Raw genomic sequence first — 262,967 nt, forward strand, 5'->3', positions numbered from 1 at the left:
AAGACGGAGGAGCCTCCCTCTCGGCCTTCAGGAGGAGGCTGAAGGTGACTCTCCTCGGCTGTGATGCAGAGGGAGCTGCTGAGGCTTCGGCCGGCCTGCGACACGCTCCTGCTCCGGGGAACGACCGCACACGCCCGCGGAGTGGAGGAGGAGGAGGAGGAGGAGGAGGAGGGGGATTTCTCCCTGAACCAACAGAGCCCGGAGGCTGCGGCGGACTGAGCGGGTCATTTTGCTGTCCACAGAGGACACGGCAGCATCAGAAAAGAGGGGGCATCTCTCCCTGTGTCCCTGCCTCCCCCTCTGTCTGTCTGTCCGTCTTGTTTGCGGCTGGCTGGCTCCGGTGCTGGCTGTGCATGAATGTGTTCTGCACCGTACGGCCGGAAAAAGCGCCCGAGGTCTGCTGGGAGCATCTTCCCCGTCAGCAAAGGCGTGCAGACGGAGCCGGAGCGCAGGGAGAGCACGGAGGGGGCGGCGGACTGCAGCAGGATGGTGAGTACCGTGTTTAGTTCCGACAGACAGGCTCCACCACCCCCCCGTCTCTTATCAAAAAGCTGAATCGCGGATCAGCTCCTGCTCAAACTATGCCTCACCGGGATGCCACTGTTTGTTCAGGCGCAATCGGTGTTAATGGTGTTTTTTTTTTTTTTTTCTTCCCTTCCCCCGCAGACTGTCCAGGAATTCAACACCCTGGTCGCGCTGTACCGGGAGCAAGTCATATCCATCGGGGAGAGCTCAGCGGACTGTCCGAGCCTGCGGGCTCAGATGCACCACACTCGGTCCAAAGGATGCTCCATGGCCCGGGCAGCGCACCAGGACCTCGCCGTAATCTCCGTTTCGGGGTAAGAAAGGAACCCATGGTTGATAGAGAAAAAAGGCAGCAGATCTGGACCCCATCGGTTGTGATGAAACACCTCAGCCGTTTAGGAAAACGTTCCTCTTCTCAACATGACAAGAGGAGGCCACTAGCAGATTCCCCTTTTTCTTTCAAACAATTCGCCTCTCCCAAGTAAAGTCACACAAGCAGAAATTGACTGCAATAGAGGAAATGCGTTTGCAGTCTAAAACAACGAGATAAAATGGGAAAGTATGGAAGGTGACCAAAAAAATAAAAAATAAAATAAAATGACATGGTCACTTGAAATGAGTGCAACTGAAAAAGAAGTTAACTAGTTTTTTGTCATGCTGGGAAAGGTTGTTTGCAGTCACATTTGCAGTCACCCAAAAGTAAAGTTTTTTTGTGAAAGTTAAGGTCAAGCTATGACCGAAACACCAGAATGAAGGCAGGATTCAGATCCACTGATGCATTTGTGGAGTTTCATGTGTCTTCAAGATAAATCCATTTGTGATGAAAACTGGAGGAATTTTTTTTTGAAAAGTCTAAATCTGGAGCATGTTTCAGAAGTTAAGCTGCAATATAAAGCGCGCATTCAACTTGTTTGTCTGATCTCCTTCCCTACTGCCTGCCCCCTCCTCTTTGTGCTGCAGTCCAGAGGATGGAGAAATCCACCCTGAGATTTGCCGGCTCTTCATCCAGCTGCAGTGCTGCCTTGAGATGTTCATAACAGAGATGCTCAAATCCATGTGCCTGCTGGGGGTGCTGCAGCTGCACAGAAAAAGTACCATCTCGACATCATTGTACAGCAAGATTTAGAACAAAGAGTCATGAAAACTCAAATCAAAGACATAGTACCTCATCACCATGGTTTGGTTCATGAATTTTTGACATGTTGTGTTGACATTTTTACACGTTACAGTAGGAAAGTCACAGGTATATAGATTCAAATGAATGATTTTATTGACTGAAATCCATTTAACTGTTTTCAGTATTATGGTCCTGGTATTGTTTCTACTGCCTTGACTTGGGAGGAAACTTGGATAGAAATGACTCATTTTCAAGTTGCTAGGAACATTCATGCCTTTTCTACCATGAAAAGCCTAAGCCCATTATTAGTTAAACGCACATTTATTGCAAATGCAGCAAAATTCAAATCAGTGATATCAATATAGCAATAAAAATTTTGGAGTCATTGCATATAGAAAAAGCATTAAGTAGATGATCAAAATACAAATAAAAATATGTTGCAGTCCCATTATCTCTAACCAAGAATTTTGCATGTACACATTTCAGGTAAATAAATATACCTAAAGACTTAAAGTGCATTTCCAAATGATTTTCGGATTAATTTAACTACTAGCTAATGGCTTGAAATCCAAACATTACCATTAAGTACATTAAGTACTTTTTCCAGCAATTCAGAGCCACATTAATACAGAGGTCATGATGACAATGAACATTGCAAGATGTCAAGGGGTAAAAGTAAGACAACATATAAAGAACATTTAAAAGAATATTGCAATAAAAAAAAAAAAAAAATACCAACAAGTCAAGGGTCACAGATAACTCCTGTTGGTAAAAGTGAAAGGCTATTGATAAAATCTGCCTTATTTGAAGGGACCAATGAAATCAAACTACACACTGTGGAAACAGCAGAGGGCAGCAAAGAGCTGTATCAAGCATTAGGATGGGATTCATTAAATAAATTAAACTTGAAACTTAATTAGATTGAGAAACTGGACCATTTTGTGTTGTAATTGTCAGTGAATTATAACAAAATTTTTGTGATTGATTGATTTGGTCCTGAAGGAACAAACTCAGAGCCAAGGGTGGACTTCAGGGTAGACGAGAGCTCTGATGTCCCCATCCTGGAAGACAGATCCTCCTCTCCCACAGACTTCCCTCAGGAGCAGTGGTTGGTGGGAACTGATATTGAAAATATCGAGAGGTACAGCGACTACACCTGCTTTTTAAAGTTTTATTTATATGCTGTTTTCAATGGAACATCAAACGTTGTCTTTTTTTTTTTTTTTTCTAATAGTGTCTTCAACTTGTGCGTAAACCATCCAAAGTGCAAATATTTCTCTGACAATTCATTGTTTCTTTGCCACAGAGATATGCGTGAGATGAGAAACTTACTCAGCAAACTCAGGGATACTATGCCATTACCACTGAAAAACCAAGGTATGTAATATTTATGAGGGATGAAATTCACCACAATATGAATTGATCAATAATTGTTCTTCAAGTTTTCCAATTCTGGATCCATAAGGCAAGGTGAATTACATTAATTGCATCATTAGATGTGCCTTCTTGCTGATAATCAGATGGGAAGATGGAAGATTCTAATATCCATATGCTATTTCTACAGCAAGCAGCCTCTTAGCTTAGTATAAAAAGGGGCCATTTGTAATTTTTTTTACTATGTTAGCATTAATAGCTGTATGCTTACCATTGTTGCCAAGATCTCTGGAGAATGTACAATTCTCAAGGTGATAATACAGCCTCCATACAGTGCCATTTCTTCAGGTCTGACTGGACGTTACATTGACTCAGTATGAGAAACCGTCAAGACACTAGAACAGGGCTAGCTAGTTAGCATGGTGACTTCAGTAGAAAGAAAGAAGAGATAAAAAAATGGAAGCAAAGCAGAGTCCACATTGACTGTGCTTGGTATCAGCGCTTTCATGGAGCACAGGAGTGAAGATGTTGAAAATCCATCTAGAGTGGTAAATATACAGCTGTTAATTCTAAGATTGGCCATGTATCACTAAAAAATTCACTAGCAGCAGTTTTAACTCTGTAAAAAAATATTCAGATTGAATAAACAAATGAGATGTTGGTAGTTTTGACTGGCAGATTTGTTTGCCTTTTATGCAGAGGGGGCTGTATCCCCATTTTTGAATATTTTAGCATGTATCCATTCATCTGCTGTAGCCATAGCTTCAAAGAAAATCACCATTTCTGTTGGGATTGAAACAAGTAAGAAGGTGACACGGGGGACATTGTGTTTGTTCCAGATGACAGCAGCTTGTTGAACCTGACTCCACACCCGCTGATCAGACAGAGGAAGAGACGCTTCCCTGGACTCTGCTGCATGGTGTCAGGCTGATGGCAGAGTCTGACAGCAGGACAGTGGTCGACACACATATGACTGGACATAAGTTTGAATTTAGTTTAGTTCACGCTGTGATTTATATTTGTTAAGAGTCTCTAATCTCCCTTTATTCTTTATTAATTTACAGTATCTAAACTAAAACTATAATCTTGCAGTATTATCCTAATATACTACATTGATTTTTCACATGTAGATGTAAGCTAAGTAATCATCAAATGTGGCAGATAAGGGTCTAAAAATACTGGAAGGACAGACTTTTGGTTTCAGCATCAGGCATTCCTTTTCTTACACATAGTGTCACTTACCTCCTAATCTTTCTATTTTACAATATTTTATATAATTAAAGATAATAAATGTATATATCCAGGCTATGCACAGGCATTTTTAGATTGAAGGTGTTCACCTCCATGTCTGAATATTTTAGTGTGATATGTTTTAGTCTTAACAACTATGATGCATTTCCGTTTAAGCATCTTCCTCTAGAGGCTCCTGCAAGGATGAGTCTCTGCTTACCTGTGTGGTGTGATACTATGTAGACATAGAAATTCATCTGCAGTGTGTATACACAGTTTTCTGAAGAAAAAGATGTAAACGTCAAAAATAAACTGTATCCCAGAAGTTTGAAAGCTTTGCCAAACATTTGAACTTTTAGACGTCATCAGCTGCTTTATTTTTGTCAGATAGTGTCAGTGACACATGATGATATTGATCAGTTCGCTCGCCGAGTTATTCAGTTCTCTCTTACAGATTTAGTTTGACCGTCAGATGATTCTACACGTTTTCATGGCCTCCTGATGAATTTTTTCTGTAGCAACTTTCCAAAGCAGCATTAGCAAATAGGAAAGGAACACCAATGGTCATGTGACATTTTAGTAGAATTAAAGTGTAATCATGTTCCCCAGAAGATAAATTCTCACAATAAAACTGATATCAGCACAATAAGCAGCTGCAAACCTACATCCAAACGCTGCCCAAATGATTGACCCATCTCATTTAAAATCAACTCAGTGATCTTTCCTCTAGCACCACCTTCAGGGAAAGTTTTATATTTTTGGTGATAATTATTGATCTGATACCCTGTACAGCTAAATCATGTTTAACTCTCAGCTTTTTCTGTTTTCTTCCATCACAAGGGCTTTGTAGATGTTTTACATACAAAAACAGCACAACTGAAGAAGCCCCAGACATACGTACACAAAACAAATGAACAAATTGAAATCCACCCACGGGTTTTTTTTTTTATCTGAATCTTTCTGCTACAGCCAGTCTCCCATTGAATGTAAAGGCAATTGAATTCGTGATTTTGTGTTTGTGATTTTTTTTCATTAATGTAATGCAATGTGATGTTTATCTTCCTAAATTCTTTGTTTTGGCATGCATTCTTTTGACTCAAGGTCATCACGGAGCTGGTATGTCCTGCAATTTAGAAACTCCACAGCTATAACTAGTATGTACGTCTTAGGACATTTTATAATGTGAATAAAGTTTTATATGAACTGTCGTGGAAATTCTCTGTAGGTGAAGAATGAAATAGAGAGCTTCTGTCGGCCGACACGTGTTTTATTTCTTTGCAAAGAAAGGTTCCTCAAACATGCCGGTGGTTCGGGATGCAGGAAGAGACAATGAACAAAGGGGAAGACCTACATTTATATTCTAGGGGAAAAGGGTCCACCTTTGAGGTGTGTTTTTACACCTCCACCTTCAGGAGTCAGGGTTCTGGCCCCCTGAGGTGTGGAGTCACACCTCCACCTTCAGGAGTCAGGGTTCTGGCCCCCTGAGGTGTGGAGTCACACCTCCCCCTTCAGGAGTCAGGGTTCTGGCCCCCTGAGGTGTGGAGTCACACCTCCCCCTTCAGGAGTCAGGGTTCTGGCCCCCTGAGGTGTGGAGTCACACCTCCCCCTTCAGGAGTCAGGGTTCTGGCCCCCTGAGGTGTGGAGTCACACCTCCCCCTTCAGGAGTCAGGGTTCTGGCCCCCTGAGGTGTGGAGTCGGGCAGTACAATTTAAAATACAAAGGGGGTGAGAAAGCAGGGGTTTGAGCGTCTCAACATGTGTGGATGCAAATAACTTGATTTTAAAATGACATTTGAGGGTGTTTCACAGAGACCTTAAAATTACATTCACAGCAACATAAAACAACAAAGTGATTTGTTAAATCAGTTTTCCTTCATGAGATGAGAAAATCTAAATCAATTGTGAGTTAAAGGTGAGTTAAGCACAGCTAAATAGGGTCAGAATGGTCATGATTAGCCTAGTTTAGCACAAACTAGTCTGACTCAATCAATTAAATAATCACAATCACACATTTTCATGGTGCTTCATATGGATGGAAAATAGTTTAACTGAATAACTACCTTTTTTGCTGGGGGCCCTCAAGAACACATATATACTGTATATGACTGGGAACACAGTTAGTATAGGCAAGTTTTGTTGGCGAACAAAAAGTGCAAACATGATGTCATTCTTCAAATTGTTTTCTAAATTAAATTAATGACATACTCTGTGTTTTGTACTAGAGGTGTTGGTAACCAGGCTATACATAAGCCTTCATGGAAAGAAAGCAAATATTATTTGCCAATTTCCTTACATCATACAGAAGAACAAGAAGCAAGAAAATGTGCTTTGGAATCAAGTTCATATCTAAAGTTTGACAATAGCAAGATTCTTCTGCTTTAAACTTGTCAGTTATGTCAAATCTTTTTTTTCTCCACTATCTAGACTCTTTTTTTCCATCAGAAAACTTTGGAGCATATACTTTTTGACTCTTTATCCCGGTAATGGAGACCATGAGTAAGTGAATGTGTATTTATGGATACAAACAATCCAGTAACATATTAAGCACACATGTTAATGGTCAGGTTTATTGAAGTGACAAACATTTGAGACGTTTGCTGTGCTGAGCAGAGGTTCCAGGTGGGAGTGGACCTGGGGGACACAGAGGGACTGGCCATCCTGCCTGTGTAACATGAAAACCCCAGTGTCAGTCGGTGGTGCTCACTGTGCAGGGGATGGCATTTTGGGAGTAATTGTTTTGCTTCCTTTGTACACAGCAATTTTGGCACTTAAAGTCAGTACTCACCTCTTCCTGATTGTCTCCTCAGCAGGGGGTGGAGGCCAAAGGGTGAGAATGACCCAAGAAAGCTCTGTAAGAGCTCTGGGAGCAAACCATTACTCCTAGATGGGGGGGAGTACAAGCATGTGCAATGTTCATGTAGAGGAGTAGGCATGGGAATGTATTATTGAGTTAGTGTAATAGTTTGTATTTATTTAAATATGTAATCAAGGGATGCTATTGAAATGGTGTTGGTTTTATGTGAGTATTTATGGAGGGCTATGGCTGTGGCCTCACCTACACCTAGACTGATCGAGCTAATTTCCTGCAGCCGGGAGGACATAAAAGTCGGCCAGGGATTCTTAAATGGTGATGGATTGTTGTTGGTTTATGTCATGAACAAAAAAAAAATGGCACTTTGGTGTTTGCATTTTAAATTGCCATCTCTTGCCTCTTTCTTAAAGAAAAGTTAAAGCCACCGCTGGCCAATCTGACAATCCCCAATTTGAAAAGAAGAGATTTATCAAGCAGCAAACAGTAAACCATTTAATGCTATTTTATACACTAAATGAACTCTAACAAAAGTGAAAATGGAACAGTCAAACAGAAACAATTAACCCAATTGTTGGACATTTTAGTAAAAGTTAGAGTGAAACTAATGAATTCACCCATGTACTTCTTACAACATGGACCAGAACATGTACTCTCTCTTCAATGGCAGATTGTGCAAATGCTTGGATGAATAGAGAAGTGGAAAGAAAAAAGTTTTCTCTCATATGTTATTTCCAGCTGTCAAATGTTGGACACTCAACATCTGTTTTATGTTTCTGTAGCTGGGAAACCCAAGAGCTTTACTTCCCGTAAAATTTTGAGGCAAGAGGATTATGTAATAATATTATTTATCACTAAGTGCTTTACTTATTGTTATGAAAAAAATATCTATTTTGACTTTTTTTGGATGAAAATTGGCTTGTGCAAGTCCAAAATTTACTGAAAGCCCTGGAGATTACAGGCAGGGAGGGTTTACTGCATAAATCTGCTGGTAACCCTCACCCAACTCTCAGAGTCAGATTCAACTGCCTGCAGTTGATTGTCAGCTTACTGCAGGGATAGTCTGCCTTGCAGCCAAACACTGGGACTTGCTTCAATAGCTACAGATATCTACAGAAGTGACATCAGCATATGTGGTGAGTCAGATTTATAATCTTTTGTCTTTAAAAGTAAATGTTGTATGAATTTTAGAGAAGATGGGACACTAAAAAAAAAAAAAAACTGAATATTTATGGCTGTACATTTGTTGTTTATATATTTCAAACTGTGTGCTTTCTTTTACTGTTCTTGTCGGTGCTGTACCTGCTGGAACAACAATTTCCCTGACGGAGACCTCCCAAGGGATTAATAAAGTCTATCTTATCTTATCTTATCTTTTAAAAATGCATCACGATCAAAATTGCAACATGACCCATAGTGACTTTATACTTTTTCATTTCTTAATCAATTGTTAAAGCAAACACTTCAATAATCCCGCTCAGCAAAATTGGGATTACAGTTATAATCCCAATTTTGGTCTGGTTCTCAAGAATATATGAAAAGTACACAAGTCTCTAAAAAACATTCTACAACATACATAAAGCAAAAATGGGAGAGGAAGTCAGAAACACAAATATTAGAAGAGACCTAGTTGAAAATGCAACCACTGCAAACTCAAGATTGTTAAGAGAGTTTGGCTGAAAGATTACACTGAAAGCTGAGAGATTTTTTCATAACTCCTAAGATAACAGCATTGCAAACAGGCTCACAGAGCTGTGGCCTCTGTTAGAGACAACATGGAACCTCTATGGCTCGCTACTTTCATGTTTTTTGGGCCTGCCCGAAAAGCGTATCATTTTGGAGGGAGTTGTCAACTGAGATAAATAGAATAATAGGGGTGGATCTAGGTTTGCATCCCTAGGTTTTGAATTTTTTTTAGCTACAGCTCTCAAATGTTTAGACAAAATACCCACATTTGTTTATTACAGATGGAACCTATTCAAAACCCTGCAACAACAGCACAGACCTTGTGTGTTAATGTAGAATACACAGTGCTCCTTTGTGACAACCTACCCCACTACTCTGGTGGGGAGTTATAACACTTGCGAAAAACACCATAGAATATGCTTGAATACAGCTACATTGGAAAAAATAAGAACAATCCAGAACAATGTCTGTCTGTCTCTATGACTGGGGGGGGGGGGGGGTGGTCTTACTATAGTTGTGTGGCTCAACCCTTGACAAAAAACCTTTTTTAGGACAATTTTGTGTGGACAGGGACAAGGAATATGCTTAGATGAGCTCCTTTAGTCATAATAATATAACCTCAAAGAATGAAGTTAGACATTCAAATCATCTGAATCCGCTAACCTGGGTCAGTGAGCCGGTTCAGACGAATCATCCGATTCAGCAGTGTTTCCAGTGAGTCGGCTGTCTTGAGTCAGTGAACCGGTTCACCCGAATCATTCGAGCCATTATTGTTTCCGGGGAGTCCGCTGCAGCCAATCAGAGGACTAATTTATCGATCTCGGACTCGTGAAGCCAATCAGAGGACTAATTTATCGATCTCGGACTCGTGATTGGTGATTCAAGACCAAGGTTCGAATCATTAACCTGGATGACCAGCTCTAACTTTGGCCCAGTTATGAAGACTGTCAGAAACATGAAGTGGAAATAAAAGCCAGAAATCACGAGGAGCTGGAGAAAAACGTCCACCTCATGGAGGTAAGACACTGTTTTCTTTTTTTTTTTTTTATCAAACAAAGTTAGACTTTTTTGTGCGTGGGATAACATAAATTTTAATAAGTGGCCCGTTTGCTCTCCAGCCCGGTAAACTAATTTACGCACATTAAACACACGATTTCAGTCTCTGTTTTAATACAATGTTAACGTTATATAATCCGTGCAAATGTTTAAACATCTCATTTAAACTTGTATTTTCGGTTAGTTTGTGGAAATGGAACAATCATACTTGGAAACGCATACACAGACACAAACAAACCCAAAGAGATACACAAACAGCTTACACACACACATAAACACATGCAGACACAGACAGAAACAGACACATTAACACACAGCTGACGAACGCTGACTATGGCCATCAGTTTGAAGGATTTCTTCTCCGACAGACAAATCCATGTACTCATCCCTGACTCCTCTGATCTGAGAGCAGCTGATCAACTGTGACGACTGACATTTGTGTTAGACTGCACAGCACACAGAGACTGATATAAGGACGCATACAGACACGCATGTACAGACATGCATATACAGACATACGCAGACACATACACACACTTATAGACAGACAGGGACCCAACAACGCAGCCAGGCACATACAAAGAGACACAAATATTCAGACATACAGCCCTATACATAGGCACATACATACATACATACAGAAACACATATACAGACATACAAAGACGTACACACACACACACACACACACACACATACACACAAAAAAAATCAGAGACACAAACACACAGCTGATGAACATTTTTGACTACAGCCATCATTTTGAAGCATTTCTTCTCCGACTCGGACAAATCAATGTACTCATTACAGACTCCTCCGATATGAGAGCAGCTGATCAACAGTTACTACTGACATTTCTGTTAGACTGCACAACACACGCATAGACTGATATACAGACGCACACACACTGATGTACTTAGTTGCATTAGACTGTATGAGTGTACCTGATGAAGTGGACATTGAATGTATCATCCTATAGTTGTTTGTTGATCTGTAGCTTGGCTTTGTTGATGTTGATTTGTTTTTATTTATAGATGATTTATAGATTTTTTTATTTTATAGATGATGGACAGAAAAAATGAGGAGGAACAAAAGGAACTGGTATGTATTCCATTTTGGCTTTTTTATATTTTTTTTTGTGGGATATAGCAAATAGTTCACTTGTAAAACAATATTGGATAGATTTTTTTTTATTATTGCATACATCCTATCTTGTTGTATTTATAAGTTCAATTTGCTGTGAGTCAGTTTGTCCACGGCATAACATCAGCACTTGCCCTTTGCCAGTGAACTTTGAAATGCTAGATTTGGAAATTTATGTCTGTGTATCTGTAATGTATGGTCACCCAGTAGTAAATACAGTCAAGCAATGGAAAGCAACAGCGTGTAAATGTACTGAATTCAACTTTTTAATCCCTCAAGTTTTTAAAAAGTTGATTCTGAACCTTCTTCAGGAGGGTCAGAGAAAAATCAAGTTTGAGTCAGTATTTATTCCTCCCCAGCACACAGCAGGCCTGCCAGCAAACTGCAGCTCTGTCCACACTGCTCACAGATACTCACCACATCTCCCCTATATTTTAACATATTACCCAACCCTAGTTGTAACCTTTTGTTGCATGTTGTTATAATGGGATAAGCAACATGTAAGCATTCTCCTTGATATGGAAATTAGTCATTGGTTATGATGCTTTAAAATAATCTTATGATCTTTGAGCTCTTTGAAATCTGAAAGACAGTGACATTTTTGATTTGAGTTAATCTTTGTTTCAATCTTTGTATCAATTTGGATTGGCAGTGAGGCACAGTTTTATAGTATAGTACAGGGGTCACCAACCTTCAACATTAAAAGAGACATTTGGACATGGTTCCCACCAAATAAAACCCACCTGGAACCACAAAACCTATCTTATCTTACTGGGGATTGAGAGCTCAAAATATGTCACCATCCTGTCCAAGTTTTTTTATTTATAGCTATTATTTATTCACATTATTTTCTCAAAACCACAGGGAGCCACAGCAGATGGATGGAAGAGCCACAGATTGCTGGCCCCTGGTATGGTATAAGAGACATCATCTTTTGTACATGTTAATATAAACCCTCAAATCTTAAAGGTAACGAGTGATTTCAAAATGTCCTGTTTATTCTAAAAACTTGTATTTAAAGTAATTGATTTTGAGCATGTGCAGTATTTCTTAAATTGTTAATAGATATTAAATGATGATCTGCTGTTTCTGCAGCTTTTTCCTTAAATTTCTTCCAAATTTGGCCCCCACGTCAATTTGCGATTTTTAAATGACTCATTTTAGGTTTGGTTACATATTCCAAATTTGAAACAGTTGAATTTTTATCTGGTCATTTCTTTCAGCGGGACTATTTCCATGGAAGATTCTCCATCAACTCAATTAGTTGGGCTGAAACCAACAGTTTTCATTTTTGAATCATCTGCTGATTATTTTTATCATTTGGTATTAGTCTGTCTGTCAGTATGATGAAATAAAGGAGGCCAAGACATTCTGACTCAAATGACTGTGTCATGGGAGGGTGGGGGGTGATGCCGGAATCAGGAACCAAATGCAGGAGCCACAGACTGGGTGTAGAGGTTAAGGTAGAACTTTAATAGCAAAAATTCCAAAAAACTACAAAATAACAAAGAGGCAGGCAGCAGGCAGACCAAACAGGAAAACATACGCCGAGGGACCACAAACATAACCAAGAGACAACATGTGATCACGGGACACAGAAAGACATGGGCAGTGAGGCACTGCTGGTTTTAATCCTTGAAGGATTCAGTCTAGAAGAGTCCTTAAAACTAATAGTGTAAAATAGTGGATATTCATATCAGGGCTTGGAGGATGCATTTCAGATATGCTGTGGACTAGGAAAATAGACTTTAGACTACAGTTATTGAAACCTTGCATAGCGTAATGACAAATTAGTTACAGTGATCATATACTTTACTCCATGATGATTCAACATACTTTAATGAGTGTGGTTGAATAGTTCTCTGTTCAGGCTGGTGTGTGAGTTGATTTATGGCAGGGGCCTGTGTTATCTCGAGGCCCACCCTTTTGGTAGGGGAGGAGAGGAGAGTGTTGCAGTTGAGGCCAATGTTCTTCTTGATGATCTGAGTGAAGGGATATCCTGGTGTGAGCACCACAGGATAGTATCTTGATGGATCTCAAGATACCCTGCCACATTGTTTGTTGAGAGGTGACAACCAACAATTGATCCTAGGTGATAGTTGTTGTTGCCACGTCCATCCAGTGTCACTTTGTGGGGGTTTCATGACTCTTGTTCCTTTCCCGCGGAAAAGGGTGTCTGATGCAGATTCCTGGAGCCAGCTGTAAATTACTTTGATATCTTTACAGCTTCAAGGCTCAGGACTAAGGATGCGTTGAGGTTAGACATTCCTTCGGTTTCTGTGTCCTGGTCAAATGATAGTTTTATGGGGTGAACGTGGGTTCAGGAGGATCCTCTTGGTACCAGAGCTCCCTATGCTCTTCGTGTTCCTTGTTCATCTTACCTCTGCCATCCAGAGTCCGCGACAGTACATAGGCACAAAAAAAGTAATTTGTTATTCCTGTATTTACTATTTCTAAGAGCTGAGTGAAAAAGTAAATTCCACACATGTATTAACAGTTTTATTTCATTATTTTACTAAAACATTAACAGCATATAAAACTACTTCAACTACTTCCAACCTCCTACAGCAGGGATCCTTTAACAGTAACTCATCTACTGACTTATAAAATGGTTGACAATGCCAAGCTGTCTTTTGATAAATAAAAAAAAGACAATAATAAGTGTAGAAATAAATTTTTATGAAATCAGAAATAACTGAAATATTGCTGTTGATATTAATGTTTTTACTTTAGAACAACAGCAGTCGTTGTATATCAATAACAATGACTCTTAATGAAAAATATTTTTATTACAAATATAACAAACATAAGAAAAATGGGGACCCCATGTGACACTCAGTAAGGTTACACGGGAACAGGAGTGTTTCCTCCATAAACCCAAACTATGGAAAACCTGGTCCTAAAAACACTAAAAATTTACCTTTTGTGGTAGTTCAGTTCCTGTTGGCTAAAATCTTTGTATTTTAGGCAATGTCCATTAGCCAGGCGTTGCTTTCAAACACTTTGTTCATTTCATGATGAAAATCTGGGTAGTTGTCATAACTGACTGGCAACTCTAAGTAACAGCCACGTGTATGAGAAACAGGTCTTCTCTGAAATCTCTGCACTTGTGTAAAGCTGACAGTGATGCTTTTTCCAGTAAACAAGTCTGATCCAGTGCACAATCTGAGGAAAGAGGAAAGATGCTGGGTGTCTGACTCTCTAAGGTATGCACTTAGATACTTTTAGACAATTTGTTTCTCCTGGGCATTCTGTGTACTTGAGTAAGTAATTGATTTCATGATCTTTCGTAATGTTGGTTGTAGGTCTTCATAGATTGCTGCAATCCCTCTCTCTGATCTAACAGATGCCAGCATGTTGCCCCACTGTTCAATCACAAAAGCTGGCTCTTGAATCAGTTTTTGGTGAGCACCTGGAGAAATTCCCCTTCTCTGTAATGCATCCATCCTAGTTCAATTTTTCTTTCACTTTTCTGAGCATTCCTTGTTAGGGGTCTGATGCTCTTTCAGCGACACCTGTTCACCTCCGTGTAATGAGAGCTTTCCTCTAAGTCGCTCAAAGACCTTGGACTTTCGACTGCTTGGTTCTCTTTCCTTTCGTCTGCAGTAACCAAAAACAGCTGGTCGATCAACATAAGATGGGGGATACTCTTTCAGCTGGTCATCTGTCATGAAGTGCTTAACACTGGAATCAATCTAAAATAAGACAAATTTCATGAATTCTTCAGTCAAGTCCACGAAATTATAACAATCAACTACGTGTATACACAGCATCAGATATTAACTACAAGGCTCTTCCAAACTTTGAGTTTTTTAGTGTTTGTGTGATTTGTTAAATAATTTCCCATATTAACTACCTTCTCCTGTTTGCTGTATGTTTTCCTCAGGCACATGGTGTGACCTTAAGTAGTCACTTAACTCATCAATCTTGTTACAGTTCAAAAACCTGTTAAATAAAATAAAAATTTGAATGTGAAATAAAAAAACCAAAATATATATTGAGTTGACTTTTGTCAACTCAATATATATTGACAATTTGTTTGCAATTTTGGTATTCAGGCAATGTTCACATTTAAATCTATGTTCCAAGTTCCAAGTTAAGAAGAAAGGGCGTCTTAGTTTATTACTTTCAGTGTTATTTTTGCATTAATATCTGAAATAAGTCTCTTTGGTTTTCAGATTTAGAAAAGATGTGCCCTGATCGTATCACAAATTCAGTACTTTTTATTTGATTAGCTGGTATCTGTGATGACAGTAGTTTATAAAATATATATAAAAATGCAAAAAACAAACAAAAAAAACCCTGAGAAAAATAAATATTATTAAATATGCCATGAGCATATTTATGTACTTTATTCTGTGTGTAAAATTTATTTATTTATTTCTATTCTAATATTGTCTACAGACGAAGAATAAATTGAGATTAAGAAGACAATCTGAGTATGAAACTGTAAGAAAATCTGACACAGCCTGTATTAATATTTCATAGTTCATTGTACATTGTTGAGTACATTGAGTACATTGTTACTCACTTAAAACACTGCATTGATTTATTGTATGCCGATCTATCTCAAGACCTAACATCTTGTTACATGCACAAGATACAGTTGTGCATTTTCAGGTCACACATTTTGACTTGTTATAACATTCCCATCGGCTTTTCCCTGTTTCATGCACATAAGTTAACCATCAGCCATAGGCAATTTATGCCAGAGGTAAACTGAGACAAACAGTCACCAATGGAAGTAGTGCATTTATATTGTAAAGTATTTGTATATTGTTTTTATTACAACCTTAATTCTTCCATGCTTATAACAGCAAAAACACAGATTAAACTATTAAACTACTATGAGTAATGTTGTGTTGTAGCCTATTGTGTTTGTCAAAATAATAATAATTAATAATTTGTTCAAAATAAATGATTACTTTAAACCGGTGTAGTCATATATTGAAGCCGCTTTATATGTGAATGAAGTCTCTTTTTCCAAACCGGAGATCAGATTATGTTGTGGCTTGATGTTAATTAATACTGATATCTCACTGTGTATCAAAATAATAACAGGCTAACAATAATAACAAATAACGACCGATATTTCCTTGAAAACATAGAAAGACAAGATGCCGATTAACGTGACGAATAGACCGAGAGCGCCACCTCGGCTTCGCATACAGGTATTTAACAGTCTTGTGACATCAGCATCGTTTAGCAGAATAGTTAGCTCAACTGTAAAATGACAACGACTTTTTAATATACTGTAGGCCTTCACAGCACGACGCTGCCTGTATAACTAGCTGTGATAACACCGAGCAACTCTTAATAAAGACCTTTGTGAGGACTGATGTAGCCGACACTGAGTAACATAATGCGACTCACAGGTAGCAAGTACGGACACTTCCGGTTTCCGTGTCACCATCTACAGGCGGAGAAAACTATAGTTCACAGCTACAAAAAAGATATTGTCAAAAATAATGTTGTAATTCGTTTAGTAGCACGGATGGACTGATTAAAAGGACAGTAAAATCTAAAATCGATCCTAATCGTTGATCGGTGAGTCAGTCCAGTGAGGTGAAGTGGGACCTTTGAAGACAGCGCCGCTTGATGTGCATCCGCACTTAGTATCTCATAATTTCAGCTTTTTATCTCATTGTGACTCAGTATGTGATATTTCTTTTAACCAAGGCAAACTTTTCATTTTTATTTTTTTACTGGCGGAAGTGGGTTTCCATAACAGCCAGATTTATATAAAGCTAGTATTCAAGCTCTCCAGTAATGTGGTAATGTGGACTAAAACCTGTGCTGTTCATTATATGCCAGTAAAATAAAGTAAATTAGGCATTTTCTTGTGCACTATGTCTTTCAATAAATCTTATAACATTAGTTAATACTTACTGAGCTTGAAGATCTTCTGGAGAAGCTCACATAGTTGGGCATCACAGCCATTAGGCAGCCTTGGACACAGGATCTGGGCCAGCTGTCTTCAGAGTACAGTCTCCCAAGTCCAGCTTCACCCCTATTACAGTGATGGACGGTGGAGGAGCCACAAATTGTGGAGAGACGTAGCTGCAACAGTGGAGATGCGCACAGGTGAAGCAGAAGAAGTAGCAGCAGTTGAGGTAGAGGCATGTTTGGGTTAGTGCGGCTGCAGTGTCATATCTGTGAAAGAACTGGTTGAAATCCATCCACATCACCCATTAATACTGTCTTTTTGTTCCAACCATTGCTGGTCTCAATGCCTTTCCACACCTCACAAATGTTTGTGCTGTAAATTCATTTCTATTTTCTTTCTGCATTTCACCTTTTCCTTCATTTATATTCTCATCTCATGCTGCACCCGTTTGAGTTGTTCTTTGCCTACATCAGCGATCCCCAACCCCCGGGCTAAGGGTCTTTGAATAAACAGAATAGATAACTTACATTATTTATGTTTTATTTATTATCTGAAGCTGAACTATGTTTTATTTCGAAAAATGACCGGTTTCTCTCCGTTATATCCGTCTATGACTCACTCTTGACGCATGTCAAGACGCTTGTCTCGGCCACGTGACACGTTGCCGCTAAAATTAAACCCAAAGCTAGCAAAATGATTAAAAAGGACAGTTTTTTTTTGTGAAGACGAAAAGGCCCAGTGAGGAAACAAAAGAAGAGCCTGTGACGTCCGTGAAAAAGAAAGCTGCATTTAGGTTCGGGGTCAGGGGGCAGAGAGGATGTTACGAGGACGCTGCTAATAAAGTTCCATACGAGTGCACAGTGGATTCATGTTTATTACGAAATTTAGAAAATAGCACTGCTTTTATGCCGATCGTATCATTTTATTTTGTTGCATTTATCCACCACACCTTAAAGGCCGGTCCTGTGGAAATATTGTCTGACGTTAAATTGGTCCGTGGCGCACAAAAGGTTGGGGACCGCTGGTCTACATCTCTAAAAGCCTAATTTTTCTCCACTATTAACTTAGGTGTGTGAGGAAGAGTCATTGTTATGAGCAAATTGAAATCTTTCAAGGTCAAGTCATGATTTGAACCACCTTACCGCGGCTCCTTTGATCCCAATTTAATGTTTCAGCCTTTGTAATAGAATATTATAGTCAATGGTGTCAAAGCAGCACTAAGATCAAACAGGACAAGTATGAAGACCAATCTGCTGTCTGCAGCCATTAGAATGTCGTTGGTAACCTTTGCCAGTGCTGTTTCTGTGCTATGATTTACTCTATAACCAGACTGAAACTCTTCAAACAAGCCATTCCTATGATGTTAACATAATTGGCTTGAAAGGAAATATATAAATGTATTCCACTAGCTCATCAAAATCAGAGCATGAAATATACAAAACATCCCAAACTGTTAACTCAGAATAAGCCTGCAAGCTAGCAATGCTTTTTTCTGTCAGGCATTTCACTGTTTGAACTGTTCTTCTTTGACACTTTTGCAACTGTAGTCCGTCTTTATGTAAACATCTACAACTTCACTTTGTTTATAAAGTGTGAAACCTAAAATTTAGGTACCTAAAAGGTATACATTTAGTGCAAATGGGAAACATGTACTGTCGCCTGAAAAAGCAAGAACTGAGTGTTTGATGAAGAAGATAAGATATTCAAAGCTGCTCTGTAGTGAAAATGCAATGTAATGCAATGAAAATGTAAATGAAAATGAGTTTTCAATTACAGTACAGTAAATGGAAATAATGGGTTAGTGTCTGATCATGGTGCGGAAGTATTTAGTTAAACTTACCAAGATGTTCCTTGGTAGAAATTATTATTGTTTGAGTTTATCTTTTTTGAAATGCTGACATTTCATTTATTTATTTTGTTTCATGAAACAGTCAAATAAGTTCCCGGTTTTTAGGTTACAATAACCGTTGACTCTGCTCTGGTCATCAAATTATTTTCAGAAACCCAGTTTAACCCTAATGGTTTCTTCTGGCCAACTGGTGCTGGTGCTCCAGCTGTTCAACTGCATATCAGGCGGTTTGGCCTGTTTCTGTGAGAAATACACCTGGAGTTCCTGGTCTGGCTGCACAGTGAGCTGTAACCATGGTACACAGCGGAGAGAAAGGTGAGACAACACGGAAAAGGTGTTTGTCTTTTTATCTGATGCATTGTGATGAAATGATTATTGAAACCAACTATGAAAAACTATAGTCATGAAAGATTTCCTTTTTTTCTTTTCAGTTATTGTTAAAAAATCCTGGTCCTCTGTGTAAAATGTATTATTGTGCATACATTTCCTTACCTTTTTTTTTTTTTTTCTTTTTAAAGACACTTTGTACATGATGACTATTACTGGAAGAGCAGCTGCCAGCAGTTGTGCAACAGATACGAGTGGAGATCCTGTAATTCTCAGACATGTCCAATCAACTGCGTGCTGACAGAGTATGGGCCTTGGTCCGACTGCTCCGCCTGTGACAAGAAACAGGCAAGAAACCTACACGGAAACAATTGCACGCTGTCTCAGTTATTCTACAGATTAATATCCATATAGTGTGTTCTCATTCACACACCCATTGGTTTGTGAACTGTTATTGTGATTCAAATCAAATCAGATTTATTTGCATAGCGCCAAATCAACAAAGTTACATCAAGGCACTTTACACATAGAGCAGGTCCAGACCAAACTCTTTATAAAATGATCTGCCATCTGCCTCAACCAGTTGGGTTGAGAGTGGGAGAGAGAGTGAGAGGGTCATGGGGGGGGGGGGGGGGGGGGATGAGAGCAGGAGAGGGGAATATTCGAAACAGGTGTAGGCAGGAACATGGGATGGCACTGAGTCACCACCTGCAGGATGAGGACAGGGAGAGAGAGGAGAGGAGCTGGGAGAGGAAGAGACTTCGGGAGAACATGGTTAGTAAATGCAGTACAAATGCTTAGAGCTGGGAGAAATGGGGATGCGGGGCGGGGGGTGCGCTCAGTCCTTCCCCCATTAGCCTAGGCCTATAGCAGCATAGCTAAAGAGTAGATGGACTTTAACTTTCTAACTATAAGCTCTGTCATACAAAAAAGTTTTAAGCCTGGTCTTAAAATTTGCTGAGGAGTCCACCCCCACCCCAATAGAAGAGGAGCCTGATAACTGCAAGATCTGTCTCCAGATTTACTCTTGGAAACTCCCTCTAGAGAGCGGAGTGGCCTACTAGGACATTAAGGAATTATTAGCTCTCTGAGATATGATGGAGCTTGGTCATTAAGAGCTTTCACCAGTTCATAACTGGACTGTTAACATCTTGGTTTTTCTAACCAGCAGAAACCGTATTTAGTGGAGAGGCTGGATCGGACTTACTCTGTACATTATCCTTTATGGACTGTTTTCCATAATTTACAAATGAACATCATGTTGAGACTGAGTCCATAAACTCATTAGGAAAACTTTGACAGAGCTAGTAAATCAACTGTGACGTAGGATCATTTTGACATAGACTTCACTACCGTTAGATTCTTTTTGCACCTAGTGGATCAGTCATTAAATAAACATCCACTTTAAATAGACTTTTCTACAGTCTGTGATCATGTGTTGCATTTGTCTTTGTGTTCACTCTGTTAATAGCGCTTTGTGGTCTAATTCATCATTGGTCCATTTTACCAAGGTCCCATTGTGCATGTATTACAAAATTTGTTCTGTTTGTATTGGAGCTGCTTTTAATATAGGCTACATCCACTGAGCATTTTTTAGGGACAGTCCTCAGTGAGTGTTTACATTATTCGCACATACATCATCTTCAGTTTCCAATTCAGTCAGTGAGTGTTTACAGTATTCGCACATACATCATCTTCAGTTTCCAATTCAGTCCATTTTCCAGCTCATCCAGTTCCAAGGGTTTGAAGCCAGTAAGTTGGCTTGTGTTATTTATATGTGCATAAAATGCAAAATGAAATATGAGACACGTAAAGAAGCAGGGATGTAAATAAAGTTCATGTGGTGTCATGTTTCAAGAGCCCATAGTTTGAAGTTTGTGACTGAAATCTGTCATCAGGGTTTTTAACTACATTGCCTCTCCGTCATGCTGTTACTGTACCACCAGTTTCGAACCCGGTCTGTCCAAAGGCCATCCCAATTCGGTGGGTCGAAGTGCAGCCCAGAGCTGGCTGAAGAAAGGCCCTGTATTCCCACCAAAGAATGCCAGCTACCACCTGTCAACTGTGGAGATAAGTTCAAGTGTGACATAGGTAATTAGTGATTTTCTTTTCTTAGCCGTGTAGAATAACCACAAATGTGTCACATGTTTTAAGTAAAATAAATGTATTGCATCTTACTGAGGGAATCTCTAAGCTGCACCAACACACACGCACACACTCTAAAATTGCTAAAGAGTCTGCCTCCCGGTAGGAACCACAAGTAATCCTCCATCTAGAGAGCGAAGTGGCCTCCTACACACACAGTCCTAATCTGTGTGCTCTCCTCCAGGGCGTTGCATCAGCCAAGCACTGAGGTGCAACAACCAGGATGACTGTGGAGATAACTCTGATGAAAGGGGTTGCATAAACCCATCAGTTGTGTGTCCAGTAGAGAGGAGGCCAGCTCCTGGGTCCGACCTTGCAGGCAATGGGTAAGGCAATAGGTCAAAAGGTCACTGCGGGGTTTACAGCTTTCGTTGTAATGTTGGGTCACATTTCTCCCAGCTGTGCTCATATTCCATTGTGGCAACTACTCTGCTGTCTTGCTTCTTCACCCGGATTAACGGTCCATTAATCGGAACATCTCACACTTGTTTAAGTGATTAAGATCTTCTTGCTTTTATTTTCCTGCTGCAAAGGCAAAACAAACAAAAACACAGTCTATTTCAAATTTGACAGTTGTCATAATACCAGATTTAAAAAGTTAACATTAAATCGATGGCTATGTTCCCAACAAAACCTTTATGACAGCAGTTGTGCAACTTCTTCTTGCATATTCACTCTTAAACACAGCCTGTCTATTTTTGGACAGCGAATTTGAATTTTCCATGATTTGTGTTTGAAGGGTTAATGCTCTGTCAGGGGAGCAGAGGGGTGCCGTGCTTGACAACACGTTTATGGGAGAAGCCTGCATTATCAAGAGGCCTAAGGACACAAATCTCTACCATCGAGTCCCTTACAACTTCCAAAACTTTGACATTCAGGTAGGATTTTCATTCTCAAATGCTCAATTGTACAACACATCGACCAACAACACACAAACTGCCCAGCTCTCGAGCAGAAATCATCTACAGTGGACATGTCCTGAACATGTCAGGAAACATGCATTTTTTCTTTCTTTTTTGTGTGTGTCTGTTGTTGCTGTTGTGGTTGTCGTCATGGTAAACTTTGGTTACCCTATGTGTTTTTGGTTTTGCAGGTTGGAGATGTACAAGACTTTAGCACACGGCCCGAGGACCTACACACAGAATCCATCACAGTGAACACCCCCCGGTCGTCTAGCAGTGTCAAAACATCTGGAAATGTCTTCTTCCCAATCTTTTACTTTTCTTCAAGTTCTAGCAGGGAATCACAATCTTATAGAGATGCTTTTGACTCCTCAAAGAAAATGGTAATTGACTCAAACAACATACACAAAATACAAGTCTGTAGTGACATAGTGTTAGTCAGGATCTGGTTTATTTATTAGTAGGTTTTGCAATGTACAATGAAAATGAAGAAGAAGGAAAGAACTGAAGACAATGACCAATTAAGAAACTACTGAATGTATCAAAGACCAAAGAGTCCTCTTTTCCACCTGGACTTTTTCCAAATTTAAACCAGAAAGTACCAGAAATTGTCCTGTCAGTAAGTGCTATTGCCCATTTTTCCAGAAAAAAAATTGGAGCCTCCCACATCCAGCAGTTTAACGTATGTCGGAAGAATTAAGGACAAAACAGATTCTGTTTTCCGGCAACAGCATGACCCTATTTTGGCTGTGAAGCGCAGCTTCTCAGCTTTCAGGAAACCGCTGGCATGTCTCCGATAGAGCAACCACTCGCGAACTTACAGTAATTGGAAGTGTGGCGGCCGTCGGCTACACACTCTGTTTAGAAGTGTTAAGTAAAAATATTTGCAGCAAGTGAAAATATTATGTGAAATATGAAGATATAAATATATTTGTGAGAATTTTCACAAAATCCATTCCCTGATCTAATGACTCTAACAGATACAGTACAGGCCAAAAGTTTGGACACGCCTTCTCATTCAAATAAATAGTAAAGTGTGTCCAAACTTTTGGCCTGTACTGTGCATTGTCGTTGAAATGTCCTCACAGTGTAGCTGTGAAACATGGTTCCCAGGACAACATTCGAGCAACTATTCACACACAAACGTATTTTCTTCAAGTGGTTGTCCTCTTTTCAATGCTTTGCTTGTTGAAGCACTCTTCCTCTTAATTCCTCTTGTTTTAATGAACTTCCTATTTTTCCCTCTGTAGGACTCCAAATTTTTTCGGGTGCATCAGGTTCTGCCTGTGAGCACATTCAGGACGAAAGAGCCAGGAGATCTGGTTCTTTCTCTGGTTTTCCTCCAGTTCCTTCATGATCTTCCCCTTGACTACAACTACGCCCAATACAGGGAAATCTTCCAGCGCTTTGGTACACATTACTACAGCTCGGGGAAGCTGGGTGGCCACTATGACCTGCTGTACCAGTACAACCGAGCAGAGCTGAAGAGTTCAGGTAAAATAGCACAGCCTGGTAGACAAAGCTCAGAATGACACCAGTGCAAGAGTGTTTGCTCTTTATTCATAAAACTACCAAGACCACTTGGTTCATGCTGTTGTGTTTGCTGGTAGCTCCTTTCTTCCTGTCTATGTTGTTCCACTCTCACACACACTCTCTGACAGGTTTAACAGAAAAGGAGAGCAGCTCTTGCCTGCACGATGAGACGTTCTTCACTGTCATCTTATACACCGAATCCAGCAGTGTGCACCGGTGCAGAAACACCAAGATCACAGAGAAATATCAAGGTAACATGAAAAACATGCCAGGAGGCACATTATCTTAAAATCTAGCCTTAATGTTCATGGTGTACTGCTTGTAAAAAGACTTTCCCTCCTCTTGTCTTTGGTGCAGGCTCTTTCATTCAGGCATCAGAAAAGTCTTTCTCTATGGTTAGAGGAGGAAGACCCACAGAGGCAGTGGCCCTGTCTTGGCAGAGGGGCGGTCCTGTTCCAGACAGAACTGTGTTCAGAGACTGGAAACTCTCAGTTCTTGACAACCCAGATGTAGTTGATTACAAGGTTAACTTTAAAGTTCCTTTCTCAGCCAGATGATCAAAATACTGGAGAAGATACATATATGTATATATAAGGATTGTCAAATGAACGCGCTAATCCAGGTAAATTCATTTACAATGACATTAATCCCCGGAATCCCCCCCACCACTGTCTCTGGGGATGCATATTGAGCAGTGTGATGATGTTTTTGCAAGCAAAAGGTTTTTTTTTTGTTTGTTTTGTGTTTTTTTGTAAACAATCAAATATCCACATTAATGTGGCCCTCTTATTCATCTTTTAGCCAGCTGCTGAGACAGACTCACTTGTTTACTTGTTTATTGGAGAGGAGACCTGACCACTTCTTATGTACAATGTTAGCTGGAGTGGCCAGATCTTTCTAAGTCAGCAGTGTCAGCTTTTCATGGACTCCTGGACCAGCTGACCATTAGTGATGAAAGTATCCATTCTGTGGTATCAATATATCGATACTCACACACAACTCTTTTGTGCATCAATTACTCTTTTGTGTCCTCTCCAAGGGACAGTCCTGCGTTATTAATGCTTGGCTTTGCTCTGGACAGCGACTTACGGCAACTCTGCAACAGAGTTTGTTTGTTTTTTAAATTTTTTTACTTTTAAAATTTTAATAAAATTAATTAATCTGGATTAGCACATTAATTTTGACAACCCTAATATACTCTCTCTCTCTCTCTAAATATATATATATATATATATATATATATATATATATAAGTAAAGCTAACTCTCTGTTTATGTATCCAGCTGCAATCTATCATAGATCTGGTTCGAGGTATCCCCTGTGCTATCACAAAGAGGAGACACCTGAGGCGGGCATTCATACAATACCTGGAAGAATTTGATACCTGCAAGTGCGCTCCTTGTCCCAACAATGCCATGCCTATTCTCTCTGGCACAGAGTGCAAGTGTGTTTGCCAGAGTGGCACTTATGGTAAAAACTGTGAGGTTCGGGCCCCTGACTACACTGCAGGTACAGATGCAGATCACAATGTTCTCATACTGATTTTTTTGGTTGACAGATGTGAAAAGTATAAAGTATTGTCTGGCCAAGTGGGAGGAGTTCATGCTTTCAAAAAATTTGAATTCACTCATTCTGAATGAATGATTGACCAAACTACAAGTACTGACTTTTATTTTTAAATATATGAATAGATTTTAAAGTTGAAAAAAAAAAAAACAGTCACCAGCTTCCTTTTAGCATGGGAAATAGTAAAGAAATTCCATATTGTGCCTCCCATACACTTGCAGGGATATTCCTTTGTTTTCACCGGGGCTGAGATTTTCCATTTAAATTGTGGTGACAGAAAACTGTAATTTTAATGGCCACCCATTGATAAACTTTGTAGTGATTCCTTATGCAACCCCACATGCTTCAAAATATAGAAAGTTCGCATTGATGTTCTAAACCTAGCACAGACCATTGAATCGAGAGATGTTCCTGAGCACAAACTGGCATGATACCAGATTAAAGAAAAACCAGGTCATTTTTCATGTTCTCACTTACCAGCATCTGTGTAGACAATGAGCAGGACTTTTCTCATTCTAGGACCACGTGTAATTGGTCCCCCTTTGGCTATTTGGCAATGTTGGTTCATTTGCCTGTATCTTTCCAAGACATACATATAACATATCTTTTAACTCATGGCACCAAATGCCGGTTATTGTAAGTCTGTGATGGATTTTTGTGGCCACATTGAATGAAACCATATAATTAACTTACCCCCAGACCATTTCTCTGTAACCATCAGGTCAGAACTTGCACTGCTAGAGAAGGAAACATCTAAACAGCAGTATGTTATTGGTTACTGGTAGATGAACCTTGTAATTTCTTTGTAGATACACCCACAAGGATTTGGTTATGTTGATAATAGAAACGTGGTTTGGTGTTCCACAGATCATGTTGATGGTTACTGGAGCTGCTGGGGGCCGTGGAGTAGCTGTGGAGCCTCCATGAAAAGACATCGGACAAGGCGGTGTGATAACCCCTCCCCACTCCGAGGAGGCAAAGTCTGCGATGGTCCTGTCAGACAAGACGATCCATGCCACATCTCTATCTTTGAGCAGTAAGATGAATTGCTTTGTTACGTTTCAATCCATATTGACCATCTGAGTCACAAGACATTGAATAAAACAGGTCATAGTTTTAATTACGGTGCCAAAACTTTATTGTATTCTCTACCGTTAGTTGGCAAACATTGCACTACTTTGATTCTACTTTTAGCCCAGAAATACCTGCTCCCATGAATTGATGCTCAAACAATTCTGTCCATTGTCATTCCATCCATCCATCTTCTACCGCTTTTTTGTTTCCGGGTTACGGAGGTTGCTGGAGCCAATCTCAGCTCACTCTGAGCAAGGGCAGGTTACACCCCGGACAGGTCGCCAGTCCACCGCAGGGCCAACTCTGTCCATTGTATTTGACTAAATTTAGTTAAATTTAATAGTTCATTCATGATGAAGTTTAAGTCTGTTATTTGCCAATTCTGATTCTGAGGGTGAAAATCTGCCCTGAGGTGATGACGGACGATCGGTCTTCGAAAAACAGTGACAGTAATGGTTTGTACTTGCATTGTGGTAGTTTGGCCAAAATCATAAACCTGGACTTGGTGATATTTGTTCATCAATATAGGTTAGACTTTTGCTCTCATCCTCCTCTCACCCTCCTGTGAGTCAAGGGGGTATCCCAGGACAGAACTGGCTTTCTTGATTAGTCTATCAAGTCTTTTCCTGTCTGCCACTGAGACGCTGCTGCCCCAGCAGCAACACCATTAAAATGGCTGATCCCACCACTGTCTTAAAAGGTCTTCAGAAGTACCCCCTGCACTCCAGCAGAACGCTGGGGTACTTATGAATTGTAAGATGTATTGATCTGGAGGTGGTGGACTCACCAGGAAGCAGAGGCGTATCAGACCCAGCTTCTCCAGGGTCTTCATCAGGTGGGATGTTAGTGCCTGAGCTGGTTCCTCATCTGGAGTTTTTTGAGGGTCAAGTTGGAGCAGTCAGCTGTTTGCTGAGTTGGCTGTTGGGAAGGAGATAGAGGTGTCAGAGGGGGTAAGGCAGTGTGCTGAAGGCGTCAATGAGAGGGTCTGAAGTAGAGTTAATGGCGATGGGAGAGGGACCAGTGTCTGATGGAATCTTTTGAAGAATAGATTCAGACTGTTCACCCAGTGTTGACCCCCCACAGCCTGGGAGTTTGGCTTTTTGGTTCTTTCTGAGAGGGTTCTCCATCCTCTCCATACTCCACTGACATTTTCTGGTCTCTATAAATAATTTTATAAAGAGTTTGTTCTAGACCTGATCTATATGTACAGTGCCTTGATGTAACTTTGTAATGATTTGGTGCTTTGTGAAGAACTCTAATTTGATTTGATTTTCCGTTTCAGCTGATCCCCCAATCTTCCTCCTGTAGGTTATTGATGGTTATATGTTTTCATCTTTTCTCTTGCTGTATTTATGAGCTATTCTATATTGTGTATTTCTATTATCTTATATGTGTACTACATTTATTGCTCTTTTGGAAAGTACTTTGGTAAACTTCAGTTGTTTTTAAATGTGCTATTGACTTTGACTATATATATATATATATATACTATATATATACTATATATATATATATATATATATAGTCAAAGTCAATAGCAATAGCATATATATATATATATGTTTATATATAAAATCTTTTTTTTTTTTTACTTGCTGAAACACGCTCAGATCTCAGTAATTTTGGCATTATTTCTATACCAATATCTGTGAGTACTTGGGCTCTATTGGTGTTATTTCCTTTTTATCTTCGGAATTCCTCTGAATTTCTTATATATTTGTTAGTTTGTATTTTTAATGCTCTGGATCATATTTTCTTGTCCAGAAAAGAGAGTTGTGAAAACGATGATGACTTCACGATGGGTTGGAAGGACGAGCTGCCTCCTGGTGTAGAGGGCTGTCTGAGGCCACAGAGGCCTGCCAACAGCTTCCTCAGGGTAAAAATTCAACCACTTGGCTGCAGTAATAGAAAGGCATAAAATATGTAAGCCACAAAGGCTTAACTGAATTTATTATATACACTCATTACTGCCACTAAAGAAAATACATGCATGTAAAGCTAAGCATATTAAAAGAAAAAATATTCACTCCCAGCACTCTTATTATATTTAACCAGCATGTCAACATAAAATAAGGTGTGTAAAAACATAAACTTAAACATAAAACATATTCATGTTTCACTGGGAGAATCAAGCTCTGCTGTCAACTATATGACAAACACACACACACACACACACACACACACACACACACACACACACACTTCCAGTCAAGGGCAGCACGGCGGCATAGTGGTTAGTGCTGTTGCCCAACAATAAGAAGGTCATAGGTTCAGTTTCTGGCCTGGGGCCTTTCTGTGTGGAGTTTGCATGTTTCCTCCAGGTATTCTGGTTTCCTCCCACCATCCAAAGACATCTCGTTTAGGTTAATTGGTGTCTTTCAGTCTGAGTGTGAGTGCTTGTCTTTGTCTATCTCACTGTGATGGACTGCTGACCTGTCCAGGGTGTACCCCGCCCTCACCCAGAATGAGCTGGAACTGGCTCCAGCACCCCTACGACCCGCTAACGGATAAGTGTTGAAGACGAATGAATGAATGAACTGCCAGTCTTTCCTATTCATTTGAATGAGAAAGTGTGTTCAAATTTTTGACTTGTAGTGTGTGTGTTTTGAACCTCTTATAAGTTATATAGTAATAGTAGTAATATATGTGTCTCTGTGTATATATTTATAAAAATATAAAAATATTTTTTTAAATGTTGAAATGAATTTGCTGTGTTCAGATTATAGATAAAAACTGAGGAAAATAAAAGTATAATATTGTATTTTTTCAGGTTAGCAGTAAGTTTGCCAAATAATACTGTGCATTTATTCTGTCTTTAAAGGATCAAAGAGTTACAGTACATTTTCTCATCAATTTATTTATACATTTGTCAGATAATGTCCATCAGAAGATTTTCTTGTCTAATGATGTCATCTGACACCATCTCATGTTGGGCCATCACACACTAGATTGATGCCTGGAGGGTTTATCTTCAGAGCCTTTCTAACTTTTTTGTTTTGTATGACCCCCCCCTCCGACAGAAAGCAAAGCAGTATTACAGCTTTGGTGAGGATGAGGAGTTTGAATGCTTTACTGGATTTCAACTGGAGGGTTTTCAATACATCAACTGTCTTCCTGGTGGAACCTGGAGTCAGCCAAGTGGAAGTTGCATTAGTAAGTTTGTTCTCATGAGGATACTGAACAATGACCTGAACTGCAGTTTTGGTAACGTGTTTTTAAGCTGCTAAGGTAACTCATGCCATCTATATATACGGTTAAAATCTGTCCTCCTGTCCTTCTAGAAAAGCGCTGCCTTGCCCCTGAGATTCCTGATGGGATGTTGCTCTCCCCTGAGAAAAATGAGTACAAAGTGGGGGACTTATTGAGTCTGAAGTGTGAAGATACCAGCCTAAAGCCACAGCCAGAAAGTGTTTTCACATGCAGTGACAGTCTCGGCTGGGAGCCTCCATTACCTACTGACTTACACTGCACTAACGGTACAGTAGATGACTCCTTTTGAGCTCCTATATGAAAGAAACATGCACATCCAATACTAATACAGGTCTATGATAGAGGGCCTGATGTTATAGATGAGTAGTCAGCCTAACATTTGGGGTCCCCATAGTAAGCTTTGAAACACTACACATTATAGAAACTGTCATTTCACTGACATCCAACAAAATGCAATTGATGGAATTATAACATATCCATAAAAATATCCAGTGTGTCTGTTTTCTCACATCCCTTGTGTTTGTAGAGGAAACGTTTGTTCCTGACCCTCAGTGTGGTCCAGGAGAGAAACGACAGGGTTCTCAATGTGCCTGTATCCCACGGGGGGACTGTGGGTATGTTTTTTTATGCCCCTTTCTCATATCTCTTCATGCTGTCGTTTTCATCATGTCATGGTGTTGTTGAGGGTGGTGGTGAAAAGAGGACCCAAATGCAGGAGCCAGATTGGGTGTAGAGGTGAAGAAAGGACTTTAATAGCAAAAGAACCAAAAACCACAAAATAACAGAGAGGCAGGCAGGCAGACCAAACAGAACTGCATACAATGAGGGGCAGCCAGCAAGACAGAGAGACAACATCACCAGTGACAAGAGACAAGGATCTGACATGGACTCACCAGAAGACAGGACTTACATACGGTGACCAGACAAGACGCAGGCGAACCATATTAGGGCAGGGCACACAATCAACACGATAGCCCAACCAGGAAGTACAGCAGTGGGCAACACGACAGAACCCAGACAAAACCCAGACTTCAAAATAAAAAAGGAAGTGACACAGACTGAAGACACTAGACAGAACTCAAAACTGTGAAACTCAAACCATAACAGAGAAACTCAAAACCCTGACAATGAAACCAAAACCATGACACATCATATGATCAGGGTAGTAATTCTTTAAAATATAAAGTAAATGAATCACAGTACAGCTTTCTGTTTACATACTATGAATGTATTTTACTCAGTTTTTGAAATGACATGGAATAAGATGCATTCTAATAAGTGCTGACTGACCTGGTTGTGTGTGTGTGTGTTTCTGTGAGCAGTGTACATCAAGAAAATGTATGTGTCCTGAACACAAATGTCGGCGCCAAAGTGCAGATGTCTCTCTGCTCCTTCCTTGCTGGCCGTTGCCATGGTGATCCTCTGTTCTTCATCAGTGAGGAGGGATGCAGAACAGATGATGACTGGCAACAGGAGTGGGCCAAGTTTAGAGCGGAGTTTTCGTCTAAGAGTTCTGTGCAGGTGTCCTGTGGTCTTGACACCTGTTTTGAATGGGAATCTTGCTCCGGTGAGTTTGACATGAAATGGCTCCTACCTTCACTTTGCTGTCTGATGTGCTTGAACTTCTTAGGAGACCCTCACTGGTTTTCTTTTCATGAATCCTTGAAAACTGTGATCCCAGTTTGTAACATCTGCTGCTATTCTCATGTTTTATGATGATGCTGTGCTGAATAATCTTTTTCTTCTTAAAGCAGCTATATGTAAGTTTCTGCTTTTGACACATAGCCATTATTAGCATTAAAAGCTGTTAACTTACCAGTCTAGAGGAAATATTCAGCCTCAAACCTCATCCCCTTTCTCACAGAACTATCTCCTGATATGCTGATATGCTAAGCAGCTAGCTCCAGGTGGTGTCTGGTGTCATGATAAGTGTTTCCAATCATGGTATTGTCCAGTCTACCCACAGGTCAACATGAAAGTTAGTGTATAAAGTAATGAAGTTTACAAGTTTGATGCTTGTTATGTCTCCTCTTGACTTGTAAGTAAAATATTGTTTGTTGTAGACTTTATGCCTACTTTGTGGTATCAGAAACTTACATGAAGCACCTTAAAAGAACAAAAAAAAAACCAAAAAACTGTATTCTACACTTTTAAACTTTTATCTAAACCGAAAACATAATATTCAACCCATAGGAAGTTATATTTTTATTTGGATTTATATTAATATTTTATACCATATCAACTATTGCACATGAACATGAATTTGTAAACAGACATATTTGGGAGGATTCAACAAAATTGAAGAGATTTTTTGGTTAAGGCCAGTCAGACTGAAATAAATCTTAAGGTTACCGAATTGATGGTTTGGTGTTATTGTAAAAGAGGCTTAAGTCCTATACTCTAATGTTGCAGAAACAATCTCTCATTGGTCAACATGAATCTGTCAGGGGCAAGCCAAGACTTCACATTGTAGGCCTGTATCAAATACATTCTCTGATGAGACTCTCATCTCTCCATAGCATCTAAGAAGTGCCAGTGCAAGACAGCTCAAAGCTGCCAGAGAGGTAAAGGGCAGCTTTTCTGTGTGAAGACGGTCAGGAACCAGAGGATTCTCACTCTGGATCTTTGCTCCTTGGCTGCTCTCAAGTGTGCCCGCTATGACCTTGAGATTATCAATGAAGGAGCATGTGCATCCAGATGATTCCTTTTCTGTGCTACGACACTCAACCTCTGAAATCATCATGCGTCCCACTACCGGTGGGAAAACAGAATAAATGTACATTTTGAAATGTACATGACTTCACTAAAGTCCAAAAATATTGTGTATCCACACTGTGCACCGGAACCACGAATGTACACACTATAGATTTATAATACTCTTTCCACCATATTACTCTTTAAACTCACACATTGTATTTACAAGAGCACCCTATTCTGGCAAACGGGTGTAAGAAGTTCAACACAACCATACGCACACGCAATGATGGAAAGCATGCCAAGTCACAAAACTGGGATTTAACAGGTTGTTAAGGATGCTCTAACAATGTGGGTTGCCTGTTGAATTAAAGTTATCAAAATTCTTTCTTAAAAAAGAAATTGTGCCATTTAATTGTAACCAAATTGTATGACTGGGCATAATGTTATACCAAGACATGCAGTATTTGGTGTCCTTTTTGGCACAAGCAGCCATTAAATACAATTTCCACCAAAGTTGGTATGATTTTAGTGAACAACAATCAACAGGTGTAACATAGCCAGGGATGTTGGATTTACAGTAAATGTGCTGTGGATAATCCGAAGCACATGGTCTATCAGGTTTCATTGTCCCCTGAACAAAGAACAGAGATTAAAGGAATCACACTTAAAAATCCAGCCAATACCAAAACACACGAAACTCAAGAAAAGCACAACAGTACTGGGCTTGGCTTTAAGGGTAAATCCAATATTTCTTATGACAGAATTCAGTGCAATCATATAATTTTTAATTAGTAAAAAAGCAAACTACGCCCGACCTCTCCCAAAAAAAGTTTTCCCTCTTTGGGGGATCAAATAAAGGGTTATCTTAACTTGTCAAACTGGTCTGAGCCTCTTTAATCAGTGATTCAGAATATTTAGTCTGCTTAATGTTCTTTATGTGTGATGAAATAAACTTAAAATCTTTGCCACTTATTCTGATATTCGCCATTTCTTCCAGTGTGTATCTATTACTCCACCTCAGACTTTTTCACATCATATGCTGGCAGTTTTTCACTGGTGAGTGCAGAAAAGAGAATTCAACAGACGATGAAATAGCCACTTTAATCTTGAAAATACAGACTGCCCACCAAAAGAGTGTCTCATCACGAAGAAGTCACACAAGAGCTCTTATGAATTACACAGAGCAGGCGCATTCAACAGGTGATGGTGAAAGAATAATCCATTTTATTCGCCTTTAATTTAACCTGTTTGAACCCACCCCATTTACGAAAGGAAAAGAAAGATACTTACGACATCAAGGAAAAACACTGAGAATTCTATAGTTTTGTACTTTGAGCTTATCTTGCTACCAAGGAAGGCATATTAGGAGCGTTTTCACTACCCATAGGAAGTAATAAAAGTAACTATCTGGCCTGTAGCCCCATTGAATACCTGCTAGCTGGCGGAAAGAACAAAAACAACATTATATGATACTGTGTAAAGCTGTCTAAATATCATCCTTTAAACGTTATCTTTGTTTTGAAGGGTTGTTGTGTTCATATTTTGAGACTGCTTACTTGTTCCCCATGAAAAATATAAACAGAAACCCCAGGATTCCAAAGGAGGCCATTTACATCATTCAGATGTTAGAAAAGACATTAGCTTCTAATTACAGTCTTATGTACAACGTGACAGTTCAGTGAATAAAACAATTGTCATCCCTATTCTGGACAGGCATCAATCCCAATTACATTCAGCTGCTCCCCAGCACACCTTCTGGCCCCCACCTCACATTCGGTCATCGTCCTTGAAACCCCACCATCGCCAGAATTGACGCACAAAGGGGTGGAGATTTTAGGGCACTCTGTTGCATTCTGGCATATACATTTTCTGGCTGACTCTGGACATGATAAAAAAAACAACACAGTCATTTTTAAATCTTATTCAGGTACTAAATTGATGGTCAAAACTACAAAAAAACAGATGAATTAACCAAAGTAATCCTTTGAAAGGCTCACCCTGACAGACTGTCCCTGGTTTACAGGCCTCGCAGGATGTGAATGTTTCTGCTGGCCAGTTACAGTCGCTGTGACTGGCCAGCGTGAAGCTCCGACCCAAACACCTCAGAGCTCCAAGTTGGCAAACGCTTATTAGACGGCTTTGGCTTGAGCTAAGTCTGGCACACAATTGTAAAGAAGTCCTACATGAAGAAAATGTGAACAAAAAGAGATGTGTTTTATTCTTTTGGTTTTTATACATTTCCCTGCATAAAGTCTAGAAAGTCAAATCCCATACTCACGTGCACTGAAATGGCATTTTACACACACATTGAGTTTTTCCTACATTCTCCCACAATTTACAGGCCATGCCAGATGGAGGGGGGGGAGCTGTGGGCGCTGAGAAGAAAATACAAGCATGATTATTGTGTGTACCCCTCAGAAGCACAATCTTAAAGTGGCTATGAATATTAGTCTGTGAAAAGGTTTGGTTTTAGAGATGAACCCAAGTAGTACTTGAAAGAGTTGAATATATGTCTGACCCTTTACAGCAGCAATTATTCTGAGAGCTAATGAGAGTACCTGCTTTACAACGAGTGCCTTCTGGAGAGGGAGACCACTGCAGGCTAGGATTGCATATTACCTCTGATACCTCACCATCCAGCACCAGCCTTGCAGGACAAGAGAGGGACAATCTGTCACCAATCTGATAGGCTGCTTTGGTGGGCGTGGCTACAACTTGACTGTCAAGAGGGGGAGTCCCACATGTGGAACCTGTGAGATGAAGACAGGAATTTTGAGGTAGAGGAAGTAAAAAGACATGAAAACATTATGATTCCTAGACGGTTACATATTGTGAGTTCATTGGAGAGAATCCTGCTACTGAAAAATTAATAAGATTTAAAAAAAGAAAAATTGTGCACACATACTTTGGCAAACCCTTGTTTCTGCTGTCCACCTCTGGTTTTCACTGCACTGAGCAACAGCGTTTCCAATGAGGTAATAACCATCTATGCAGGTGTACTGCACTCTGTTCCCAACCACATAAAAATCTCTGGGATTCTGAGAAAAGGTTCAACACATTCTGCTTTAGTTTTCAAGAAAGTAGCTTATTGATTATTGATTACTGAAAAGAGATGTGTTTAATACAGTTTTACATCTTTTATGCCCCTAGTTTTCCAAAATTGATGGAAATGCCGATTCACCTGAATAAAGCCGTTCCTAAGGTTGGGAGGCAGACCACATGTCTTTGGTGGATTCACAGAGAGACCAAAGCACTGAGGCTCCACACTCCTGCATACAAACAGTTTACAATCAGAGACTGATTATTCAGCATCTCTAATATGTCTGAAACAAAAGTGGATGATACCAGACTGAAAAGGATCATGACAATACGATCATTTGTGTTCATCAAGATATAAATATGTCTTTTTGCTATGGTTGACCTCTGAGGACAAAATGTCCCATTCTGTGACAGATCTGGCTTCCACAAGAGAAACTTTATATTTCACATTAAAACCTCTGGACAAATTCACACTAAGGGAAAGTGTCTGTCTGTTTGTTTTTGTGTCCTTACTGTAAATACTGGATGTCTGATTCCTCACAAGGTTTCTGTTCCTCTTCTAGTCCAGTGCAGTATTGGCCCCCTCTGCTGGGAGCGGGATTGTTGCACCTGCGTGTTCTTGACCTTTGACTTCCAGAACAAGCTCCCCAGGATGTCCAACAGCTCCAGCTGCCATGAATCACACCTATGAGAGAAAACAAAGATTGTTGTTGTTTTATGTTCCAGGATGAGAGGCAATATGTCTTCAAGCAAGATAAAGAGGTCCAGTTGCTTCCTACTTAACACTCCAAGATTATTAGAGATTATTATGAGGCAGTTCATTTCAGGTAGATCTGGGTAGATCTGTTCTTTACCAGGTTGTTCTCCTATCACAGCTCCTTTCTCGCAGGCTCGTCCTGAGGTTCCTGGCCGGCAGAGGCAGTGACACACAGAGCCCGTCAGCAGTGGCTGGCCGTTGTTCTGGCAGGGCTGGCAGTGACAGGGATGCTCCTCTGCCAGGTACTCCTCCGTGGCTCTTTTCAAGTGGAGCTTTTTCAAACCTGCACACTGGACCTCCTTCACCAGCTCATACAGAGGACTCAACTGGAAAAGTCACCGTTCACAGTTTAGTTTGTACGTATAGACAACAAAGAAATACACTGGCTACTGTAATGATAGTCCAGGGATACTGGTGTATACATTTAAATATTACTAAAATGTATTTTATGACCATCCTTCCAATAGTTGATTATAGACACAAAAAAATCCCAATTTCTGTATTACATATAGGACATGGCTGACTTCAACAGAACCTTTATAGAGCAACATTACAAAGTCAAATGTTTGTACTTAAATCTGAAATATTTAAAGATTTTTTGGTCATACATTACATAATCTTGATCCAGATAAGACATTTTTTTTGTCCAATGTTGAGCTAATTACTTACTAGCGACAGTAAAGCCAATAAACAGTACCTGTAATTTCAATTTTAATTTGGATGATTTATCACTACAAAATCAACATTTACTCTCAGCAAATGCAGAATATGTAACTTAATGAATAATAGGGAATAAGCTTTTGAGTCATATACTCAGTTGTTTAGAACTGTTTACCTTCTGGTCTATGACTTCTGGGAAGTCTTTAACAGAAGAGGCCCAGTTATCATATCGCTCTCTGTTGGCGTCTGGATTGTCCACATCCAGAATACTCAAATTGTCTTTGAGAGCTGGATTTCCACCAAAAACATTGACTTTAATGGGCATCCTGTTTCTATTGTGTCCTGTAGACAAATGACAATAGAAACTAAATTTCAGGCAAGTGTGTACATGATAATCAACTTTTTATTTCATCAGTTATATTTATCTTAAAATATATATATAGATATATGTATACATACATAGAATTTCTTTGACCCTTTCTTTGACCCTTCAGAGTGGCTATGTTATATGGTTTAAAAATTGAAAAACAAAATAGAGAAGTTTTTACTTACCATGGCTGGATGATATAGATTGTGTTAGTTTTTCACAGACAGTTTTCACTTTCTTCCAGAATAAACGTCGTTTCACTTTTCTCCAACACCTCTGGTACTCTATATCTGTAGTACCTTTACGCAAGCAATGCATGAACAACAGATTTAAAATCCTCAAATTATCAGCTGGCAGAAAATACATGTTGGCACATAGATGGTGTAATTTCAATGCTAAAATGAGACGCTGTTGTATATACGTCTGTAAAATGTAATAATATCCCCAAATAATCCCCAAATATACATACAGGCACTGATATTTGAGATTTTCACACCGAAGGTTCTTACTTGATGAGGCAAACGCTTGGTTGTCCAACTCCAACAAGGCTTGGTATTCGCCTCCAAGTGAGCCTTCAGAGAGGTAGTGTGTGCCATAGGTCTGAAGCAGTTTGCGGTAGGCAGAGTAGTCGTATGTGAAAGGCAGTGAGGACAGGTCTTTCCAGAAACTTTCAGCCAGTATAAGATACTTGGGAGCTGAGTTTTGGAACTGTGCTAGTTCCACTCTGTTTTTCAGGACTATCAACCTGTGGGCCTGCAGGACAGAGAAGGTTAGACAGGGCAGTCTTATCCTGGTTGATGTAATATCTCATTAACAGTGGCTCTAAGTGAGTTTGACACACTTACAGTAAAAAAAAGAGGCCTCAAAAAATGGAAAGGTTATATGATTACCTTGCTGTCGGTGATTTCTTTGTGGAAGGTCCGGCGGTCATGTCCCACTATGGCATTGGACTGGATGTGCTGCACATATGACCATGTGCTTTCGTAGGATTCATCACTCTCATCATTATTTACTGTCACCTGCAGCACAAACAAAGGTCCCAGCTGATGTATTCACCAACCATTGACTTGTTCATCACTACTAATGGCCTGTTAAACACCAGTTTTTCTCCCAGCAGATAGAGAACCAACTTTCCAACCAAACTATATAATCTACCTAATCCCTCTATTCTATCTGTTTCACTGAGCCAGGACGCTATCACCAAACATAAACTCACCTTAAAGTTGTACCTGAGGATGTTCTGTGGAAGTCTGTAAAAGACTCTGTGGTCACCACTGAACACCTTCCTACACTGCCCTCCAAAGTTCAGAGTGTTGATCACTCCTGCTTTCAGTTTCCCTTGTAAGACGTCATACCTGTAAAACACAATACAACCAATCCATCTGACAAACAGTTTGAAACATCACATGTGCTAATTTGCAGGTAGATCTCAATCTGCTGTGTAAACGTAGTTGTTGTAAAGACTAAGTTTCCTGGTGAAGGCGTTACTCACCCTCTGCCTGTGAGGTCAGAATTGGGAGGTGTTTTATCAAGGTCGCATGAGAACTGGATGTTGTCTTGGTCACAGCCTCTCTCATCCAGACCGTCTTCACAGTCCTGGTCTCCGTTACACCGCAGGGAGTTGCTGATACACTGACCTGAATCAGGATTTCAGTAATGAATTCTAGTTAGATATGGCATGATCATTAAAAGGAAGACAGATTAAAAAGTCTTTCTGAATTATATACTTTACAAAATATTCAGAAATGATAAAAACTTTGAGCTATTGCTTGAAACCTGTAGAAGCACCTCAATTAGTAAACGGAAAAACTAACCTTGTACCATAATAAATACATGATTAAATATGTATAGCAATATCATTTTTTCTTATTATTATGCAAATTGTATTATATGAAAGAGAGATTAATCCTATTTTATGAAAAAAACTGAAAAAAAGATTAATAGCATGTTGCCACAAACCAGAGGTGCAGCGAAACCTGCCTCCACACCCAGTTTCCAGGGGACATTCTTTGCGTGGGACACATGGTTGTGTTTGAGTTGCGTCTCCTGAACATGGTACACCTCCAAACTGGGCATATACTTGGATGTGACGAGTATGCATCTGAAAAGGAAACAATTATATACAGGCGGACAACAGGCTTATACATATACAGGCAAAGGTACATATCCCCCAACTATACTATTTTGATCCGATATAAATGAGAGATATTGTTCAATGATGTTGTTCAATGGTGCAACATGGCAGACAGTGTGGGAGGCAGCTGTCAGCTTGGTTTGATCCTGTGTCAAACACGGTCTGGAGACTATAGAAATACAGTGGAGGCTTCAGTCTTTTAATGATATTAGAGCAGACCTCACACATTTCCAAAATGTAATAATCCTCAAGTAAGGTATAGACACTGAAAAACAGTACTCAAGTAAATGTTTGTTATTATTCATGCTTGAACATTGATATCAGGGAATAACGCCTTGTTTCCAGATCTATGTATGTTCCTAAATACATAGATAGTATACATAGATTGTATACTTGAATCCAGATACACAAACAGCCAGTTTTGCTAGTAATAAACTACAACAAGGACTCTCTAGGATGGCTGGCTGTACCTCAAATGACCAGTCATTATATCCTGGCCCCAAAGTTGAGACACTGTGTGTAAACGCCACAAAAGTCAGTGGATTTAATAACCAGCATCAATATTATGATAATTTCACACTGGCCATTCATTCCACTGCTGCACTGTGGGAACAAAAATCTGTTGCACACAAGGTTGGTCATTTTCTAACATGATGGATGGATTAAATCAATCAGGTTAGATTCAGCACACCAATTGTTTAGGATTGTATTGTGCCTACAACGTCACACAAAAAATACAAGTATGTACAACATCTTGATAAGGAAAACATTAAAGTGTATGTTGCCCTGAAATACCTTTGTGTTGGTGCAGCCATCACACTCAGACCACTCTCCATAAGGCCCCCATCTGCAGTTTACAGGCTGCTGACAACTGAGTGGAATGGACATTGACTTTACAGTGAGAAATTTTTATATTATTCTCCTGATTGCAAGCTTATGAGCCACGTGGCACTATTCATGCAACAGTTTGTGCAACTAGGAAGGAAAAATAAAAGATCCTCTCCTGCTAAGACACTTCAAGCCAAATGCAAAGCACAACACATACCAAACTGGAGACAAGCAGACAAGCAAAATCGCCAAAGAGGAGAGCGCTGCAGCCACGTCCAGCTGTGAACACATATCAACAGCACTCAGTCTAAATGACAAATGTCAAATATCAGATAAAGTTTAACTGAAACATTACTATCCAGTTTGTAATAATTGTACCTAATTTGAAGGCTAAATGTGTTGGGTTTACAGTACCGTCATGATGTGGTCCTCAGAGTCTAGCCCTCTCTTCTGGTCCAGCACAAAGGGTCATATATTCAGCAGTGGAGGCCAATGACTCAACAGAACTCAAGTTTCAGGAATTGCCATGATGAAGAAATCATGAGTGTGTCATGAACAGAGGGCCACTGCTTTGCCACAGCTTTAGTCTAAACCCAGTTAGAGAAAAAAAAAAAAAAAAAAAAAATCCACAGGACAGGAGTGTTTGTTCATTTGCTCACTAAGAGGCCGATCGTGTGCTGGGTCAAAGGTCAGAAAAGTCCATTTTCCTGTTGCAGTATAAACATGACATCATCTTTACCTGTAATGCCAATGAGTAACTTTTTAATATCACCTCTTGTGTGATCGCAATATAGCACAAGCACATTACAACTGTGTACATGAGATCATTATCTGCATTTGTGCAAAGATTTCCATTGTGTGTGTTTCAGTGTCAGTGAGAGTATGCATTTTCACTTTTTTGTATTTTTAATCTGATTTTGTATAAACAAGATTAATAATGAAGTTCATTTTGCACTTGAAATTGGCCTTTACAAAGTCAACATAGGGTGTAAAGAATTCAAGTGGAGCGTTGATACGAAATACATACACCACTGTCCATATCTGTTCAACCATCTACATTACCTGTAACCATATTCGTATTTGGAAGGGGCGGGACTTAAACCAGACGTGGGCGTGGTTTTTACGAAAGTTGTATTTCTAAGCCTGAAATTGAAATTGATATGGGCTTGTCAGAAGTTGCTATATTTATTGTGTAAGCCTCAACATATTTTTTATTTACATCTTAATTTGTTTTACACCTACCGGATAAAAAACTCTAACCCGGATGAAGACACAGTGAGAATGAAAAACGCGATGCACAGCTTTTGTTTTTCATTTTGTGTTGATGCTGACATGATTGTTCTTTAGCCAGACTTAATCTGTTGAAAGTTAACGTCTAGTGCAGTTCTAAACTCATCCACTAAGAATTTAAAACAGAAAGCTCTGAGCAGTTTTTAGTGGGAGCTGTCTTAAACATCAGAATTACAGTTGCAGATTCAGTTGACTTTTTGGCAACTTCCTGCAATTTTTGCCTCATGGTGTGATTTGACCTTTTTTCCCCTCCGTATGTAATATAAAGAGCATAGTCACATAGTGACATAGTGGGGTTACAAGCCAAAAAAGGTTGTTTTAACTGTTAGTTAAAAACTCCATTGGAACCAGAACAAATATGATGCATGCATTTCATATCACCTTTACTCAGTGGGTCGCCAGAAATGTCTCTGAGGGCCACCATTGACCCACAGACTGTACTGTATGTAAGGTCAACTAAAGTAGTTTTCAACCTGGACCCTATTTTATGTGTTCTAAACAAAAAAAGTTAAATTATTAAACTTTGTTTTCCATTTAAACTGTTGTCTGTTTTTATTTCAATAGCTTATCACTTTAAATTCAGCTTACTTGAACATATCCAGGCAATCTGTTTCCTGATATTTTACTAGTAATGTGAATGCTTAAACTTGTAAGGAAAACCTATTTGTACGAGTACAGCTTAATTAGCATAACTGACAAATTTAAGTAATCAAAATTGACATTTTATAGTGAACCTAACTAATAATTTTGAGTTATCTATACTCAACTTTTCTGCCATTATCTGAGTTGTAAGAATTTATATTTTATAGTCAACCTAATTAATGATTTTGAGTTAATCTCACTTAAGTTTATTGACATTATCTAAGTTGTCTAAACAGTTACATTTTCAGCTTTAACAACTTAAAATGAGTTATCTACTTTACAGGGGGATTTTGAAACAATCAGTTTTCTGACTTTTTTTTATTTATTTATTTTTTTTTAAGTAAAGTGAACTTACTGAAATGTGACCCCACAGACTGGGAACTCTCAACGTGTGGAGGAGCAAGGTTCACCACATGTTGACATTTCTCAGGGGACACTTTGTCACGGTTGTCACTATATTAGTTTGCGAGCCCTACGCAACGTGCGTAATGCGCTTATTGGGTGAACAGGTACTGAATTAAAATGTCAATTTGTTTGAGTTTGTCTGAGCATAGTGACTGACACGGTTTCAACTCTATCAGCAGAGGACGTGACTGTTTGGTTCATTATTAAAACATTCTACAACTAAACAAATACAGAAGTAAAACAGTTTTCAAACCATTGAACTCGGCATTTGTCCACTCGTGCTGCCCGCTGGCTGCATTTACAGGAATACACCAGCAGATGGCGTACATACCCCCCCTCCACCCCATACCGCTCCCAGTGTGAGGAGGTGTGACAGTTTGTTGAGCAGCGGCAGCGGCTCAGTGTGTGAGAGGAAAGGTCCTCAGGAAATATCGTGTGTGTCTCCTCTCTGTCTGTGCTGTCCGGTGAGTTACTTCCTTCTGTCCTACACGGTTAAAGCGTAGTAGCGTCGTTTAACTCTACAAACTACAGCTTCGCTGTCTCTAACGGTGGCCGGTGAGTCAGTCTAAGAGCGTGGTGTTTACGTTTTCTCCAACTGGATTCTTGCGCAATGGTCCCAGATAGCGCAACACACAAGGAGAAAACACACCATGTGAGCCCGAGACTGTGGAGCCGCACGTCAAGTGTGACTGGTGCATCTTGTGCTGTTGTTGTACAGGAGAAAATGAGCCTGACACTGTTTCCATCTGTCAAGAAAGGGTTGAGATAACGGGAGTTACAGTCAAGTTCACATGGGAAGGACTTTACGTTGCTTTCCTGGACGATTTACTATTGGCACACTTTGAAAGGAGATAATTGTTTATTTTTATACAAAATGTAAAAAATATTAAGACCTGATCACACTCCCATTTTGTAATTAATACAATTTTTTTTTAGCCCATTAGGCAAATAATGTATTCTAATGCAGGGGATGAGGAAAAAAAAATGTGCCAATCATAAGTTGAAACAGGATAATGATGATAAATAGAAAGAAATATAAACATACTTACACATGCACACAAATACTGACACTTTCTATCAGGACTAAGAACAGAGGAACCCAAAAGCACGAACACAGAGACAGTAGTAAGTCCAACAGGCTTTAATCAGAATCAAACAGGCAGGCGTCAGAAACCAGGCAGATAGAATCATGACGGCTATGCAGAGGCTTCAACCGGAGAGACAGGCAGGAATCAAGAAAGCGGGCAGGCAGGCAGACCATGCAGAATAATCCAAGGGGACAGGCAGAATCTCTAAACTGGATAGACAGGCAGGGTTCACGGAGCAGGCAGGCAGGCGAAGGATGCTGGAAAGCCAAGCAGGAAAAACACACTAGACAGTCTGCCAGAGAGCGGGTGAAAGTGGACTGGTATAAGTATAGGGCACTGGTAAGGGAATGGGCCTCAGGTGGGAAGATGGGTGGATCAGACCAGGTGCGGGGAATGAAGGTGAAAACCAGGCGGTGGGTGAGTAAGGAACTGCAAAGACAGGAGAGAGAGAGCTCAAGTGCATGTCACTGTGACACTTTCTGCATCTCTGTAACAGGGCAGAAGTTTCACAGAAGTTCTCTAAGTCCAACTTTAATGTTAAACTTCTGTGTTAGTAAAGTGAAGTACAAGATAGATAAAACAATGACCGATTAAAATATAAAGACACATAATGTTTTCTTTACAACACTGCACTGTCAGGACAGAGCTGAAGAACATGAGTCAGTAACAGGAGGTATGAGGGAAGGCAACAAGGAGATTGTGTGATGCAGTGCGTTAAGTTCAAGCAATTTTTACTTTGTGTCATATCGACAGTTCAATCAAACTTTGGCTTTGTGCAGGCATTTTGGCTGATTTACATGTATAATTTGTTGACTGTTTTATACAGTGGCCCAGAGAGCTCAACACGCCGCAACTTAGGAAAACACATTTTAAACAGAAATCTTCTCTGCCAATTTGACAACACATGAACTTCACATTCTCACAAGACAATTAAACCCACAAACACAATGTCTTTGCGATGCAACTTTTCAACAGCCTTCAGGTATCCACTGAATTCTCAGATTGCTATTTTTAATTATTTCAGAAAGTTGAAGCAAGCTGAGAAATCTCCTGACAGTTCTAATTTATAAGGCTTCACATGGGATCAAAACGTATGTGCTGTGGTCAAGTTTGCAAAGTGAACAGCAAGCTCGTTTGATGGATGCTTTTATCTATAGGCCTTTGGAGTGTTTCATCTCTCCAGTTTGATCATGGGAGTGCCTGACCTTTCCCCCTTTGAAAAAAGTTAGGGAGTGGTAAAAGTCCCAGTTTCATGGTGGTGATGGGCAGGGCTTTTGAGATGCTCACAGTCAGCACATGTTTTGTCCACAGCACAGCACCACAGCTGCTGGTCTCAACATGGCCCTCTTCTTTCTTCTCATCTTCACTGCTTTAGCACTGGAATCAACCTCTGAGCAAGGTAGGTGCGACTATGTATGTGATATACCTTTCTTTCATTTCTTTGCATTTCACTGAAATTAGGATTAGCATTTGCAACTTTATTCATAAATGATGTTTATTATACAACAACAAATATAACAAACTTATATATTCTGATGTTGGCCAGTTTTGTGCTTTGCACCAGTGATCCTTTCTTTGACATCTGGTGTGCTGTGGTGCTCTGACTTTCAACTCCCTTTGCTCTAGTGGGTTTAGAATAAAGATTGCCAGATGGAACAAATTTCTGAGTTGAATATCTTTTCAATGGCCCACAGGACAATGTCATAACTGTATAATAAAAAGCATAAGCAGTTATTCATTTGCTGTGCTGGATTGGCATTCTGACAAAGACAACATGTGCTGCACAACAGCAGAGCTCTCCACAGAGAGCCACTGGGAACAACCAGCAGATTTCCCGTGAAGTGGCTTACCAGGAATTCTGGAGAGCAAAGAGTACTGCCAAACAATGAGAAGCTGTTTATGTGTGGAGCCGTGTTCCCCCCCCCCACCTCACCTCCCGCACCCCATTACTACTATCAGTGCCAGTGGAGAGGCTATGTACTACACATACACGAGCTGTGTTGTATCCACAGATATAAACAGGGTCTGCACTGACCATTGAAGTCACTCACTGACATCCTGTGCTCTGTCCTGTTACATAACACTGTTAGAAAGTTGCCCTCTACTTTTGTTCTCCTCACTCTTATGTGGCTAGATCTTGTGTTCACACAAGACGAACAGGGATACAGCTTCAAACCTCCAGGGGAGACTGTAAAAGGTGTATATTAAAGGAACAGTCTCTGGATTTTATTAATACTTACTTAAAATCGATATTTTTGAAATAGAGAAGCAATTTTGTTTTTCCAATGTAACCTTTGACAGAACTAGCGCAAATGATCATCTGAACCTGTGTGAACCACAACTGTGCTGTTTCAGGTCACTGTCATTGTGTAATTTTAGAAGCAGCTGCTGTTTTCAGAGAAAAAACCAGCTGTACGCTACCTGCTCACTGGAGCACCATTGTTTATGTGCCTCTGGAGTGAGGACATTGGTTCTTAATGTAATTATGTTTCTTGGCTGGAGAACCCTTTTTGCAAATGCACAGGATGAGGTGTCTGTCCCTGGAGAGCACACAGATTGATGTCTGACCATGTGACCCTGTAAATAACCCTATGCTCTCTATGTTCACTGGGAGGACGTTAATAACAGCTTCCTGTCAACATATTGTGCCAGTCTTAATATATGCTATAATAGGAAAAACACACGTTGATTATCATCAAGTGTTTGCATGAACCAAGCAAGACAATAAGCTGTGATTCTACCGACCACTTCATTTTGGTGCTGATGGTACAAGTTGATCCCTCAAAGGAAATTAATGCTAGCTGCTATTTCCTCTTTCCTGATCGAAAGCATGGCTAGAAGGAAATGGATCTGGGCTTAGAAAAACAAATTGAAAGCAGAGTGTTTTCGTCAAAAGTGTTTTCTTTTCCCCAAATTAGATTGTAGCAGCAGCACTGAGAGAAAACTCATGCTCTAAACATGTACTTTGAATGGCTGTGGTAGTTTGACCCAGAAGGTAAATCCTGTAATAGGAATGTGTTGTACATAGACATCATGTTGGAAAATGTTTAGGCTCTAAGGAAAACACATCTAATTGCTCATGCTTACTCACAGCAGATGTGAACTCTGCTTGGCAGCTGCTGAGCAAACACAGCAGCACTTGCTTTGACGTACAAGCTCAGAATTGGAGCCTGTAAGTTTTAAGGGCCAGTAGGATGTCCATATGTGACTGAAATGGTCAGTGCAGAGCAAGAGGGTTGTCATAGGGACTGAATTCCTCAGTCTGTTTTTGGTCAATCAAAAGATTTAGGTCATAAATCAAAGATGAGGTAAAAAAAAAAACAACAACAGCCCACTGCTGCCCCCAAAGGTAAAAATGCATTTTCATCCTCAAATTATTCATTACTTTTTGTGGCACAATCATAGAAATCCAAAGACTCACTGAATCAGTCCTGTTCACTGGTCTAACACCATCAGAAATTATTCAGCATTTCATGAAATTAAACCTAAGAACCAAAATAGCACACTGTCTTTTTAAGACATATCACCATAAAGTGAGCCCCAAAAATGCTCTGCATAACTGAGCGTCAAATAGATATGACCTGTAATCCTAAACTGACTTCAGCTCAGCAGAAGAGTCACTGTTCTGGTAAACAGGTTATTTTTAACTCGTAACTCCCCTTCTCTGAAGCACCCTAGGCAAGCGTGAGATATTCATCATCTGTACCCAGTGCTGCCTCTCACTCAGCCAGCTGGGGCTTGTGTTGTTCCTGCCTGAAGGGTTGATGTGCTCAGCTGACTGCCTCTGTGCCAATTACAGAGACTGTCCTACAACGTTTAATTAATGTCATGAATAAAAACAACAACAACAACAACAACAACAACCATTTAACTCTTTGTTTATGGACGAGTTCATCTACACCAAACGTATTTCCTGCCCTTAATAGTGTGGGATGGATTGAGTCATCTCACAGCACTGGTTCTAAGTGGGACCCAGAATGTTGGAACTGTGTGGTCAATACCAGCATTTAGGGTGTAAGAGATCTGTTTACAATGTTAATGTTTAAATAATTGTTATGCACACATTACACATTAGAGTTAGAGTTTTAATGAATTTTAACTGAAGCGTTTACTTGTATCTGGTACCAAAACCAGCACATCGACTGAAAAGGTCTATCCGGCTGATATGTGGCTCTTGCTCCACTTTTGTTTTCCAGTTGTTATTAATAATACAGAGTTTGATTGAAAATACCCTCATAACTCATAGAATAGAAAAACACTGTTGACTGGGTTTTGTGTTAATTGTCCATATTTATGAGAACGGTGTATTATTGGATGTTGAGCATTTCTATCAATGGTGTGAGCATTGATGAAGGAAGGAAAGGAAGAACCTGTTAATAAATTTTATGTCTCTGTGCCAAGAACAGACAGAGCCAGAGCCATGCTGTTTTCAGGCTGTCTGTCTCCAGCATTCTGAGAGATGCAAAATCTCTAACGCCTTCACAGAACTTGTTCAAATTTGGCACAGACATCCATTATACTGCTAAGGTGATTTGATTTTGGTGGTGAAAGATCAGTATGATCTCACAAACCACAAACCAAGCCGTAATTCATGACTTCACAAAACAATGGTGGCAAAATTTCACAGAAATGGTTGCTATTAAATGTGACATTTAAGGCGTAATGTGCAACTATATAATGGAAAGTATTGAGCGGTGTATAAGTGAGCATATACTGGACTGAAAGATGACATGATAGGGTTGGAAATCAAGAGTATGCGTTGAACCTTGTCAGTTATTGTGTTCATACATCATCATTACTGAAAATTGTGTACTACAGTACTTTTATACTAGTTATATGATCTGCTTTTAATATTACTGCAGTGTTTTGCAGTTGTTGTACATGAAATGTGTACACTTTTTGTACCAAGAGGAAATTCCAGAGAATGTCTATTTTATGAATGTGTGATACATTTTCCTGGATTTTTCTGTATTGATTGTTGCATCAGCCAGGATTTTTTATTTATTTATTTATTTATTTAGTTTTTATTATTTTTATTGCAAATCCAAGGAGTTTATATGTATGCGTCGTATTGTGCAATAGTCTGTTCATTGTGCACTCAGTTTTGTGTGAGTTGGGACACAACTTCGACTTCGACTTCAGGGAGCTCATAGAACCTGATCCATGCAGTAGTTTTCTCTGTAGAGATATTCCACGACAGGCTTCACAGGGAACACTGATTCCAAGTTTCACAAGAAGTCATATGACTTCCAGGAAAATGCTCATGTTTACCTTGTCGCTCGGCCATTCACGAGAGTTGTTATTATGTCTCAAGTGCAGCTCATGCTGTCCTCAATATTAACCTTGAATTGTAACACATCTGCAACACAGAGAGGAAAGTTAAACAGATCTTTGTAGCATGAAAAAGGTGTAGGACCCTCCCTTATTTGTCTCTGTCTCCCTGCAGTCCTCCCCCAGAGAGACCCATATCTCACTGGCTGTGTCTCCAGCAACATGGAGACTTTCCGCTGCAGATGGAATGTCGGCACTTTCCAGAACCTGTCGAAGCCTGGAGAACTCCGCTTATTCTACATGAACATGAAGTGAGGGGTGAAAGCATTGCCCACACTATCAGATATATATGAATTCTCTGGGATGTTAATCTTTAAAATAGATAAGGGTCCAAATTTTTTGGAACCTAATAATGATATACATATTTAGTTTGATCTTAGATCATCATACAATTTTGCATGACAGCATTTCAGCTTTTCCTTATTTAGTTTCGAGGCCCCATCACCTCATATCAGAGTCAACCAAAAGAAAAAAAAATATCAAGGATCGCAGCAACACTGATGTGGTTATGTGGGGTATATTCCAAGGTACTTTGTACATGCATGTCTATTAAGGAAAAAAACTATAAGATGTAAGAAAATGTATTTTGCACTCTTTAGTTTAAAATCACTCAACAAAAACGTTTCTGCCTTCCTCACTCAGGTGTTGCTCAAAGTATTGTGGTAACATGATTACTGCTACAACCTGACTGTGTTGGCACCTGTTCACGCTGTGCTGACAAGGCAAACATTCAATTCAGGGTCACACCAGGCCAGTGTTGTTACTTTTTAAATGTATAACTTGGGCCATAGTCAGGTTTATGTCTTACTCAATATTCAACATTAAATTTGCTTGCAAAAGCACAAAGTATGATGAGACTTCTCATAGATTATCATCTCGACATCGCTGAACTCAACCTGACTCTCAGCTATGAGATCACCAGCTTTATCATATCAGTATAACAATATCAAGTGGTCAACTTCATGGACTAAATATGTGTACTAGTTTTGTGCATATACAGCTGTGGAAATACTGCAGGGACTTTTAGGATCTAAATATTTGGAAACTGCTTTGTTGCTTAGACTTTTGGACTGAGTTAAAGCTATTTCCTGTCACGTCCTTCCTGAGCAAATGTTGATGTTCTCCCACCTCACAGATTGCCCCTTGCTTCTTCTAAAGCATGGATTGAGTGCCCTCACTACAGCACTGACCGTCCTAATGAGTGCTTCTTTAATGAAAGCCACACATTCATCTGGACATTTTATAGTGTCCAGCTCCGCTCGAAGGACCAAACTGTCCTCTATGATGAGAACCTCTTCTACATTGAAGACATTGGTGAGTTTACTGTCACAGCCCAGATGTAGAAAAATATGTACCAAATAAATAAATCTTATTTAGGGCCCAAGTGGAGAGCTCAGGCTCAGTGGTGCAAGGAAACCAAAACCATGACCTTCTTTTTGTGAGGCAACAGCGCTAACCCCTATGCTGCCATGCTGTTAATGTAAAGACAAAAGTTTGATAAATTGGCCCCTGATAGAAACCGATGGCAACAACCTTTTTGAAAACACAATGTGACTGAACAAAGGTACAACAAAACTCACCTGATGTATGTACAGTATATATTTCTCTAGCTGAGTTTATTTCTCTATTTTTGATGTCTACTGCATGTTTGCATTTACGTAGTTGCCTGGAGACATAATAACATACACTGTATTGCCAAATGTATTTGCATATGAACTTAAGTGACATCCCATTCTTAATCCATAGGGTTTAATATGACGTTGCTCCACCCTTTGCAGCTATAACAGCTTCATCCCTTCCTGGAAGGCTTTCCACAAGGTTTAGGAGTGTGTTCATGGGAATTTTTTGAAAATTTCTTACATACCAAGAGATTCCATGCTCCCAACTTTGTGGGAACAGTTTGGGGATGGCCCATACCTGTTCCAACATGACTGTGCACCAGTGCACAAAGTAAGGTCCATTAAGACATTGCAGTTTGCTGTGGATGAACTTGGCAGGCCTGCACAGAGTCCTGACCTCAGCCTGATAGAACACCTTTGAGATGAATTAGAGCAGAGACTGAGAGCCAGGCCTTCTCATCCAACATCAGTGTGTGACCTCACAAATACGCTTCTGGAAGAAAGGTCAAAAAATTCCATAAACACACTCCTAAACCTTGTGGGAAACCTTCCGAGAAGACTTGAAGGTGTTATAATTGGGGTGGAACGACGTCATGCTAAACCCCATGGATTGAGAATGGCATATCACTTAAGTTCATATGCAAGTCAAAGCAGGTGAGCGAATCCTTTTGGCAATACAGTGTATCTTGGACTTGAATGTAAATGCACAACTCAAAAATGTTCTGTCCTATAGTCCAACCTGATCCACCAGTTGACCTTAACTGGACTCTGCTGAATTTGAGTACGACTGGAACTTATTATGACGTCATGCTGAACTGGAGGCCCCCTCAGTCTGCTGATGTGGAGATGGGATGGATGACGCTGGAATATGAAGTCCACTACCGCACCGTCAACTCTGACCAGTGGAAAACGGTGAGGATTTGTTAACCTGAGCACAGCTAATTTTATACTTAATGACTTTAATATACCTTATATGATTTTGATGTAAACATATTATTGTCAAAGGAAACTTGAATGCTTCAGAACTGAAATCTATTTCAACTTTATCTCCTTCACTGCAGGTTGACCTTGTGAAAAGCACACACCGCTCCCTTTATGGGCTTCAAAGCAATGTTAATCATGAGGTCCGGGTTCGTTGCACAAGGCTTGGTTGGAAGAAGTTTGGAGAATTCAGCGATTCGATTTATGTCCACGTCTCAGCAAAAGGTAGACACTCACTACTGCATTTACACGGACAAAACTACTTCTGTTATTCTACTGGCTTTGTTGTTTTTACTGAAAATAATCAGCTCAATAAAAAAGAAACACCGCAGTAATGATCTATTTCAAATACAGAAAATAAAATTGAATAATTAGAATGTACCTGGAGCTGTCTGTGAACCTAGCTGCAGTCTATGCCTGGACATGCCTAAGTAGTTGAAGATTTGGCCTTGATTGGGCACAGACATTGTGCATGTACATGTGCCAGGCAAAGCAAGGAAATGTCAAGTTTTCATTCTTTAAGTGCAAGTCAACTTAAAACTCAAACATATCCTTTCATGTTTTTGTTCAGCGTGATTTTATTAAATATGTGTGAATTTGTGTGTCTCTCCTTTCCCAGAATCAAAATTTCCTGTCGTGGCTTTGCTGACATTTGGCGCCTTGTGCTTAGTGGCTATCCTAATGTTATTTGTGATATCACAGCAAGAAAAGTAAGTATTTCCCAACGCTAGACATTCCTGTGGATAACGGAGATGTTAAAAAAGATAATATAGAGAGGGAAATGAAGGAGGCATCTCAGTGACCAGAAGCCTGTGTTCGCTTGAACAGCTGCCTCAGCTTACAGGTTACAGGTTACCCCATTACTATGTTTTTTAAAACATCTCTTCTGCTATGTGCAGCTGTCTTGTACTCTTCCACTTCTGTTTGGATTTATCATTCTCCACCTACCACAAATCGATTTGACGTTAATAACAAATTACAAGTGTTGCTCATCCTGTTGTGTTTGCTAGTAGCATTTATATTTAGCATTTTAAGGTTACAACTGCCTTTACTGTTCCTCCATCAACAAATAGCGGGTCTATTTCCTGAGCAGCACCATGCATGCTCAGTATATGGTCATGCATTTTCAAGCGCGTTAGTATGGGTTGTGACACAAAATGATGAGCCAAATGGAGATAAAAGTCGTTTTAAACAATGTTTTAAAATGTACATACAGTGTACAGTGTGGACATAGCCTCCGTGTCCATTGTCAGGATTGCCTTTCAAAAGTTTTTGAACAGTAACATCTGTAACTGCCAAGGTTCTTGTTTTAGTAATTACGATTTTCAATGATTTTTTTCTTAAGGTTGATGGTTATTCTATTGCCTCCTGTTCCTGGGCCCAAAATACGAGGGATTGACTCTGAACTCCTTAAGGTACCTACATGTTATGATGCTTTATTATGCTGCTTTCTGATTAAAGGGACATTCAGTGGCTATCAAATTACAAAGTGACGTTAAAGGAACATTGGCGACCATTAGCAGGGCTAGCACAGTGAACCACAGTAGCTGTGGGGCTGATCACTAACTGGATATCTATCTTTTCTCATTTTAAATTATTAGCTTCTTGGCTTAGTTTGGTCACTAAAAGGTCAAAATCACTAAAAGGTTTTACCTCTAAAAAATTATATATAGCTGTAATTGAGACAAAGCCAATAAGCTATAGTAGTGTCATTTACTCATCGCTCTTGCTTTCTCTGAAAAAGTTTAATTTCATAATTAATCAATTGCTCAAATTAATTTAATCTCCCAGAATGGCTCCTCTAATGGTGGTGATTTGATTGGAATGAACTTCCAACTTTTTACTTGGAGGATCAGTTAACTTGATCATAAAACATGTTCTCATCACAGTAAGGTCTGTGTATTAGTGTGATGAAACCCTCCTTGAAAAAAGTAAAGAAGTTGTTGTTTGTTTGTTTGTTTGTTTGTTTGTTTTTTTCAGACAAAGACGCAATTATTTTATTGTTTATTGCTATAACATCAAAATTAACAACTGGTTTTGGTGGATTTTATTTGTGGAGGGCAAAATTCGGTCCCATTAAAACCAAAAACCTGCTTTAATGTTGTGGTTAATGTTTCTTCTATATATCACAGAAAGGGAAGATGAAGCAGTTGACATCCATTCTGGGTAGTCCACCTGATCTGAGGCCAGAACTGTACAGCGACCCCTGGGTGGAATTCATTGATCTGGACATTGAGGAGCAGAATGACAGACTGACAGGACTGGACCCAGACTGTCTGATGGAGCGCTCCCTATCCTCCAACTGCTCCCCGCTCTCCATCGGCTTTAGAGATGACGACTCTGGACATGCCAGCTGCTGTGACCCAGATTTTCCCATCGACTCAGAAGCGTTGCCTTTCCATCCTCTCATGCCAGACCAGACCCTCAGTCAAGAACCATCATGCCAGGAAGCATGTGAGAAAAGCTTCCCGGTCCAAAGCCCAACTGCTGAGGAGCTTCCTTCTGTAGCTGCAGACAAAGAGGCTTTGTACACTCAGGTAAGTGAGGTGGAGTCATCAGGCAAAGTACTGCTTCTACCTGAGGCACATAGTGAGATGGACAAAGCTACTTACATACAGTCAGAGAAAGACATCATGGATGAGAAAGACAAAGAAAAGAAAGAATTTCAGCTCTTTGTGGTGAGTGCAGAAAATAGAGGTTATACCTCAGAGCTCAACGCAGGGAAGATTAGCCCTAGATCATCCACAGGGAATGTGATTGAGCCTTGCCAGACAGCAGGGGCCTTGGCCTTTTCAGATACCACCACCACACCCCCAATACCCCCTTCCCCTGTCTACACCATGGTAGAGGGTGTTGACATACAGAACAGCCTCGTACTGACACGAAACTCAACACCTGCCCCACCTTTGATAATTCCAAAGGCCACGACCACACCAGACGGCTACCTAACACCTGAACTTTTGGGGAGCGTCACACCATAGATCAACAGTCCACTGCACAACAGACTACCCAATCAAAGGTGGAGTTCAGTTTTGGAACAGGCTTGGGGATTGATTTTCCCAAGGCCATGTTTGAATGTGAGCTTTCCTAAAACAGTTGCAGAAGACATCTGTGCCTGTTTTGCTACAACCTTTACCTCATTTGGCCTCCATCAGCACCAATTGAAAGGGGATGTAAAATTGAGGATGGGTGTGAACCTGTGAAGACAAAGAGGGCTAAGGAATGTGTTTTACTGCAGTTGTGCAAAAAGAACTTAAGGGAAATAACACAAACTGGGGCTGGGAATTTCTCTCAAGATTGAAATACTCTGACTCACAACACCACTTAAATACTTAAATCTTTCTTAAAGATACATTGATCTGTTTTCGGTCACTACATGACAGAGACTCTGCACTAACATATTACAGCTTTGACAGCTTTGACTAATCCGTTAATATGCTTTCCTTATGAACTATTATTCTCCCTCCCCAAGTCCAATTTTCACCATCATTTGTGACTCGGGAAAAATATCTCCCAGTTCAGCTGTTGAATGATCCACTCATGGCCATCTCTGTAAATTGTATCTTTCCAATATGAATTTAAATGGACTTAAAAGCTCTGCCAATCTGCGGTTTGATAGAGGCTCCCTGTTGTGTTGTCGGTACAGCAAACACCACTCATGTTACAGTCATCATTTCAATACATTTTAATGAAAAAATATTGATTGATGTAGCTTTAAATGAGAGTATGTTTACTTGTTCCGTCTTGTTGCTTATATTTGGTACATATCAAAGCTTTTTGATCAAATCTGGTTATGTATATGGATCAGTGTTTCCATGTGTTTACATCAGTGTTGCCACAATAAAAATCTTGTTTAATCTTAAAGTCAGCCATTACTCATTTTTATGTTGCCAAACAAGAACCCCTCCAAAAAGCAAAATATTTAAAATGATTGACAGGAATATAAAACAATAAAACCTGATCTTACCTTAATGCCATTTTATATTATGTTATATTTTAAACTGTGAAATGTTTTTGAGTGTGAATATGAAATGTTTGAGGCACAAGGTCATCAGTATTGCTTTTTCCAGTTTTGAAATTTTAACTGTTCAGAAGTGAAACAAATAAAATTTTCATACTTTATCTTTTGTCTCTCTTGTTGTTGATTTGAGTTGCAAAAACTGCACAGATGGCTACATTTTTTTTTTTTTTTTTTGTTAGCTTTTTTTATTTCATACCAAAGGAATAGTTAAATAGTTAAATATACGGATGGCGGATGAAAAACTGGAAAATACTTAATTTAGTAAATGAGCATACAGCAATAATTTAAAAGCGCAATTATAGCAAGACCCGTTAACAACTTAAAAACCACTCCCATGATTACTTTAACACAGTATCTGACGCAACAATTGCTTTCATTGAAATCAATTCATCATTTATTCGCGCACGAGCCACAAGTCGTTTCATAGCGCGCTTCGGTTAGCATCGAAGCTAACAATCAAAGGGGGTCTGTATTTTCCAACTGAACCTTTTGTAACACTTGAGGAGAAAGCGTGGTGCTAAAACAATAATTTACGTACTCTTCACAAATGTGATTTTTCTGCCTCGGACCAGAAGCATGGCGACGTTAAACTGTGTCGATCTTGACAAGTTTATGGAGCAGTTTGCTCAGCTAGAGCAGGTAGGCTAACTAGCTTACCTTTAACATTTAGCTTCGCTGATAATTCTGGTCGTCTGTGCAGTTAGATTTTACGGACTGCTCATCAGTGTGTGCCACTTCATTACAGAGTCATGGTTTGAGGAGATGAAACATAAGTGATACATGTTCTTCATGTAAAGATGATTACAGTTTCCAATATCCAAACCCGAATCTTTGCTTTAGAGAAATTCATTTCTAATTATTAAATTTACAATGTATAATGTCACTGAGGTTACGTGTTCCTCTTAGCTATTTCCCTTATTCATTTGAACATAATTCTAATAATTACGAAACACACACACAACAATAAATGGATTAAAAGGGTAACTGGTTTATGCTGAAAATCTAACTACAGACACTTAATGAAGAATATTAGATGTGAAACGTCGAGTATTTTTACTCTAATTTACTTTGATTCAACAGAAAATTACAAAGGTTAATGGCAAAAACAACCTGTTGGAGATCATGCTCGAAGGTGCCGATAGACTCAGGAAGTTAAATCTGACCAAGCAGAGAAGTCTGATCGAGGGTGAGGATTGTTTTTACATTTAAAATCTTTAAGCCCACATATATTTTACTTCACTTGTGAAATGTTTTCTTTCCAACATTTGAGCCCGATTTGATATTTGTTTGTCTCCCTCTGCTGGTTATTTTTTTCAAACGACAGTTGTGATTGCCTGCTTCCAGATCAGTTAGAGCAGGACAGGGAACACTAACACAATTTCAGCTGTTTCTAAGATGCATGGAGAAGAACCTCTGACACCTATAACGACGACAAACAACTCTAGGGAATCTAATTTATAATTCACTAGCATTCAAGTCAACAGTGGAAGCTAGATGAACTTCAGTGACAATAGCAGCCATCATCTTCATGATAACGGCACTTTATCAGAAACTTAAATATCATTCTCACAGATTTAACTATAATTTGTACAGAAAATACCTGAACCTAATTTGTTTATTTTCTTTTCGATTTCTACTTAAAGCACCAATAAAAATTTGCTGATCTTGTTGATTAACCTGTTGCAGAACGAGACAGTCTTCTCGTCACAGTAAACCATCTGCAACAGACTCTGCAGGAGCAGTGCAACCTCAGAGGTAACTGTAATAACTAGCTGCACACGTGTATTTCAAAAAATTCAATGATAAAATTCATGATTATTCAAAAGACACAATTGACTGACAGGGAGAAAAAAAAATGTAGTGTTTTTAAGCAGTCAATAGAGAGAAGCTAAAGGTCAACAATAAATAAACTGTTTTCCGCTACTTGATATAGTTATGTTATAATGTAGATGTTAATTTTAAATAAAAACATTTTTGTTGTCAAGATTATTTCCTTCATGCAAGTATTCTGAATTATATATGTTAAAACCATTCTTGTTGTAGAAGAGAACGAGAAACTGAAGAATGGCATGTCTGTACTGAAACAACAAAATGAGAGAGCAGCAGAGGTAGGAACTGAAGCAGAAAACAAAATGTACTGATGCAGCTAACCACAGCAGACATTCTTTGTCCCACGGAATAAAACCAGTTCTTATTTGGAGATCACTAAATTCTGACATCGTTCTTGGGAGCAAACTTTAGGGGAAAAACTAAGCAAAAGAGAAGACCAAGATCTAAGTAATTAATCCTGTCCAATATGAGAACAGTGGGAGAAACACATGAAAAGCAGCCATTCTTTGGCTCACATGCCTCTATTTGATCACAATCACAGTTTAGGTGTTTTCAGGCTCATTTTGTCAGGTTTTCTATAGAATCTTTTTGTTATCTTTTGTTAATCTATTTTTTAAACAAGTAAAGATCAACCCTTAGTCCAAGGCTGAGACTCAAGGATGCTTTGTCTTTGAGTTGTTATTAAAATATACAAAAAATTGTTACAAAATTATATTCATTTTAAATTCAGCTAAATTAGGTTGAACAAAAATAAGCTGCTAGGCAAAGAGGATAACATATTTTGAAATTTGCTTTCTTCTGTGTACATTAATCCTTATTACACCCTGTAGTATTACTGGATACACTTTTTCAGTCTTAGAACTTTTGTGTAGGTATATATATATATATATGTATATATATATATACATATATATATATATACACACACACATTTGTGTTGTCAGGTTGCTGTAAGCACATCTTAAGGGTTTCACATGTGAAGCCACAGAATTGTCAATATTTGAATTACAAAACCTTAAGTGGGTAGCAAAGCTAAGTGTTTGACCCAAGCTAGGCCTGTGTTTTGTCTTCAGGACAGAGAGGTTGAGATCCAACGGCTTGTCTGTGAAATGAGAACAGAAGAAGCGAGACACAAGAGGGAGCTAGAGGCTATGAGAGAGGAGTGCAGGAGTGCAGTGGAGCAAGCCCACAGAGAGGCTTTCAATCAGCGTCAGACCTTACACATCACTCACCACATGCCATCAGTGGCCAAGTCTTTCATTATAAGACAAACAGCTATGCATATTCTTGTCAGCAATTGTTGCTAAATTTCCAGAAACGTTCAATGGGAAGGTAAGCTAGGGAATTTGGGAAATACTCCCATTTGGAAACATTCAATGTTACATTCCAACAGATGTGTCTGTATAACTTTATCAAGTTTTAAATCTTGTATTGAAAAATCAATTCTTTCAGAAAACAAAAGAGACATGAATTTATGGTAAAATATTACTCAGCCCAACCTCTCCCTGTCCCTCTTTCCTTCACAATGTTAAATGAAGAGCCCCCTCCAAATAAATCTAAATGGGGGATGTTCACCTCATGAACTTCCAAATCATCCTCTTTAGTGTTACTGTCCAGTCTGGTTGAGGATGGTCCTGTGTCAGGTTTAAAGAGCCTTATGTTTTTCCAGTCTCATGTTTTTGCCCGTTTATTCCCATTTAATCTCATGTATTTCTGTTAATTTCCAAGTATTCCCAGTCATTCCCATAGAAAATTTACAACTTTGAAAATTCCCAAAATTTTGCCTTTTCCTCATGTAACCGTAATAAAAGACAAAGCTTTTCTGATTCCCTTCAAAATTCTGTTTATTCTTCTTGGTTTTTTCTTTCAATGATGCTAAATTAAACAGTTTTCACTCAAATGTCACAGCAGAGCAGCAGAACAGATAAACAAAACAGCTGCATTTGAGATTAACCTGTATTTAGCTGCATTATATATTTTTTCCCTGACAGTGGAAGCCAAAGGTGCAGCAGTAAATAACTTGTTGAAGGAAAAGGATCGGGATCTGGAGGAGGTGAAGAAGAGGCTGAAGGATCAGGAGAGGGAGAGGCAGAGCGAGCTACTGAAGTTACAAATGGAGGTAAATTAAAACTATAATGTAAATGCAGTGACCTGAGGCGTTATTGATTATTTTACTTTACATGATTTGAAATACACATTTATGTATAAAACCAAAAAATGTAATATTTTGATAAAAAACGAAAATGTTCCTATTTAAATGAACAATCTTGTACTTAACTGATGTTTTATTTTTCTAATCAAGCAAGTTGTTATTGGGACTTTTAACCCTTTAAGGCCAATTGCATTATAATTGATACATGAGAGAGCTCCATCTCATTAATAAGATCACCCCTTTCTGGATTTTATGTATGATATATAACAACAATGTTACACAAATAATTTCAAAATGTTCCAATTACTTTTGGTTTGGTCAACCAGTACAAACAACACTTAAATAAAAAAAAATTGAATACTATGAGTATTATTGCTTGTTCCAGTCTACAGAGTCGAAGATTGGTAAGTAACGCCTGGGTTTCTAACTGGCTATTTTCCATGATGTGGAATATCAGTAATCTAGTTCAATGTCTGGACAACTCACACAAGTCTTTTCAAGTATTTTCAGGAACACAAAGTGAAACTAGCAGAGGAATGAATTCAAGATGATCCAATCTTTGCTGTGGTTTTCAGTGGTCAGTTTCTGGTTTACTACATGTTGCTTTCCTCTGTATGTTTTGGCAGTTTGGTGCAAAGTTGGCCAGAGTTATGAGTTCAGCTCAGTGCCAGCAGCAGCAACATGGCTCCAACCTTCTTCCTCAGAGTGTATTCAAGAGGGTGAGTAACCCACACTGATCTTTAAATGTCCTCCCTTTCTTTTTCATTCATACACGTATCATATACTTAATATTAAGGCATACAAGACAAGTTGAAGTAATAACTAAACTGTATTGCCAAAGACCAGATATATAAAGGGTATCTACACATGCCACGAATTGGTCTTTATATACATCAAATATGCATGACAGTGTGGCAGCTCATAATTTCTTTTGACCATGCATACACATGTTCTGACTGAGACAGATTTTAAGACAGAAGAAAACAGAAAACGTCACACAGCTGCATTCATATAACATCACCTTCCCTTTTTACTGACAACAAACCGACAACCCATACACAGAAATAATTGTATTTATTCAAAGTTTTGTTTAGCTTTAGCTTTAATATCATAATCAGATTATTTATTGAGTATTGTACCTGCTGTAAAATTATATTTATTTGCTAATCACTTGGGGTGTCACCATTCTCCAAATCTAGTTCAAAACAGTTTTTGATTTTAAGGTAATGATTCGATTCAATTTTCAATTTTTTTATTGTCTTTTTAGCACAGATGGATAAGTAGTCAAGTCTGGCATTATTGGTTTTATGTTATCATCACTGCATAAATCCTTAAATGGTTTTCCACTGCTGAATAAAATATCATGACTGAGGTGGGTACAAATTCCCCTATAATGATTTCTTACTAATTCTGTGGGAATTTAACACTAAATGAAGACAGAAGAGTTGACTGTGTTAAGTGTTTTTATAGTTAAGTCTACTTCTTTATGATTCCTGTGGTCTGTGTGTGTCCTGCCATATTTATCATGTTGCTTCTGGACTTGCTCCACATACGTAACAAAACATACACAGAGTGATTTTCTTGTGAACAATGCAAACATTGTTGGTATACTTCAAGAGAAAAGAAAAATATTTCCATAGTAGTGATCCGTTAAGCAGGAATAGGTTCAATTCAGTTATTGTGTCTTCTATATCAGCAGTTGCCGTGATATAAGGCAGGCAGGTAGATTCAAGTTCAAAAGGAGGGAATGTTGACTCGTCACACTTTTCCACACCTGTACGATGTGACATTGTGGGTGTGGCTACATTGTTGATTCCACCTTCAATCGCTGCTGTATTCTGCGAAAAGTGCTACAAGACTTGTTCATGTTGTTTTTTGTGTTTGTGTGTGTGTGTTAACTGCATGTGTGTCCTCAGAAGCTGCAGTTCTTCCAGGAGGAAAAGAACAAGGAGATTGCAGTGCTGCGTCAGAGAATTAAAGAGCTGGAAGAGAACCAGCACATCAGCCTCAATGACAACCACCTGAAAAGGAAGAGGATCTAGTTTGCTTTCAGGGCTAATAACACTAATAAGCTGTTGATCTGTCAGATCTGCATGCCACTCCTGACTCACAGGGAGCAGCTGAATTTAAAGGATTTTATAATGTGTATACTTATATTTCAGCCTTTTTGCAATGCAAAAGTCTTTGTTGTTCACTTTCACTCCCCTGCCTCTTTTGCATTATCACATCTCAAAATACTTGCACCAGTGTGCAGAAAGCACATTTAAACATGGGCCATAGTCCTGTCTAAGGCTTTAATCCAATCAGACCCATGCAGGGAGGTGCTGAAAGGAGCCGAGACGTTGATGTAGAAGAAGCAACAGGTAGCTGGAAGGCCGGTCCCTTTCAAAGTATTGAACCTGATCTCTGATCTCTTTTCTTTCAAAGAAATAAGCAATCATTTAACTTTAACTTGTTTTCCTTACTTGGCTTTTTTTAGGTTAGGTTTTTAGGTTCTTTGTCTGTCAAACTGGTCAAATCTATGTCAAACTATTAATCTCAATGTGTCGTCAAGGCCACTCCCTGTTGTCTGTGTTCACACACTTCTTTTGTTTATAGTTCAGGAAGCAGAGGTCTGCAGTTTCTCTGAGTAGCAAAGAACTCATTATAACAATATAACAACAATTACATAAAACTAAGTCTCAATGAGTATTTATTTATGTCTGCATTCAATCAAGATTTGCATAATATAGAAATTCTCCCACTGTATTGACTTGATCTTAATACCACAGTACTTTATTAAGGATGTTGGCACATGTTTATGCTCTTTGAGTGCTTTTAGTCACATCAATTTTAAACCGCTTTCAGAGTTAGAGGTTTTAAGAGTTAAGCTCTGTTTCTAGAGAGAAAACATTTTTGTCTGAATATGAAGCTCACCAACCGGCAGATAGCTTAGCTCAGCATACAGTATAGGCTAGAGAAAAACGGAAACAGCTAGCTCTGACCAGAGGCAATAGAATCCACCTACCAGCACCATCCAGGTCTGCTGATAAACCTATGTTTCAATTTATGCAGAAAGACAAATCTTTTGTTGTTTATTTTATTTTTTTTCTTCAGTGTTTTGCGTGCTGGACTATTTATGGGCTGGTGCGGTCACTTAATGAGTGTTTATTTTTTAAACAATGCTTCCATTTGGTTATTCAAAGTTTAGAGCTGAGACAGTAGATTGATTAGGAGTAAAACACATAACACAGATCAGTCAGCATTGAGATAAAATGATCAGTCAGGAAAATTCATGTCAATCAGACATACATATTGCATTAAGTAAAACACTGCAGACTGAGATGCTCTCTGTGAAATGTCTTGATTGCCGTTTTTCTGCTGCCCACAGGGACAATACACCTGAATGAAAACGCTGCCTGGTGAGGCATTGACCTCATGATTTGTAATCTCTTTATCTGTTCTGTTCAGCCACCATCTAAGGGGGACACTGCTAATCTCTACAGGAACATTGAGTAACACTGTTGCATAACATTTCACCTTCGTAAGTCCAGGAGATCAACCTCAGTCAATGTTAGCCTCTGTGAAGCCTTTTCTCTGTCAGAGTTCTACCAAAACTGCAATCTAGTGCATCCTGCTCACATAAAACCCTACTATGAATACATACACATGTACACTTTGGCCATCTGCTGTAACTTTTTGGTCTCAATTTTGTTGACTGAAACTCCCGTTAAACATTTGAAAAGACTAGGGCAGCCTTAAATTAAAAGAGGATTAGAGGTCATGACACCACCTTAATCGTTCATCTCTCATTGAAGAGGAGACAGTAAGCAGTGAAGGGTGCGGCCAGGAAAGCCCAGGCTGGTTGTCCTGCTATCTGATAGCTCAAACATACATGCCCCTTCCCCTCCTGAGTCTCTGTCTACAGAGGACAAAGAGGGATGACAGTGTTCTGCTGAGCATGATGCCATTAATGTGTGGAACAGGTGTGGAGAGGATACATTTTTCTGGGTCCTGTTGGGCCAAAGGAAGCATGCTTTTTTACTCCATTTTTTTCCTTGCAATGACCTCCATTACTGCGTTACTGTGTTTGATGCAGACCACCAATTTGGAAACTTGGTAAGGAGACGAGAATCACGCTGTCCATGTGAATGTAATTTGTTAGGTGTCTTGTATTTTTGCAGCCATTTTACACATTTTAATGCTATTTTGTACAGTCAGTATACATGTACAGTAAATGTATGTTAAACTTTCTTCATTATATTGTTATTGTCATAAAGCTGCTAAGTGACACTGCTTCACTGAAGGTGGCAATTACAGACTTAGGAATTTGTCAAGTTTGGATCTTTATTCAGAGCCAAATATTATTAGTGATCCACTTTGCAGGTGCTTTTACAATGTCAGACATCAACTCTCTCAAGCAAACCCTTTCTGGATCACTGAAAATTGAGACGGTGTGAAGTATTTCCTGTTTTGCTGGCTCAAACTACTTCATATAAACAAATAGTCGATAATGACGCCCTGGCGTTCTCTCTGGCCTGCTACAGAAATGCCTGGAAGCCAGTACCAGATCACAAGCTCCAGGCTACACCACCGCCTCTACAGCTTGACAGACAGCTCTGAAACTGGCCCTGAGGACGAGGAGGCTGAGACCCGGGTGCCCCTCACCCCACTGCAGAAGCTCACCAATGACATGTGCAAAGATGAGAAGACCATCAAGGAGCTGATCATCGGCCGCAGGGTGGGCTTCTACAAGGTCCGAGGGGAGATCGGTTATGGGACGTTCTCCAGAGTCAAAATGGCTTTCCACGCTCTGACTAAAGGTGGGTGTGTAGAGGAAAATAATAATCCAAAAAAAAAAAAAACCCACCACTGAATGCCCGCCCATCCTCACCCCTCTGGGAGTCCCATATAATATATTTAACTTTGTCTCATTCATTTGACTGTTGGCTCACTATACTGGTGTGCTGCCAGCACTCAGTCTCTACTTCTGACTTATATTGACTTGAAACAGAGATGCAAGGAGAAAAGACATTTCAGCACAACTAACTAAACCCAGGGGGCATCTCACCTGGAAGAACTTGTACCTTTTAAATTCAGTCCTAACAACAGGAATTTGGGTTCAAGTACAACCCACAGCCCTCACTCAAAAAAACAAAAACAAAAAAAACAATGTCATTAGAAAGCTTTCAAACCAAAATGGCCAAGCTGTAATTTCATACAGTTAGTAAATTGCTCATCAATATTAGTTAATATTAGTTAAACCTACATTTTTAAATAAATACATTAGAATATAAAATGTCAAACGTAATGCAGACCTTTTACTAACCAATGTTTTCGTAACTGGCTGGTCAAAAGCTGCAAACATTCAAAAACATGATAAACTTTTCAATGACAGAAAATAAAAAAAGGAACATATCCTGCAATGTGACAATTTAGTGTTTTTGCTTGACTTTATTGACAAATTAATTGCCACCAAGTGGCATATTGTTAATGACTTATTTTACTATTACATAATAGCATTACATACATACAATACTGATTTGTTGTCCAATTGGCAGAGGCAAAATAATGAGAGGGTTATCACCTACTAATTTTGAACAATCATCAATCCAAACACACTGTAGTACACAGTGTATTAAAATTCTGTTATTAGCTGCGAACTTTAACCACTTAATGTTTGGCAAAGATGAATCAGAAAGAATATTGCTGTGAGGCAACAGCGCTAATCACTTTGCCGCTGTGCAGCTCTTTCTTTATGAGGTTTGTGCTCCATATTTAGCTTCTCACTCAACTAAAACTGTCTGTGCCTCTTGTAGACAAAGTGGCCCTGAAGATGCTGGATAAGGCGCGGCTTGACATTCAGGCCCAGCGTTTGCTCTCCAGGGAGATCAGCAGCATGGAATCCCTGCAGCACCCCAATGTAGTCCGACTGTACGAGGTGGTGGAGACACCAAGCCGCCTTTACCTGGTGCTGGAGTACGCCGGAGGAGGAGACCTCCACAACAGGATCTGCAATGAGGGAAAATTTTCTGACAATAGCAGCAAGATCATCTTTGCCCAGATCCTTTCTGCCATTAAATACATGGTCAGTGACTAAGTATAGCTTTTTTTTTTTTTTTTTTTAATGCAGTTTTATTAACAGTTATGTTAAAATTCAAAATATCTAAATCTCAATTGAAAAAATCTTTTATGTAGGACCTTACCAAAAATGAGGAAGAACAAAATAACTTCACATTCAGTTTCTCAGGTATTCTAACTTTTTATATTTATCCAAAATCATGTACAGAATAAAATATTTTGTTTATAAACTTAGGTGTATATTCATATCTACATTTTGAAATGTAAGCGCAATTCGAGTTTTTTGGACCCTATTTTGATGTTAAAAGAGGGTGGAGCTATGCAAAGTACAGGAAACCCCATTATAATGATAAAAATAATAAATATCATCAACATACTTAAATAATGCAAGTGATACATTCAACTTCAGGAGCTACCATTTGCAGTCAAACATCCTGCAGCTATCAAAGGAAGAGTCTGGGTGAGTTATGGTCCAGGTCTCTTATCAGATCAGGTAATAGGCTGAGAGCTCTGCCTTCTGGACAGAAGTCAGGCTTTCAATAGTATGATAGGCTGGGGGAGACTGTGGTGAAATCTACTTTCAGAAAACACCTGAACCCATAGAGTGAGAAAAAATAATCGATGGAAGAGGCAAGTCCTCATCAGAAAAAGTGTGGCACAGGGTGGTGTTGTGTGAGGAAATGGTGGTGGAATGAGGACCCAAATGCACACGACAGAACCCAGACTTCAAAATAAAACAGGAAGTGACACAGACACACTAGACACCAGACAGAACTCAAAATATGACAGAAACTAAAACCATAAGTGTGCAGGACCAGTGCAAAACATAGACATATCATCGCAGCAAACGTGCAGGTGTATCAAATGATGTTGACATAGATTTATTCCATTTTAATGTGGAGGTTTACTGGGCTCACTGGGACTTTGGCTAATCGATTGAACTGATATTTAAGAAAAAACTTTTTACTGAGCTTTGTCCCTTAACATGGTTCTCTCTATCTCTATCTCTATTTATCTTCTGGTATACCAGAAGATTGATGAGATGAACAATAACAATGCTCTTGTTATACAACTAAAACATATTTAGCTTAGCTCAAACTCACCACAGGAAACTCAGTGTATCATCACAGGATCTTTGTCCATGTAATGCAACAGAAAAAGTTGGCCAAAGCACTCTTCTAAAGGGGAAAATAAAAATGGCCTTATAATCTCCTTGACCTACACCTCTGACTGAAGAGCACATGTGGTTTCCAATGCATGACAGACTGACATGACAGGGGAATTCTCATTTGTTACCACTCATAAGCTGTTTTGGAAAAACAAATACTCTTTCTATGTATCTCAACAGTTAAGTTGATTACGATAGGATGATTTGCCAAAGTCTTCAAGTCCAGTTTAGGGAAGTTTCAAACCACGCATGTGCTTTGCTCTGTAGCACAACATCAACATCATCCATCGGGACCTGAAGGCAGAGAATGTTCTATTCGCAAGCAACGGCTGTGTGAAGGTGGCCGACTTTGGATTCAGTACGCAGGTTTCAAACCGCAACGATGCCCTTGACACCTTCTGTGGCTCTCCACCCTATGCTGCCCCCGAACTCTTCAGGGACGAAAGCTACCTGGGGCCCCCAGTCGATGTGTGGGCCATGGGGGTCCTGCTTTTCTTCATGGTGACAGGCACCATGCCTTTCCGTGCTGAAACCATGGGAAAGCTGCGGCGCTGCATCATTGAAGGCACTTACAGCGTCCCTCCCTGGATGCCTGGGCCCTGCCAGAAGCTTATCAAAGGCATTTTGAAGACAGCCCCTGCAGAGCGCTATGCTGTGGAGCAGATGATGGGCTGTGATTGGCTCTTGCCCGTGGAGTTCCCCTGGACATTGGTGCCTGCGGAGTCACTGAGCCCTCTGCAAAGCCTGCTGGAGTCAGAGAGCAAGGACCTGGAAGAGATGGTGGAAGAGGTCAGGGGCTCGCTGGAGGAGCTCGGATTTACCACAGAGCACCTACGGAACAATCAGCCCAAAGACAGCCGTAACCCCTTCACAGGGGTGTTTCGAATCCTGCTGCACCAAGCCCAGAAGAGGAGGGGATGTGACTGCCCCCCTGTGGTCAGAGGGATGGTGAGGGATCCCAAGAGAGAGGGGCTCCGGGCCTACAGGGGCCTCAGACACACCTCCAAGTTCTGTGTGCTTTCATAGTACACAGGAGCTTCAACAGTTTTTATACAGGCTTTTATACAAACCCATATATATGTATATTGTGTAGTTTTTTACAGACAAATATTTCTGATCATTTTATGTTACTCTTTCTTTTTTTTAGCTTAAACTATAAGTGCCAACTGAATTGAGCTAAAACAATAGTTGTCATTTATGAGTTGCTGCTCTTTGCAGAAACTGTTTAGATTTGCTCTGTAAGAGTTGTATTAACTATTACAGCTCATCAATCTACAGAATGTTTAGCTCTTAATCTGCTCATGAAGGTTTTTTTTGTTTGTTTCTTTGTTTGGTTGTTCGCTTTTTTGTAAATGTCTGATCTGCTCAAGTGATTTCAGGCCCCACTTTTCCTTTAAAATGAAATAATATCTCCTCCTTCTAACCTCCCTGTGGCTCAGTTAGGGTCCTAACCCTGGTGTTGAGAACCACAGAGTTATTCTGTGAAATACTGGGAAAAAAAAAAAAAAGAGACGCCCCATTCCTATTTACTATAATGCATTAAGTCTTCTTCATGTAAAATGTGTTTGTCCAAATGATGTTTGCCTTTTCTTCTGAGCACAGTTAAAAGACTCTGAGTTGAACTGTTTCTCAGAGAGGGAAGGTGAGTTTTCATCCATTTAAAGCATATCATTCTCTTGTAAAGAGTCTCGATGTTGATGAAGAGAGGAATAAAGTGGTGAAAGTGTGTCATGCAGAGTGATTGTTGAGCTGCAGCGCAGGTGGCTGCCGCCGCCGCACCCGAACAGCGCTGTTCTCGCTCTTTGTGGCCTGTTTACCAAAGTTTGACCAAGTGCCTGACCCCGGTGAAGTTGGTTTTAAGGATATTTGACAGACATTCTTCTGTTCCTCGCAGTTCCATTTACGAGCCAGCCACTCCAGCATTTCAAGTGCACACATATTGCTGACTTTACATTAAACACACAGAGACAGAAGACTGCTACAGCGTGTACCAACTTCCTGTTTTCAAAATAAAAAAGTAGGATATTTAAAGCAGAGATACTGTGTTTAAAGGCAAAAAAAACAGGCCCCTCAATACATTACAAAACTGGTTTTGATTCATTATATTACCAATTCAGCTAAAATGCTAATATTTCCATATGAAAATTGTGAATGATTTGAAAATGCAGGGAAAACAACAGGTGTATCTCATGTACCCTCTGTAGTATTATGTTCCCACACTGAGTTTTCAGCCAATTGATCACATGACCTGGAAGCTACTGAGCTAAAATGCTAACAGTTACATACAAAAATGTATCAAAAATATTTTGAGTTTTAAAATGAAAAAAACAAGGGGAGTATCTCATGCAGGCAGTGGAGTATCCAATCCAATCCAATCAATTTATTTATAAAGCACAATTTAAATAAACACAAAAGTTACCAAAGTGCTGTAGATTAAAATGGAAAAAATAAAAGACAGAATACTAAAAATAAAACACAATAAAACATAGTACCTAATGGATAAAATATCTGTGCATATAAAATCAACAGCCTAAGCAGTGTTAAAAGCCAAAGAAAAGACGTGCATTTTAAGAAGAGTTTTAAAATTGGGCAATGAAGAGGCCTGCCTAATCTGCAGTGGCAGTGCGTTTCACAGTTTTGCAGCGGCAACAGAGAATGCTCAGTCCCCTCTGAGCTTCAGCCTGGTTTTGAGAACCCTCAGGAGCAGCTAGTCAGCTGAACTGAAAGATGGGCTGGGTGTGTTGCGTTTCAGGAGCTCAGCGAGGTACATTTGGGCAAGACCATTTAGGGCTTTAAAAGCAAGTAAAGGAATTTTAAAATGAATTCTAAAATGGACGGGTAGCCAGTGAAGCTAAAATCGGTGAAATGTGCTTGAACTTCCTTGTGCCAGTGAAAAGACGTGCAGCTGCATTCTGTACCAGTTGAAGGCGTGCAGTGGAGGACCCACTAGCCCCCATGTGTAGTGCATTAAAGTAATCAAGCCAGATGGTTACAGGCATGGATTACTGTTTCAAAGTGCTGTCTGTGCAGAAAGGGTTTTATTTTTGCCAGCTGCCTTAACTTATAGAAATTGATACAACATATTTAGAGATTTCGTTTCTAAAAATGCTTTTTATGCGGGAAATGTCCTCACATTTGTAGGATTGGTAATGATTGTCCAGAGGATAAGATAAGAGGAGCTTTATTTATCCTAAAGGGAAGTGACAGAGGACCACAAACATGTGAGAAACAGTTGGTGGGAGGGAAGTCATTGTCAGGTCTTTCATGCTGTCCCATGCAGAGATTTGGACATCAGTACCACTTGATGTGTTTAAAACCACCAAAAAATAGTACACCAACTGGCTGAAAATCATCTGGAGGGAGACTAGATGAGGACTCCAGACCGCAGTGCTTCATGCAGGTAATAGCCTACAACTTAAATTTATGCTGTTTATTTATTTATTTAGTGGGAGAGCTGGCAAGCTGTCACAATCATATTGTTTCTATATTTACATTTTTATTATTATTATCATTGCTCTGTGCTTTTCTCTTGCTATCTCTTCTTACATATTGTTATGTAACTAAAACGTTGATATGTGCTATTCATTTTCTTGTTTATGCATTTCATGAATTTTATGGGTTTTTTTATTCAAATGTTTCCAATGTAAGGGAATGGGAGGAAATGGCATACGTACCAAACATATGGTATTTAATATACATACTGTACATACGTACAGCACTCCGGTTAGACAGGTTAGACAGGTGCTCTGACACATTGCTTACTATCGCCAATGTGTTCAGCACCAGGGACAGTTATACAGATGCTGTGACATATTGTATACTGTTGCCAAGGTGTTCAGCACCACAGACAGTTATACGAATAAAATATTACATTACGCCAAACGCCTTGTACTTTTAAAGGGTCATTCATCAGAAAAACTCCTTCGTGCCAGACTTTTTGTACTTTTTGTACTTTTTAAAAGGTTAATTCTCCTTAAAGACTACTTAATGTGAAACTCCATGTAGTTGTAAAGGCTTATTCTGCTGAAATACTACACAATGTCATACTGCTTGTAATTACAATTACAAGCAGTATGACGCTCACAGCTCACAGCTCACTGGCACATTTTACAGGAGAAATGCATTTTCTATTTACTCATTACTCATTCTCCCGAATTGAAGCATATTGCTCCCATGCTGAAGTGAGCGACTTAAGTGTGACTTGAGTCCCCATCTCTGGAAAGTCGCTTTTCACACGAGTTTTTAACTCCAAAGGGGCCAAGCAGAATGTGACGCCCTTTCTGATGATCCTGTTGGAACAAAAAAACAGTACCAGTGTCCTGGTGTTATCGATGTGCTGCTTAAAAACCACAGTACAGGCCAAAAGTTTGGACACACTTTCCTATTCATTTGAATGAGAAGGTGTGTCCAAACCTTTGGCCTGTACTATACATGGGGATTGTTCCTTTATGGAGTGGTTTGCTTCTTGGGGATCTCTCACGGCACACGAAGACAGAAAGCCTAAAACAACAGATACAAACTGCCACGTTGAGCTGTGGTTCAGTAGGGTGAGAATGAGAGCGGGAGAGGGGGATATTCAAAACAGGTGTAGGCAGGAACATGATGCTGCATGAAGTTCGTGGAGATGATGCTGTGGTATGGAATTAATGAGGATAAGGGAGCAGGAACATGGGATAGCACTGAGTCACCACCTGCAGGATGAGGACAGGGAGAGAGAGGAGAGGAACTGGGAGAAACAGGGATTTTTAAGAAGCATGGTGAGATGTGCAGTCCTTCTCCCAGTAGCCTAGGCCTATAGCAGCATAGCTAAAGAGTAAAGAAACTTTAACTTTATAAATATGAGCTCAGTCGTACAAAAAAGTTAGTTTTAAGCCTGGTCTTGAAAATTACTAAAGAGTGGGGGAGTTGGTTTCATAGAAGAGGAGCCTGATAACTGAAAGATCTGCCTCCAGATTTACTCTTGGAGACTTTCGGACCACAAGTAAAGAGCGAGAACGGAGTGGCCTGCTAGGACAGTAAGGAACTATGAGCTCTCTGAGATATGATGGAGCTTGGCCATTAAGAGCTTTATATGTTAACAGAAGGATTTAAATTCTACTCTATATTTTACTGGCAGCCAATAAAGAGCAGCTAACACAGGAGAGATATGATCTCTCTTCCTAGTTCCTGTTAATATTCGTGCAGCAGCGTTCTGAATCAACTGAAGGCCTTCCAGAGATTTGTTTGGACATCCACATAGTAATGAGTTGCAGCAGTCCAGTCTGGAATAATTTCTGTCCAGTGTGGGGGTTAAGTGCCAGAGAGGGCAGTAGTGTGTTCACTTTCAGAGAGAGAGCAAGAAGCACCAAGGCGATTAGGCTTGGGAGAACACCTGGGCCGCCTTTTGTCTGCCCTGGGTATGGTGTGAATGGAGCACAGAGACGCAGTCAATATGTATGAGTATTCAGACAGCAATTATATGGTGGGCTACTTCATTTATCTTTCTTTAAAGATATGAAATTGTAATTAATTAATTTGGTTAAGGACATGAGTCATTAGTTGAAGACCAAACTGATGGTGTGTATGACTTTGATTAGGGTTTACAATGTGGTGAGACAAATGTTTCTCTGTTGAGAGAGTTATTAACCAGACTGATATTCCTGATATTCAGTGAGAACCAAAGGGCAAACAAAAAGGAAATACACTGAACTGAGTTGACTCCTGCGTCCTCTGTGCAAAGCCTGGCCGAGTTCAGGCACCCCAATAACTTGACAGATAGTAACAGTGAAAGAGGATCACTGGGACAAAGGGATGGTTTTGTATGTATGTGTTGTTATATGCGAAAATAAATTAGTAATTATTATAGGGCCATACTAATGGTCCTATAAAGACAGAATAGGGCTTTGCACAGCCAGGTACCAGGCCCAAATTGACATATTCGGGCCCATACATAGGCACATTTATAACATGCACTTTTTTGTTTTTGGTAATTCTGATTTGCAGTTATTCCCTCACAGATGAAGGGGCAAAACTTCCTTATCCACCACTCAGAGCTGTGCACACCTAGGCCACACGAGTGGTTGACATGGGAGGTATGTATCAAGTGTGCAAATGTTCTTTTTGAACTGTCATTGATGTTTTGATCATATTGTATTATGACTTATTTTGATGATTAGATAGTAAAGCTGATGGAAGTCATATTTCATCCTATTTGAGACTGTTTATTATTATTAGTTAGACAATCAATTTCTTGTATGTCAGGTTATTGAGGGCCAGCTTCATGTTTTTGCCCACGTTCAACATGATAGACACAAATTTAAGGAGCCAGGTTGTATTCAGTTTGGTTACAGGAAAAAGCTGCTTCAACACAAAGTTTACGAAAGCTAAAGGTGTGTGTGACTATTGCATAATCACCTTATGAATTGTTTTGACTATCATTTGTGCTGGTCAACAATAACCACTGGAACTTTCAGGTTTGTACATTTTTTATGTTGATCTCTTGATTTTTGTCTTTAAATGCATGTTGTCTCCCAAGTAATGAGACTAAAACATATTGATAGTGCCATGGGCCATGTAGTAAGGTACATTGGCCAATAACCGCAGAGATGAGTGCAAAGCACAGTGAAACAGACAAAGAGAGACCCTGGGACACACAGACAGTACTGATGAGGAGCCATGCTGCTGTCAAAATTCATAATATTAATATCATACATATCTCCGTCACCCTATGGCACTCTCAAAATGTTGGGGCAGAAATCTTGTTTGACATTGTTTTGTCATGATTTCTTGTGTCACAGTACGTACATGCTGAAACCAGCACAGTGTACCTGGTGGATGCAGCGCAAAAGGGATCTGAGCTGAAGGCCTCAGAAACTGCTGCTAAGAACCCAGAAGAGTAATTTTATGTGACTTTCAGTTTATGTTACAAATGTTATCAAATAAGTGTACCTGTTTTCATTCAATGGGCCACATGCAAAGGTTCTTTTCATGATCAATAGCTGACGATTGACAATTCTAAAAAAAAAAAAAAAAAAAAGACATTTCTAACATGGGTCAGTGTCTTTATTTACAAATGAATCATCAAAGATGTAAAGCCAGTGATTTATACAATTGCATTCAACTTTCAGATCTTAAAGCTATGACCCAGGTGCTTGGACTCCATTTGTAAAAGAGATTATAAAAAGGACCCACTGTAAATTTTTCTCTTCTGCAGCAATGTCACTTCAAAATGTTATCAACTGATGCATGTCGCTGCATACACCTTTTGTAGTAAGAGCAAACAGAGAGGAAACTTTCTCTATTTTTCAAGGTGTTGACATAACTGTCTGTGTCTTCCTGCTTCCTTTAGTGTGACTAGCTCACATTCAGGATGCAATCACTGCATTAATGTTGCACTGTATCCTTAACAAGTTACATTTTATTTTATTTAAAATTAAAAATAGTTCATAAAATTGAAGAGTGTATCCCTATGTTGGGGTTTGACCTATAAACGGTGATGATAAATAATTATTTGTAAGTAATGAAAACATTGGTTATTTATTGGGTTATTGCAAATGTGTATAATAATCCCTAGATGCGAAGGAATTTGAAGGAATTTGAAAGATGAACTGATGTGAACCAATATCAGCAAATGTAAAAATTATAGTGTGAACAGAAATAACAATTTGTTTCATAGTGACCATGAGTGTATGCAATTTATTATATGCCCCCCATTACAAGACCTGATGAAGTCTTTCCCAGAAATCCCTGACATGGACTTCAGCACAGCAAAAAAATCAATCAAACAGATCCAGTGATTGATCCTGAGTAATTGTTGCCCTACTACCGTTGGATCATGTCACTACACTGGCTGCATGAGATGCACCTTGTTTTTTCATTTTGAATCCACAAAATATATTTGAATAATTTATATATGTAGTTATTAGCATTTTAACATAATAGCTTCCAGGTCATGTGATTAATTGATTCAAAATCAGTGTGGGATCATTTTACTACAGAGGGTACACACCTGTTGTTTTCCCCGCATTATCGAATCATAATTTTCATATGGAAATATTAGCATTTTCGCTGAATTTCTATTCGGTCAGGTGATATAATGAGTCAAAACCAGTGTTGGAACGCATTGATGCGTCTGTTTTTATTGCCTTTAAACACAGCATCCCTGCTTTAAATATCCCACTTTTTTATTTTGAAAACAGGAAGTTGGTACACGCTGTAGCAGTCTTCTGTCTCTGTGTGTTTAATGTAAAGTCTGCAATACGGGTACACTTGAAATGTTGGAGTGGCTGGCTCGCAAATGGAACTGTGTGAAACAGAAGAAGTTTATCTGGAGTGAATGTCTGTGGAATATCCAACTTAAAACTAACTTCACCACAGTTATTGATAGTACTAGATTTTGCCTCATTTCCTAAGTGCAGCCGAAAGCCAATTCATGAAGCTGAACTGATCTGGCTTTAATTTTCAAGGGCCAAATCTGTGTCACATTATTTTTGTCCGATTTAAAATTCAAAATTTTTCAGCTATAAAGCCAATAATCTATTTAAGAAGACAGTTTATTGAAACTGGCAGACCAATTTGGAATAATATAGTTAAAATTAAGCTAAGATTCAATATTTACACACTAACAAACCTATGCATTATGATTATTTTTTATTTGCACAGACCACCATATCAGATTCTTTCAAGGTTCCTCTCCCCACCCACAGTGATGCCATCCTCAGCAAAATGAATGCTGTGATGGAGGATTACCACTTTGGTGATGTCACACTTCTCTTGGACCTCTGTCTTCCCTGCCCACACAGCGGTTCTTACAGCATGAGTGTGGAGGTGGGTAAAGGTCTGTACCTGTCTTCCTATATCTGTCTCCTTGTGGTACAACATAATCTAGAGTTTCTGTAAACTCTGTACACTTATTTCTGTCCAGAATACAAACATGTCCATGAGTCTAGCTCAGTTATCAATGAGCTCAGAGCAGGTTTCCTGTTTTTGTGTACAATCAAAATTTAGCAAAAAGCACATAAAAACAGTTTCAGAATGACAGTATAAAAGACTAAAATCAAGAGTTAGAGAATCAAAACAGGAATAAGGAACAAATATCGTGACAACAACAACAGTGGCTGGAATAATATAAAAGTGCTCTGAAATGTTTTTGATGACTGAAAGGATCATGGTGGTAGATGTGTTTATATTGGTATTTTTAAAGACTGCAAGTGGATGTCTGGCATGAATCATGTAACAATGGTTGCATTAATTCATTTCCATTATTTGCCTTTTACTTCTACAGGTCCCTTTGAGAATGCTGGTAAGCTACCTCACTGCTGCTAGTGCGCCTCAGATGAGCCAGGTGGTGGAGAAGTGTGCCCAGGCTGTGTCCCTGTATTCCAGTCCAAGTCTGGCTTCCTTGAAGCGGGAGAGATCATCAGATGAGAAGGAAATCCTGCAGTCACACAGTGGCTGGCTAGGACCCAGCCACAAAAATCAGGAGGAAAGGGATGCAGCCCAACCCAGCACCAGTGTCCAGGAAGCAAGCACAGAGGGAGGGGGAGCAAATGTGATTCAGTCCAAGTCGGACATGAGCCAAGGAGCCAGGGTGGGTAATCAAGGACTGAGAGAGGTTAGGGAGAATAGAAGGGTGGTTGATGCTGAAATAGTCATCTGACAACACAGCATGTGTGTGCATGTGTTTCACCAGGCTTCAGTTAGAAGGTGGCAGCATCCAGACTGTTCACACAAACAAGCCACCTTATCAAGTTCACCACATTACAGGAGCTGCCTGAGATCATACATCCTCCATAACCACAGGATACTCTGTTCAGCATGAAGTGGTGCCAGACAGTCCCAAAAGCTCTCAGCGGCGGCTCCACTGCAACAATGTTAAGAGGTCACGGACACCATAGCACATCTGTCAAACTGTAGTTTTTCTGGAGATGAACTTACAGAAAATTCTGATGGTACATCAATGCAGATGGCACCTGGAGAGCTGGAGGGGACACTGAAAGGAACACAGACAGTACCTACATTTGGTCTGTGGGAAAGGTTTTTCCCAGAAAAGTAACCTGTCTCACCACATCGATATACATACTGGTGTCAAGACTTTCAGTTGCCCGTTATGCCACAAGATGCTCCCAGAAAACCCGCACCGCAAAACCATCTGGAGCTGCACACAGGGGCCGCCCTATATCAGTTCAAGTACTGTACTGTGTATGGTGTGCACAAACCATGCCCAAGACACCACCTGAAGGGTGACAAAACATACCTGGGGAGGCTGTGGAAAGAAATAGCAGTTTTCTGTTTACTTAGTGCTGTTCTGACTTAATTTATGTAAATGTTCCAGAAAGCAGAATAAGCAATATCAGAGAATCTGTCCTAACAAATAGGGCAATAAAGAAAATATATTTCAGTTAAAAGGTGTAATCATTTCGTGATACAAATGAGTTTGGAGCAAAACTGCTGAGTGTCGATGATCTCACTTGCAGCTTCACAAGTTGTCTTCCATTAAACATTGTGAGGATCGATGGGTTAATGCGTTTGCACTGTAACATCTGGCCAGCGGAAAGAAGCTGATTCAAAGTGAATGCAGTTTCATAGAAGGGTGAAATAGGCACTGTGTCCAACAACTCTGAAGCAGCTGCTGCATTTTATAGTGTGCACAGGATCAAAATATAATAGAGATGAAGAAAGAAAGAGAGATAGGCATGCCGCTGATTGATTGGCAGATAGATAAATAGCATTGCTGCACCATTTGACCGTCCTGAAGTTCCGCACAGTTCGCTGAGCATTACATTATAAGTGAGTGGGTAGTTCCACATGGCTGAGAGGGTTTCCATGCTCTCTCTCTCTCTCTTTGTTCCCTCCCTTCACATGTGTACTTCTCTCCTTCCTTTATTCTTTCAGCCCAGAAATGTCATCGGCAGTCATCTCACTGAAAGGAGCGCTGTTAGTCAGTGATCCACCAAAGATGATGTGATGTGTATCCACCAATTCCTGCTTGTAATTGAAAGAGAAACACATACTCTCCCTCAGAGCATTGTGCACATAATACTGTGAACACATTTCTAATTAGTCTGAGCCAAATATAATCTGTGATAGGATGTTCAAGGAAACAAAATACTTTTTCTGATGTGGTTTTAGCAAGTCACTGTTCTGCCAATGTCAAATACAGTATTATATTTGCCTGAAGTGGGTCTAAAATAAACACACACACACAGACAACAGAGTTGCATTCAGGGACGCTCCATTATGAATTAGAAACAGGTAGGAAACATTTGGCAAGCTGTGGGAAAGATAGGAGGACAAGCATGAGATGCAAAGGAGAAAATGAAAGAAGAAAAAAGAAAACAAAACTTATAAAACATTATTCATCAAAATGTGTCCATCTATATGCATGTGTGTGAGGATGCACACCAGTGTTGGTAGGAAAGATGGGATTCATACACCTGTCCACAAGGAAGGAGCCTCCACCCCTCTTCAGAGCTGAAGGACCCTTCAGCAAGGCCTTCAATCCCCAGCTGCCTTTGCAGAGCTCAGTGAAGTTGCTCAGCGGCTAACTGATTAAGTAGTGTTGGTACAGGAGTTTCTAATCGGGCTGTTCCAGAACAAGATAATCTCATTGAGACTAACTTTGAGCAATAACGGTGTGAAATGTGATTTTGTCTGATATTTCTCCAAAAGTTAAAAATCTCAAGAATCACCTTCAATCAATCAGCTATTCACACACTAAAATACAGCTGAGGCTGATTGTACTGTAATTTGTTTTGTAGGAATGTGGACATAGAGGAGAGTGGGGTGAGTTGTGCTGGGTGGAATGTTGTGCCACCCCTGTTTTCTAGAAAACCGTAGAAGAAATTGGTCATGTGACCACCCCATTTTAAAGAGGCATCCATTTTACTCACCCTGTGAAGAGGGGAGGCACATGGGGCAAGCAGTAAGCACATTAAAGTTCAAAAAACTGTTTTTTGTCTTTCAAAGTGAAAGTTTTCTTGATTATTTCTAAATAATTACAGACAAGCTTGAAAACATTTCACACATGTGTTAGTGCTTTGGTAAGCTGCAATATGAGGCTATACTGTTAGCATGATGTTAGCTCTAAAACTCTGGGTGATAAAAGTTTGTTAAAAAGGTGGGAATGGGGTGATTTGTGCCAAAAGGCCTGGGTTAAGTTGTGTCAGTGGCACAACTCACCCCGACTCACGATTATTATTATATATACCATTTACCATACACCTTATTTGTACCACTTCATCAATGGAGCACCAGCAGGATCCATGGGTCATTCAACAAAATCTGGATGGGTGAATGAAGAAGCTTTTGTCATGTTCCTGGACCACTTCATACGTCACACCAACTGCTTACACCTCACACGCCATCAACCCATGCCATACAAGTCCTGAATGCCCATCAGCAGTTCCAGGCCTAGGGGAGCCACCTGCCACACTGCCTAAACTGAATCCTGAGCACTCAGAGTATGTATCTCCAAAAGACATACTTCCCTTCCCTAAAGTGAGAGCAAGCAAACTAAGAATGAAAAGAAAGAAAGTAAAAACCAAAATACTGACCGACACACCAGAAAAACTTGAGCTGGAGAAGGCACACAATGAGAAAGGAAAGAGAAAGGCTGAAAAGGAGAAGAAAAAGAATGAAAAAGAGAAGAAACAGGCTCTGAAAGGATCAAAACAAACCAAAACCAAGAAGAAAGTGGTTGTCTCCAATAGCTCAGAAGAAAGTGACATGACCATTTCGCTTAACAACACCACTGACTATGATAGCACAGAAGATGTACAGAATGATGATAATGGTGGCAAGGATTTGTGCGCTGGTGACTTTGCCATTGTGCACTTTGCAGGTAAAACCAAATCCTAGTACATTGGATCGGTGGAGAAGGTTGAGGGCGCTGACATAAGTGCAAAGTTTCTCAGGCGAAGTCAGAAGACTTCTTTGGATGGAAAGCCCATCTTCACATTCAAAGAAAATGATGGACTCATCCCAAGTAATTTGCTCAAGAAACTTCCAACACCACAAAAACAGCCAGAGGGGAGCAGAAGTTCATATTTCCCTGCAGCATTGACAAGTGGGATGTCGAGTAATATGCATAGCCAGTGAGCAGAGTTGCAGTTGATTAACCTCATTTTGTTCTTAAAAATTTAAATAGACCTTGTTGAAGTTTGCAGCAAGCGGGATCTTGGGTAGTAGCCTGGCTCTGTTATGATTAGCCCACAGTTGATTTTTGTTCATTTACAACTTGTATAATGCAGGTGAATCGGTGTTCACTCTTAAAAAAAGAGGCCTTCTTTGTTTTAAGTGCTGCTGTCTTAAAATTAACATTTTATAAGTAATTTGCCGTTGATTTTTTTCTTGCTTTGATACAGTATGAGAGATGAAAATGTTCTGTTTCACTTCAATAATCAATGGCACAATTTACCCCGATGTAATTTCTCCAAAGGCACAACTTACCCCGCACCGGGGGCAAGTTGTGCCAAGAGACCACTTTTTCTTTTTTTTTTTTTGAAAAGCCATATTTTTCACATTTTTTTTATTTAAGAACCAAAGTTATTATTTGGAATAGATAGTGGTTCTGTCTCTTGCTAACTTTGTAAAACGGTCAACAGTGTGAAGAAATTACGGAACAAAGTCTTCAATGCCATAATAACCTGATACCTGTGTCTTTCCTTAAACACGGACTGTGGTTGTGTGTGATTGGCTTACAGGGGAGTATACAGAAATTAATTAATTTATTTTTATAATTTTTATTTTTATTTTTATTTTTTTATAAATCTTCTCCACTTCCCTAAACGCAGAGCTAGTGAGCGATAAGTGCATGGGTTTGTTTGTGTGAACTTCCTCCTGCTGAAGCGCACTTGTCGAAGCGCATCCTCTGCGCTGCCTCGGTCTGTTCCTTTAAAAGCTCACAGCCCACGCCTCGAAAAGCGGCTTGTTCCGGCTTGCCCCTTTACATCTTTTTTATCCTTGCTCATGACGTTAAAATAGTGCCTCGCGCTGTCTTCCTGCCCGAGCAGGGCCGTTATTTTTGTTTTGTTTTGGTTTTAGTCGGATTGTGTTGATCGGGGTTAGGGCGGCCGTGTCTCCGGGTGGGCTGTGGAGGAGGACGCGGAGCCGGGCGGCTGCTCTCCGGCCGTGCAGCCCGTGAGGGAGGCGGCAGTTCAGGCAACCTTTAGCGGCGGAGCGATACCAGCATCTCCTCCGTGCCCCGGTTTGTCAGGGTGTGTGGCTCTCCATACCTGAGCTGGACTTCTTCATCACGTATTGAAGGGGGGCAGAGGACCAAAACCGGACCAAGGGAACTGTGTCTGATGCTCTGAGATGCAGTGCCCAATCACCTGCGCATCAACAGCTGTCTCCCCGGGCTGGCTGCTGCGGTTGTTTTGCATCCGATGAAGATTTTCTTTGTAAATAATTATTTTGATGCGCTCCTGTGGATATATGAATATGCTCATGCTGGTGCCCTGGTGTAGTGCGTGAGGTAAGCTGCGCGCCACTTTCTCCTGCTTCTTTCATTGAGATTTTGTTGTGTGTGTGTGCGTGTGTGTGTGTGTGTGTGTGTGTGTGTGTGTGTGTGTGTGTGTGTGTGTGTGTGAGTGTGCGTGTGCAAAGCCTGATTTCATGCTTTTGTTTTCCTCGGATGAAAATTAGACATCTGTAACCAAATATTACAGAATTAGACCTGTACAGCTTCCAGCTCATCCTCAATTTCATCTGGAAGTGGTGCTGATGGAATATTATGAGAAGCAGGTTGTGTCAGTTATCGGTCTATATCTTAGAATCAATTACCATTTGAAAAGATTTTCTTTTTCTTTGAAGAAAGAGTTCAGACACTCACTGCCTTATGAAACTGTAGATGAGCAGCTGTGGTGGGGCAGGCTGTTTGTTGATGTTTGCTACACACATGGGGATAGAATTTCTTGCAAATTCACAGAGGAACGTTAATAAAAGTGATTCCCGAGCTGCAGCACACTAGTTTGAGCTCAGGTGTAGCATATTATTTACTTTAGCCTTCAACCTGAAATGCAGCACTGCCATCATAAAGTTAAAGTATACAGCAGCCTGTCATCATGGAGGTTACTCTATAACCTGCTCATTTGTAACTGGATGCAACCTGATATTTAGTATTATGCAAGGCTGTGCAAAACCAATGGTTCACTAAGACTGCGTATAGCTCCTGTTACTGCAGATACATGATGAAGAAGGCCTCAGTGTGTGTATTCTATATTATCCAGCAGCATGTGAGCTTTATGTTTGCCCTGTCTCCTATTCAGCCGCTGCCCCAACACACTGTCATGACAGGCATAATGAATAAATAATCTCATGGACCCACATACTCCTACTGTACGTTCAAGAACAAGTGAGCAGACATGGTGAGCCCACTAGTATTCCTGTAATAAATTATGGAGCAGCAAATTGCAAATATCACAGGAAAGCTACTCACTTTCTCACCTCCGCCACTCGTGTTTACATGTAAAATAAAATTTTTTAGATGTGTTGTGATGGGATTTCTCATCATAGATTACTTGTGCGTTTTGTTATCTACAGTTCTCGATATGCCATTCACTCATGCTTATATGCTTGTTGGGAGTCTGTCAAGAGATTAACAGGCTTAGTCAGTTGTTAGTGTTTAAAGTTTAACTTTCTCTTTACCACTTGTGTGCACACTGCAGGGACAGGCATTGTTTTCACTTCATGGCTATGAAAAAACCGCTTCCTAAACAAGCAGAAATATGTTTTTGTTCTTGTTTAAAGATTACCACCAGATTTAATTGGGTTCTCATTGTTTTGAACATTTCAGTACACTTGCGGAATTTATTTAGTTCTTCTTTACTTAAATGGCTTTGAACTGATTATGTGTGTGCTGTTGTTGTTGTTGTTGTTGTTGTTGTTTTTTGTTTTCAGTACTGTGCTGTGTATCTTGTTGAAACCCACCATGCTGTTTCCACAAGAGAGTGTAAAGTTGAACAGTAGGGTTCATGTAAAACCTCTGGTTGCAGTTCATGATGTGGAGGAGGCTAAACATACTTTAGTTTGCGGGAAATGTAGAAGGTCATAAGCACATTAATACAAGTGAAGCAAAGTGAGCTGTGAAAAACAAAGATGGCTCATTGCAGCAGTATGTAACTGTAGTGATCTTATGGGGGGGCGGGGGGCGGTGGTTGTGTATTGTGTATGTTGGTGAATCTGTGTTTCATCTCTTTTTTTGTTTGCTGCAGAATATTTTTGAGGGATTATCTGTGATTAACCATCAGATAAGGCATGGCTTATTCTACCATGAAGCAACTCTGTTCTTATTGCTTATTATTTATTACAGTTTACTTTTTGATAATATATTGCCTTTCCTTGACAGCTTTTGTCAAGACTGCCAGAAAACATGCATAAGAAATAAGTGATGCATTCTCAGATATTCTCAGATATTGCATTTTTCAAAATTGTTTTTTGGCTTTGTTCAATAGGACAGCTTGAAGAGTAACAGGAAATGACCTCCTGTTTAGGACGCATGTACACTACCCAGTATGCTACCAGTTTAAATTTCAAATTTTCTGTTAACTGGTATTGTTTGACATAGAATCCCAATACCCATTTATTAGATCATTTATAAACAGATAAATGTGGCCCAACTGCCCCGAATGAATCTGTCTGCAGGTGCTTGGTTATAATAGAGGTAACTGCGCCACCTCACTCCACTGGGCCAGCAGAAATACTCAAGTAAGAGTTGCAAAGGGGCAGTTAAATGTCATGGCACAGCATAATCAAAGACCAATGCATCCAAGAATACAGAGTGACACAAACACACACGTTAAGTCATCCATCCTGACATCCATATCCCTCTATCATTACCATATACATAACCTTAGCTCTTACTCCAACTATAACCTGATCTTTCATGTCTTGTGGGTGTGTAGTGCTTTAATAAGCCTCCCATTGGCTGTCTGCTCTGTTCTGCTTCCTTACATGCACCTTTTGAGTGTCCTTACAGTTTTCAAAGTCTGTTTTTACGAGAAATATTCACAACAAGGCGATGTGCAATGAATGACAAATGTGATAGAGAATGTGGAGTGTGGTAGATTATCACACCTATATTATTTCACCTGTGCCATGTGCCCTAACCACTACACTGCCTTTGCTGCCAAATAGTTTTTGGCTTCATACCAAAACAATTCTTACTTTTTTGTGCTGTCAAAGTCGACATATGGTGATAAGATCTGTCAATGTGAGAACATTAAATTCACTCTTAAGTTAACCTAAATTTAACCCAATCACAAACCTAAACCTAAATCCAAACAATAAGGACACTTGAAAGATCAGGCTGCACAGTTTCCATTCCTCCAAGTTCTGAAAAACAAGCTAAAACACAATCTCTTTCTTTCTCTTTCTGTCTAAGACATGCCAAAGGAAACTCCAGATGCCCTTCCCCTCACAGACGAGGGCCAACTGAGGACTCACTGTCCTGAGCCAGATGATAGCTCGCCAACTGTTGGCTGTAAAGACACAATGTACTTCTCATCCTTTCCTCAGTAGAGTGGGTGGCTCAACAGGCCTGCGCAGCAAGTCACTGATTGGGTGTAGAAAAATATTCTCTCACCACTTTCAAAGATGTTTCACTCTTAAAAGTGGACAAGTAATGTGATGCATCCGTCCTGATGCTTATGTCTTTTGGAAATGGCACGTCCTAAACTTCACCTTCATTTCATTCCGATGCACTCGAGGTACTAAACTGCAGGCACAAGCAAGTTTGAGTCGATGAAAACAGAGCTCATACAGTAGGTCGATTTCCTCATTTTGAAATCACCGTGCATGAGAGGAGCCCAATGAGGAAGTTGAGGACTGCTGTAATAATACACCCACCTTTCCCTGTCACAAGACTGGAAATATTCATGACTGGGGGCCGTTCTCTGCTGTGTGCCTACATGTTACATGCTTGAATACATGAATAACTCTCCATTCATGCAATAAATGGAAGTTTTGTGTGCATCACATTCTCCACTGCCCACATCATCATGTGAGGTATTAAAACCTTTGACTGATCTGACTTTACAGTGACAGTGTGTGACTCGTGTGGCTTGCATTAGCGCAGACAGAGACAGGCGGACAGTAGTGAGGAGCAAAGGCATCCTGAACAGGATGTAGCAGTTGTTCAGACCAGGAACAGGTGGCCGTCAGCGTGACGCCACAAACCAAATCACAGTTTACAGTTGTCCCCAGAGTTTGCACCACTCCCTGATCTGCACGCGCTCTCAGAGAAAAATAAGGGTTTTTACCCGTGATCACGCGCCAAGATAAAAAATCCCAACCGTCATCGCCTCTGGGGTTTCTCTTCCACCCTTCCCTCTCTCCTGCCCACACGGCGGTTCAGCACTTTGCTGTTCACAATTGCGGTAATTGTGGTTATATTTGGGCTCTTCGCGGATGGAAATATGAGCCGCGGGGACAGAGAGAAGCTGTCCACGCAGCCGAGGAGGCGACGCGGGCCGTTTGGAAGGTGCGTAAAGCTGCTGCGATAATGGTCAGATCGCCTTAATTGGGTTATTCGTATACATGTATAAATGCACCCATTTATACATGTGAGATATCTTTCTATATTTGACACGGCAGACATGAAAATGAATTCTGGGGTGACACCGGGTGTATTTGTAGTTGAACGAGGCTTGGTGCTTGTGGTAATACGCACAGTACCGCTTTCTTCTTTCCATTGGACTTCTCAGCCAGCGTTTTTTATGCCGTAAAGAAAGTCTATCTTAAGTTTTTTTTCCCATCAACTTCTGTTTTCAGCTTCACACTATTTACACAATACTTGGCAAAAGGTTACGTTCGATTTGTGTTCCGGGCGTATCTGGCTTTGTTATATACACTGTTCCGGCAAAAGACAAATAAATAAAGACCTTTTTGTAAATGTCCCGGGTTCTGCCCATATATGTATATGTATGTCCAACCACATTTGAATAGATCATTTTCAAGCTTTTCTGTGGCACCTGCTCTCTGAGGGCTCCAGCTGAGGGGTTTGAACAGATGCAACAGCCTCTAAAAGCAACAGGTGCTGGGTCTCTATATGATGTGTCCACAATATGTTGCATAACTAATTCAAATGAGGCGTTTTTAGAAGCGTTTGTGCATTTGGTTTATGGGATTATATATTAAATAGCATACTGGAGATTGGGGTTACAGAAAGGGTAACAAAACACCATCCTGTAAGGTACGTAAAAGCAAGATAAGGCACATTTCCTGGTATGACATGTTTTTAAAAACTTTGCAGAATGGAATATTTGACTAGAATTCAGTTGAACTGAGAAAGTGTACCATCAAAGTATGAATTCATGAATTATCATGTGCTATTGTGGGTTCATGACCTTTAGGTGGGAGGATTTTAAAGCAGAAAATCTAAACAGGCAGAGCTGTCAGTGTGTAAAGGGGACTCATTTACATCTGAAGAGATGACTTTCTGCATGTACCAAGTTCTTTGAGTTTGTCTCCACCGAATGAATTGAATCAGTTAGTTGTTCAAAACTCAGGAACATTTGAATTTTACAGGAGTTCTTCACAGACCAACATGCATAACTATTTACCATAGTTATGCATGGCAGAGCTTTGTAAAGGCTCTTTCAGAGTAAACTCTGTGATGCTTTAGCATTAATGAGGTAGACACTGTAGCAAACTAGCTAACTTGTTTTCTACACTTTAAGCATAGTACTTTGTATTGCTTTTTCTTTATGTTGAGTTAACAATTTGTGGGGTTGTATTGTGTAATTGAATGCACAATAGGATTATGTCGAGGTAGGATTATATTGTTATTATGATGAGTTGTGCCATACGGTGGCTAATCTACAGCAATGCTGGTCTGTGCACAAAAACAAGTCAATTTATTGTAACAGGACAAGGACCAGGTGCTTTTTAATGTGCATTTTGGTCATTTTACACATATTTATTATTGCAGGTTTTTTTGTATGATATTTTCATTTATTATTTGTTTCATTACCAGCATCCACATGTGAGTGCTTACAGGAAGACAACTATTGATAAATGAGTCGTTATATATGTACTATGTCATGCTTCCCACAGTCACCATCGACAAGCAGGTGCTGTTGTTGGGGCTCATCGACATGCATTCCCCCTGAACTTGGCGACTCCTCCCTCAGTGGTGTGGTGGCAGGATGCCAGTGCAGGCAGCCCAGTGGACCGAATTTCTGTCCTGTCCCATCTGCTACAATGAGTTTGACAGCAGCAGCCACCAGCCCATCAGCCTGGGCTGCTCTCACACGGTTTGTAAGACCTGCCTACACAAATTGCACCGCAAAGCCTGCCCCTTTGATCAGACACCAATCAGCACAGATATTGACATGCTGCCAGTCAACTGTGCACTGCTGCAGCTGGTTGGAGCTCAGGTGAGTAGGGTCAAATAAGACTGTGTGTGAGACACATTCAAATGTCTTTTTTATGGAGCATGTGTACATATTTGCTATAATTTTTGCCTCTTAGGTTCCAGATGTGCAGCCAGTGAGTCTGAGCAGTGCAGCAGAGGTGGAGCATTATGAGGTCTGCAGAGTGTGTGTAGAAGAGCTGGCTCTCTACCTAAAACCAATCAGCGGAGCTAAAGGTAGTTTTCATATTTGTGTGTTTGTGTATGTACAAATTTGTGAAAACAAGCGAATTAAGCACTTTGTATGTAATGTGTGGGGGCCACAGTTTAGTGGCTTGTTTAAATTGGCATTGATGCTTTCACACTTCATGATGCCTCAAAGCTTTTGCAGTTTTGTGGCACCTAAAGAGAAATTCAGTTTTATGTCAGATTAGACCAGATTAGAAAGAGTAACTTAACTGCAGCTGACTGGTAGTTCCGAATCTTTCTGCAGCCAATTCTCAGTGAAGATGCTATGGAAGCTTTCAGCATTCTTGGCCAATAGCACTGATTGAACAATTCCCATGGCCAAGTGACAAAAAATGAGAATTTAGTGGAAGGTTAGATGTAAAATGAAGCTTTAAGAATCATTCCTTCTAAAAAGAGGCCTTTAAATCCACTTACATATCTGCCTGAACTGACCTCAGCTCGTCACTATTCTTTTTGGCACAAAGATCCTTTGCTTCATTGCTTTTGCGGCAGACAAGATTAATCAAACTGAATAGGCCCAATTACTGAAGTAAATGGCTTCATTGTGATAAAGCTCCACATGAACCCAGTTTTATCTTGGCCATATCACCCCACCACAGGTGTGGCAACTCTGAGTCCGAGCGTGCTCAGTCGGCCGATGCAGAGGAAGCTGGTGACATTAGTGAACTGCCAGCTGGTGGAGGAGGAGGGTCGTGTTCGGGCGGTACGGGCGGGTCGGTCCCTGGGGGAACGAACTGTAACAGAGCTCATCCTGCAGCATCAGAACCCCCAGCAGCTGTCTGCCAACCTGTGGGCAGCAGTCAGGGCAAGGGGATGCCAGTTCCTGGGTCCTGGTGAGTTTGTGAATGGATATATTAATCTTTAAATCAAGGGAATAGGAAATTATAAATGATATCGATGCAACAAATACATCAAGTGCCATCGTTCCATAGCTATGAGGGAGGGTTAGAGTTGGGAGGCATCAGGACAAAGCTTTTATTGCTAAAACCTGTCGCTTTTTGCAAGGTATTATGAGTTATTATACAATGTGCTATAGTGGCCACACTGTTAAGCGTTCAAATTATGAGTTAAACAAACCAGTTGCTTTTCAGTTGACTGGACAGGTGCCAGAAATGGCCATCTTAGATTGCCTCTTCAAATTGACCGCTGGTGCTCCTGTGATGATTACTCATAGGGCAGATTCTGACTGGGAAAAAGTTTCTCATCATGATAACAGAATGAGTTCATTTAAAAGTCTGAGGAAAGCACCCTGTTCGCAGTGTTGGGATGTACATGCATTTTCACCTGTCAGAGTTTACACTGACTGTTTTTCCCTGTTTCTTTCCTCACCTCTATCTTACTTCATCCCACCATCCCTGTATCTGTCATTGACTCTCCCTACACCCCCCGAACTCTTTATCATCAGCTATGCAAGAAGATGCACTGAAGCTGGTTTTACTGGCTCTAGAGGACGGCTCAGCTCTGTCCAGGAAGGTGCTGGTTTTGTTTGTAGTGCAGAAGCTCGAGGCTCGATTCCCCCAGGCCTCCAAAACCAGCATAGGCCACGTGGTGCAGTTGCTCTACAGGGCTTCCTGCTTTAAGGTACTGTACAGGCAACACAAATTAGCATATGTACATAGATATACAAAAACCCCGAAATATGTGCACATACAAGAACGGAACTTAGCTAAAGATTTGATAAGTGACCTTATTAAATGAAGGATATTTAAATAGATCCTTATTTAGTATCACATGTTTATTTACTGCAAACAGTGCTAACAGTGCTTAAATTCATACTTGTTGTGGACAAAACTAGTATTATTTTCCATGAGTTACACAGCTAAATTTTAATTATCAAATATCCTGATTTTCTACATCTAATCGATGACTGAATGAGCTTTAGAAACCCCTCTTTAGACCGTGAATTTATAGAACTCAGCCTAACTTTTAAGTAATGTATTATCACTTGCTAAGTACGGATATTAACATCTAATATTCCATAGAAGTCATACATGTAATAAAGATATGTTCTGCTGGTGTATTTCGTATGTGTGGGTGTATTTCTGTGCCTGCTATCTGATGACAGACATCGCTGGCAGGGCAGAAATGCCAGCTATCTGCTGGTGATGTAACAGTGGTCTATATTTGCCTTTGCTGCCCTGTCTTGCAGGGTAGTTACAGAGTGCAGAGATGCAAAGAAAGACAGATGAAAGTGCAGCAACAAAGCATTTTTCTAGGGGGAGGGGCTTCAAGTGCCTTAATCATGATGCAGTTGAACTATTTTGACTTTTGAGTTTGCTAAATCTGACAGCTAGGAGTGAGTGTGCTGGTGTCTTATGATGATTACTCAAAGGGCAGATTCTGAGAAGGGGAGAATCCCTTTGTCTGATATGAATTTTGGTTTGTTCAGCTGAAGACGGCACATGCACATAAATAGACTGGCCACTACAATGTGTTACAGTGAATAGGAAAATCATAAGTATGACTCATAGTGGTTAGGACGTCCCAAACTGAAATACTATTTATTACTATGAAATAAGTCAACTTGAGACTACCTACTCATTGTCTGCTCAGAAAAACATACATTAAGTAGTAAGGAAGTTCCTTAGGCACTTATGGCAAGTGCCATATGACCATATACAAATATAGATGATGTACAATAGTGAGTAAAGTTTAATTTTAATTATTCTTCCATTTCACAAAATATTACAACCATATATTTTTTCCTTCCTCATTGCTTTCTTCCCTTCCACTCAGGTGACTAAGCGGGACGAGGACTCCTCGCTGATGCAGCTAAAGGAAGAATTTCGTACATATGAGGCTCTCAGGAGAGAACATGACGCCCAGATAGTCCACATTGCCATGGAGGCGGGTCTACGAATCTCACCTGAGCAGTGGTCATCTCTGCTTTATGGAGACCTGGTGCACAAGTCACATATGCAGTCCATTATTGACAAGGTATTATTTATTTTTTTTCACTTGTCATATTACTCTCAATTGATTACTTAAAAATTCACTCACTACAGTTAGCATGACAAACTTCCAAAGAACAGAGGCACAGAAGAAAAATGTGTTATTATTATTGCTGTTATAATTATCATGACTGAAAGACTGATTCTCTCTATCTTCTTCTCTAGTTACAGTCTCCAGAATCGTTTGCAAAGAGTGTTCAGGAGCTGACAATCGTTCTGCAGAGGACAGGAGACCCGGCCAACCTCACCAGCCTTAGACCACACCTAGAGCTACTTGCCAATATAGATCACAATCCAGGTACCTTATGTAGTAGCATTTATCTGAATGAAAAGTAGTAGGTATTCCTCAGAATAAAGGGTTTTGTCCAGCTCAACTAAGATTAATGTGATAAACAAAGAAAATAGGCATGCTATGACAATTAGCAAGCGCAAAATAGAAGATTAAAAGCACCGATTCATCTTGTGCACATTTATCAAACGAAGCACAGACACAAAGTGAGGTGGTTGATGTGTTTGATACTCAGAAGTGTATTTTGGATTGCGATTCCCTGCTAAACTTGGCTATTATATTGTCATTCCTCTAGCATCCTGACAAAGCATCAAGACAGTGCATCATTCTGCATGTAAATTTTTGCATTAGTTTTTTTAACACTTTGTTGCCTCTATTGCACACTACACTCCTTCAGTGCTGCGCTTTAGGAATTGTTTGGGAATCTTTACATTTGTGTAAGATGCCAGTTGCATTACTCTAGCACAGTGCTTCTCAAAGTGTGGGGCGTGACCCACCGGTGGGGAACGGAGACGTGACAGGTAGGGCCCGACAAACGGGAAGAAATTTTCATTTTCATGCCAATTTTGCTGTAAATGCTTTTTTTTATTGACAAAGATAAAACGCCCACACACAAACAAAGTAATAATTAATGGCTAAAGTGATTAATGAGCATTAGGAGACCAGGATAAAAATGTAGGAATCCATGAGCAACATGGATAAATTTGTGACAAGGACAACAAAAGAGCCAGTACCTTCACATACACACACACACACACAAGGCAGAATGTTGCTTCTCTGAAAACGAAATACAGATCTCAGCTCAATATTGAGCATCACTTGAGAGTGGCAGTTTCATACCTGCAACCCCGTTTTGAGAAGATGTGCAGTGCAAAACAGACACATTGTAGCCACTAATACAGGGAAAGTTCTCTTGTTTTTGTTTTTTGCACAGATTGCAAATGAAACACTGTTTCATTATTTGACTACTGTACTTTTTGTTTTTGATTCAAGATATCAATTATGATGGCACAACTGCACTCTTATTTTCTTTTTGAACTTGTTGTTGGTGTTTTATGAAATGAAATGAAATGTAATTTGTCAAGATTTTTGTTGGGGCAACAGGGTCAAGTGGGGCTTTAAAATCCCCATTTGTTCAAAGTGGAGAATGACCAGAAAAGTTTGAGAACCACTGCTTTAGCAAGACAATATCAGTCTGGATGGTCACAACTATTCTTTTAAGCATTCTGTCTCCCCATCCGACGACTAGTAAGAGCTCCCATCTTTTCATATGTTGCCATCATTAGGTGAAAAATCTGTCCATTTTCATGTTGCGATGTGATCAGGTGAAAGTTTAAATTAGGCTTTTTTTTGGCTCTTAGTCAAATAACTGCAAAATGAAAAGAAAATCGTGTCATGTCATTTGGCTTGATAAGATCTTCTGGCAAACAGATTGCATTGCTGATGTGTGTGCAGATGCCCAGGCGCCATCGTGGGAGGAGCTAGAAAGTGTGATGCTGGCTGTGAAGTTGGTGGTTCATGGACTGGTGGAATTCATACAGAACTTCAGCAAGAAGAGCCACGACACTCCTCAGGTATACGGATTATTATTATAGTGGCACCCTTTTAAAATTATGGCCCAAGTAAGTTTTTCAAGTAAGTGCGTTTTTTAGGTTTTTCAGAAAACACAAAAAACTGAACCAAAGTCACACTCTTGAAATAGGCCATTATACTACAGGGGTAGAAACAAATGATCTGTTAAACTGAGGGTGTAGGCAATTTTATCAGAGGTGGCCAGCATCATGAGGAGATGATTTAGGCTGTCAAAAATATGACTTAGGCCATTATTTCAGGAAGGCGATGATGGTGATGGTGAGTAAATGTACATTATTTTGGACAATAAAACAATTTGTGAAATGCAATGGGCTGAAGAAAATATGAGGGATCTTAGATGTAATGAAAGGGCATCAGCATTATGCCCTTTCATAGATTTGATACGATTTTCAGAGCCACTTTGCAGATGATTTACTTTGAAGGCAGCTCTGCCATAAACATGTTTTCCATTGAGACTGCACCACAAGGAGGATTCTAAAAGTCAGATAATTTTTTTTGTCGCCATTGACATAGTTTATTAGTGCATAAAACAATGTGATAGGTGAACATTAACTAACATCATAACATGAACCTTAGACTTTTTGCTGATTATTACTATTATTAAGTGTTAGCCAAATTTTATGATAACTGCTGCAACTTCCAGTATCAGTTTAAGGATTACAAGTTTATTTAATTTGGTGTTTAAATATATTGGAATAAAAATATTTCAAATAAAACTCCACAACTGTTGTGCTGTAAATGAAATGCTTGTGCACTTTGGAACAACAGACAGTTTGGTGCAGTTTTGTTTTACTCTTAATTTGCATTTACAACCTGCGTCTATGTGTTTTTCAGCCTCAGGCTAACAGCAAGTACAAGACAAGCATGTGCCGAGACCTCCGTCAGCAGGGTGGTTGTCCCCGAGGAACCAACTGTACATTTGCACACACACAGGACGAGCTGGAGAAGTGAGTGATCCCTCCCATTACCTCAAAAATGGACAAGTAAAAAAAAAAAACAACTCTTTGCACAAGATTGTACTTTTTTCAGATTTCAAGGAGATACAAAATGAAGTTTTACAAATCTAATGTTAGATCATTTTAAGATTAGATTGTGGCCTCTATCATAGTACAGTGTTTGATACATTCAGTACAGTTCTCAGGCTTGGGCCTAATCCTTCCAGAGTGTATGGATTCATTATTCAGTCTTATTTCTCCAGATTTAGGCTGAGGAACAAGAAGAGCAGCAGTGTAGGTCGTGCATTTCCATTAGCTCCGGGGGTTATGGGTAAAACCTTCACCATGGAAGGCAGCATCCACACAGACGTGCCTGCAGGGGCGGGGCCAGGGCTCAAAGGCACAGGCGAGAATACAGCTTCTCTGACAGAAGGAGTTCCTGGCCTGACTCACCCCCAGCTTATCTCCAGAGGAGCTGACATGATAGAGGAAATGAAAAGAGTGATGCCAAATGGATCCAGTGGAGCAAATGTGTCCAATGGGCTCGCTGGTACCAAAAGAACCTCATCAGGGTCAACAGAACAGTAAGATTATTCATCTACATATTGGTTGCAGTTCAGCATCTTTATTAATTATAACTCTTATAATATTGATATTAATATGATAAATCTGTATTTAAAATATATTTATTACTGGGGGTTATTTTTCAATGTTAGACATGATACCTGATGCTTCATATTTTTATTCCCATTTCACATGTTTATTTTAGGCTGTCCACACTATGTTCTGCTGTAAGCATCACCTCTGCAACATTTCATTTTCACTCTGGTTTTTTAAAGCACCTCAGAGACCTTTGAAAACACGATTTTCTGACCCCTTTTAGTCTGAAAACATCAGGGTTGCTTTTCTAACTGTGTATATAGAGATCTATGGAAACAAAAACGTTGCACCTGTCATTTCTCCCTGATTGGGCCTCATCAGTCTGGATGTGTGAAAAAATAAAGTAGAAATTCCAAGCATTACTGATCTTTTTGCCTTCGTTAGCAGTGGTTGTGCAGTGAAAGTCTGCATTTTAATGTTCCAACTGCCTTTGTTGGCATTTCGTTTGTGGTTTATTTCTGAAACTGCAGACAGTCTGTTCCCCATTTTCATTTGCTTGGGCATGCCCATTGTACATCAAAAATCATGTATGTAAATGTTTTCAGGTATGATAAAAAGGAATCAATTCTGTCTGGAACAGAGAGGTTGTTTGAATGAGACAGTAATTATTTGTACGTAGCTTAAATAGCTCACAAAATATGGTTTTCTTTTTTTTCTTTTTTGAATGAATCCAGTCAAAAACACATTTCCTAACATGGACTTGTGCAGAGGATATTTGCATGTGATATTGGAATGAAAAGATCCCTTACATATATTTATGTGCTGTCGGGAAAAGTTCGACCTCATTTATCTCTGAGTCATTCTGTGTTCTTTCGTTCCCTTTGTCATGTAATTCTGTCTGTCAGGAAGAGCATCTCTCCTCCCAAGACTCCAGTCAACCACTCCTCAGCTTCTTCGCCTTTGACCACCGCTGGACAGGGCGATGGTGGGGCTCCACATGGTGGCTTTATGCTGCGTGCACCATATCCTTCACAGACATCAGAGCTGTACTATCAAGAGTCCCATTCTGCTTATGACACAGCCGTTTATCAACCAACCTGTGAGTGAAGTTTTTTAACATAAATTTGAATTTAAAAAACTAATTTCTGTGAATAAATGTGCTCTTCTCTTTTCTCTCCATTCTTTACTCCATTCATTTCTCCTTTCCAGCAGGTTCTTACTACCCATCTGCTCTTCATCCTCCTCACAAACCCTGCATGGCTCGCTTCCTCCGATCATCCAATGTCCCAGAATCCTCGCTGCCACCCTCCATGGGCCCTCCACCGACTTCTTACCCGAGTGACCCTCAGACGCCACATCCATCTTCCTCCTCTTCCTCGGGGTATCCACCACACCCACCAAGAGATCGAATGGGTCCCACCTTCCATCCCCATCCAGGCCAGGCTCAGTATGGGCCTCTGGCTCCTGCACATGGCGTTTATGCTCCCCTGTATGACAGCAGGAGAGTATGGAGGCCTCAGGTGAGCCTTCTATTGCTTGCTGTTTTGCCATATAATAGAATTATTTGCAACTCTGTTGACAACATTCACAACTGCTTTTCCAGCTGTACCACAGAGAGGATGCCAGGAGTAACTCACTGCCTCCAGAGGTGCTGCATTCCTCTGTCTACCAACCTCCACTCAGGGAGAGATTCAACTCTCTAGATAGCAACTACTGCTCTGGAGCTGAACACCGTGCAGGGCTACACAGGGTTAGTGACATAATGCACATCTCACAGACAATGCTCACTTTTGGCTGCCTGAAGGAATTTATTTTCAGATAGCAACATGTCCCATAAGTGGACATACTATATAAGAGATAGCCATAAAAAAAAAAATCAAATAAGGCTAATATATAATAATAATAGGCTAATGTTAAAAATATTTCCTTTTCTTTATGTCATGAAAGATCTCTTGAATAATATCAAGTAACATCCACAGTGAAGCCATTGGTGAGAATTAATGTTGGTGTGTCTCACACTGAACAGGTTTATTTCATTCTTTTCTGTTGAGTTTCCTTCGCTTTTTCTTTTTACACCCACATGTCATCTCACCTCTACCTTCCCTGCCAGCCATAGAGCTGCATTATGTAGCTTCAGCCTCCTCTGTAGTCCTCCCACTTCTCATCCAAATATGTCTCTGCCTCCCCCACCTGCTCCTTTGCTTCTCACATCATCATATTGCATTAACAGTCTGCTGCAATACTACAAGCCACAGGCAACATGTCTCAATTATGTCAAGTTATAGATACCAAAAGGAATGACTACAACAAAATTACATATAATATAATGCAATGCATTACATATCAAAACTATGCATTATAATATAATATAATACAATCTGTTATGCAAAAAAACAACAAAAAATGTGCACCAAGAAATATGATTTGAATCTGAGACTAAATCTAACACACACAAAAAAGAGCTCTCAGTTGTGCAGGAGCCAACACACATTACTTCACAGACATTGTAATGGATATAGAGTAATTTTCCACCACTTGCTTTTGAGTATACAGTCCAGGGGTGCAAAAAACGCCTCAATTTGAGCAGCCTGCTTCTCTGGTGCCCATCCATATGAGCCTAAAAGATACTTTGGCTTGTTGACAGCTGCTTTTAATGTTTCCACTTCAATATTTTCAGCAGCGTGATTTGATTCTGGATGGTAATTATCAGTTTGTGGTTGCAGTCCAATGAATTATAATACTTAATGGGATCATGGATAAAATATTGATCATCACTTTTTCATCAGCGTGATTTCGCTTTTTTGCCCTTCTCCCTTTGTAGGATTACGGTCGTGTTCCTCTGGGCTACGAGGATCTGTTCAGAAGGAAGCAAGAACAATGGGCTCATCATCACCACCATCACAACACCAACAGACCCTCCCAGTCCTCCCCCATCTTCACCATTGATTTTGGAACTGAGGTAGATCACAAATAAAAGATAAAACATATGTACATGCAGTCCTCATTATGAGATTTTATAGGCTCTCCTGACCAGTTTTTAATACTGTCACCACGGCAAAATTAAACTGTGTGTATTGAATTGCATACGTATTTTACCTTTTTTTAAATGTTGAATTTAGTTCCTATCCCAAAAGAGTTTTTTTCCACAATGTCCAATTCTATTAAAGTGGGAGATAGTTGCTTAGCAACTGTGGAAGAATATATCATAGCCATGCATGATTGTGGCGTGTGTGCGTGTGTGGGTGAGTGTGGAGAATAAGAGAAAGACACTGATCAGAGAAAGTGAGAGAAGAGACTTCAACAAGCAGTGACTAAGGCTTTCAGCTGGGGAAAACATCTTTTTAACAGCACCTCAAATGGTTTTTCTGATATCCACATTGAAATTAAGCCCTTATTAAAGAAATCAGAAGGACTATTTAAGTGTTTGTTTACTGGACTCAATTTAATTTGGATGCCTGTGCCTAACAAGCATGGTCAAACAAGACCAATGAGCAAAATCACTAGATATTTCTATTTAATGATGTCTGGTGCTTGCCATGGATGGCAGCAAAGTAGCACCATGTCAGCACTTACATCATAAATCCAAATTATTGAGCAACCATGGCCATGGGCACATGAGGTGCATGAACTTTGTCTCTCTTTTGTCTACATCTGCTTATTTTGGGCAGGGTTGCATAGGGGGAAAAGCCCACTGTAGTGATCTCCAATTCATTAATTAGATGGATTCAAACCAGCATCACCACGGAATCAATGTGCCACTGCATTAAAATGAAAAATTTACAAACATCTGCTCACCCATAATACTGCTGCGCTGCTCTTTCTGTCTCTTCAAAACAAACGAAGAGGTTCGAAAGTCAGGGGTTGGCAAATGTTGTAGCTGTTTTCCTCAGAAACAAAAAACACGAATCCTCGTAATCCCTGTGACCTTTGGGCACATCAATCTCGATGTGGCAACACACACAAGTCTCTCACGCAGAGGAAGCAGAGTAATGTTTCACCACCATTCTTCTCTATCTCTGTCTTTCAGCATGTGGAGAGCAGCGGAGGTCAGTGCGTGGGGTGCAGGTTTAGAGGAGAGGAAAGTTTAGCGCACTACTCTCCGTGGTCTTGCGGCACCATCGGCCCCTGCCTAAGCTCCTTTGAACCCGAAACACTCTCCCACACTTCAGCTCACTCCTGCTCAGACCATTCGGTGAGACTCCCCTACAGGGAGAAGCAGACGCTCAGAGTCACATCTAACGGCAATTTGATTTCCTTCCACCTCAGTAACACTTTCAGTATTTGGATGTGTGTAATGTCTTTCTAACAAAGTCCACATTTTTCTCATGCAGGAGTTAGACAGTAATGGAGGCAGAGGTGGCGGCATTAGCAGTAGCAGTGTTGGGAAGAGGTGGCTGCATTCAATGGATCACTACCGCCGCTTGAAAGATGAGGACCCAATCATTCCCTTCAGTGAGGGGCCCATAATATCCAAATGGGGTGCCATATCCAGGGCATCACGTACGGGCTACCACACCACTGACCCTGTCCAAGCCACAGCCTGCCAGAGCAGTTCCAGCACCACGCCCATAAACTTTAAAGGTAAGGACGACTAACTGGAAGAGAAAGAAAAATGACTCAATAGATGCACTTCTCTACATTGATTATTTTATTTTAATCTAGCCATTGTTGCTTTGGCTTTGTGTCTGCCTAAATTGTGTATTTATTTTCCTCTTTCAGATTACAACTCCCACTTGGATCACAGTGACTACAGGTGGAACTCCAGAGGATCAGACTCTTCCAACCACTCCAGTTTCCTTGAGAGGTACAACAAATGTAATTTTTATTTATGCATTTATAGCAGTTTCTCCACGGGTTTTGACTATGAGGAAGCACACTTGGAAAGAACTAAATATTGAATCTTACATTGATATGTCCCACACAGAACTGAATAGTGTCAGTTGTAAATAGAATATTTCACTGCTTTGGTTCTTGGGCTCTTATCGTTTGCCTCTCTCATTGTGTAGCAGTCATTTCCTCTCTGTGGTCAGACTAAAAATAGAACCTACTGGGCTAGCAGGAAAAGGAGTCAGGAAAGCCCTCAGCATTGATGCCCTGAGTTAAATTTTAGCAATATAGTGACAGGTTATTTATTTATATACATATATATGTTTTTTTTATTTCCATTACCCTACTTTGGATATCAAGGACACTATTATTTGTTAAAATTGCTAAATTATTATATTATTACAAACTGTGTCATTTAAGCTAAAGCGGCTCTCTATGTTTGTTTGTATCTGTATGTGTTTGTAGTGAACACCTATGTGCATCAGAGCTGCATGGCTGTCGAACTTCAGTAACCAGCGGAGAGAAAATTGTTTCTGCTCTGCAAACCCATCAGACCACATACAGCCAGAAGATGGCTGAGAGCGAGCCAGACCAGGACCGAGACATTGAGCTGGAACTGTGCGCTCTGGACATGGAGGATTCAGACCTCCAGGAGATCAAGTCTCAGGCTGAAGTGATGATTAATGTATGACTGAACTGTGAATGTAATACATCGAAGTGCAACCAAACCGTCCTCTCATCTTTCTTTTTAATTCATCTTTTACACCCAGGAGTCTTTAGAGCTGGCTAGCCCACAGTCTCAGGATGCTTCCCACCTCCTCCCCCCTCCCTCCTCATCTCCTCTACTTTCATCACCTGTAGAGGAGCATGCCCAAACAGAGGGTCCTTCGAAAGAAAAGATGGATGCTCACCTACTGAAAAAGATGGCCTTTAGGTGAATTACTGTATGGCAAACACTGTTAAACAGGATAGGCCTACAAGCTGAGCTTTTTTTGGCTTGACTTGTTGTTTTTTCTTCCTCCCTCTTTGATTTCTTGGTCTCCTCTTCTCTTCCCATTTCCCAGAAAGTCTCTGTCTCCTGGAGTGTTGGTCTCAGGAGGTCTGGGCGTAGGCAAGCTGGTGCTGCGGACTGGACCGTCTCGAATGGGGGACGCTTCCTCCCATGCTTGTCCAGAAACACAGACAGAGATGCTGCTCAATGGAAGCTAAAGGGACTGAAAGTCAGACAGTGACCTGTATCATGCTACTGCTGAGCTGCTAGCCTACAGCCAGATCCTGGTTAAAGGGAATACCATTTAACTCCAGCCTTTATATCTGTAAAGCATACGCCTAATTAAAACTTGGTGGATATGAGTCACCACTCTGTGTTGCACGACGCAGCAAGGGGCGAGTGGAAACACACCTTCCTGCCTCCTTTGTAGTAATTTTCACCAATATATAGCTACACAGAGAATTTAGTGACATCACTGTTAATGCCTATTAAGGATTTATAGATGCTGAGGAAAGGCTGGAGATCACTGTCTCTGAAGTTTATACATCCAGTTTATTGTTGTCCATGATTGCTGACAAATGCCACTTCCTCAATTTTCAGCATTTCTTTGTAAAGGCGTGGGTTTAGAGCCAGCATAACATTAAACAAACATTGTATTATTTATGCCCTTTTTAAACTTTTTGCCATCGTATTATTACCTGACAATTATTTTTTTCTATAGCTGCACATGTTAAGGCATTTTTTTAGGCCACTGATTTTGTTTCTGGCCTCTGTTGTGTTGCTGCACAACACATTTTCATTAGTATTTCCTCAAACATCAAAGAAAAAAATATAGGTAGGGTGGTCCAGCTCAACAACAAAATAAGGCTAATAATGAAAATAATGATATTAATTGAAAAAGTAGGCAGAAAACAGAGGTTTCCACTGCACTGATAGTGAAACAAGCCTCTGTCTTTTATGAGTCATATGATCTACTGCATTAGAAGAGATTATAATAATTTTTTTTGAGGAAATTGCATTTTGAGATGCAGTTGAAGCTAATTTGGAGAATTTGTCTAAAATCAACCTTTATTCATAGTCCCCAAAACTGTTGTTTCATCTGTGTGTGCCTTTAGTGGTACTGGCATAAAATCCTGCAGACTTTAGTGAGGGCTGTCTGACAGCATTTACTTTTTCCCCCTCTCACACACGCACACAAACAATTTACATGTGTGCACAAATTCCCATTTACACACAGCAGACACAAACATGCAATACAGTGGCCTTCCTCACCTTGGTGTTGCATAAAACCTGGGCTCCATAATGATGTTTTCCCAAGCTCACTGATTTACTCCTTTCTCTTTGCAGAGGTGTTATCTTACATGTGAATGCGATCTCTGAACACAGGAACTCACATTTTTGTATGCCCATGGCTTTTTCTCCGCTGTGCAGTCACATTTACTTTGTGTCAACAATGTTCAGAGGTCACGCTGTAGCCTACAAATAAGAAAGGCACCACCTTCTCGTGTTTCTTCATGCTGTACCTTTCTTTAACATTTTTTAAAGGTTTTTTTGTTTTATTTTATGTGCCACTAACTTCTGTGAAGTTGTTTGTTGGGGTATTTTGTACCAGGATCTTTGTTACTCTTGTTTTGTTTCTTATGTTTTAAAGGGAAGCTAATCCTCTTGTCTGATGTTTAGATTTTTGCTGGCCATTAGTTGTGTTGTTGTCAGTACACTGTAAAACTCCAAAGTTTAATTCACAGTATTTTCATGCACTATGGGTGATTTGCACACAGACTAGCCTTGCCTCACTCCCCTTTTATAGATTCGAGGCACCGTGTCATTGTGTGGTTTAGTCTTTAAAACCTTAGCTTGAAACATTAACCCATCTTATATACACAGGATTTAAAGTCATGGAGACTCCAGTGAGTTTGTTTACACCCACTCTAAATCTTATGAGATTTGTTTAGAAAGAGAAAATGAGGGTTAGGTAATCTTTCAGTCTGTCAAGTTCCCTCTTTGCATTCCCCTCACCTAAGCTACTTTACTGTCAAACTTCACAAATAGCATCTTAAGTTATTCAATCCCATTTTAGAGGATGGATGAATGGCTGTACAGTGAGTTACAATTTAAAGAGAATGAACACCGAAATGGAGGACTGGTGAACTTTTCGGGCTTTCTGTCTTATCTTCCGCCCTACTATTGAGAGAGGCAGGTGAAGAAAATGGAGAACTGGACTGAACAATTCAACATGAATTGATGTAGTGTTTTTGGAAAAAAAGTTTTTTAGTGTTTCTGACTTGTAAAAGGCAAGAGCTTTTGCAGGGATTTAGCTGTTCCAAGTCATGAAATTAGCCTCAGCTGCTCACTGTCGCTCTGCATCTGTTTACAACTTCAGCTTTGAAGTAATGTAACATTAAGTGCCATGTTGTGTACAATACAGTACAATCAATCCCTGCAATTTTCGTATTTTCCTGGCTTTCCATATCCCTCAGCTTTACACTTTATGAGGAGGGAAAGGCTCAGCAAAGTCGAGGAGTGATACTTCTCTTGTAGTTCTACTTTGTTCCATTAGAGGAGGCCAGATCCTTGTCAGTCTGAATTGCTCAGGGAAGACTTCAGTTCCTCAGTTAGTATTTTGGCTTTTTCTATATCCATCACTTTAAATATTTTGTGGAAGTATTTACCTGAATCGCACTTATTGAGGACCTTTCACCCAAAGCAAAATGGGCTAAAGTGTTAATGATGATTATATTGTTTGCCAGTGTATTTCTTTGCCTCTCAGTATCAATATTGACTTTGCTATTCTTGCTCTCATGGGAAAGGGCTGGGCACTACTGTATGTAAAAACAGCATTGTGAGTATTGAACTTATGTCAAAGTGATACTCCCTGTTTCCTTCAAAAGTGTCTATTGAGCACTGCTGTAGTGGTGAATTGCACTGCTCTAACATCCACCCCATCACTGCCAGCAGGTGCACTTCACGTAGGGTGCCCCACACCAAGAAAGTCACCCCCCCTTCCCTCTGTCCTACTGCATCCTGCCTCATGCATGTGATAGTCCCTCTTGTGATGGCGAAGGAGTACTGATGATTCTGTAGTTGTGATACAACACACCCAGCGCTGTAAGAGTTCTGCACATGCCCACTGTGTGGCCACGTCAAGTGCTGAAGTTTGCTTGCAGCATTTTATTTGTTTGCTCATGATTAATAATTATTGTTTAATAGAGATTATATTGTTATTAATATTATTGTTCTGACCACATTCGGTTGATGTTGTGGTATTTTTCCTTCTTAGTATATTCTCAGTCTGCTTCTCTGTTTTGAATTTGAGACTTTAAATTTTTATTAGACAAGAAAGTGTATCATCATTCTATATTATATGGGAAAAAGCCTGTTTGTTGATTGTGAAACACATGATGAACTGATGTTTTCTGACTATTCATGTCTGTATTAGACATTTTATTTGCAAATCTATTGTTCGATTGAAATGTAAATGAACTATTACGAGATGGTACACATCCGTCACTGTATACAGTCTGGCACCATCATTAGATGGACTTATAGTATCAATGCTCATTTATACAACCAGTGATAATCAGCTATATTTAAATGTTTAAATCAGTGGGGCAGTCGTGTAATGTTTCAGAATGAGGAAACTAAAATCCTTAAGAGACAGCATATCTAAAATGTCCCCATGATAAATAATACTGTTACGTATTCCATTTATTTCCTTGGAAATATCACATTGTGAAAGGTTTCCCTTTTACTTAATTGTTCGGTAATGCAGGAATGGAGTAGGTCTTACCTATGGTGATGATCATTTATGTGCTATTAATGATTGATGGAACTGTTTGAGTATTCTTTGATAGACCAATTGATTCTTCTGTGCATTGTCTGGCTTGTACACCTGTATTACACTGACTTACAGACAGCTTGGCCAAGCAGCATACTGCTTCTGTGTTTGCACTGAGAGATGGAATTATGAAAAGGAAGATTTTAGCACTTGAAATTGCATGCTACAATAAACCGACAACAAACAATAATAATAATATCTTCGCTCTTGTCGTCTTCTGTGAATCTCTTTTTCCCCCCTGTTTTTGAAAAGGTACCATAAGGACTTGCCTCTTGACTTGGCAGTGATGAACTCTATCAAAGACAATCTCAGTAGTTATATAAACAACCCACACACTTTATCGTCCTTGGACATGTTTGCTTGAGAAATTGTGATTTCCTGGTTGGGGATATGGTGACTGTGAGGCATCTGACTGTACCATGCAGCAATGTAATGCTAAAATCACAGAGGGTTAACAAAACACCAGGGGGTGCTAAAAATCTGCAATTTGATAAGAAAAGATAAAGACAAATCTCTATACTCAATATGACTATAAACCCCCACAGAAGTTCAGTAAATCTGTATGGAAATCTTAAGACCTTCATTGTCTTTTCCTGAGTTTAAAACTGTCTTCCATTGTGTTGTCTGTTGGCACAACAAGACAGGCTAGACAGGAAAAGCCAGGGCGACTGCAGCACAATGAGAATATTTCAGTGGGTGTGCTTGTCACGAGAGACTGCTGTGATTCAGTGGCTGATTTAAAGATCTCTAATTGGTTAATTAAGAAGAGCGCCCCCCCCACCTTACTCTTTTGCTCAAAATCACTTGTAAACCAGTGTGTGCCATCCCAACAGAACTGCTGAAGCAATGTTTTCTCCGTGTAATAGATAAGAACACAACAGGTACAAAAAAGAAAAGAAAAGAATCAAGATAAGGAAGAAGAAAATTGATATGTAAACTATAACATGTAAAACCATATAACCAACCATTAGCAAACTGTGGTGTTGGTGCGTTCAAAACAGAATAACAAATAAAACAGCAACCTTTGCATTAAACAAACATTTTTTTTTTATACTGCCATCATAAAAACTGACCTGGAAGTGGGGGCTTCGTGATATGCGGACACGCGCATGCGCAGTGCGGGTGTCAGCGGGTTGGTCGGGCTTGTGTTTACAGCTCGGCTGGATGTTACTGCCTGCTGATGTGACTGGGAGAGTGCAATGTTGTGCCAACCGCCACTGGAGTAAATAGAGCTGTGGGAACAAAGGTAAGGTATTTGCACTCGCACGCGCTTGGTGGCTTAAAGTGAAATGCGGCTGTCTCCTCGGTTATTGAGGAATATGCCCTTTTTATTAGCTGTAACTGTCAGGGTAGCATGGCTAGCATACGTTTGCTAGCCAGATATGTACAGTAGTGGCCTGTATCAAGGCACTGCTCAGCGAGGGCCAGCCAGTGGGGTCAATAAGCAAATAATCGGAATCATATCACACGCAGCGGTTTACATGGACTGCCTAATGGTGAACGAATAGTTTCGCTTGATCGTCACTTTGTACCGACACCTTTTTGCAGGACATGGAGTCGATGACTGCTGTGCAGCTAACCTAGCTAACGTTGTGCTAAGTGAGGCAGTAAGTGATCAGTACAGCTAGCTACACTGAGCTCCCCTGAATTATCGTGCAAAAGATGATTTAACCGAGGGTAAGTTATCTCTCAAAGAAATGTGTCGTTTGAAAACACACTAGGGGCCCGTCAGGCTGTGCGTGGTGCATTTACATGCAGTAGCTTTTCTTGTAACCAGATTAAATGGTGTGCAGAAAGCCAATTGCTGTTCCTGCTGCCATTATATGTAAATAGCCTGTCAAATGGTGAACGACTGTGTAATCATGTCCGCAGTCGTGAATAGTGTAGCACATGTTTTCTCTACATCGCCTCCCTAGTTTTATTTGCCATTGTTAACACTCCAGCTCAGGGCGGAGTGACAGCTGGGTGTGCTCTGTTTTCGTTTCTACCACACGGTGTCTGTCCAGACCAGTAGGACTGTTAACTAAACGAGTCTAGAAACCTACTGAGCCATGATGCTATTTAAATTCTTAAAAACAAGTTTTTCAAAATGCAATTTGTATAGATGTGCAGAGTCCCACTGTACCACATAAGAACAGTGACATTTAGGGTTTACTTTAATTATCTATACACTTGTATAAAATGCTGAAAGTAGGACACAATGAAATCCTGCTACTATATTGCTGCTGGATATTTGGTAGAAACTAGGTAATATAATATATATTAATATACGAGGTAATATAAACTGTCATACATATATTTACAGGTCTGTCTCTAAAATGTGTTACAGTACAGTCAAGCACAGAGACAGGAGCATGGAATGCACTCTTGATTAGTTGAGGTTTTATTATTGTTACATGATGAGGGAGGGACCAGCAGTAGCTGTTTTGCAGAGTCTGTGTTTCCGCATGCAAGGTTACGCATTACAGTACCTAATATCAGTGCTGTATGACCATGAATTTGTTCATTTTATATCATTAATAACATATCTTATTCTAGAAAAGCATTGTGTCTGGTAGATACTTGAACATATATCTAATAAATATGTAGAAAGAAATTCAGCAAAAAAAATTTTTTTGGCAAAGTAATACATTTATAAAGATGTAATTTTATAGTTCTCTGAATTTCTGAAAGTAAGGAGGCAAAACTCTTTAATTGTCAGTACAAATGTAGGTGTACAACATGATGTGTCTTCTAGGCATTTCTTTGTAAGTATTTGTTCAAATCAAGACTGTCATACTGTTACTGTGATAACTGACAAGAATCATAAGAACAAAAACAGGACAGCAGTACTAACAATAGATAGAGGTTTAGAAAGTTTTGAAAAATCTGCCAATTTCAGCATCAATGTGCCATTCAAATTTGTTTGCAACTGTCCATACTGATCCATAATAAAATGCAAGACTCGTGACTCAAATTTTATATTGTAAACCTTTTCTGAGCGCCGAAGATGTCAGACCTAATTGATGCATTTTGATTTTGAGCTGTCACATAGTTTCTGGCCAATTAGAGCTTCTGTAACTGATTTTAGATGCACCTGTTATTAGGGGAGGTAGTTGGGATTGAATACTGGGAAGAGGGCGTAGTGGATTTATCCACTTGCTGTGGATGACATGAAACAAGACTATATAAGGTCAAGTATGGAGTATGCATTTCATAGCTTACTTATTGCCATAACATCTGCAAAACTTCTTTCTGACTTCTTGGTGACTCAACATAAATTGCAGTGAAGTTTCAACACATCTTTGGTGAGCCTCGAGGAAATATTGGGCTTTTGGCTTAAGCAATGGCTACATGAGTAGTGGTGCACTGTTGAAAAACTTGAAAATTAAGTGTGTTAGTTACTGACTTAGCTTGTTGCCTGAATTGCTCAATAGTTTCTGTCAGACCAGATGTTATCTATTTTTCAAACTTATATATTGACATGTTTTTGGAGGCATTGTTGAGCGGGTCTCATCACTAGAAGTGTTTTTTTTCTCGAAACTTGTGGAATTGTTTAGGGCTTGAGTATGTCAAGCATCAGTAATGCTTGTATGCTGTCTTATCTGCTTTCACTTACTGTGATTTCTGTCTCTCTAAAGAATAATTAAATAATTAAAGAATAATTCATTGTTTTCAAACTATACCATTGTGAACATGACGTAAAAAAAAAAAAATGTCTAAATCATTGCCCAAAACCCAAAATGATAACTACATGTGAGATTATTTTGTTTTTCAGTCTGAGCAGAGGTTTCATTCATGACTAGCTGTGTTGTACCTTGTGAGAAACTTTTTTGCTATTGATAGTTCTTTGTTTCTCTTTCTCCTTTCTGTGTTAGGGGTGTCCCAATCATGAAATTCTAGTTGACAATTGATTCCCATACAAATAATTGTGATTATTAATTTAATAATTTTTATCTGAGCATTTTATACCATGTTTATAGTATAGTTCTAAACATAATAATACACATACACCTACAGCTAAATCCATTATGCTAATGTCAATAGGTGCTCATTGAAATGCAGTTATCAAACCTTAAATAATAGATGCCAGAATGGAAACAGCGACGGAAATATGAAATTTTTGTCAGTTTCTCACAGTTTTTGTTTTTTTTTTAATACAGATGAATGGAAATTACTTCAACAATTATACAAAATGATTGTGGTCAGCTCAAATGATTGCAATTAAGTGATTATGTCACTATTGTTACAGGCCTTTTCTGTGTCCCTTTTTTTCTGGTATCTCTGCCTGCATGATATCATTGGTGTGAGGTGCATCGAAAGGGACTAGGCTGCAAGCCTGAATGCTCTCAGGCTGTGTCTGGCTGTGTCTTCCTCTCCCTTGTGAGGTGCACACAGCACCCAGCTGGCAGCCCAGAACAGGCCATTCAGCTGAAGACTAGATTTGTTGGGAGGATAAAAAGGCAGGCATAGGTTCCCACTGTGTGCAGTTTTTACACATGGATTGACATAGATACTCCTGTTAGATGATGTGCTTCTGTTTTTAACCGTGACAAACAGTTAGGAGAAGTTGCACTCAGTCATTTGGTTGCTGAATTAATTGCAGTTCACACCCGGACTATATTCACCTAACTACTATTATCATGCTGATTGCTAATAGCCATGTGGAGCTCTAACTTGCCATATAATTTGTGTTGTAATCCTGACAGACATAATTTAGCACTAACTTCACTGCATCATAACCACATATCAAATATGTGGTTGTTTGTTATTCTCCCAAAAAAAACCCCACTTCTCTATTTTTCATATATGGATTTCCACATTGTATACGACACACATTCCAAAGCTAATACTACAATAATCGTTAAAAAAGAAGCAAATATTCAGGTGTTGCATGAAACAATGGGGAAAGTGGGGAAGCGCTCAAGCACACTGTACAGGCCCACACATTCCTGAAAAGAGATTTTATCCGACAACAGAAGTACGAACATCTGTGCAAGTGGTCTGTAGCATGCACTGCTTTTTCTTAATCACATAGAATATTCAATTGAGATTTATTTGATCAAGAAAAAACTATTTTGAACATGTCTGTGGGAATATAATTTTAAGTTTTGGTATTTTATGTAGTTAGTCCAAGGTTCAAAGTATTTTATTTGCTTGTTTGTGGCTGCGTTAAAAATGAGGATAGTGTTGTCTCACAACGTGACATGTTTTAAAATCTAATCATAAAGCAAAAAGGTTAAAGTCAAGGAAATTGTCTTGCAGGCCTAAAGATGTCTCCCAAATTGAAGATATTTAAGAACCTTTTAAGTATTTATATAGGTAAATCTATTTCTGATTTTGGAATTTGTAGCGTGATAGGAAATGGGTTGTGTGTATTCTTGGAAGTGTACCATGGTTTTAAAAAGGTTGATAACGAAGTATAGCTTGGCAGGATCTGGCAGGGAGCTGTTACTGAGGCAAAGGAGGGAAGCAGGGTGACAAGGCAGCCATTATGAGCCTGTTGCAGTCAGCAGCTAGTCAGAGAAAGACTGTTATGTGTGATCCAGCGTGTGTGATGTTAGATTAACTTCAGGGGTTGATGGGGTTTTCAGTATTTTCGAATTAAAACTTGAAATAGTTGGTGATGCAAATTGCAACCTCTTTTAGATAACATCATGTTTTGTAGAGTCACATGCCTAACTTTTGATTTCTTTCTTCTTGAAATGATTGACTCTAGTGTTACAAAGCAGTAATCAACTCAAGGTTTATGGTGATAAGAGAAATTAATTGGTGGTTATCGTTTTTTTTTTTATTATTATTTTTTATAAGTTGGGTCCAACTTACTGTTAGAAGCCTTGGTAACGTCACATTTATTTTTAAGCATCTAAAACGATGCTATGTGGATCAGCACTTAAGCTCTGAAATTGCATAAGATAAAAAATTGCCATTTTGTTTATTTTGTTAATTAATAAGTTCTCCCGAAAGGACTGATCTGCTAATGCTTGGATCACTGCTTTCATAGATGTGTTCATAACCCCTTTTTAAGATTTTATGAATAACTTTTAAGCTGTGGCCACTGTGGCAAAACTCTACAAAGAGAAGACCAGACTCAGACTTCATCAAATATAAAAATCTGAGGGGGAAAAAAGAAGATCAATCACTCAGATTACAATTGTGCTAAAAATGGCTGGTGCCTTTGAGCCAAAAGTAGGGTAAATATCTGCAGAGTCTAAGGATTAAAGAAGGACAGAGCAGCGAGTTTAAATAAGCTCTTTTTCTTATTGACTGAGATATATGCTTTTTATCTGGTGTGTTAAAATTATACTTTCATCTTGACAAAAGTTTGTCACAGGTAAAGGAAATGGAGTGTAAGTGAAACTCTGGCATCGACTCAGAAATTCTGCTGCAGGATAAAGGCACTGAACACCTACACCCTGTTTCTAATGCTCTGGTACATTAGTCCTCTAGTTAGACAAGCTGAGAGATGCTATGCTCAAAATCCATGAATGAATCTTTGCTCATTAATTTGAAGTAAGAATGAAACTTTCAGAGTTATGGATCTATAATAGAGGAGCATGATTCTGGAGTGATAATGATGTGGTGGTAAATTTTGCACTCTTCGTTGCTAGACCTTCGTCGAAGGTCTAGATCATTAGGTTTCATTGAAGAATGGATAGTTGTAAATCATTAAATTGCCAGAAAGGTTTGAAGATTCAGTTCTAGAATAGAAATGTAAAAGTTCTAGAAATGCTGCTTTCAAAGTTTAAATTGTAGAATGTTACAGTCCAATGATGCTTAAACATTCTAGAACAATAATTATATCCTTTGCATAGAACTGTCTGTTGTGCTAACCTTCCTTTGTTAAACACAATGGCATCTCCCTTTCTTGCAGTTACCTAATGAAGTTTCTCTCAATGAAGCCTTTCCTTGTTTTGCTTATAAAGCTAATTTTTACTGTTGAGAATTTGGGCACTGGTCAGTTCTGTAGTCTCTTGATTAGTTACACACTGTCATATTTTGTTGATTGTTGTTTGTCTGTATTCACCATATGCCAAACGTTGATGCTATGTTAACATTTCAATTATGCATTTATGTTGGGAGATGGTGTAGAAGGCAAAGTTACGGATGAGCTGTGTAGTCATCCCTCGAGGAGCTCAGGGTAGGTTGTTTGTGTTTGTGCTGGTGGCTGGGAGAATTTTCACAAATTTAGTGCACACAATGGATATATTAATTTCTGGTATACATGGAGTGGTGTGTGACCGCAACGAGGGCAACATATTGGGAAGATGGGTGGTAGTAGCAAACTTGTTTGTTCCGTTGATTCCTCACTTTCATGTGCATATTTCTGTTTCTGAATGTCTCTTGTATCACCATGGTTTGCATTGCATCAACATACAGTACAGGCCAAAAGTTTGGACACACTTTCCTATTCATTTGAATGAGAAGGTGTGTCCAAACTTTTGGCCTGTACTGTATTTTGCAAATATTTCTCCTCTGTTCTGCTGAAATAGAAAAGAAATGATCTAAAATTACCTTACAATCTTTTTTTCATTCATTCTAACCTGCTCCCTTGGCTGTCCCTTTCACTTGAACTATACTTTTTGCGTAGCATTTCTTTTGGACTTTCTCCTCTCTCTGAATTAAATTTTGTAAAGCTGCTACAGACCTCCCTTAAGCTGTTCAATGGCCTCTAAAAGTGAAAAATGAGAGGTAGTCTTAGAGTTAGTCCTCTAATAGCAGAGTTTCTAGTCGTCTCCTAAGATGCTTTTCATGGATTTCATCCCCTCATGACTGTTATCTGCTTTTTTTCTTTATTTATTTATTCCTTTCTCTAGGTGATTTTGCTCATCATCTCCCACCACTTCCTCCTCCCGTCTTCCATTCATGAGCAGCGTGGCTGAGTTTAAGAGCGGCAGCCATGGATGACAAGGGCTCGGTGGGGAAGATTAGCGTGTCCTCGGACTCAGTGTCCACTCTCAACAGTGAGGACTTTGTCCTTGTGTCCCGGCTGGGGGACGAGACGCCCTCCTCCGCTAATAATGGTAGTGATGACGAAAAGACAGGACTGAAGGTAAGGATGGTTGAGTGTAGGTATGGACAGATGTACAAGGGAGAGAAGGATGACTTCAGAGCTGTACTTGGCTAATTAGAGTTTAGGTACTAAAGTACACTATAACTGGTCTGTTGATATTTACAGGGAACTCTTGGCATAAACCTGTTCCTCAGGTCTATGAATGCCATGAGCTTGCTTTATACCGAAAATAGGCCCTATGATGCTTTTGAGTACACAAACAAGTATTTTCAAAATAACAGGCCAGAGTCAAAACAATCTAAAGACTATATCTCAGGACCCAGAGCAAAACTTTCCAAAACATTTTGATGTTATTTTACTATCAATAGTAAATATTGTTTAAATGGCAGGTAAGGGTCATAGTTAATAGAAGTTATATTGTTATCAGGTTGTGTTTATCACTGACTTGTCTAAAAACATTGTCCATCTTTTTAAACATGCAGTCTCACACTCTAACCACAAGGCTAACCCCTTTTTGCTTTGCTTTGTTTCCACATACTCATCTACCTGCTTTAATTTGTACTAGATCTGTTTTACCTTTGTGAATTCCTTCAGAAGGTCCTTAAATTGTTTTTATGAGCATATTTTTTAAAACTGGGAGGAGCTTCATAGTCTTTGTCTTGTAGTGAGGAACTTTTTTCCCAGGTTTTTGTAATATCTGTATATTATTTAGTCATTATGGAGAAACTCATGGAAGAAGAAAAGGGCCATCATCATACAAAAATAAAGCAACTCAAGAATACACTTTTTCTTGTGCTTTGTTTTCTGTGAGCAGAAAGCTTGAAGCAGTGCAGTCTGCAGATGCTTATATTGCAGTATGCACACAGACATACATTGTATCCTTAGTGGCTTATTTCATTATTACAGCTAGCACTCACTTGTCATAGATGTTAGATTACAAACAATGTGGCAAATAGTGATACATCAGCAAGTGCTTTGAGCTCATGATCTGTCTTAAACAAAGAGAAAGACTTTCTGAGGAAAGAAATGTAGCCACCAGCCACCATCCTGAGTGCGTCCTCAATGGATTCAGGTTACCTCCTATCCTCTCTCCTATATTCACTCTCCTCTTCTCTCCATGTGCACCCAATGTTTCCGTAGTAATCGCATATCTATTTATTGAAGTCGCTGCCTTGGATGTTTATATTGTCATGACCTTATATCACTGTTGTTTTTACATTTTTTTTTAGGCAGGATGGAATTGTTGACTAGATGTTGTAAGGGTACCAGAAGATGGCAGCAGAGCATGCAAGCTGAGTTGGCTTAGAGGAAGCGGTCACACTTTTTCTGTCGTTTTTGATGCTGGGAGATCATAGAGCCTGTATGAGTTTGCACCACTGTTATATTGTTGGGTAAAATTTAATGTTTTTGCTGTGACACATAGTTGCCACAGCTGTCAGAGGGAAGAAGATCAGTACTTGACACACATCCACTGTTCTCAGTGTGTCGTCGTGAAATCACTCCATTCACTGACACACAGCCATCCAAATATCATGTTTTGGTTTTCACCAACACAATTGAGCACATTTCCCTCCCAGCCAGTCCATCAAGTCAGAGAGGAGTCAGTGTGTCTAAACTTGTTGTTTGTTATGCAGGTGATTTCTGAGGAAGAGGTCAGCTTTAAGGTCAGTCTCTTCTTGCTGTTTCCTTTTCAACTATTCTCTATGTATCTCTTGCTTGTATATCTCTTTCTTCTTTCACTTTTTGTGATGTGATATCGTGGTGGTTCTGTCTGTGATTACTTGTGCTTTCTGTATTTTAGCCAGCTATTGTGCAATTGGCCCTGTCCAGCTTTTTCAACAGTTTAGTTTTGATTATGGGCGTGATAGACATTTCACCTGGAGCTGTGAAGATGTAGATGCAGTGAAGAAGGCTTATAGCACTACCTGTAAATCACAAACCCCCCTACAGTTCCATAGTGACTCTGTTAGATGTGTGTCTGTCAGGTGTGTGAACCTAGGCATAGTTTTTAATGTTGCTCAGATAGTTCACTCTGCCCTACAGTCGAAGCGCACTTGAGAAATCCCATAATTTGTCCAGAATATTCAACATTTAAAATGTTGCATGTGTCAGATAGCAGCAAAATTGTGATTCTCTATTTTTCATTGTCTTTTCTCACCCCATTTTTTTCTCAGTGCAGCAGTGCCCCCTGCAGTTTAGTCTTGGTTTTGGTTGTGTAGCGAACAGTAAACTGCAGCCACACTGGACAGGGAAATGTGTTTTTTGACTATTCATAGTTTGCCCAGGCTTAAACTTGCCTTTTGTTTATATGATAGAATAAGCGCACACTGTAAGTGTTGGAATGGATCTTCTCATTTCTGGATGCAACTGTTTCACAACTCGAAAACACTTACTCACTAATAACTAATATTAGATGAAATGCAATCATAATGAATATCTTACAGCCATTTAGCTTTCTTCTTAAATTTATTCGATTTATAAAATAGGTGTTGAAGGCAGTGACACTGCATATTTCTAAGAACTACAAGAGAAATAGTGGAGATGATGGAGCCCACAGAATGAGAATTTGTTTGATTACTACAAAGATTTCATTAAAAAATTTGATATCATAATTTACCATAAGTGTTTGGATTTTAAAATGCGCTTAAATATGTTCTTTTCTGTGCCCATTTGTCCTGGCTCCTTGGTGTGGCTGGATACATGTCCGTGTGTATATGTGTGTCCACTCCTGTATGTGTGTGTGTGTGTTATCAGATCGTAGGGAATGGAAGTGAGCAGCAGCTTCAGAGGGAATTAGAGGATGTGCTCATGGAACCATCAGTAACTGACACTGGGATCGGACCGGAACCAGGGATGGAGAGTCCGGATGGGGCTGACCGTGGGCTTCTTAACACAACAGCGTCACCTGTGCCACCAGGCGCTGACCCTCTTAGCGCACCCCCGCCAAAATTGGAGATGGTGCTTCCGGTTCAGACGGCTCAGGAAAGTGAGCTGAATGAGAGGTCATACCGAGGTAAGGCTTTCCTGCTGCTCTTTTCTCCTGCCATTCAAAGCTCACACAATGGCTCCAAATAAATAGATAAACAAATAAATATAGAACAAATAGAAATACATACATACATAGACTGTTGCACACTCCTCTCCTTTTTTTATCCTTCTATCAGAAAAATGTGACGGGGCACCGGTGAACGCTCCATCATTTCTTAACCGGCGTGCGTTTCTCTCTCTCTGTTGGCCGGAGAGCACCGGTACCAGGGACGCACAGCGCGCAGCGCTCCCACTGTTCCAGCAGAAACTGTTTCCTGCAGGCCCGCACTTGTGTTCCATGGTCTTGCACTCCCACAAACTTTTCCCCACTGCCGGGACTCTTTTTCCCCTGCTATAGGCGTTTGAGGGTGCACACTCTGCACCAACGCGACACACACTCATACACATACACATACACACTTATCTGCTGCTGCTGCCTCTGGTTGCCTCAGGGCACATCCCAAACCAAGGCACTTCCTGGTCACGCCCTAAATGTCGCTGAGTGGCACGTTTCAGAGGCTCAGGTGACCACGGACCACTACATTAATTTTGAATGGACTAATGTTTTATGATTTATACTGGTTTGGAGGTATTCAGCAACAGCCGCATGGAGGGCAATTAGTGGCATTTTCCTTTAGGTGGACGTGTTTAATTGATTTCTGAATGTATGTTTGTTGTGTTGCTAAATTTGACCTTAGGAAGCTACAATTTGTTAAATGGCTTGCCCAGGGGGTAGGGTAAAAGGGTATTTAAGGGGAGTTCTGTTCATTTAGCGGGAGTTTTTTATTTATTTATTTATTTTCCCCCCCCCTTGGCCTATTGGCAATGTCGATGACTAGCTGCCAGTCTAGGTCCTGTGAAACCTGTCCTGTAAATGTTTTTTTATTTTGTCTTCTCTGCTTTGCACTGTAAATATTTTTGCCACTTTGTCACTGCGGTCTGGGAACTTGGTGTGAATAAAAATTACCACACAGAATTTTTTTGTCGTCTGAACCATCATGGTCCCTCTTCAAAAACGAACCTGTGATGCAAAATGCGGGCATTTCTTCTCATTTACTTTTCTCACCGCATTTGTCTTTTGTTGTCTGTCATTATTGTTGTTTTAATATTAAGATGAAAATCATCCCAAAATAATTCATTTCTTTTTATTTTTTATTTGCCACTTTGCAGCAGATGAATCATCATCAGAGGACAGTCCTGGCAGTCCCATTCCAGATGAGGACAGTGTTGTGTTCAGCCAGCTGACATATCTAGGATGTGCATCAGTCAATGCCCCCCGCAGTGAGGTGGAGGCCCTTCGCATGATGAGTATCCTCAGGGGGCAGTGCCAACTTCCCCTGGATGTCACACTCTCTGTGCCTGGTGTGTCTGAAGGCACTGTCAGGTAAGAACAGCATATGGTGCAATAGTTCAACATCAGTTCAAATTATATAGCACACTTCAAAGGTTGGCACGTGGGCATTATTTATATGGAAAAGCACTGAACAGGAAGGCTTTATGGACAAAAGATGATGACTACAAACTTATTACTGCTTGTGTGTATAGGATAACCACCTCATACAGGAAACACAAACGTGTCAGGGCTTATGTGCGTATGCATACAATCACAATAAGGCCCAATGCTAAATCTTAAAATAATATAAAAAATAAAACAAAACAAAAGAACACGCACACACACAGCAACACGACAGAGCTAAAAACTAAGTTACGTTATACATCACCAAGCCCTTGGCTGTTTCCATAGCTACTGTGTGGCACAACTTTATAGATCATGGTGCAGATAGTATTATGAGGAGTTAGTTTAAGGTAGCCACCTTAATAGTCATTAGATGACTTGCTTCATTACCTACGCAGTACACAAACATCTTCCAGAGCATATGCATGCATTAAGCACATCCAAAAAATAAGCTATCATGCAAGGACTAATGCATATTCATATTTTTATGAAAAATGATGGATAAACTTCTCTAGCTCACTTTGTGTAGTGACTGAAAGGAATCATTGTGGCCCTTTACATACCCTAACAGTTGCATTTCCTCCTGACTTTTTCACTTAGTGTGCCTGTTGTTAAGTTGATGATAATAGAATATACAATGAAACATTAACGACATTGTACTCCATCTGTCGCAACAGTAACACTATAACAAATTGTGTAAGCTCAAATGTCAAAATATGAAAATGCTATCCAGTTAAATGTCACTCTGTTGAATGCTCCAGTACTAGATCTGGCTCAGCTTTAGGAATGCTCATTATTCCACTCAGTGCGTGGTTAAATATGCGTATGATGAACAAAAAAAGCTGTGTTGTTACAACTTTGGAGATATCAACAACAACAACATATTTATATATATTTTAACAGGTTGTTGGACCCCCACAACAGTACAGAGATTGCTAATTACCCTATCTACAAGATTCTGTTTTGTGTGCGGGGTCATGATGGCACACCAGAGAGTGACTGCTTTGCTTTCACGGAGAGCCACTACAATGCTGAGATCTTCAGGATCCATGTGTTCCGCTGCCAAATCCAAGAGGCAGTAAGTAAATAATGGATGATTGGTTGTTATAACTTGTGCTTAACAATGTCTGATGAATACACATATATCAAAATCAAACATACTACTTACAAGCAATTGTGTTGCTATTCAGATAGCAAACAGAGGGGGAGCAAAAGCCCCTCTTACAAATTCTGTGCTCTGTTGTACACGACTCTCTTTTCTTGGCTCTTCTTTTTTTCACACTTTTTCTGTCTCATACACCTACATTTCTGTACACATATGGCTACCAGTACTCTGGGTGACCTCGACTTGCATAACTGATTTCCCTGTAGCTGGTCCCTCATGATTCAGTGATATTCTTCACTCCATTAGGGATAATGTGCAATGTGCACTGCAATGTACATGATAACCAAAAACACAATGCACACACAATCCCCTAAGCCAAAGTGTAGGAATGTGGAAGTGTCATTGCTTATATACAGTACATTTGCCAGAAATATAAAAGGAGGGGATAGGCAATCCACTCATGAAACTGGGTTAAAGTGCTACTTCAATGTTCAGTGACCTGATTCCTCCCTCATGGAAGCACTCTCCTTCAATGTCATGAGTAGCCCCCAGACAGACACCACTTTATCAGTTTCCCAGACACCCACCCGAAACAACCATGCTCACAATGCAACACTAATGCAGTAGTAACTGTGTGAATATGCAGTAATACAACAAAATTTATCTCATACAGTAATTAAGCTCTTTATCTGGCAACCAGACTCTCTATCTCTGCTACTTCTCCCTCTTCCTCTTGTACACACCCTTGTCTTCCTGCCAGTCCCCCAGCAACAAACCAATCTACACTGCCTCCAGTTTTCTTTTGGCCTCTCATTCACACTATTAGACTGCAGTGAGTCAGCCAATTGGTTTGCCTCCTCCTTCACAAAAAAAAACAAAACTGTTCCAGTCATATGCCTTACATCAGCCTCAAATCCTCTGTAAACAACTCCTAAAACCTATTAAACAAATGGATTTATTCACAAAGGTAGATCTGCTTATTAAGTATGAAATGTAGTTTCATAGCAGTAGCCATATCTGAAAGATACACTTTTAATATTAACATGTTTCATCTTTTTAAAAACAATTTCATGATAGCAAATAAACTTTCCAAATTAAATCTAACATAACCTTGTAAACAGTTCATCTTTGTTGGACTAAAACTGTTTACTGTTTTATTTGCCACAGCTGTGCCATTTGCTGAAAGCAAGTGACCCAATTATTTAATCAAATTGTGAAGAGCATCTTAAGCATTATTACCTTTTATTAAAAATAAATAAATAAATAAATAATTTTTAGATTTAGTTAATAAACTTTGTAATTAATTAGAATTGTTGTTACATAAAGCAAACCACCTCCTCAGTTTTTCTCTGCCTCCCTAGTGCCAGATCTTGTAGTCAGACCACAAAGCTAGCGTATAACATTTCCCAGTCTCCTGGTGTTGAGGGTGTTTTTTTTTTTTTTTTTTTTGCACATAAACGTACTCCTCCCTCCCAGAGATGTACATCTAGTGTTGTCGAATTCAAGTCAACATGGCTTTAATAGGTTGTTTCCCTAAAGTAATTATGGGTTCTTACAAAAATTTCATCTGACATTTAGAGGGGAAAAACTTAAATTGGCCTGTGACAAATGGATACAGATTGTTACCATGACATCAGCTGAAAATGTTTCAAAACCCCATGTCACTATGCACATAAAACCAAGGAAGAAACAATAAGAATATCCTTGAAGTAAAGTACAAACAGTGTAACGGGACACTTAACAAATTCCAGATCTTTAAAGGCTACAACTTTTTAAGTCTGATTATAAATCCCAAACTCTTTATGTGAATAAATGTCTTAAAAGGTTTCAGAGCAGGAGGAGTTACTTTAAAACATTCTGTATGTTGGTCACTTCGTGTATTTTAAGATCTTTGCACATAAAACCAAAAATGACCAAGGAGAGAATACGAAATTTCAAATGGAAAACATTTAAACTATATTGTATTAACATTTGAAAATATCTGAGTGAGCTAACTTTTCCATGAATTGTGCTTGTATGGCAAACTTATTTCTTCTGCATCTTCAAATTGCAGTGATCTGCCACATTTCTTCTTGTCTGGGGAACTTGACAGTTTCTCTGGAAAAAGAAAACTATATTAGAGAGTGTAGCAAAATAAAAGAGCATGAGGGGAGTTGTTTATAACAGAGGCAGTCAAGCTTAAATGTCTTCTGCAGAATATGTTTGTAGTGCAACTGTCCACATCCTGATAAAACCCCTTTCAATTGCTCACAAAGAATAAAAAGGTAATTTGTAGACATTTAAAACTGGACAGTTTTGGCTCTAGAATTTATTGGAACAACAACTCCTTTGTGTTAAATGTCATAATTTCATCAATACGGGGGGTGACCCCCATCCACCTCTGCTTATTCCCCATCTCTTACATCCAATTCCCTGTTGTTTCTGAATAAATAAACCCCCTGCAATGCAAATTTGAAGCTGCTTTATATTCTGGCTTTGAAAAAGCAAAAGTGTTGTTATTTATTGGTAACAGCAGTTTCCCCACACCATCTCCCATTTGCAAACCCAAAAGATCCACTGTTTACCAGAATTAGAAATGATCCAAAAACCTCTATGCCTTAGGCTTCTAAGTGAGATAGAACTCTCTTTATCATACACACATGTCTGCTTTATAACAATGAAAAATAAAGTAAGACTTTTTCTTGGCTAAATGCGAAGCGCACAAATTTCAAGTCTTATGAGTGGAAAAGTATGTTTAGTGTATGTAAATAAATCATTACCACCCAGTTTTCCACACTTGGCAGTGTCTAGCTGCCCCCTCCCCAATCCCCAAACTGGGGGGTTGAAGACATAGCAAAACCCAGCTGCATCTAGTAGAAATGAGATGTCTGTGTTTGATGGTGGTAGAAAACTTACCACCATGCTCAGACTCACAGGCAAATACAAATCATTATGTTGATTAAAACTCAAAATAGTTAATAGTTGGAAGTGTGTGTAGTGAGCACAGAAATGGGTCATTAGGTTAGTTGTTTAGTGCCCCATATCACAAAATGACAAAAACAGATCTGCAGAGGCTGAATTGAATTTTTAATCAATACTAATGCCTCACTGATTACGTCAGCTGGTGCTGGTATTTTTGGTTTACAAAACCCTTTCTGGTGCACTCGACATTTCAGTCTCAGGAGCTGCTCAAGCTTGTGCCAAAGCTAAAAAACACTCAATGCTCTATTTCCCTCTAATATTTCAGGTAGTGCTCATTTTAATGTTCAAAATGACCTTAAAATACTTTACTTTTACCGCAAGTCTTTTTCTCTTTTCAGGTCAGCAGGATATTATATAGCTTTGCCACAGCCTTTCGGCGGTCAGCTAAGAGAGCAGTTCTTTCATCTCAACAGCTGGCTCCACTCACCCCAGACAGTGACTTGTTTACATTCACTGTCAGTCTGGAGATAAAGGAAGATGATGGAAAGGGTACCTTCAGGTGGGACAGATATTTACATGTTCGACATTTTGTGTCAAGCATTACATCATTGGTTTTGATGTATGAACACCTGCTCTGGAGTTACATACACATCTAGGATTGTCTAGGTAGGGACATGACAAAAATCATTAAAAACCATTACACCAGTAGCAACAATGTCATCATTATGAACATTTGAAAAAGGATCACCTAACCATCTTGAATTGTGACCATCTCACTAAACGTGTAAGGACACAATGCTTTTCAACAAAATATTTAATGACCATTATGTGAAAATTGCTACCACATGACTAGATCTTCTGTCCAAATTAAATACACACAGGAGTGTGAAGGCCTACTTTTTGGGATTAAGTGTTGTTTAAATTAAATTAAGTTTTGAGTGACCTAGTTACAAAAGTCACACAAACTGGGTTGACAGAGTGTAGAGTAAATGTTGTCAATGAGGGAAGCACCATCAAATTAATATATACAAATAGAATTGGCCAGTAAATGAAATATGAATTAATATTAATAAAGTACCTATAAAGCATTGTAGTAGAGTATATTACTTCCACTCATTTTAATTAAAATTCCACATACCCACCCACATGTATAGTGTTGCACACATTGATAAGAAAAAAAGGTCGGAAAGCTCCTTTGTTTGTTGAATTCTTCCCTGAACTTTTTTTTGTTTTTGTTTTTTCATGTTTCTGAGTCGTTTCTGTGTGTTCACAAATAACACAAACAGGTACTCAGCTTATTTATAACAAAACAAAACAAACAAACCAAAAAAATGCTTGTAATTATTTTTAGCCACCAAGATTTCTTTCTCTGTAACTCAATTATTTTTAGGCTGCTCACTTCCAAGCAAACAGTTTTTACATGCAAAGGCATAACATGCTTTTTCTGTGAGTAAGTCACTTTTCCTTGTGTGATTATGATAGGGTATACACCAAGTTCGTAGAGCCATTGTATATCAATTCAAAAATAATATATGAAAAGAATTTCTTTGAAATGTTTTTTCTAAAATGGGTAGTAAATAAACCTGTTTATCTGTAGTCAAAGAACTTTTCTTATTATTTCCTGAGGAATTTGTGTCAGTGAAGTTTTGGAGGATGTTAAGTACTTTTCCTGTCTTAAATGTCTCTGCTTTTAGAGCAGGAAAAGAACCAAGACAAGACCATGTTTGAAAAAAACTCATGCACACACTTATTATGATAGATAGACCAGGTCTGAATATAAGCCTGGGTTTTTTTAATATTTAGCCTGACTGGTTGAATCACTAGTGGGAAGTGCTATTCATGCCCTCCATTTGCTTGAATTCTTTGTGTATGTAATCAAAAGTAGAAAGTATTTTTTTTATTTTCCTTCCCAGTACAGATGTAATTAAAACAAGCTGTCCAGTCAGCCTGTTGTTTAGTAGTACTTAGTAGTACTTATGATCTTAAGATTATTTCTGATAAACCTAAGGAAGCCTGTCTTGCCAAATGTGTCACTCTATCTGCATCTTAATCTTTTTTTATTTTTTCAGAAACTTAGTTTCATAGTATTTTGTGCCTTTTTTCATGTTCAGTGCTGTAGCAAAAGACAAGGACAAGCAGAGCTTCAAACTGCGTGCAGGGATGGACAAGAAAATTGTGATTTATGTCCAGCAGACATCCAATAAGGAACTAGCCATTGAGAGGTAAAATAACACACATACACTCACATGTTGTATGAGCATATACACATCTTCACAACAGCATCCTATAACTTGCTGGATTACTGCACAGTGCAATCAGACTTCTGAATGTTTTTGATGGGTGAAAAAACAGTGATCTTTTTAAGTTTCTTAGGCAGCTGGTTGGTTTGAAGCACTCCTTTCAAAAATTTATGGTCTAAAACTACTACATATAAATCTCTAAACATGATGAAACCATGCATAAGGTGGATGGTAAGAACTATCGAAAGGAGAGTGAGAGTTAAAATATTTGTTCAAAGAAGGAAAATATCTAATATGCAATATGTCACACTGACAGAGATTCAACTATTTGCTGCAATTTTACATGAAATATGAAATTCCCAAAAAGAAAATGAATCACTCACCTATAATTAATAAACATAAACTGATGAACTTCTTTACATCCATATGTCAACCCATGTTGGATTTTAAGTGTTCTGAGAAAGTTAAAAGGTGGTGATTGATGTGAAGCCTCTGAGGCTCCTCATTTTCCACACTTTAATAAGTCTGTTGAAATGTAAACATTCCATCACCTTTTTTGCGAACTTCCATTTTCAGAGTGGATTGTTATTGTCTGAGGAACCCAGAGAGTGTGAGGTTGAAGTTTTGTATTTTAATATTCTCCATGTTCTGGTCTGTGTTAGAGATTCTACCCAGGAAGTTATTTGCAGTTTCATATGGTATCTAACAACTGGTTTTACTCTATGGAGAGATTTATTGTTCCTTCTCTAGTTCTGTCTCTTGGGCTTTCCTTTTTTAATTTCCAAAGTGATCCTTTTTGTTTCACCTTCTCTTTTTACCTCTCATTTTTGCCTACCCCTGTGCATATGTGTTTTTATGTGCATATTTATTTATTTCTTTGTGCGTCTTCAGGTGTTTTGGTCTCCTGCTCAGCCCAGGGAAAAACGTGAAGAACAGTGATATGCACCTGCTGGACTTGGTGGGTGGATGTTTTCATATGTTTGCCTGTGCCGTTATGTGTGTGTGTGTGTGCATGTGTTTGCTTACTTCCTCTGACTTGTGCCCCTTCAGGAGTCAATGGGAAAGAGCTCTGACGGGAAGTCTTACATCATCACAGGAAGCTGGAACCCCAACACGCCTCAGTTCCAGCCTGTGAATGAGGAAACGCCCAAAGGTAACAGCCAAAAATCTCAGAAGAATTTCAGCAATTAGTTTGTTGGTTCATATTTTCCCAAGTAGGTATTTGTTTATCATACAAAATTTTTGATACATTTGTAAGTGTTTAAATAACTTCTCTATGGTTGGTAAATACTCAAATCAGGCTAACTTTGTTCCATAAGCAGTGATGGTTACAGCACCAATCCAGCTTTAAAGGCACTGCCCGACTTCATTGTTATTATAAATCATCAAGTTATGAGTTTGATTAGAAAAAGTGAAGCACTCAAGAAGACAACAATTTAGCTGGTTATCTTGTTTTTTTTTTTTTGTTTTTTTTTTAGATAAATTCATGTACATGACGACAGCAGTAGACCTGGTAATTACTGAGGTGGAGGAGCCGGTCCGTTTTCTGCTGGAGACGAGGGTCAGAGTGTGCTCCCCAAATGACAGGCTGTTCTGGCCCTTCAGCAAGCGTAGCCACACTGAGACCTTCTACCTTAAACTACGCCAAGTATGTCAAGTTATAGTACCATTTTCAATCAATTGAATTAAATAACTTCAAGGTATGATTACTGTGAATGGCACCATATTTGGTGCAATACCCCAATGCAAACACATTTTCCTATCGTTTATTTTATGTGTTTGCTCATCAGATGGAGTGTAAGGAGCGTAAGAGTCCTGCTTCCGATGTGCTTTATGAGGTGGTGAGTTTGGAAAGTGAGAGTGAGAGAGAGAAACGGAAAACTACAGCCAGTCCTGCCATTCTGTCCTCTGGGCCTAGTACAATGGTTCCTTCACCACCTGAAGATGATGAAGAGGAAGGTGATTTGATGTCTTATTCCTTTTGGTGTAGTCACATTTACTAATGAGTTGCAAATGGATTTAACTCTGAATGACTGCTTGAACTTGATCATAAGACACATGCACACCTTTAGAGCAGATACTTAACTGATAAAATGCACGTTATTGCATTTGCTTTTAAACACTGAACCATTGTCATACAACACCAAAAGTAGTTCTGTCATGTATATTGAAATCAGATAAAGTTCACCGATATGAAACCAAATTGAGTTATACTGCAAAGTTCTAGATGTTAAGCACATTCACACTTTCAGGAACAGAACAGAAATAGGCTATATAGACCACAGGAGTTCAAATCTCATGGGAGATCAGATGCTGTGTTAAAGAACTCTTTGTACTTGATCCTCACAGAGTACATAGCCAGGAGTGGTTTTTATGTGTCTCTTTTGTGTGAATGTAAAAGGTAGCAATAACAAAGAAATGCAGAAAGCATAATTGATGTATTCCCTCTAATTGTCAATCTTTGATCTACTTGCCTTTTGGTACAATTGGTCTTACTTTTAACTTCATGTCCATTGACTGTACCACACTTGCAGTGAATACTTAGATACCAAATGTGGTATGGTGTGGATTGAAAACACAGTTCAGGTTGGTTATGTTCATGCAAACCATCAAACATTCTGCAAGAGTCACTGACTCACTATAGCAAACATAGTGAATTAGGAAGGATCGATATTAATAAGTACTCACATTCATTTAATAATTTTCAAAGCACACATATGAGCTATTGTGAATTGTATATTACTAGAGTATATAAAGCGTAACACTGTCTGTTTGTATGTCTGTATGTCCAGATAATGATGAACCATTACTCAGCGGATCTGGTGATGTGTCCAAGGAGTGTGCAGAGAAGATCCTGGAAACCTGGGGAGACTTGTTATTCAAGTGGTAAGACTTTGTTCCCTTGTTCATGCTGCCCTTCCCCTTCTATCACAGTTGTATAGACTATGTGCACCCAAATAACTCATTTTTGTGTGTGGGGCTTAGTACATGTGCTGTGCACTGTGAAAGAAAGAGCAGCAGGCAGTAGTTCTTGATAAGCAGCTTATTAAGATGGCTTCCCTCTCCCATTACTGCATTTGTTTTTAATGAAAAGCTTGTGATGAACTGAATAGAAAATGCTTGGACTTTAATTAGCTGGAAGTTAAGCCCCCCACACACAGAGACACTGCACAACATGCCTTTCTCTGTTCTCATGTGTGTTTCTTAGGAGATCAGCAAAAATGTTTTCCCTTATGTATGTTTTTTTTTTATTTTCTTCATCACTGACCAGATTTTGGTTTTTGTAATGTCCTTTAATTTGTTTTTGAGGATTTTTTTTTTCACCTGTCAGATAAATAAAGAAAATAATGAAAGGAATCATAAGACTAGCTTGTCATAATGAGAGCATGTGTTGTGGAATTGTGGGATGTAGCACTCAGGAAGCACAAAGAGGCAAATCACAGAAAGCCCTTTACAATCTTATGCCCCTAAGGATCAGGTCTGGCATTACTTACGTCACATGTACTCACACATGGATGCACACACACATACACAATATACTTTTGTTTCCCCTCTTCGTCTCTGTGGAAAATGTCACATATTGCATAACCTGACGACCGGAACAAATAAACAAACCAAACTCAAAATAGAGAAGGATGAATTAAGAAAGGAGGAAAAAGTGAGAGAATAATCAAGGATTTGGGGGTTTTCTGTTTTCTGGGTGACAGTCAGGCGGTAGGTGGTAGATTAAATTCTGCTTTCACTTTACATTCTCCATTTCTCTGTATCTCTATTTCTGTCCTTTTCTCTAACTAGAGGCCTGGCAGGAGTTTATTTAGTACTATGTACAGTTTATAGCACTGTATGAGGGATGATTTTAAAAATTGATATATATATATATATATATATATATATATATAGGGAGGAAAGGAGCAACAACACTGTGTGGCTAGTCGTGGCTCACAGGTTTGCTAACAAGCTTGCTCACCTAAGTTGAAGTAGTGTTCTATATGTGGGGAAGGAATTTACATAGTTTTTTATGTATTGTTACTGGAATTTTGTGCTGTGCTGTGCTATTGACTTGCATGTTCCATTGTTTCTCTATCCTGTTAAAATAAAGTAGGATTAAAATTAGGCACGACTAATGTTGGGGTAAAGGGAGAAAAGGAGCTACATGGCTATATTAACTATCTTGTATTTTACAATATAAAAAAATATTTTATAGTGTAAGACAGTGACCTTCAGTGCCCTTCATTGGTTGTATCCCTTCTGGGAGCATGGCTTTTTTTTTTTTTAAAGACTATGTATGTAAATTACAGCTGTCCGATAATATCGGCCCAATATTTACATAATTATGTAATATCGGTGAGAATCGTGATTGGTTTTTCCTCCAATAATGAAAACCCGATAACGCAATGCCTGGGTTTCGCCAAATACGCCTGAATTGCTTGTGGGATCCTGAGACATTTACTGGCACGCGATTGATGACCTCATCAAACCGCACCTGGAGGCAAAATAACAACAACACTGTGTGGCTAGTCGTGGCTAACAAGCTTGCCAACAAGCTTGCTAACAAGCTTGCTAACAAGCTTGCTCACCTAAGTTGAAGTAGTGTTCTTATTTTGTACAGACAATTGAAGAGGAATGCGATGCCCTACTAGAGGAATGCCTCTAGTAGGGCATCGCAAGAAAAGTAGTTAATGTGTTAATTCCACGACAGGAGATAGGTGATGTGACCTAAAAATAGTTTGGGGGAAAAAACAGATGCATATATCAGTATCGGTTGATACTGGAAATCGGAAATATCGGAGATCCCTAATGTAAATCATTACATTTTTGGTATTAGGTGATACAACTTCTTTGGATTGTCATTATATAATTTTCTTTTTATAAAGCCGATAATAAGTCTTTTTAAGTATACCCTAGGGCCAGGGAAAATACTTTGTTTTGGGCTTTTATAGTATTTAGGTGTACACAGCTCTATAATTGCATGCAATGAAAGCGATATATAGGAGTGTTCTCCTACCCTCTCCTTTTCTCCCCCCAGGCATATGAACTTATCAGTACGTCCGAAGCAGCTGCCAGCTTTGGTGCGGGCTGGGATTCCTGAGGCTCTTCGTGGGGAGGTGTGGCAGCTCCTGGCAGGCTGCCATAACAATGACCACCAGGTAGAAGAGTACCGCACTCTTATAACAAAGGTAAGACCACACAGAACTACAGTCTTTTTTTTTTTTTAAGATTATCTGCAAATCCCCATGATGCCCTAATGTTGATCGCTTGGTGATTGGAAAGGCAGACCTCCAATAGGATGATTTAGGCCCTCATAATTTTAGGACACATCACTGCTGCTGCATCCGGCCAACAATTAAATCGAGCGCAACTGGACTTAGGTTCTCAATGTTTTAAGAAACCTAAGTCCTAAGTCCAGTTGCACTTGATTCAATTGTTGGCCGAATATGACTATGACCTGGATGATTGAGAATATACACAGCCATCACTGCCACTGATTTCCAAATCTTTTTCCAAGCTGAAGCCATTGCGGAGATGGTCCTGTTTCTTTGTTTTTGTTTGTTATCTGCAAAAGGTTATCCTTCCTGTTTTTACACTTGCTTAAAATTTTGATCAGTGCAACTGATACACATTAAATTACAAATGCTGTAATTTATTCTTTGTTTTTCGTTTCTGCTAGCCAGTGTTCATGTGATGTTTCCCTGTTAACGGCCTTGCCAACAGGTTTGGTTAGGTTTTACTTCTTTGGAAGTACACCTCAGGGGTAACTGTTTCATAACTTTCCCTCTCATGTGCTCCAACCTTGTGATGGCAACTGGTGTCACAGAGAGCCCTGTAGCTCATGTATTCCTATTATAAGCCAATTTGCAAGTGAAAGGCTCATGCACACTCTTCAAAAAGAGAAGTGTAATGTTTTATTGTTCTGTCAAGTTTTATGACTTGCTCATTTAAACCACTAGATTTATTTTAATTGCCAATATGCCAATTTCATTGAAGGAAAAACACGGTATCACATTTAACACTGTTGTTAGTATTGTTTTTAGTTGTAACAGTCAAACGTTTCAGAAAATATGATCTAGATTTGCATTAAAATTCAGTTTTGTAGCTTTAGTCTGAACCTGGACAAAAATGTACTTATTTCAGTTGAGTTGATAGTCAGTCTGAATTGCAGGTTTATTTGGTGTCACGTTGGACATGAGTGAACTATGGCTGATGAACCGTGTCGTCCAGAGCATTTCTAGGCTACACATGTTAACCTTAGTCTGTTTGTCACAAAATATGATATGTTATACAAGTAATGCTTAAAAAAAACCACGGTGGCCAATGTGCCTGGTTAGTCTGATCAGGAAAGGATCATTTAATCGTCACTCAAATATGAAGATTTCCATATAGCAAACAGTAACTTTGTCATAGCTGCTTCGCCTTGTGTTAACTTTAGCCGATGTGCATCTTTTGGATAAACCCATGTCTGTATGTGTGTTCTAGGCAGCTTTTTACTTGCTGTTGCAGTTGGAAAAGAATCATGCACTTACATAGGTCTCTCTGTATGGACATGTTTTTGAGGACTCTTAGGTGACTTAGTCCTGCTGTAGCTTTTTAGCCACCCAATGCACTGAGGAGAGTGTTTTAGTCCATGCAGTTTTATTCTGTGCTACAATTCTGCCCAGTGTTCTTATGTAAAGGCAACATCCCCAGGCAGCAAGCTGGGACCCAGGTGGTGACAAGATGTTGGTCTTGGCCTTTCCTCCCCTCTGTTGTCCTTTGCCACTCTTATTTTCTTTACTGTCCTTGGTCATCTTTCTTTCCTCCCTTCGCTTTCTCCTTAGCTCTTTTCCTCTCTCTCTAACTTCACATTTTTTCTTTATTCATTCTCTATGCCATTTACCTGTATGCTGTGAACTGATGTTGACACTTGAAATTAATATGGGTCACTTCAAATAGAAGTGTTAAACCAAAGCAATGCAAATGCTAAGATATTTCTTCTGTTTATCAGAGTGGTATGAGTAGAATATCAACTTCCATTCACAAAACAATAACAATGGATCAGAACAACACTAACACTAACCATCAGCCAGCAAGTGCACAGAGAAAGTGTGAAGAACACAATTCAGTTTTTATTTGATGTAAGTATGCATAGGTTAAGGTATGATTATTTTTTTAAGGTCTAGTTCTTAATTATAAACCAAAGGCTTGGTATGTAGAACCAAAATGTTTAAAGAATACTGAGATGAATTGTATGAAAGTGCTCTGCATAGTCTTAATTGGGAAACAATTTCCATTCACATTCATGTCTCAATTGTGATTGATACTAATTAAATTAAAATTTAATTTTCTCTTTTCTGCTCCTGTTTAAAAAATGTGTCCATACCATACTTGCATACAAGAGCGTAATTCATTTTGTGTTCATGTATTTAGCCCTGTCTGTGTCTCTCTCTTTGTGCAATATAGCAATGTATGCACATTGTGTTCCAGCCGCTGCCCTCTTTGTGAACTGACCCAGGCTGAACTTGGTGTATGTCCATATCTGAAAGCAGGGCATTGGTTGAATTGGAAACAGGGCTGTAGGCCTTAGATATTTAACCACTGCCTTCCCCAAGGAGCCCCATTGTACCCCTTTTTATCAGGGTCCCTGTTGCCAAGAATGGGAAGTACCAGTCTAACTTCAAATACTGAGTAATTAACACTCCCCAAGTAGCCAATAAATTCATTAGCCATGGCTCACATTTGGCTCCATAAATTATAGTGGGTTGGAACTGGAGCTGTCACATGGAGCCTAAGTGCATAAAGAAAGTGTATTCACTCAGGGCTCACGGACACAATCAGCTTATGTTTGGACAGGAGGCAAAGATGATTGTTACTCGATGCTACGCACTGTGCCAGTCCAAAAACAAATGAGTTAAATAAAAGTATATGACAGCGTGTAGTATCGGGCTACAACATACTATAACATATATTTTTCCCCATATTTTGTCATGCTTGAAAACACCTAAAATGGACCCCTTGAACAGTGTTTGTCTAGGAAGGATTCTGTTCCAAGTGTTTTGATCCATATCAGCTGCTGATTGTTGTAATCATGATCACTATAAGCTATATTCCCTGTAATTGTCTCTGGCTGCTCTCTGGTCCAGGGCCAGCTGATTTTAATCAGGAGAATGTTACGAAAGGCAGCATGACATATTGGCAGCTGATACTTTTGTGCTGTTGTGCTGTTGCACTCTTAACATTTGAACCATATTGCAGCGCAACAATCGGGACATATTTATTGGCACAATCTCATTCATAATCAACTAGTTCGGTGTTATTCAACCTTCAAAGACTGACATCCTGTATAAATGACATATGTAAAAATATACATATGCAGATATACACACACACACAGAGCTTGAGAGTTCCAAATAGCTAATTATTTTTATCCCATTAGTTAGTTCCAGATGTAATGGGGGCATTGCACAAGCAGATGAAGTAGCCAGTTGGGTGATGATTGTCTGACTGTCTTGCACACAGGTAACTTAATTATGCTTCTCTTCAGTGTTGCGTTCTAGTGGGCAGTAGAAGTACACTGCCTTATGGCTCAAAAATACATTTTTCAAGTTGTGCGCTTGCCCTTTTATTTTGCGACGCTATGTTGTGGATGGGAACTATTGTATTAAGATATGTGAACATGCACAGAGGGGACACATTTGTGTCTCTTTGAAGTAACATGAACATAACATTGTTCTCTCATGTACAGAATTGACAATAAATGACAAACTATTACTATTTTTAGGTTTGATATGTTGAGCTGCATGAAAGTAAAAATGTCTCAAGAAGAGGTGATTAAGCCAGAGGATGATTTTCTTAGATGTAGTTGATTTATGTTTTTGAACATGGGGTATTGGTTTACTCTCTATTAACAGATGTCTCAACCTCCATTTACCTACATGGAAGGACAGAATGTTAGAAATATCTGGAGGTGTGGATGCATGAGCCTACATAGACAAAATGAACAGACAAAAGCAGGCCTGGTCCTCAGACCTGCTGTGCCAGCCTCTTGGGGAGAGCAAAAACAAGCAGTCATAAGTACCTGTCTGCCTGCCTGTCTCTGTCTGACCCACATAATGACCTGTCTGCCTGTCTGTCCTTATATTCATTTGTACTTGTATATGGCTGACTGGGACACTCTCTGACTTCTGCCTAAACCTGCTTGTTGCTCCTGTCAGCTTGTGTATTGTCTTGTCCCTCTCTGTCTGCCTGTTCATTTGTGTTTTTGTCACACTCACTGCAGGCCCTTTTCTCTCTCCCCTCCTGCTGATTTAGCAGCCCAGTATACCTGCTTCTTTCCTCTTTAGTATGACGGTATGCCTGACTGTCTCTCTGTCCCATAGGTTTATGTGTGCATTGCTGCTCAGACTTCTGCTTGCCAGAATTGAAAATACTTTGAGATATGCTTTATCCAGCTTTGAAGCCAGTTTCCCGTATCAAAAAATACACAATGGATGCCAGAAGGTTCAGACAGTCAGATCAAAGGATTTTAGATTTATGAATTTTTTTGTTGTTTCATTTTTCAGGGAATTTTGTTTCTTTTCCCCCTGTATCTGTCTGTGACTACATAACAAGTGTCACCACCTGCTGCCTCCAGTCTCATTATACAAAGATAAACATTACAGACATAAATGTTACTGTTCAGTTCTTTGAAATTCAGGACAGTAATCTCATAAGTAAACAAAATAGGGCATCAGATGACAAGTTATTTTAATATTTTTGTTCTATTTCGCGGAACCAAAACATGGTTCCTACTTAAAACATCTGCTGATATACCACAGAATAATCACAGCAGTTCATCACATATCCCAATAAAAATAATTACAGTAATGTTAATAAAATAATAAAATTGGGCCATTGTGTCGCTATTGCCAGGTGTGTCACTTATAGGAGGCTTGTCCTGTAGAGTTTGCCAGCCTGTGAGGAAGCATGAGTCAGACAGCTAACAGGACTGTGTTCTGCTCAGCATGGTAACCAGATGACAGTACATCATGCTCTTCCTGCTACCTCGTTTTCACAGCTCTCTTTTTGCTGTTTTGTTCTCGCTATCTTGTGTGCTCTCCTCTACCTCTTCCTCTCCTTGCCTGCAATGAATTCTGTGTTTTCTTTGACTCCTTCCTCATCCCGTTCTCCCATTCCTCCTTTTCTTCCAACCCTTTTCATCGTTCTGTCATCTATTTTTAGCTCCTCGTGTGGTGGGTAGAGGAGGTGCGTGAAAGCATGGGAGTGTGTCTGGATTGCGGAAAGGTGTGTGCGTATATGTGGCTCTGTGGATATGTTTCGGTCTTCATCACGCTACACCAAATTGCCCTACACGAGACAAACTCTGCAGATGAGAATTTAGACCATGCAGCACTAAATCTGATGGTGATTACGACCCACTGAAGTTTCTAATTTTAGAACAGGATTCTGAGTAACTAAATCTAATCATCACATCATATCATCTAAAAATAATAATATGTAATTATTCTAGCACATATTCACTAGGCTGTTCAGAGAACAGCAATGGCTAATTTAATATAAAGAAATCGCTGTTCAACTGAGTCCTAACAAGACCTTTACCACCTTGCAATAAAAAGATGTTGACATTGCTAGGAGGGAGATTAAAAATGTCTGTTGAGGTCAGGCCTACCTGGCTATAGCTGAGTGTATCAAAGCAACTCTCGTGGAAAGTGGAGGTGCTGCATCTGCTGATGCATGCAAAATCAAGAGCAGGTGCATATCTGTTGAGAGCTCTCAGACCAAATAGCCAGAAGGACATGTACACAAAGTTTCAGCTCAAGTGCAAGCATTCTGCAATACAAGTATAAATATAATCTGAAAATGTTTTATCTTTCTATGGACTGTGCTTACGGATTGGACAATTGCAAAAGAACATTTTGTTAACTTCAGCCATAATTTTGTGTGTCTATACTGTGTGTGTGTGTGTGTGTGTGTGTGTGTGTGTGTGTGTGTATGTGTGTGTATATATATATATATACATATAGATATATATATATATATCTATATGTATGTATACAGACACAAACACTCATACATGTGTAAATGGTCATAACTTTCCTGCTTTAGTTACACGAATTTTGGTCATGACATTTCCACATGATGCTCTAGTCATCAGCTTTTATGTTGCAGCTCTTTATTAGTAGACTACAGATAAACTTTATACATGCTAAACTTTAAACATCAAGTTTTAGTCAGTGTACAAGATTAGAAAAAATTCCATACAGTAATAATGCAGTCAGCTAGGAAATTATTCTCTTGATTGTCTCAAAAAATAATTTATCTTATTTCTTTAATGGACGCAATGATGTCACAGTTAAGCCGAATTCTGTCACTATAATTAAACTATATTAAATGTGAACATAAAAAAAGGTGATGAAAACTTTGTCCAGCCTAAAGCACATACTGTATTTAAAGTACTTTCAGCATGTCAGGACTCAACAAACTTTAGTGGGACCCACTGTCCTGTTCTGCGTGTCCTTGTTATACAATCAGATTATTAATAGGTATACTTCCTGTATAACTTCATGTATTGTTTCACTACCAACAAATGCCATAACTTTGCATCTAGATTCATACAATTCAAAAACTCTTGTTGTAGAGAACAATCAAAAGCAGTTGTATATTTTATAGGCCCAAGTCAACACTGAATGGTGCTAATTTTACCAGTGTGAAACTGTGTTTTTTGAATCTTGAGATAATTATTAAAAAGGGGGGAAAAAAAAAAAAAAAAAGAACAGGGAGGAGTGAGAGCATGTGGGAAGGTGGTAGCTTCATGCCCTTGCAGTTGGTCATTGGTGGGAGCCACAGGGAAGGGGAGGGGCCTCAGTGGCACTGTTTCTGTAGAGAGAGAGGCAGAGGGAGCAAGAAAGGGAGAGAGACAGTAAAGGAGGATAGATGAACACGGGGGTTCTCCCAGCATCGGTATGCCTGTCTACCTCATTTCCACTCCAGACATAGTTGCATTTCTTCTGGACAGAAATAACAGCTAAGGTGTCTTTTCACGTGTGCACATCTTTCAAACATCAGTCACCCTGCGCACTGCCTTCATCGTTTCACAACAGCCTGCTGTGACTTTACTGCAAAGGACCAGACAGAAACTGAGCAAGCGGACATGGAAGAGTGGTGAAGAGAGGGTAAAGGGGCAGCAGGAAAGAAGAATCAGGAAGAAGACACACGACTGAGGTGGACCTGCAGAACAGAATCAGGAAAAGAGTCATGCTTGATGTCTCTTTCCCCTCAATATAAGTGCGCATCGCATTACACAATTATGTCTTTTCACTGGATGTGTTTGTGACTGTGGACTATAGACAGATAAAAGGCAGCTTCAGTCTGGACTCTCTGCAGCTGCAGCAGATGTTGAAGACATCTCTAACTTTATAGGGAGCTGACCATAGATTCAACCATAGATTGGACGGGAATTCGTTTGAACAAAGTCGATTTTCTTTCTATTTTTTCACTTTTGTGCCTTCAGCTTGGAAGTTGGCTTCATTAGAAAAAAACAAGGACACGAAACAAACAAATTCCTTTTTGTGGTCGTTTTGCCTGGTTGTTGTATATCTTTGCTTAAAACGACAGCTGCTCGCTCTGAGGACACGACGAGGGAGCTTCCTCACCTTTCTCTGTGCTTTACATCCCTGCTGCATTTGAGATGGCAGATGGCAGCAGTTTCATCATAAAACCACAGTGGAAAGCTTTTCATTTGGACTGAAACTACACAGCTACTTTAAGAAGCCGTCAGTTACCTGACAGAATTGTGGGTTTTAGGCTTCATCATACCCTTGAAGAGCCCCTCACACAGGTATTCCTGCCCAGGATGATGAATTCCTCCCTGGACCTATTGAACCGGAGCTCTGCTGACCAATCAAACTTATCAGCTCCCTTCTGCCTGCTTGAGATAGGCTATTCCCAAATTTTCAACACCTGCCTCCTTGAAGTCTCGATTATACTGCTCCTCACTGTTCTCATTATTTTTGGTAACCTAGTTGTGATTTTTGTCTTTCACTGTGCCCCTTTGCTCAGCCAGCACACCACCAGTGCTTTCATTCAAACAATGGCATATGCTGATCTGCTGGTGGGGGTCAGCTGCCTCTTCCCCTCCCTGTCCCTTCTTCATCACCTGCAGGGCCTTGACCCCAAACTCACCTGCCAGGTGTTTGGGTACATGGTGTCTGTTTTAAAATCCGTTTCAATGGCATCACTAGCATGTGTAAGTGTAGACCGCTACATTGCCATCACACGACCTCTGACCTATGCGTCTCTGGTAACGCCTTGTCGAGTGCGCTGCTGCATCATTCTAATATGGTTGTACTCTGCTCTGGTGTTTCTCCCATCTTTTCTCGGGTGGGGGAAACCTGGTTACCATGGTGATGTGGTAGAGTGGTGCGCAGTTCAATGGAGGACTAGTCCGGTGTTCACAACCTTTATTGTTGCACTGCTTTACGCCCCAGCTGCTCTAACTGTCTGCTTTACCTACGCCAATATCTTCAAGATCTGCAGACAGCACACCAGGGAGATCAGTGAGCGCCACGCTCGTTACCGACCCCAACAACTACAGGGCCCTGGACTGGCAGTGGGGTCTGTAGTCAAGGACAACAGTGGATCAGAACAGAGGCAGCTGCCTCATATGTCTCAGCCACAGAAACATCAGCAACCACAGTATCAGCAGCCTACATCAACATACCCAGACAAACGATACGCTATGGTACTGTTCCGCATTACCAGTGTGTTTTATATCCTCTGGTTGCCCTACATTCTTTACTTTCTGTTGGAGAGTGGAGGGATCTACCACCACCCTGCAGCCTCATTCCTTACCACATGGCTGGCCATCAGCAATAGCTTCTGTAACTGTCTCATCTATAGCCTTTCCAACTCTGCTTTCAGGAAGGGCCTGAAACGCCTCTGCTCTTTCTGTTTACAGCGCAGTGGCAGTGGCTTTGGGGTTAGGAACACCAAAAAGGCTTTCGTTGGCTCTGTTGAAAAGGGTTGTGTAGGGCCGGGGTATGGATATGGCCATGGAGAAATAAGCATTGGCACAACATGCCATGTGTAGTGCGCACACAAAGGAAACCTTAGTGCTAAATTGGCATTTGAACTTTTTAAAAGATGCCTGATGTGATTGCTGTAATATGTCTCCTCTGCTAAGCCGAAAAGTGCTGTAAAGTGATGGAAGGAGGAGTCGATCTGCCACTGCTGTTTCTGTCGCGTTTGGAGGTTACACAGTTGTCCTCTCTGAATACGCCACAGCTGGCAAAGACTGAAGGATGGAAAGACCCAAATAGTCCACAGCTTTTTAAAATGGTCAAAGAACCCGAGTACGCTGAGTGCAGACCTGGGTTGTTGATAAGGGGAGTTGGAAAGGTGGAGAAAAAGGTGTGGTGAAAGTTATTATTTTTCTTTCTTAACTTATTTTTGCCATAACAGAAAAAAATATTCTGAAGAACTGTATATGGAATATATGAAGCGGTGTGACCTTGGTGTGTTGCTATATTATTAGCACAGTATGTGTTGGGATGCAAAAAAAAAAAAAAATAGGAAAATGCAAATGGAACAGTCGACTACTGTGCTATCGTGATACAGTGCTAAGATGAACTGCCAGTGGCAAGCTGTTTAACCATATGCGTTGTGGTTTATGTAGCATGTGTCTTAACCCCTCATTATTAATAAGCCGAAATGAAAAGAAACGAGATTAGTTGTGCCATTTGCTGTTTGTTTACATTGATTAAACTGATTATGGTTTTCTCCATTGTGACGTGGTCATGGAGCATTAATATTTAATTCTTTATTGATGTCTAAAACATTACGTCTTAAAAAGTAAAGATGTAGGTTCACATATATTTGATCAGATGGCACCCAGCTTTGGTGTACGACTGTTAAACAAAAAAAAATATCGGTGTTTTCAGTTAATTTCTTTTGAAGTCATTTTTTTTCTTTTTTGACTTTGTCAGTTACATTGCACCTCTGTTATTTGGATTATGTGACAAAATTTATATTTCATAATTGTGCAAGGTAAAGCCAGGCAAGGAAATTATATATTTCTACAATAATTGTTCCCTGATTTTCGGGACATTATTAGGCCAATTTTAATTATTTAAAATGCTTTGCCTGAAGGTAAAAAAGGCTGGAGGTGTGGCTGACATGAATAATCTAATCAGAGGCTGTAATTTGTGAAAATATCACATTAACATATTATTGCAAATAATTACCAGAACTAGGTGTATAATATGTTGTTACTTCATTATACTACCTGCATTCCTGAACAAGTGCATGTATACACAGGCCATCACACAGATCAGACAAATAGCCCTTTCAACAGCAGGTTAACTGCTGTGAGGCACAATGAAGAGGGACTGAAACCCCCAGAATCCACTGCAGTTGCATGTGTGTCTATGTGTCTGCTTCCATCATCTTGTTCCCTTTGTATTTTTGTGATCACTTACACGCTACATTAATGTGTAACACAAAATAATCAAGACAAATAATAAGATGAAATGAATCCAAGTGTACATACTGTGTCATAAACTTAAACGTGAAAAAATTATTGTATTTTGAATCATGGAAACTCCTATCACAGTTTCTTTAGATGCAGATATTGTAGCTTTATACACTCTATCTAATCTACCAAAGAAAGTTCAACATATTCTTGGATTATGATATGTTTTTTTTGTTGTTGTTGTTGGTTTTTTCAGATATTTAATATATATTTTGAGAGTGGATTTTATACGAGGTTTGTGTGGGTCCACTGCACTGTGTTGGCTCAGTGATGCCTTGTGTGCATGAATATGACTGTTTCTCAGTATGTGGTGATACAGTATATCGTATTTGCCTTGATATACAAATGAAATGAACTGTTGGAGGTATTTTCCTCTAACAGCTAGAGAGGGCTCAATTTATCAACATGCAGCTGTTTTTAGAGAGAATGGCACACACTGGCAAGTGCAGAGATTAAAATATTGTTAGCCAGACTGTGCCACTTCATTTCACATGTACTACAGAATCAACTGAACCACAGTTGCTGTGTAAAGTTATTTAAAATCAGACTGTTAATTCAGCTGTCCTTCAAAGGTTTGTTTGTAATTATTGCTCCTCTCTTCTGTAAAACTGATAATAACCAGGAGCAAAGACATGACTCAAAACTGTTAAGTCTTTTTTTGCAGATATTGTTCATGTGCGAACAGATGTCTATGAGTGTGTGCAAGTGTGTGAGGATGTGACCACTGGCTGAATTGGACTGTTGAAGGTGTTCTTGCAAGGGTTGCTAACAAAGTTATGTCTTTCCATTGCTTTATTAGCTGTACCTCAGCTCCCTCAAGTATACCGTAATTTGTGGGTGTATGAGTATGATTTGCTCTGGTGGTAAATAGATTCACATGCTCTCTGTAAATGTTTTCACTGTCGTCTGTGAATCGTTGTCGAACCATGTAATCTTTCCTATTTGTACCTTCACTTGTTTAGAAATAGTGTGTACAGAAGTGGCATATTGAATGTCTATTATACAAATTTATTTTTTTAAAATTACTTGTTTCTTGTGAAGTGATAAATGTTGGACAGTAAGTACATTTCGCAGCATGCTTACCAGTTGAAATGATTGAAGTTGTGTCTTGATTAAGATGCATTTCAATTTGCTTGGGCAGTTTTGATTCAGGTGTGTCTACTAAGGTTTTCAATTCAGGTTAAACCTCAACTTCTGAATCCTTGTTATCCACTAAAAAGACTTTTCCATTTCCTACAGCAGTTAATGGTACAATTTCTCATAAATTTGTGAGATTTAGTTCAAAGATATGTCAAAACTTGATCACATTAAAATTCTCACACACACACACACACACACATTCTTTTTTTGTGTGGGAAAATAATTGGTTCCAATGTTCTCAGGGGAACGGCGTTCTGGTTAGTGGATGTCTCGAGGTACAGAGCCATGTTGGGTAGGATAAAGAGGAGGAAGAGGTTGTATGTGCACACTCCCGTTGCAGGTTAAATGGAACTTTTTCCTGTGACAGAGGAATATTGTTGTTCATTAATGAATAAGTCCAAGCACAGCAAGCAGGAACAAATATTTACATTGATATTTTGAAATAAAGGATAAAAAAATTAATGTAATGAGGCCATTTAAATCCCTTTAAAATTTATTCAGAAACATTTGAAGATGATGACTGCTTTTTCATCTTGCTCTTCTTCTGCCATCTTGTACAAAATAGTTCACAGTTATTGCCACTTTCTGGACCTGGACTTTCCAGGAGTCTTTGTCTTGGGAACAAACAGAACTAGTCACATCATGTATAGACTAAACAGAAGTATATAAAATGTATCTGGAATATTATTTAGTTATAATTTTTTCCATATACAAAACACATAAGGCTGATAAATCCTATTGAAGCCTTATTAAATTTTTTTTTTAATCATGAACATATTGTTCTCTTAAGTTGAGGGAAAAAAAGGTTTTGTAATGAGCAACAAGTGTTTTACACCATCTCTGCAAAGATTGCATTCATCCTAACTAATAGTGCACTTAACACACATACACACATTCCCACGCAGTGGTATTTTCTTATCTGTCTTTTAATCTCTGTTTGATTTTGTAAGGCTGAGAATAGACCACACCAAGCCCTAAACTGGTCAACTCTGGACCGCTGTGCTTTTGTGAATAACAAATAATTACCACATTAAGATGAGACTGACCACTGGAACAAAACCTTGGTCTGGAAACTGTCCAGGAATTATGATTCTGCATTCACTTTTGCCCCCACTGAGTTAACAATGGGGCCTTTGTAAGTTTCTCATCGAGAAAATTAAGCCATTGCCATGTCAGGTACATCGTACATCAAAGGTTTTGAATTTGTAATACTGTTTTTGAAAGATGGTTGCTTTATAGATTGAGAATGTTGAGATATTGTAAATGGTCCAAGATGTTTCACTTTCACTGAAAATGAGTCTCTGTGACCAATAACATTTTTAGATGATGCTTTGTAGGTAACAAACCTATAAGATGTACATGTCGTGTATCTGTACTGAGCAAATAAATGTAATTTTATCTCAATGTATTCAAATCTCCTTGTACTAATTACAGTTAGGGCAGGGCCGTTCAGTGAGTGAGTGAGTGAGTGAGTGAGTGAGTGAGTGAGTGAGTGAGTGTGTGTGTGTGTGTGTGTGTGTGTGTGTGTGTGTGTGTGTGTGTGTGTGTGTGTGTGTGTGTGTGTGTAAAGGACATTAACACACTGTTATTTGTGACTACTAAGAAGTAGACCTTTTAGCACAGTTGTACTTATTGTAGTTGGAAAGATGCTAGCCAAAGATCAAGTAGGGCAGTTGATAAGAAAAGTAATAGCTTTTTTTCCCAACATTCCGAAACACATTCACACAGAATTTTCCTTGATTCGCCAATTTGTACATGCTTCATGTTGATCCTTGCAGATAAAAATAAATTGTTGCTGTGTTAAAATGCTGGAAATGAGCTGTAATAAAGCAGCATCGTATTTGTGCAAGCAGTCAATCTTCTGAATATGCATGCTGGCAAAACTGCAGTGGGAAATGTTACTGGACTCAATTGGAAAATAATACCATAAGACATTGCAGGCAATTGCAGTTTTGGCACTGTAAGTAGTATTTGTATTTGGTGTCATTTTGATTCGTGACTCTTCTTCTCTTGTATGTCATATTTGTTCTGATCCGATTCATATTATACGTACTCTCCTCATGCTGAAACAGTACACCAGTGCACAAATGGTGCAGAAAGTAGGGCAGGAGACAGCCGATTAAGATTTAATGATGGATGACACTGAGGTGAGGAAAAAGCACTATGACAATTTGAGCATTGGTCAATTGCAGAGTATTTGCCTAAATGAAAAAAGGATTTAAAATTTCACCTGTCCAATTCTGTATTTTTGATGAAGGTATCAATCAGAGCTCCTTAAATTATTTATGGAGAATTAAAGTTGAGTCACTTCACTGTGGGAATAATAAAAGTGTAACATCAGTATTTCTAGTTATCTGGGAATGGGAGAAATCAAGCCCTGTGTTCTCTTGGCATCTCAGTAGGGTCCTTTAGGAGCAGAGAAAGAATAACAGAGTGACATGTCAGCTATTGTGTTGAGTCAGAGAAAATCAGGCACAAAAACAATGGAGGGCCAGCTACTCAGTCTTCCCACGGAAGCCCTACTCTTGTACTTTTATTTCTAGCTTTAGATATGCACACACACACACACACAGTCTTTCTGCCATTTTTGGCAAACAAGTGTTTTTAAGTGTTTTTATTGTTAGTCTGTTAGAAGAAAACGTTCTGCTTCTTGACTTCCCTTAAGTTCATAAGCGCCCTTTGATTCTCCCACAGTATTACTCTGGCAGTTACTTCTTATGGGCAGCTGACAGTTTTACAATATTAATAGCATTTGTCTAGACACGAACAGAAACAGAGTGGCACTTGTGAAGATGTCTCATCTGTACCTGACGTGTTATTTTCCTATTGATTTTAATGAGAACAAAGTGAAATTTTGAAAGAGGTTGAGTCTGTTGGAACCTTCTTGCTGTTTAAGTCAATTCGTCATTCCGCAATGAAATGTATTTTCTATACAGCATCATACTTTTTGGCATTATGGACAGTTTTACTGCAGTTTTTAACTTTTAATTAAAAGCATATCATTTCACACTGGGTCATTAAATAAGTTTGTGTAATAGCACAGAGTTGTAGAGACAATTTCTTTTCAATAATGTGCTGTTTTAATTGGATGCTTCCCCTGTGTTGTGCTCTGGCCTCCTCGAAGTCCTCGTGTCTTGCTTGAAGTCACACAGTTAACAATTACAGCATTATTAGACATTTTGCATCAGCAACAGCTCTCTAATCAGCACTTGTTGCGAATCTTTGTAAACAGCAGCAGCTTTAAAGCTGCAATTTGTCATTTTTTCGAGACTTCATGCTATGCTAGGCTAATTCCCTGCTGGCTCTCACTCATTACTTGCTATGTACACATGAGAGTGACACTGATCTTCTGTAATCACTTTTGTCCTTACACACGCTTCTCTCTTTTTGTCTTTTTACCTTTATCACTTTAATTCTCACACTTCCGCCCACTATGATGAGATACTGGCTTTGTTTTCTCTACCCACTCACGCTACCCTCATTCCAAACATCTCTTTAACTGAACAGACAGACAGACATAGAGGAAGCTAATTGGCCATTATGTCAAAAGTCTTTGTGCATGCTCTCAGCACTTAAGATAAATATGGCTAAGTGGTACTTGTATAAACATGGATCCTTATCATTCACTGAGAGACTGTAGCACAGTGTAATGGGCCCTTCACACTAATGCAATAACTCCACCCCTCTATTCTAAAATGATTCAATACCAATGGGTTTTACTCTGAATTAACATTTTCTGTGTATCTGTCAAAATGGCCTTCTGGCTGATGTTCAATCTGGTTGAACTTTATTGATGTTCTTTATGGTGAAGCTCTTTTATGTCTATTGGAAAAATGTGTTGTAACCACCAAGAACAGACAATACATTCCAGAAAAATTAGGCAAACAGTTGTCAAAGGGAAATTATAGCATACTGTAATTTTGGATTTGATTTTGGTTTTCTGTAGAAACAAGAGCACAGATTTTGGTCTTTTATAATAAACCGGGCTTATTTCTGATCACCGGGAGAAATAAGTTACATGTGATAGTGAATGGTGAATTACGGTATGCCATATTAAATTATCGTGCATTATATTAAAGGCCAACCTTTTGAAGGACTGGGAACGGGCCCTACTCTGACCAGCATCGCTCCAACAATCAACATTTCTCAAACTTCCTGAAGCATCTCGTCATGTTGGCTGTTTTAACACACACACACTCACAGACATGCAGTAACTATGACTTACTGGGTGTGGTGGAAGTTGTGGAATGGACTTAAAAAAAGACCACTGTTGTTGGTCTCTGATCCCCATTAGTATGCTTTGTTTTAGTATTCCTTTCTTCCTGCATTTCTTCTCAAACTTGCAGTATTTTTGTTTCGCTCTCTTCCTCTGTGGAAGCTGGAGCAGAAACCTTGGGAAAAGAAGGGGGAAGGGCTTAATGTCCAGCAGAGACCAATAATTTATAATAATAATAATAATTTATATTAATTTTATATGCCTACTAGGTAGCGAGGTAGATATGAGAGACTCACCAACTTCAATGTGCGGTTGCAGGGTTGTATTTGTTGGAGCTTCATCCCTCCCTATCTATTAAAGAAGGTGCTGGAAAAACTCTAGGAGTAATTTCTGACTTCCTGTTGTTTGTTGAGAAGTATCACATTCATTTTGTAATTTAAAATGATTTTGGATAGGCATTACTACGACATACTACTGACTAGTTAGCAACCGTCACATTGCTCCTGTCTCATTATTCCCTGACAATGTGGGGGCAGACTACCAGCACAAGGCTACCAACTTGGCACGATGGACTTTGGCAAGCAAGTTAACTGAGGCCCCATTTCATGCATTCTACAATATGTTGGAAACATGAATGTGGCATTCTCATCTGCCATCTCAAAATTTGTGAGGATGAGTCAGATTAATGCTGAGAAACTCCAATCTCAAAGGTGTTTCGTGGCTGATTGGTGGAAAACATTCCCCACACCATTGCACTGCTTTTCAGTTCTCTTCCAAAAGGAGTGGAAGCTGACATGGTTCCCTCTGCTCCTGTAGCTCATTCATTCTATGCGTTGTTTATTCTGATATACTTTTCTGCATACCACAGTTGTAAAGAATGTTCATCTGAGTGACTGTGGCCTTTCTGTCAGCTCCAACCAGTCTGGCCTTTCTCCTCTGATCTCTCTCTCTCTTCAACAAAGCACGCTCATGTTTTTTTTTTTTTTTTTTTTTCTCCCCCACACCAAACTCAGTTACATTTTTCTGCTGCCACATGATTGGCTTATTGGACAATTGCATTTGGTGTTCTTAATCAAGCGCTTAGTAAGTGTGCAAGATGATATCTTTAAATCTGTATTTTATTTGCCATATAATGACTGTGGTGTCTTAGAGTAACATTACTTATTTAGAGGCTGCTTGTTCGAAATACACTGATCATCAATAATGAAATGACGTGCGATTAATCTTTGAAAGGCAAGGCTAGTTAGTATTTACAGTATTTACTGATCTGCCTGTCTGCTCATGTGTGTCTGTGTGTGTACAGACACAGTTCTGTGCTTGCTACTATGTCATTGTAGTGGAGGGATATCCCAGAGAACTAAGTTGCTCCTAAGTTGCTTGTGCCTGTGTCTATGCACTTGGAATTGCTGCTGCACAATTACCATTATACTTTAAATCTGACCTATCTTGTAAGATCTTTTTTTTTTTTTTTTTTTTTTAATTGATTGACTGAAGATTTTGTACACACATTCCTTGTCCTAAGTGGGTGAATCCAAATTAGTGGTCAGGGTACAATTTTAAGTGAAATGTCTTAAGACCAAGGTAATTTAATGGGGGACATTTTAGTGTTAAGCACCCTGTGTTAATATGACTTCCTTGTTGATATCACTTTACGATAACTTCATAAATTTGATGTCACACGTAAATTGTATAGCTTTTAAGTGCCACTACTGCTAATAGCAAAATACTTTGCCATCCAGAACAATTTTATATTGAATCAGATGATACATAATATTAATGCTTCTATGCCCTTTGCATAATCAGTTTGATTAGTTTTCCTTTACTATTATCATTCCTTTAATTCGGAATTATAGTTGCATTATAGTTTTTTTCTGTTATATTATTAAGCTGTGACAGCACAAGAGTTACATTTGATGTTCTGTAATCGATTAAATGACAGACCAAAAGAGAGTGGCGTACAGTCTGTGCTAGGGAAAAGAACACTATGTGCCACCAACTATTCATCCCACATTGCTCCGTAAATCTCAGCAGTCTATGGGGCCACTGCAGGATCGCTAAGGAATTTTTCTTTCCTAGAAGCAGGCTGATGGATCCCTAGCTGACTGAATCTCCCTGTCTGTGTCACATCGACATAATTTTTCACATGTCGCCTTAACCTTTTTCCCCTCTTTTTGTGTCACTATTAGGAGTCCCCTCAGGACAGCGCCATCACCCGAGATATCAACAGGACATTCCCAGCTCATGACTACTTCAAAGACACAGGAGGAGATGGACAAGACTCCCTCTACAAGATCTGCAAGGTGGGCAGGATTAATTATGGACAGTGTAGCCCTGACATCTTCTTATAATCACATGATTATCCAGGATGATGCTGCAGTTTAGAATAAGCCATCCTACAAATGCATGTGAGACCTATGTTTATTTCTCAAATTAGGTCGAAATAATTGCAATTCACATGTGAAAATGAGTCACGTTTCTCTATAATGCAGTGTAATTACCATGTAAATGATTGGTTTTTATATTAGTTCTGAAAATAAAGTTTGTAAAGCAGCAATGAAAGTCAGAAAGACTAAAATGATTTTTTCATTAATTAACTCAACAGCTACTCTGTCTCTTGGTGGTTCAGTGAGTTCATGACTATCTAGAAAAGAAAATAAGTTTCTAATCGAACAAATACACACACTCGCGCTAGAGTCTACCGTAATCATTCCTTTTGCATAGCTTCCTCTCCCACATCAGCGCACACACATACTATATATGCAACCCTGAAAGAAATACTTATCAATCATGGTCATGATCACATTTGCTCTCTTTGTCATGAAAATGAACACGTTCATGTACAGCGGTGACATGCACACATTTTCTCCTGTGCTTCTCCTATAATCCCATATGATTAGCCTGGTTGTGTAAACAGCAGTTTTTTTCCATTTTCCTTTCATTCATTATGTATAACTCAGGTGAGGGCATCCATCTCTTCTCAGACAAGCACCTCCTCAGGTGTGTTTCAATAATTCAATGGGCCCTCCCTTGCCTCTGTGTGGATTGATCCACACTTTGTCTGTTTGACTTCTACTCATTATTTGTGTTTGTAGCTCAGTAGGCCACTATAGCCCTCCAAATTCTCCTCCTGACTCAGATTTACTTGATTTTCATTTTACACCAAGATCTGTTTCCACTCTTTATTTTCTCCCACTTTGTTCTCTTCTTTTCCTATGTGCTCAGTTTCCACTCAAGGTCATGTTTTCTTTTTACATTCCTTACTCCACTTGTATTATGTATGTCTTGTGTTACTGTTATTCTCGTACTGATAATTGGGCTCATTTTTAATAAAGTTTTGTATTAGAAGATGTGAACTTTGATTTTTAAAAAGGACTTCACTATTATATTACTAGAAAGGTCCGTCAACAGCTTGAATACCATAATCAAAAGTGCTTTTCCAGCCAAACAAGTCTTCTCCCGCTTCAAAAAATAAATGTTTATACAAAGATGGTGTGCCTGATATGTTGGTATGTTCTGCCTGTCGTGGCGCTTGGAGCATACACACATCTTCCTTACTGTTTGTCAAGTATGAGTTCAGTATTTTACCAATCTTTTAGCTTTTTGAGGGTTTGCATTTTTTTGTCTCTTTTCATATTGTACTTTTAACTGTTGATAGTATAAATACTGTTTACAGTATCTTCAGTCATCTTGATCTGCAACACCCTAATTACATTTTTTCTTTGGACCTCTTCATTATTTTATCATCATTTCATATTCAAATCAAACTTTTTCACTAACTTGTCTGTTTGTCCTTGCCTTCTTCTTCAGGCTTACTCTGTTTATGATGAAGAGATTGGCTACTGCCAGGGACAGTCCTTTTTGGCAGCTGTGCTGCTGCTGCACGTGAGTTACATATCAGCATGGCTCAGGAAATGTAAGCTTTTCAAACAATTTCTAGAGCAGGGAGGAGGTGTTTTGTTTTCATTTGGCATCTGTGTCTATTTGACATTCTGCAATGGTGGGAAATATGCCTAGCTTATTTTGAATGTCTCTGAGATTTTCCTGTATGTTCCTGTATGAAGACTTGCTATGGTGCTTACTGCAGAGAGGTTTTAGATGCAAGGCTTGTACATTTATGGCATTGACATTTTAAGTGTGTAAATGTAGAATTTCTTCATATACATCTCCTACCCTCCAGTGGTTTGTTATGAAGCACACCTGCAGCACAGGGATATGTCAACACTGCCACCTTGTGGATAAATTATGTTCGCATCCGGTAAAAGCTGATGGAGCTCATAAGATGTACAGAGAAAACTCAAGTAATAATTTAACTCTTAGTTCAGTTTATTTATTTATACAGAAAACCATGAAGAGTAAGGCTAGTTCCCTTCTCTTCTGTGCATGCTCTAAAACCCTTTTGAATGACTTTATTGTGTGTGAAGTTCAGTTGAACTAGTTGTATCTTAAATCATTTTTGTGAAAATATTTGATTCCACAACTTGTAATGTATATGAAATCAGTGCTTAACGACTAATTTACTCAATCTTCTCCTTCAGATGCCAGAAGAGCAAGCTTTCAGTGTGCTGGTCAAGATCATGTTTGATTATGGGCTCAGGGACCTTTTCAAGCAGAACTTTGAAGATCTGCATTGCAAGTTCTTCCAACTTGAGAGACTCATGCAGGTATGTTTGTGTTGTATTCATACATCTGATATGCCTCTCTCCTTGTCCCCTTACCTCAAAAGCTTTTGTTTCTGTGTTATATGTGTTGTTTTTCCCTTTTAATTTTTCCTATTAATTTACCTCTCTCCATTTTGTTTCTCTCCATATAATTCCCTCTTATTTTCGTCCTCGTGCTTTTTTGTTTTCTTCTCTTCTTTTTTTGTCATTGTATTTCTTTCTTTATTTAACAGGAATGTATACCAGATCTTTACAACCATTTCCTGAATGTGGGCCTGGAGGCTCATATGTATGCCTCTCAGTGGTTCCTCACCCTCTTCACAGCAAAGTTCCCTCTTTACATGGTCTTCCACATCATTGACCTGCTACTGTGTGAGGTCGGTAATAATAGACAATTACACAGTTACAATACCACTTTAATGGCTCCAATTCACATTGAAGCCATTAAAGTGCAGGGACTTACTTGCAAAATTTATTGTGGATGGATTCCATCTTGAAGTTAAACCAGTTCAGTTTCAGTTCAATTCTTTGATACATCCTGAATGTAAAACTTTTTCTTTATTCTTAGGGCATCAGTGTGATCTTCAATGTAGCCTTGGCACTTCTGAAGGTGAGCTCATCCAGACAAAAATGAATGCCACCAACACATGAGCACATGCCTAACCCAACAACCAAACTCTGAGGAAAAGCACGTGCCAGCAGATAGTCAACCCTTGGAAGTATTTTACATGTTACTTGCATGACAGCAGATGTAGATACATGTACAGTGTCACCATTATTTAATGAGGGCAAATGTTTTCACTGAAGATGACTAAGAATGTTTTCATAGCAATTTATGTGATTTATGCGATATCTTCTAGACCTCGAAGATTTATGATAGTAGTTTTATCCTAAATCTTAATAATACCAATAAGAATAGTAATCACTGATAATCCCGTTTGTCCAATTAGATAAAAGGAAACTAATGTCCAACCAACAGGCTGCTGTGTCTCAGATAAATGTGTACCTGATTTATCGATGAGTTATTTTCTCCTCAGACATCAAAAGACGATCTGATCCAAGCAGACTTCGAGGGTGCACTCAAATTCTTTCGTGTCCCAGTTCCAAAGAGGTACCGCTCTGAGGAAAATGCAAAGAAACTGATGGAGTTGGCCTGTAGCATGAAGGTGAGTGAAACAGCAAGTATCAGCTAAGCATAATATTATCAGTTTAATATCTCTTATTTTCTGGTTCAATAATAATAGAAAAAGAATTTATTTACCCAGTCAAGTTAAATGTCAACAAGACCAAAAATCCTAATCACTATTAGATATGTAATATTTAAACCTTTTGATTAGATTATCATTTGCAAATGAGAGATATTTATCTTAAAAAAGCTTTTCGTCCAGCAATGATCCTTAAATACCAGTGGGTGTCACTGTTTAACTTAGAACTTAATGGACGGCAATCATGCACATACACAGCAGACACTTGCTTCACTCTTTCTGTTATTACTTCTTTTAGCCACATACACACCTGTGTCCTGGCCTGTTTTAGACAGTCTGGCCTAGTTTACAGGACCTGATTTTATGGATAACTTTGAGCAAAGATATTTATTAGCACAAACTCCATGAAGGAGCTAGAATTCGACGGTAGGGCAGCAAGTAAAGCTTTGCAACAAGTTCAGAAAAGTCTACTGGACAAGCTCTTGAACATGTTTCAGTATTCATCTTATCTGCATCATCTCACATGTCATAAATTTGGCCTCATGAAACCTCTCATAGAACACAGGAGTCATTTGACAAATTGACCTCAGCAAGTACTGTAATGGAGCTGGGTCAAGGTAGCCTAATCTGAATCTAAAGCTTGGATGGCTGTATGCAAGGATTTACTGATCAGATTACTGGCGACCTCACTGATCTCACTGATTGGACTACAAATCTTTCTGGTGTGCCCCACGCTCTATCTTTTTACATAGGTTTAATACAAATTCAGGCCAGGTCAGCGTCCAGTGCATTTCATCATGCTGTTTAAAAGACTTAACTTACCTACCTGAGAAAGTGCATGTTTATATTCTGTTATTGAGAAATCACAAAATGACAGAAAGTTACCTTTCCAAGTAATTTTTTTTTTATTTTTTGTATTTATGCATCACATAATTTTCCTCCTCAGTTCATCAACCTCAAAGCAGAACAAAGATAGGGATTCTTTCCCTTATCTGAGAACAGTTCACTATCCTATTTGCTGTTTACAAGGGGTTGTAAGGTTAAGGTACCAATAAGAAAGAAGCACATTTATTTCTGATCTATAGTGCTGTAGTGGTGTTATTCTGTGAGTTGTAGTTGTAGAGAAAATACACTTTTAACAATTTACTTTGTAATTATGGTCAGAGGTCATTATAATTTCAATACTTTTTTTGGAGTATGAGCCAAAAACACTCCAAAATGACAGTCAGGTCACAGAATTTATTCAGGAGACAATCTTGTGGTCAAACCAGGTCGTTTGAGCTGCCTCAGTGAGTAGTTGTTACACCTACTTTGTTCAGTTGTCTGCCAACCTTTTGACTTTTAAGAAGAACTATGCAAATCGTCCAGAGAAGTTTAAATGAAAACCACGAACAACTGTTTTTTTTTTTCTCTTTGCTTGTCTACTATTTTTGTTTTCCTAAGTACTTGTATTTCTGTCTCTTAAAGCCGTCTAATGCTCTACTATCTACCCAGTACATACTGACATGTATGTTGAGGTGTATATACGTGAACAGCTTCCCTGCTGCTGCGTGCATCTTACACAGAATTTCAAACTCTCGATTTTTCTCTTTCTCAAACAGAGCAACAGCAGTCCCACTAACTTGTAGTTGAGTTTTTGTTAAGAGTAGCAGAGAGTGATCAGTAACCACCTGAGAGAAAGCATGTGCTTTGAGAGTTTGTCTCTTCTAGTTCACTGTGCATGTTCAGAAAACAATAGTGACATTATTTCAAAATTTCTAATGGATCCAAGCCTTGTAAGATGAGAAATAGTGTATATCTATAAATTATGGCTGTACTTAAGATTGGTGGATGCTTTGTGCTCTAATTACTATTCTCTCCCTTTGTCTGTCCTCTATTTGCAGAGTAGAATGTATTACCACACTAACATACACACTTGCATCGGGACAACATGTGGGCCACCCTGTCCCAGTTCTGCCAGCATTATTAACTAATGAGTGCTGGGAGCGTTTGGTTGATTTTGTAGTCTGTAGTATAACATAAAACCTGAGATTGTAACATAACCATGGAGGCATGCAGCAACTTCATTACTTAACTTCATTTATGAAGCTTTAACAAGATGCATAAAATTTTCGTGTGCAGACAGTTGTGGTTTTCCCTTTCAAGCTGGAAATCATAAACAGTATTTATTGTATGGTCATGGCTAATGCCGTGGTTGGGCAAAGAAAAGCCTTTTCATTAGACTGTTTAAACGCAAGCAATGTGTGTATGTTTGTGTGTGTGTGTGTGTGTGTAAAATGCAGCTGTAGGCATGAATACTTGGCTGTGTGTTTAAATGGGACACTGTTTTGCAGCTTTGGTTGATCAGTGATGTGCCACTGAAGCAGAACTCTGTACTGAGTTTTAGAATGTATTCAATTAGCATCAAGACCCAGCACGCCAACATAGTGTTAGCACTGTTGCACCACCACAAGAGGTTTGCGGGTTTGATTCCTGGCCCTGGGGCCTTTTTATGAGGAGTTTGCATGTTCTCCCCGTACGGGTTTACTCCCACCATCTAAAGACATCATGTTTGGGTTGATTGCTGACTCTGAATTGTCTGTAGGTCTGAGTGTGAGTGGTCGTTTGTCTCTGTCTGTCTCTGTGTGTTGGCCCACTGAGGGACTGGCGACCTTTCCAGGTTGTACTCCACCCTCACTCAATGTGAGCTGGGACTGGCTCCAGCATCCCAAGCAACCTGAAAACAAATAAGGGGTAGAAGATGAATGAATGATAAAATGAACAAGAAGATCATGAAAAGTGTAAGCTCCTGTAATTTAGAGTTACCCGCCCACAGAAACCACCTTTAGATAAATGCAAAGTGATGTAAAATAATTTGTGTGTATGATCCATTACATCTTAATATTACCCATGCATAAATCTGCTTTTGTTGATTAAAGATTGTTAAGACTCTTCTCTGGCACCTAAAGAGCTGGATCTCAAGATTACTGGCTTGTTTTTATTTCCATTCTTCATCCTGTTCTTTTGTGATTATTTGTCATGCATATGATGCAGTTGTTTCTCCTCCCACAGATCAGCCAGAAGAAGCTGAAGAAATTTGAAAAAGAGTACCACACTATCAGAGAGCAGCAGGAGCAGCAGGAGGCCCCCATCGAGCGATATGAGGTTGACATTCATAAGCATATGTAACACACACAGACAAAAAAAAAAAAAGAAATAAACAATGATTTCTCCAGGAGTTAATGCACTCCAAACATTGAATTACATCTGATCAAAACGGGCGATGTTCTTACGATTATTGCGATTATTCTAAATCTAAATAAGGATGTCGTCGAAAGTGTTCAACTTTCCTGTCAATACGTTTTCATGGATTTATTATTTTTTTTATCAAGATATTGCATGTGAATTTATCTCCCAATGTGAAAACACCCGCCACATTCTCAGAAAATCTATTCTATTTACTGTAGACCTTGACAGTCCTTGCCCTAGAAAGACAAACTACATAGCTCTAAAAAAGCCATTAATTGAACATGGCCATATGTCATCTCAAGGGTAACATGTTGGTTGTACGTAGAACAAGATCATCAGTTACCGTGATTGAGGTTCTTCTGTGTTTCCTACTAAAATATTTCCAATAAGCAAAAATTGTTTTTCTGAATTCATACACTGAGTCATTAATTCACATTGTCAGTTTGATTATCACGTGCAGATACTGACATGTTTTACGTCATCACAGTCGTCATTGTCGACTAATATGTGTTGTTAATTTATTTCATGCTTCCCATTCAGTTTACAAAAAGCCTAATTTTAACAAAAATAATAAACTGCACTCATGTTTTCATATGCATAGTACAATGCTAGGCTTATTATGCTATAATCTAAGCTTCAATGTGTGTTGAACGGTTAGTTGGAAGATTCAAGGAAACCATTTCTTCTAAACTCAAGAAATGCAGCAGTTTTTTTTTTTTATTTATTTGTTTTTTTTTATAACACTATGAAGTAGGAACAATCCTAGGTTTCATAATATCTATGCTTCTTCCTCTCAACATTTCTGCTTGTCACCTCTGAGAATATATTATATACATGTGTGTCAGTTTTTATATTACTGCTTGTTATTGTTAATTAGTTGCAGGCTGTGTTTAGTTAAACATTACAGACAACCCTCTGTGTATAATTATGTGATCACCTGACTACAGTTAACTTTTCCACTCATTGTAACCGACATGAAATCCTTTCCCATGCTTTACTATCGCTCCACTGTCCTTCCTCTTTCACGCTCTCTCACCTCTCTGTTCACATGCACTTCTGTTTTGGTGATGCATTGTTCGTTCTTTGCTTCACTGTAATTTTTTAAATCTGCCACTGCTGTTTTCTCTCCACTTTCCCTTTCGCTCTCTGCCCACACTTTCTTTGGTCCAGCGGGAGAACCGTCGTTTGCAAGAGGCAAACATGCGCTTGGAGCAGGAGAATGATGACCTGGCACATGAACTAGTTAGCAGCAAGATAGCTCTGCGCAAAGACCTCGACAACGTAAGCCAAAGAAAGAAAACATTTGGGTGACTTTTGTCGTTGAGTAAATGAAAGTTCTCATTTCTCTCTTGAACATGAGGAACAGTGGAATCATACAGTAGATGTGTTTATTTAACAGAATCACATACACAGAAACTGACCCTTTATTATTGTATGCTCTGAGACATTTTATCTATATCCAGAAATTGTGGTTACTATGTTTACTATGGATTTTACATTTGGCCATACTGCAATTTTGATTAACTTTTAATAGATTTTCCAGCCCTTATCCATGATGCCTAAAATGGTTTCTGTGAATGTATGTGTTTTAAAAGATAGAACATACTTTTATGTGTGTTTGTCTTTGACTCACATGGAAAAAAGAGATGGACAAGAGAAAACTCAGAAGAAAGTAGGGCAAGTGTAAGTTTCAGTGACCTTCAACATTGTGTTATTTTTCTTGTGCGTGCATGTGTGTCTGTTTGTTTCAGGCTGAGGAAAAGGCAGACGCCCTGAATAAAGAGTTGCTGCTGACCAAACAGAAACTCATTGACTCTGAGGATGAAAAGAGACGGCTGGAGGAAGAGTCTGCACAGGTTAGCGCCAACAGCAAGGCACTGGCTGAGCCCAATTTGTGTCAAAAATATGATCAGATCAGATTTCAGATTTATTTGTATAGCGCCAAATCATAACAAAGTTACATCAAGGCACTTTACATATAAAGCAGGTCTAGACCAAACTCTTTTTAAATTGGGTAATATGTGTAATATGTGTAACACAAAATCACAAGTGGTACACAGGATTACAGATAGCAAGACAATGTGAGCACTATTGCAAAACATTGTCCCCACTATCTCTGTCCATGAGATGGAACTGCCTATCTCACGAAGAGGGTCACTTGTCTGCAAGTTAAAACAGTTCATTTACTACATTCAGGATTCTCTCCAAATTTAAACCTTGAAAGTCAAGATGATGTCAGATTTTCTTGAGTTCAGTACAGAACCGCTTAGAGGCAGAGGTTAAACCCACTGCCCTCTGCTTCCATGTGTGATCGGTGTTGTCCTCCAAAAACCCCTTCCTTGGATGTGTAGGTGTAGCTGTCAGTGATGTATGTCCTCTCATGGAGGTTGGGTAAAAGGCGTAACTGTGCTCTCAGCTTCACATCTGCCAATGCTTTCCTCTGTCTTCTTTACATGTCATGGCAGTCACATGGTCTCTGGGTCCCCTGGCTCTGCCCTGTCCTTGAGCTTACATAGGTTAGGTGCGTGCGTGCTTGTGTGCGCAAAGCGTAGCTGTAGGCTTGAATATGTGGCCGTGTGCATGTGATTAAATGGGACACTGTTATGATGTTTTGCATGATCTGAGGTATATGCTGTTGAAGCTGAATTCTCTCTGTCTCTGTGTTTGCGTGTTTTTACAGCTAAAGGAGATGTGCAGACGAGAGCTTGACAAATCTGAATCGGAGATCAAGAAGAACGGCTCCATTATTGGAGAATATAAGCAGGTATGTGTTGTGCATTTTCATGCAATTTTTTGGTGTGATTTGTGATTTTTTTTTTTCCCCCCAAGAAGGACAAAATAAGACAAGGAAAAGTAAATAAAATGTAGGAAACAAGATAGCTACAGTAAGGCAATATTGTTTTTCTATTTCACATCCTGCGTGTTTTTCAGTGGTCATACAGAACCGCTGCTAGAACATTATTTGATACTGAAAGTCCTTTTTTTTTAATTATTATTATTATTAGTAGTAGCAGTGACTCAAGGCTAAATAACTGTACTTTGAGGCCATGTTGACTTTCACTTTGACATTTAAAGTCAACCACAGCTGCCCCTGTATTTTCGCATGTATGATTATTGGATTCTCTTTACTCAGTTGTACTCAAATTTAGAGCTTGAAGCGTGTATATATACATTTAATTAATGTGTGTGTGTGTGTGTGTGTGTGTGTGTAACGTGTATTTTGTGTAGTTCTACTTTTTGTGGCTCACTCTGAACACTCTGATACATCCTGCAGTTTGAGGAATGAGCTATAAGAACCTCACCTCCACATTTTGCTTATTCAGCTTGTCTTTTTATATCCAAGCTCTGGTCAAGCCATTATTGTGGCAAGACTAGGCATAAATATTTCAGAATAATATAAGAGGGATCTGTTTTCATTAATTCATCTAGTTTTTGAAGCAGAAATATCTAAATATACAACGTGTCCCTAACATGAACCCACAGTCTTTGAGTTTGTGAGCATAGTTTGAGTTCCTGTCTCTGAATTGCCCTTATGGTGATTTCCATCCTTACAAATCTCATCCTGTCACTTAATGCTTAAATATAAACCTGTCCCGATCAAGTAATATAGCCATCAACACACAGACATTATGCAAAAATCCAGCTCTTGTTGCTCCCTGTATGGGAAGACAGAAATAGTACAATGACTAATTTAGAAATAAATCTTAACTTAACCTGAGTCTAAAAATACTGTAGCAGGTTGACAGCAGATCTGAAAATTTGTGACAGGAGCCTTCATGTAGGAGAGAGGGTTTGGTATTTGTATTTGTGTTTGGAAAGCAGTCTTCAGATTAGTAGCATGCAGCTGGGAGCTAAACATAGCTAAATGTGAAACTGGTGCTTCTGCAAAATGTGTTCTGTTTGTGACAAGAGAGGAAGGGGGTGATGGATGAAGAGAGGCAAGAAAGCTTTCAATCTTCTGGAATTGACTAGTTGAGGAATGCCTCAAAATAGCCTCCATTGTTTTGCAACCCAGATATCTAGAATTTCTTTCCTATTTCAGTGGCTGTAAATGCCAAGTTTTCTTTTTTTCCCCCCTTGTACCTAAAAAAAAGCTTTGTGTGCTAATTGCCCCCCCAGCCCACATGGACAGAGAAATGCATGTTAATCATGTAGCTGACAAAAATGTTGAGTAGTGTATTATAATCCCTGTTGTAAGAGGAGAGCCAGAGAGAGTGTAGATACACTCAGGCTGGCTGGGTGCTCTCCAGCAACATGTAACAGTGCTTTTGTCTCTAAAGTTCGGTTAGCACAAGGTTTATTTTATACAATATTAGAATACAATAGTGACGGGGTTCAACATGGGCTCCTTATTGCCTACTTCTGGTTCTAAGCTCTATATACAATGTTGTAGATGTAATGAATAATTGAAATTTCATGTACTAACAATTTGCCCATTGTAAAAAAACAATGTATTAACTATATAATTGTTGACCAAGCAGGTAATAAAATTAGTGCAGGACTGAATTAACAATTGAGAGAATGTTTAAAACAAATAAAACTTGAGATTCTTTTTAAGGGGAATAAGTACACGTGAAAACAAAAAATGGCCCATGGGTCTTAATCCTGAACTATAACAGTATATGATACAAGCACACAATGGCTTTATTATGAATGCGGCATAACAGTGTCACGAATGGAGGTTAGTAAAATGCCTGCTGATGGAAGCTTGGCTTGGCAGCTTCATAAAGATGAACTGAATAATGTACAGCAAAGAAAGGGAAGCAGGGAGAATAAGACAGCCAAGGGGAGCTGAGAGGGATAAGACAGCAGTGATGAATGAAAGGCAAAGACAAGGCTACAGTAATGGCAGTTGAGAGCAAGTGAAGGGGAAGATGACAGAAGAAAAAACATAAAAGACATGTAGGAGGAGAATGATGAAAATCTGCTTGGCTTAAGATACACAGATAGAGATATAGATAGATCTCCAGAGGAGGAGGATGAGGAGATACAGTATATGCTGCACAGAGCAGGAACGGATAAAGAGATGTACCCGTTTGGATTCTTCATGTCACATTGATTTCTGTTTCTGCCAGCTACAGCCGTGTGTGTGTGTGTGTGTGTGTGTGTGTGTGTGTGAGTATTTGGAGCTGCATCACAGGTAGAAAAGCAGACTAGGAGACTAGGCATATGCAAGGATGCACATGTGTACTCATCCATGTGCATCCTGTGAACTCTGCAGGCAAATAAAGACCTTATGCTATCGCTAATGGACTTAGCGTTAAGAGGATGAAGTCTCTTCCACGAAGACTGATTACCCAGAGCCATAAACAGGGAATGAGAATAAGGAATGGGAAACACTAGCTATTGCCCACTGTTATGTTTAGCCTGGATAGGCAGAAATCCTAACTGTACCAAGAGTGTAAGAAACAGCTGAAGAGCTCTCTCAGTAGAACAATGCATGTTTTGTCTTTCAAATCTGTTCTTGGTTTCATACACATGGATTTGGTTTAAATGATAGTGATATGAAAAATGTAACTTTACTTTTACATGCTCAGGCTCTACTACAATAAAATACCTAGGTTTAAGGTAATTATTCTTTTCTTGAATATTGAATATGAATGTTGAATATTACTTTATGATATTCTACAACCCTGTTACATTTTAGTGGCATGCATTTAACTGTTTGAGCTGTTTGAGCCACAAAATTGATTGTCCTTACTGGTGACCTAGCAAATTGAGGTTCAGCATCAATCTGTGTAAGTGAGCAGATACATTTTTTATCATATTTATTTTGTTTGTGTGAATTGTAAATGATGTTGACAGCACTAACTGAACCAATCCATTGTTTTCACTGTCTCTGTGGTTCCAATAGATCTGCTCCCAGCTGAGTGAACGACTAGAGAAACAACAGACAGCCAATCGTGGAGAGCTGGAGAAAATTCGGGTGAATTTCTCTGACACATACACACTCTTTGAAACACTGCTGTGTCCCCTCAAACACATGCTGTGCCAGAGCTATACATGGATCATAACTACAGAACTGAGCTGTTTTTGGAAATGTATGTGTGTCACTCACATGTGGCTTCTAATTGAAGAATGAATTCTATAACGATAGAGAGAGAGCCACAAATGTCATCTTGGACTTTATAATGATGAATGACCAAAGCAAGATGTCCAAGATTTTATGTTTCCAACTCTTCACAGAAGGTTGGTTAATTTTGTTATCTATGTCCCCTATTGCCAACATTTGATATTTTCACATAATATCTTTTAGATGTCTTTTCATGCGTCTTAGTCAGTATCAGTCCTTCAAAATCCAGATGTTACCTCAAAGTGGAACATATGAGCCTGAGATGCAGCTTAGATCTCATGTCTTGAGTTAGCAGGTACAGTCTGTTGAATACTTTATTGCCTCTCCTCTTGACTGGCAGTGAAATCAAAGCTCGTCAAGATAGATTGAGGAAGTAGCCCAAGGAGCAAGGACAGCTCGCTTCCAGTATGTGGCTTATGAATTGTTTGTGTAGACTTGAACCAGGACAAAGGCTTTTTTTTTTTGGCAGGAAGCTCTGTCAGGCTTCACCAAGACTCACCAAAGGACAGACAAAGGGTTTATTTCACCAAGGACAATTCATGTAAAGGGTGTCACAGAGCGCCCGTGTCTGTATGTGTTTGTGGTGGAGGAAAATTGTGGAAGGCCTATCATCTTGTTTGCGCTTGTTCCTTCATTACTCACCAGTAATGATTTTACAAAGGCAGTAAAACTGTCACCAACTTCAATTAGAATTGATAGAGGGAAACAGTAATGGGCACTGGATTATATACAGTATAATTGTAAGTTACAACAGTGTTAATTAGAAATGTTCAATTAATATACTGACATACTTATTCACGAAAACTCTATTTAACTCACTCTATTTAAAGTGACGACAGAAACTATTTTCGCTCAGGCACTCTGCTGCTTCATTAATACCCCCATCCACTTCTGCTGTGATGAGCCGTCTGTAAAAACATTATGTCTTGTTATTACTCAGCTTTAAATTCATTTGACAGCTTAATCCAAAGGACATGTGTTATTGTAATGAAATATTCACTTTAAGAGAACATCTTGAACTAGCAGTCATCTGTTGTTGCTAAAATATGACTCAGCCTCCTCACCAGGACCCAGATGAACTTCAGTAGTCGTGAGTCAAGCATAATGGAGCTGTGTCGGAGAACCTCCTCCGATCACTTCAATATCAATATCTATATCATGCTAATATGCAAAAAAAATTAGGCAAATGTTTGTCTTTTTTTGGGTTAGAAAAGTTTGAAAATTTTCCTTCAAAATCATTCATGTAAAGTCCCATAACCCGCCTCAGTTTGCACCTTTACCTTGAGTCTTTAGTCTCTTCCATGTTAAAGGGGAATGTTTTGAGAAACTGATTATTCTAACAAAAAAATGCAGCTTATAAGGTCAGAGACTGGTATTAAAACATAATTTATTGCCTTGTTTTTTTCCTCCAACCTTTTCTATCATCGTCTCCTTTTCTCTTAAAACCTTACACAGTCCAAAGTAGAAGGCTGTGAGAAGTGCAGCAGTCTTTTCAACAAAGAGGGTCGTGTGCGGTCTGCTGTGACCACGGCACCTGCTGGAGGGACTGAGGAAACTGATGAAGAAAAGGAGGTTTTGAAGAACCAGCTAAGAGAAATGGAGCTGGAACTAGCCCAGACCAAACTACAGCTAGTGGAGGCCGAGTGCAAAATTCAGGTACACTTTTGCAGTTTTGGTCCAAATCAACCTGTCACGTGAAAAGCTTTAGATTGGCTTGCAGTAGTTACATATTGCTTTAGACCCAGGAACATGTTTTATATATACTTGACTTTACCCATCGATATAGATCTACAGTTCAATTTAAAAAGGAACTTGAGTAATATTTGGAATAGCTGTACAAGAACAATAATACCAGGGAAACACTCACTTTGCTCCCATCATCGCTTGCAAGCTCTTCTTGGAGGCATAGACACCAATTATCAAAGAGACCTTGACTTGCAGGGAGTTTGCTTTTCTACCCTTTCTTGCAACAATACTTTCAGGAGTGCTTTGACAGCCTTTAAGATGGAACCAAAGATATTTTTGTCGGAAGGATGCATGCAGCTTTAAAATAGGACAGGATTTCTATCATGAGGACTGATGATTTTCTCTTTGTCCCCATTAAAGCTAGGGACCAACTGGGTTGAAAGCTGGCTGGTTTTATAGAAAAAGGAGATTTCTCTTGTGACTTGTCAAACCTTGAAGAGCACCACAGTTAAGAGGTGACAAAACAGAAATTTAGGGTTAGGCTCAACAGAATTTATTAACTGAGTTGAAGACATTCACGAGACTAGTGTGTTAAGCAGCAGCAAGTTAGGAAAGATCAGTCTTATTAAAGTCGATTGGAATATTTCATAGGTCATTTAATGGTCAGTTTGGATTTAGGAAATAATTAGATTTAGACAGAGACTGAAATAAAAACGGACTGTGCAAAGTCAGACTATGCAAACAATTTCTGATTTAAAAAAAAAAAAAAAGACCAAAAAGTAGCTCAATGAGCAGTTTATTGAGTATTATATCAAAGAAGAAATATTTCATATGATTAGTGATGTGAAAAGTGGGTACAGAATTGGATTCAGAGCTTTTGGCCAAATCGTAAAAATAGATGCTTAAAAAATACCAGACCCAGACGCCAAAGCTGTTATTTCTGACACGCTTCTTTCATCTGACTGCCAATTCCTCTTTTGCTTCTTCAATCAGGACCTGGAGCATCATCTGGGTCTGGCCCTCAATGAGGTGCAGGCTGCCAAGAAGACTTGGTTCAACCGAACGCTCAGCTCCATCAAAACCGTCACTGGGACCCAGGGCAAGGAGACCACCTAACATGATAACCCCCATCCACCCAGTTTTACACAGACCATGTCTGGAGCTCAGTGCAACTCACCACACTGAAACCTCTGGACCCTGAAACTTAACCCACTGGGCCATAACTTTAACTTGAACATTGACCGTTAAAACCCAGTATTACCATTACTACAGACTATGTTACCTATCAAAAATGTCCTTGTGTCTCCCTGTTTCCACACCTACTGAGCTAATCACCTGCACCCGTTTTGTCCCTCCCTCACCCCAAAATGACTACAGCCAACTACGCTGATGATAAGGGGTTGAGAAACATAAGTAAAATGGTACCACTTTACCCAGAGAAACACCGTCACGGAGAAAAAAAGCATAAAAAAAAACCACCCAAACAGAAATGCTTCTTTGATTTCTGTCTTTGTACTGCTGATATTAGACCGGCTGAGGGAAGGTAGGACATCTGGACTTTACCTGTCCTGATGGGATAGCAAAGAGCAGTCTCACTCTTCTGCGCAATCCCCTCTAAACTACTGGCACAAACCAACCAGTCCCTGTAAAATGTATGTTTTAGGTACGAGAGTCTTTTCAAAACTGAGCTTTTTTCTAATTTACGTTGAACAATACCTTTCTTTTTCTTTCTATGCTAATGAATGTGCTTATGCAAAGAGGGGGTGTGTGTGTGTGTGTGTGCGTGTGCGCGCGTGCGTGTGAACGTGTGTGTCTCTTGATGTGTGCGCGTGCATGTATTTTGTTTTGTGTTGACTGTGAGGTTTATGTGTTCTTGTGTGAGAAGTAAATTGACTGAAATAATGTTAAGCTGTGTGTAAAAGAGAAAGACAGAACGTGTGAAGTCCAAGGGAAAGAAAAAGCACTAAGGTTATGAATGTGTGCATGCATGCAGAGGAAAAGAGTTTTTCCCGGTCATCTTGTTACCTTAATTGTCCAAATGTGTATATGAGTGCTAAAGAGAAGTTTGCAGACAAAGCCTTGATCTGAAGGTTGATAAAGATGATGCTTGTCGATATGAATATATAATTTACAGTAAAAACAGAAGCTGTTATAACTATGAGCAGCAGGATCACCTCACGTCAAATTTCAGGCATAAAACATGCCTGAGGTTTGTTTGGTTTGGATCTTCCAGCACAAAAGAAACTTTAAAAGATCCAAACCATGAAAACCTCAGTATGTGTCTGTGTGTGTGAAAATGATCACAAACTCTAAACAACACTGAGCGAAGGTTGAAGTGAACAAGAAAAAATGCACACACACATACACGCACACAAAGTAAATTGCAATTTCTGCTGTATTTAAATACATCTTTAACAACCTGCATCTCTATTTCTGGGCACCAGCTGCTTTGTGACCTTTGACCTCAGCTGGAAGTATCATGTTTGATATATTGTTGATCGGGCTTGCAGGCTCTATGATGTTAACACAAGCTCTGAATTACAATGTCCACACACACTTAATATTTATACAAAGATAGGCACAGAACAAACAGTCAGTGACCTCTTTGTTAGGAACACTGTTCAAGACATTTGGTTACTTAAATATTAACGCCAGTGTCTTTTTAGATGATGGTTCAGCTGAGCAGAGACTGTGGTGAGCGGCAAATAAACATGCCTTGATAATGAGAGGAAGGAATCTTGGCTTGACTCTGTTACTGATATCTGTTGTAAAGAGACAACAAGGCAACATTGGGCTGTGATCAGCAAAAAGAGGTAATTAATGATTGGAACATTCTTGAATTTGGTTTTGAATGAAAAATATAATCTGAAGGTGTCAGAGTGAGGAAGAGTCTTTTCTATGTTGGGGTCCTTTAAAGTCACTGGAATACCACAGTGGGCAACAACGATGTTAATGTACAAGTCCATGTCTTCATGGTCACGTGACAAAAGCGTTCCTCAGGTTCATGATAGAAACTTGTGCTGTGCTTCACTTACTAGAGCGTCTTTGTGATGATGTGTGGCTCGCAGAAATCCAAATTAATCAACAAAATTGAACCATCTTTTAGCAATATCCCTCTGGAACATAACACTGTTGTGCCTAAAAGAACTCAACGTGTTGAGGAGGGAAAAAACGATTTTAGCCAGAACTGAGAAGGATGACATATTGAAGTGGCCACTATGTGTATTCACACATCGGGGCTCTAAAAAGTGTTGAACCTCATCTGCCAGCTAAAAATGATCTGTTACTGTACATTGTATTTAACTTGAAGGTGGAATCTGATTGGCTGGAATCTACTTGTTGTGTCGGAGGAAAATCAATTGAATTGATCGATCTAAAGAAACAAAAGGCCGTTCCTCTAAAGCCACTGGGTTGTATATAACAAACGTTTAAAAAATGAATATAGAGTTTTGGTTTATCATTTTCTACTCTGTAACTATAACTAATGTTGCCTACTTGTACCTACCTACCTGCTGCCGTGCTACAGTTTAAACCACAACTGCATTTTATGTTTCGAATTTTTATTTTGCTCCAAGCTTCTCAGTCAGACTGCTGTTTGGTTAATTAAATGCCAAAACGTAGCTTTATCATCCAACAACAAAAACATTATCAATGTGTGGAAAATGTAATAGTGTAGGATGCATTGTGTATACTTCATGAATTTCAATATAAAGAAATCAACACAAACATTTTGTTTCGTTCTTCCTGCTGTCTGTTGCACTTTAACTGGGATTTTAAAGAGAGGAATAGAAAGAATTAAGCCATGAAAATAATAGGCTTAATTTTTTTTAGGTTTTTTTTTTTTTACAGGTTATTTATTTGTTAAATAAGGTTTTTAATCAGCCATAGCTAAGACATTTTCAAGCAGTGTGAGCTGGATATGGGAGAAGAGGCATAGGCATCGCTTGGAGTAAAAAAAAAAAAAAAGTAAAACAAGAATCTGCTCTAAATTAATGAAACAGTGAAGTGAGATTATTCAAATTTATAATCCATGATCCCTGTGTGTTTCCAGTTGAATTGATACACATATACAATATATGGTGCCTTAGTATCAAAAACAAATTACTGTTAGTGATCAAGTCATCTGTGGCCCACATCAGCTCATTTTATCAAGAACGGAAGTGAATGTTCAATAATGATTCCTCTCGTCTGTCACCGAACATCTTTTATGATTTATTGGTGCGTTTCCCCCCCCCCAACTTTTACAAATAAACTTCATCTTCTATGGGAATCCTTTGAATGCTGGGCATGTTGTTTCTAACGTATTACAGAAAGGAGAAAGAGATAAAAGAGGCGCATGCTGCTGCTATGATGAGGCTTCTCTAGGTCACCTCTCTGGACATCTGAGAGTTTTGAGAATTATAATAAACCCATTGTCTGCTAGCTAGCCTTTATCTGTCAACCACTTGAACCAGCTGTTTCCTATGAGCTACGTGGAATCTCTGCACTGCTTTTACTTATTTTGGCTGCAGTTCTAGTTTCTCACATCTTCTTCCCCAGAGAATATCCCCCATAGCGTCAGGGAGTGTGGTTACTTGTGTCAGGTATGAGCTATTTTCTCTGCCGGGTGCATAAAATGTATAGTGTGCACTGATTGCGCTGGAGTTCTTACATATTTCATTGGGAGTGTTTATAACTCTAATGCAGGCCCATAAAATTATCACCTTACGTGATGATGGCTGTTGGGATCTTGGCTCTGCGCTGGCCACTGTGGCTGCAGATTGCAAAGCAGCAGGCACGGTGAGCTGGAGCTAACAAGCTTCGGCAATATGTAATATCAGCTTGACAACCCCCATCCCACATCATTTCACCCTCTCTCTGTGCTACGTTACAGAGCTATAAATACAATCAGCAGGCAGCAACACTATCAAATAGAAAGGAGGGTTGCTAATGGAATGGGTGTCTTCAGATGCTGCCTGGCTTGGTTGTGAATGATTTGTGAGCCAAGGATGAAATTCTGAACTTAACTGTACGTCACCTGATCTTCTGAGTTTATGCTGTTTCGGCTTCCAGCACCTCTCAAGTTAAACATCAGATGTTTGGGTCAGTTTGGGCACATACAGTGAAATTATCAGTTTCTTTCATGAGTCCCATTTCTACTATCTATCAAACGCTGTTGTAGCTGCTGTGTGTTTTAGATCATTGACAGAGCACTGTTAACTGTCCTAGGACAGAGAGAGAAAGTTCACATTTGAGGAAATCATTTTTCTCTGAAAAATAGTCTAGTTAAATGACATCAATAAAACTTTATATGACTCAGGAATACTACTTTTTGATTTTCCTCCATTTTTTTTTTTTTTTTTTTTCAAATCAAGGACCCAACAGTTACAGCAAACGTCATATTTTCAACTCAACAGTTTTTCGTTGCTAATTATTCCACTTGACTGCTTCTCGTTTAACATGAATTTATTTCCACAGCACATTATTAAAATCAGTGCTGACAGTCTGCTACTAACAATGTTTACAGGCATTGATGCCACAAACATGTTAGCAGGCAGGAAGGAGAGAGGCTGTAATAGAATCCAGAAGTAATCTGGGTACACAGGAGTCATAGATTGTGGACTTAAAACAAACATTTTCTCAAGAAAAACAAAAAACAAAAAAACACTACTCACGGTGCGGGTTTAATTTTTTTTTTGGCAAAAAGAAGGTTGGGGTGATTTTTGTGAAGCAGAAAAAGTCGTTTCAGCATATTTTACTGCTAGATCCTTTCATGTCCTTTCATTTAGATACCGTTAGCTAAACACACCTTTTCCCGTTTGTGAAATTAATCCTCTGCACTTAATTTCACAAAGATGAATTTTCAAAATACCTGAGCAATGCTAAAGAAGAGAAGAACAATGCTGTGCAAGGCGATTTGGATTTATTATTGTTGCTGCTGCTGTTGTTGTAAAATACAGAGTACTTTAACTCCTCAGATTAAATCATTCTGATGAAACAGTCTAATATGTCTAAGAGGAAAACTGGCCTTTGGTGGTCGCTGACAATCTGTTCCATTTTTTATTTTACAAGGCTAGCACACCAGATAAAACTGGGACCCACTGGTCTTATGGGACTAGTTTAATCTTCACCTGCCATGTTGATCTATAAACAGGCCCTGACATCATATGTCAGGAGGGAATGGAATGAGTCCTATCAAATTAATTTTATTTTTGAGCATGTCACAGCTTCATTTTACCATCTGAAATACAATGCGGGTCATGCTAAGAAGTTGTCAGCAGCCCAAGGTCATTTATTCGCCTTGCAGTGAGTGAATCTGGATCATGACACTGGTGTGCTGCATTGTATTGGTTTTCCAGATTAGTGTGTACATAAATGAGATCAGAGAATGTGATGAGACACACAGCCAACCTGGGATCTCATAGCTGTCACACAACTGCTGCTAATTTTACATCATATGCAAGTTCCTACAGTTTTTACAGACAGAACGAACTGTTACTCTCCCTGACTTCTGAGAACTGCACGCTCCTGGTTGTTATAAAGAGAGTTTCCACTGAAGGTGGCTGTTATTGTATTTAGGATTTGTGTTGATGGGAATACGTGAATACACCATAACAGACAGAAATCTTTTGTCTAAATTTTGATACTTTTTAGGAAAATGTTAAAATATAAAGCATCTACAGTCTTAACAATTGGATTACTTCTGTAACTCAATTGCCACATTTGACAGTGAACACTGACATCTGCTGAACAGGATAAGTTATCAGGATAACGTCCATTGACTGGAGAGTTTAATCCTCATCTTCTGTCTCCTTATTTTCTCCCAGACAGAAGCAGTTCCCCGCCTATGTGTATATTTACTGTTTTGCACAAACACACTCTTTTCTTTGGAGGATGACTGCTGGCAGTAGCTGTGTGACTGCTGGAGATGTCGCCGGATACTCAGACGTCAGCAGTCCTGCTCTAAAAATGATTGACAGCTCATATTGCAGAACTGCCATGTGCTGAAATTCTTCTTGGACAATCATCTGAATTATCGCCCCTAACCTTGATGCTGTGGGTGTACTGAGACATTCATTACAATGCAGCCTTATACTATATGGTGGAATAATCAATTAATCAATCAATCAATAAATAATAATAATAATAATAATAATAAAAAAGGGGGATCTAAACCAAGAATATTTGCAGCAAGAATGGCCCACCTACAAAATTTTGATGACTCACTAATATGGTCTCACTGCTGAAGACTTCATTTTTTTTCTTTTATCCACTGAATTTTTCCAGATGAAATGTTTAAAAGGCTAAAAAAAAAAAAAGGTGCCTATTCTTAAATCCTACTTCACCTCCATGTTTGCAGTTTCCACAATGTTCTGCAATGTTGAAAGAAAGTGAATGCTGAAGATTTCAGCTACTTACAGTTGTACCATTGTTTCCATTTTCAGCAATGATAATGAAAAGCGAACAAACAAATAAATACTCAGATTTCAAGATTTAGCACTTTCTCAGTTTTATTTTCAGTTTGTTAAGCATAGATTATGTCAAGAACAGTGACAACCACAGATCATCACTGCTGTGACTGTTGCTACTAATAAAAAACCATCAGTAAAGCGGGTTTCAAAGGATCCCCTGTTCACTGACAGCAACCTCTGCTCTACGCAGCCTGGGACACTCCCACTCCGACACTTACATTCCACAAAATTTACTCCCATAGTTTAATGGATCAAATCACTTGTGGACAGAAATCACTTAATAATTTCATAGGCAGCATCATAAAACATCTTATTTTAATCCCCTTGTAGTCAAAAATAAAATAAAAAAATATTATTTACAGGGGGAAAAAATTCCAAAACACTCGTACATCATAAAATTATACAACTTTCTACCAAAACATCATAAATAAATAAATTAAAAAATAAATTAAAAAGGGGGAAAAAATGTGAATCCTTGTAGGATGGATGTGCCCAAAATATCTCTCACAAACAAGTAGTTCAAAAGATATATAGATGTATATATATGTATGTATCCATATATATTCTGTATATATGCTTCTCTACAAACAAAAGCAAGTTTACCCTTTCTATGAGTAAATACATTATACTCTACAATCACTATAACAACAGTGTACATTCCTAACCAAAATGCTTTGATGGTTTATCAGCAGGATACTGGACTTAAACAATCAGGTGACCATGACTGGGAAGTATGCAACATGCTCAATGTGGCTATGTGTGTGTGTGTGTGTGTGTGTGTGTGTGTGTGTGTGTGTGTACATATGGGTGCAACGTTGCTTCCCATCCCCTCTTGTTCAAGTGTGTGTCAGACAGACACAAATACACACACGCAGAAAATGATCTGTTCTGCAGTTAGTCTGGTTAGCTTTGCATCAGCAGCTGAAACGTGATCTAGGATCTATTTCTGAGTTCAGAGTGACTTGCGGATGAACTGTCAAACTCTTAGTGCAGCTCTTCTCCCTCTTGGTTCCAGACAAACTAAGCCAGACTTCAACCCCAAGTTTCTGTCTTGCTAATGCAAGACTGAGACAGTCTTCCTTCAAAGGCTGGATTTACACAAACAAGAGCGGGTTTGTTTTTTTAACCTGGCATTTCATATACAATTATTAGATCACATACTTCTCATTTCTGAGGCTGCTGGGATGATTAGATTCATACAGCAAAGGGAGCAAAGCCTCTGGTGTCTGTGCATGCAGGACAAACCAAAACCTGTTTTGCAAAAGTACCTCTGGATCATTGCTTTCCTTTTGGTCCTTTGACCTGGCAAGAAGATGAAGAGGTGCCTTTTGGGAAAGAGAGCTCATGGTCTCTAAATAGAAAGTCAAAAAAAAGCTGATGATACCAAGGAAAGGAAATCCCTCAGAGCTCTTGAAACTAGTGAACGTACTGCAGCATCTCAACGTGCAAAGCGCTTGTGTTTGGTGCTAAAAAACCGTTTGTTGACAACAGCACTCCTCCATCTTCTCTCCTGCCAGCAAAGCTCAATCCACTACAGCTTCTTCAGAAAAGCAAAATTAAAAGTAAAACCTATTATACCCAGTGCTACAGACAGCCCATTATACAGCACCAAGATAAATGGGAGCGAGGGGGGTGTGTTTTTCTTACATGGCTCAGTTCCTAAAGTACAAACAAGGCCTAACCATGTGTGTATGTCTCACTACATACAGTACAATTGTGTACAGTAATATACAAACCATGGAGCAAAGAGTGTCATGCGGTCTTAATGCGCTTGACGGTGAATGCTGGAATATGAACATACGTGATTATATGTGTGCTTGCAAGTGAATATTTTGTCCATTTGCATATACATGTGTGCATCAGGTAGCCCTGAGAAGAATGAGTGGGTGTATTGCTCGAGTGTGTGATTTGTGCTTTTTAGATTACAGGTGTAGTTATTGTTGAATGCCCACTGAGAGGCAGTGTTTGTAAAACTCTAGTATGGAGGGAGGGACCTGTGTGTGTGTGTGTGTGTGCGTGTGCGTGTGTGCGTGTGTGCGTGTGTGTGCGTGTGCGTGCGTGTGTGTCTCCCTTCAGAAATGGTTTCTAGCCAACACTGGAGCAGGAATAACATCCATCAGAAAAAAAACGCTACAAGACTTGAGCACAAGCACAAACAACCGTTAACTCTCTGGAAAAGTTACTAAAATGGACATTACTTTCCAAGCCTGCAAACATGGCCCCTGTGAGCGTGTCTGCAGGAACAACCTGCCACAGGGACATTTTCTCTTCTGAGAAATGTCATAGTGGAGGGTGTGTCACCTGTTGTCTTCTTCATGGTTGTGCTATAGTACGGGAAACATATGAACATATGGAGGACATATTAATGTTCTTTTTCTACTCCCTGCAATAAACTATTAGGCTGCAAACCTCTTGGATAGTTTGTTTTTAAAATCAAACATCAGCCTGAAAACAATCAAAAAAGTGACGTTTTCACACATTAGAGAGCTCTGTCTAACCAGACAGTAACTCCTCAGTTAATTAACACCACCTATGACTTTGGACCAGCCTGTGGAGTCCCAGTAGAAAATTTGTGCCGGTTTTAGACTGACTGGATTTCCCTGAGCTCTTGATCTGCCATCTTTCCTCTGAAGGTTGTTGTCTGGCAAACAGAACAAGAGGACAGGGTCGGTAGTCAGGGTGACTTCTTGTGTGCCTCCGCTCAGTCTGAAGGGAAATGAAAAGGTTGCCCACTGAGGTATGACCGTGCGCCTTATTAATGTGGGCCATCTGGAGAAAGAGTGCAGGGGCGTAGAGAGAGCAGGAGAGTCAGAGAGGGAGGGAGGGAGAGAGAGATGCAGAAAGGGCAGAGGGGAAATTAGACTGAATTCTCAGCCAATAGAAAAGGTCTGTTTCCACACAGTGAAGCTCAGACCCTGTTCACCATGTGCAGTCCAGGCAAAGCAGCCATCAGGTGCTTGTTCAAAGCTTTTAGAGATGGGGAAAAAAAAAAAAACACAACAAAGTAAAAAGCTCAAATAAAACCATAATCAATAAACACAGTTTGTCAGAGTAGGGATTTTTTTTTTTTTAAGGAAGCAAGCTCTAATTTCTACAAGACAGCTTGGTATTTTTATACTGCTGCATGTCAGTAACAGAAGAAGTAACATGAGCTAAGTACTAATTTATTTTTGCAAATTCCATCCAGATCCATTTCACATACTCAATGCAAACAGAGATTAGCAGGTAAAATATCTGTGAAGTTTTGATATGCAGGAGACTACAGTGGCAGCTTGGGCGCCATTACGCGTTTTAACCAACTGACCCTTAGTATGTGGATTCTTTTACTGTAAATGGAAACAGACTATACGTTAACCAGGAACACATGTGATTGAGACACGACGGTACAGGAAGTACAGGGCATCCTCTGGTTTATCACTCTTTAGCTCTCTCAAATCACAGTGTCATGATTTTATTTCATCCTCACTAAAACTAGCAAATATTCTTCTCCCTGTAAGATCAGTAATGTTTGCATTTTAACTTGAAAAATTGTCTGAAGAGTCACAGTAAGTCAATTGTCTGTTTCCCAGACAACATTTTTGTCAAATCAAAGCTGGCGCCCACATTGAGACATGCGTGAGGATAGTCAAAGCCTTTTGATGCTCATTCTGTGTGATTTTGCCCGACTGGCATATTCTGTTAAAGGCTGAGAATAAAAAATAAATAAAAAAATGTAAACAAGACCAATGAGGAGGTCTGAGAAATTCACCATAATATCAATGTGCACAGTGAGACTTGGAAGTTCATGCTGTGTTGAGTAAACTCCAACAATAGCCCAGAATTAGGCCCAACATCATACAGGAAAAAAGCTTTTTAGAATTTAACGTAACATCTAATCCACCAGACTAATTACTTAACCCAGTGTGTGCTATAGCAGTGCTTAACTCACAACACAACCACTACACAGTAATCTACATATATTTGAGTAAATATGATTACAAACAGGACTAAACTTTGCCTCTTCTGTAAATCTCCTTGCAGCAGCTTTTTCACCAGCGATACAAATTTTTATTTATTTTTTTTTTTAATTTGTAACTTCAGCTAATTTCACTTTCTGAAATATGGGCCTTCCTGAACTTGTCAATAAGAACTGCTGCTCCACTGCTCGACTGAGACCACATGGTTCTAAGTTATTTTAGTAGCATTTGGCTTTTATGCCTTTATTCCAACAACAATAAGTAGGGAGAGAAAGAGAGGGAAATGACATGCAATCCCAGGACCGGGTCAAACGCTGGATGCTGCAATAACGTAGTGTCCGCACTAACCACTTGAACACCTGTGCTCCAGGTTGCCATCTTTTATCTGTTCTCACTGTTCAGAGGTGAACAAGATTCAGCTGGAAAGAGACAATGTCTCCAATCAGGATTTAGCACCCTTTGAAACTGATGTACAGAGTGTTACACTCTTAAAACTAAAAACTAACTGCTGACAGATTTAGGTTCTCAGAGAGGCCTGAACAGCATTTTCAATCCATCACAGGCAGCCATGACCACTGAAACCTCCTCTGTCCACCCAGGCTTTGTCTCCTTTGCTCAAACATTCAAACGCAGAAGCCCAAGCTTTAAAACATCCATTTAGTCAGCATCAACTGAAATACACCTGCTTACATAAATAAACCATAAATTTCTGCCATATAAAGTTATATTCTGAGGAACCGATAATGAGCACATAAATATTTTTTCAAATATTATGACACCAGTCTGTGCTGTGTCTTTTCCATCATGTAACAAGGCCCCTCTTCAAAGGTGTCTCTGCCACCAGCAGCATCACTTCATACAGTACAGAGTTGCCATGGAGGGAAGGGTGTGTGTGAATGTGTGTGTTTGTAGGAAGAAGGAGCTGTAAGAAGTCCCATGAGCTGTGCTTTGGGTCCCTTAGGTGAGCAGGACAGAGCTGTGTTTTGATAGAATGACTCCTTTCAGATGTGTTAATGGTTTGAGGAAGGAGCGCGTACATCAGTGTTTACACATATTATACACATATAATATTTGTAACAACAGTGTTCCCTGCCAGTAGTGAGACTATAGAAAATGTGCTTTCTGACAGGTAAAGTGTGTATCTATGTGTGTGTGTGTGTGTATGTGTGCACAGGTGTGATTAGTTTATGAGTGTGTTCAGTAGAGCACCTCTTTGTCCAGGCTGTGTAAACAAACCTTGGGCAGCAGAAAGTGCGCTCAGAAAGGCTCAGAAAGACATTAAAGATAGAAGAGGAAAGGAGAGAGAGGAAGTAAAGGAAAGGAGGAAGCATTGTCATTCTACAAGCAGAGGTTAATACCAAAGATAATATTGCATCTCCTAGAACTAGCTTCATTTGCTCAGTGTATATAAAATTGGAAGAAAGCTATACTGTGATTAGTTACATTTCACTTTATAACTCTAAAATAATTTATACCAACAATAGTTATATTTCATAGAGTATTTACATAAGTACATAATCATATAGTAATATTATGGTCAACACATCATTATAGAAACATACACCATACATATGTGTATATAGTCACGTTATAGCCACACGTACATACGCACACACTGAATATACAATCAAAATGAACTATTGCAATGCCGTGTGGGGTAAAACTCAATCGAACATTCACATCTTCTCAAGTACGTATAAGCTCGACGAAAGGAGTTTAGATGTATTGCTATAAAGAGACCAAAGTTCAGCTGCAGCTGAGCGTTTCTCGTAAAATCCGAGTATTGCTTATTGTAAAGTCTCTCTCATCGGGGGTGACGATCTGGATGGAGAGAGAAGAAAACCGAGAGAGGAGCTTTGAGCCTGTCGGTCAGTAGGCCAGACAGTTCTGCCCCTGGCGTCACACAGTTTTTTCCCTTGTGGGACTGAACAAATCAAACTGTTGTGGATATGCGAGTCCGTCAGCCGGGCTAGAAAAGCTTGTCCCGACTCAAGACGGGACAAAAAAACAAAAAACTAAATAAAACAAAAACAAAAAACAGGCGGGCACGTGAGCAGCCAGGTCTGATGAAGAGAATAGCCAACAACCTGCTGCACCTAGAAGTCAGAGAAAAGATCCTGCGGACCCAGATGAATGATAAAAGGAGCGATGGTCCGTGGCTGGTAGAAGGGATTGTCAATGAAAAGTCCACCTGCAGTGAGATAAAGAACAGGGAAAGGCTAATTATTATGTGTTTCATATATACATATATATATATAAAAAAACAACTTACAAGGTTACTTAAAATCCACTTAAAGGACAGAAAAACCTCCTGAATGGCTCCTGGAGACATTTTAGTTAAACAGATTAGGAACTGCATACGGCTTTAAACTGCCTATACTGCATAGCACTTACTGCTTTAATACCCGAAGGAACACGTTATTTAGCAATGAGTCTAAAGCACGGGAAACAACTGGCTTGGTTCTGCCCTAATGAAGCTAAACCCTCCGACCATCTCCTCTCTCCACATGGATTTAACCCCCCCCCCCCCCCCCCCCCAAAAAAAAAAAAAAAAAAAAAAGCTTTATGCTAAGCTAAGGTAAATAGCTGCTGGCTGCTATTCCTTCAGCTAATGAACATGAAGTATGCGCTGTAAGAGAGACGTAATGGCAAGCATTTATGCAGTGGTGTTAGGATGGTAACCACACATACATAGACTGAAAATGAGAGCGCACAGAGGTAAAACAGACGTAAATCTTCTCCGGCTTGGCTCAGCGTGCACTAATAAAACTCTGTAACCTGAAACCAAAGGATGAACGATGCAGCTGGAAATAATCTTCAATAATGTCAGATTGAAGTAAACGCTTGGTGAATGAGAAAAGTATCAGTTTTTAGAGTGTATAATAACTCAGTGGAGCTCAACCAACCATTGGACAAGACACTGGATCCTCTCATCCAATGGCTGCACCTCATAGCTGCAAACATGGAGACGTCATCAAAGGTTATCCCTCGCTGGCTGGATGACCAAGACGTGGCGAAGGGCCAGTTTAACTCTGTTTTGACTGGCACTGACCATTGACCCCTCGATAAATCAAGTATAATCTCTGTTGTGCTTAATTGAGCTGGGCTCCTTTTCCTTAGCTGAAATATTATTTTAGCAATCTTTTGTTTTCCACTGGCAGTGTAAGAATTTGTTTTCTCTGATGATCTTTTAAAAGTTCATTTGGAAATTTGATTCAGTGATTCCGTTGGTGCTAGTCTTGCTTTTTGCTGACTCAACAAAAACATGCAAAAATGAAATACAGCATTGATGGAAACATAAACACACAACACATATAAAGGGACATTTGAATTCATGCTGATCCCTCAAATGCTGCTGTTGACTGACTGACATGACAATAATGCGCACAAGCCAAATATGAAAAATATTGGGATTCACATGGTGTCTATTTTGAATTAATTAGTTGTCTCTTTTATTTTGGGCCCATTGCAAAACCAGTTAAATTTATTATACTGTGGCCCAAAATTATTCCTGAGAAAAACCTGCAAGTGACTTATATGATAACATATAACATATTCACTGTATGTGATCGCTGTGGCAATCTTAATCCACATGAGGTAATGAGATCGTGCAGCTGAATGCAAGATGCAGGCTCTAACAAGAGCTTTCTAAATTCATCCTTTGTCGTCTAGCCTTTCTGTCTGAATGTCTATAAGCCGGGGGTCAGAGGGATGTAACAAGAGGCACTGAGGAACACAGAAAGTTTGAAATTCAATCAGTGGGAAAATATGAGAGCTGAATGTTAAAGCGTGATGTTCAAGTGTTAGTTTAGGTAACAGGATTGTACACCAGTTTAACACAACGGGTAAATCTTTACACGTTCTAACTGTTCTAAAAAGGCCAAATCCACTGAAAAACAAAAACAACCAAATAAAAAGGTGCTACTGCATTAGCTGAAAGCCTTTAAATCAGATATACACCAGGCAGTGTTCAGCTTTTATAGGATGTAAACTTTATTTATTTTTCAACATTATTAACTTATTCCTATACATCCTTCACACAGCTCACATTATTATTTTTACAAAGAATGTGTGTTTTGTGTGTATCATATTGCAAAGGCTATCCTCTTCGGAGCAAAGATTAAGCACAATAACAAAAAGGTTGATATATATGTACATATAATTTCGACTCAAAGAATGAGGTAACAATTCACAGTACAAATCCTTCAAGTTTTTGTTTATCTCTTAAGAACTTAGACCTGCAGTTATTTTTTTCATATTCATAAACGTTTTTGGAAGCAGTTTGAAAACTAAGCAAAACAAAAATCAGAAATCTTTCGCTTAATTCCTCAATCCATTCCCAACGATATCGTAGAAAAAACAAAACAAAAAAAAAACAACAGAAAAAGGTGCGTATGTATGTCTCTTGTGCTAAAAGAAGTGGTAGTGGGGGACGGGGTAGGCGGGCACTTTCATGACAGGCAACAGAAGCATTCTCTTGGGCAAACCTAGAGGGGAGACATGAGAAGAGCACAGCTCTGCATGAGTGCAGGGCAACAAATAACCAAGTGTTTGTATGCTCACCACACTACACAGTATGCTACAAGTATGTCCAACAAATAGCCCTTGTAAACAAACAGCGGCCCCAGAGGGGTGGGGGTGACATAAGTGTGTGAGGGGGAGTGTTTACAGTCATGGTCGCAGCATTCATCAGAGGAGAGGAACTGAGAGGGACAAGGATTAAGAGGGAAAGAGCAGAAAACAGATTCATTTCAGTTTATTACAGGAATTTACCTTCTCTTAGTTACGCAAACACTGAAGTCATCTGATTAGTTGATAAGATCTGAAAACTCTCTGACATCAGTCACAAACTGACCGACAAGCAGGCAAGTTGTAAACAAGTGAGCTTTATGTGCCGCTTCTCAGGAGAAAAAAAATGAAAGTTAACTAAAGCAAACATCTTATAAACTAGTAATAATTCCCTGTTCCAAAGGAAAACTACTTTGGTTGTAAAGTTTGACTGAGTTATCTTATTTACAACCAGTTTTGCCATTGTGATGTTTTGTTGTTTCCTGCGGTGCTGCCACATTCCGAGGTCTCAGCAGTTAAACTGCTCAGTTTAATGCTGTTCGTTCTGCTGGGCAGGACAGCCAAACCTGAAAATTAGTGCTAAAGATGTAATAAAGCGGACTAATCCTTTCAGAGAAGATGGAGCAAAAGTTCCCATTTATTTTGGAGGCGCTTTTGGATTCATGTTCTACCTTAAACTGTTCTGTGTTCTGTGTCTGTGATGTGATTTCATGTTTCACACTGTTATAGTGAGCCCAGCAGCTTTCTCAAATGTGTTCTTAGCGTTTGCCAACATGAAATCCCAAAGCAGCAATGGGCAGGTACCAGAATGCAGAAAAAAGGCAGAAAACAAGATGAGCGCAATGCGTCTAAAAGATAAATGATTACTTCCCTACATTTTCAGGTGCCCTTTTTCCTTTTATGATTGAAACCTAAGATCCAGCATTGCTGACTATAAGTTCTGCACACTAGATTAAATATTTAAATGGCAGTCAGTGAAAAATAAAAGCATAAATATATTTCATTTTCTTCCTAGATTGCATCTGCGAATCCAAGACATGGTTATCCTTCTCCAAATCTGCAGCTCCACATTAAAAAGCAATTAAGATATAATTGTTTGTTATACATGTTTGTTATTTTGTTATACTCCGTTCGACAATCTAACGTAGAGATATCTCAATCATGTGCGCTTATTAACGATCATCTAGGATACGTGTTGTGCTGATGAGATGAGAGGTCAGGTCATTGTAAAACAGTGTACAGTGATTTATGCTTCACCGGCCTACAGATACAGGAAATTCAATCACCTGATTCTTTTTCCTTGCCAGTCATTAATCAAACCACTGAGTGCCTTATTTTTTATGTCAAGGCCCCATGACCAAAATAAAAAAAATATTCGAAAAAAGAGAATTTCAGTGAGTGCAGTAGTCTCAATAACATGGTTATAGTGTGTGGATGCCAGGGGCTGAAATGGAATAGCCCAAATGAGTGCGGCACTCCACCTCTCATAAACACAGAAACTGAGGTGTGTTTCATATTCCAGATTGCTGGATTCTCAGGAGGGCACTAAAAGTCTGCCTGGAGCCTCAGACAAGTTTCTCCGAGCACATAAGACCCATTCAAACTCCAGGCCGGAGGATGTACAGAGGGGCCTACCAATGCTACACATGTACACACACCAAACAAGGCTGAGTCTGTTGAGGCCAATAAAACTGTGTTTGTCAGAGCAATGTATGCGGTAACTCTAGCACCAATCCCCATGCTACATGTTAAAGGTCAAGCACTAGTATAGATTTGATCTTATATGTGTATGTAAATCCTGTGTGTGCGTTGGTGAGCAGGACAGAGTGAGCAATGAGCACTTTCAGCAGCAAGGCCCAGGACAGGGAACACAGAGTGTGTGACCTTTTCTATTTCACTTCAACATAGCATGTCACAGACAAGGATTGTGCACAAAGGTGTGATGTATGTGTTATGAGCTTCTGGGTATTTCGACATGAGCACTCTATACGAAAGCTGGACCGACGAACAGACGAACAGACGAAGGAGTGAATGGCAACAAGCAAAAATAAGTGGTGAACACACAAGTAGCCAAAGCACAGACAGATTTGCTTGGAGACAAATATAAGCTTTGTTTAATTATGACTGAAACTCAGTGCCAGACCCTAAAATGTGGTTTTGAATGGGAAAAGATTTTGATTTAATTCGTTGAAAAGTGGGAGAAACTGGAAGCCAAAAGGAGGCAGAGTAAGATGGCTGGTGGTGAAATTTAAACCTAATAAAGGATGATTAATTTACTTAATGACGGATAGCAGGTTGAGGAAAAGAAAGTAAATAAAGGGACAGGAAGGTCAAAGATGGTCATGGGGGGATGATGAGTAGACAGGAAAACCAAAAAGAGGCACATACTGTATGCAGGAGCAGCTGCTGCAGCAGGGCTGTAGCCATACGGTGTTCCAAAGCCTGTGGGGAAGAGGTCACAGGGTTTAACTCAGCTCTGCACATCTTTAATTCCAGGCAGCGCTTTTCAACAGTAAGTTCAGATGAGTCCTTTGCTGAAATTCTGTCAGAGAGCTTTGGACTCTGGGTAACAGACCTGAGGCCAAACTACACTCCTTCCTAACAAGATTAACATATTTCTGCATGATTCTCTGACAATATTGTTCATCACTGAGATACATCCATACATAAACATTAACTATTGACCTCTCTATTTCTTAAAGCCTGTGATATTTCCCATATAACTGCAGGGAAAATGGATGTTTGCTGGACAAACAGGCAGACTAAGGCAGAGGGAAATGTCAGGACTATAAAGAACAATGCAAAGGAAAATTTCAACTCTACACAAACCACCACCACTAAAAAAACAAAACAAAACAAAGATCTTAAAAAAAAAACCAAAACAAACAAAAAAAAAAAAACAAAGATCTTGATCGTAAGGTATTTATTCTGGCATGATACAATACATCAAGTGGAAACAATTATGAGCTGTTAATTTGGTGGTGGTAACACAAGTCTTGTCAGTACCTGGCGTGACATATCCAGGTGCAGCTGCGCTAACAAAGGCTCCTCTTGCGAGGGCAGCTCTTCCTCTCCCTCTGGCTACCTGAGCTGCTACCGCCGAGGCTGCTGCCGCTGCTGCCAGGGCTCCTTTAGTCTGCACACAGACGGTCAGACATTACATAAGTGAACAGGTCACACATCCGACAAGATACATACAGTATTTAGACACATGGTATTTTCTATAGCGCACAGAACTGAGTCAGAAAAGCACACACACTCTTCTCCAAGACAATACTGTGCTAGATTCAGGGTCTCACTGGTCAATAATCAGTTGCTGAACAGGCTCAGGGATGAAATAAGTGGTGATCTGATAAATGTCAATTACTGATCTGATTAGACACTTGTTAAATTCAAGTCCTATTGATTATGGTTAGTGATAAAATTGGATAAATAATCCCACGGCTCTAAAGATGTGATACTGATCAGAAAAGAGATTTGAATTGAAGTTGTTTTTCAAGCAACAGTGAGAGTCAACAGCTCTGAAGGAAAATATAACAGCACATTTTTAATGATCTCCGTGTGTGTGTGTGTGCGTACATGTCCTCTCACCTGAGGCAATATCTTCTTTTTCTTGTTTGCAGCTGCATTTGGACCAGAAAAGAGTTTTTCCAGAGCTGCTAGAGCAGCGCTGGCCTTTGCTACTTTTTTGTTGGGGCCTGCCCCACGAAACTTCTGCCCATCAACCTCCACCTGAAATACACACATACACACACACAAACTGACCGCTAAACTCTAAACTTTAGTTTTCCATATTAATTAATAGTTTGTAATCACTGTTACAGTCCTTTTTATTAGTGGGCTCGCTTTTTTGCCACAGCTCTGTCAAAAAAAAAAAGAAAACACATTAAATTTGCCCAGAAACTGATGTGTTTCAGCCACCACCAACTCAGCTTGAGAGTCTGGCTGAACTGGACAAGTTGTTTAGCGATGCCCTGCTGTCACACAGGCCTGCTAATCAATCAGCAGCGCGACGGAGCAGTCAAGCGTGTTGGAAAACAACACTCCCCACAGAGAAGAGGCTTGCTCCAGGAACCAAGTTGACTGATTGACTACCTGTGATCAGCCCGTTTTTGAGTGTGTGTGTGGCAGGCCCATGGCTATGCTGTATGTGTGCTGAAGAAATATGAACATTTTCATTATATCTCTGAAGTCATATGTCATGCGTCTACTGCACACGCCTACCTACTTTACAATCTTTTTCCATAAGTCTGTGTGCAAGTGACCCTCTCACCTCCATGAGAAAACGTTTATCATGGCTGCCTCCACTTTCAGAGATAAGCTCATATTTGAGGCCTCGTCTCTTCTCGTTTAGCTCCATGACAGGATTCTTCCCACTTGCTGTCAGAATGGGACCCTGAGTTCGTACCTGGGGGGCGAAGAGGTTGTTGAAGTAATGGGATTTGAAAGTATCTTCATAACTTTACTCCAGAGCAGATGTTGGAAAATGAGCCAGAGAGTGAGCATAATGTGCATGACGAAGAGCATGACTGAGCGGGGAGAAGATTTGGTTTGGATACATGTTATGTTATTATAGGAGAGTGGATGTTACATTGCAATGTATAAAAACTGGTGCCAGACTTTTAAAAAAGCATTAGAAATGCATCAGTGCATCTGAATGTTTTTTGATCCCACCTCCAGTGTGTTGGAACTGTCGGAGGAGTGTGTTGGGTTATTGCTTGTATGTGAGGACGTCTCACTCTTCCCCTCGCTATCCGACTTCTCGTCTGAACTCATGGGGTCCAGGTCTGAGTCAAAGCCTGTAGGGTAGCCCATTGCCTGGAGCACCTAGAGAGGAAAAACAATGCTGACATAAGAAGGACTGGGAGCGAGATTTCAGGAAAGAAACAGCAGACAATTAGGTAGAAAGAAAATAAACTAATGATTTTGACATTAATGGTCAATCGCAAACAGGACAACGGATCACATTCCAAAGACCATAAACTGGCAAACTTTTCACATGATAATATCTCTACAATAAAGATGGCCGAGAATCCTGAGGTGTTCTTGTTAGGCTTTTCAAAATATGACACACAAATTGATGAAATGTTGCCCATAATGCATTACACTGTCACTTAAAAAGGGGTCAGAGGATGGGGGGTGGTGGGTTATACAAGCTATACAGTGGAACTGAAAAGCAGGGTAACAGCATGAGAGAGCGAGGGGCTGTAGAAAAGGGGGGAAACATCGAGAGACAGAGACAGACAGGATAGCTTGAACAGAAAGCACAGAATTAATTCAGCAATCAAAAATGAATGTTGATAGAATATAGCCAATAAGTTGTTGGAAATCCTTAAAATTGGATTGCCAAATACCTCAAATCAGTTCAAACCAATACATTCATCTTTTGTGCGATGAGTCTGCTTTTTGTGCCAGTTGGACAATACTCCACCATGTTATCATACTAACTCTAAGATAGATAAGGTCTACCTGAAGCATCAATACTGCAGCACACTGTACGTAAGGACGTGACAGTGTTTAGTGTAACTTGCACAATGTTGCAATAAAGTCTTTACACGAGTTTCCAACCACACACAGGGCAGCCAAGGCGATTAAGGAAGGAGAGAAAAGGTCAGTGACAAGTTTTTGACCCAAAAAACAAGTGTGTTACAGCTCCTGAGCCAGCCTCTACAATGAGGTGTTTGGGAGAATATGGGAGCACAGCGGATGGAGAAAAAGCGAAGAAGAAAAGGTACAATCAAAATGTGACTACATGAATAATAGAACGCGAGAGAGAAAGAAAATGAGAAGGAAAAGGGGGAGAGAAGGGTAGAAAGAACCTTTTATGGGAATGGAGCGGATAGCAGATTATCCCAGCTCTGTGCTCTGGAGAGCCTCTTTGTTCACAACCACTTTGGGATTACAAGGATTTGCCCACCTCAATCCTTCCTCTTTTAAACAAACACACACGCACACACACACAAAAGCATGCATACACACACTTACAAACAGACCAGTAGGCATATGCAGACAAAACCATATTTACGGATACACAAAGGTAAGGCTATGACTGGAGCTTTGAAAGTTCTTCAAGTACCCCAAAATATATCAGATCTATTTTCTTTTTTTAATTTGGAGCCCCTCTTGTTGTTTGTTGCGCATATATGTTAAACTATACACAGACATAGATCAGAGGGGCTGAATTTAAGATTGGCATACAGGCATACAATACAAAATATTCCTGTCTCATCTGCTAAGCACCTTTCCTGCGTTCTTACCTTGACGGCGACATGGAGCTTGGCAGTCTTCTTGGAGGATCCAGATGCTTCATAAATGGTGCCATCCAGATCCACAGACATGGTGAAGACTGGAGCGTGAACTGGGCCTGACTGGGACAGCAGGCGATACTGCAGCCCTGGTCGGATCTGGTTGAGCCGCATCAGAGCATTCATTGGCTGGTTGGAGTCTATGGCTTTACTGTCCAAGACTATTAGAAGAAAAGCAAGACATATGGTTACGAGCAGAGTGCAGATCAGAGCAGTTTTCATAAGGGTTGGTAGGGTGTGTATCAATTACCCAGAAGCAGTTGGAGGCATTTTGCAATTTCAAAGAAACTGTGGATAGTAAATCACATTTTTTAACAGTTTTCATCCCTCTGGATTGCTGTTTTCATGATGAAAAATGGTGTCTCTTTATTTTCTTTCTCTTTCAATCATGGTCATCCTGTCAATATCTAAAAATGCCTCTCTGTCTGCATTAGTCGTGCTTCATCTTCTCCTTGTATGAAGAAAGACCTGGGGAAGGTTGGGTGGCCTACTAAAATGCCAGCAATCAATACTATTGATCTGCCTCCATGCAGCTCACAGTGGGTGGAAGGTAGAGAGGTAGACAGGAAGAAAAGACAAAATATAGACAAGCGCAAGAGAGGCAAGTACTATAAATTCTATCTTTATAGGATAACATTTCTGTCCATTTTTCCAAGAGATTGAGAGCAAATAACCAATGACAGAAAAAGCACAAAAAGACACAATCAGAAATTACTCTGACATCTGACTGTTCATTATTTTTCTTCCTTCTTGTACCTTTCCTCAGATTCCTCTTCATCTTCTTAATGAGGTCCTTGTCATCCATTGCCCCATCCTCATATGGCCTCTTAAGACCTAAACCTAAGGCGCAGAGGCACAGAGGAAGAGTTGGTGAATTACTTATCAATCACTGACTACGAGAGATGTTTATCTAAACACACAAAGGCACTTGTGTGTGACAGGGAGACAGGGAGGCACAGTCTGAAGAAAACAAATAATAGATGAGCATGAGCATGAAGATTAATTCACAGATAAGATAAACAGAAGACCAGCAAACAGTCAGACAACGAGGGAGACATATAAGCTCCTTTCCGCATCCTAACCTGTAAATGCTCTGGCAATTTTCCATGTCAGCATCTTGGAGTACCAAAGGGCTGTAATTGCTTTTTCCAAGGCAACTTTGAAAATTGGCCAATTACGTTAGGCCCTTTTCTAGTGTGAAACAAAAATACAAACATTCATACGAAAAGCATGTAGCAGTTAAAGTGATTTCACCAGAGCCACTGTGTCTTTGGTGGAAGTCTGTGGACAGGGGGGCAAAAAAAACAAAAAACAAAAAACAAACATACCAACAAAAAAAAAACCAAACAAACAAACAAAAAAAAAAAAACCAACAACCCCAAAACAAAAAAATTCCCAGGATAAAAAATGTCATAAATATCAAACATGCAATCTGATCTTGAAAGGTATTTTGTTTCACCTGTCAGTGGTAAAGTGTAGGAAAACCCCTTCCAACGTACAGAAAGGTGACATCAGCTGTGAAAAGAGTCACCAAGTCCTCAACAGACACTGATAATGTAATTTAACCAGTGTATATTGGACAGTTCTTGTGAGAAAGGAAGAGACAGACCAGCGGTCGAGCTATCAGACAGGTACAGAGATAAAGATGGATTCACACAGCCTGAAAACCTGAAGAGGCCTATAATCAGGAGCATGCAGACACTGGCTGAAAGACAGGCGTGTGACGGGAGCAATGGCTGAAGGACAGACACAGGTAAGACAAGAGGAAAGGGCAGAGGAGACAGGGACACACCTTCTTTATCAGACCAAGGGTACTTCTGTGATGGTTTATTCGAGGGGAGAGGTTCCATCTCCAACACTTTGTACATCTGTCCAAATGCCATGAGTCTGAGAGCATGCTGTTGGAAAGAGAGACAAATGATGCTGTTAAACAGCCTTTCCATCAGTTTTTAAAAAAGGAGTCGGAAAATTGCTGCAGTGGAAACAGAGACATCCTGACTTTTAGTTGGCTGTTCTGGGTTGCTGCCAAAAACACTGGATTTGTAACAATATAATGTTACTTGATAGCATCTGTCATTCAATGTCTCGTGTGTTTTCGGGTGCTTTCAGGCCTAAAGTTTGTTTGCTTTGGTCCGCACCAGGCAGAAAAATGTTATAATGTGGCAAACAGCGTTGGTATGGTTCGGTTTCACATATGCACATTTCTAAATGAACCAAACTCTTTCGATAAGTTAGTATGCTTTGCATTGCGCTTCTGGGGCTGATCCTCGCCTATTACATTGTGTGTGTTGGTAATTTTCTGCACATAATTCAGTTTGAACATGAGTCGTGGCTGCAACTTGAAAACAACGTCAGAATGCATTGGTGTTGCCGGAGCCTACGGCGCATTGCACGCCACGGTTTTTGGGCTTTTTTTCATCTCGAGCCACCGATCCATAAACAAATGGGTCAACCATGGGATCAACAGGAAATAAAATGAATAATTTTACCCACAATTCAGTATCCCCGATGCCCACAATGCATAAAAACTAGACTGTATTGGTCCAATTTGTTGCGGTTGCTTTCACACCAGAGGCACCGCACCAAAGCTAGGGAGATGGAGCGGCTGAATTGGTGGGCACCAAAGTGCGGCGGTTGCATTCACACCGACGCAAACGTTGGTGTGAAAGCACCATTACATTCAAAGCCCACAGGTCCAGTTTAAGCACAAGTTCTTTTTATTAAACTGTCAGACATCCTAAAATTTTGCGAAACTCCAGCGCCACAGAAAATTATACAACAATTTCCTAAACGGATTGATCCTTTAGCACTAGATATTTAATATTGACCCTGAAACATTTTACTCACTCTCATCTTAAGTCCTAATTAGATAATGTAAGTTAAGTGAATTCCCTGTATTTACTCTACTACTCTTCTACTCTATAACTGCACCCTTGTCCTGTCTCATTAATTTAGCTTATTAGTAGTGTAGATTTTTTTCTTCTGTGAATTGTGTGGTACAGTTTTGTAAAAATTAATGACAGGCTGCCATGCTCATCCAGGACATAACTTCTAATTGTGAAATTTAGAAACTATTTTAAGATAGAATAATTATGTCAAGACATCCAACCATCCAACATCATATGTGACAGGAGGCCTTTATATACAATCTGTGCCTCATCATAATGAAATTAACTGTCTCTATCTTTGTAATACTGAAAGCCTGTATGGCAAAAATTGTCCTCAAAAAAAGAACCTTGCATTCTAGACGTTTCCTCATATAATAATATAATAATATCATAATATTATTAGCATATCATACACATATCAGTATGCTCGAGCAATTCGGTCATTATTCTTGAGCTAATGCACACATAAGCAGAATGGTTAACAGGAGGTCCGCTAATATAAATCCATTAGAAACAGAGGGTGTCAGATATTCATGAAGCTCAGTGCCGCTCATTGACACAACAGCTCCCTTTCTTCTATCTGCTCTTGTATCTGCTACAATTATCCCCATTGACATTCCATCCTCGCTCAGGCTGCCTTCAAAGGAAATGGACGGCAGGATTCACTAAGCCATGGAGCCCTGCTCGGTCAAGTGTGTGTGTGTGTGTGTGTGTGTGTGTGTGTGTGTGTGTGTGTGTGTGTGAATAAGGATGTGACAGCACGAGAGCATACACACAAATACTGTCCTCAGGGTGTCAGAGATGGATTTATGGTACATGGTGGCAATAGTTTCCCACAACAATCGTTAAAAAGCAGAACCACACAGCCTCTTATGGAGACATGCACGCACAAGCACGCACGCGCACGCACACGCACGCACACGCACACACGCACACACACGCACGCACACGCACACGCACACGCACGCACACGCACACACACGCACACACACGCACACACACGCACACACACGCACACACACACACACACACACACACACACACACACACACACACAGTAGCACATAGTATGTGTGTTTGCATGCTTGGTGATGGTGGGGTCTTTCTGTCTGGTAACACACATGTTGCCTACTGATTCCCACACAATGGCAGCTTGGTACGATAACAGCTGGGCAAAAACACTGGTGTCTTTTTGTGAGTATGTGTGTTCGTACCTGTGCGCTGTGGGTAATGTCCTCAGCCTGCTGATCAGTCATGCTGGCTAGTGTGTTTGTTGGCTCTTTCTCACATGGGTCATGTAAACCTGGACCACCTGGGGAAGTGACATAAAATGACACACACGCAGTCAGTTGATGTCACTTTACATTGTGTTTCTGCTGCTCTGCAACATTTAATTAGGCTTCACCATCATGACATAAGCGACACCCGGAATCTATTAAAATCAGTAGCGGCAACAATGGGAACATCTAACTGGTCAAAGCTGGTTGTCACCTTCTTAAAGAATGAACTCCACTTAAAGGTTAAAAATCCTTAAATTATAATTGGGTTTACAATTGTCTTAAATTTGAATTCCAAGGTGAATAAACAGTATCTAGCAGGGAGGTGAACATTTTAACTCTAAATTTAACTTCAACAGTTTCAGTTGTTAGTATTCATGAAAACTCCTCTATTCTGTTTTTGATTATTTTAAGAAACAACTCTCAGTCCACAGTCAAGTATAACAAGCATCAATCTGGATGGACAAAATTGGTTTAAGAGAAACTAAATGAGCAAGAATCATAAGCATGAATAAATTGAATTACTCAAACATACTTTTGAATCACAACTATTTTCCAAGAATGCAGAACATTTTATAACGAAAGCCCTCAGCTGGTCAGACATAAATTTCTGACGAATGATGATTTACCTCAGGAAGCTGCTGTCTCATTTACAAGGCATGTTAATGAAATGAAGACGACCTCTCTGAGAGAAGCAGCTAAAGAATTTGGGAAGCTGCGTCTCATCATAACTCCTCATCTGCCCAAATTGAATGCTTCCCAGCTCTGATTATCAGTGAGGCTAAGGATTTGCATGTAAACACATTTAGGTCATTCCAATATATAAGCAGCCACTATGACCCCCTTACCTGGTAGCAGTATGCCTGAAGCCAGACATTCCATGACTCGACGCAGTGCTTCTCCTGCCCCAAGAGGTCTGTTGCAGGTAGCAATGGCCTTCTCACAGATAAGCTCTAATGGCTGCAGGGTAACAAATATATACAGCAAACATGAGCATTCATCAGTAAAGAAAAGCAGGCTTTTCGCCAATCGCAGTTAATTACCTCTTTTACATTAAACCTGTGGTCTCTGAAATTAAACTCAGAGTAATTAAACTAAGAAGCGTGAATAGTGGACCCTTCCTCAGCAACATAAAATATACGTGGTACAGTCACTTATGGATGGCATAATTGTTTTATTTCAATAAAGAATCACCCTTCAGCTACAGTTAGATGGCATAAGTCCTTTTACCAATATTAATATCACAATAAAATGCATAAAAACTTTAATGGGAACTAGAGTGTTTCACGTCATTTCATATGACTAACATTCAAACACACATAATTAAGGCCAAAAACTCACCCATCCTTTGAGAGGTTCCCAGACAGGGTGTCTATTGCACATGTCTCTAAGTATCCTGAGAACAATAACGCATGACTTGAGTCCGTTGACTCGAGCCTGAGATGGAGATGAAAGGCCAAGAAAGAAGGAAGATGAAAGAAAGGAATACATTGAAAGAGAGAGAGGAAGGGAACAAATTAAGTCCAGGAGGAGTGGCGTTTTTGCAAACACATGCACACATACATAAAGATCAAGATAGCAGCCTGCTTAACACCAGAAAACTGCACTCATATTAAAGTGATTGTATCTGTCTGAAAGGTCCCACAGAGAGAGAATATTCTGAATTATGTTTAAAGTGCAAAAATGTTTTCTTATCATCTTGCTTTCAGCTTTGTGAATATAGTTATATTCTGAGCCTGCACTTGAACTTTTCTGTTGGTAAGAGAAATGAGTTGGAAGACAGATGGGAAAGTGATTGGGAAGGGAATAAAAGGGAAGAACTGACATACTGTACAGAGCAGGCAGGTTCACATAATAGGCAAAAAGAAAAACAATTTCAACCACTGCTTTTGTAGCCTCACAATAGTTTAAAATTTGTACTTTTTTTTTTTCAGTTTTAAAAAGAAAAGCGAAAAAAATATTACAGTAATTTTGTAAGTTCCATTTAACACTTGGCCGTATTTGTTGATGTTACAGAAATAAAATCCAGTAAATTGCGCTGGAGATGACTTGAACATTAGATTATACGGATCACAGAATTTGGAATAATTGCAACATATACATACATTGGCAAATTTGCTGATAAAAAACACTTTCTTTTCTTGATTAGTTCAAACTGAATGGAAAATAACAAGCAGCACACAATCAGCCCACATTGAGCCCATTTCCTTTCATGCGAATCATCAGGCTACAATAAGCATCAGGCAGGAAGACAGGAAGTGAGTGGGTGCCGACCTGGAACCACTTGGCGTGTCGCAGCGCTGCCAGGGCCAACAGACATCTGTGTCTATCCAGCACCTCCCCCTCCTCCTCCTCAGCCTCCACTCTGTGCGCAGCAGCACCCAACACTGCCACAAAACAATAACAATCCAATATAGAAAAGGTGAAACACGCACACGTCATGTCTGAGTGTGTGTGTTTGAAAACTGGCGTGCGTGAATGTATGCAAACACACGTGAAACACAATGTGTGAGTGCACACATACACACACACACACGCATGTATATTTTGGTACATACAAGGGGCTTTTCATGCCAAAAAGTTGTTGCTCTCCTAGTAGAAAGTGCTCACTCTCCACAGTCCACAGATGTGTGATGAATGATCATTAATGCGTCATTGCTTTATTAATGGTGTATCTGTGATTGTGATCAATCAAACATGTGTTAACCGCATCACATGTCTGCATCCTTATCACCTAGTAACACAGGATGCTCAAGGGTTTCTACACGAGTGTGGTGAATATTTCACACACTGTGTGATTGAGTCATTTCCATCCATCTGTCACTGACAAATCAGTGAAAGGCAGAAGAACTAGAGTCACAAGAGAAGAGACAACTTTCTGGGATGCAGAGCCCTCTCCCAACAGACATACATAAAACAAATACCCAAGGGGTGTTTGATTTACCGAATGTGAGCATTGGGAAGACGTCTCCAGTGTTTCCACTCTACCCAGCTAGGTAAATCAATCCCGCCTTTTAGTATTTGAAGAGGATTTTATTTATTTTGATCCAGTCTGCACCAGGCAGGAGTCAAAATAGGAGTTTGTTTTTCTTGAGGTGCACTTGATTTCGCAAGGCTCATTTAAAAAAAAAAAAAAAAAAAACAAAGGCGCAGAGAAGGCAATTCAACACCCTGTCTGGGCGAACATAGCATCAAGCGCTCCTACAGAGAAACTAAAAAAATAAAAAATAAAAATAAATAAAGTTTGACCCAGTCTCAAACAAGCACAACACAGGAGGGATCAAAGCAGGGTTTAGCCAGAGTGTTGTGGTTGGTTAAAGAGGAACACTATACTTTTATATGTAAGCATTTGATTCATGTCACCCAACACACCAAGGTGGTTGAGTTACTACTCTCTGAAAACAAAACCTACAGTATGATATGGAAGGCGTGCTGGAACAGACGAAGCTGTGTATGAATGAGTGCTGTGAGGGTGGGGTTTGAAAAGAGGGTTTATTATGTGTGGGGTCCTGCTGAAAGAAAAATGAAACACACTAAAGAGCCTTTTTGGGACTCAATGATACACAAATAAGATAAATATTTTCCTCATCACTTTTCAGTAAAGAGAAATTCTCTCCCTCAATGGATATTAAGCTGAAATGTCAAATGTGACTGCCGTGGAACAGCAGCAAGATCATCTATCTTACATTATCCTTTAACTCATCTGGCTATTATTGCATTGACGGTCTCTCTCTCTCTGACTGAGGCAGGTAGTGCTGTGTATGTGTGTATCTGCGTGACGTTTAATGGTATATCTCAAGGTCTGTCAGTGCAGTCCCAGCTGCGCGTGAGACCAGTCTGTTGCTACTGCATCATTAAAGCTTTCCTCCCACTGCTCTTTCAAATATTGTGCCGGCCGCTCCCTCACTCACCACTCCTCTTTTGTCATTATCTTCTTCTGTGTTACTGACGCTGTCGTCTCCCTCAGTCTCATTAAAAAAAAAAAAAAAGGAACATTGCTGTTGTGTCTTCCCTAATTTACCATTGAAGTGCCTTCCCTCTTTCCCTCTGTGACCACAAACTGCAGCGAGCAGGATTTGGGCTAAAATTACACACATGCTGAAGAAGTACTTTTATTCAGTAAAATGCTGCAATCTTGTGAACTTTATAAACATCCAAAACAGGACACCCAATTCACAAAGTGAGTGTTTACCAAGCACTTTTTAAAATCAATGCATAGATTACCTGAAATCAAATCAGAAGCCATTATTGATCCATTTAACAGCCAACAGCCAAATCTTACTGCACCATTCTGCACACATAGGAACCCACAAGTAACAAGTCATAGCTTTTATGCTTTCTGTCTGTTTCAGACATATTTTTACTCTAATGTGTTGTTTAAAAACAGGAAGTCAAAGATTTTAAAACCAGAGCACTCAAAAGCACTCTTCCACAGCCGATGGTGTCTGATCAAATCTCAGCGTTTAGGCGTTTAGCATAACTGGTGTCTTTAACTGTCAGGTACAAAATATGACCACGAGTGTGTGTCTTCACTTCCTTGTAAGTGATTGTGTGTGCATGCCTGTGTGCTCTTCCATGAGGACAGAAAATAGGAGTGGTCTTCTCCATCTTGCCATGGCACACAGCATGATGTACGGCTAACCTTTGCGCTATCTCTCATCTCTCTCTGAGACCTGAGTGTCTAGTTGGATGGGAGCCACAGGATGGATGGGCAGCCTGCGACTGCTCAGTTATTGATTTCACTGGCCTGCTGGCCTTGCTTCCCCATCCTACCTCCCACAACCAATTATAACAGGTTCCTGCTACCCATGAAAACAGGAGGTGGGTTGGGGCTGGAAGATTGTTACTAAACTGAAGACCAGACATTTCCTGTGTGTAGCAGCTGATATGTGTCCAGTGTGTGTTGTGTCCTGTGTCAGCATCAGCTAATGAGGTCAAGCCTCTTTTTTGAGTGAATTTCTGCACACAAGCAGACACACACCCACATGTGTGTCTGTAGAAAACAGGACATGTATGTCTGTGTGCGTGTGTTGGGGAGACTTTTCTTATTTCTGGTTCCTACCTCGTTCATTCTTCTTCTCCTGGTCCTCCTCATCCTCCAGCACTTCCTCCTCCTCCTCTTCCTCTTCCTCCTCCTCTCCTTCATCCCCATTCTCCATATCGCCTTCCCCCTCCTCCTCCTCCTCCTCTTCCTCTTCATCCTCGTCTTCCCTCATAGCTGGTGAGGTGAGGGTAATCTTCAGTGTGAGTTTGGGCTCTGTTGTAGTTCGTACCAAGATGGCTGCCTCGGGCAAGGAGCGTGTGACCTCATATTTCTCCTCTGTCAGTTTCTGTCACGTGTCAAACAGTCATAACGGGATGATCAGAAGTCAAGGTCATCACATGACTATACTGAGGCTTCCAGCAGCATTGTCAGGAAGGACAGGAGGAATATAAAATAAATTATAAGGTCAAAAAACTGTGAATCAATTTAATCTTTTATTTATAAACTAAAACCATAGTATGCGACCAACATCCTGAGTTAAAATATTATATTTAAAAGTGGTTAGCATCTGTAACTTGCTTCTTCCTACTTTTGATGGCCAAAAACACTCACACTCATGCTCAATGCTAAAATATTCATCCCTTAGATTTAGATTTGTGCCACATCTACAACAATAGGTTTATGTATAACAGGCAAACAAGCAAATGGGCAAAATGTGTAAAGCATTTTACTAGTTAAAAACCTCTGCTAAGGATGAAAGGACAAATAATCCTGGGCCTTTCATAAGAACTCTCTACAGCAAATATCTGTAATACAATAAAACAGGGAAAATTAGAACTGTAGAGGTTATTTAAGGACCATAATATTTTTAAAACATGTGAATGATGCACAGTAGCATAAAGTTAATACAGATACTGATCATTCCAACATAAATAAATAATTTGTATACATTCTGAAAAGATGTGATTCATCTGAAGAAGAGAAAGGATCTAAAGAATCTAATGTGAGAGGTGAAATGTGAAATCTATAAGCCCTGAGTGTCCATTATGAAATTTAGACACATTATTATGATTCTGTATGATAGTGTTTATGTGTCTGTCTCTGTAGATAGTAAAACTGCCTTATATCTCTGTGTACACCATGGTCTTCTCAGAACTAATCAAATGGGATGTCAATCACCGAAACCTTCACATCATAATAAAAATCCTCTGTAAGGACTCTTGCCCACTTAAAAACATGAATGCACATCAACAAACACATCAGCCCTATTGCAGAAATAAGTAGGCCTTCGCTCAAAGACTCACAAACAACATAAGCCATGCAGTGGCCCTAAAGAAGTATTTGTATGATACACGAACAAAGATTATTCAATAAGAAACTTCCACACTTGTCGGTCAGGTTTGGTAGTTCTCAGCTTGTTAGAAGTATGTAAGTCAATGCAAAAGTTAACCAGGATTTAAAGATTGAGGAATAAAGTTTAATTCCCGCTATCATGCATTATAAGCGAATAAGTGCAAAACTCCTAAAATCACAGATTGTGAAAAAGCGATAAGGAATGTGTCCTGCATCTTTCTGCCTGGATCTGGTGAGTACACTCACACATTTAGAAGGATAGATGTGTTTTTGTACTTAAGAAATGCAAATAACAGTGAATGGGAGGCAGTATTACATGCCTGCATGAAACATTGGTGCTTGTGCATGGGTCTGTATGATTGTCTCTCTTACCTTTATCTGTGTGGGTAAATTGTGACAGACAGTGTCCAGCAGTGTCTGTGTAGGTTTGTCTCTGCACATCAGCACCAGTTCCAAGTCCATGTCGCCTTTGACCAGGAGGCCTTTGGCAACCAAGCCGATCCTCATCACTCCACACAGTGCGCCACCGCTGCTGGACTCCCTGTTTTTAAAAGAAAATAGGCTGTTGGTAACATTGAAATTGTAAACATGAGGAGGTGCACAGTTCAGTCTATAGATGAAAAAACTGAAACGGTTACAATTTTATTATAAATTGTAAAATTTTTGATCTGCTGTCAACAAGAAGAGTCTGAATATCTTGCAGGAAAATTACCTTGTTAATTATGACTTCAAAGAAGCCACATTATTATCCCTCCTATGTCACACTGAGTCCAAATTACAATTTAATGGTGCATCTAATAAATCTATTCTCTCTGCAGGCAAGAAATCAAATCAAAAGGAGCTGCCAACTTAATGAAAACAAAAAACAAAAAAACAAAACCGCAACAAGATTTCAAAATGTATGTAGTTCTGTAATATCTTGTATTTTAAAAGACTAAAATACCCTGTGCCAGTTAAAATTGCAAAATAAGCTCTGGCAGGGAGTTCCATATTAAAATGAGAAGTACAGTAGTGAACCCTTAATAAAATGAAGATACAGTAGCTGACCATGGAGACTGAGCCCAGACACTGTCAAGTAGCTAAATTCATTTTCTCTAGAGCCAAAAATGATTTTGCTGCATCGGAACATTGTGCAGAACATTGTCAGAGCCTCCTGAGTGTGGACACCATGCTGTGAGTTGAAAAATATTTTACTGATCACAATTACTGATACTCAATGAATTAATCAACCAAACCAAAATGGCAACAAGCCGAGTAGTTTAATCATTTGATAATTTGTCACAGGATTGGCCATTTATCAAACGTGTCAGTTGACAGCCTCCAATGTAAAAATGTTACACGTAAACATATACTTGCTTACATTCTGGGATAAATGTTCATTCAGTTTCTTTTGACGCTGCCCTCCACCGGGTGCCTAGTAAACGCAGGGTAACAAGCTATAGGTTGGCATATAATCCGCCATAAAGTCCTATATTGTAAATTTATAATTTTTTGTGAGGATGAATAAAACAACGCATTGACGATTATACCTACAAGGTGATTACAAAAAATGTTTAATCTACTAATTTAAAAACAAATCAAGAGATTAAACAATAGAAAAAGAATCACTGGTTGCTGCTCTATAACGCCACTGCTGCCCTACCTGTAGCTGTCACTGGATTCCTCAGTTTCATTTCCTGGCTCATCACCAGGGTCATCCTCTTCTGTTCTGTCTGCTGGTTGGCTGTCGAGTTGGTTGTGGACGCCGCTGCTGCGCTGATCCAGCCAATCAGACACATGTTTCAGGGCACATTCAACAGTGGACACCAGCATCTGAACTGCCTCGAGCTCTTGCGAGGAAGGGTAGATGGTGGAGTGTTTGGCCATTACGTGACGGTCATCATTGCTAAAGGAGCGGAAGGACCTCTGAAATGAAGAATGAGAAACAGCACTTAGTGTTACTGATTAAAATTGACTTAGAAATCTAAAGTATACCCACTCACTCACTCACACACACACTCACACACACACACACAATCTTTGTCTACAGCAGTGGACCACTGTAGAGAGACTGAGAGAGACTAAAAACAGACTGAGCTTTGATCCATGAAATGAAGCTTTGGTCACTGTTACAGATGCGCATCTTTATTGCATGCCCAAAATAATATTTTATTAACACATTGCACAAACAATGGCAAAGCAAAAATAACCCGCCGTGTGTGTATAAATGTCTTTTTCTGTGTACAGGAGTGCGTGTTACTCTCATGCAGACAGGACAGCACATGTATCTCTTTTAAGGGAAAGAAATCAATTAACTCAGCTATAAGAAATTCATCTGACCACCACCCTCCTTTACCCTTCACCTGTGCTAATTTAATCAGACACTATGGCCCCAAAGATTCATGTCAGAGCGTCAATCTTTCTCATTTGCTCTGTCCTACCTTGCAGGAGGTTTGAGGTGAAAAACCACGGAAGGAGAAGATCAAGTGGGAGGCAATCAGAGAGGGGTAAAAGACATAAAATAAAAGAGGCATGAAGACAAGAGGAAAGAGAACAGAAGACAGCTGAAGAAGGCTGTGGAAGACTCTTTAACGAGGAAAAACCGCAATAAAAGGCTGGACAGGGGAGGATGAATCCAAGATGCCTTGGGAGGTAGAGACAACGCAGAGGAGCAGGTGTGACTGAGGCTTTTCTGATTTGCACTCTGAAGTTAATACTTCCCAGATGGGAACCTGAGCTTTCACACATCCATACGAAATTTCAACTATATTCCAACACAGTTTAAACTGTATCTTAACTTTTTAAACAGCATTTCATGTGGATTAATGTTCAATTGAAAAGAATTTACTTTCATTCATATGCGACCATTAAATATTAAGTTAAATAAATTTTAACCCATTCCAGGCTATCACGGTACAGTGGGGAGGCATGAGGTGCATAATCGAGTTGAACACAAGGAGGCTGCTCTCAACAAGCTGCAAAGTCGACCTGTTTATCTCTGAAACCCACATTTCCCTTTGCTCGCAACACACATACTCTACTCAAAGAGAAATGCACACTATCTGTGGTATGGATAGTGCAGCTTCAGTGCTACTATCAATCTACTTGAAATCCAAGGACCACCTAAACACACACACACACACACACACACACACACACCCTATTCCTAATTGAACTGGTGACATTCTCTTTCACCAGAGTAGGTGAGATAAAGCCATTAACAGAATGGAGGACAAGCACTGCACAATAACTGCAGCCTCACCACTCGTATAGCTCAGTGAGTAGAGTGTGGCACAAACATTTGGAAAGACGAGGTGATTCACTCCCACTGGGACTCAAATGTGATTTTCCAGCACGTTGGCAGAGCGAACTATAGCAGCAAAGAGGGAATTTAGATGGCCCGAAAAAAAAATTTCAAGTATGAAAAAAATCTGTGCAATCCAGTTTTCCTCTGGAAATTCATGCTTTATTTATACTTCTGACATTTTTAGACAAATGATACTTTGGTATAACTACATATGCTCTTTGCAACAACTCATTTGCTTTATGAGGTTTCTGTGAAATACTTTTTTTTTTTCCTCCACAGTGACAGCATGTTGCAGACATAGTATAAATTACAAGGCATTAGTGGAAGCACATCAACAACTTTAACTGATTTTAGGAACTGATCGGTAAAATAGTAAGACTTATACAACTAAATACATACACAACTAATATATAGAAGATTTATTAGAGAAAAAAAAACTAGAAAATTTTCCACAATTTTTGGGACTAAAAATAATCAATAATAGAATGCAATCCTATTGAACATTGGAGAAAAAACAATTGCACTGCTCATTTATTGAACTCTGCGTCGTTTTTCTGTCAGTGATTTTTTGTTTTGCTTCTTCTCTTTGCAGAAACAATGTTTTGACTTGAGTGAATAACTCTCCATTAAAGAAGTGATAACTCTGTGTGAGTGGCAGTGTACATATGTATCTGTGTAACATGCAACCGTATCTTATTTTTGTGTGCCGACTTGGAGCACTGTTTAACAGACCAATAGTCGCAGACTTTATGAGGCGTTGCTAATGGGAGCATCTGCAACCATAAACCTCACTGCGAGGAGAGTCATCCGTGTATCTACATGTGCATATATTAGTGCCACTCGACCATGGGGGAGTTGTCGCCTGGCTGCGTTGATCACCATGTAAATCACAGCAATTAAGGAGGACTCAGTGACAGGAATTGACCCCCCAAGGCCAGTTTTGTGCCCAGATAATGTTGCAGACATTTAGACAAGCAGCATGATAAGTAAGCTTCTGCAGCCAAGATAGGTACGGATGCAGTGTTACTTGAATTCACGGTGATTTGAGAGGTTATTTGGTTTTAATTCTGCAAGGGCTCAATATTGAAGCCAATTAAGTTGCCATCTTCACATGCTGATTATTGTTATCAATGCTGTGGCACACTGGCCCTCTTTCCATAAGAAACTCACAGTGCAAGCTCACACACAAAGACATGCACTCAATCTACTAGAGAGCACTGTGGTCATCTGTCCTGACCTCCACACAACCAGAAGGTCCCTCACACAATATGGTACCCAGTCTAAGACTATGTAGGAGAGTGACAGCAAAATAAATCATAAATGATAACTAAACCACAAGGGATTTCCACCCAGATGCCTGTAACAACTCACGGTGTCACTAACACAAAATTAAGCTTTCTCATTTCAGCCCTGTGAGCCAATGATGGTCCTCAGAAGTGAAAATTAAGATCAGGTGTCTTGTGTGGATAATATTTATTCTGCTACCCCGCCAAATGCATATAACTCTCAAAGTAAGATTTTAAATTGTAGTGTAATAGCCATTGAAAGCTAAACATGGAAACATTGCTACGTTATGCTGAGGCAAGAAGACGTAAACACTCAAGATGATTGGACAAGCCAACAGTTAAGCCAGATAACCTTAACCACAATGAAAAGCAAGCCCACACAAAATATCAGTGTTAAAACCTGTCCGATAGTGTCACCACACATGTCGAGTCCTAAGATAAAAACTGGGCGTAATTGGCTAAAAGGGTGCCACGTTTACACCAAGCCAATAAGTTATCACACTCAACTCCTGACTTTACAGCTTTAGCTCCTTTTTTTTTTTTTTTTTTTTTACTTCTGAAGAACTTCCTGTATTCTGTTTTATTGTGATAATAATGATGAGAAGTAATAATAATAATATGTGGTAATGATTTTTCAGGACATGTATATAATTTTTTAACGAAGAAGCACAAAACAAACATTATTTTAGCACGCTGTGGAGCGAGGCGCTGGATACTTTGGCATGGCAGCCTGCCATCCAGATCAGACAATCTATTTTCAGTTTGAGTGTAAATATAGCATCTAGCACCAAAGAATCATCCCACTAAAACTCAAACATCAAAATCAACTGATAACTTTGTGGAAATATAGTCAGTATGAGGGAAGTAAAAAATTAAACAGTGAGATTATTCTCATCCACCAAGGAATCAGAAAAAACATGCGCACATATTTATTTTGTGAAATCTGAGCAGCGGGACAACACGGAAATTTACAGTATACCTTCATATGCCATTGTTACATAGTGCTTTCAGACCACTAACTTACCAATTAGACTCTATTTCACGGTCCAGTGAGGCCAACCGGCTGGCAGGCCTGTGTTACATAACCACATTACATAGCATTTACAAGTCAGTCTACTAATGTGGACGCATACCAACACAGAAAAAAATCTCCATGACAAAAATATCCCCAAAAGATAAAAAAATAAATACATCAATGTCAATATACACCAAAGGAACCATGAATGATATAGGTATGCAAAAGCTATATGATGAATCACATAGGTTATGTTACATATGCACACACACATCCACTCATCAGTTCCATTATTTTTATCCATCAACGCATCTATTCTGCCCTTAATGCCCTGCAGTAAAACCATCTTTGTCAGGGTGCCATGGTGAGATGTGCCCTCTGTCATTGGGCGCTACTTCACTTTAGAAACAGCAGAATCAAATGACTTTTCTTCCCATTGCTGCCTGTCTCTTTCAGGCACTTCCTGTCTCATCCGGTCTCTCTGTGGCCATCTGCTATGAATTACATGACCCAATGCCAAGGACAAGGCTCCTTGGAACAAAATCAGCTGTGACTGGAAGGTTACCCTGCATCCGTGTCTCTGCTGGAGTTGTGTCTTTTTCACAGAAATGTATCTATTAAGTGTTTATTTTTGGAGCATTAGCCTTTATGAGAGCATTGTACTTCATGTGCATCTTCTTTGGCAATGCTCCAGAGGACGTGTTGTCTGTACTGAGAGCTAAGATGACAGTAAACACAATGCAAGTTCTTTTGAAGAGAATGAGGGATGAGGATGTTGAGAAAGGCCTATGAAAGTAAACAAGCAGGCAATAGTGGTGAGAAATCAACAGAAGCTGATAAAAGGAGATGAAAAACGAATGGATTTATTTGTTTCTGGCTAGCAGTAGAAACTCTGCAACAGATTCATTGTAAAACATTCTAAAATCATCACTTAGCAATACCAGGCAAAACCATTTTCGAAGTCGTGTTTGAGACAAATGTTAAATATCTTTAGCCCCACATGAAACTAATAACAGTAGAAGAGAGGGGAATATATAAATGATTAAAAAATAAATAAAACATGATAAAATAGGGATAGGAGCAAGCTACACACACACACACACACAAAAAAAAAAAAAAAAAACAACAACTCAGAGCTGCCTCTGTCACATCCAGCTGCCGAAAGGAGATCGCATTAAAAATTCATCCTGTGATTTATCTGCTTGGCAGGTCGGCATGGCCACAATCCTCTGTCCTGTTTTATTGTGCTCTCGCTCTTCCTCACTGTCTTTCAGGTTACCACACACACACACACGCACACACAATAGCACATTGTGCATATGGCATGGCAGCGGAAAAAAAAAAAAAAAAAAAAAAAAACACACAGGCTGGAACTGTCTTGATAGATATGAGATACAAAAAAAAGATGCATGGAAAAGTATAGTGCTAAATATATAACATGTCATCATTGTTATTTAAGTCTTCAATCAACCTTAAAACCCATACTCCCTACACTGCAGTGCCCAGCATACTTGCATAATTGCAAGGGGGAGATTTTTTATCTCTCCCCTTTGCTCCCAGTAATGTGTTGCTGTGGCTTAAAAGGTTTATTGCCTGCTTGTAAAATATTATGACCAGGCCACCAAAAGGCACATGAGCTGACACATGACATTGCTCAGTTTCTGGACATTCTCTTACAGTACTGAGCGTGGAGTACACAAGGGACTAAAAGAGAACACAATATGAAAAACATAAAAAGTTTTCACTTTGAAAAGCAGGAAAAAATGTATTTCCATGGGTCACAAAATAAGTTGTGTTCGATAAATTGTACACCTAAGACACAAGATGATGCATTTCATATTCAACACAGAATGGCAGGTGGCACCTCAAAATATTAGAAAACTATTTCAACAGTGTATTCCCCAAGAAGAAAGGCGTGAGCTAGTAAAAAGTCCTCGGGTAAAAAAATGTGTTAATGTGTGATGTATAGTTGGTATAAGAAACAAAGTGAGCATGTATGTTCATTAAACACAGAAAGCTCAGAGGAAACTGAATGAAGAAGCTGTTTGGTGTTTTGGTGGTGACATCCTTGCCAAGGTCATCCACATTATCTGCTGCATCACAATAACTCAAGACTAATCACAGTACTATGTTCAACCACAACCACGACCACACACACACACACACACACACACACGCAGTGGTCTCATTAGCCTTTGTTATTTATGAGCTCAGCCATGTATCCGCTTCTACAATGTCCAACCTCAGCACCTTCGGTAGCGTCTTGTTTTCCTTCAACCTCCCTCAGTCATTCATTTTTCTTATCCCCGCCCTCCTTTCCTTCGCTCCCTTCATTCTTCCACCCATTCCTACAAACCACTTCCAGTCTCTTACTTTTCGTTCTCATTTTCTCTCCTTCCTCTTGTTCTACTTTTTAATAATTCATCTGCTGCTCTGCTCCTGCCCCTCAAGGGAAAAGCACCCACTGTCACAGGCCAAGACCATTAATCAATCCCTTGTCTCTCTCCTCCTCTCCACTCCTACCTCTCTCAGTTCTTCACCTTCCTTCCCTTGTCCATTGCTCCACTCTCCATATTTCTTTTTCATTTTTTCCCCTGGTGTTTCTGTAAATCATTTATGTTTTTGTAGTCTTATCTGCCCTCACTTGTCATTCCCTCCCTCTGCTACTCCCTTTAATCTTTTAAGCGGGTCCGTCCCTCCCAATACAACAGCCGCTTTTTTCCCTCTGCATCTTCATCCTCACACAACATACGTCTTGTGCTGTGAAAATAAAAAGATGCATTTATACATTCATTTGGCATTGATGATTAGGCATCAAAGAGCAACTAATGAATAAGCTTAAGATGTTACAAATTAATTCCAATAGTTGTGCAAACACAACTAAAAAACTTAAAAAAAAAAAAGTAGAGTAATTAAACTGAATTCTTTCTCTCTCTTAATTACATGTTTAACCATCACCCTTCTTTTTGTTTCCTTTCATTGATCCTCTTCATCACCCCTATTTCTGTCATTTCTTAGTCTTCTCCTTTCCATCTTTTCTCACTGATAATGTATATTCCTCATCTCTCTTCTTCCCAAAACTTGCAGCTAAATTGCCCTGCCTATTATGAGATATCTACCTTTTCTCTCTGACATTGTTGTCATGTCTAGGGTAAGTTATCTGATTGAACTCTTACACCCTCCAGCCTGCAGGCCGCTGTCTCCCTTGTACACAAGCGTTACACACGGCAGCACCTCAGATAGACAAGGCAGTGTATTACCATGCCTGCAGGAGCGGTGGTCACTGGTTTCCTTCCTTCTGACGCCCGCTTGCTGGAGCGTGGTGGGGTGCAGGAGCAAGGTTACTGGTCAGGATGTTGCTGTCAAGCCGTTCCCCCTCCTCATGTGCTCTCCTGTCACTCTGGCCACTACTCCACGACGGATTGTACTTCTAAAGAGGTGAATAAGCAGAGGGAGGAGGAAGAGGTTAATCAGTGCCTTAGCAACTACTGGAGGAAATGTCTGGGGAAAATTGCAAAGCCGTGTCTGGTGAAATTTCATAAATAACTAAATTAATAAAACATAAGAAAAAAAAATCTTTAAAACGGAGGGAATAGGGGGAAAAGTGATCAGAAGCTAATCAGCATCAATCACATCACTCTCGACTTGCGTCTGTGTTACCCTGCAGAGCCAAACATCACCCATACCTTATTTTGCCCTGACACACTCAACTGTCCCTCACATGCACACAGGTTTCTCTGCGGGGGCGCCGTGCCTGTTCTTGGGTAAAAGATCTGATAGAATAGCTGATCAACCCATGTGGAGACAGACATGCGCGCGCACGCACACACACTCCTTCATTCATTTTTCATGAGCTGGCAGGGATTCGAGAGAGGGGGGATGTAATACAAATATCCACTTGTTTTAATACAGTGGGTTACACAAAAACCATACACATCCTCTCCCATTCACACACAGCTATTCAAACACACATGCACATTCACAGACACATTCACAGTACAATGTATACTACTGTATTATTAAGTGTAGGTTAACGTACATATTTGTTTCAAGAAAAGTATGAATATTAGTCAAATATAAAGACTTAATTTTTTTAACAAAGCCTTATCTTGGAGCACATACCCTGAATGCACAGGGACTTACTGTCTCCTTTAATAGAAGGGACAGAGCTGTGCGAAGGTGGCATGGCGCAGCAGTGGTCAGCACTGTTGACTCACGGCAAGTAGGTTCTGGGTTTTAACCTACAGCCTTTCTGGAGGTTGCATGGAGTTTGCATGTTGTCCCTGTGCCTGCATGGGTTCCCTCTAGCATTCTACAAGTCTGAAACGTTTATGTGAGCATCAATGGCTGTTTGTCTGTACATGTCAGCTTTTCAGGGCGTGCCCCACCCCCACCCAATAGCAGCTAGCATTGGCTTCCCCTGCATCTGTATGAGGATGGCTCTGGATGATGGATAGTGGATGACATTATTACTGAGATTTCTGCCTTACTCAAAAATGTAAAGCTTTTCATGATAGTCTGGAGAATGAAAAGTACTGAAGTGAGAAGAAACAAGAAAAAAGGCTGGTCCATTCCGCTGCAGGGTACTCCTTCCACTAAGATGTGTTGCAGTAATATTTTTATCTGGCATTTATTCCCTACACGAACAAAAAACAAAGAAGAAAGTAAAGGAATATTGATAGAAGGGGCAGAGACTGTATTGAAACTCGGAACATACGAAACAAAACTGGTGAGTTATAATGATTTGTGTTTTCAGTAAACTAAATTGGAGTCACTTGTGACCGCCAATTTTAGCTCCTCTTTGGACTCTGTGGAGTAAAGTAAACATCTGGGGTTCCTAGGAAAACACAGGCCATCAGTCCAGATTGAGCTGAGGTGATGCACAATGTTCCAATTCACAAAATGAAATGTCAACAACATCAGCACTGACAGTACACAGATGCATATGGTTACACTCAGACCAGAGCATGACATTTAAAGAGCTGTGTATGTCTCTGTCTGCCTGTTCACACAGCAGTGTGCTGTACTGTAGATGTTTGTCTCTCAAAGGGTTCAAAAGGTTGTCCTGTTCAAGCAGGTGTGAGAAAATATGTTTCAAATAAAACATTTCAAGAAAACTGTGACAGTATATTTAACCACAAGAACGTCTCCATCATGAAAACAACGACAAAGATTTTACTATTAAACAGCACTATTAAAAAAATCATTTGAAAATATTTGTGAAATAGTGGAGCCTGGTTGCAAATTTCATGTGTTGCACTGCAAATCATATTTGCTGTAGTTATACTGAAGTGCTCAGACTTGGTCTATTCCACAAATGACTCTAAATGCTTACAAAGTTCTGTTAATTAATTTATTTGTAATTTAATTGAGACAAGTAACAAATGTTTTCATCTGTTCACTGAATGAATGATGTAAGTATTTTTGATTTGTGGCCTTCGTTGCTAAAGTTACAAACAAAGTCTCTCATTGCTGTTGGTCTTTGGAGAACTATTAGTGGCTGTTTTCCAGATGATAAATAAGAACATTTCTGATGTGTATTATCTCCTCATTTTGAGGCTACATGCATCCGTAGCTCAGTCTGGACTCTGTCAGGAGACCCAGAAAATAAACACATATGACACTTGGTCTAGTGTGGAGCAGACCTGCTGGGGGATTAAACGGCAGCCTCTCAGTGGGATCCAGGGAGAACAACAGGGATGGTGGTGGGTGTCAGGAAGATGCCGTGAGCAATTAGAGAAGTGATGGAGAAAAACAGAGAGAACTGGAAATGAGAATGAACATGAGCAAGAGTGACAAGGCCAGCAGGCAAAACAGGCAAAGAATGAAATGTTAAGGAGAAGACAAAGCAAAGGGGACCGCGGGGATTCGGATAAACAGCCAGTGCCAGATATTGAACCGCCCCCCTCAGGCAAACAGACTCCACCAGAGGGCTCCTCGTTTTCTCTCCAGTGCCCTCCTTCTCTGCATCAGTGGCCACCGGCCTGCCAGGCAGACAATTACCTCCTCAACACACCTGGCAGCCATGGTGTCTTTGTCTGTGCACTTGTGTTCTGCTGGTTACCTTACAGCCAACACTCGTCACTAGAAGGTGGGTGGGTGAGTTCTCTTTCAACACATCTTGGCCACTTAGGATTGTATGCACATGATTATAGTGCACGCACAAAAACATGGGCCCAGACACAAACACCCTGCCAAGAATCTGAATAACATTGTGCCGGCCCTCCATTCCAGTCACATTACCAGAGCAATTCAATGATAAACAACTACACCAATTCCTCTTTTTGTTGATATTGAGCCACCAATACTAAAAACACAGTACAAATTACCGTTTCAGAATGTAGTAAAGGAGAATAGAATGATTTTTCCAATCAAAGCTTAAATGAAGCCCTGAATTTCACGAACAATATTTGGTCTGCGGTGTACCCACACTCTCCCTTATTTCCCACTGGGACTGCAGGGGACTAAGGGAAACCAGGTTTTCACAACTCTATCCATCCATTTTCTCCGTATCCTCCTGTGGCTTTGTCTTCTTTGGACTCACACTGACCAATAATTACAGCCCACCGGTATCCATTCTTCTTCTTCTCATATAGAAGTTTCACTGGGCTATTAATGTGTGACTGTGGGTTTTTCTACAAAGAATGAGAGGAGCAAGGGAGAAAAACTGGCAGAAGTCCTTCCTCTTTAACACTGGTGGTGGCTCTTGGACATTAGCATATTTCAATCATGCACATGCACAGATTTCAATAAGGTACGCGTGCGTGCACACACACACCATCACTATCAACTCAATTTGGTCACAATTACTGAATATAATTGTTCTCGAAATTTTTGTATGAGAACTACACACACACACACACACACACACACACACACACTTACACCTGTGCTGCGTAAGAGCTGGTGATTACATCCTGTTTTTTCCCCGAAGGAGATGAAAGGAATTGGGCAGAGGATAAGAAACAAGGAATGGGAGCTGATTGAAAGATGAAGAGACAGCAGAGCAGGGGAATTTGCTGAGATGGCTCAGAGCAGCAATTCACACCCTTCTCGTCCAATAACCATCAAATGAGATGAACGGTGAAATAGAAAAAGTAAGGAGACAGAAGACTAACAAAAGCCAGAGATAGAAAGAGCTAATTAGTGTTGGTGGAGCTTATTTTCACAGTTTATTTCCTTTAAGACTGATTTTCAGCTTATTGTTGTAATTATATTATCAGACTTCTGGATCATTCTCCTTCCTAATTACTAAAATGTAGACGACTGTAATGCTTCGTGACTGTAACATGGTTGAAAGAGAACATTTTCACCCACCAGCCATAATATCATCAGGATACCACCCAAAGGGCTTTTTATTAATGGCTGCTTACGTGTCAGAATAATTGCATGAAAATTTTAACTCTACAGACACGATTAAAACATGTTGGAATGAATGAAGGTATCTTATCATTTCATAGAACTTTAGCCACTAAAACCATCTGAGGGGTGATTGCAGCCAACCAAGAAAGCCTTGGTCGCTGTCCCAGGAAAAGGCTTCCTGACACAGCTTGAAAGAAGATATTATCTCAAATATCTCATGCATTTAAAGCTGGGACTGGCTATTTATTTTTATTAATTCATAAATGATCTAGAAAATGCCACTTTTCACCACAGCCCAAATTATGTTTTGAAATGTCTTGTTTTCCCTGCCAACCAATAAAAATATGATACGCTATAAATATAAATACATCAACTTCAATTTCATTGTTTTAGTAAAACAGAAAAAACAACAACAACAACTATTGACAAGGGCAAGTGGAGAATGTTTCAAATTTCGTTTAATAAATGACCATGAAAATAACTTCTTGGTGGTTAATGTCCTTTCAATAAACTAATATATTTACTTCATGCCGAATTCCCATATTGTTTTCTCTTGACATTAATCTGTATTTTGGGCACATAAGAGGAAAAGAACATTTCTTAGAGAAACAACAAAAACTACTGAAGCAGAGTTCCCAAAAAAAGAAAAGAAAAGGTGCTGGGGGACGCATCATGAGGTAACCTAATGGGTGTCATGCTCTTGTGTTAGTTCCAGCTCTTGCCCTGCTGTCACATGTCATACTCTCTCATTTTCTCAGCAAACAACCTGAGAGAAGTCTCTCTGCAGTCCAGTGAAGCAGACTGACAATGAAGCTTATCTTTACAAAGAACTATACAGGTATAGACATGGGCGATATTTCTGGCTGTAGGGTATGTGTGAAATTTTGCAGCTATTTTAGAGCTTGAGTGGGTAAGGTATTTTTTGCTCTCAAGTACATTTTTTCTCACCAAAGCCATTTCTGACCTACGAAGTTTAAATAATCTTTATACGCCTGAATAACTCAGTGTGTGAGCAGCCTGTGTGTTGCATTAGTCCTGGCTTGAGTGTGGCTAGCTCCTGGGTAACTAGTAGCACAATGTTTGCATCTGGGAAAACATCTGCAAAAAGTGTGTGGCAATGAATTTGACAAACAGGAGCACACAAGAAATTAGCACACCCAAATAATGAAACTCTGGGGACCAGGTGGCCTGCAATGAACAGAATGGATGCGGAATCACGCTCCCGTACACTTGTCTCTAAACCCCCTCAGTTGTGAGAGAGCATGCAATGAGTAAACAGGTGCTGGTTGGCTGAAATGTCCGACGGAGGCAGGGACAGCTAAAGAGGTGGAGAGACTCAGGGGGGCTAATTTTTGATTGCAGAGGAGAGAGCAGAGAGAGCAGAGAGAGAAATGAAGTGCTCTCCTCTTCTTGAAAATATGAGAATGCATACTTGAATTTGATGAAGGTTTGCCAACATCACACTGTTTTCTGCACACACTTCCCTCGTTGCTATTCACGTCCCATTTCTCCCGCAGCCTAAAAAGATATAATTTCCTCATCTGTCCCTTTCTATTTCCTCATTTTTCACTGCCAAGCGAACATCTTCATTGTACTGGGTTTGTCAGCATTGGACTTTAATAGGCTGCAAACATGCTGACAAAAATAGAACTTGGAATAATATGAGAGTAATCTGGCCTGGATGTACATATGAGCATCTTCCTATTACAAGCAGAAGTAAATGTGCAAATTGGCTCACAGTTATGATGACCGTCAGTTTGTAAGGCTTTTGACTTATAGAACATATAAAAATGCTGCTACTATCTGGACACAGAGAGGCCCCATGCCATCTGTGGGGTTTTTTGTGTTTAGCTACATCAAGGAAGACTGACAACTATAAAAAACTATATATAAATAAATAATATAACCCAAAGAAATGACTGCATTTATATAAGCATTCAATAAATATGGCAATGAACAAAGTATAATCATGTCATGTCTGAAAACAAATATGAGAAGAAATAAAATTGAAAGTCAGTTACAGTAACCAAGCTATGAAACAGCTTAATATCAGGAGGTGGACTGGAAAGGAATAGACGAAGAGAGACTCTTCACGGTGAACTGTTTCAGTTGAATAAATTGACTTCTTGGACAGCATGGCGGCGTAGTGGTTTCCGCTGTTGCCCCACAATAAGGGAGGTCATGAGTTCAGCTCCCAGCCACACACGTGGGTTTCCCCCACTGTCCAAAGACATCAAGTTTGGGTCAACTGGTGACTCTAAAATTGTCTGTAGGTCTGTGTGAGCGCGAGTGGTTGCTGGTCTCTGTCTGTCTCTGTGTGTCGGCCCTGTGATGGACTGGTGACCTGTCCAGGGTGACCCTGCCCTCACCCAGTGTGATCTGGGATTGGCTCCAGCACCTCCCACGATCGAAAAATGGATAAGCGGTAGAAGATGAATGAATGAATGATAAATATTTGTCCTCTTTAAGGTATCAGGGCCAGAGACAAGGACGGCACACTCTGACCCTCCTTTTCTGCCACTTGGGGTCTATGAGGAGATCATTTATCAAGATCTGAAAAAGATACAAGAGCAGGCATAGTGGCACTGCTCAACAGCTGAAGGAAAAGTCTGCATTTTACTGCCCGTGGTTTTCAGAGACTGCTGGCTCACTAACTAAGAAGCATCTGAAAATTTCTAATTTTCAAAACTGTTATGCCTCTTACAATTCTAAAAATTAATTGAAGGGGTCCCTGGTTACAGTGACAAAACCATTCTCACTGATCCAAAACATCCCCCGAGTGACATGATTTGAGTAATTAAGTCCACTTAAAATGTTCATTTGGGTGTTTCCATACTTGACAACATTTGGAAAAACTTTATAACTTACTAATACACACTTTCAAGATGGCTTTCCCCTAACTTCTTTGTATCTTTGTACTGCTGGTGTGTAGCAATAATCCCTACCTGCTTTCCCAATGTCTTTACTTAGTGTGTGTGCTTGTATCTATGGGTGCTCTCATACAGCGGCTCATATCTTTACTGCCGCCGCCAGGTGAGTTATTCTGCTCAACTCTTTCTGCTCTGCTTGTGTTTTGGGACTTTTATGATGCATAATTCTCTCACAGCAGCAGCTATGTTGCGTGAGTGGAAAGTACTGATGCTCTTATCCTGATTATTCAGACTCAAGAGAGTGCAACTTCAGTATACAAATGTCAATTAGAGGGTAATTTCCATGATAAAAAAAACAAAAACAAAACAGAATACAAATGTGGTTATAATATTCATATTCATAATATTCATGGTCATAGTGATCAATTTCAGTCATGCAGCTGCATTCACTGTAGGGGCTTTCCACTGTATCTGAGCCAGTATACTTGACAGTTTGTTGGAAGTAAAAGTGGAAAACCAGCCTCTGACAACCTTGGACTGATGAGATATTAAGAATCAATACTTGGATTATGAAGCCACATAGAGAGATGCCTTAAGCAGGAATGTATAGGAAGAACAAGTTAGCTTTTAGATTGCCTCAGAGACGGTAAGACACATAAAAAAAAAAAGAAAAGACAAAGTTGAAGTTTTCAGCTCACAAATATATTACGGACAGAAAAGAGTCACCTTATAAGAGTCTGATTCATGCACTTTGTGGTGTAGAATCAGGAGGAAGTAGCATGCTAGATACATTACCTGCATTATGTCTCATTAATGCAGGACTATGCAGCAGGTTAGACACATAGCGAACAGATATTAGAATTAAGGACTCTGGAGAAACGGTGTCAGATAAATGCTGTAATGGTGCAGCCATCTTAATTTTCTTGTTTGCAGCTCTCTCTGTTTCAAGGGATGGAGATATCATACAGCATTTATGCGTATTTTTAGCTTATTTTGCTCTTTCTCCCTGCGTCTCTGTCTCATTTACCAATTTGCTCCTCCCTGACAATATTTCTTGTTTTCGTTCTCTGTCTGTTCTGCTGCAAAAATGAATGCTTAGGACTTGGCACAGCAAATATTTAACCAATGTGACGATCAGGGGACAACTGTTGACTGCAACCTGAAAACGCTGCTTGGACTTGCCTATTAAAGCATTACACTTTCGTTGGATCCTACTGCTCTCAATTCCATTTGTTGCAAGCTAGTTGTTTTCCCTTGATGTTCATTACAACCTTTTAATCAGGAACTGCTTCACACCTGGGAGACAAGTTGGTTGCAATTTAGACTCTAATAGAACTAACAATTAAAAAGAATTGATTAGACTCTAATTAAATCCTCATGTGACTTGCCATACTGATACTTGAGTTTTTATGTTTTCTTTCTTTTGATTCACTATCTTAACATTGGATAAGGGATAAAAAAAAATTACCAAACAAATTAGTTCTTCACATTCTACAAATTGAACATATGATATTTTGATGGATGAATTCAGACAAATGTACAGGGAAACACAGCATTTCATTATTTTTACAAATTAGTGAAATATTCTTCAATATTGGCTTGAGTGTATTTGAAAACTGGTGTTTATTTACTGTAGATGAAATCTTATTTTATATGCTTATATGCTTTTGTCGTCTGCCAAGATAATCTAGGCCTTAAAGAAGGAGTTTGGTGTCTCTGATGCCTTGTCATTTTTGACCCTCCCAAAGCAGCGGTCCCCAAACCACGGGCCGTGGTACCGGTCCGTGGGTCTTTTGAACAGGGCCGCACAGAAAGAATAAAAGGCCCAGTGAGGAGACAGAAGAAGAGCCTGTGACCTCCATGAAAAAGAAAGCTGCCTTTAGGTTTGGGGTCAGGGGGCAGAGAGGATGTTATGAGGACGCTGCTAATAAAGTTGCATACGAGTACACAGTAGATTCACCTTTATTATGATATTTATAATATAGCGCAGTTTTTATGCTGAACGTATCATTTTATTTTGTTGCATTGTTCCGCCATACCTTAAAGGGTGGTCCGTGGCGCAAAAAGGTTGGGGACCACTGTCCTAAAGGGGATGCTTCTTCTTTGTATTTTAACCCAAATTGGCTTTTTCCTGGTTGATCCATCTGTATCTGCTAAGTATTCTTGCTTTCAAATTAGAATTTTGATTGACTTTGTTTCAGGGCTGATACAAATCTCCTGATGTGTCCATGTCTGTGCTGTGTGAGATTTTAAAAACATCTATCAGGACAGATCATCTCTTGCACTGGACATGGGGAAGGAAAAAATTGTTTGAGCAACCCACATCCCTAGCTCATGATTTCCAGATAAAGAGCATTTATAGTTTGATGCTCTCTTGAGGCACTGTACCACCAAAATCCTGACAAGTGCCAACAAGGTTCTAGCACGCCTGATTTAGATGCAAACAGTTTGGTGGAATTATCTTTGCTGCCCAAGTATGCTTGCTGCGGGTTTGGAGATGAAAGATCTCCCTTCCTGGATGTCATGGATTCTTCAATTGTTTTGTTAAATATCTCGCTTCAAATAACTTAAACAAAATGTAGCTATTTAGTAAATTGACAAGAACAGATTTGTATGAGGAGCTTTAAAAGGCTAACGTTGCAGCTCATTGACTCGAATATGAGCAATTTATACTTAAAGCTATATTTTGAGTATATTCTGCTTAAGTTATTCTTTTTCTTTCTACTCCTATAGTCAGTCCACACCACTTTTCCTCCACTGGGCCTTGTACAGATTGGACAGCCTAATGTTGAAGTAAATAGACCATGAATGGTTATGGAGGCAAACTGTACAGAACCTCTATCACTGAAGGGTCTAGCACTTGCTCCTACTCATTCTTCCATTTCCCTTCACATTAAAATTGTGACTATTAAAACCTCTGTCTGGATGTGCATTCAGTTTAAGTGTGGCATTTTCTAGTTATGCCTATGTGGGTATTTATGTTTTGCTGGTTGGCTGGCGGAGAAGTGTTTTAGTAGACACTTCCTTTTAAACAAATTTCTCATGTTCAGTCTACCTAATCGACGCCATTTTAGATATTAAATGTTTAGATGAAGTCTCCTTGTAATCAATCTCACCTTATAAATCTATAATCAAATGAATCCAATTATTGTACTTGAGAGCTCCTGTTGGTGTAGGAGTAAATTGAATTAGATTTTAGAATACAGAAACATTTATTTGAGAGAGAATTTTATTAAATATATATCGGTACTACACTGATATATACAGACCATACAGTATGCGGAATGAACACATGGGCAAGAAGCCTGTAAAAATTAAGATAAATGGTTGGGTTTTGTTTTATTGATCCAATATGCATTTTAATCGATATAACAGGAAGATAAGGTTAGATAAATTTTTGCTGAATGCAAAGACTGATTTTTGTTAATTATGACAACCCTAAATTATCTCTTTGCAGGTTTTCCTCTGATTCTTAAACCAAGTGTAGCACAAAACTCTCATCCTGCCTTGTAAATGCTTTAAATTACAACATTGTAGATCTGCCTTGACTGGGCCCAGGTGCAGGTCAGGAAAGGTCAGAGCAGAATATTGATGACACGGTGTAAACCGCAGAAAATGCTGATCTGGCTTTTAGGTGGGAAATAGATAAAAGTGACAAGGGAGTGTAACTCTCCTTGGTCCATTATTAAAATAGACAAAGCTGTTTCTGCTGATGGTGAGCCACACTCCAGAGACTCAGGTCACAGGCTAACAAGGATGGATGAATGTATATTTATAATATGTGCTTCTTTTTCTATCTATCTATCTATCTATCTATCTATCTATCTGCCTGCCTGCCTGCCTGCCTGCCTGCCTGCCTGTCTGTCTGTCATTGTCACCTGACATCTTATTGGTTTACCTTAGGTTTAATTGAAAATGTAATTCTGTCTCTCTTTCTCTCACTCTCTCTCTCACACACACACACACACACACACACGGTTTCAGCATGCTGGCATAGTGATAGTCTATTTATTCTCCACACTGACGCAGGACAGTACTCGACCATTTGTGTGTGTGCGCTTGTGCATGTGTGTATATTCATGTGTGCCCCAGTAGTCCTTTGCTGTGCTGATTTCAGCAGGAACAGATGGTCCTGCCACAGCTCTGCCGAGGCTCCATAGTCTATGAGGGGATGTGTGAATGTGCGCACAACGTGTGTGTGTGTGTGTCCTGCTAGTTTATGCCACACACATTTTCTTGAAGCCATTTTGCATACTGCCACACAAACACACACACAGATGCTAATTGCTGCAGTGTAAGTGATATCTTTGTGGTCTTTGGCCTACTTGACTGTTCCAGTGACACTTAAAGTCTTAATCCTCTTTAAAAAGCCTCTTCACTGCTAAACTCAAATTTGCCAATACACAAGGCTGCCTCACCTTTTGTGTGTGCGAGTGTCCAAGTAGGTTTCTGCATTTGTAAAAGGTTATAATAGGTATATTTACATCGACAGCAGCTCTCAAATTCAAGTATAAAAAAGGGCAAAGTGCAACGTTATAACGTGAAAATAAATAAATGTAATATAACCAGCATATAGCCCCTGGTTGGGTCCTTTGGTCTGTATAAGTATGATGGATAGAGTGCGGTAAAAAAATAACTTTGATTTTCTTGAACCTTGTTATTGAGCAGAAATCTCTGCTTGTACGTCTCTTTGTATCAAGATAATATTAGCTCATTATGACATTTAAAATCGAAATTTCATATTTTTAGAGGTCAAAGTGAGGCCAGAAGAGGTCTCACAGAGGTTGTAATGTTTGTAATACTGTTGAAACAGTAACTATACCGTTTATTATAGAACACGTGATGAATTGTGATAGTGTGAGGGCAGCTACAGCTGTCCAGATGTGAACTAATTCCCTAATGGGGAATACTCTACAATCTGAAAATGCACACACACGTGTAATACTACTTGATATCCCAATGATGTGTCCCTCTTTCTGTCAATTTTCATTAATAAAAGCAGCAGTGTGGTGGCTGATGCCAGATGAGCAGATTAACGAGATACATTATGAAAGCAAAATTACATCGAAGGATGAAGTGTTTTTAAGAGATTAATTTCACAGAATGGACTCAAAATGCTATAATCTTACATTTTGGGCATAAATAAACATAGAACTACTTCATAGAGCATGTGGGGAGAGTGTGTCATTCTGTCTCTTCGTGTTTGTTAGTGTTTTTCTAATTTTCACTCTCCAACATCTTTGTTCCTCTCTGTTGAAACAGCAGAGAAAGTCTATCAAATGCAGATTGTGTCCCTCTCTTCAGGTCTAATGACTGAGTTCATGGATTTTACCAAGTTTTGAATTGAGGAAAAATACAGTAGGAACATGATTCATATGTCATCTATTGTTAGAGCACCCTATGTGCAGAATAATAGTTTCATTCTGAGCACACATATCATGTGATGCATTGTGTACTTTGATCCATTAGTAGATAAAATTACTGTTTTATATGAAATCTGTCCATGTGTGCTACTTTAGCGAGGTCCATCTTCTCTCCCACTTCCTAATTCTTCATCTACAGTGCTTTAGTGGGAGCTGATCTGTGACTCCATTTATTTCAGGTCAATTTGGCAGTGTGCTCGATATGGTTGTTTCATTGCACACTTCTTTCCTGTCTGTCTCTGACTCACAGGGCACGATGGAGGACCGAAAGGCAGGAAGGAAGGAACAGGAGGAGACGGAGACAGAAATAGAAAGAGATGTAGGAAAGCAAGAGCTGCAACAGATGTTTGAAAAGAATAGGTTTAAACTACATGGGGAGGAGAGGGACATGAGTGAATGAAGGAGAGATGGTGAATGGCAGAATGTGACTGCTTTAAAGAAGAATTATAGACCCATGAATTAAGACATGCATGACTGAGGAGAGAGAGCAAGAATGGTGGCGCAGTTAGTAAACTACTAAACGACAATGAGAGACTAAAGACACAAATGGAAGAATGGGGTTGGGTGGGAACAAGACGGAAGGAAAACGAGGCAGGGGGATGAAAAAAGGAGGTAGAAACATCAGGAGAAGTAGTGAAGGTAGAACCTGACAGACTAAGGTCTTGCATAACAGCAATGCTATTATTATTTACATTTACACATTTTTTTGAATTTGGACCAGATTGGAAAGTCATTACCTTTAAAACTAACAAGTCAAAGCAACCGACATGTCCTCCACATTAGGCATCAGAATATATGCCATTTGCCGCGCTACTTCAGGATGGCACATAAACACTTAGGTCAGATTTGGTTTAGGTTAAAGTAAAGACTTTGGAAAAGTTGTGAGGATATTACGATTTGGTATTAAAAAAAAAAAAAGAAAAAAAAAAAGACCACTCAATCAAGGTTAGTGTGGGAAAGGTCATGGGTAGAACAATAGACACTTGGTTAAGGTCTCCTTTGTTGGTCCATCCATCCATCTAGCATTTCATAAACTTTGTGGCTCTACAACATCACCAGACCTTTTACTTTTTGTTGAACACTCTCACAATAGAAACCCGTGTACACCAAATACACACTAAAAGTACAAGTTGTCAGGTGTTTATGAGGGCAAGGTTTTCCTTTCAAGTTGCAGCTTCTTCTGCAATTATTCATCCACCTCACATCAACTTTTTCATTTATCAGTCTCAACCAACCTCTTTTGAGAATACAAATACAGGCAAAATGTCCATCTTCCACAATTATTGTTTAACCAGCAAGAAAGGCAACACAAAAAAAGGGATGAAAGAATATCTTCCTCAGCTCTGGCACCCGTCCATCCATCCACCTTCATCCATTTATGTCATAAGTTTATTAAATCATACGTTGCACTGTATCTTTTACTCTTTCATCTTTTTACTTGATTTCATCTTGTGTTATGATTTTTTTTTTAATCTTTTAAAAACATTTTAATTTTCCATTTAAATCCTTGGTATTTGTATTCTATTGTAACTTTGCATTTTCTAATGTTGTTTTTATCTTTTTTGGTAAGCACTTAAAATGACTTAATGCTAAAATGTGCTATAGAAATAGTTTTGCCTTGAGGTCACTTTTTCTATAACAACAACTAATTGAACACAAAAAACAGCAACTGTATCTTCTTTGCTTTCAGTTTTTGATACGTTGGTGTGCATGTGTGTGTTTTTGTGTGAGAAAAGGATTAGATTGCAACCAGGAAGGAGACAAAGGAAGTAAATTGAAGTGAGAAAGAGACTAAGACTGAACTTTTCCCCTTGGGACTGGTCTCCATGGCTACAGAAGCATTTACAGTGAAACGTGTGGCAAACACAAGAAGGAGTGAGAGAGATACACATATACAGAGAGACAGTGATACAGAAAGCAACAACATGGCAACACTGAGTTACCCTCATACAATGTGTGAATGTCCAGTGGATGGATGGACGTTGCTGGCAGAGTATAAAGCAACGATTAAAATAGAAATGACAGATTTCAGTATAACACAGTATTATTGCATTGCATAATTTAAGTGCGATTGCAACCTAAGATAAATATTCAGGATGTACTTACAACAACACAGCTGCCATATATAGTACCGCTGCTGACAAACCACAAGATACCTGATCTCCCACAAAAACAGCAGGAAAAAGCAGTGACCCAATACGCACTTTGTGAACTTTAATGGAAATCAGAGACCAATGAGAACAAACAACATCTAGAGACTAAAACATCTCATCTTACCCCTAGACAATCAGACGACATCTATATTTCAAAAGCTATGGAAAACTGTGACAATGGCTTGTCATGATCTAAGACTGATTGAGAGCACCTTTAATAAGGAGGGCAGAAGGATCACCTGTCCATACTGGCAGGCTAACTACAGTTTCAGTTGACAGCAATTTGTCTGAATGCGGTAACAAACCTTTAGTAAGAGTAATTGAACTTACACATTATCTCCTGTTTTCTTAAACGTGATGAAAGTAAGAACTGTATTGAATTTTCATGAAAAACTAAATTACCTCTAAATCTAGACTATGTCTTTCTTAACTGTGAGCTCTACCGCGATGTTGTGTTTGTATCAACAGGTTCTTTTGGGTAATTGACAAGATGTTTTCTGACAATAGTAAGTTGGCAGAAACTGCTCAACACAGGAAAAGACAATCTCAATTTTTCTCTGCAATAGATTTGTCAATATTTGCATAAAGTACAGCCAGTGTTACTGCTGATGAATTATTTATGGAGACTAAAGGAAGAGGCTTGTAAGGGCTGGTTCTGCTTGACAGTGTTGCTATGGATGTACTGTGTGTGTGTGGGTTGTGAAGGTTGACTTAGTGTCAGTGAGTGTGTATGTGTACGCGTGTGCGTGCGAGTGTGAACAAGAGAAGTAGAAGAAGAAGAAAAGAGAGAGAGAGAGAGAGAGAGAGAGAGCATGAGAGCGAGATAGACTGATGCGCTCTGCTGCGCTCATCGGCAAAGTCACTGCTTTCTCAAGGACACTGCGGCTAAGGTGCAAGAAAGAGAGAAGGAATGACACTTGGGAAGGAAAAAAAAAAAAAAAAACAGAAAAAAGGTTTCTGGTGATAGATGGCCAAGTGGGACAAAAACATGAGAAAAGAACACCATAGATGAGAGAAGATCAGGCAGCAGATGAGAAAAGTGTGAAAAAAGGGTGAAAAGAATGAGAAAGAAGCGGTAGGATGGGCATGGGATAAACTTCATGTGTGTGCATGTGTGCGTTTGCTGTGCACATGAATCCATTTCTGTGAGCACATGGTATAGTTATGTTAAACATACTTGGCAGCAGAGCAGCCAAGCCAGAACAGCCTTTTCCGCTTGGTTCGATCTCAGTGATCAATTATTTACACATAAACACACACTTGCAGACCCCAAAACACTCCCATTGAGATAATAGTGGGGACAGCTACTGGGTGAATTGCATAAAAGCTACTTTACACACATAAACAAGCAGTTCACTAAAATAGTGTACAACTCGGCTGCCACAAGGACCACCGCTGCAGACCAACTGTTATCAACCTCTGTGTCATTGCATCCTTGGTGCGATACTGAAGACTGAACTATGAAATGAACATGAAGCTTTTTTATTCGCATACTCAGATGGGTACAAAATATGCGAGCTGCGGGGAATAGGTCGGAGTATACAGGTAAACGGGGGGTATATAGACATTTAAAAAAAAAAAAATGCAAGTGAATGCTATCTGTTTGTTTGCATGGTTTCCTCCTGGCCCCAGCAAGGCTTGTGCCAACATGTGAAAGTAAAGGTTTGTCGCTCTGGGAGGGAAAAGAAATCAGATCTGTGCTGTGCATTCTTGATGTTTGGTAGATTGCAGCTCATGTCTAGTCATGGTTCTTGATATTCGGCCATTTACTGGGGAACCGGTAACACTGGTAAGCGCCAGGCCCTTACTAATTTTGATTATGTAAAAATGTCAAATCCACAGGTAGACAGAAGGGGGCGGGACGGATAGGCCTGAGAAAATCCAGTTGTTCCACAGTTCATGTAACATGTACTCTATGGTAACAATCCAAATGTCTGAAGCTCAAGGCATTAGGTGCAGTATGAATTTGTTCCTGAATGGGTGAATATGTCTAACATCATAAAGTGCTTCGAGTAGAAAAGCACTACATAAGCAGACCAGTTAGATGTGTTGTGCGTCTCGTCTATAAAGGCTCATATTACTCTCCTCCTAAGGCTGCCTTTATATAACAATGAAATACTGAAACACTGAATTTAGACCAGGTTTTTGTTAATCAAAGCACAATCTCTTCCCACTGCATAAAGACAGCAAAATGCCTGATCGCCCCACGCTGTAAGATCAAAAAACTCATGGGTGCACTGATGGGTGTAAGTGTATTTGCTACTAAAACAACATGGCATAGGAGTGAAGAATTACCTCTGCATTGGTTCGAAACTAGTGAAGACGTTTGTGTTGTGCTTTCAGTGGGGTCTAAGATAAGTTCCATTAGGTTGTTGGCCAAAAGAATTTACCTCTGATCTGACAGCAATTACACATGAATGTGCACAGACACACACTCTCAGTCCTGCAGCGCAGCATGGGTGTGAATCAACCTCTATGTTGCAAGTATTCTCCTGTTTGCTGTCTGATTAGGCTGCACCGTACAAAATTACCCACAAATCTCAGTGGCAGCTCCTCGTATACAGAGTGAAGAGTGCCAGATACAGTGAACAGAATGGATTCCATTACTTATTTCACTCACCTCCCTCTGTCCTCCTATCTTTTATCTGCCCACTTCTCTTTCAGTGTCTGTCAGCCAGACTGTCTATCTAAAGTCACTGTATCAGAGTAGAAGGGTCCCAGTACCTGAGAAGACAAAAATCAGAATGACACCAGTTAGGGATCATGTTCTTGCTCGACATGAGTCACACATAGTCCAGCTGACGTTAAAAGAGAATAAACTAACGCCTGTATCATTTTTGCACACCTGCTCTTACACATAGACACACGAACACACACACACGCAAAGACACAAGGATATGCAAGAACACAACAAACATATCTATAGGAAACCAGCTGTCAATGGAAAAACAAGAGACAGAGAGTTGTGTAGACAGGGAAAGATGAGAGATCAAAAGACTTGAGTCTACATTAAGCAAGTGCACCTTTAATCTCTGTGATAACAATAACCATTTTGCAGTAAAGAATGACTGATTCATTTATGTGCATGACAGACGCTCATTGTATTATTCTTGCCTTCCTGCAAACTTCACCAAGATGCACATTGGATCAGTGCAGGGACTTGAGAACAAGACATATGAAATATGGATAAATATGAACTAGAAATAAAGAAATTGTCAGTTTTATGTAACTTATTCTTCTAAGACAAGTCTGGCCTTGAATACAAGAGGCGTTATACAAATTGTGGAAAGTTTCTAATATAAACAAGTAAACTCAAACTACTTGAATATTGTAATGTAGATCTTGCAATTTAATTAGTACCTGTTTCACCTAACTAGCAATCTACTTTGTCTCAAACCTGTTTCTATCTCAGGATAAAAACTCTGTTGAGTGTGCATTGACAAAATTAGTGAAAACATCAGTAGAACTTGGTGAAGATGTTAATGCTACCAGACCATTATTCCTAAAATGCAGTCCATGGAGATATACGGAATTACACATCCCACGCTGTGGAAGACGCCTGACAGTGATGATAATGGTGCACCCTTCCATTAAGTCACAGAGCCAAGAAATCAAAGCAGAAAAAATGTACAGCATTTACTGTGTGTTATTTACAGAACAGGCTACACCTTAAATAACAGAGCATAATCAGGGTGGGTGTTGGTTGGAGCCATGAACTAAATGTCTTGGTCCTGCGAGACAAACTGGTTCTCATTCCCAGTCTGATTACTGAAAGTCTGTTCACAACTGTAATGCAAACACACCCACTGTATTTATGAGCACAATGCTTACTCTTTGTGTTATGTATTTGGAAAAAAGCCTATACTGTCAGCAACACAATCAGCATTCACTAGTTTGTGTGCTGTTTCAAAATGCAATGTCTTAAACTAAACTTACTGAAGGTGTATTTAAGGTAATTAAAAACCACTTTTACTTTCTTTTTACAGATGAACAGCAGGCAAACATTCAAGTCCAAAGGTTGTGATCGTAAAACATAATGAGGTTTGAGGTCCTTGTAAGACGTAACATTATTCTTTGGCTCAGAGACAGGTGCAGTTGGTTTTTGAAAGCTCATGTCATTCAGTAAAGCAGCAAATCAGCCTTTAGTGTCTTGGACAGTATGAAAATGTAGGTCTTTGAAAAGCTAAGCTCATAAAGTTACTAAACACTCTGAGTGCAAACCCCAAGAAAACATTGCCGGGATTATATACATCTTATAAAGCAAACCAGCAGACAGCAGATGCAAAATACATTTATCAAGCAAAAGACTGTTCATTAAAATAATGTTACTGAATAGTAGCAGACGGTAGCATGTAGGGTTGGAGGTTGGTCAACCATTTTTCATACCTCTAACAGAAGTGGTGAATTAGATTAAAGACGCAGAGGGAAAAAAAGCATGAGGTCAGAGGTTTGTGTTTCGGCTCTCTATAAAAGAGCGTGTACACAGGAATTAATGGAGACACGCTGATAATGGTTTCCATCTACTGACACATGTTTTCAATAAAATGCTCATGCCAATCCTTCACATGTTATTTGTAAACTATTACGTATAGTGAGAAATAAGTAGCTCAGTGTCGAACTGAGAACAAATGGTGCGATGAAGCGTAAACAGAGGCATCATTTCATGTTACAGTAGGAGGTAAGAGAGTCTGACTCGACCGCCTGTAAGAAATTGAGCTTGTTAGTTACAGATTGGCAGGGCTAGAGATTTTAATTTTTTAAGAAAGAACATGATGGAAACATGGAAATCTGCACAGAACCCTAATTTACATACCCCTGTAAGACACACAAATCAACACACATTTTCCACAGATCAAGGTTGTGCTTTCTGGCCCATATGCTGTATGAACACAGCACCAAGCGCTCTCTGTTTGCCTCCCTGAATAAAGCTGAGCATATTGATTGAAACATTCTCAACTAGGGACAGAAGAGCCCCTGAAATTCATGGATACATTTTTGAACCAACACATTTTTGTTGGTTCAACAAGTTTTCTATTTGGGATTCATACGAGTGCAGATGCTTTCAGTGCACCTTCGTTTTTAGAGAATCCCGATCAAAGGTGATGTTTTACAAGTCGGAGCCTTCATGGTGTGATGTGTGCTGATGCACCAGTTAGCCAGACCAGCAGTGGGGAGCCATAACGATAAATAAAAACGAACCTAATGAAGTGTGAACTCAAAACAGAAGTCTGATGAGGGATGGTACTGAATTCAAGTAGGAGCATTACTTTTAATGACACAATATTTACAGGATATTTAGTTCTTTAAACCTGCCTCATATGTACTGAATCATCAAGTAAACACAAGAGCACAGAAAAAAGTGTATTGCTTAATTATAATAGAAGCTGTACTATTTTGAATATTTTTCCCTTATAGACTTATTCTGCCAAGGCTACTCATCATTATCTGATCAATGTATTATTATTACTGTCAGTGAAAATGTAGTCATTAAGGTTTCCCTCAGCTCTAAACCTTGGTGAGTTTGACATGTTATTTCTTTGATCCCACTGTGAAACCCGAGCTTGTTCTCACAAAAATATAATAGACCATTCCATTTCTTTCAAAGTTGGTTTCACTATCCAATTGTAAAATAAAAGTAAAATGATTTCAATATCCATGCACTCTAATAAAATATTACATGCAATCCTAATCCAGATAATCTCTGTTATAAATCAATTCCATTACAGTGATGCGCTTGTATAGATGTGATCAGAAACATAAACCATTTATACACACGTTTGTCTGTGCGCGTGTCTGTGTGTACAAGACGGTGTGTGTTTTCTCGGCCAAGATGCAGGTAAGCAGGTAATTCAAAAAAAGTCACGGGTATAAAACTTACACAGACAAGCGACCACAAGTGCTACACAAAAAGATTGCTGTACACAGAAAACCACTTGGCTAAAAGGGAAAAAACCACCTCTATAAATTGCCAGTTGAACACCTGTGAGCTAGAATGTACGAACAAACATGTACACACATACACATTCAGATGCATGTCACATAGACTCTGGAGGAGGGCATGGAATTGGTTTCTCTGCTTCTATATTTCCTCAGCATATGAGCCTGGCCCATACATTTCTACTGACTTAGCCTTGGCTTTGGAATTCCAATCAGGAAACAAATAGAGGCTGAAGAGAGACAGGGGTAGCAGCTGGATGGTGTGTGGGTGATGGAAGCAAGGTGAAAGCCACTTGAATGTGTGAATGAAATGGAAAGAAAGGGATTAGCAGAAGGCTGGAGTAAAAAAAAAAAAAAAAGGTCCAAATTGTATAGGAAAATTATTGTTACAGTTGAGGTTTGTAACAGACAAGGATGTGGGACGGAAAGCGGGATAAAAGTGGAGATGGTCCAGTGTTGTTCTGGATGCTTTGCTCTCTGCCCTTGCTCTGAACAAGAAAAGTGATTTAAGCTTACGCTGGCGTGGCCATAGTGGAGTAATTTACTGTTGAATGCATTTTCTCATTCTCAAGAGGATGTCTTCAAATAGCCTTTCCTTGAAAAGAATCTTGTGATCTGTTCAATTGAATCATAAATTCCAGAATAAACCACTTATCTATTCTACAGTGCATATAAATATGAATAGGCTTTAAATGGTTAGGCTATGCTGCTGGTTTGGTGCAAGAGACAGTGTATAGCTCAACCACTATTAAAACACACACACACGCACACACACAGTAGAATGAAATAACCCTCCCCAAAGTGCCCAAGAGCCCCAAGCCCAATTAAAAAGGAAAGATTTCTACTTAAAAGAGACAACATAGTGCTTATTTCCCACATTGTATTGTTCCCTATCGATCAAACAGTTCCTCACACCTTTATTCTTCAAAAAAGAGGTAAAAAATACTGATAATGATATTTGAATCTGTGCTGATTTAAGTCAGGGCATGGCAACTTTTTAATTTACCAAAATTTTCTTCAATGGGCACAAACAACTGCCTTAATTCTGTTAGGGTTGTTCAGCTTACTCAAGAAAACTTTTTGGGTGCAACTCTCAGCTCGCGCTGTAGTAACTGCTGAATGTAGAAGGCAAACACACTGTTCTGTACTAAGCACCGATTCACACATGGAGTCACTGACGAGCTCACACTCAAATATACACGCATACAAGACCCAGTAGTTGTGAACTGACATCTACAAAGAAACCTCTGTCTGAAACATCCCTGAAGGCAATGTCTATGTTATCCATAAAGCTGGTTTGTGGGCACACTTGTGTGTCAAGGCATAGGTCCCTTAAATCTACACATAAATTAGCCAACCTTCAGTGTTCAACAGAAGCTTGTGTATAACCCATTCTGTGGCAGAACATACCATTACAACTAATTTATACACATAACACATACACAAACAGGAACCCATTCACAGTGCAGTGCCTTTGAAATTAGAGCAGGAGTAGAAGTAAAGGGTGTATAACCGCCATATGGACGGACAGGCAAAGGGAGGAGAAAGTCACAAATTTTTGCCTGAGAGCATATTGTAAAGGAGTTCTGTGCTATAAACATGCAAATATAACATCATTATTTTTGATGAAACTAGCCATATCTGACAGGCTATTTTGGATCAGTAGAAATAACAGAGATGAGAAGCCTTGCACAAATCATTAATATTCTCTTCAGGTATTGAGACCTGAAATTATTGACTGTTAATCAATTAATTCATGTTCTTATATCATAATAAACTGAATATATCAATAGCTAGCGATGAAAACTACAGCATAGTGCAGGGAGGAAGCACAAATCATAAAAGCGACACCTTAAGTGTGTCTAATAGATAAGTAGTACATACAACGCATGCGTCTATCAACGTTGTCAATGTAAGGCATAGTCAGAATTGGAAGTACACCTTTGAATGCAAAATGTGAACATATGCTTGGCTTTCAGTGAAAGGCTGGCTTCTTATATGTTATATCTGCTGCTGGCAGCCTTGCATTTGAATTTCTTGATTCAATTAGTTATGCTAGTGAATACATCCAGTGTTTTTTGTTTTTTTTTTTAATTCTCCAGGTTTGTAGGCCAGACTGCAGTGAGTAAAACCTGCGCTCACCCAGATCTGTCATATCGGCCCGACAGCTGACAGAAAGTTAAAGCAGAACATGGAAAATGCAGGAAGGTGGCTGGGGAATAGTTGACTCCTTGTATTTTATCCCACCCACACTTGTATCAACACACAAGCACGCAAACACTAAATGAGAAACAGTGACTAAGTCTCGCTCTAGGCTTGATACAGAAGCTCTTAACAAATCCAAGCCTTGCCCAATCATTTCCCTTCTCCCTAGGTTGCCATAGCTACAGCCTGCCTCCTTGTCTGTACTTTGGGAGGGGTGAGCTACTACCACTGTATCAGTGTGTGTGTGCTTGTGTGTGTTTGTGTGTGTGTGTGTGTACTGTGCGGTAACCCCACCAGATGGGGTTTTAACACTTCCTATCTGGCAACCTCACATCCAGGCATCCCTGCTGAACACCTGAAATGGGGATGTGTGAGACAGCAGAGAGGTGAGTTTTCCGATAGAAGGTGGGGTGTGTCAGTAAATAGCCACAGACAATGTTAGCACACACACTATCCCATTCTGTAGGGAATCCATGCCTAAAAAGAAAGATTATTCTGAGTATTCTGATGCAGGGGCAGGGTATGGACTTTGGTCCCTATAATCCATGTTAATCCATATATTTGAATTATTTTTAACTCAAACATTACAGTACTTTTATTTGAATATTTCCTTCCATAACTGGGGCTGATCACATTTATTTAAGCTTCTTTACAAACCCCAAAACCTTTCTCTTTGATAGCACACTTTGAGAACTATGTAGTATCAAATGTACTGAAAATATAAATAAGCAGCCATAATAGTTTGTTAATTTGACCTGAAATTTCCTAAATTCCTGGGTTTACAAATAAGGCTTTTAAAAGAGGATTTGTTGATTCTTTCTGCAAAACATGTTCAATTATAATTCAAATATAATCTTTCAGTTTTTAAGAAGCAATTAAAAAAATGTCACCTGAGGCTCTTGGAGATTGTACTGAGCATTTGTCTTCTATTTTATGAAAGTTCAGACTAAACAATAAACTGGAGCCTTATTGCTAATAATATCTAATATGCATTCAATTTTTGAGAAAATCTTATCACATTCAGTGTTGGGAAGAAATGTATAATTAATCATTTTCTGCACCTGCATCTCTCTGGGTGTGTGTTTGCGATGCAATGATGATTCCCAATAGGACAATATATATAGCAATTTACTGGTCAATCTAAAACTTTGACAAAAGGCCTATATAGAAGATGATCCAGAATTTTCAGAAACTCCATTATGCCATAAATGGAGAGTAGAGCTTTTTAAGAAGGTGTGCATCACCTTCTCCTACGTCTGTAAACTGGGCAGAAATGTAAGTCAGCATGTGTGAGTCTCCCAGAAAGTGGGCTTCTCAAAGCACTATGCAAGTGTGTGTGTATGTGTATTTATTTGCTGGGAGATTACAACACTGATATAAACACTTGGGGATCAACATATCGCTAAAACTCCCAGCATCTGACCACCAGCAGACAAATACAAACAGTCCGCTCTTTCTCTGCTATTCCTTTATCTCGCATCGCTCCACTTTTCTCTGCTCTCCCACTCTGTAGTCCTGCCATCCATCATCATTAGGAGGTGAATAGATGACCTGTCTACACCTGCAGCCACTCTCTGTCCCTCTGCTCTCTGCAAAGAACAGAGGTGGAGAAGAGAAGTGAGAGATGTTGCGTTTGTTTCTTCTTGGAGATTTCAATTAAATAGGTCACTATCTAAGTCACTATCTGTTGATGAATTACCATGTTTCAGGTATTCTAAAATGTACATTTTAAAGAAATTAAAGAAGACATTGTATCTTGTCAACACAAGTTGACTTCTCTTATGAAGTCCCAAGAAATGCATGATTGGCAGTAAGCTCAGCACTTATCGCTTAATTCATCAAAAATGTTTCTAACAAACAAGACCAGAGTTTTTTGACAGTGGATGAGTTTGAGATGCTGCAGTTAGTAAAAGCTGCCGCAGTGAGCTTTTATAGGTGAAAAGACTTGCATCTCCAACTTCTCCTTTCACTGCACCCCGCTGTTTACAGACTTCAGATCACAGCCACTCACCGAGTGACAGACAAATACTGCTTTATTGAAATAACAATGCTGAACTCATTTGTTCATCTTTGTGTCTAAGTTTATGCTTCTACCATATCAGAGGAAATTCCACAAAAGTGAAATATCACATTCAAGAGGCCAAAGTCATGCATTGTTTTATGCTAACTGTGAACTTGATTTTTGGTCACCAAACTCTAATCTAATGCTTACCTTTGAATGCAAGTGGAAATTTGTGTTAAAGGTCTACCGAAAGGAGTTTCAAGGATACTGTTCATGAAGCCAAAACTGTGCAACCTTGACCTTTGACCATCAAAGTCTAATCCACTCATTCTTGAGTCAAAGTAAAGTGTACCAAAAAAAAATAAAAAATACTGCAGAACTTTACAATCACAAAAATAAGACATAAAAGGAAAAGATGTACAGACTGTACACATAAAGACCTCAGCCCTCGCAGAGGCATAAAAAAGTAACACTTTCTGGACAATCATAAAGCCAGAAATGTGTTAGCTGTTACCTTTGATGAAATGAAATTGTACACATTGTTATATTTTACGAATTGAATGAAGCCTGTTAAGATTGTGAGCACTAAGCTTACATCATGAGCTGTCTTATGTTGCCCAAACCTAAATGTTAGTGAGTATGGCGCATTGCTACAACAGCTGCTAGTGGTCTCAATTCACAAACAATAGCAGTCACATGTCATGGAATGAAAACTTTGACAGTTTTGTTGATTTAAAGTGAACTGAAGGTCACTCACCCTCAATTCTCTGTAGCAGATCTGTCTTTGAGTGTTTCTTGCTTAAGTCTCAAAGGCACTATAACACCATTGATAACTTCTCCCTGATGATGTCCCTATTCTCCCTGAACACTTGCGAGGTTATTACACTGTCCACGTCAGCTCCAGGACAATCACATCCAGCACTTGCAACATCGACAGTGCCTTGTAGTACACACAAACAACACCACAATTTATTGTGCTACTTTTTAATAAAATAATTCGACTATATACTGCATGGTGATCCGAAAAAAACAAAACAAAAAACAAAGACAAAAAAAGGGAGCTGTTGAATCTTTACATCCCTAATGACAGACAAACGATCAAAACCAACAGAGACAAATATAGAATTAGTGGGAAGGAGTACAGGATAGTGTGAGGGGAAGGGATGGGAAAAGCTAAGATGGAGGAGGAGCAGTAAAAGGGAAAGAAACAGAGATGAGTGAGGACGAGCAGAGGACAAAGTATTGTCTCTTGTTAATATGTAAAAATAACTCTGCTGCTGCCTGGTGGAGAAGCTAACTGGGTCAGAGAATTCCCACAGAGAGAGAGAGAGGGAGAGAGAGACAGAGAGATGGAGAGAGAGATGGGAGGGAGAGGTATCACATTGATTCAGTCTGTGGAATCAGTGTGAAGTAAAAGTCAGTCTTTCTCACCGTAGGCTGAGGGGAGGGGAGTCTCTGCACATGCATGCTATGCATTTGTTCCTCCATCTCCAGTATCTATCCCTCTAATGGTTTTTTCTCCCCTCCCTAACCCACTAAAGTCTTTTCATCTTGCCCTTTCCTCTGGCTGTGGTTGCTTTGTTAACACCATCCTTCTTTCCTTCTACTACTAATAAACAAAGCCATGACTTTATCTCGCATACTTCCCTCTCTGCTGTCTGAGTGCCTCTTTTCCATTTACCCTGTCCCCCTTTCTCCTTTGTTGTCACCCCCCTGTAAACACACATACAAACTCCCACTGAGGTGAATACATTGCCAGTCAGTGCATCACTAAAACTGTTTGGCACATTTTCAGCCAATTATAATGAGGGTGAAACTGACAAACCTACATATTAACTGTAAAATGCTTTTTGATTGCTATTTTAAGAAATTAAATGGTGGAGCGCTTTCATAGTTATTTCTCACTGTTTCTAATCTATGATATGTAATCCCATAAACCAAATATTTCATGGTCGAATGTGTTTCTGGGATTTCACTGTTGCCACTGCCAACACAGCAGCTATAAGACTAACCCATAAACCATAAAATTTGCATTGGTCAGCAGTTCTGAGCAGTAATTAAAATCTTTATTGATGGCGAGTGCTGTTAGCATACTAACTACATTGTTGACCATTTATCAGGGTAGTGTACATAGTCCACTAGCCGTAGGTTTGGTAACCATAGCCATACATCTCCAAGACAAAATTAATACAAGAGCATTTATGCAATGGGGAATTTCCTACCTGAATTTCTTTTCTTAGACTCAATAATTATGAGAAATGTATTTCCTGGCAAAAATAAGCCATGTGAAATGTGGTATGCAAATAGAGTATCTCGCAGAAACCTAACTGAATGCATAATGATTGCGCGGATTTATCGCCTTGTTCCGTGTACTCGGTCCTGATAATAATGTCCTTCGACTACATAGTGTAAATATATATATATATTACACAATATATCAACATTATGAACACATACATGTGATAACACAATAACATGCTTTAATGTGTCAAAGCGCCCTGATTTGCTGAAAATGAATCCAGAGTTTAACATGTGTAAGAACTTCTGCTCTAAAGGGATTAACCTGCAGGGTCAGTCCAAAATGGGCAGTCCTGTTTCTTGGCTGTCTGATCCGGGGCAACAGAAATGGGCTGCGGTGACTACAGCACATGTAATGCTCTGCAGCAGTCCTTCAGGGTTCTGTGCCTTTTTGCATCTGAACCACTTGCTGTATTTATGTTTTTGCTTCACCTGTTTGTTTCCTGGATTGAGATGTAATGATGACAAGAGCAACACAGCCCGTGTTGTTGATATGTTTATGTCTGTGTGGAAGAGAGGAAGGGAAATACTTAAGAGTGTGGGTTAAATCACCCACGTATCTTAATGGCGCAGTGGTAAACCGATGCAGAGCCGAAAGAATAAATGCAGTGTGCCCTAATGAGCATAAAACACAATATTATCCTTGTCATGTCAGGGCATTTAGTTGAACACTGCACCACAGTGGTGCTACAGTAGATCTTTGATAGCAAGCAGCCACTCAGGCTCACTGAGAGAAGCTTTTATGCAGTCAAGCTTCTCAAAGAACTTGATCTATTTTTGTGGGTGTGAACAAAAAAGTAAAAAACCGTGCGTATTGGTTGTGGTGTGTAAACAATTCATAGTGAGCTCTAAGTGATTTTAAACTACTAGCCCAATAAAATGTCTTACAATTAACCATAAGCCTTATTAAAGCGTGCCCATGATAATTCGGTGTAACTCCACAGCAAACAGCCTAGTAACAGCTGACATCATTAGAACCTGCACACACACACACAAAAAAAAAAAAAAAAACACAGCAGGTGTTTGTGCATGTCTATCCTTTCCTTTTTATTTCAACATCTGCATAACTATAAGATGTGACAAAGCAGCAACAGTAGAGCCACGAGCTGTTGTATGTTCCTGAAAGAAAACAATACGGCGCCTTGTTCAGAATCCACTGACTGAAAGTTTAAAGTCCATGAGCATTTAAACAATAAACCCATTTTATGACTAAAATCTTCATTCTTTACTCAGACTTTGCTCTTTAAAGAGACATCTTGCTTAGAAAAGGGAGCACGCCTGACTGAGTCAACTACGGCTCTCAGATACAGAGTGCTTTCAGACTTGTGCGTGAACATTTACCTGAGAAAAGAAAAATATTGCTTTAGGCACAGATAAGAGCACAGCTGAGACAATCCACAGATAAAGTTTGACTGGAACTTCACAGTGAGAAAACGTTGTTCTGCCCGAATAACAGTCCTGCTCATTCAGCAGCGCTGAAATAAACACGTGCTTTGAAATACTACACAGGAGACACTGAGGCTGAAACTATGAGGAAATACAACAGTAACTTCCTGTTTAGCCTGCCATTCAGTAATGATAACGTTTGTTTGCATGTTGTACCGCATTCAACCATCCAACAGGAATACAAGCATACACAACAGAACACAATAGTAAATGGCTGCTGCATAACTGCAAGAGGAAATCAGTGGGTATGTGTCACGACCAGCTGTCTGCACACTTTTAGCCAGCCCACAAATCAACGGATGAAATGACTGACATACACCCAAATGGGTCTATCTTGACATACTGCAGCAAGTACAGCAGCACCAATAATGATCAGTGCACTGCTGACATCAATACGAAACACACGTCAATATTTAAATATGTATAAGACAAACTAAAAAAAAAAAAAAAAACTAAACCTTTTTTGTGTTTCTTGCCTTTGAATCACCACCTCTGTTCCACCTCACTTTGCCTCTCTGACAAAGATGATATTGGATGACAAGAATTAAGTCCAAATCAAATCGAAATTTCCACTTTCTTGGCGACACACTGACTGCATTGGGATACCGTCCAGGTGACCCCCCCCCCCCCCCCCCTCCTCCTCCCACCACATCTTAAAGACGAGAAAATGCTTCACCTTAGCATTGATAAAGATTTTCGAGGCTGTCTTCAAATCAAGATCCGGATCCTGGAAATGAAACATCGGGTTTGCTCTCACTGACAGGAGCTCCTCCCTGCGCGTTTCGTCTTCATTCAAACACCAACTCTGCTCTCAAGTTTGCAGCCTGTTTGGGTCGCTCCATTACACTCGGCACTAACACGCCTCGCTTCCTGCCATCCTGAAGCAGACGGGTCTCGGCGGGGACGTTTCCCTCCGTGTGATGGGCGTGCGGCTGTGCCGAGGAAGGCAAGTCGTTCAGACGGCCCATTTCCAACACTTGATATTTCGCTTTTTCCTCCCATACGGGCTCAAAAAGTCGCTCGCTGCCTCCGCTTTCTTACTCTGCACCTCGTCATCACTGAGCGACCCACCAGCGGAAATAAAAACCTGGCATGGATTCCTAATTAAGCACAGCACCTACCTGCGTCCATTACCTTATTTAATAACAATCATTAACTCATATCAATCCGCGTCAAAATCTGAACGAGGCAGTTTTTGTTGAATGGAAGATCCACTGGAATCCTATTACATCACATTTAAGATACTCCGGTTTATTCAAAGTGGACGTAAATAAAGCTGAGACACGTTCACTAGTTCAAATGGCTACACAATTGTGTAAAAATGAATGAATATAGTTAGTTAATATAGTTATGGCAGAAATGCAAAAGAACATAGGAGATGTACCAATACGTGATTCCTCATGCTGTCAGATGAAGATTCAAAGGATGATGGCCTCAGGAATGGTGGTGTGAGTGGCTCATGTAAATTCCATACAAAGTGTCACTTTATTTAAAGCTTTGTTTAAAGTGCAGCTGTGCCACGGCGACATTTTTTCCCATTCAGTAAATGGTGCTTATTCTGGTGTAGTATTAATCTCTGAATAAATTATCCTGCACAAAATGTTGGAACCCTTAGACGTAAATGAAACATAGGATATTCGTTTATTCACAGCACACCACATGAAAGTAGCCCTCATGTTTACCAGTCAGACAATCATTACTCACTCGCAAATGAAAGTGAATTTCAGCACCATGGAGAGCAAACATCCCTGGCTAAATATAATATTGCAGTGAAGTTCTCCAGAGTTCAGCAGATCCGAAACATGTCGAAAACAGCAAATAATAGCTGAGCTAGAAACAAAACATGTCATTGTAGAAGGACTTACTAGCAGCTAGTGTGTTTCCCATTAAATGCACATTTCAATCTAAAGGCCGTGTGATGAGCAGAACAGGTTTCTTGACACTCTCATGCATTTAGGTCCAGATGACTGACTTCATAATGCTCTGGTGTTCACTCAGTACTGTACATTATTCAACTTTTACAGAAAGGCAACACCATTGTTTACGAGGGGAGCTGTCAACACATTATAAAGCAATACAACGCTGCATTTCTTTTATTAAAGGTCATGAATCATTATCACAGTCTTTGTACTGTTATCTTTCCACAGAACATTGAAAATGCAGCACTAAATCACATCATCCCTGTTCAGCAGTTTTACACTAGCTGAACATTTTTAGACTTTGGAGAGCCTGGCTGCTTGTCCCACAAACTCAGCTGGTAACAGAAGATGAGTAAACCTTTACTGTCAAAGCTCTTAGACTTTGCAGCTACCTGCAAGAGGAGCTCAAACCACCAAGATCATGACAGAGCATCAGTGCAGTGCTGTCTGCCGGACAAGAAACAGAAAGGGATGGGGCTGCTGAGAAACACTCTGAAACCTTCCTGAGGTGCTCCGTCTCTAACTCAGTGACTCATTTGTGAAGCGAGGTACCCACTCCATAACCACAATGTCATGCCCACACTCACTCAGCTTGCAAACTAGAATAAATACAGCAAGTGGAAAGTGTTACACTTTTACTCAGAATTTTTATTGATCACTGATCAGTAATTCAGGCTACACCATGGCACATACTACAAAGCTGTTTTTCACAATCATTATCTATCTATGTATCTATCTATATGATGCTGAATTCATGCAGGTCCTACTGTTCCCCACCTACACAAAAAAATGTAATGAGACGTGTTGGAGTATAGATCAAGATTAGGTTAGGCTTAAATTGAATATTAGACAATTCAATATAAAAAAAATAAAGATGATTTACATATAACATAAGCTGATGTCAGAGACAGGTGAAATTTTGTAGGTGGATTTCCTTTTTAAACCAACATTTAAGTAACATTAATGAAGCCAAAAGAGCGGTACTGTCATGAATGTAGCACATGTAGCACCAGTACAATTGAACACACCATTAACACCAGTAACACATTCCAGACAATGCATGTCTAACACCAAGTACAACGACAGACAAATTTAATTAGTTCATTATAATATTAACTCATATAAGAGGGATATACAATTTTATCAAACATCCAACAAAAGATATTCACTGTTTAACATTGCTTTCCAATCTCTGCCTGCTTGTGTGTAATACAACACAGAAAAAAAGAGCAAGCTGTATGCCATGAGCTGGCAATGGTGAAAAAAAATGTTTTGGCACCAGACAATTTGTAGAGATACACCAAACAGGCAGTGAGATAGTTTATTGATTTAAGCAGCACAAAGTCACATACAAGCAAAGACAAAGAATTCTCATGCTTCTATGCCCTTCCTTTTTGCCTGCACACTCAAACACAATCGCACTTTCTGCTAGCTGAGTGGTAGCTGTATCTGTGCAAGTCAGGCTGACAGACTGATGTGTGTGCTGGAGTGAAATGATGGTGTGGCTCCGAAAATCTCAAGAGAAATATGGGGAAGGTTCCCTGCATGTGCTGTGTGTCTGCTCACAGGCATGTATTTGTGTGCATGTGCATGTGCATGTGCAGAGGATGCAGCGGAGCAGTGCACTCTACTTTTTATCCCCATCCTCCCAGCAAGCACAACAAACACATATGGATACACGTCAGTAGCTGTGAGGCCGTGAGACACAAGTACACAAGCTTGTGTGTCTCCATTACAGCAAGCTCTTTGTGTCCATGAAAAGCAGCACTTTATATTCTTACTCTCATTACAAACACAGATTATCTATTTAACTACATTTAAGGATAATATCTGTAGCTTTTATTTACTTTTTACATGTTTTGCTTCTCTGCTTGAAGCCTATTTTGTTTGTGTTTTTTGTTGTTGATATTTCTGTCAGTGTGGGCTGGTGTGTTCATGGAGGAGAGACCAGAATCACACAAATCTTACTTTATTAGATAAACATCCTGATCAGATAAAGAAATCTCACAGATCTCACCCAATGTGCACACACACACAATATCTCCCTGATAATCTCCATTACCAATTAAGGGGCAATATGCCACAGTTTAACACGAAAGCAGCAATTAATCTGCTAACACCAGTCAGTGGGTCATTGCAGTGTAGGGAAAACATTGCTTCCAGGCACACATGCGCGCGCACACACACACACACACACACACACACACACACACACTCAAAAAGATAAAAAAAAAAAAAAAAGTATCAGGAGAGGTATTTTCTTTAATTGCTTGTAAATGAAGTATAACATTTTCTCATTTCTCCAGAGATGCAATTCGAAAGGGGGTTAGGGTTAGGGTTTTTGTTGTTGTTGTTTTTTAATACCTTATATTGCCTATGTTTTCAAACTGTGGAGCAACACTCAAAATTGGTCCCCAGACTTTTCTTATGAGTTCCTATCAAATGAGAGCAAATGCATAATTTAGATTGGCCTAATGGAAGCAGACTTACCAGCAGTATGAGTATAACCTTAAAAAATTCTTCTGCAGCCATTAACTGCTATTTTTACTTGGTTAAGGTTGAATCTGTGACCAAGCATATCGCATTTCAGCATTTTTCTCATAGCACACTAAAACAGATAATGCTGTTGCCCTTATTTTTCAAAGGCAAAAGAAAAAAAAAAATGATGACCATTTAAAAGAGTATCTTTTTTGTCTTTTTACTCGCTTGTTCGTCATATTGTTTCCTGTGTTTCTTAAGTGTTACAAAAGACAAAAAGACATGAGAAATATCTGCATCCTGACAACACAGGTTAAAACAGCAACTTGTTCCATGTAGTTTATTTCATATTCTGTTGTCAAATGCCAATTAAGACAGATTGTCATGATCTTCAATCATGTTTTTCAAAGCACTGACAACAACCACAAAAAGACAATACAAGAACTGGCAGTATTTTTTCATGTTTGTTACCAGAAACAAAAACCCACAACCCATCATCTGCTCTTATTAATGGACTAATCAGAGTGGTGAATGGAGAGATTTAACAGTGACAGACGAAGCTTACACCAACAAAAACCTCTTAATTGTGTATGAACTGGAAAATATATAATTAATTAGAATTTAACTTTGTAAAAACAGTGGTAATTTGTTTCTGTTACAGTTAATCTCTTGAAATAAAACATAATGTCTGATAATGATAATGACGATAATTGTCAGTTGCTGCCCTAGATAGTTTTCCAGTATATGAGTAATTATCAAGAGCCTGTTGGAGCAGATGGGAGTTAGTGCTTTGCTCTGCTGCACCTTGACAGTAGTTCGGTTCAACTGCATCTCTTGAACCAAACTGGTATTCAAATTGGCAACTTTCCAGTTTCCGTCCAAATATAGTCTGCTTGAATCTGATCTTCCAGGAAGTCTGAATGAGGGCAAGCTATGGTTTCCCTTATCTAAGCTCTTTTTGACACAGTAAGCAGAGCTGGGACATGAGAAGAGGGCTGTGTGTGTGTGTGTGTGTGTTCTATGGCTATATGCACCCATTTGAATGAGTGGCTGATAGAGAAGGTGAGAGAGAGCTTGGAGTTCAGCTTGCATTTGTGCAAATGGATTATCAACATGTGTACACGATATGTGTCATACAGTATGCTGCTGACAGTGTGTGTATGTGTCTGTGAGGGTTTGGGTCTGTGTGTGTGTGGCTGCTTACAATGAGAGGAGAGATGACACCGTAGTTGAGTGATGGAGCAGATGGGCCCTCCATATCTGTCAAACTGAAGATATTCCTTTCACTCAGTCTATTCAATCCTTCTGTGCATGCACATGCTGTAAATATGTAGCTGTCATAATTCAATGTTTCCACCATTTTTCTCCATCGTATCTAACAAACATTTATTCAACTATCATGTTGCTAAATTTAGGTTAGTCGAAAAGTCAAGAAAATGAAAGTGTCCTATTTAAAAACATTTATCTAAACCAAGAATTGGACACTTCTGTCTTCACCCCTTTGTACCTGTAAAAGAAAATTTTCTTCACCACTGGAAATAATTATATTTGACTTGTTCCTGAAAACTGGAGCTGTGATAATCAACACTGTACCAGGTCTTAATCTCACCTATACCGTGTTTTTTCTTTCAGCATATCGACACCCACCCTATCTACATTCTTCCAGTTTTGTTATTTGTTCACTGTGCATCCGTCTGCCTGAATCAGCTCATCAAAGATGTTGTATTATCAGCCCGTTTAAATGATGGTGTAGACATGACTGTTGTGGTACTTTTAAGTGCACTAAAACACCACATTCCTGACTCTCCTCACCCTCATGTTTGTGTTGTCAGTACTGCTGCTTGTAAGAAAAATACTGAATGTAAATGGCTTTTGTAAGCTTTTCTCTACAAATACATCCCTCACCCCATGAAACATTATTCAGTCAAAAGTCCATGTAAAAAAAACAAAAAAAAAACAAGTTTATTTAATATTCAATTGTAGTCCTTCAATGATAACTACACTGCATGTCATGTATTCATTGCAGATATGACTTAATCGCAACATTTAGACTACATATATTTTCACAATGAACATTAAATATGAATGGGGTTTCCATGGGGTTTGTGGAATCAGAGTGCTGCCAATGTGTGCCAGTTTAAGAGGATTAACGATGTGCTGTTGTGAATGTTTCCATCCACAAAAAACATTGTTTATCATTTAAAAACCTGCTCACAGACAAAAGATAATTTTAGTGTACACTGTATTTTCTATATTTTTATTTTGCCATTAAACAGCTCTACCCTTTGAAACTAGCACACCTATGCTTTATTCAACAGCTGATCTGTGGAGTTATATTGTGCATGTCATAGACATGATTCTTTCTAGTAATATGATAGTTTAATGGTTGGGAAAAAAGAAAAGTTCTCTGCCAGTGCTCCTGGCTGCTTCTCTAAACCAGCATAGCGCTGATCCCAATCTACTACAGATAATTACCCCAAACCACCACACATCTAATAACCTAAACTATCACTTTGAGCTTAATGAGTGTTGAGATAGTAAAGCTCAGATCATCTAAAGTGTAACTCTTGAAAAAGATCCGCTTGTGTTTGTTCACCAACCAAAACATATTTCAAGGCCGCCTGCGAAACAACCAACTGTAACTGCCATATGGACTCTTAACATAAATTCAGAGGGGCCTTCTATTTAGATGGAATGATAAATCTTATTGGGAAGCATCTAAGCCAATATGAAGATTAATTAATCAGATACAGGTCTTTCAAAAATGTTTTTGAATTGCAAACAAAACAAGCCATTTTCAGGAAGACTGTTTCTGTTAACCAATGAAATTTATGATGAAAGGGGCCTTTGTTTCATATAATACACTGTTCAGCAGTGACTTGGGACAACAAAACCTGAAGAGTTCATTTCAGGTTCAGTGTTTATGCGGAGTGGTGCAAGCTATGGTGCAGGAAACCTTACATGGCCATCTCTCACACTCTCTTTCTCACTTTCTGCCTGTCTCTCTCTCTCTCTCTCATGTCTTGTCTCTGTCCTTCCTGGATTCCACACTGAGGTGAAAGGAAACAGGAACGGCTGCAGCGGCTGTTGACAGCAGAGTTTTGTTTTTTTTTTTCTCCCCCTCTCTCTGCAAAGAGCCACTCTTCCTGTTCAAATGCACACGGACAGAGAGAGAGAGAGAAAGAGAGAGAGAGAGAGAGAGAGTCAGTATTCCTGTGTTAATCGCTTTGTTCATTAGCCAGTTGGGAAGATCTTTCCTCCAACATGTTTGTGTGGCACAGCTTCTTGTTCCTGCAGCTGGATTGCAGGTGTTGTGCAAGTTTGTGGATTTACATGTGTGTGGGTGACACAGCTGAAAATCAGATATGGTCAGCTGGGTGGATCATAGTCAGGATCTTAGTCAGCAGGGTGCAGATGTGTCCTTTATTATTGCCAATTACAGCAATATTCAAAACAGTAGCACACACTCTTGCCGCCCTTTGTTCAGTCTGCACCACAACACCACTGGGACTCTCCCAACTCCCTCTTGTGCTTACTGGAACCTTGGCAGCAAGCAGCCAATTAGGACAGCTTTTACTAAAGTGCCAGCCAATTGGAAGAGTGCTGCATTTTCTTGCCAGACAAGATTCTAAATGTGCTGCTGTATGCTAGAATCTGAGACCTAGTGGGCAGACTCTTGTTTCGCTGATAGGCAGTAGGCACCAGCATACACCCACTGCACAAGCAGGAGAAAGAGACATCCCATGACACCACGCTTGTGTTTTACCCAAATGAGTTTGTTACAGCGATTCTAAATTGTTTAAACCAAACCAGAATCCAAGCAACTGAGGAACCATGATGCGTCTCTCAGGGATACATAGAACAGACGCTGCGCACACACACACACACACACACACACACACACATACATGGATGGATGGAAAAAAAATATAAGGTCACAATCAGACAAGATATACAGAGGTGGCATCAGACGGACAAATGGAAAAGGAGAACCTAAAAGAGACATTTTAATTTCAAGTAGAAAACTTATGCTTTTCCAGAAGCATTAGTGTTTTTCTTGCTTAGCATTGCTTTTTTGGAAGTTCACGGTATAAATAATAGCTGGTGAATAGCTGGTGAAACTGTAATTTTCTTGGTTTGTGTCAGTGATTGACTTGTTGATACTCTATCATACTCATTTTGCCCAATTGTGAGTTCTGTATATGTCCTTTATCTGGATGACTGGGCCCAAGTCAGTCATTAATGTAAATTCATCCCCAATCAACTTCCATCAACTGAAGCAAGTATAATCCATTGGAGGTATTTCATTCACCTGAAAATGAAACAAGAGCTAAATTTAGAAAGTAAAAGATGCTAATCTCATATAAATCCTTAGTTTTGTTTTAAGTGGTGTTAAGGACAAAGCCAATGGGAATATGTTTTAAATTAATTATGTAATCTTTTTCATTTTTATGATTTAAATGTCTATTTTTTCATAAAGCTAAAAAGCAATGAACAGAACAATGTTGCAAATGCAAAATAAAAAAGAAAAAGAAAAAGAAAAAGAAAGCGATGCCTATTCAAAGGAAATTCTTAGAAGAAAAAATGACCAAAGCATGAAGAAGCACTGAGAGACAATAAGATTGTTTGCAGTCATACAAAACAATCTCACTCTCTCCTGCTTTCTCATCCCCCTTATTGCATTGATATTGATGGAGAGTTCATTGCCAAGTCAGTGCTGATGAGAAAGAGTGTGCAAAAGTGCTCATGGGTGTCCTAACCCTACACTGCAGGTACACACAAGCAAACACACACAAACTTCTTCAACCTGCTCAATTACTTGCACTCTGCTCTTTTGTAAGGCTGCTGCGGGATAATCATACAAAATCACTCAAGCATACACACACACACACGTTAAGGAAGTAATGCATTCTCCATCTCTGTCAGAAGCACACAAGGCGCTTTATACAACTATAAGAAGAGGTAACTGAGGATGTTTGTGTTACAGGACTAAGAATCAATTAGCCTATCAAAAGGAAGCATAGACATTACACAATGATACCTTACATTTCTGTCCACCATAGCAGGTGTGGCTGAAACGCGTAAACAATGACACATGTACACATGATAGTACACATGAAACTAGGTGAAGCAGGGTGGAGCAAACAAAAATAACCCAGAGGCAACAGGCCATCAGTCAAGCCTAGAGACCACCAGGATTTAAAGAGGGATAAACTAGCACAGACCAGTGGTCCAAGTAGAGGTCAAAAACTGATCACCCAGTCAGTCCGAACAAAAACAAACTGTCCACTTACATTAAGGAAAAAAAACCTTTATAGAAGCTGAAAAGACTTTTTTTTTTTTTCATGATACAGGACATCCAGACGTAAAGACTTTAATATGCTTGTTGGATGTTACCAGTTATTGTAAGACAATAAGGTGTTCAGTTTCCGTTTTGTCGCACTGGTTTGTTTAGTTATGCCAACAAGCTGGATCAGCAGGAAGAGCAGTTCGACATTTCTTCCCCTCGCGCTGCTGTTAACCTGAGCACGCGCGCGTGCACACAGAGCAACACGGCGACGCGCGCGCAATAGCACCGAAGGGTCCCGCGTGTAATGTTGAGCGAGGCAATAACGTGAGTGATGAAACACTCAGCATCAAAAACAACAACAAAAAAAAAAAAAAAACAATAACGAAAAACTTTTACTTCAAGTTTGGATAAACTAACGAATAAAGATTAAAACAATAAATTGGTTAGAGGAAACAATCAACTAACTAAGCAAGGGCTTCAATAAGTAAGCACGAGCTGGAGAAAATATCCGAGCTGTGTAGGTTTAGTATTGACATCTCGCAGTGCAGTGCGGAAGTGGGCTATCAGACACCTGCTATGAAAGATGAGCTATAAGTATAAGCTGAGGCAAAAACAAAAACAAAACTAACAACCAAAACAACAACAACAACAAAAAATGCGTCTGCTCCCATCATCTTAATAATCCTCCCAGGTTGATTTACTGAAACACCAAAACCTCGTCTGCAAAGCCTCACTAAGACTACGAGTTCTCCGCAATCTAGAAAGTTCACGTTTCATCACTTCTAAAGTTCCTCTTTTTGTTCCTGCCACAGGAAAAAGAAACCAAAGCACAGACCCGTTGCGAAACATTATAAATAAAAAAAATTGAGTAAGCAGAATAAAAATAAGGTGGTCGTCCGAAAACCCGAACGGCAAAACGGAGAATACCTTTAAACTACCGCCTCGACATTTTTTTATTTCCTCCCACATAAAGCCTCCAAAATAAAATGCATGAGGGGAAATACAGATAGCCTGTAAAGAAAAGAAAAAAAAACAACTTACACGGGTTGGCAATTTGCAGCTGGGGGAGTCCGTCAGTGGGACCAAAATATAGAAATCCAAAAGGGCAGAAAATCCGACAGGGAGCCGATCTGAGCCGACACCGTCCGGCCGGGATCAGAAGTCACTGAGTGCCTCGACGACCGGGGCAGCGAGCGCGAGCCAGCTAGAGAGCCCGGAGCCGCCTGCTGGTTTCTCCTGTGGCACGAGACGGAGAGAGAGAGAGAGAGAGAGAGAGAGAGAGAGAGAGAGAGAGAGAGAGAGAGAGAGAGAGAGAGGGGTGAATGGTGCTGAGTGCGCAGGCGCGGACGGGGTCGATTCATTCCGGTGGTGGGGCTGCAAGACGGCATAAACACAGGAGGCCAAATATAAATAAATAAGATGGAAAAAAAAAGTCGCATTTCTGTATATATTTACTCAACCAACAAAGAACGAAATCTAAAGCAACACGAGCGAAAATCTGTCCTCAATTACCACCAACAAGACTAAATAAATAAATAATGAGTAAAAATAGGTTTGTGTTATGGGTGCAGGTCCTACATTCAAAAGGGTAATCCAAAGGTGCAAAGTATTAGCGTCAAAATAGAGACCATTTTTAAACAGCCCTCTAAGAGTAAAGAAGTGGCACTCTTCAGTCTAGTTTATATTGTATTATTACATTAGACAATAGTTCGGTTGGGTAAAGTCCAATAAACTAAATTAGTAGATAAAATTATACATTGATTGCTGTTGTTGGGTATCAATGGCTTTACTTTGTGAGTATTTCCACTTAAATCTCGATCCTTTTGTATGCTATTTACTAAAACGACAGAAAGAAAACGCAAAGCCTGAGTGTAGTTTAAAGTGGACAGAAACAGATTTAAAGGGCTACATAAAAGTCAAAAATCACGACTAGAAAATGAGCCTACATCTCTACAATGGTTCTCGCTCCATCCAAGCAAGGACTCACTCTCTCCCAGACAGTCTTATAAATAATTCAGCAGTAAAAGCTTGCTTCTGCCTGCCTGGTTTCATGCAGCACCAGAAGAAGCCTCACCCCCCCCACCCCCAAGTAAAAGGCGTCAATCTATGCGGGCGCTACCAATTAAAACAAATCTCCAAGCAAAATAAAGTTCAATCAACATTCTTGTTTCGCAAATGGCTGTGGTCGGTCAGCCAAATCAGCCAGGGATTACGAGGCTTCTGTCAACTATCAATAGCCTCATGCGTCTGCGAGAGACAAGGGGGGAGGGTGGGGAGAGGGGGGAAAAGAGGGGAAGGTGAGGGGAGGGAGGAGCAGCTGAGTTTCAATGCACGGGCGGCGCAGGGAGAGGAATCAGCCGATGATGCTGTTCTTCCTGTCTCCGGATCGGAGGAGAGAACCTGAAACATATTGAATCCAAAGGCATCCAGTCCCAGAGCCCCACTTCTGTCTCCAATAGAGCTGACAGCAAGGGGTGAGGGTAGAAAAATGACGCTACAGACAGTTTTTTTTTTTTTTACTAAAACAAACAAACAAAAGGCGATTTACCTGAGCGCCGCTCCTGTCCAGCCTGCAGTTATTCCCTCCCCCTAACTGAGGCTTTCAGCGCCGCCGGTTCACTCCGAGCTGCTCCTCTCTGACCGGGAATCCAGACAACGGGATTTGTTCACGTGGTCACGCTCTGGGCTCCTAATTGGTGGAGCTACTCGGGCTCGCACCTGTACGGTGAAGTGACCGGAGGTGCAGAGAGGAGGGGAGGAGGAGAGGTAGGTGAAAGGGGGTAGAGGCATGGAGTGGGGAAGATGGATGAAAACTCACTGCTGTAGGGTATATCCTTATTTAATACGAATCTCTGCCCGCCTTTCCTCCTGGCAGTGTGCGTGTGTGTGTGTGTCTTCGAGAATGGAAACTAATCTCAATAATAATATTATTTAAGCATGTTCTACCTGTATTATATGAGCATTGCATTGTACAATATTGAAGTAGTAAATTACAAATTGGTTTATTACAGACAAAGATAGATTTTTATGGCAAATTTGGAAGGTTTCTATGCCTCTCCTCAGAACAACATTTCAACAGACTAGTCATGGTAACATTTAATATATATATATATATATATATATATATATATATATATATATATATATACTATAATATATATAGTTTTTCATCTACTTTTTGAGGCCACGGTATAGTAGCAGTCAATGGTGTGGTAATATTTTTAGATTTCATGTGGGTTGAAGATGCTGCTGTCCTCAACCAGGTCACAGCAAACAGAAGTGTTTTAACCATAACATTCAGTGACTTTGATTCCCTTTCAGTTTCCTCATCAAGATTTGCTACCCCGTAGTTACTGCCAGTTTTTTTTTTTTAAAGTATATTTGGAGACATATTCTCTTCTCTTCTCTTTGGATTAGGCCTAGAAACTCTGTGGCCTCCAGGCTGTTGGCAGTGATGGAGCTCTATGTTTTTCCCCTACTCTGTCTTGGCCCAAATTAAAAGCATGTTGTGTTTTTTAGGGCAACGTAGGGCATTTATAATTGACTATGAGAAATCTGACACAGTTGCAGTTCTAACAGCAGAGAAATGAATCATCCTATGACCTTCCTATCTTCAAGACAATCAAATTTAGGCTGCTGTCTATCTAATCCAATGTGTACTGCAGGTTGATCCTGGTAGTTGTTGTAACCAGTGGCAGCTTGAACATTACTTGTGTTTCCAGGCTGGAGGGCTTCCCTTGGTTTTCGAAGTCAGGGGTGGAGAGTTATTATCCAGGAGAACAAAAGCTGAAGAGCAGGGAACAGCGCAATCTTCCCCTCCTCCTGTTTCCCTCTTTCCATTCCTTCATCTACCCCCCCATCCTCACAGACCACCACAAACGCTTGCCATCTGACACTCCACTAAGGGGTTCCTTTTTTAGAGTTGTCTTCTGAAACACACACACATGCACACATTAAGATTGCATGGCAGTTGTGAGGATGGCCCTCTATGTTCTCAATCCAAGGCAGAGAAGTGGGCCAAATGGCATAGAGTGAACCAGACGGAAGGACAGACAGACGCCTCCTCTGTCCATTAATCAGGCCTGTGTGCACATCTAGAAAGAGGGAGAAGCAGAAGGGTTGAGAAAGACTTTCTGTTGGTGGACCATAGTGTGCTGTGGGACGCAGCATGTGTGTATCATGTCATTTGGTGCGACGCCACCTGGCTGTCCGACCATAAGAAGGACACATCGAGCGCTTGGGTCTATGTATTTGTGTGTATGTGTGGGGAGTCTTGCTGGGCCGGACAGGACTTCGACAGGCGGCAGATGGTGGTGCCAGCGTGGCATGGGCATAAGAGCAAGGTGGACTAAAACACAAACACACACATCAATACACACAAGATGCCATGCCTGTGGTCAGACAGTCAGGGTAGCCGTGAAGAATTTCAATAAATACTCATCAGACAAACATGCCGGCCTTTCTACTTCTTATTATTCTCTAAAGCCTTTTCCATTTAGCTTCGTTTCTTTGATTTGTCTACTTAGTTATTAGCAGTGGTGATTATGTAGCCCACGGTTCTGACTTCTTCTAATTAAAAAGTTTCCCCAGTATATTATGGAGGAGATGACATGTCACTGTCAACAAAGGAGTAATTAATCTGTTTTAGTGTGTAGAAATGAATGTCATTCAACACAGGACAATACTGATGTTTACCTGGGATATGGACCCTCTGTATACCTAATTTGTTTCAATATAGAGCGCGTATCACCTTTTAAATAAGATCTTATTGTCATCATACACACAAACCATTTTGCATATTTGCACATACATACCATAAAAAGCAGTTATACAGGCAAACACACACACTTTCTGGGAGCTATGGCTTAGCAGCTGTCTTGGGAGTGGACGACATCTCTATTGTTGGAGTGTGATGGATGAGATGGCAGCTTGAAATGTGGCATTGTGGTGAACTCCGGACTTGGGGGAAACATTTCCTCTGCCCACACTGTGTACTCTCATTATTGCAGTTGATGGAAAAAGATGTCCTGGATATCCTGCTGCCCTCCTTCACTGCATGAAAGGTGAGGACAGAAGCTGTAACATTAGAAGAGCAAATAAAATGAGCAAATGATGACATGACACCTCAAGAGCACTGATATTATATGAAGGAGATGAATTATATATTTAATATTTACATGCTTTGGGAGAGTTGCCTAATTTTTGGCCTTTAGATCAGTAACTCTCAGTCATTTACTAATCACACACAAATGCACACACAAATGATTTGTGGGTAAATAATCCCTGTCCCCCAGTCAAAACTTCAACACAAACACAAATAACCAAAACACACACACACACACACACACCAAAACATCAAAAACATCAAAGATTCATCTCCTGAGCAACATGTGAAGTGCCTTTCATGTTGATGACCTGACGTATGACCTCCCTGTGCAGGGTAGTGAAATCCAAATTTATCCTTTAGGGGCCACTGAAATATCATCCTCATCATCATCATCATCATCATCACCACCATAGCCATCCAGTAGTAGCTTTGCAGTCACTGATTTGCCAACTGTTGGCAACTCAATGTCTGTAACCAAGCTATAGGCTCAAATCATTTGAATGATTACATTGAGGGCTCACCCCGAGCAGAGACCTGTGTAGTCAGGTAGGTGGTAGGTTTCTATTGGCAGGATGATGCATGTTGCTCCAAAATACAGAAATGTGAACCAGCCATGTTTGTGGAATATGAGTATAAATAGCTAAACTGTTCCCTATCTGTTATTGTACCTGATTTTTATGTTTGTTTAATAATTCAATTTTGGAAAAAAGTAATGTCTTCAATAGTGTTTCTTGTTCAGACAAAAGATAAAAATTTGTAATCTTACAGATATATATATTTTTTTATCTGAAGAAACATCTGAAGTCACAACAACACATCAACAACACATCAAATGTAATATCAAATCTGGCATCTTGTTAACTGTCAGATTTTAGATCACATGATAGTAAATGCATCTGGATGCTGCAATGTGGTAAAACACTGCACCATGCCGCTCTATGTGTGAAGCCTCTCACCATGCTGCAGTGTTGGAAAACATCAATGGTGTTTCTTGGTTGAACTATCATCCATCGTTTTAATATATAGAATTGAAGCTTTTTAGAGCAGAAGACTAACATTAACTTTCAAGGATTGTTGACATTTTATTGTTAAAGGACTGTGTAATTAAATGAATGGCAAGGTGGCACAAAGCGGGTCTTGCCTTTTGCAATGTAGTAGCTGCCTTTGAACTTAATCACTGCATCAGTGAATGCTGATTGAACAGAAATGTGGACTTACATTATTATAGAATCGTTGGACTTTTTAAAAGCCCTCAAAGACAAATGGAGTCGTACTCACAGATCCATGAATACACACCTGTTCCTGCACACCTGTTCAACCACAGGGAGTGGGGAGATTTCAGAAGTGGCAAAACAGTTGGTGAGCGAACAGACTTTGACAATAACAGACTGTTGGCTAGATGATGTAAACCAGTGAAACCAGTATACTTCAGTTGTCATATCAGGGAGACGAGTAGGAGATGCCCTTAAGCTGTCTTGGTTTGGCTCAGCAGAGAGCTGCTTATATGGCATGCTGTCAAATGTATGCTGACTTCACACTTCAATACCTGCTGTGAGGTTGACACGGGACAGAGAGAGACTGATATACTGAGAAAACCAGAGAAACAAACAGAGGAGAGAAAGCTAAACCCATGCCTTCCTGATTGCAGCATTGATCTCAATCTTGACAGATAAGGGTTAGTTTAGTTCAGTGAGGGACATCAATCCAGCCTGTTCCACCTCTTCTCCACATCTCTTGCCAACCACCTCCCTGTTCCCTTCTTCCCCATCCTCCTGAACATCTTGGTCCTTTCATCTTCCCCCATCTTTACACCCTTCCACTCAAATCCTTCCCCTCCATCTCTTGAAATTCACTCCAACCCTCTGCATGTATGTTGCTGCTGCAGCACATCAAAAGCAGCAGAAATATGAAGCGAGTCACCAGGGAAGGTTGAAAGAGGAGGACAAACTGTGCTGGATAGTTGCTAGATCATAGTCAGTTAATGCAGAACAGCCTTTTTTTAAATACAAATAATTTCTATTAAACTAACATGTGAATTACAGCGTAAATCTATTCATACTGACTATATGTATTAACTGTTGCACACATTTTATTGAAGAGCAGGTGGTGGGAAAGAGATTATATATGACACTAGATGTCATGGCATGTATATATACATATAATAAATTAATAACGTTAAAATCCTGGATCTGCTTTGCCTGTTCTTGGATGTGAGTGTGTGTGTGTGTGTCTGCGTGCCTAAATCCCTCCATCTGTTGAGCAATAACAGACCCCACATTAGATCAGACTGAACAAAGAAAATAACAAACAATATTCCAGCTCACTGTCTTCCTAACTATAGCGCTAACATGAGTCATTCTATTCTTCAAACCAAATAGGTGCATTTCATCTTTCACTTTCACTCACTACAATTACGCACAGAACATCCTATTTCTATAAGTAATAGTACTCATCTTATCTTTGTGCCTGTGCTTAACAATCTGAGTTTGTCACACTGTCTATGTATGCAAACCCTGGCCAATAAAACTAAATGTAGAAAAAAAAAAAAAAAGCATTGTTTTGGGCTGTTGTAGGAAGTTGTATCTGATGTCATCATAAATACATTATAAATATCATAAATATTTTTTCTCTCCTTAAAAGGAGATGCCAAAGATGAAAATTCAAAATTTCTTAATGATCTGCATTTGAAACTGCAAGTGGTCAAATTCTGTGGCGCTTAACCTGCATAAATAGAAAGAGACCAACAACCACTCACATTCAGACCTACAGACAGTTTAGAGTCACCAATTAACAGGATGATGTCTGGATGATGGGAGGAAACCGGAGTACCCAGAGGAAACCCACACAGAGAGGGGGAGAACATGTAAACTCCACACAGGAAGGCCCCAGGCCTGGGAAATGCACCTGCACCTTCTTGTTGCAGGGCACACAGCCCTAACAACTATTCCACTATGCTACCCGCAGAACTGATCCACAAAAGCCAAAAGGATATGTTTGTGTCTCTTATGTGTTCTGTTCAGACTTCAGTTGTTTCAGCAAATATAATAGAGTCAGACATGACAAGTCGGTGTCAAGCATGTGCTTGGTGATTAATTCACTAAGTAAATAGTTGGCTCATGGCGGCACTAGTACTCAAATCCTGCATTTTGTAAGCCTCTTTCAGCTTGTTACCTCTACCCTGCTGCAAGGAAAACGTTTTATAAACAGGAATAGCGAATGTTCAGAACAAATTCAAACCATATGTGATGCCAGCTGTATCAGATGATAGTTTAGCAGAATATTTATGCTTATGTCACATTTTTTCAGCATAGTTTGCAGTTGAATATATCCCACTCTTAATCTATTGCTTCTACCTGTCTGCCTGTTTTGGACTGTGCCACTCAAAAACATTTGCATTTATACTCCTGCCCTCCCATCCTCCTAATGACGGCTCAGCTGTGGATTCGGTATACCGTGATGAAGATGAGCACAGGATATATACATCTTTGCAGCCAATCCACTTTTAATGTGTCCCAGGCCTTTAATCTGCTGCTTTTATTTATGAGTCTGGTATGTTGGGTTTAAAGGTGTTAATTACAGTTCAGTTTTAGAGATGCAGCTGTCTATGACTCCTTAGAGAACACACAGCACAGGCAAATGCATGCATGCATGGGTGCCTGCATTTCTCCATATAGATAGGTAGCCAGAGTTTAACTGTGCATGGATGAAAATCCTCAACTGAAATGATGAACCAAAATATACATTTTTGTTTTTTTTTGCACACATGTGCCTCATGGTTGTATTTAATTCATGCAGGGAGGTGTGTACACAAACACATTCCAACATATCTTCTCAACACTTTTCATTATCCTGCCACTCAAAAGAATTTCATTCGATTGGAGAATATATGGGAAACTTTCATGTAAGGTAATGTTCACCGGCAGCTTTGAGTGAAAGCTTGAAGCAGAATTCATGTTTACAATGACATCCTCTCTCCTACAATGAAATGAATATCATAACATATAACCAGCTACTCTCCTCACGGTTTGATAAAATTGATGTATAAACTGAAGCAGTGGATTAAAATGGGATGAAGAAATGAAGAAAAAACATGAAACACAAATGAGGAAAACGTGAAGATAAATAAAAAAAGCACGTTGTTAACAGCCTTCACCATGCACCGTATGAGCTGGATCTTGGGACTTTGTCTTTCTCCTATTTATTTTCCATTTTACTCACCCTTCTGGAAAAATTGCTTTTTTGACACTATTATATTACAGCTGCCATCATTTTGGTCATCCCAATCTCTGTTTATGTTTGGTGTTTGGTTGTTCTATCGATTGCTGAGTTCTGTGACATGAGAAAAAAAGAAAAAGAATTACATTTCACCCTCGGTCTCAACAGTGTTTCGATGACTCAATTGACTCGTGATTCAAGCATGAAGAGTCGTAGCAATTTATTAACTGATTCATAAAGAAATAGTAGCCTATTCTCATAATAATTTTGGGGTGGATGTTAAACTTTTCTCACCTTCCCATCATTATAACAATGTAGTCAATCATTTTGTCTCATTCTCCACTCCAATCAGTGATCAGTTTGTCATTGGCATATCAGTGTGTACATGTAAGAGTGAAGAGACAGTACAGAAGCATCTGAGATAGTTTTTATTTTAAAATATATCCCAGAGGGGAGCTGAGGATGGAATTGAAAAGCGTATGTGACTTTATTCAGCTGGTTTAGCATGCAAATGTGTGTTATTTTCCTGAGAAACAGAGAGACAGATTGTTAGAAAACACAAGAAGGGAAAAGAGAAAGACAGCCCTCCAGAAAAAAATATGTCTCAGTTGTGTGTGTTATACACAAGTATGTGTGTGAGGGTCTGTGTGGGACAGGGGGGTTTAGTCATATGCCTCAATCTGCAGGCTGAGAGAGTCACACCTGCTGAAGAATTCTTTCTCAGACACTGAGAAATTTGTCACCTCATCTAATTGATTCTCCCTAGCTGTCAGATTTTCAACAATCTTTCTTTCTTGCCCTTCATCTTGCCTGCTTTCCCTCTTCAACTTTTACATTAATTAAATTCTCTATTCCGCATCTGGTGTTAGGGCACATGCTCCTTCTCTTTTTATAACCCTCTTACACCTTTTGATCTGTCTCTCCACTCAGACAGCCCGAGTCTCATTATTTCTGCCTCTCTTTCAGCTTCACACTTCCCCCCCCCCCCCCAAAAAAAAAAAAAAAAAAAATCTTTTTCCTTTTATTCATCCTTGCATAATTGTAGAATAATGGCTGATGAATGGTCATTGAATCTTACAAGGTGCAAAATAAAAATAAAAAGATGCATTGGCACAGTAAAATGGCACTGATATGTATAAGATGTGAGAAAGAAAGTGAGACTCCGTTGTGTAAAACTTCTAACAACAAGCTGAGAACGGCTTCCTTTGTGGTGTCCAGGATTTTCTTCCTCACCGGTTGAATAGAATTACAGAATTACCACCCTCCCCAACACTCAGCCTACAGTACATTTAGCCAATGAGAGCTTATTTCTTAGCAATCGATTACCACAGATACACACAAAGGGTGATATTGTTGCGTACAACATGTCGTTAGCCATGCTATAATACTGCAGTGCTGGCAGTTGTTTCTCAGCTGAAGAAACAGAACACGTGAACAATGAGGCCAAGATGTTTGGGTATTTCTGGCATGCAGAAATTGTTGTTGTACAGTACAGGCCAAAAGTTTGGACACACCTTCTCATTCAAATGAATAGGAACGTGTGTCCAAACTTTTGGCCTGTACTATATGTAGAATACTTATGCCAGTGTTCAGACATGTGAAGGACAGGGATTCAAACAACAAAAAGTGACTCAGCGGCGCATTAATCACAGCTTTACTGCAACAAATCAGCGCAGCAAACGGCTACTTCAGTTAATACATGCAGGCACTGTTAATATGTGGCCCTTACTTCTCATTAATTAATTTATTAATTAACTTCAGTGTTTTCTACAAGAGGTCTTACTTTATGCAGGCTATTTACCAAATAGTATTGTATTCATGAATATCAATGGTAACAAAGAAGTGAATATATTTATAGTTTTCAGCAAAGCACTAGGAACCCAGCCACCTGTTCCACTAACTATTTACTACTGGACCACCATGTGTGTAAGACTGTGTGTGTGTGTGTGTGTGTGAGAGAGAGAGAGAGAGAGAGAGAGGGACACAGTCATCACAGCATAATATTAACTAAAGTATGTTTGCAATGCAGTATGTTTTAACTGCAACCTTAAAATGACAACATGCTGAATCATTAGAATTAATTGAGGAGTGGATCAGAAGAGCAGAATTACAGCAACACTACTACTACTACTACTATTACAACCACTATTACTACCACTACTAACCCTACTAATATTAATAATAATAATATCCACAACATGTTGTTGACCCCAGGACATTGTTTAGTTGATGGGGAAAGCCATCCAGATGGTGGTGTTGCATGTTGTCTCATTATAAATCAGTATGTCAATGAGCATTTACTTCCACCACAAACAGAATAGAGAGCCTTGCTGTGCGGCATTTATTGTATATTGATTCTTTTGTCCTGAAGCTGTGCGTCTTTGTATATTTTTGTATATCTATAGTTTGTATATTTTATCAATGTTAACATCTTCTGGTGCAAAAATAAAAAATATTATGATGAATATAGTTAAAGTGTGAAGCATGTAGCTGTGCTACAATTGTTTTTTGTAACTCCTGCCAAGTGTGTCAAATAAATCCATGCTCATATGTAAGTAATCAATGATCATGTCCATTGATTTTCAGCCCAAAGGAATGGGAGGTCACTATGACCAGCCCAGATAACTGACTGCAATCAATGCACTCACGCTAATTGGGTTGGGAACCAATGGTAGAGCAAGCTTCCCTCTGAAAAACTGGCCAAGGGTGAGGTCACCCAGCTGTGGCCAAATTGAAAAAGCAATTTAAGAAGAGCGGAGTAGCAGTTTACCTGTAACCTTCACCTGAAGCCCCGGGGAAGTGAGAAGGTATTTAATGTGTAAAGAAGGCCAAACACAATGAGCCCACCCAATATGGTATACACTGTTAGTATGGAATCATCTGCTCAATATGGAACGCTGGACTGAGCCAGAGGCGCCTAATTATGGTCATATCCACTGTGGCTTTAACACATGTAAAGACCAGTCACTAAACTTCATATATAGAACTAGAACAACACAATGTGTTACACAAAGACAAAATCAGGCAGATAAATATAAAACTGAAACTGAAGCAATATCATGACACAAATTATTCCATTCTCTCTGGACTTGCCTGATACTGAGGACAGATAAATAGATGGCACCATGATTAAAGTTTATTGGAATATGCTATAATACGCTTAGATGGTAGCAATTGACCTTTGTTTTAGTGTAACATGTTGATGAAAACAACATTAAGTTATTGATAAAATATCTCTAACGTGTAAAACATACTCCACAGGACCAGGAATAAACTGTAGTTTGTGTCCCTATGTTGCATCTCTAATTATAAAAACTGGCAAAGATCCGACTGGTTATATCAATATGTATTCAGACATTTCCTTTTACACGAGAATGATTCTTTTTTTTGTTTGTTTTCTGGGGGCTATTTTTATACACTTGACACATGAATAGATCAGAGGCATAGGTTCAAGGAAGAATTACAAAGATCGTTTAATTTGGGAAAGCTAAAACAATCTGTGGCACAAATTATTCACAAACTGAAAACATTGTGTGTGTTCCTTTATTATTCCCAGATTAACAGGATGTGTCAGAGCAGTGAATCTGACTTGTCATAGCAGGCAAAACCAAATTAATCATGTTTCCTTGGAATAACTGCAAAACAATTATATTTACTTACTTACACTGTGTTTGAGAAATCAAATAGCTGCTCTTCATGCCCACTTTGGCCATTGGTCCCCAGTTTTGAGCTGCTGGTCAACAAGAAAACAAAAAGCATCTTTCCTGATAGGTCCCAGTAACCCTAACAGTACAATGGCAATTACTTGACATAGTCAAGCTTGTGTTTGGTTGTTTTTGATATTGTGAGGAAAAGCGCTAATGAAGTATGAAGTTAGAGGCTAACAAGACAGCCAGCAACTTGTTTGTGCCTGCTCATTGCATTTGCGGTTGTGGACTTTGTTTTCCCTTTTAAGAAAAGGGAATCTTTAATGCTTAAGAAAAATTCTAGCAAAATGAACTGCACAGATCTGTTATGTAAAAAATTTGAAAGAGCTCATTCTTCTCTTTCCAGGGGCGAGCCACCCAAGCTTTAAATACTTGCAGGGATTTGTCTTGTCAGGCTGTTGTGTCGCAGTGCAATATACGATAATTGATATAAAGGAGCAGGTTGGAAGGAATAGGCAGCAAAACCACTCAGCACCGTGGACTGCAGGTTGTTTTTTGTTTTTTTTTTTTTGTGAGAAGAATCATGTAAACATTTCTCAAGAAGGAGGGAAAGAATATGCTTGAAGGATTGCAAAGATGTGATTAAAAAAAAAAAAAGATTCAGATAGACATAAAGAAGTTAAAGAGACAATTATAACCCAGATAAACCCACAAACCATTACTCCTTTCTTTACACACTCAAAACATGAGAAAATCAGAGCTGTCCCTCTGCAAATAAAACTAGAATTACTCCACTGATTTGAGGAATTATGTTCCTGTTGGAATATTTTAGCATAAAGGCCACCATAAGCATTACCAGTCTTGCCAAGAGTTTCTGCCATCGCTGTGGCCAACTGGTTAGAATGCTTTAGCTTTAGTAGAGACAAAATGTGCTAGAAATAAAAATAAAACAAGACGGTTTCTTTCTGGCAGGTAAACAGCTGTTGATGATAACATTCGAGGGTTATTTTGTTTCGCTTCTCAAAATGTACAGTAGCAAAGACAACATAGATATAAGAACTGGAAATGTAACTGAATTTGAAATGAAATATCACTGGTAGTGGACATAAACCCCACAGGTGGAGAGGGAGAGAAATGGCATACATGTGGAAATGAGATTGTGCGTTGTGGGAGCAACATGGCCTCAGGTTAACAAAGGGAACAGTGAAGAGAGAGAGGGAGAGTGGAAATGGGAGAGAGTATGAGTATGTGTATGTGTGGGGGGGGGGGGGGGGGGGGGGCACCTGAGACCTAATTTTTCCATCCAGATGCATCAGTCATAAAGATGTATGTGTGTGTGTGTAAGGACATTTTGAAATGAAATTATGCAACTCATTTCATTTGAGCATCAAACTTTTTTCTGAAACCGACAGGAAAAAGATATTTTATTTAAAGATATGAAATAAGTAAATAAAATAAAATTACTACAGATGAAAGGAAGATCTAAATCAGTCAAACAGACTCTGTTCACATGCTTGCTAATGCCTGGCAAACATTTCTGATACATTATTATATTATATATTATATAATTAATGTTAGTTAAAGGTGTTTACACCGGTCCAAATGTTACACACTTATTGACTGTAGCTGAAAGAAAGCCGGGGCCTGTCTGGCCAGACTGGTTGTCCTTGTGTTTGCACAGTTGTGACTTAATGAGAAAATGAACCAAAAAAAGTAGTCTTTAGAGACCACTGATGTAGTAGAGCATCAAGCCAGCATATATGCAAATTATTGTTATTTTTAAGTTTCTTAAATATTCAAATTTTGCGTTCAAATTATTCAAACACAAAACAGCTGCAGGAACACATCAGTGCTCCCTGGTGTACATGTGTAAATATATGGCCTGTGCACATGATAAAACATGTCACGTATGTGGGCTATTTTGCTGATCCCCCAAATCAGAGAGGGATCAAACAAAGTCACGTATTGCCATCATCAGCAAAACCTGTAAACACACATGCAGAGACATACAGGCACACACACACACACACACACATGCGCATGCGCACACAGAAGCGGTTAGGGTGTAATACCTTTTTGTGTCATTCACCGGCCAGAGTCGATCACTGGTTTTTGCAGTGAACAAATAAATAGTGGTTTGCTGCCAATTAAAATTGATGTTCACAGTTAATTTTACTTCACAAATATTCATCAATAAGGTCCACAAACACTAGTACACTAGTCATTCCCTGCACAAAAACTCAGGAAGGGGAGGCTGCATTTTCTGTTTATGCCCCACGCAGGTGGAACAGCTTGCCTGAGACAGTAAAGACTGCCCCGTCAGTCAATATTTTTTAAAATATAAAATAAAATAGATTAAATCTTTTCTTTTCTCAGCAGCGTTTGACTGAGTGTGTATGTGTGTGTGTGTGTGTGTGTGCGCTTGTTTATGCTGTGCTTTGTATTGTTTGTTGTATGCTGTAAAGTGCATTGAGTCTGCCTTGTGCATGAAATGCACTCTATAAATAAAGTTTGAATTTGAACTTGAATTTGAATTTAATACTATTTAGTTGTTTATCACACAGATCATACACACACACACACACACACACACACACACACACACACACACACACACACTCATACACCCATTGCAACATGTGTAGCCTTTTTTATTATTCTCTGGGTTCACCCTTGATGGATCACCTAAAAAGAACTGGTTTTGATATGTGTTTACCTCATGGACAGCTGTTTGCTTCACTCACTGCTTTTCCTCTCCTGACGCTGTAGTTCTTTTTAACATTTGTTGGAGCATTGCAGTGCTAAGGGATCAAGAAAAAGGGCATGTCACCGAGGAGAAGCTGTTGTTGCTCCTGACTATTTTTTCATAGTGTGCAAGAGTTCCAGTAGAGGGATTTGTCAAATGGACTGCACATATCTGAAGTACTTTACTTTATATTTGTTTGCAAAACAACTCAGACTCAGACTTTTAGATCTTTAGAGCTTTAGACTTTTAGACTTTTAGATCTTAGCTCACACCTTAATACTTACTGAATGTAGGTACATGTACCTCCGTAGACCTACATTTACTTGTCATTTATTTTAATTCCTCCTTATCATTATTTTTTTCTATATCTCCACTTGGTGTCCCTGTAAATGAAGGAAGCCTAATATAAAGGTTTAATAATGGATAAGAATGAACTTTATTGCTATTTCTAAATGAAAATTTGCTTCCTCTTTTCTTACAACAGGTGCTTTGCTGGTATGAGAAGTGTTATTACTATCACTAAAACCTTTTATTCTCTGCCAAATGGAGATAAGGCGTCTCTCTCTTAGCTGGATGAAAAGTTGATAGAAAGACAAGAAGACAAATGTCAAGATGACTTCTGTGAGATAATGTCAGTGAAATTTAAACCCTGAACCCCTGAATTCTTTTTACACTAGTCTGCAATTCTCAAATTCTCTTAGCTGTTACAGAGTCTGACTCAGACTCGTCCAGCCGCTGTGACCCTAAACCTCTGTGAGGAATAGAGCAGCCAAACAACCGTGTCAGCTTCTTTCTCTCACATGTCCATCTGTGAGTTCCATAATTGTGAAGGTGACAGCAGACTGGAGCCTCAGCATAATCCCTCCTATCAAAGTGCTTTAGAGAGAACATGTCATTCCTCAAGCAATCAAAAATCATTTATGTTTCATGGGGCGAAATATTCCTATATTCTGGTGCCTTTTGAGGAGTAGTTGATAGTAGTTTTATGATTGATGGTTAAATTTAATGTGCTCAAATAATCTAAACCCAGTTGTACCAGTCATTTGCTTTGGTTACAAAAACCTTTTTGACACTCCTAGGTTGAAGCAGTTTCCTCTCACTTCTGGGAACATGCATGCCGTGTAATCACAGCATCTCATGTACAAATCAAACTAAGAGACAGATACTGCAAGTCATTCCCCTCTCCCCCTGTTTTGCCTCTCAGCCAATTACTATCTGAAATAAAGGCATAAATAGCGCCCCCCTCCCCCAGAGTTTACTGCTGATTTGAATTAATGATACAATGCCATTTCGAGACGTCAGTTTGAGCTCACTGGGCCACTTACTGCTCATCACTTTATTAGCTTTCCCACATGCACTACACCAAATGTGGCAAAATCATTTGAAAAGTAAAAAAAATGTGACTTACAAACTGTTAAACTAAGATTGAGTGTAATCACAGAAACAGGCCAATAGCACAGAGAAAACTGTCTTTTAAAGGGCCAGTTATGAGACTATTTAATGGGTCTTCAGAGAAAGAGGATTCATTTAGTTAGGTTTTGTATTAACAACACTTTAGCAGTCAGCACATTCACACATGAGTAGACACATAAAGATACTCTTAATGAGGTGCTGGAAAACTACTGAAATGACCCCACAAAGTATGCAAATATGTACTGTAAAATATTTAATAAGCAAATAGAAAGGATGCCTCTGTCTAAGGGACAGTTGTGTGATTCAGTACACAGGTACGTGTTTGGGAATGTGTGTTTGACTTGCAAGTCACTTCTGGAAAAAGTTGAAAGAATATGCAGACTAAACCGTGCCTTGTATAAAAACCAAATATCTCTTCCCAAATCAGAAGATTCTTTTTCCTTGTTTGTTTCTGGGAGGAACGCAGATAATTAGTAATAAGTAATATGTATATATGAATATGAAGGCATTACACAAGCAAAAATTACAAATTGCAAAGAAAAGATGTGAACGACAGGTAGTGCAATGCACCAGTCAATGCAAATATTCTTTGAAATGCACACACACGTGTGCATTCCTATAGACAAAGAGAGTGATGCATCATGTAATATAATTATGGCAATCCAATTAAAATCCACTTCTGGGAAAATGCGCTGCACAGTTTTCGCAAATGTGTTTGAAAACCAAGTAATACAAACACAGAAACCCTGTGTGGAGATTCACATTTCAGCTTGGACTTTTATATTATAATGATGTTGCGACTCTGCTGCAAACAGGGACTCTTTCTATCTGTCAGTGTGCTGGATGTCTCTCTAAACTCCTACCTCTTATTAGATTTTATACATAAATAATTGATTACTTTGGACCTCCCCCATCTCCCTCAATCACACTCTTTCTGTCTCACTTCCCTCAATCAGCTGTGGAGAAGGACACCCAAGGTTGAATAATATGTTTGTGGGTGTGTGTGTGTGTTTGTGTGTGCAAACCACTGAAGAGTGAGAGAAAATTTAATACAAAGAGCAATAAAAAGAGTGAGACAGAAGGAGTTTTAGAAAGAGTGAAATGTACAGTAAAGCACAATAAAACAAAGTGTGTCAACAAAATAGCAAAACAGCGTAGCTTATCAGAATAGATGAAACATTTATGATCCTCTTGCAGAAATTAGGTCATGGTGCAGGATACAAGCTAGACAATCCTTATCAGACAAACGGCATATGTTAGAGACAGCATTCATTCATTCGTTCATCTTCTACTACTTATGCCGGAGAAACCCACGCAAGCACGGGGAGAACATGCAAACCCCACACAGAAAGACCCCTGGCCGGGAGTCAAACCTTGTTGTGAGGCAACAGTGCTAACCACCATGCAGCCCACAGAGACAGCATAATAAATATTTTGGATTCACAAGCCTAGACACACACACACACACACACACACACTCGCACACAAATGGATCAGTTAATGAGGTGTTGCTGTTGTCTTGTGGCTAGATCATATACCCTACATATATATTTCATAGATTTCAAAACAGACTGAATATTGTTCATCCCTAGGATTACACTATCAAGTTGTGACTACAATTGCAGCACACACAACTTTAAAATGATTGGCTTTTATTCGTATATGAAGTACAAGATGCAAAGTGTTATATTTACATAAATTGATTAAAAGCCGTTTATTAGTTTAAACCAGCGGCTGAAACAACCATCTCCCTCTAACGTTCATGAGCAGCTTTTCTGGGGGTCAGTGGCATATCACATAATGCTTTTCAACAGTATGCCTAATTGCCGAAGAGTTGTAGTTTAAATCTTGATGTTCCAATTTTGATTTTCAACACTTCCATCCGTTCGAAATGGATATGAAACTGAGTCTCATTCCAAACAGGCCTTCTACCAGGACAAAGAATAATTTCATTTCAATAACAATATTAGTTGACTAAACATTAACAGGGGAAAATGAAACAATATTTCATATTATACTGTTGAGAGAGACAGGTCTGTGCCATCTGTCAGGATCCTAAAAGAATGAGAAATGATAATGACACAGTATGAGTGTTTATGTGTGAGAGAGAAATACATCTTTTTACTTTATACATACAGTGAGTTTCTTCATATGTATAACTGGACATCTATTACCCAAAGTGATTTGATTTGTCCTTAAACATGGTTATCTGGGATCTCTGGGGTTGTAGTGTGTGCATGTGGATCAGTAAATGCGCTATCAGAAGCAATGGATAAGAAGGAACATTGCTAAAAGGGGGTACTTCACTCGGATATTTTTGAAACACACAAACCAAACAAAAAATGTATTTGCACTATGGCAAGTGCTATTGTGCAGCTCAGATGATAAAATTCAGCACTGGCCACCGGTGGGCCGAAAGCATCACTAATGATTACAATTACATTTAATGATACCTGCATATTGCAGTTTGCTTGTTTTTATTTTCCTGTGTGTGTTAGCACATGTGCATCAGGGCTGACATGATGAGCCCTGATGCACACACTCTGAGAGCTGAACGATAAAATGTTCGAAAAAGCTGCACGATGATTCAGTTGGGATCTTGTCAGAAGTGCTTCAAGCCAAGAGACCAGGGATTAATTAAATCAGAAAGTATTGAAGAGAGTATTAAAGACTGTTTTGTTTCCATTATTAAACCAAGCTCTAGTAACTAGTAAATCTACAAAACTGCCCAGCAGTACAGCACTGTGCTGCTATAGATTCAGTGTCATAGTGCCTCCCTCGGGATGAGAAATGCTCCCCTTCTTATTTCTGCCCCAGTTTCTATGAACATTGATTCAGTTTAAATAAACAGATGCTGTGGTTTTGCGGTTGAAAGACTAAAACCATGCATAAGCAAACAACATCATAAAATGTATTCAATCGCATCCACACCACTAAACTTCCAAACGCAGACCTGAGACCCATCATCACGAGCAGAGAGGGATTTTTAGGAGTTTCAATAAGTTGCAACCAACCCTATCCTCTGAGTAAGAAAGAAGCACATGTAAGTTTTCAACTTTTTCTTTTGCAAGTAACAACCTTGTGAAAAGTCTTGTTAGTCTCTGCTTTTGTAAACCTTAATGTTTTTGGGTCATATAAATGTCTCTTTGTTGCAGCTAATGAGGTCGAGGACTTAAGATGCAATCGGAGTACAATGTCGGAGTGACTTCATGCCCAGAATTTCATCCAGATTATTCTTTTGGTCTTGCATGTTTTGACTGATTTCAATAATCTTCCTTCATTTGATATGCAAGAGTGTCATCAAACAAGGCCAAGAAGAAGGACCTAAATCTGGCTCCACTCAGCCAGGGCACCATCTGTTTCAAAACTTTTCCAGTGGAATACAAATCTCAGTGATCACAGTGGTCTTCTTGAGTTATTATTGTACTCTACCAGCCCTCTTTTGAAAAAGTTATTAATGAGTGCGAACCTGAATGGATATTTAAAATTTTCTGCATTGATCACAGTTCATCTCATACATTTTGTATAGTTTATCATAATTATGGCTCTGTGACCAAAACACAATTGCACAACCTTTGCAAATTCCATCTTGTACAACACTCATAGGTGACTCAAAACACAGATAAAATCTTGTGTTTTACAATTAAACTGGTTGAACTCTGGCATTGCATGATCAAAAAAAAAAACATAAAACAAAAAAAATCCCCAAAGCATTTCCCTTTTATCTTAGTATTACAAATGCACAGAAGCCGTTAGAAGCAATGTGTAGTTGATTATTTCAGCTGAAAACGTTCCACAGTGTAGAAAAGTTTGAAGGCAAAAAGTAGCAATTGTCATATGAATTTAAAGGCAATTACATGAGCTGTATGTCAGAGGACTGAACCTTCAGGATGCCAAGAAGATCAGACAGGGATCTTTCTGGCACAGGGAAGGAAGAGAGAGTTCCTTCATCCTTCAACAACTCTCACTCAAGAGCCCCTAAGTACTTAATCCACGACTGCTCAACTGAACGTGCTCAAGGGCCAAAACTAGAAGTGAGACAGCCAGAAACAGTTAGTAATGTGTGTATGTAACCCCCTGAACTGCAGCCACTCCAACCTCTGTTGCAGTAAACACAAAAAAGGGTTTTGAAGCTTTAGTGTGCACAAAACGAAAAAAAGTTTGAATTGGACCTATCAGCTAAATATGAGGCAAAGTCAGTTGGTGCACCTGTTTCGGAAACTTAATTTCTACTGAAAAAAAATAAAAATAAAAATAAAACTTACAATATGTTTTTGTCCACCTCTTTTACAAAACGTGTATGTTCTTTTACGTCTGGAGAAGACCATGTGTTTGTTTGTGCTGACATGGCATCTCCTATGATTTGGATGTTGCAGTTGGGTTGGGCGATTATATTTCAGTTGTCCATCCATCCATCTTCTACCGCTTCCATTTCCGAGTCGCAGATTTCAATTGTAAAACCCGAATATTCAAGAATATGTTTTTTTTTTTTTGTTTTTTTTTTACTAATTTGTCATTGTTGGTTGTCACATCATCTCAGCTTTATTCCCTTTACTCTATAATCAATAATACAGCAAAATGCAAAAAGGCATTAGTTTTCATGGAGTATTCGGTATTTACTACTCATGATTCAACAGCAACTGAAAATACTGTTACTATGAGTGTGACACCTGGTGCAGATGAGTCACCTTCAGCTGGCTGCACTACTGGACTCATTACACAGTTGGACACACACACACACACACACACACACTTGTACTTCTTATTGCCTAGCTGGCCTTGTTTAGCCTCCTACATCAAAAGAGGAGTGAAACAGAAACTGACAGCGGACGATCAAAAGCAGATTGTTGGGTAATTGTGCATGTTCATCTGTCTGTTTATACTGAATGTTATACATTCTATATCGCACTGTTGCGCTAATCCATTTCATTCATTACAACGCACTCAAACCAAAGCATGTTGGAAATAGTTTGTAGAATATAATAAATTACTGGATTTTCCTCTTCTTCTTGTGCAACAGGATCACTGAAGACAGACACTGACATAAGGCCTCTGGTTACTTCTTTTGTTGAGCCCAAAATCACTGCATTTTTGTCCAACCAGTCAATAACAGTAGAATATGCATTATAATGTAACATTTGTAAAGCATTTTCGAAAAATAAAGATTAATCTTATTAAAACATAAAAAAAAATATAAATGTGTTTATTTCAGTTTGTCTCGTTCTGGTGAAAAAGAAAGGAAGTGGCTGGTTAACTGTTATCTGCGCCCTGATAAAGCCAATCTGTTTTAAATCCTGCTATAAAAGACCAGATAATCTGCAACCGCTGTAATTAGAAGTCAAGGCAACCTGTGTCACCGGCAAAAGATGACTTTTGTCTCCATCCTGTGGCTTTCAAATGTCTTTATTGATGCTTTTGCAGTAAAACCCTCCTTAGTCCAGCGGCTGTGATTTAGAAAAGAATTCATATCTGCGTTGTGGCTCTTAGCTCCTCTCTGGGTACACACAAGCCACCGCATATCAGAGCTGGCACAGCTCCAGTAAGCTGGGCTTTTTTCAGTCCTGGTATTTTTACAAAATAGTTCAGTGCAAACTCACTCAGAGCATCCAAGCATTGCAGACAGTCTATAGAGAAATGTGTCAGTCATTCAATGTTCCCCATACAGCTCCAGTCAATCTTCTGTTACTTTGCCCACGGTCACACTCAGTTGCCCCATTTGCACTTGGTGACTGATTTTAAAGGCAATCTACAGTATTTTGGATAATTTGACTGTACAGTATTCTTACAACCACTGACAATCTGCCATACTCATTCAACAGTGCTGTTGTCTAACTGATGGTGGAAAGGTTTGTTTAATCTCAAGAATCTCAAGAGCTGTAAAATATGGCTGTTAAAATGTTGAAATAGGGTTAACTTATAAGAAGGTGATCCAGAATTGGAAGCTCTAACAAGGTATAAGTGACTAACAGTGTGCTAAAAATAAATTGGAGAACAGAAATGCAGAATTTGCTCCTATTTTTCTGACAATGTAAGGGCTGAGTGAAAAGGAAAGAGGCTGTGCTACTTTCAAAGTGGTTGTTAAAGCAATAGTTATATTTACTTTGCATTCGCTTTCATCCAAGGCAACTTTATAAGGGAGGGGCATCACTAAAGCTTCTATGCAGTATGAAACCCTAACATGCCATTTTGACCTCTTCCACTCCCGCCCTCTCTTTATTTTGGTGTTACTCGACCAGTCTGAGAGTGACTGTTAGGGTTTTCTGATATTTTCAGATTTTCTTTCTCTTCCACACCACTTATGTAAATAAAACCTCAAACATTTTTGCAACTCCTAGCCATTTTGCCGCCAGTTCTTATTTAAGTGGGCCGGCAATGGTTTTGTAACTCTTACATACACACAGTGAAGTGTTAACGGCTGTGGACAACTACTGATAATATGAAGTTTAAATTCTACTGCACTCTCTTTAGACTTAGTTCAAGAATATAACAGTTACTTTCGCAGTACCTGTGGACTGATAGAAAACACTTTAAGTTAGCATGTCAGCAGGCCAGC

General features: G+C 39.5%; 9 protein-coding genes across 20 annotated transcripts; 7 read left to right on the forward strand and 2 right to left on the reverse strand.

Annotated features, from left to right (window-relative positions):
- Positions 1–357: 357 nt before the first annotated feature.
- LOC115051831 (regulator of G-protein signaling 7-binding protein B-like) lies at positions 358–3,947 on the forward strand. The gene is made up of 6 exons (XM_029515530.1): positions 358–489; positions 667–839; positions 1,486–1,635; positions 2,664–2,783; positions 2,949–3,019; positions 3,856–3,947. The coding sequence occupies exons 1-6, from the start codon at positions 358–360 to the stop codon at positions 3,945–3,947; spliced, it is 738 nt and encodes a 245-aa protein (XP_029371390.1).
- Positions 3,948–8,068: 4,121 nt separating this feature from the next.
- On the forward strand, positions 8,069–33,101 carry c6.2 (complement component 6, duplicate 2). The gene is made up of 18 exons (XM_029515529.1): positions 8,069–8,190; positions 18,827–18,990; positions 19,194–19,350; positions 20,949–21,093; positions 21,332–21,473; positions 21,887–22,025; positions 22,241–22,432; positions 23,300–23,543; positions 23,711–23,833; positions 23,940–24,106; positions 24,866–25,091; positions 26,016–26,184; positions 27,987–28,098; positions 29,243–29,375; positions 29,504–29,698; positions 29,959–30,046; positions 30,755–30,999; positions 31,952–33,101. Exons 2-18 carry the CDS (start codon positions 18,845–18,847, stop codon positions 32,131–32,133), a joined length of 2,805 nt encoding a protein of 934 aa, XP_029371389.1. The 5' UTR covers positions 8,069–8,190; positions 18,827–18,844; the 3' UTR covers positions 32,134–33,101.
- A 421-nt stretch (positions 33,102–33,522) lies between these two features.
- LOC115052336 (complement component C7-like) lies at positions 33,523–40,379 on the reverse strand (the record flags this gene model as incomplete). The annotated part of the gene is made up of 18 exons (XM_029516404.1): positions 33,523–34,008; positions 34,127–34,308; positions 34,408–34,504; positions 34,688–34,879; positions 35,035–35,167; positions 35,311–35,398; positions 35,682–35,853; positions 36,023–36,251; positions 36,761–36,927; positions 37,138–37,251; positions 37,462–37,705; positions 37,843–37,971; positions 38,169–38,307; positions 38,445–38,589; positions 38,912–39,053; positions 39,882–39,957; positions 40,132–40,193; positions 40,329–40,379. Coding segments are annotated over 18 exons (2,541 nt in total), but the record flags the coding sequence as incomplete, so codon positions are not given.
- Positions 40,380–42,614: 2,235 nt separating this feature from the next.
- On the forward strand, positions 42,615–55,386 carry LOC115051688 (growth hormone receptor-like). Of its 5 annotated transcripts, XR_003841311.1 has the most exons (10): positions 42,746–43,756; positions 44,651–44,738; positions 48,786–48,921; positions 49,806–49,984; positions 51,023–51,201; positions 51,351–51,495; positions 51,890–51,980; positions 52,616–52,685; positions 53,403–54,311; positions 54,376–55,386. XR_003841311.1 is itself a non-coding variant. In XM_029515253.1 (9 exons), exons 2-9 carry the CDS (start codon positions 44,678–44,680, stop codon positions 54,249–54,251), a joined length of 1,710 nt encoding a protein of 569 aa, XP_029371113.1. In that variant the 5' UTR covers positions 42,624–42,715; positions 44,651–44,677; the 3' UTR covers positions 54,252–55,386. The 5 variants fall into 5 exon arrangements, 4 of the variants coding, with proteins under 4 accessions (XP_029371114.1, XP_029371113.1, XP_029371111.1 ...); XM_029515253.1 differs by lacking the exon at positions 42,746–43,756 and adding an exon at positions 42,624–42,715 and having other exon boundaries at positions 53,403–55,386; XM_029515251.1 differs by having other exon boundaries at positions 53,403–55,386.
- An 8,415-nt stretch (positions 55,387–63,801) lies between these two features.
- On the forward strand, positions 63,802–67,527 carry LOC115052294 (serine/threonine-protein kinase NIM1-like). The gene is made up of 3 exons (XM_029516345.1): positions 63,802–64,075; positions 65,072–65,340; positions 66,769–67,527. The coding sequence occupies exons 1-3, from the start codon at positions 63,802–63,804 to the stop codon at positions 67,525–67,527; spliced, it is 1,302 nt and encodes a 433-aa protein (XP_029372205.1).
- Positions 67,528–80,437: 12,910 nt separating this feature from the next.
- rc3h2 (ring finger and CCCH-type domains 2) lies at positions 80,438–100,930 on the forward strand. 3 transcript variants are annotated; one of them, XM_029516003.1, is made up of 20 exons: positions 80,438–80,956; positions 86,536–86,858; positions 86,953–87,070; positions 87,682–87,915; positions 88,488–88,663; positions 89,819–90,019; positions 90,199–90,331; positions 91,778–91,896; positions 92,750–92,862; positions 93,114–93,434; positions 94,356–94,549; positions 94,660–94,970; positions 95,054–95,200; positions 96,272–96,409; positions 97,478–97,642; positions 97,782–98,031; positions 98,170–98,254; positions 98,743–98,962; positions 99,048–99,211; positions 99,342–100,930. In XM_029516003.1, exons 2-20 carry the CDS (start codon positions 86,628–86,630, stop codon positions 99,484–99,486), a joined length of 3,465 nt encoding a protein of 1,154 aa, XP_029371863.1. In that variant the 5' UTR covers positions 80,438–80,956; positions 86,536–86,627; the 3' UTR covers positions 99,487–100,930. The 3 variants fall into 3 exon arrangements, with proteins under 3 accessions (XP_029371863.1, XP_029371862.1, XP_029371864.1); XM_029516002.1 differs by lacking the exon at positions 80,438–80,956 and adding an exon at positions 84,693–84,961; XM_029516004.1 differs by lacking the exon at positions 80,438–80,956 and adding an exon at positions 84,693–84,961 and having other exon boundaries at positions 94,663–94,970.
- Positions 100,931–104,215: 3,285 nt separating this feature from the next.
- rabgap1 (RAB GTPase activating protein 1) lies at positions 104,216–163,261 on the forward strand. 3 transcript variants are annotated; one of them, XM_029516629.1, is made up of 27 exons: positions 104,216–104,349; positions 110,900–111,135; positions 112,731–112,760; positions 113,851–114,109; positions 115,294–115,507; positions 116,483–116,657; positions 119,984–120,144; positions 121,697–121,807; positions 122,717–122,783; positions 122,876–122,978; positions 123,304–123,473; positions 123,616–123,784; positions 124,618–124,711; positions 126,852–127,002; positions 144,870–144,983; positions 146,491–146,565; positions 147,219–147,344; positions 147,575–147,718; positions 147,910–147,951; positions 148,379–148,507; positions 151,598–151,690; positions 152,945–153,055; positions 153,526–153,630; positions 154,455–154,538; positions 157,629–157,700; positions 159,303–159,503; positions 160,527–163,261. In XM_029516629.1, exons 2-27 carry the CDS (start codon positions 110,983–110,985, stop codon positions 160,647–160,649), a joined length of 3,276 nt encoding a protein of 1,091 aa, XP_029372489.1. In that variant the 5' UTR covers positions 104,216–104,349; positions 110,900–110,982; the 3' UTR covers positions 160,650–163,261. The 3 variants fall into 3 exon arrangements, with proteins under 3 accessions (XP_029372489.1, XP_029372491.1, XP_029372490.1); XM_029516630.1 differs by lacking the exon at positions 104,216–104,349 and adding an exon at positions 110,161–110,223; XM_029516631.1 differs by lacking the exon at positions 112,731–112,760.
- Positions 133,705–136,401, forward strand: LOC115052487 (probable G-protein coupled receptor 21). Of its 2 annotated transcripts, XM_029516633.1 has the most exons (2): positions 133,705–135,407; positions 135,501–136,401. In XM_029516633.1, the coding sequence occupies exons 1-2, from the start codon at positions 134,652–134,654 to the stop codon at positions 135,885–135,887; spliced, it is 1,143 nt and encodes a 380-aa protein (XP_029372493.1). In that variant the 5' UTR covers positions 133,705–134,651; the 3' UTR covers positions 135,888–136,401. The 2 variants fall into 2 exon arrangements, with proteins under 2 accessions (XP_029372493.1, XP_029372492.1); XM_029516632.1 differs by having other exon boundaries at positions 133,705–136,401.
- A 6,730-nt stretch (positions 163,262–169,991) lies between the features above and the next one.
- Positions 169,992–240,517, reverse strand: strbp (spermatid perinuclear RNA binding protein). 3 transcript variants are annotated; one of them, XM_029516625.1, is made up of 19 exons: positions 240,328–240,517; positions 218,332–218,435; positions 201,164–201,333; positions 193,959–194,221; positions 192,689–192,857; positions 191,042–191,309; positions 188,254–188,366; positions 187,321–187,416; positions 186,828–186,939; positions 185,917–186,014; positions 183,607–183,712; positions 182,571–182,654; positions 181,767–181,975; positions 180,184–180,336; positions 179,783–179,917; positions 179,101–179,241; positions 178,516–178,645; positions 177,898–177,951; positions 169,992–173,131 (listed from the first exon to the last, which is right to left on the reverse strand). In XM_029516625.1, the coding sequence occupies exons 3-19, from the start codon at positions 201,164–201,166 to the stop codon at positions 173,037–173,039; spliced, it is 2,229 nt and encodes a 742-aa protein (XP_029372485.1). In that variant the 5' UTR covers positions 201,167–201,333; positions 218,332–218,435; positions 240,328–240,517; the 3' UTR covers positions 169,992–173,036. The 3 variants fall into 3 exon arrangements, with proteins under 3 accessions (XP_029372485.1, XP_029372486.1, XP_029372487.1); XM_029516626.1 differs by lacking the exon at positions 240,328–240,517 and adding an exon at positions 230,276–230,515; XM_029516627.1 differs by lacking the exon at positions 169,992–173,131 and adding an exon at positions 174,902–175,427.
- Positions 240,518–262,967: the final 22,450 nt, after the last annotated feature.

The sequence above is a fragment of the Echeneis naucrates genome, chromosome 12 (assembly GCF_900963305.1).
Source record: "Echeneis naucrates chromosome 12, fEcheNa1.1, whole genome shotgun sequence".
NCBI lineage: Eukaryota > Metazoa > Chordata > Actinopteri > Carangiformes > Echeneidae > Echeneis > Echeneis naucrates.

Coding starts and splice junctions, on each gene's coding strand:
- LOC115051831 (XM_029515530.1), top strand. CDS start 358: ATGTGTTCTGCACCGTACGGCCGGAAAAAGCGCCCGAGGTCTGCTGGG. Junction 840..1,485: donor GCCGTAATCTCCGTTTCGGG/GTAAGAAAGGAA, acceptor TTTGTGCTGCAG/TCCAGAGGATGGAGAAATCC. Junction 2,784..2,948: donor GATATTGAAAATATCGAGAG/GTACAGCGACTA, acceptor TCTTTGCCACAG/AGATATGCGTGAGATGAGAA.
- c6.2 (XM_029515529.1), top strand. CDS start 18,845: ATGGTTTCTTCTGGCCAACTGGTGCTGGTGCTCCAGCTGTTCAACTGC. Junction 18,991..19,193: donor GGTACACAGCGGAGAGAAAG/GTGAGACAACAC, acceptor TTCTTTTTAAAG/ACACTTTGTACATGATGACT. Junction 28,099..29,242: donor CTGCCAACAGCTTCCTCAGG/GTAAAAATTCAA, acceptor CCCCTCCGACAG/AAAGCAAAGCAGTATTACAG.
- LOC115051688 (XM_029515251.1), top strand. CDS start 43,511: ATGCAGAATAATCCAAGGGGACAGGCAGAATCTCTAAACTGGATAGAC. Junction 51,496..51,889: donor TGTCCACGTCTCAGCAAAAG/GTAGACACTCAC, acceptor CTCCTTTCCCAG/AATCAAAATTTCCTGTCGTG. Junction 51,981..52,615: donor GTGATATCACAGCAAGAAAA/GTAAGTATTTCC, acceptor TTTTTTCTTAAG/GTTGATGGTTATTCTATTGC.
- LOC115052294 (XM_029516345.1), top strand. CDS start 63,802: ATGCCTGGAAGCCAGTACCAGATCACAAGCTCCAGGCTACACCACCGC. Junction 64,076..65,071: donor TTTCCACGCTCTGACTAAAG/GTGGGTGTGTAG, acceptor TGCCTCTTGTAG/ACAAAGTGGCCCTGAAGATG. Junction 65,341..66,768: donor TTTCTGCCATTAAATACATG/GTCAGTGACTAA, acceptor TTTGCTCTGTAG/CACAACATCAACATCATCCA.
- rc3h2 (XM_029516003.1), top strand. CDS start 86,628: ATGCCAGTGCAGGCAGCCCAGTGGACCGAATTTCTGTCCTGTCCCATC. Junction 90,020..90,198: donor TGCAGTCCATTATTGACAAG/GTATTATTTATT, acceptor CTTCTTCTCTAG/TTACAGTCTCCAGAATCGTT. Junction 96,410..97,477: donor CCATTGATTTTGGAACTGAG/GTAGATCACAAA, acceptor TCTGTCTTTCAG/CATGTGGAGAGCAGCGGAGG.
- rabgap1 (XM_029516629.1), top strand. CDS start 110,983: ATGGATGACAAGGGCTCGGTGGGGAAGATTAGCGTGTCCTCGGACTCA. Junction 116,658..119,983: donor GCTGCCAAATCCAAGAGGCA/GTAAGTAAATAA, acceptor TTCTCTTTTCAG/GTCAGCAGGATATTATATAG. Junction 147,952..148,378: donor TAGCCTTGGCACTTCTGAAG/GTGAGCTCATCC, acceptor TTTTCTCCTCAG/ACATCAAAAGACGATCTGAT.
- LOC115052487 (XM_029516632.1), top strand. CDS start 134,652: ATGATGAATTCCTCCCTGGACCTATTGAACCGGAGCTCTGCTGACCAA.
- strbp (XM_029516625.1), bottom strand. Junction 188,367..191,041: donor GGAGAAGAAGAATGAACGAG/GTAGGAACCAGA, acceptor GTTTTGTGGCAG/TGTTGGGTGCTGCTGCGCAC. Junction 179,242..179,782: donor ATAAACGTTTTCTCATGGAG/GTGAGAGGGTCA, acceptor TGTGTATTTCAG/GTGGAGGTTGATGGGCAGAA.